Source organism: Rhamphochromis sp. 'chilingali', assembly GCF_963969265.1.
Source record: "Rhamphochromis sp. 'chilingali' genome assembly, chromosome: 1".
Lineage (NCBI taxonomy): Eukaryota > Metazoa > Chordata > Actinopteri > Cichliformes > Cichlidae > Rhamphochromis > Rhamphochromis sp. 'chilingali'.
Window position 1 is genome coordinate 62,601,379 of NC_137929.1, and position 288,358 is coordinate 62,889,736.

The following is a 288,358-nucleotide window of genomic DNA, read 5'->3' on the forward strand; positions in this document are numbered from 1 at the left end:
TCTTGTCCCCAAGGGTCAAAATGTGCCAAAAAGAAACTTTCTGTGATGGTGGAAACCATGGACCCAGTATCCAACAAACAAGGGACAGTTACCCCACTAATCAGCACATCCATCTTTGGACACGATTAAATTAGCCTGCCAATCCTATCTTTCTGTGAGCCAGTGAACTCCCCACCTGAACTGTGACTCTGGAGCTCAGAGGACGCTAGTTTTCCGACTGGGTAGCGGGAAGATGATTGCCAACTGCGGCATAAGGAGGGCCTGAATCAGAACCTGCTCTAGGGCGGCGTGAAGCCCACTCCCCAGTGCACTCCCTAGCAAAGTGTCCTGGCTGCTGACACCGGCGTCAAATCACCGAGCCAGCCCGTGAAGGCCGAACACTTCTTCGGGGGTTCTGTAAAGAAACCACTGTCTCAGTGAGCTGATTTAACTGCTCTTTTTGGCGCTTTAGGAGTTCCTTTAGCTCACGCCACTCGGACTCGGGTGTACCAACAGGAGCGAACCTAGGGCTAGTGTGCACTCCACACTGGAAACCATATGCCGATGGTTGAGAATAGCCACGGTCGCAAACACCGCCTGAAAATCCTTCTCTTTCCCATCTAATTGCTTCCCCGCGCACCTCTAACAAGGTGGCAGTAGGCACACGGCGAACGTATTGTTTAAGCTCTCTGCAGAGAGCACTATCAACAACATGTTCTACAAATTGGTCTTGGAGCAACACCTCTGCGTTACGCATACCATCAGGTGCACTTTGTTTTACTTGCTCCATCAGAGCCATTAGCGCTAAGGAAAACTCCTGCAAAGTCTCTCCCTCCCGCTGTCTCCTCGAAAAGAAAGCCTGCTGCAGAGTGACATAGGACTGTGCATTGCCATACAGTTCCTTTAAAATGGTCAACACCCGAGCAGGATCCCCTCGCTCTAAATTAGGGCGAAATTTGATCTCCTCCCTTGCTTCTCCCTCTAAATGGTCAAAAATAAAGAAAGCTTGATCAGCAACAGACAGGTGCCGGGCACGCATGCATGCTTGAACCTCTTCGACCCATTCAGCTATATTGATGCCCGTTCTACCATTGAACATGGGACATTTACGGTCCCTAATCACCACCACCAGACGCTCTGTAACGGCGGCCTGGCTACCAACATTTGGTATGCAACCAGCTGGTACGAAAGAGGACGACGCGGCCCCACCACCAGACTCGAGCACAGCGCCCCCATCCTGGCGCAATTGCTCATTATCTGCCCTTAACTGCGCTACCAAGTCTCTAAGTTGATGCAATTCTTCCTCCATAATAAATTTTGACCCAAAAAAAAGAAAATTAAATCAGCAAGGTGCTAAAATCCTACTACACTTCCTTCTACCTGGATACTGCTGTCTTGTCTATAATCACACTCTAAAACAAATAGAGCCTTCAAACAGGTGAACTAGGATCTTTGCAAAAAAAATAAATAAAACAATTTACAAGACCAAACATCTACCTCAAATGTGCACTCTGTCGACAACGCCAAGTATGTGACCAAGTGGTCGGCGGGGTTATGAACAAAATAATAAACTTGACAACGCCACCTAGGGGAATTGCACCTCAGGAAATATATTTAAGAAAAATAGATAAAAGGAATAAAAGGAGTCCGCACAGATTCAAGGATGCACACTGAGGCAGGTTGGCTTATGATATTAAAAAAGTTTTATTTATAGAAAAATTAAATAAAATATTAAAAATCAAGATGTAGCGTGATTGTTGACAGTGTCCTACAGTAAAAATGAAACAATCGTGGAACTTGGACTTACCAGCAGCCGTGGAACCAAAAGAAAATCACACAAAAAGAATCACTGCAGCCCACCCAGTGCTGTACAAAAGAAAGTGTGAAAACGACCCACTACCTGAGGTCCCAGGGCCACTGGCTCGTCCTCCGTTCACTGAAATAAAACACAGAAAAATATGTTAAAAGAACAAAAGGACACTGAGCGTCAGGCTTGCTACAGATCATAAAAAAACTAAAACACACTTTAATAACTTTAATAAAAGAAATCACACACGCACACACAGGAAAGGCTTATACCCCACGGGTCAAACTACCACTTGTGCTGGTAATAATTATTCTCAGGCGTAGGCCGGTCTGGCTCCCCACCGGCTGAGACCGGCAACCCAGGTGATCTAGAGTCCCAGCACGACACTCGGGCAGAGAGTCACTTCAGCCTGATCACAGAAGCATGGGTACGAGCAACAGTCCAAAATAAAATAGAAGAACGCCAGGCGAACCAAAAAAAAAAGGGTAAGCCTACTTAATAAAAACAAGATAAGACAAGACAGCAGCTAGGCAGGCGTCTCGACTCTTTGCTTAAAAATCAGGCAGTTGGTCCCTGAGAAGGTGCGGCAGCAATCAAACCCTACAAACAAAAAAGGCAAAGATAACCTTAATCGTCTCTAATTTACAAATACTAGCAGCTATAATATAAGCGGGCTTACCCCAAGACTGGAGGCACTATACTGTACGGTGAACGCAACTCACACAACTCACGCGTCTCTCCACCACAGCTGGAGTAACGAAAGAGAAACAGCCGCGCTATAGCGGGCCGCAGAATTATGACTACCAGTTACTGACTTTTGAGAGAAAGAGGTCGAAAGGAGGCCTACCTGTAGCAGTCACATAATCCGATTGTATCGGTAAATTAACCAATAGGCCAGCATTTACTGCTGTATCGCACCAGAAGCTCGGGAGGAATGATCCAACAAAAAAACCGGCTTCCCTTTATACAGGTAAACACCACCCTGTAATCAATATGCAGGTGGGTTCCTAATTAACCCAATCACATGATACAAGGAGCGAGTGCAGCGGAAAGAGAGCGAGGGTGGTAGAGCGAGAGAGAGAGAGAGAAAAAGAAGGGCGAGTAGCCCATCCGGCTACATCATGAACTGGAAAAATAAAAATAATCTTAACTCTAGCCAATACAGAAACCATCTAATAGATCACATTAGTCTCGAGACAGCCTCTACCGCCACATTACATCAATCCCTCTGGGCTACTTTGATCGGCTCCATCACCTAGCGGGGGTGGAGGGTCGATGTTTGGTCCCGCCTTCGCCATTGTGGTTGATGTGGAGGTAGGGACAGGCTTAGGTCGTCTGGAGAATCCCTAGGGACGTAATCACTGGATGGCTTAACCCAGGGGTTGTGGTCATAACCTGGTTAGTGACTCTGGTTGCTCTTGCGGCTGTGTGCAGCAGGGCTGGGGGAGGGTCTGTGCTGGCGGACATAGGTTACTGGCCTTGTAGTCTGGCTTCCCCTGAGTGGATCCGGGGCAGGCGTGGGGGCTTGGGGTTCGGGGGTGCTTCGCCTCCGTGCTAGGGCTCTGGCTGGGCCTTGGGGGCTTAGGTCCTTGTTGGTGCATCGCTGAGGTTGTGGGCCGGTGGGTGCACAGGGGCACAGCAGGGGGCCTCCTGCGCATCGGCCTAACTAGGGGGCTCTTCAACTGACAGGGAGTTTGTTCCATCCTTGCAGGAGTCCACTCTGCAGTTGGGGGAGAGTCACAGGAGAGGTGGAGAATAAACTTAAGCTGGGTGTCTGCTGTCTTGTGCAGTCTGGGAGATGACTGAATGTTAGGGTGGGTACAGTTTCCTCTGCGGTGGGGTGGGGTGGGCTGCCCCGGGTCCTGTTGCCGTAGGATAGGCCTGGGCTCCCTTGCCTTGGTGTTGCCGAAGGAGGGGGGTTGCCTACTGGGGTCAGTGGGGGAGCTGGCCCCAGGGAGGGGTATCTTGCTCCTCCCATCTTTTCTTCCCCATCCCCGGCTGCCTCCCTCTTCCTGCACCATCACACCCACCCACACAAGTAGGACTTGGGGTGCGGGTGTGTCACCAGTAGGGATGGGTACCGGTATCGGCACCGGTTCTGACATAAACGGTAGTAACCAGACCGAAAAGCAGCGCACATTTCGGTGCTTTATTTCGGTGCTTTTTTTTCCTGAGCTGTGATACACTTCTAGCCAATCATTTTACGTTTCCGAGGATAGTAGGCAGGTCCAGGTACGTACGTTCTTTTAGAGCAGAGCTATAGATTAAAAATGACCAAGGCGAAGCTGTCGAAGTCTGGCTGTACTTCACAGCAAAATATGCAAACTCTGCAGCCTGCAACAAGTGCTTTAAGGTGATACTGTGATACTGTGCAAAGGAGCTAACACCTCAAATCTGATGAAACACCTGGCGACATATAGCGTTTTTTTTAAAAGCCGAAAAATCCGCAGCATTTGATAGCTTGCTGCGAGACCTCACACCGAGCACATCTACTGTGGGTGTGGTGCCTGTTATCGGACCCGGAGTTAGCAACATCCCCCAAAAACCCGAAGAGGAGAGTCCTGGCCCCTAGCCCTGCCAGTGTAGCAGAAATGATGAGAATGATGACGGCAGCAGCAGCCGTTCTTCTCTGCGTGAGTAGCTTCATGTTGTTCGTGTGTAATTTACGTTGAGTAGGCTAACCACGTTATTACATTAATGCACGTAAGGTGAACTAGCAAACATCATCATAGCTACATGCAGCTGTCTTCTTGTTTGATGGCAGATACTCCCTTCACCCTGGCCAAAAAGACTAAAATGACCAAAGAAAAAGTGGAAAACAGCTAAACATGAGAGGTTTTTGGACAAAGTTTGTGTTTTTTCCATTGATTAAGCACTGCTTCCAGCCAAGAGTGATACCATATATGCCCCATAGCTGCAGAAAAGGCTAACATTGTTATCTTTTTACAAAAAACCAGCTGAACATGAGAGGTTTTTGGACCAATTTTTTGTTCTCCATTCTTTAAGCACCGGTTTGAGCACTGTTTAAGCACCGGCACCGTTTCAAAAGTACCGGTTTGGCACCGATATCGGATAAAACCTAAACGATACCCATCCCTAGTCACCAGGGTGCAGGGGAGGCACCTGAACTCCCAGGCCTTCCAAAGGCCTATCTCCCCTCACCACACTCCCTGCCGGTAACTGGTGCCCTCAGAGGTCGGTGCGTTGGTGGTTCTTGGTGTTCGGGGCTGGGCGCTCAGGTATGTACCAGCTCACTCCCGGTGACTACCTGGCGGGGCCTGGTGCCTGTTGCTCGGTCAGGCCTCTTCCGGGGCAAAGGGGGCCCTCAGGCCTCCGGCTCAGTTCACTCTGGCACAGCTGGCTGCCAGCAGAGCGGGCGGGCACACCACTGCAGCCCCCTCTGGCTTCTGTTCCGTGGCTACTGGGTGACCCCTCATATGGGGCTCTCCTCAGTTCATCCCAGGCGGGTGACACAGATGCCCCTCTGGTGGTCCTCCTTGGGCTCTCGCACTCTGGATGTCTGGAGCCTGGATCTCCTCCATGCCTGCTTCATGCCCTGGGGCACAGGGCTGTGGCTCTCTACATCCTCTAGCAGACCGTTACATGCGGAAATCTTTTGAATACAAGCGCGCTGATCCACACAGGTATGCACACGGATGTTCACTGTTCGTAGACATAAATTACACCTTTCTTGGCTGCTACTTCAAAGCACATTGTGCGCTGTCTGTCCTGCGTGCTGCACAAGAACACAAGAACATTGAATATTTAGTATTTACTGCTGTTTACACTTAGTTAGATTAGCAAGTGGTGGAGGCCAGCAGGTGGATGAAGGAAAAGGGACACAGAAGGAAAAGAGACCCAAGGCGGCCGCCGGTCCAAGTGTGAACTGAACTTCAGGTAAGAAGTTATGACCTACAGTCTCTCTGGGTCAGATATGCTGTCGGGGAGGAGACTGCGGAGTCTCCAGGCCAGGACCAGCAGGCTGAAGGACAGCTTCATCCATCAGGCTGTCAGGAAGCTTAACTCCCTCCCGATTCTGCCCCCTCTCCCCTCTCTCCTCCACGGTCTCACTGAACTCTGTCACACACACACACACACACACACACACACACACACTCTCTGACTCACTCACTGGCCTGCACCAGTTACCAGTCATTTTGTGGAGCATTGGACTGCCATTACCTCATAAGACTTTGTTGTTACACTATCTCATACCGTACATTACTAAATCTCTATTTGCACTATTTGCCTATTTGCACTACTCTGCCTGGTTTGCACTCAATGTCATTTACCCTTATATTGTATATTGTATAGCTTTCTTGTTATATGTAAAATTGTATTATATTTATTTAATTTTTTTACTTTAAAATATTTTACTTGCATTTTTAATCACTCTTATATTTAAATGTTCATTTTCTATTTTATCTAGGGATTGAGAGTAACGAAGTTTCTATTCTCTGTATGTCCTGTACATGTGGCAGAATTGACAATAAAGTTGACTTTGACTTTGACTTTGAAATCAAGTTTAGGTGGAGTTTATTTTCGTTATTCTGACTTTTTCCGTACTGCGTGCTAGCTAGCATGACGGAGTTTCTATACAGCTGGGTGGGTGCTATGAAGTTAATGATGTTGAACTTTATTTTGTTCATAAGTTAGTAGAGTTGCCAACCGTCCCGTCTGGTATTCAGAGAAAATACTACGCGTTTCTTATTGAGGTGAAAAGGAACAGAGTTTGTCCCGTAATTCAGCTACAATGAAAAAGACACAAAGCTGAAGTTATTCTGTGTCTTTGCTGCACAGCTGCCTCTTCTTCTTTCATTCTCCCCCCCTCCCTCTCCCGTTTCTACTTCAATCATGAAAACTGATCAATGATCAGCTGATCGGCTTTTCTCTCTTGTTTGTTTATCGCTCACTTTGCGCCGAAAGAGGAAACCAGCGGATGTCGCGCTAAACAACAGCAGCACGTTTAAGCTTGATCAGCTGTTGTTAGAATTTATTTAATATTAATTTCTAGTATCAGCTGATGTTTGCTGGAGCCACAGCTGTAAAGCTGCTGGTCATGATATGGTTTGGTTATCTGGTGAGAGGGAAACATGAAGATGAAACCAGGAGATGTCCTTACTGAATCATCAGAGCTGAACAGGTGATGGCGAAACAGGTTTCCCTTTTAGGTGACATGAATGAGTTGAAGGGAAGTCATGAACTATTTCTGAGAGACAGATAACACCAGGATCCTTTTTTAGGTAGCTGACAGCTGGTAACGGTGCAGGGGCGGATCTAGCAAAGTGTTGCCAGGGGCCATGTAGGGCATTAAAAGGGAGAGGGGGGCACAAAGAAATACTTTTCTTTCTTATTCTCATTTAAAATGTCTAGCTTTTAAAAAATAATTATCTGAATCTTACAACAAACGATTGATAGATTGATGCATATATACCATCAAAACAGTGTACATCACTGTCACAACAGTGTTTATTTTCATTGAAAGGCTTTATGATTTTTCCTATAATGGTGGGCCGGTCTCTAGTCAAAATGCCCGGGCCAATTTTCTGTCCCAGTCCAGCCCTGTATGCAGCTCATCTGCAGTCTGGTGTTACCTACATCTTCCTATTCAAAAGGCAGAACTTCCAAGTTCTGAGTACAATAGAAAGCACCACGACTGCAGTTTTTGTGTTGGATGTAAAAGGCACACATGACGCTGTGACGTAGGCTAGAATCATGGCAGCAGTCAATGACGGTCCAGGCGTGGGATTTCTCTTGTGGAAATATGCATATTATCTTTTCCTGTCTATTGGTAGGTGGCACAGTGCACTTGTGGAAAGTAAGCAAGCTAGAAGACTGGCAAAGTTATGGAAGCAACACATTAACAAGAGAATTCTGAGTAAAACCAAAGTTACTTTCCCTAGTAGCTAGTTACTTTGAAAGTAACGAGTAACTTGAAGTAACTGAGTTACTTTTGAGAGAAGTAACTAGTAATGTAACTAAGTTACTATTTTAAAGTAACTTACCCAACACTGGCTGTACCAGGGTGGCTGTAGCTCAAGTGGCAGAGCAGGTCAGCCACTAATCAGTTGGTGGTTCGATCCCAGGCTGCATCCTGGCTGCATGCCAAATATCCTTGGGCAAGATACTAACCCCATGTTTGCCTACTGGTGGTGGTCAGAGGGCCCGGTGGCGCCTGTTTCCGGCAGCCTCGCCTCTGTCAGTGCGCCCCAGGGCAGCTGTGGCTACAATGTAGCTTGCTATCGCCAGTGTGTGAATGTGTGTGTGAATGGGTGAATGACTGAATGTAGTGTAAAGCGCTTTGGGGTCCTATGGACTAGAAAAGCGCTATACAAATGCAGGCCATTTACCAAATCAAATCAAATCACTTTTATTGTCACATCACATGTGCAGGTACACTGGTACAGCACATGTGAGTGAAATTCTTGTGTGCGAGCTTCACAAGCAACAGAGGTGTGCAAAATACAATAATGTAAACAGCAAAATACAAGAATGGCTACATCTGAAACTAATAAATATATGTACAATATATAATAGTATATGCATTTCTGGATGTGTATACTAAATATTTTCCTGTGTGTGTGTGTGTGTGTGTGTGTGTCTGTACACATATTTTACAAATTAAATAGAGTAAACAATAATAAATATATAAAATATACAGAGTTGAGACATGTGCAAAACAGTGGCATTACTGTACGGTATGTAGTGAATTGTTCACTTGAATTGTTCAAGTTCACTGCTGTAATAACTAATAATGATTAATATAATAACTATAATATTGGCCATATCATATTTACACTGACTTTAGTCTCATGAACAACATAATTTTTATTTACTAGCTAATCTTAAAATGACTGTTCAGTACAGAAATGAAGCCCAACAATCATGTTTTACAGTCATGTGGTCTCAGCCTCAGATACTTATTAAATCACACAAAGCTCGTGTAGAAACAAACGAACAAATGAACAAAATATGTTCTCCTTCATTTCTCTCAAACAAAGCTGTGTGAAACGTTTCCAGCGGTTATTATCATGGTTGCTAGGCAACCTGGGCAGCGCGACGGAGCTTGACCGGCATTTCACAAGCCTCGCACTTCCGGCCTTAGCGGTCTTTGAGTACACGGCCCTTGTGGACCGTTAAGCAGAGGCGGAGCCAGACATTTGAAACACCCGGGGCTTAGCCCAAAAGGGTATGTGGGATATTTTTTTTCCCTTGGGGGGGGGGGGGGGGGGGGGGGGGTAGAAATGACTGAAAGATTAATAGGCTCTGTTTTGAGTTTTGTTCAAAAAAGAATGACTTCATATAGCGAAAAATATATATCTCATATGCAGAACACCTTAAACTAGTTTTTTAATTGAGCAGCAAGGCAGAACAAAGTCGGAGTTGTATCAAGACACGAGGACTAAACCCCAATTCAACCAGACTCAGAACTGATCCGGAATTAAAACTGGACTACAACAGTTCAAAATCAGGACTACTTGGGACTTAACCAAGACAGAACCAGAATCAGAACTAGATGATAGTAGCACTAAAAATCATCATAGACTTGCACTACATTTATTTTTTAATTTTACCAAAGTACAATATTTAGATTGAGAAAAGTTTATATAATTATTTAGCCTTGTTGTGCAAACAAGCCTGCATAACTTAATAAATATAGAATTTGAAAAATAACAAACCTAAAAAGAAACACTAGGTACGAGATACATGAGGACCTGTGATACGGTGATACTTCTGATAAACAACCATTTGACTAACATGTGAGTCTCACCTGCTCTTGTTCATCTCTGTTCTGTCCTCATTCTCCTCTCTGTTCCTCTCTCTCGCTCTTTGTGCTGACAATCATCAAATATACAGACATTTACAAACTATTCAGATAAAAACACAAACACTTTTTAATTGTAACATCAAATCAGACTAAATGTTTATTTTTTTTAGATTGATAAATATAAAAAACATGTTTGTTAACTTTAAGAGTAAAGAGAGAAACTATCTGTATTTCTTAATTGCAAATGGCACAAAATTGTATTCAAAACTGAGCCACACTTATGGAGCTCCACAATTCTTTTTCTGGTGTTTTGGTTGACATCTCTTGATTTTCCCATGTCAAAGAAACAGGCTCTGTGTTTTGCCTTATATGCATCCACAGGTGTGCCACCAATTTACTCACATGGACTCTACTAACCTATCAGAAGCTTCTTCAGCTCAGAATGGAATCGTCTGGAGTTTTCTTATTAATTAACAATAAACTTAGTGTACATGTACTCCTAAATTTGATGAAAGTGATAAAAAACAGAAAGCTCTGTCTCTCTTTATTCTGACATTAACTAATTCAAAATATATTTCAATATTTATCTAAAACAAAAGTTTACTCTAAATTGATGTTGTGCAGTAAAAATGTTTTATGTTTTCTCCCTAAAGTGTAAATATCTGGTTACAAATGTGAATATCCTGCTGTGTACTGAAATCCCTCTTGTTTTGCATAGAAATATACTGAACAACATACAAAGCATAATATATAAAATAACATTTACCTGAGTTTTTTCTTTGAAAGAACCCTCGAATGTCCATTCTTATGTTTCAGTACATAACTGAAACCGATTTAGTCGGGGAGGGTAAGAACTGAAAATATGAAATAAACACACGTAAGCTAAGACTCTCTAAAAAAATAGCATTTGTTCGGCTTTTCATTTCGCCATTTGTTGATTCACTTGAACAGCAAGTAACGTAATATTGGTCAAGTGATCAGTTTGATATCAATCTTTCGTGATGCACCGTCATATTTACATTATTTGTACGGTACGAATGATTTGCTTTGGTACCTGGTCAAACTTAAGCTCTCCTTAGTATGGCTGGCTCCGTCTCTCCAACAGCGCACTCACAGGTAGCAGCTGCCCCGCCCCCTCGCTCAGTCGCTTAGTGCCTGAGCTTGGATCATACCAATATCAGGGGGGGATTCACGCACAGTCGTAAATTCCCACAGTGTGCACTATGTGCTTCGAATATTGTGTGTACTTTTTGTTTTATACAGTTGTCAGCCAGGCATCTAACTATGAAAAAATTACACTCCAAAAGACCCCGGGCTTCTGACAAAACAATCCGGGCTTAAGCTCAGTAAGCCACCCCCACGCTCCGCCCCTGGTTTGAAACTGAAAAATGGTTTGAAACCGAAAAAAAAAAATTGTAAGCGAAAACAAAAAAATTACAATTTCAATTAATTGTTTTTCACTATCAATTTTTTTTCGGTTTCAATACAAGATTTTTCAGTACATTTATTTCAGTTACAATATTTTTTTTCGGTTTCAACATTTTTTTTCGGTTCAAGGTGGCATCGTTCTGATTCCATATTGTCCTCCCCACGATGACGTTTTCATCGAGGCCAAGGAAAAGAGTTTAGGAAAAGGAGATTGGCGCTACTTTTGAAATAACACCCCACTGGGTTACGTTGTGCAGCTGAGTCACGTGACCGCACAGCAACAAATCACAGCGCAGTCAGATAAAGGGGGCGGAGCAAAGTGTGTGCAGGAGAGGAGTCGAGCAGAGAGAGCTGCTTTTCAATGAAACGGTTGTAAAGTAGTAAACTTACAGGAACATATGCCACTACCAACGTTTGGATCGATATCTGCATCGATCTGCACACCCTTGTCTCCTGGATCGTAGCTGAGATCAGCGTGAACCACGTGGGTCTCTGCTCCCTGATCTGTTTCCTGTGTTTGGAAAGAGTTCCAGCTTCATCACGGAGTTTCTCTCGGTTTGTGGGCTCGTCTAAAGGTAAGCATCGAGCTAACTTTAATGTGGGTTCAGTTTATGCTGAGTTTAGCTCTGTTGAGAATAATAGATTGCTTGGTAGACATTGGAGTTAGACAGACTGTAGAGTTTGTGATTGCTTGCAACATCATAATATGGCGGTTGCTGGGGGAAAGAATACATAAAGAAAAATAGTCTTGGAATATGAACAAAAGGATGGGGTGCAGGGCAGGAGAACAACCAGCCCCCACCCCCAGGACATGAAGCCACAGGTACAAGCCTGGGGGAGCGCAACTCCAGGGTGAGAGTAGTGGAAGCTTGCTGAGAAGGAGGCCAAAGGGCTTTGGAGCGTGATGTCACAGGGGTGGGCGTGGAAAGGATTTTGGCCTGACGCGCCATTTTCTGGGGCAAAGCTAAAGTATGGGCTCAAAATGTGATCATAAATATTTTGTACTTGTAAATCAGGATTTGTATGTGTATGTGTTTACGACTGTGCGTAAATCCTAATATTGGTATGATCTGAGCTCAGGCACTAAGCAGGACGGGGCAGCTACTGCCTGCGAGTTAGTGAATGGTAAATGGCCTGTATTTAGAGAAACTGTTTTTGTTCATCTGTTTATTTTTTTATGAGCTTTGTTTGATTTGTTGAGTATCTGAGGCTGAGACCGTAAAAACATGATTGTTGGCCTGTATTTATATAGCGCTTTACTAGTCCCTAAGGACCCCAAAGCGCTTGTAGCCACAGCCACCCTGGGGTGCACTGACAGAGGCGAGGCTGCCGACATTGGCCCTCTGACCACCACCAGTAGGCAACGGGTGAAGTGTCTTGCCCAAGGACACAATGACCGAGACTTTCCAAGCCGGGGCTCGAACCGGCAACCTTCCGATTACAAGGCGAACTCCCAACTCTTGAGCCACGATCGCCCCGCAGTGACGATGTGATGGGATTTCCAGCTCTTTCAGCTCGGCTCACTAAAAAGAGCCGGCTCTTTCGGCTCCAAACCTGCTCTTCAGGTTGTTTTGTTGCTTTAATTAATTTATTATTAACAATAATATAAAATTATGGACAAAAGGAATTACTAATGTAAAAAAAGTGGTTTTATTTATATATGTTTATATATAAATATATGCGGTGGCCCCTAGAGACAAAACACGTACAAACTCCAAAACACATTTCTAGCGTTAACTGAACTTTCAAAACAGGTACCTAGATCACTTAAATTACACAATTGAAAGCATGTGTGTATTGTTTGTGTATTTATACACAAGCACTCATATATATTCAAATAATTAAAAAAAAAAGTTCATTTACCTGTTACTACCACACACCAAATCCGGTCGTTGGTACTTGCTGGCTTGTGTAGCCACTAGGTAACAAAAGCTCAACACTGCGCCCGAGCATCCTGGAGCACTTCTGTTGTGTTTTGTACGTGTTTTGGAGTTTTTACATGCTTTGTCTCTAGGGGCCACTGTAAATATACTTTTATTTATTCACTCCACACAAAATGTAATAAATAAATAATATAATACAAAAGCCAACTATTTACATTTCAACTTTTAACTATTTAAATTTTCAGCTTTTTTCCTTTTAAACAAATTTAAAGTGAAACAACACAAAACACTGCAAACCACAACACAATTAAATATAAATTAAAATATGAAAACAAAAAGAACATGCATATTCTCTGCCATTTGGGCCTGCATGAATAAACTTTCTGAATTCTTTATCATCCGCAACTGAATATAGTTTTGGATGATTACTATACCTTTCTAATGTGACGTTGATGTCCCTGGCTGTTTCCCTCCGGCTCTGTTCCTGTGTTACTGCCAGTGTAACTACTGCCCCTCCCCCCTCTTTCCAGCGCAAAGCACAAGGCTCGCGTGCGGAGTGACGCGGAAAAAAGTGCGAGAGAGAGAGAGAGAAAAAAACCGGCTCCCAATAAGGAGCCGGCTCGCGTCGTTCACTCCAAAGAGCCGGCTCTAAGAGCCGTTTTGTTCGCGACCGACACATCACTACTGCAAGTGCGCTGTTGGAGAAACAGAGCTAGGCAGACAGAGGAGAACTGAAGATTGACCAGGTACTAGAGCAGGGCGATATGGCCAAAAATATTTATCACGATATATATTTGAAAATTTGCGATAACAATATAACCCACGATATAATTGATGCGAGACAAAATACAACTCCACAACATTACTAGCGCAAAAAGACAACCTTTAAATATAATATATAAAAATATAATAATAACTTTTTAGGTATATGTACAAGTAGCGGTAATTACAAGTACGAAACATGTACTGTGCTTCATAAATGAGTAACAAATGTAGTACATAACGATAACCTACAGCACACCAGAAAAATAGATTCAGACTACCTTTTAGGCTCAGGTGCAGTGACACGGCTTTAACAAGAAGAAAAGTCAGTCATTCACCACCATCTTCCTGCGCACTAAAACCACCAAAGTCCTCTTCTCCAGTGTCGGATACGAACAGGCTCAGAATGGCTACGTCATCCACTCTCAGCTTCTTTCCTTCGTTGTCACTTACAAAACCAAAGAAATCCTCGTTGTCAGTGTCGGAATCGAACACCCTCAGAAGGGTCGTGGCAGTGTCCTCCTCTCCATCATGCAGCAGTCCAGCCCTTCGACATCCGTTGGTGATCATGGATGTTTTCACACTTTTCCACACTGTCAGATTCCAACGGTGGAGTTGAGCATACAGTGGGGCAAAAAAGTATTTAGTCAGCCACCGATTGTGCAAGTTCCCCAACCTAAAATGATGACAGAGGTCAGTAATTTGCACCAGAGGTACACTTCAACTGTGAGAGACAGAATGTGAAAAAAAAAATCCATGAATTCACATGGTAGGATTTGTAAAGAATTTATTCGTAAATCAGGGTGGAAAATAAGTATTTGGTCAATAACAAAAATACAACTCAATACTTTGTAACATAACCTTTGTTGGCAATAACAGAGGTCAAACGTTTACTATAGGTCTTTAGTGGGCAGGGATAGCTCAGTAGGTAGAGTGGTGGCCCCATGATCGGAAGGTCGGGGGTTCGATTCCCGTGAACAGCTACCCTGAGGTACCCCTGAGCAAGGTACCGTTCCTACACACTGCTCCCCGGGCGCCCAGTGGCTGCCCACTGCTTCACTGAGTGAATGGGTTAAATGCAGAGAGGGATTTTCCCCACGGGGACCAATAAAGTACACTTTCTTCTTCTTCTTCTACCAGGTTTGCACACACAGTAGCTGGTATTTTGGCCCATTCCTCCATGCAGATCTTCTCGAGAGCAGTGATGTTTTGGGGCTGTCGCCGAGCAACACGGACTTTCAACTCCCGCCACAGATTTTCTATGGGGTTTAGGTCTGGAGACTGGCTAGGCCACTCCAGGACTTTCAAATGCTTCTTACGGAGCCACTCCTTTGTTGCCCGGGCGGTGTGTTTTGGATCATTGTCATGTTGGAAGACTCAGCCTCGTTTCATCTTCAAAGTTCTCACTGATGGAAGGAGGTTTTGGCTCAAAATCTCACGATACATGGCCCCATTCATTCTGTCCTTAACACGGATCAGCCGTCCTGTCCCCTTGGCAGAAAAACAGCCCCATAGCATGATGTTTCCACCCCCATGCTTCACAGTAGGTATGGTGTTCTTGGGATGCAACTCAGTATTCTTCTTCCTCCAAACACGACGAGTTGAGTTTATACCAAAAAGTTCTACTTTGGTTTCATCTGACCACATGACATTCTCCCAATCCTCTGCTGTATCATCCATGTGCTCTCTGGCAAACTTCAGACAGGCCTGGACATGCACTGGCTTCAGCAGCGGAACACGTCTGGCACTGCGGGATTTGATTCCCTGCCGTTGTAGTGTGTTACTGATGGTGACCTTTGTTACTTTGGTCCCAGCTCTCTGCAGGTCATTCACCAGGTCCCCCCATGTGGTTCTGGGATCTTTGCTCACCGTTCTCATGATCATTTTGACCCCACGGGATGAGATCTTGTGTGGAGCCCCAGATCATGGGAGATTATCAGTGGTCTTGTATGTCTTCCATTTTCTGATGATTGCTCCCACAGTTGATTTTTTCACACCAAGCTGCTTGCCTATTGTAGATTCACTCTTCCCAGTCTGGTGCAGGTCTACAATACTTTTCCTGGTGTCCTTCGAAAGCTCTTTGGTCTTGGCCATGGCGGAGTTTGGAGTCTGACTGTTTGAGGCTGTGGACAGGTGTCTTTTATACAGATGATGAGTTCAAACAGGTGCCATTCATACAGGTAACGAGTGGGGGACAGAAAAGCGTCTTACAGAAGACGTTACAGGTCTGTGAGAGCCAGACATTTTCCATGTTTGAGGTGACCAAATACTTATTTTCCACCCTGATTTACGAATAAATTCTTTACAAATCCTACCATGTGAATTCATGGATTTATTTTTCACATTCTGTCTCACACAGTTGAAGTGTACCTCTGGTGCAAATTACTGACCTCTGCCATCATTTTAAATGGGGGAACTTGCACAATCGGTGGCTGACTACCGTATTTTCACGACCATAAGACGCACTGTGCTAAAAGGCGCAGTCTCAGTTATGTGTGCCATTACTGTATTTAACACACACATAAGGCGCACTGGATCATAGGGCGCATACAAGTACCGTATGCGTATTTAAAAATAAAGCGGGAGCAAACCTGAGTTCGGTACCTTACTCACATTTTTATTACCAGTAATCGTCATCATCAACAACACACAAGCATACAAGTGTGCGTATTTAAAAATAAAGCAGGAGCAAAACAAAGTTTGGTACTCACATTTTTATCATCAATCAAACCCATCGAAGTCCTCATCCTCTGTGTCTGAATTGAACAGCTGCGCTAAATCTCCATCAAACATGCCAGGTTTACTTTCCGTGCCGTGCGGCTCCTCGGAAATGATGCCGGCTTTTGCGAAAGCTCGAACAACAGTGCCAGCAGCCATCTTAGCCCAAGCATCTACAATCCATTGGCAAATTGTGGCGTAACTCGCCCGGCGCTGCCTTCCACTCTTGGTGAAACTGTGGTCTCCATCGGTCATCCATCGCTGGATGTGTTTGTCGCCGATGTGTTTGCTGCAGTAGGAGCGGACGATGGCCAGCTTTTCCTTATAATCCGCTGGAAGTTGCTGCGCTACCGTAGTCCTGGTCCAGATGGAAAAATGGCACCGTTTCATAAAAAGTGAAAGTGAAACTGCTTTTAGCCGAATGGTGACCGTCGAAAAGCTTCTCCCGCTCGTTCTTTGCTCGATGATCGCCTTATGTCCGCGGAAACTCAGCTGCGTATTCTTGACCTGTCGGAGCTTGTTTTCCAGCTTCCTCCACTTGCGACCCATCGATTCATTAATCTTAAATTCTCTCGCCGCTGCTCGATTTCCATGTTCCTCCGCGTAGCTGATGGCCTTCAGTTTAAACTGTGCTTCATAAGCGTGTCTCTTTGCCATTTTCAGGGTTGTTAAAACAACGGTGTCCTGCATAACGCACATGCCTGTTCTTTTATACAGGTATGTGCAATAAAGTCAACGCACACACTTCACCCTTTAGCGTTCTCATGGTGTTCTCTACTACGTCCTCCTTACAACACAAAGGGCGCACTGCGCTATAGGGCGCGCCGTACTTTTTGAAGAAAATCTAAGACTTTTAAGTGCGCCTTATGGTCGTGAAAATACGGTAAATACTTTTTTGCCCCACTGTATTTGTGTACATGACAGCATTGCTGTCCAGCATTGTGTTTATCAAAACTCTTTTTACAAATCCTGCTGTGTGTGTGTGTCCCCCAGGTGATTAACAGGAGGAGAAGAGTCTGGTGGTGCAACGGAGGAACAATTTTATCCATTTGGACTCAGCTCAGCCACTACAGAGGAAACAATCAATGACTTCAACACAAAAGGTGAGAAAAATATCACAGTTACAATTAGGGATGCACCGATACTGGTATTGGGTATCGGGGCCGATACTGTAAAATGTGTGTGTACTCATACTTGTAAAAGTTAAGCGATACCATGAACCGATAATAATATAGCCCGGATGGGAATTTGGGAGTAGATACTCATAATTCCCATGGACTTAAACGCCACGGTAACATAAGGTGTTCACAGTTGATGTTATGTGATGTAACTGTACCCAGAATGTAATTTGCCCTGTAATATGTCACAAGGTAAATACAGGTAATTAGAGCAATCAAACTGTTATGTTAATCATAAAATATTATTTTATGGTATGTAACTCTGAATGGAGTTTAAATATTGTTCAGAGTTCTAATTTTCTGGAGGCCCGTGAAGGTAGCATAAAACGGGACCTGTGTATCTGTTGCAATGGAGGAGGAGAAGAGAACGGCATAGAGAGATGCACGAGGTTAGCTGAACCAAAGTGAGAGACTGGGCTAGTTTTACTGAGGTTAACTAGCACAAAAGAGTGTGTGACTAGAAAGCTAACCGTGTGAGAGCTTCGCAACAGAGTGTGGGTGAAGTGACTTTTTGTTTCAACGGTCGCACCACCGTGGAGTGGATTTAGTGTGGGACTGGTGAACGGTGACCTACCGAGCAACGGAACTGTAAGTCAGACTTTTGTGCTCTTACTGGGGAGAAGAGGATTTTTCTCCATCATCTGGCGTGAGCAGAAACAGGCCTGCAACAAGTGTGAATGTGAGTGTGTGTGAGGCCCATGTGTGAATATTGTGTGTTTAGTGGATTTATATAACGTGTTTTGGAGTGTATATTAGTGAGTCACTTACCAAAAGGTGATAACATAAGTTGGGTTGTGTAATATAATTTGAAAGGGAATTATTTCATTTATACAGTACAGTGTATTTCATTTGGTTAAGGAATTGGAATATTATTTGAGTTTAAAAAGGGATGCGTTGTGATGTGTTCAGTAAACGTTTCGTTTGTGTTAAAGAGTTGTCTGGGGTCGTTTCTTTACTACTGGTTAAGTTTAACTTGTGTGTGGTTGAAGTATCGGTTTTTGTACTCAATATCTGCAAGTACTCAGATCCAAGTATCGGTATCGTATCGGTTTGGAAAAATGGGTATCGTTGCATCCCTAGTTACAATATTGCTCCAACTGTGTGCACAGCTGGTGTGTTTTTAAAAACATGTTAACAGCAGCTTTATCTTTTGCATCCTGGGCTCCTCCATATATACAGAATCTACATTCACAACCGAAAACCACAGAAGTTACAAGAAAATACAAAGATCATATTTTATAAGCACACCTTGAAACAACAATATCATCAGTTGAACTTGAAATTTCTTATGCGTAAAGGATTTTCTCTGCTGATCAATATTTCTTCAATAATGTCATTTTCATTACAACTCTCATTGTAGCATATCATTGTAATGTGATACTGTCACCAGAAGGTGGTGGAAACACACCAACAATGTGTTTGTTGACATGTTTGATTCCACTAATGGAGGGAGTTTCAGTTTGTTCCACGACTGCATTTCACTCACTGCCTCTGTTTGTATCTCTGTCACTGCAGGACCAACATGGAGCGAGAAGTCAGTGCTCTCAGGAGGCCGACAAACCTCACAGAAGAAAAGGAGAGAAAACCTACAGCTGTGATGAGTGTGGGAAGTATTTTACCCAGGCTGGAGACTTAAAAAGACACCAACTCATCCACAGTGGAGTTAAACCTTACAGCTGTTACTTGTGTGGAAAGTCTTTTACCGGGGGTGGAAACTTAAAAAGACACCAACTCATCCACACTGGAGTTAAACCTTACAGCTGTGACTTCTGTGGAAAGTCTTTTACCCAGGCTGGAGACTTAAAAAGACACCAAGTCATCCACAGTGGAGTTAAACCTTACAGCTGTGACTCGTGTGGAAAGTCTTTTACCCTGGCTGGACACTTGAAAAAACACCAACTCATCCACAGTGGAGTTAAACCTTACAGCTGTGACTTCTGTGGAAAGTCTTTTACCCAGGCTGTAAGCTTAAAAAGACACCAACTCATCCACAGTGGAGTTAACCCGTACAGCTGTGACTTGTGTGGAAAGTCTTTTACCGGGGGTGGAAACTTAAAAAGACACCAACTCATCCACAGTGGATTTAAACCTTACAGCTGTGAGTTGTGTGGAAAGTCTTTTACCCAGGCTGTAAACTTAAAAACACACCAACTCATCCACAGTGGAGTTAAAGCGTACAGCTGTGACTTGTGTGGAAAGTCTTTTACCGACGGTGGAAACTTAAAAAGACACCAACTCATCCACAGTGGATTTAAACCTTACAACTGTGAGTTGTGTGGAAAGTCTTTTACCCAGGCTGGAAGCTTAAAAAAACACCAACTCATCCACAGTGGATTTAAAGGACACAACTGTGAGTTGTGTGGTAAGGCTTTTGCTCTAAATAGCGACTTACAGAGGCATCTAGTTACCCACTCTGGAATTAACGCATACAGCTGCGACTTTTGTGGAAAAAGTTTCAGTGACAAACAGTACCAGAATATTCACCTACGGATTCACACTGGAATTGATGTTTCCTGCTGTGATCAGTGTGGGAAACTGTTTGCAACAGATGCACAGTTACAACAACACACTGAGGAGAGACCTTATAAATGTGACCTGTGTGAGAAGACTTTTAAAGCTCCAAATCAGCTGAAAAGCCACCAACAGATCCACACCAGAAAGTAACTCTAGAAGTGCAGTTACTGTGAGGATGTATTGATTTTTTATCTTGTAATTTTAACCTGATTGTTTGGAACAAATATGATCAGTAAACTTATGGAGTTATACTGAATGAACTGTTTTGAAAAATGACGACTTATTTTCACTCAGTAAGCTGAGTGTTGTAATGTAAACAGTAAAATGTAATTGGACGTTGGCAGAGATGCTCTTTGTTTCAGGCGACGTTCAGGATAAAAACGTTGAAGGTATTCCCTGATTTACAATGTCTTTGTTTAGGAGTGGAGCAAAGAACATGGGAAAGCGTTTCTCTTTGACCTTTGTGGAAAAACCTCCAATCACGAATGGGACCTAAAAGCACATCAACGTGTGCCAAAATGAACTACTGCAAAGAATGTGGGAGAGGCTTCCACACACCAAATACTATAAAAATACATGACCTCTTCCACAGTGTGGTCAAAAAGCACATCTGTGACCAGTGTGGGTCATCCTTCACCACTGCAGGAGGGAGACCATACAAGTGCAGACACTGTGACAAAAGCTTCTCACAATCAGGTCATAGTAACAAACATGAACGTACACACATGGAAGTGAACTTCAGCTGTGACCAGTGTGACAAGAGCTTCAGGAATCTCAGTTCATACTCCGAACACAAACGATTTCACACTGTAAATAAACTGTTTCACTGTTACCAATGTGCAAAAACCTTCACTTCATTATCTGCTCTGTGCAAACACCAGCCTGATCATGCAGGACTGAAATCACTGGATCACAATGAATCTGAAGAGAGAGAAAGATCCTCTTCTGGTTTCAGGCTCAGACTTAAAAACCTTGAGATCAGGCTCCACAGAGTTCAGATGGAATCTCCTGTAAAGAGTGTCAGCTGATGCCACACTTGGATCTGATGAGGTAGCTCTGATTTCTGGAGCTGCAGTGAATAATTCTGAATGTTACATTTAGGAAGCTGCATGTATAGATATGCATATGCAATTTCAATCCTTCATTCATATTTAATCTTTTGCTGAGGTAAAATCTTCTCTTAAATCATTTTCTCCCAAACTACAAATATTTTCACAGCAGTTTCTCTTAAAACCTCACAAATGAACTAAATCTGTACACCAGCTTTGAAAAAACACCTGCCGTGACTTTATGTCCAGAAAAAAAAGAAACTCAAGCTGAACTGGTTTTGGGCTGTACTTCCATGTAATACCAGTTTGTACCAGAAGATGAACCAGTGAGGCTGTGTAACCTTTATTCAATTAAGCAAAGAACACAATCTTATTCACAGTGGCAGCAAAGAAATGTTGAAAGTTAAAAACAGCAGCACACATCAGAACCATTTTAAAGATCACAGGTGACTACTTTTACTTACCGTATTTCCTGGACTACAAAGCGCACCTGAATATTAGCTGCACAAGCTAAAATCAGGGGAAAATCCTGTTTTGTACATACATTAGCCGCACCTGACTAAAAGCCGCAGGTGTTTCAATGTTGACTTATCATATGTAAGAGAATATGCACAAAGGGAATTGTCAGGAACGGCTTTAACAAGAAGAAAAGTCAGTCATTCACCACCATCTTCCTGCGCACTAAAACCACCAAAGTCCTCTTCTCCAGTGTCGGAAACGAACAGGCTCAGGATGGCTTCATCATCCACTCTCAGCTCCTTTCCTTCGTTGTCACTTTCAAAACTAAACAAATCCTCGTTGTCAGTGTCAGAGTCGAACACCCTCAGAAGGGCCGTGGTGTCCTCCTCTCCATCATGCAGCAGTCCAGCCCTTCGAAATCCGTTGGTGATCATGGATGTTTTCACACTTTTCCACGCTGTCAGATTCCACCGGTGGAGTTGAGCATAACTTGCTTTTCGCAAGTTTATTGCCGCACATCACCCACGACTCCCGCTGAACGTGTAGCGCTACTTTGAAGTTTGTTTTTCACGCTACTTGTACGGCACTATGTTGCCTGGCGGATGGACATGTGACCAACATACCACTCTTGAACCTGATACTGTGTGTCTGATCACATGCCCTTCCGCCAGGCAACGTAGTGCCGTACAACAGCGGAACAAACAAAACAAATCGTCTTACGATATGACAAAAATCATGGATAATCCATAGAAAAGCCGCACCTGACTAAAAGCCGCAGGGTTCAAAGCTTGTGCAAAAAGTAGCGGCTTATAGCCCGACAATAACAGTAATTCTAATTCTGTTAAACCTCTATTTTTTGCTCCTCCTTTCACTTTAGTGTATTTAGTCCTTGAAGTCCACATATTGTTTTTTTTAATGAATTTTGATCCACATGTTCTGCAGCTGTTTTCTTGTTGATTTGAAGTTTGTATTATGAAATCCTGATACTGTTAAAGTGTTAGTTATATTTGATGAAGTCTGTGTAGAGTTTATCTTATTAAACAGTTTGGTGTGGAAAAATAAAGAAATGGTCTCAGAACAAGTAGTTTGACCCATTATTTCCGATTCAAACTAATTTAACTGTTTTCAGTGGTACATGTGGAGGTTTATCACAGGAGGCGACTTGGCTGTTCTCCACTCACACTGAAGAAGGATCCTGCAGCTAATTAAAAACTCTAAAAATGATCTTGAAGGAAAATATGTTTGATTTTTCTTAAAAACATGCTGTTGGCATGAAGCTTTGAGACAGTGTTTTTAAGAGTCATTGTAGTTAACATCTCACACATTCCAATAAAGCAGATGTTCCTGCATTGCAACAGCGGTTTGCAGTTGCAATGCAGGATCGTGCTGCTGCTCGTCTACAGGACTCTCATGGAGCACCACTTTGAAACTTTGTAACTCTCTCTGCAAAATACAATATATAAAGACCAATGCTGGGCAATTAATTATATAGTTACTTCTTCAAAAAAGTTACTGAGTATTGCAAACAACAAAGATTTTTGCAGCTGTTTACCTAAAAATGCTGCTAAGGGATTTTTTTTAAACAAACATTTCAAACTATTTACAGAACAATCAGGTGTTCTGCATCAAATCTGATGCCACACAAATTATTTGTGCCTCTCCAAAAAATAATTTCTGTCCACTATGAGATAAAGGAGAACATCAAAAGCCTGATACCTGCAGGCCTGACAACAGGAGATGTATCACTCCTGTAACATTTAGCAGCCGCCTCATTGTTCTGACACACACAACAAAACTATTGACTACACTACACACTAACTATACAAGATTTGCGCTAAACGTTGCAAATCTCTCACATCTCAAAACACTGCCGTCACTCCTAAATTTTCCTCTTCTTAACAACTTCTGTTTCTTAACAACCAAATGCCATGTTTTGATTGGTCGGCATGGTACATTTTTTGACCAATGGGAAAGGGTGGGGTGTTTTGGTTTTGTCTTTGCTCACAGGCGGAGAGTGCTTTATAACGTTTTCTTTATAAAATGCAGTTTTTACCATTTCTTCCCCCAGTAAATATAAACAACAATATTCTGGAAGAAAACCAAACATTGGATTTTTTTTTAATCACAACTCTGTTTTTTATGTGGCCTATCAACACAATTTGAAAACTGGTATAAAGTCCACTCTTTTTACGTCACTTGTTCCATCTGTCCTGCTCACATCTCCAATGGTTGTACACGTTGTCATTAACGTGGCTTCATTCCACATTAGTCACACCACTTTGCTCGCTAAAACACCGGTTTCACTTAAAAAAAAAACAAAAAAAACACCGGTTTCGGCACATAAGGACGCTGTCATAGCCTGTCAACGACGTTGATTAGCTGCGCATATACGAATTTGAATCACGTGATTGGCTGGACTATGGGATGAGGTGCCATTGTTCTAATCCCATACTGGAGCAGCCAGTCACTTACTGACTAACACTGCAAAACAGAATTGTTAACGTATTTACTCTAATTTTATTATTTACTAGAATTTTATTTTATGTGCAACACGGATTTTTTCTGCACAGAGACCGGGCCAGCAGTGCGCAATTGAGCACACGCGCAGTTTAGAGGGAACATTGGTGATGATTATCAGAAAGTGAACAAGGTCTCATGGTTTGATGCTTGTCCAATGCCTGAGTTGACCTGGACTGGATAAGCACTGCTTGTCTTATTTTATGATGCTGGATTTAACCAACGCTTACTGGCAGATTCCCTTGTCTGCAGAGTCCAAAGACAAAAACGGCCTTCTCCACTCTGTATGGTTCGTACCAATTCGTCACACTTCCGTTTGGCTTATTTGAAGCCTCTGCCATTTTTTAGCACCTCATGGAGCGGTAGCTGCTTCCTCAAATTGCATATGCTGTTTTCTACCTGGATGATGTTGTTGTGGTACCCCTGTGAGGTACCACACAGTTAAACGGTTAAAGGAAACCTCAGAAGAATGGCAGCTAATTCCCTTTTTGCAGCATGCAGCCAACGAGGTATTTATTGATTTATCGTTGATGAGAGATTTTTTAGTTTTGTGATTATGCTTAGTTGTAGCTTCATTTAAAGGAAGAAGAGCTTGTGAATTGGAACCAACACAGGAAGAGAGATTGAAGCCATATGTGTAGAGGAATGCGGTGACATACGATACCATACCTCCTGTTTTAACAGACAAGCTGGCTCTCTCTCTCTCTCTCCCCCTCCTTTTATGGGAATGTCTGAATTTCTATACATACAAAGTTACCTCCTTTTTCAGCAGATAAGCGAAAGGTTTTCTCCTTCTAAGGAGAAATTATCAGTTCCATACATGCCACTCCTACTGCTGTGGAAACTTGCTTTAAGTGTAAATAAAGGATGTTCTGAATGCCCTGGGCGGTTTTTCTGTGTCACATCGGTTGAGCAGTGACCGCCCGTGCGCATGTAAAAAATAGATATCTGAGTTGTAAGTTTCTTTGCCTTCCAACAACTTTCTCCTCACAATCGTGTTTGTTGTACAGTGTTATTTTTAGTGCTGTGTCTTACGCCGAGTTTTATTTTGTTAATGCTGTATAGTTTTCACGGTAGCTTTGGAGAGCAGTCTTCAAATAAACCAGTGACAGAAAACCACTTGCGTCTGCCTGTGCTTCCAGGGAATTATACTCATGATGATGATGATGTTTGCTAGTTCACATTACATGCATTAATGTAATAACATGGATAGCGTACTCAACGTGAATTACACACGAACAACATTAAGCTACTCACGCAGAGAAGAACGGCTGCTGCTGCCATCTTCGTCCGTCATCATTTCTGCTACACTGGCAGGGCTAGGGGCCAGGACTCTACTCTTCGTGTTTTTGGGGGATGTTGCTAATTCCGGGTCCGATAACAGGCACCAAACCTGCAGTAGATGTACACGGTGTGAGGTCTCAGCAAGCTATCAAATACGGCGCATTTCTCGGCTTTTAAAAAAACGCTATGCGTCACCAGGCGTTTCATCAGATTTGAGGTGTTACCTCCTTTGACAGTATTGCAGTATCTGATTAAAGCACTTGTAGCAGGCTGCTGAGTTTGCATCTTTTGCTGTGAAGTACAGCCAGACTTTTGACCGCTTCGCCTTGGGCATTTTTAATCTGTAGCTCTGATCTAAAAGAACGTACGTACCTGGACCCGCCTACTATCCTCGGAAACGTATAATGATTGGTTAGAATCTAAAGTGTATCACAGCTCAGGAAAAAAAAGCACCGAAATAAAGCACCGCAATAAAGCACCGAAATGTGCGCTGCTTTTCTGTCTGGTTACTACCGTTTATGTCAGAAACGGTGCCATGATGGCACCGGATACCGGTATCCATCCCTAGTCATATATTTACTGTTTTGCTGCTTTTAATGGAGACCAGGGGTTCCATTATCTGGTTGGTATTGTTAGTGATTAATTGTTGGATTGGGAATTTAAAATAGTGTAATAAAGAAAAAACACTTGAGTTCTTATGGAGTCTTTTATTGGGTTTATGTGACATACAACTAAAATGACAGCTTTAAAAGGTGAAGAGACAGTGGGACTGGCCATCCTACCTGTGTCAGAGAAGAGCCAAGGTTAAAGCTGTTTACAGTTAATCATTTGTGAGTAACCTAAATAAGGTACTCACCTGTCCTGGTTGCTTCTTGCAGGATGTGGAGCATAAGAGTGAAAGCAGCTTAATCACCTGTTTAAGGGCTCTTGGAGCAGACCAGTGTGCCAGGTTAGGGAGTATGGATAAAGAGGGTTTTAATTTATATAGTAATGGGTGAAGCTTATGTTATTGGTTTGTTTATAGTACGTGTTGGAAATATGAATATGTTTGTGATGTGCTTTAATGTTATTGCATGTTTGTGTGTGTGGAGGGTTATGTTTTCATTTTGATTAGTTAACCCCCATACTTGGGCTATTCCGGAAGAGTACAAAAGTGGTAAATGGCCTGCATTTATATAGCGCTTTTCTAGTCCATAGGACCCCAAAGCGCTTTACACTACATTCAGTCATTCACCCATTCACACACACATTCACACACTGGCGATGGCAAGCTACATTGTAGCCACAGCTGCCCTGGGGCGCACTGACAGAGGCGAGGCTGCCGGACACAGGCGCCACCAGGCCCTCTGACCACCACCAGTAGGCAAACATGGAGTTAGTATCTTGCCCAAGGATATTTGGCATGCAGCCAGGAGGCAGCCTGGGATCGAACCACCAACCTTCTGATTACTGGCTGACCTGCTCTGCCACCTGAGCTACAGCCACCCCAAAAGGAAGCCATTTTGTTTAGTTATAGTTAGTGTTCTTGTGCTCCTATCATGTTCCTTCATTAATAAAGTGCCAATCCATGGATGTCTTTTACTCCAGTCTTGCGTCATACTATTGGACAGAACCTATGACCGCCGGCCAAAACTGACACTGTTATTGAACTGTTTAGCCAGTAAGACCCTGTAGAAGACAATGTGATGTGTTTATTGATATGAGTAAGGAAAGTAACTGTTATGAAAGAAGATGTTAATTAGAGAAAATGAACCAGTAAAGAGAGTATATTTCACTGAGGATGTGAAATAAGTAAATGTAATTGATGTGAATGAGGAACCTGCTGAATTATATATTGAAAGCTCATGGTAGTGTTTATATAGCATTTGTTTGTGTAAAATAAATCAGACTCAGACACAATCTGGAGGAATACAGAGACACATGGTGTCTTCCTTACTCCGCTCTTCACCTGCTTTTACAGGTAACATATTTGTCATCATGGTCTTCATCCTTGGGACCCGTAACAAATCTTGGGGGCTCGTCCAGGATTGTCGACACTTTGCAGTTGAGACTGATCCAAAAATGACATCTGGGACCAGGACGGGAGCTGATGCGAGCTGAAAGTTGGAGCCGAGACTGATCCATGGTTGCTAAGACGGTGGGTCCAGCGGGCCTGGGTCAGCAAGAGGTCGACGCAGAGAAGGCTTCCCTGATGCAGAGATAGTTCGTGGAGTGCTCAGGATATTAAGGCCTGGAACTTTTAAAGATATGTTAATCAATAAAGACTATTTGACTGTACTTGAACTGAAGGGGTTTCTCCATGCCCACCTGAGAGAGAAAAATAGTACAGAACTCTTTCAAGAATTAATGTGTGCCAGAAAAGATGAAAGTGAGACACCACAGCAGTTTCTCTACCGGGTGACAGGGTTGAAGCAGTGGGTCCTCTTCATATGGGACCCAACCTAACCTTAACAGTAGCAAACCAAGTCTCCCCTTGCCAGTCACATCAGAAGTAGTTAACCAGCAGCAGGGTGAGGCACTCGCTACATCTGGTGTTATGGCACCCCACACTAAATGTGGGGCAGTTGCTAAGCTAATCAGTAAGAAAGCTCTCATACATTGCAATTTGAATGGCTTAGCAGTGAAAGCAGTACTTGACACATGTGCTCAAGTTTGCATCATAAGTAAACATTGGAAAGACTGATACTTGCCTGACTTAGTCATGCAACCTCTATCTGAAATCATCAAGGAAATTGATGAGTTGAAAGTTTGCGCAGTCAACGGGGAAACCATATCATTTGATTGCTGGGTACCCATCATGATCAACTTACCGGGGAGTGAAGACCCCAGCCTCTCCGTCAGTATTCCGGTCCTCGTCAGTACCTTGCCTGTGGACAAACCATTGATCGGTTTCAATGTCTTGGAACAGATCGTTGAGGAGCAACTAGAGCAGTTGATACCTACTCTTGTTACCTTGCTGTGTAATGCCATCTGTCTTCCCCCTGAGAATGGTGAGGTGGTCAGAAGCTTCATTCAGACAGTAGAGCCAAACATTACACAAGGGTACTTGAGAACAGTTGAAAGGGATGTGATTATCCCTCCTGAACAGGTCACCTGGTTAATGTGCCCCGTTCCATCAACCATGAATCCGCTTGATTGTTTAGTGCTGTTTGAGGATGATGAGGGCAACCAGGCCCTAAAGCGGTTCTATGTCTTGACGGGGTTAGTTGAAATACAGAATCCAGCTAACCCATACATCACCATTGCTCTAAGTAATGACACCAAACATGATATGACCTTGACAAGCAAGATGGCCCTGGGCACCTTACAGCCAGTTGAACGTATTGTGGAAGTTGAGGCCTCAAGCGAGTGCCCACCTGCAATAACAGTTCGCAAGATAATGGTGGAGTCAGCTGGACCTGTCCCAATGTTGTGGTATCCGCCAGTGAATCTTGATCATTTGGAAGAGGAACAAAAAGAGATTGTCCAGAGAATGTTGTTTGATGAGTGCAGGGTCTTTGAGTGGGATGGGAACAATATTGGTTGTAATTCTGATCTGAAAATGGTGATAAACCTAAAGGATGACATACCAGTGAAGAGAGCATATACCTCCTTTGCGTGGTCTTGTAGACGGGGATACAACGTCCTCCCACGGATTCCTATCCTATTCCTGTCTAAAAAGCCCATCTGTGTCTCCTAAAGGATGACATACCAGTGCAGAGAGCATATACCTCCTTTGTGTGGTCTTGTAGATGGGGATACAACTTCCTCCCACGGATTCCTATCCTATTCCTGTCTAAACCGCCCATCTGTGTCTCTGTTCCTGTCCGTGATGTGGCCTCCCATGATTTACGCACCGTCTGTGTGGGCCTGGATCCTTGTGTCATCGATTCACAGAGAGTTGGGGAATGGCTTTCAACTCTCTGTGAATGGTACTCATGGCCATTGATCAGTGTGCTTTGGTCAGTGGGCTTTGGTCAGTGGTTGTTCTCAATGGTCATGAGAATTTGTATATTAATGATCAAGGAACTGACCTCCCAGATCATTGTTACTTCAGTGGGCTGGTTTCAGTCATTATGCAAATGTACTGTTTATAAGATTGGGGAATCCTGCAGTCAACTGAGACTGAAGAAGTCACATGGATGAGTGACAAAATGTTTCTCCCACTGAAAACGTTACATCCAGATGAACAGAATCAGCTTTTGGAGATTTACTTAACTGCTTGATTGAGCATGTATTAAGACACTTTAAAATTTAGTTTTTACTATTACTATTACTAGGATATTACCAGGAGAAGCTCACAAAGCTTTCTGCTATACTTCAGTTTCTCATTAAAATAAATAAATAAAACTTTCAGATCTTGGTACATCACAAAAACAGACATAAAAAAGGCCATTCATTTGGTTTACATGTAAATATTTATTTAGCTGCAGCTATTTTATTTATCTGGAGATGCCCGGGGAAGAGGTTCATCACGTTGTGGGAAAGTGGCTTTGTGGTTTCCCCTTGGGTATTACACATTTCTTAATTAACTCCACCTCCTCCCTCCAATCAAGGCTGCTCACCGGCCCAGACAGCTGGTAAATTCACAGCCTGGTACGCCGGTCCCGTCGTCTACACCACCATTACCATCTGTTCAATCGTCTGCAGCTGCAATGACGCCGGAGGGACCCGCTCTGCCCGAGCAGGAAGTCAGCACAACGGAGGGTCCTGCATGTCGATGTACGGCACAGCGTCCAGCATGCAGGGTACTGTCAGGGACCTGGGCTCAAGCAAACCTGGTTCCCTGTGCACTTATTGAATTGAATTGAATGAATGCTTTATTGGCCATATGTTGGTTTCCCCACAGAGGAATAGGACCCCCCCCCCTCCCCCCGACTTACACACACAACAAAGACATCACATGGGAATACAGTCGGAGATCGGCAGCGTTACAGAGAAAACACTGAAAAAATTACACAACAATGGGAAAAGTACAAGAGGAAAAAAAGAGACCTCTTCTCATGCTGGGCACCTATGGGAGGACAGCATGAGAACAGGAATAAAAAAAAAACCTCCTCTGCACAGAGAGCACATTAATGTCCACATCACAACATTAGAGCACGTGACAAGCCACAGGGGTTGGATAGAGGGGTGGGGGGTAACACAGCAGTCGTCCTACACAGCGCTACCATTTCAGCGCGGCACACAGACCCGCCGTCTTCCCCCACAGGAAACAAGCATCGAAGGCGTTTGGAAAGGGAGGGGGATGAGTGCGTGCTTATCAGTATAAGTGTATGTGTGTGCGTGTCCAGAGTCCAGCTGAGACAGTGTCCTTCGCTCTATCAGGCTAAGTAAACAGTCTGCCAGCCAACCCAGGTGGCCTTGCATGGGATGGGAAGAATAGTCATCGCACAGTCGTTATCAGGGAGCTGTTAGGATGGGCTCCAGCCTTGGGCCTGAGCAGCTGGCGCCGTGGTGTTGTTACGGCTGTGGCCATAAGAACACTGTGTGGGCTGTTTGTTCTGTGTCTCTTTACTGTGTTTAAGACTCTTTACAGGTCCCTCCCCTAATGAAGAGTAGTGAGCAGCTGATTGGACCATGGAACAGGTGACCACATTCAAAAAGTCGCTCTGACAGCTCCAGGGGAAGAGAGAGAGAGAGTGTGGAACGAGCGAGTAGCCTGACAGCCGTCGCATTCCTGACCCTGGTTTTCCCAGCCTGTGCTTATCTTGTGTATTTGTGGGAGTGTGAATTGTGAAAGCCGTTCCTAGTGCATTAGTTGAGAGCTTAGGCACTCGTGGGCTGAAGCGGAAGGGGTGAGCTGCCTTTTCTTTTGGAATCGTTTTCTCCTGTTTTTCTTGGTCAGGGAGCGAGGGATAGCTCTGTCATTTGTTTGTTCTTTTTCTTTCCTAGGGTTTAGTTAGTCTTTTCTGGTGGGACTTAGTTGGTTTTGTTTATTATTTTGGCCTTGGCTCACCCTGGAGCTATGCTTCTTGTCCTTAAATAAAATCACCTTTCTTTACTCACAACTGGTTTGGATGTTTGGCTTGGGAAACAGGGCGGGGATTTGTCTCTCTCTCCTCCAACCTTATGTCTGTCCCTACACGCCTAAACTAGGGGCGTAACATAAATGGGGGCTTGTCCCTTTTCGTTCGTGTGATTGGTTCGTTTCCTTTTTGCGTTTGTGGTGGGGGGAAACGTTGTGCGCGAGTTTTGCGGCTCTGGAGTGCGCGGATGCGGTTGGGTGTCTGCGGAGTTGTGTTTTCCTTTTTTGCTTTGCTCGTGATGTCGTTTGACATGGATGATTTTGCACAACATCCCTCCATTGAAAAGTTGGAGCGGTGCACAAAAGCAGATTTGTTGGTAGTGGCTAATTTATTCAGGGTGGATGTTCCGTTGAATGCTAAGAAGGCGGATATTAAACAATGTTTGGTGGAGAGACTGGTGGACAGGGGAGTGTTTGGGGGCAGAAAACCTCGCCAAGTGGGTCTGGGAGTTTGGAGACGGCAGTGGGGGCGGAAGCTGCTGGGGCCGTCCCGAAGCCTTCCAAGGGGCGGATGCCGTCGGGGGCGGAAGCTCCTGTCGCCGTTCAGTCTCCTGAATTTGACCCGGCTGGCCAGGTTGGGGCGGGTTTGGTGACGGAGGATCTCAGGCTTGCCCTTCGCTTGAAGGAGGTGGAGCTGGCGGCTAAGGCTAAGGAAGTCGAGCTCATGCATCTCCGCATTCGAGCTATGGAGCTTGATCGTTCTCGAGCGAGTGACGCTGCTCCCGTTCCTGTAAGTACACTCCCCGACACTCCAACCATAGACCAGTTTAACGCTAGCAAACAGATTGTTTTGGTACCTCCTTTTAGGGAAGGAGAGGTTGACTCATATTTCACTGCTTTTGAGCGCATCGCAACCACTTTAAAATGGCCAAAGGACGTCTGGAGTCTGTTGCTGCAATGCAAATTAATAGGAAGAGCGCAGGAGGTCATTGCGAGTCTTTCTATTGCTGACAGCTTGGATTATGAGGTTGTCAAATCCACTATTTTGCGGGCTTATGAACTAGTCCCGGAGGCCGTGCCTGTCGCAAGTTTGATAGTCAGACGTTTGTGGAATTTGCACGTGAGAAAACTGTCTTATTTGACAAGTGGTTGGCTGCCAGTCATGCGGAGGACTTTACTCAGCTAAAGGAGTTGATCCTGCTGGAAGAGTTCAAGACATGTCTCCCTGAAAACATTGTGGTGTATCTTAATGAGCAGAAGGTGGGGTTAACATCTAAAGCCGCGGTCCTTGCCGATGAGTTTGTGTTAACTCATCGTGCTGCACTTTCGACAGAGCGCCGTGAGTACACTTCCTCAACTCGTCCTGTCAGAAGTTATAGGGTTTCCCCTAAGCGCCAGACACGTTCTGCTGCTATTCCTATGTCAGATCGCAAATGTTTTTATTGTCATGAAATCGGGCACCTCGTTGCTGCTTGCCCATCACTACAGCGCAGGGAGCAGGCCAACACGGTGAGGAAGCCGAAAAGTGTGGGTTTCGTTCGTTCTATGTCAGCTTCCACTTCACCTAGCAATGGAGTGGGAAGTGAAGGCTTTGATGAGAGCTACCGCCCTTTTGTGTCGGAGGGGTTTGTTTCGTTGAATGAAAAAGAGTTGAATATTGTTGATTTCTCCTTTATGCGAGCAGCTCCGAATTTAGCACTCTGACACTGGTCTCTCGATCTCGCGTTGGAGAGCCGCGAGCCTCCCCATGATGGTATCAAACTTCTGTTCCGTGGTGTTGTCATTCTTTTGATTCTGAGACCCCACGACTGCAGCGATCCGTTCTGCGATGTGATCCAACTTTCGCTCAAGGGTGTCATTGTGAGCAGGCCCCTCTCTGATGTATCCCATCATACGCTCAATGGTGTTAGTTTGAGTCTTCACAGCAGCTGTAAGCATCTCCAAGGTGTTAACCATGCTGCGTTCGGTGTGAGAGGTCGCGCCTCGTCCCATCGCTTCAATTCCAGCGGTCAGCCTTGGTGGGGTTTGAACAGCTTTCACAGGGCGGAAACTGTGAAGAGAGTGACTGTGGTGGTACAGGCCAGGTACATGGAGCGACACAGAGACAAGGATCTGGAATTAATTGCAGGTACATTGGAAAAAGTGATAGAAAAGATCAAAAATGGATCAGGAAATTGAATTTCTAAAATGTTAATATTTGTCAGAGCAAAATCAAAAAATTCATCTAAGTGCTGCTCATATCTACCTGTAGCTGGAGGAGAGGTGACATTCACTGGCCCTGAAAGAGTGTCCTGTTTTGAGTCAGGTATCTCTGCTGCACCATCCACTGTGTTAAATAAACTATGGCCTGCTTCAAATCATATCAAAAGAACAACAATTATTACAAAACAAATGTCCCCTGACAAACAAAAAAGTGTTGATGAGGAGGATTTTTTTTGTCTAGGCTTTAAACCACATGTCTGTTCTTCTGAGCACTAATATACACACAAGAAATAGGCTTTTATCAAAACACTAAATCAAACACTGCTAACAGTGGGAATAAAGGAATTATTTTAGTACATTAACAATATGCCTATCGCTCTGTGCCCCGGGCAGCTTTGGGACATTCTGATCATTGCATGGTCCATCTTATTCCAGTTTATAGGCAAAAACTCAAACGTGCCAAGCCTGTAGTCAAAACTGTGAAGAAGTGGACTAACGCAGCAAAGCAGGAACACCACCACCCTCTCCAATCCAGACTCAACGACCTCCACCACACCTCTCACCCCCCTTTCCTCCTCCCTGAAACTCAGAATACACACTCAGGATGTGAGCCGACTATTCCAGAAACAGAAGCCCAGGAAAGCCCCCGGACCAGACGGCGTCTTACCCTCCTGCCTCAAAACCTGTGCTGAACAGCTGGCTCCCATCTTTACTCGCATCTTCAACAGATCCCTGGAGCTGTGTGAAGTTCCCTCCTGCTTCAAACGCTCCACCATCATCCCTGTTCCCAAGAAACCCACCATCACAGGACTGAATGACTACAGACCTGTCGTCTTGACGTCTGTGGTCATGAAATCCTTCGAACGACTGGTGTTAGCCCATCTGAAAGACATTACAGGCCACCAGCTGGACCCTCTGCAGTTTGCCTACCGGGCAAACAGGTCGGTGGATGATGCAGTGAACATGGGGCTGCATTACATCCTGCAACACCTTGACCGTCCGGGAACTTATGCCAGGGTCCTGTTTGTGGACTTTAGTTCGGCTTTTAACACCATTGTGCCTGAACTTCTTTCCTCCAAACTCTCCCAGCTCAGCGTGTCACCAGCTACCTGTCAGTGGATCACCAGCTTCCTGACAGACAGAAAGCAACAAGTGAGGCTGGGGGAGATCACCTCTGAAACCTGGTCCCTCAGTATTGGTGCCCCTCAAGGATGTGTGCTCTCACCACTACTGTTCTCCCTCTACACTAACGACTGCACCTCCAAGAACTCGGCTGTCAAACTCCTAAAGTTTGCAGATGACACCACTGTCATTGGCCTCATTCAAGATGGTGATGAGTCTGCATACCGGCAGGAAGTTGAGCGGCTGGTACTCTGGTGCAGTCAGCACAATCTGGAGCTGAACACTCTTAAGACTGTAGAGATGACAGTGGACTTCAGGAGACATCCCTCAACTCTGCTTCCCCTCACCATATCAGACAGCCCTGTGTCAACTGTGAAGACCTTCAAGTTCCTGGGTACAACCATCTCCCAGGACCTGAAGTGGGAGACCAACATCAACTCCATCCTCAAAAAGACCCAGCAGAGGATGTACTTCCTGAGACAACTGGGGAAGTACAGTCTTCCACAGGAGCTGCTGATCCAGTTCTACACTGTGGTCATTGAGTCTGTCCTGTACTCCTCCTTCACAGTCTGGTATGGAGCAGCCACTAAACAGGACAGGAGCAGACTGCAGCGGACTGTACGGGCAGCAGAAAGGATCATCAGCGCCCCCCTGCCCTCCATCCAGGATCTGTACCTCTCAAGAACCAGGAAACGGGCAGGGAAAATCATCACAGACTCCTCACACCCTGCACACAGACTTTTTGATCTGCTGCCCTCTGGCAGACAGTACAGAAGCCTGCAGACCAGGACCACCCGACACAGGAACAGTTTCTTTCCCCTCGCCATCTCCCTTCTTAACAGTTGACCTGTCACACTGCTCCCACTGCCAGACTGCAGCTGCACCTTATGTACATTTTGTAGTATTCATTCCACCTCATTCATTTCTGTATTTTATGTATATAAGTTTAGATTCGTTATTTATAGTTGGTTTACACAGCTTTGTGTATGTATGTGTAATGTGTATATATAGACGTGTGTGTGTGTGTGTGTGTGTGTGTGTGTGTGTGTGTGTGTGTGTGTGTGTGTGTGTGTGTGTGTGTGTGTGTGTGTGTGTGTGTGTGAGATTTACATTGCTGTGCTTGAGAGCCACCATCTACCGGAACCAAATTCACTGTATGTGTCTGCACATATACTTGGCCAATAAACACGATTATGATTCTGATATAACTTTATCATTAAATTGCATTAAACTGTTTATCACAGCTACTGGCATCAGATTAACATTTTTATTGCATGTGCAGCCATAATCATTGTATACACACATTTGCATATTGTGCTTAGTGATGGGCAGATGAAGCTTCATGAAGCACTGAAGCGTTTCATCCAATTGGTTCATCCCAGCGCAAAGCTTCTTAAAGCTTCATTTGCTCTAGTAGGACATCTACTGGACATAAAAATATTAGTTGGCATGAATTTGAAGAGTGTGGCCTTTTGCACACAGCCTGTAAATGTCAACAACAAAAGGAGTGTGTAAAACATGTATATTGTAGTGATGGTAGTACACTGTGTATATTTATACTGGCAGTATGGAAAATGATTATTTGGAAATGCTTAAAATGGAAATGATCATTTACTGTGAGGTGAGGTGTGGTTGGGGTGTGGACAGTAGTTGTGCTTTTGTAACGTTGAGGTATGGACAGCTACACACTGAGGCTTTGAGCCTCAGTCCTGCCTGTTCACATTTTATTCTGTAAAAACTAAATTTTCACTGCTTTTATAACCTTTATTGGGGAGAACGTAGCTAGGATTTAATGATTTAACAAATCTTTTGACTCCTTTGTCCTCCACAATGCTAAATGGCTGGGAGTCCTCAATCACCATGCTAACCAGGTCTTCATCTATTTGAGATTGTTCTCCTGAGGAAAGACAATAAAGATAAAGCACAAATATAAATATCACACACGTAACTTATAATAGCTGTATAATATTGTTATATCATTTAGTAACATTACTGCATGCTATATTATCATGGCATTTGATGGCTCACCTGGTCTTGCTCCACAATCGGTGTTCTCCTTATTCTCATGCAAAGCTCTGTAGTGCCTAAGCATGGATGAGGTGTTGTTGTTATATCCCAGCTCCCTGGCACATAGCAAACACTTCACCTTGTACAAAAGTAAAGCCGCTTAACATAAATTGTATTGCACCATCAGTATTATGAAAATACATCTTCTGTAGAAATTTACATACCTTGTTGGGAGGAATAAGATCAAAATGTTCCCACACAGGGGAGGACATCCTCCTCTTCTTATCTGGCTCCATTCTCTCCAGACTTTCTCTCCTCACTCTCATGAACCTCCAAACTGTCTCCAAACTCTCACTAACCGCAACTCTCCATCAAACACCTACATTTTGAATGAAGTCTGAGGGGTTTATATCGCTGTCATATCTCGCGGCAAAGTTCGAACCACTTCATGAACCAGTCACGTGGTACAGCCGGGCAGCGAGGCTTTGGACGTCATCATTTTCAGCTCCTCCCATAAATGAAGCAAGCCTCGATACGCGCATCGCAGAAACGCCCCCTCCATTACTCGACACAAGCTTCGAAGCCTCGATACAGAACGTCACATCAGTAGTTGTGCTCATAAGAGTTGATTCTCAGTCTATTGAAGGTTTCAAGCTCTGTGAAGCGCGATGTCTTCACAATCTATTGTGTAAGGTGATTTGGAGCAATGGAAGGTTAAAACAGCATTCACGCTTACAATTGAGTTGAATTGAGTTGTTTGGAGAAGATCTATGCTGATGAGTTGCATTGTACATCTTCCCACACGTGTACTCAATAAATCATCATTTGACTGAACTCTTCTGGGCCAGTGTTGGTTTGTTCCTTGCCTCAATATTTCGAATCGGGACACTACCAATACAGATCATTCACAGCTAGGCTAAAATAGAAGGATCTCAGTGATTGTGAAAACAGAGCTATTTAGGAGCAATAAGGCAGCGCAGCTAAAAGAGCCGAAGATCTCAAACACACTGAACACTCCTCACTCACTTGGAGAACCAACTTTCAGATTGATGAGCTTCAAAGGTTTTTCCAGCTCTCTTGATGACATGACACTCGTATGTTCCAGCATCATCTTGTCTCACATTCTTCACTTCAAAATCAAAGACACGTCTCCATCAGCTATCTGTCTGTCCTTCAGATCCACCTGGTTCTCAAAAGATGGATGCTGGTAATCTGGAACAAGTCATCCATGCTGATATAAAAGGACAAGTTCTTCATCTTCCAGGTCAGTTCTGCTCCACTCTACAACTATGACGATGTGAGCTTGAGCTTGACATGTCAGAGTGACGTCCTGTCCAGACTCAGCTGTGATGATTTTGTGATCTGAAAAAGAGGAAACAACACCGCGCAGCGAGGTTAAAGGTCAAAGTAACACTGTTCACTCCTACAGCAGTCAATCAGAGTGATGATCAGACAGCACTAAACTGTACTTACACACAGAGAATTTTCAATAAACTTATCACAAAATTAATGTGTGCAGGCTCATGTTGCCTGCACACACACAGATAAACGGAATGAATATGAAATAATCCTACTCAATTTCTTTGTCTTTATCTATCATTGAAATGGCATTTATCTCCTAACAGGTAAAACTCACCTGCAGAGGTAAACATGCAGAGGCTGAATAACAACAAAGCTGAGCAGAGTGATGCAGTCACAGCAGACATTTCCTCTACCACAGATGGTCTTAGTTTGTTCTAAATGTCTGTATTTTCAGTGAATAACAGAACGTGAGTTTAAACCTGATTGCATCAGATTAAATTTAACGTTTACATAAAATTCAGTTTCCATAGAAATGATTCCAGGTTCAGATACTAATGCTGGATAATAATCACTAAGGCTTTTGAAATCTGTGAGCGAACTGGGTCCTCAGCAGTTCTGTGTGATTAGTAAGTATGTGTCTCTCAGCTTTCTACTCCAACTGGTCCTGTAATGATTTTTGCTGCGTGCGCATGTGTGTGTGTGTTTGTCTGAAACCATTTTTTCCCCTCTCTCTGTTCTTGTTTTTGCATGATCTGTTTGGTTGATAAGTGATTTCAAAGTTTCATGTGAGAGATAAAATAGCTGCGGTTAAATTAAGCTGTCTAAAACTGTCAAGGTTCAGCCCAGAGAGAAGAGCAGTTTTATTTTAAACAAGTTCCTCACACCAAGGGGTTTCAGAGGGGAATATTTCTGAAGCTGACACTGGACTCAGCGCCCACAGAGAGAGGGGAGAAAATAATTAGGCTACATTCACACTGCAGGTCTTAATGCTTAATTCCGATTTTTTGATCAAATCTGATTTTTTTGTCTGCTTGTTCACACTATAAATAAAATGCGACAGCAAACGCGCTCTAGTGTGAACCCTCAAAGCGGCCCGCATGCGCAAAAGAAGACGTCACACACAACACACTCTGTTTAGACCCAGAGCAAACAATATTTCGTCTTGATGCATTCTCAATCATCCAGCAAAGTAAATCTCCAAAAGTTGAATCTGTTCATCTGGACGTAGCGTTTTGTGGGAGAAACGTTTCGTCACTCATCCAAGTGACTTCTTCAGTCTCAGCTGACTGCAGGTTTCCCCAAATCTTATAAACAGTACATTTGCATAATGACTGAAACCAGCCCACTGAATCAACAATGGGCTGGGAAGTCAGTTCCTTGATCATAAATATGCAAAGCTCTCATGACCATTGATCAACAACCACTAACCAAAACCCACTGATCGAAGACCACCATCATTTCCATCAGTAATGGGGAACATCTAAAAGCTGACGTGTACCGTAAACCTACGCATACGGATCAGTATCTAAGGTTTGACTCTCATCATCCACTGGAGCACAAACTGGATGTCATCAGGATCAGGACGCTACAATACAGAGCGAAAACCATCCCCACTGACACAGCGGCCAGGGATGCAGAAGAACAGCACATCAAGAAGGCCCTGAGCCTTCTTGATGTGCTGTTGGCTATCCGATTGGCCTCCCTGCTGCTGCAGAGCCTGGGACGGTCTGCTTGCCTCCACCCCGGGGGGAAGGGTAACATCTCTTGGGTCTGGGTTCTGTTTCCCCCTCTGGGGGCGAGGGTACCTGGACCCGGGGTGTAGAGTATGTTTGGGGAGTGTGATTGTGTGTACATGTCCATTTATGTCAGTCCTTACGTTGGGTGAGTGCTGAGTGTTTGTATATGTGTGCATGAGGGTGGGAACGCATGTTTGTGTCTGTGTGTGCCTGTTTGTCTGTGTCTATATGTCAGGTCGGGTCTTAGACTCCACCTCTCTGGGAACTCCCAGGCCTATGGGCAGAAATCTGTGCCATCAGAAACTGAATTTGAATAAGTTAAATTTGAATTTGAATTGCTCAGATTGAATCTGAATTGTAACTTGAATAAATGCTTTTGAAAACTGAATTTGAATTAGTCTAATTTGAAATTGAATTTATGGTTTGAAAATGAATTGACTTGCTTCGAAACTGCATTTTATCCTTTAAAAATTCAGCTCTCGAATAATTTCAGATTCACTTCTCACCATTCAGTTTCAGTTCTACAATTCAATTTCAGTTCCAAAATTCAGTTTTTTGGAACTTACATCCGGTTCCGGTTCAAGCGCAGATTAATAGAACTACGTTTTACTGGCGGACCGAGAGTGTTACTGACGGGAATCTACAGCGTCTTGAGCTGAATTAAGACTTCAGAAGTCATTCGTCATGTCGAATGACCAGCGGATAAACTCTCAGGTTGGTAATAAATGTATTACATGTATAAGAACAAGCGTCATGTTAACAAATGATAGCCGTAAGGTAACTTTTATGCTTATTGTAGCTGTTAGCTAAAAACGCTAATTTAGCGTAGTTTGCCCTGAATTCAGCTTTGACAAACAAATATGATCAACTGTTTCTAGTAGAATTCCAAAGTTGTCATCTTGGACCCTCTCAGAGTACCCCCTCTGTATGCTTGCAGAGACCCCTACAGTAGGGAAACATGCAAAACGGTGTCCAAACCTTTGTATTTTAGCTTTACGTCTTACACAGCATCCCAACTCTTTAGCTGACTTAATAACTTTAGCTAAAGTGAATAGTTAGTCTAATTCATTAGTGCAGCATTACTGGATCGTCTCTGTTTGAAGTGATATAATATGATATACAACTATCACTGTGTTTAACTACCATAATAATTCTTAGGGTACTGAGTGCATGCTTAATTAGATTATATATTTTTTTTAAACACACTGCTCCATTAATATGTTTGACAGGCTGAAGTTGTCGGGTCACCTCCTAAATCTACCATCTTTTACAGGTGTTTTGTACCAGAAATGGAGTGTCCACTGAAGACTGAAGATACTGAATCTCCACGCCTTGCCATCGATCCCTCTTGTGCCTTCATCTAGACAAGAGACATTAACTTAACCACTCTCATATGCTCTGTACCTACATTACCTTCCCTGACAGTCGTAGCTTGGCTCATCTGAGGGTGAAATTATAAGAATGTGTTATTTTGCAAAGTGCTCTCTAGGGTTCCTAAATAAAATATGGCATTGAGGTCATCTCTTTTGAATTAATCCCTTCTTCTGAAATATAAGAACCTCTCCTGGTTTTAATGGCACTTTCGATTTCCTTACTTTCTGTTCCACTTCCAAACCCAAATAGATGCTGACAAGCCGACACAGTAACATGGAAGAGGGAAAGACGCTGGAAAGGACTACTACAAATAAACCTAATGCCTAACAATGAAAAGTGTAAAATAAGAACAATAATGATAATAAAGATAAAAGATGAAGTAACAAGTTTTTAGTTTTTTTGTTTATTCCAAATGATCATCCAGATGTCTGTGACATGTGATGACAAACACCATAATGGAAGGCCTTAGTCATCACATGCTTAAACTCATCATATATTTTTTGCATATGCTGAACAGGCAGTCAGACATGCTGTAACTGTGGGGTAGAAAACTGCAGGAACACCATACGGCAGGGGTCTCAAACTCCAGTCCTCGAGGGCATGGAAAAGTTGCATGGCACTTTGACCCTTGAGTACTGGAGTTTGAGACCCCTGTCATATGGAATATGACAGGTGTGGTTGAACTGCATGAAGACTGAAGTTTCTCTTCTCTTCTGGCAGGACAGGAATGTGGCCTTGTCCTGTGAGCCACTGTAAGGATGTACTTAGAGTAGAACTGGACTGTCACCGGCCTCAGGCTCTTCACCCTTTTCAAAGACAAAGCAGTCATTTAGATAAAATATTAGATATTGTTTACCTGTAAATGCACAAAGTAAATTTAGAAATGTTATTATTGTCAAGAGTGAATAAGCACTGATAGTGTAATCTACAGCTGTGGCCAAACGTTTAGAGAATGAGAAGTGTTGTTTGCTTATTTACAAAGTTTGCTGTTTCAGTGATAGTTGTATATCATATTATATCACTTCAAACAGAGGTGATCCAGTAATGCTGCACTAATGAATTAGACTAACTATTCACTTTAGCTAAAGTTATTAAGTCAGCTAAAGAGTTGGGATGCTGTGTAAGACATAAATAAACCTTTTGCATGTTTCCCTACTGTAGGGGTCTCTGCAAGCATACAGAGGGGGTACTCTGAGAGGGTCCAAGATGACAACTTTGGAATTCTACTAGAAACAGTCGATCATATTTGTTTGTCAAAGCTGAATTCAGGGCAAACTACGCTAAATTAGCGTTTTTAGCTAACAGCTACAATAAGCATAAAAGTTACCTTACGGCTATCATTTCAATTCAATTCAATTCAATTTTATTTATATAGCGCCAAATCACAACAAAAGTCGCCTCAAGGCGCTTCATAGATACAGAGAAAAACCCAACAATCATATGACCCCCTATGAGCAAGCACTTTGGCGACAGTGGGAAGGAAAAACTCCCTTTTAACAGGAAGAAACCTCCGGCAGAACCAGGCTCAGGGAGGGGCGGCCATCTGCTGCGACCGGTTGGGGTGAGAGAAGGAAGACAGGATAAAGACATGCTGTGGAAGAGAGACAGAGGTTAATAACAGATATGATTCAATGCAGAGAGGTCTATTAATACATAGTGAGTGAGAAAGGTGACTGGAAAGGAAAAACTCAATGCATCATGGGAATCCCCCGGCAGCCTACATCTATTGCAGCATAACTAAGGGAGGATTCAAGGTCACCTGGTCCAGCCCTAACTATATGCTTTAGAAAAAAGGAAAGTTTTAAGCCTAATCTTAAAAGTAGAGATAGTGTCTGTCTCCCGAATCCAAACTGGAAGCTGGTTCCACAGAAGAGGGGCCTGAAAACTGAAGGCTCTCCCTCCCATTCTACTTTTAAATACTCTAGGAACAACAAGTAGGCCTGCAGAGCGAGAGCGGAGCGCTCTAATAGGGTGATATGGTACTACAAGGTCATTAAGATAAGATGGGGCCTGATTATTTAAGACCTTGTATGTGAGGAGCAGGATTTTGAATTCAATTCTGGATTTAACAGGAAGCCAATGAAGGGAAGCCAAAACAGGAGAAATATGCTCTCTCTTTCTAGTCCCTGTCAGGACTCTTGCTGCAGCATTTTGGATTAGCTGAAGGCTTTTCAGTGAGTTTTTTGGACATCCTGATAATAATGAATTACAGTAGTCCAGCCTGGAAGTAATAAATGCATGAACTAGTTTTTCAGCGTCACTCTGAGACAGGATATTTCTAATTTTAGAGATGTTGCGCAAATGGAAGAAAGCAGTCTTACATATTTGTTTAATATGTGCGTTGAAGGACATGTCCTGGTCAAAAATGACTCCAAGGTTCCTCACCGCGTTACTGGAGGCCAAGGTAATGCCATCCAGAGTAAGAATCTGATTAGATACCATATTTCTAAGATTTTCAGGGCCGAGTACAATAACCTCAGTTTTACCTGAATTAAGAAGCAGAAAGTTAGCGGCCATCCAGGTCTTTATGTCTTTAAGACATTCCTGCAGTTTAACTAATTGGTGTGTGTTATCTGGCTTCATGGACAGATAGAGCTGGGTGTCATCTGCATAGCAGGGAAAATGTATGCTATGTCTTCTAATGATACTGCCTAAGGGAAGCATGTATAATGTAAACAGAATTGGTCCTAGCACTGAACCCTGTGGAACTCCATAATTAACCTCAGTGTGTGAAGAGGACTCTCCATTTACATGCACGAATTGGAGTCTATTAGATAGATATGATACAAACCACTGCAGCGCAGTACTTGTAATACCTACAGCATGTTCTAATCGCTCTAATAGGATATTATGATCAACAGTATCGAACGCTGCACTGAGGTCTAGCAGGACAAGCACAGAGATGAGTCCACTGTCAGAGGCCATAAGAAGATCATTTGTAACCTTCACTAAAGCTGTTTCTGTGCTGTGCTGAGCTCTGAAACCTGACTGAAACTCTTCAAATAAACCATTCCTCTGCAGATGATCTGTTAGCTGTTTGACAACTACTCTTTCAAGGATTTTTGATATGAAAGGAAGGTTGGAGATTGGCCTATAATTAGCTAAGACTGCTGGGTCTAGAGATGGCTTTTTGAGTAAAGGTTTAACTACAGCCAGCTTGAAGGCCTGTGGTACATAGCCGATTATTAGAGATAGGTTGATCATATTTAAGATCGAAGAATTAATTAATGGCAGGACTTCTTTGAGCAGTTTTGTAGGAATGGGGTCTAAAAGACACGTTGATGGTTTGGAGGAAGTAATTATTGAAGTTAACTCAGAAAGATCAATTGGAGAAAAAGAGTCTAACTTAATATCAATGGTACTAAGAGTAACTGTAGATAATATTACATCTGTGGGATGATTATTGGTAATTTTTTCTCTAATGATAAAAATTTTATTTGTGAAGAAGTTCATGAAGTCATTACTAGTTAACGTTAAAGGGATGGTTGGCTCAAAAGAGCTCTGACTTTTTGTCAGCCTGGCTACAGTGCTGAAGAGAAACCTAGGGTTGTTCTTATTTTCTTCAATCAGTGATGAATAGTAAGATGTTCTGGCTTTGCGGAGGGCTTTCTTATAAAGCAGCAAACTATTTCTCCAGGCTAAATGATGATCCTCTAGATTTGTGACACGCCATTTCCTCTCCAAATTACGAGTCATCTGCTTTAGGGTACGTGTTTCAGAATTATACCACGGAGTCAGGTACTTCTGATTTGAGGCCTTAGTTTTCACAGGAGCTACAGTATCCAGAGTCGTATGTAGTGAGGAGGTGAAATTATTAACAAGATAATCGACCTCTGTTGGGGTAGCGTTCAGATAGCTGCTTTGCTCTGTGTTGGTACAGGGCATTGGAGATGATAACAGTGGGTGGATTATATTCTTAAACTTAGTTACAGTGCTTTCAGAAAGACATCTACTTTGATAAAGTCTACTCTTCACCGCTGTGTAATCAATTATTGTAAAAGTAAATGTTATCAGGAAATGATCAGACAGGAGAGGGTTTTCAGGAAACACTGTTAAATGTTCAGGTTCGATGCCATATGTTAAAACAAGATCTAGAGTGTGATTAAAGTGGTGGGTGGGTTCTTTTACATTTTGAGAGAAACCAATTGAGTCTAATAACAGATTAAATGCCATGTTGAGGCTGTCATTTTTAGCATCTACATGGATGTTAAAATCACCCACAATAATTATTTTATCTGAGCTCAGAACTAAATTAGATATAAAGTCTGAGAAATCAGACAGAAACTCTGTGTAAGGCCCAGGTGGACAATAGATGATAACAAGTAAGACTGGTTTCTGAGTTTCACAGCTGGGGTGGACAATGTTAAGCATCAGGCTTTCAAATGAATTAAAAGTCTGTCTTGGTCTTTCATTAATTAATAGGCTGGTGTGAAAAATTGCTGCCACACCGCCCCCTCGGCCTGTGCTTCGAGATTTCTGGTAGTTAGAATGGCTCGGGGGTGTTGATTCATTTAAACTAACATAATCATCCTGCTGCAACCAGGTTTCTGTAAGGCAGAGTAAATCAATTTGTTGATCAATTATTAAGTCATGTACTAACAGAGACTTGGAGGAGAGAGACCTAATATTTAATAATCCACATTTCACTGTTTTACTCTTTGGTTCAGATGTGGATACTGTATTGTTCTTTCTTTGTAATTGTTTATGTTTAAGTTGTTTGTTGCTGGTTTTTAGTTTGTTTTTTGTCTTTTTGGAAGCTGACACAGTCTCTATGGAGATGGGTTTTTGGGGGGGTAGCAGGAGGAGAGAAGCTGCAGAGAAGCGTGTAAGACTGCAACTCTGCTTCCTGGTCCCAACTCTGGATAGTCATATTTTGGGGGGTTTAATAAATTTGTCCATATTTCTAGAAATGAGAGCTGCTCCATCCAAAGTGGGATGGATGCCATCTCTCCTAACAAGACCAGGTTTCCTCCAGAAGGTTTGCCAATTATCTATGAAGCCCACATCGTTTCTGGGACACCACTCAGACAGCCAGCAATTTAAGGAGAACATGCGGCTAAACATGTCACTCCTGGTCTGATTGGGGAGGGGACCAGAGAAAACTACAGAGTCCGACATTGTTTTGGCAAAGTTGCACACCGATTCAATATTGATTTTAGTGACCTCCGATTGGCGTAACCGGGTGTCATTACTGCCGACGTGAATTATGATTTTACTGAATTTACGTTAACCCTTAGCCAGCAGTTTTAAATTTCCTTCAATGTCGCCTGCTCTGGCCCCTGGAAGACAATTGACTATGGTTGCCGGTGTCTCTAGCTTCACATGTCTGAGAACAGAATCGCCAATTACCAGAGTTTGACCCCCGGCGGGTGTGTCGCCGAGTGGGGAAAAACGGTTAGACACATGAACGGGTTGGTGGTGTACCTGGGGCTTCTGTTTAGGACTATGATTCCTCCTCACCGTGACCCAGCCTCCCTGATTCCCCAGCTGCTTGGGACCTGCCGGGGAACAGCTAGCGGGGCCTACGCTATTTTCGGCTGCACCAGCTACAGGGGCCTGGCTAGCTATGGGTGAATGAAGGGTGCGAAGCCGAGTCTCCAATTCAGTAATCCTGGCCTCCAGCGCTGCAAATATGCTACATTTGTTACAGATATCATTACTGCTAAAGGAGGCCGAGGAGTAACTAAACATCTGACACAATGAGCAAGAAAGTGCAGGAGGGACAGGTGAAGTAGCCATGGTGCTAATGAGTCGGCTATGAGCTAAGCTAGGCTAGCGAGACAGTACAGAGACAGTGAGTGAATACTTTGGCTATAAATTAGGTAGTGAGTACACAGAAAGTGTGCTTCGGATGAAGCACGTGAAGATTATACTATGAAAGAAGAATGTATTTAAAAGTTGTTAATTAAATCGCTAAGCAAATAAGCTACTCAGAAACACCACTGTGTTTGAGCAGGAACAGGAGGTGATACTCTACCACAGAGCGAGCGAACACCAAGTGACAGCGCCACCAAGAGTGTTGTTAGTGTTGTTAACATGACGCTTGTTCTTATACATGTAATACATTTATTACCAACCTGAGAGTTTATCCGCTGGTCATTCGACATGACGAATGACTTCTGAAGTCTTAATTCAGCTCAAGACGCTGTAGATTCCCGTCAGTAACACTCTCGGTCCGCCAGTAAAACGTAGTTCTATTAATCTGCGCTTGAACCGGAACCGGATGTAAGTTCCAAAAAACTGAATTTTGGAACTGAAATTGAATTGTAGAACTGAAACTGAATGGTGAGAAGTGAATCTGAAATTATTCGAGAGCTGAATTTTTAAAGGATAAAATGCAGTTTCAAAGCAAGTCAATTCATTTTCAAACCATAAATTCAATTTCAAATTAGACTAATTCAAATTCAGTTTTCAAAAGCATTTATTCAAGTTACAATTCAGATTCAATCTGAGCAATTCAAATTCAAATTTAACTTATTCAAATTCAGTTTCTGATGGCACAGATTTCTGCCCATACAGGCCCTCCAAGGCCTATCTCCCCTCACCACACTCCCTGCCGGTGACTGATGCTCTCAGGGGTCGGTGCATTGCTGGCGCCTGTTGCTCGGTCAGGCCTCCTCCGGGGTGTGGGGGGCCCTCTGGGCCTCCGGCCTCTGGGCCTGCGGCTCAGTTCACAATGGCACAGCTGGCTGCCGGCAGAGCCGGCGGGCACGCCGGTGCAGCCCCCTCTAGCTTCTGCTCAGTGGCTACTGGGTGACGCCTCGTCTGGGGATCCTACGCCCTTCCCATGAGGGTGGCACGGATGCTCCTCCGGTGGTCCTCCTTGGGCTCTCGTGCTCTGGGGCCTCTGGATGTCTGGGGCCTGGATCTCCTCCATGCCTGCTTCATGCCCTGGGGGACGGGGCTACATGCTCTTGCAGACGATTACATGTGGAAACCATTTGAATACAAGCGCGCTGATCCACACAGGTATGCACACGGATGTTCACTGCTCGTAGACTTAAATTACACCTTTCTTGGCTGCTACTTCAAAGCACATTGTGCGCTGTCTGTCCTGCGTGCTGCACAACAACACTGAATATTTAGTATTTACTGCTGTTTACACTTAGCTAGATTAATGCGATGGTGTTGTGTTTAGTATGTTTGCTTTGGGGGTTTTTTTGCTTGTTTTCTATTCTTTCTCTCTCAACAGGTGATCCAGGAGATTTTATTTTATTTATTTATTTTTTTCCCCTTTCTCACTGTCCCTCTCCCCTTCTGTTTTTCTTTTCCTTCCTCTTTCTCTCTCCCTTTCCTATCCCTCACTCATGTCTGTCCCATCTGTAACAACTGAAAATAAAATAAAATAAATAATTAAAAACAAAGGTCGATCAAATGGACCAACACAGCAATGCCACAATGATCCATTTGGCAAAGTAAATCCATTGGGTATCCTTGTTGGTCTTCAGACAACAATTCTGATGGCTAAAGAACCAAATGGGACAGGCAAAAAAAAGAAAAAAAAAAAAAAAGAATTTTCCCTTTCCAGTTCACAATCAATCCCACCCCTAGGTCAAAAAATATGTATAGGACAATTGGCGTAATCTAATATTTTGTATGAACCTGTCCAGCTGTCCATTTAGTTGAATGTAGGATTAACTCATAAGTCTTGCTGAAGTACCTTGTATTCTGATTCATCGCAGCAGCAACAGCAGCAGTTTGGTTGGATGATGTTAGCAACTGTCAGCAACTGCTGACCGAATAATTTCATCCTGCATAATCTGAAACAAACACATAAAGACAGAAACAATTTATGAATTAACGTTCGATAAAATCTAAGAATGTATCATTTATTAGATAACAATATGAATATGTCTAACAAAAAACTTTGTGGAGCAAAGTTACATTCAATCAAGATGGTCTGGCATGCTACAACTTTATAGTTGTTAAATTCTGGGTATACATACCCAACTTGTACACGTTTATTATTATTATTATTATTATTATTATTATTATTATTATTATTATTATCCTACCCAATTACATGTTTCTTTTAATCAGAGTATGCTGTTTTAATGACTTTACAATATCATTTACATTGCGTTCCTTACATTTTCCCAAATTGTATGTTATATTAATCCTATATTTCCGTTTTAATATTTCTAATGTTTGCCTTGTTTTCTTCACTGTCTGGTCTGCCTCTGTCTCACCTGTATGGATGCATTTACACCGAAATGTCCCCAACAAAGGATGTTTTAATTCGCCACTATTCCAGTGAAACACGAGTCTCCCATCTTCCTGCTACCGGTCTGGAGTTTTTGTTCACCAAAGCACACACCAACTTCATACTGATGGACAGATCACCGCCCTTTTGCCGCCTTGTCTGACCGTGTTTTCTGGCTTTGGTTCACTTCACCTCACTCTTCCCCATTCTTGTCATTAAATCAGGCTGTTCTGCAACCATGGCAGCCATTCACTCTATGGCTTTATTCATGGTGTATTTTACCCCTTCACCAAAGGCCGTTCTCGTTTCCAACATTATATTTGCAGTGTTCGTCTATCTATCAATATCTGCGGAGTATTTTTTTAACGAGTATCCTATTTTCTAAAGCACAGCATGTAAATGGTAGCTCGGTTAGCAGGATGCTAGCATGTAGCGCTTAGTGAGACACGCCTCAGACGAGTTGAGCAAAGACCCCGTCTGTGTACTTTATACGTGAGCAACGGATTTAAATAAAGTTAAGGTTTCAAAAGACAAACTTGAAGATGAAAAACAATATACTTACCGGAGAGCCGCCAGGGTTTGCCGCTGCCATCTTGGCGCTCCTAAATTCAAAACTGCCTCTGCAGTCAGGCATGGGAGGCGTGGAAATTGTCATTGAGTTAGTCAAACGTTTTCCTTAGTTCGAGTAGATGATAAAATAAAATAAAAATAACTGGGATTTTAAATAGGACTAGGCGTTCTGTAATGATCTCTATTTAGGAGAAAAACTTAATCACTCGCCTTTAAACAGCTCTCTTTTAGGAAACACACTGCTGGCTAACGGTGTCATGTGATCAAACAGCGTAATTTAATTGGCTGAGAGCCACTCGACTCGATCTGGTGCTGATTGCTCTGGCTTGGGTCATTAAAGTTCATCACTTTTGCAGTTGAATTTTTGCAGATGAATTTTTTTCAGGTGAATTTTTGCAGGTGAATTTTTTTCAGGTGAATTTTTTGCAGGTGAATATTTTTGCAGGGAAATTTGGAGGATAAAAATTCAGTGTCTGATTCTGATGATACTATATTTCTTCCATACATTTGCAGTTTGGACGCACAGGTGTGAACATCTCCCACAGCAGGGGGAGGACTATCCTCCGCCCGTAATGCTGCAAATAATGGTCGGCAAAGTCATGTGACATTAGTGATGTTTGTACTAACTTGATTTAAAAGTCTTTACTTTAAAATATATGCTGTTCAGTAGTCGACCTTAATCTTACAGAGAATGTGATCATTTTATTGATAATTAAAGTCAGTCATATATCCACAAACACAACAAGATGAAAGTCAGTGATGCTGCTCGGTTTTCAGTCCTGAATATCACGGCACAAGCAGGATTCACTGCACTGTTAATGTTAGCTGTGTTATATTGCTGTCTCTGTTCGGTGGTGTCGAGCCAAATGGACTTTAACGTGTGTTTGAACGAGCTGACGGTTCACTCGTTAAGCTGAAAGAAAGATGCTTTAATCACAGCAGTCACACATGTGTCCACTGTATCATCTGGAAACTCTTCTTGTTTTGTAATAACACAAACTAAATCCTCCTTCTTTTGTGCTGTTTTGCAGCAGTGTGTACACCTGAGACTGTCACCTGTCTGTCCTGCACTCTCTCTCTGTTTCTTTCTCTCTGATTGTGGAATAAAAGTATGAACATGTGTTTATAAGTTACACTTGTGTTTGAATCCTGCAGCTTATCACACATTTGATTTCCATGTGTGACGACTGCAAGTGTCCAGAGTGAGGACAGACTGAGGGACCCACTGCTGCACATCATCTGTGAGGCTTTGCACCCCTGATGATCCACCAGGACAAACTCAACAGTGTGAGGAAGAGGAGGAGGAAGAGCCAGCAGCAGCTGACAGATGGAGAGAATAGACAGACTGTTTCCTGTTTGTGAAGGACTGCTAGATAAGTTTAAAATAATTAATTGTCTGTCCTGAATCAGTCTTATTAGGTAATGTTCAAATAATTTGATCATTCCAGTGTTTTCAGTGTGGGAGAAAGTACTTAGGGCCTTCAGGTTACACACTATGAAAGGCAGCAACAAGTTTAATGTTCAGAAACCTAAAGTATATATCAGCAGCGGAATGGAGCTAAAAATAAATGTTTGTTTCAGTTATATGAAGCTTTGAGTATTTTGGATCAGTAGCACTGCTGTGTTTGTTGTATCATATTGCTGTGATTGTTTATATGCTTTATATATTCTGAGGTAAGTTGATCTATAATGTTACATCATATTCTATAAGGATGTTATGTGTTTGTAGACTTTCTGCCCAGTTTGACCCATTTAGTAGAAGTCAGCCTGTTTAAGGCTCTGATATCTATTCTGTATGACTTGTAACTGTCCCTGAGACAGTTAAAATAAAGTTGGTTATTTCATGTTTCTGTGATAAATTCATGCTTAATTTAGTTCATTTATTTATAAGATAAGATGATAAAAGTTTAACATTAATTAAAAAACATGTCTAAAATATGTGATTACAAAATATGGGTTTGTTAAATATGTAAAGTGCTGTAAAGTTTGTTTGAGGTGAAGTTTGTAATTGTCACATGACCAGAGTTTGGTTGAGAGCACAACCATGGCATTGTGGAGCTAGCATGGATACATGGCCACTGATGCATCTACAGCCTCAGCGTTAATGTTATTCTGCATGTGGTCCAAGAGGCGCAAACGGTATGGTTTCATGTATATTGTTTGTATAATGTTGCATACGTGTTCTACAGTGGTAATGAGAGGACATTTTTGTGATATCCATTATTGTGCATTTTCTCTGTTCTGCTTGCACAAGACTGTTTATGGACACTGATATGAGAGACTGATAAGCTCAAAACATTTATGTTGTAAACTTTGTGTTTCTTCAGTTTTCACGGTGTCTGAAGACAATAAGAGTGAGAGAGAGAGAGAAATAAATTTCCGAAGACATCAGTATGATGCGTGGCCATTCTTTGTTGGACCCCTGTAGTTACATGACTTAAAGCAGTTATGACATGGTCTGATTTTCTCACCCAATAAAGGAATATTTAATATATCAGTCTACTCTTCATTCTATCAGAAACAGTTATCACAGCTCGTACATTTTCATTTTGCACATATATGTAAGCATTGAGCCAAATTTAGTAATGCCAACAAATTAAATGAACAATATTTGTCTCTTACATATGATACATCTATACGTATTTATACACTGTAAAAGATTCTTGTCTTTGAGTGAAGATTTATGGTGATGGGAAATATAAATAACTGAAACTTGAATCTTTACTGAAGCTCAGTGTTTGACACAGAGTTCACTCACATGTGCTGTACCAGTGTACCTGGGGTGGCTGTAGCTCAGGTGGCAGAGCAGGTCAGCCACTAATCAGAAGGTCGGTGGTTCGATCCCAGGCTGCACCCTGGCTGCATGCCAAATATCCTTGGGCAAGATACTAACCCCTACTGGTGGTGGTCAGAGGGCCCGGTGGCGCCTGTGTCCGGCAGCCTCGCCTCTGTCAGTGCGCCCCAGGGCAGCTGTGGCTACAATGTAGCTTGCTATCGCCAGTGTGTGAATGTGTGTGTGAATGGGTGAATGACTGAATGTAGTGTAAAGCGCTTTGGGGTCCTATGGACTAGAAAAGCGCTATACAAATGCAGGCCATTTACCTGCACATGTGACAATAAAAGTGAATTGTTCAAGTTCACTGCTGTAATAACTAATAATGATTAATATAATAACTATAATATTGGCCATATTATATTTACACTGACTTTAGTCTCATGAACAACATAATTTTTATTTACTAGCTAATCTTAAAATGACTGTTCAGTACAGAAATGAAGCCCAACAATCATGTTTTACAGTCATGTGGTCTCAGCCTCAGATACTTATTAAATCACACAAAGCTCGTGTAGAAACAAACGAACAAATGAACAAAATATGTTCTCCTTCATTTCTCTCAAACAAAGCTGTATGAAACGTTTCCAGCGGTTAGTATCATGGTTGCTAGGCAACCTGGGCAGCGCGACGGAGATCGACCGGTATTTCACAAGCCTCGCACTTCCGGCCTTAGCGGTCTTTGAGTACGCGGCCCTTGTGGACCGTTAAGGCTGCGTACTTTAGGGCTGCCGAACCTGAATAGCTAGGTTTCATTTGACGTAGACGTGACGTCGACGTAAAGCGCGAAATTTGACTGGCGGTCGGAAGTGAAAAAGATAAGTGCAAAATCACAGACAGACAGTACGCAAAATGCCTATGTCCTGTTGTGTTTACGGATACTCCAGTAGGTCGACCAGAGAAACTGATAAACGGTATTTTAGGGTACCAAAAATAGCCCAACGAAGAGGAGAAAAATGGAAAATTCTAACCGAAAAACGTAGGAAAAAATGGATTTTAAATTTACGTTTACAGTCGGGAGGAGCAGAGTCTGCCAATGCCCGTGTCTGCAGCGACCACTTCGTCAGAGGTAATGTTATGTTTGCAAACGAACTTATTAGCATTAGGTTGTCGTTAAATTCTCGTTTACTTAGTGCTTTTAAGTTAGTAGTCTAATATTGACTTGATTGGGACTATCCGGTTGTTCAGTCAGACGTCACGGATGACGTTGCAGGTATTTCCGGGTCTAAGTGCTCCTCAAGAAACAACGATGGCGGAGCCAGTGACTTTGTTCACGATTACCTCCTTCTTTAGCGAAGTACCAATTAGGGTTAAAAAGGGTCTTAATTCCTTCAACTCTAGTAAAGTGGTCAGTGTAACCGTTCTCCCAGGCGGAATTATAAAGGGAAGTGTCCAGGCATCCATGAAAAAGAAGATTTACAATGTTGAGGTGAGCTAGGAGTAAGCTAGCTAGCCGACGATTAAACATGAGATATTCTGTATTCTGATGTATTTCATAAAGCACACACACGTACAGCAATGCTATAACAGTGGAAGTAAACGAAGATGAAAATCTACATAACATGGAGGTTTTGGAGAGTTAGTAATGTTAGCCTAGTACCAGTTATATTAGCCTAGTTAACCTAGTACCAGTACACAGAGCAGCGCTGCAAGTGTTTGTTAGAATGTTTAGGGTAAGCATTAACTTTCTTTCAATGTAGGTGCATGTTGAGGGTCAGTCAGTCAGGTTCAGCTCCTGTGAGTGCCCGATTGGCAATGATAAGTGCCATCATATGGCGGCATTGTTGATTTGGGTGGAGAAGAATGTGTCTCGCACTGACGTGGAATGTGTGTGGAAGAGGGTAAAATCATGCAAAGCAGAAGAAATTACTGCCAAGAGAGTGTCTGTGATGACACCCTCAACAACACAAGGTCAGTTATTTATTTAAAATTTGTCCTTTGAATTAATTATAATAATTATTTTCTTAACTTTTTAAAAAGCATTATGTTTTATATGCTAAAATTATTATTTATACAGATTACTAAAAGTTTTTTTTTTTTCAGCTGGAATCGAAAGACCTGTCTCCCAGGAGGACAAGGAATGGGCAGTGGCATCCCTATCGAAATTGCAACATTTTACTGGGATGGGTTGGATTTTGAGTCCTGAATGCTCTCAGGTACTTTGATATTTACTTTAACATGTGGTATAAATTGTACATGTATGTAAACTCTTGTAAACTACATACAGCAGACTGTTTGCTTCCACTGTCCCCACTTTATTTTTTACATGTATTTTATATACTCTGTACCTGACTTTGTCTATTCTGTGGTCAAAATTTCTTGGTTCCATTAAAACCTTTAAAATCCTTTTGCTTTAAATCTAGGCTAAACCAGCCAAGACATTTGATGAAGTGCTGAGGAACCTGGGATTTCCCCAAGCAGAAGACAAGGCTCGTTATCTCTTGGCATCACTGGCTGTGTCTGACGAAGAGAAGAAACAGATTGAGGAAGCAACAGTTGGGCAAACGAAGAATGCATTGTGGTAAGAAAGTGCTTTGAAATTTATTCTGTTAAGTGTTAAGTAGGACATTTTAGTTAACTGTGTCTCTTAATTTGTGTTTCTTTATAAAAGGTCAGCATATCGCAAGAAGAGAATCACAGCCAGCAACTTCGGTTTGGTCCTGAGTGCAGTCCAGCGGCGCTCATACCCCCCTTCCTTATTTAAGACTCTGCTTGGACAGTACAACCTGACAGAAGGATCTAAAGTAAGTTGTTAGTAAAAAGGGTCTGTGCATCTAAGAATTCCTTTATGACTAAGTTGTATTTTCATCCCCAAAGGCATGTGATTGGGGGATCCTTCATGAGCCAAAGGCCAAGCAGTTGTACACTGACTGTACTGGTGCAGCTATCAAGGAGAGGGGACTGTTTTTATCTAACAGTGGCCTGCTTGGTGGTTCTCCAGATGGGACTGTCTCTAATGAGTGCATCATTGAGGTGAAATGCCCATGGTCAGCCAGAGCCAAAACTGTATTGGAGGCTGCAGAAAGTAAGGACTTTTTCCTACAGCTGGATGAGGCAAGTGGTTCCCTGGTATTAAAAAAGAATCACAACTACTGGCATCAGATCCAGGGCAACCTCTATCTCACAGGGGCGAAAAGCTGTCACTTTATTGTTTGGACTCCATGTGACTTTTTCATCTTGCATGTGGATAGAGAACAAACTTGGGCTGTTAACATTGAAGCGTTGGAAACGTTCTACCGGGAAGTTTTTTTACCCCATATTTTATCGCAGCTTTGAATTCATATCAGCATGAGTAATTTATCAGTCCAAATGTTTATAGTTAATTTTAAAACTATTTGGAAATTGTACATTTTTTGTCATTGTAACTTTGTAAATATATTCAGATAAATTCTTAAATTATATTAATTTTTGATTTGAAAAAATAAAATGTTTTGGACAAACTGTTCCTGAAAATAAAGAGTAACACATGTATCTGGTATTCTTCATTTTAATTGAAAATGCATAGCAAGAAAACTAGGCAGTAATCAGGAAGCTGGAATGGAATGAAAAATGTAACAAGCCATTGATAAAAACAGAGTAAAACATTATACGAATCACAAATGAGACCATTCTCAATTTGAAACTATGCAACTAAGTTGTTTTTATGTTGTAACATCCTGAGTATACACACAAAACAATCCAGAACACTTAGGAGTTATAAATAATAAAAGTAAACTTGTTCAACAGTTGTATTTTCTGGTCCACAAGTAGTTAGAAAATGACACAATGTACTTTTACCTCTTAACTCTCACAGGTATAATTTATTCAATTTCACGGAGAATAGGTGTTTGTAAATTTGTAAGACACACACATGCTTTCAAGATCTTATTAATATTTTTTTTTAACTGATGTGGGATGTGATGCAAAATTGAGAAAAGTTTCAGTCTTTGAATGGAACGCTCTACATGTATTCTTGCACAGGAAATCTTCCTGTTGTTGTTCACTTCCTCCTGTGTGAATTGTCCGTTGGTGAGGAAGGACGGAATGTTCAGTGAGACCCCTTCTGGTAGGATGTCCCGAATTGTGAAGCCCTTATCTGCAATGACCATGTCACCTGGTTGTAGATGTTGCAGTACTCCACAGTCAGCTGTTATGGCCTTATCTGAGGCACTTCCACCGTACAAGTTGCTTACAAAGGTTATTACACCATTAGGAGCCACACCAATTAGAGCCTTTAGTGTGGTCCGTCCTTTGTACTGGCTGTACAAATGACTTTGTGTGTCAAGTCTCTCTGTGTTACAAACAGAAACTTCCGTGCAGTCAAGCACAATCCTGCAGTTAGGAAATGGTTGGAAGCAATCTGGCAGCGATGTTTGATTCTTGGCTCTCGAGGGAATGTTGTTTTCCAGCATGCCAACATACAAAATGTCATACAGTGCACTAACAATTGTTGTAAAAATATTAGTTACTGTGCCTCTGCTGCAGTTAAACCTTATTGAAAGGTCTTCATGACCAAAATTAAGTTTGAGCTTGATCAGGGTTAGAAATAACTGGTCAATTAGGGGCATCATTTGGACAGTCCAATCAGAATGATATTTAAGATCAAATCTGGAAAGAAGCGCTTCTAAAAACAGGACAGAAGCAGCATCGGGCAATCCAGTATAGTACTGGACCCTTTCAGGATTGTCAGATATTTGACTGAATGAGAAAGTCTGCTTCTGCTTCTCTACTTGTTTTTTAAGTTTTTCATTCTCTATTCTTAGCATGTCATTCTGAATCTCTAGCACCAGAAGACTTTGGGAAGAACTTGTGGAACTTGCAGTATCTGTCTGTGTAGCTGCATTGTTGGAATGATGTGGCTCATCTGATATTTCACTCTGATTTTCACCAATAGCTGGGACCTGCTCTTTTTTCTTCTTTTTTCTAACAGGGTTGTGGTCATCTGGGAACTGAAAAGACTTCCCGTCGTTCCATGCAAATCTTGTTGGCCCCGCAGCTTTTCCTTGAGGGAAGTGCCAACTGCAGACTCTTGAGTTGCAGTTTGGGGTGAAGTTTTCACGTCTGTGGAAGTGTTTAAAAAGACAGAGAGAAATTTCAGATCATACGCTAGCCCTCCATTAGTTATGATTAATACAAAAAAAAAATAGAGATAAATAATAGAGAGAAGCTTCTTTCATCCAGATGAGAAAGCTTCAAGAAACTTAAAACTTAAAGAAGTCCAGATGCTTTTCTTACACATCGTTGTACTAATTTGCTTTTAAGCTTACCAGAAAGATAAGTACTGGCAATAGAGCTGGGCGATATGGACCAAAATTCATATCTCGATATTTTTTAGCTGGATGGCGATATAAGATATATATCTCGATATTTTTTTAATCCCATAAAGTAAGAACAAAAAGAGAGTTCTTGGTCAAAGGTACTTGTCCCAGATGTCACACATGTAACTTTTATTAAGATACAACTGTAGATGTACACGAAAAAATTGTCAAAAATAAATTGTCAGCATTTATTAAATAATAATGCTCCATTTTTTTTCTTTTCATACATAACAAAAAGCTAAAAATTGTAAACTAAATGTAAAATGTAAACTAAAAAGATGCAGATCTAAAATAACAAAGGCATCTTGCTCTTTAAAAAGTGCTTACACTGAATTAAAGTTTTCTAAAGTGCTTCTTTGTGTGTATTGCTGAACAATCATCTGGTACTTTGTGCAAAAAACCAAACATGTAAACAGATTGAATGAAATTAACAAAATTACATTCTTTGGTCAGTGGGTCTTTGTGCAAATCTCCAATGACAATAACAATATAGAAAGAACACAAACAAGCAAGGCCAACAACTGTACAGCTTACAGATTTTGTGCCAGGAAAACTAATCTGTCAACATTATCAGGCTTCAACGATGCCCTGTGGCAGGTTACAATGTTTCCACTGCAACTAAAAATCCTTTCAGAAGGGGAGCTGGTAGCTGGCGCACAAAGATATTTCTTGGCCAGGAGGCTCAGTGCTGGAAAGGCAACTTCATGTTCCTTCCACCATTTGAGAGGGTCAGCATCACTCTCTACACAAACTGACAACAGGTAGCTAGAAAATTCATTTTCGATTGCTTCCCTTTTTGTGAAACCAGTGTTGGTGGCTGTGCTGTGCTGGAAGAAGCTTGCCAGTGATCTCTTTTTTTTAGCTGTGTGTCCTACTGCTGCTTCTTCTTGGTCTGCAGACTCAGGCACGGCTGGATCAGTCAGCTCAGACAAACACGTACCCTGATAGCTGAGCAGAGACTCTGCCTCCAAGATGAGTTTATGTTTTAGTGCATTAATCTTCTCACTAGGGATGTATTTCGCCCTGAACCGTGGATCCACAAAAGAAGCCATGTCCAACAGGTCACTGGTGGATGGATCTGCATATTTATTGTTGAGGTAATCCACAATGCGGGTCTTGATGGATTTACACAGCTCACTATCCTCCTCTCCAGGTGCCAGGAGACTAGTGTTAAACAGGTGTAGCACAGGTCTGACATAGGACAGGGTCACATACTTCTCTCCTGAAAGTGCATCAGTGAAGTCCTGACAGGGTTTGAGAGCTTTCTGAACTGCTTCCAGGACCTCTATGTCCTACCAAGTAGGGACTAGAGGTCTGGTTTTCATGTCGACAGAGAGGACTTTAGAAAGTGCTCTTTCCTGCTCCAGAACTCTCTCTATCATGAGAAGCCTTGATCCCCAGCGAGTTGTTGCCTCTGTGAGTAGCTGGTGACTTGGAAGACCCAGCTGTATTTGCACTTCAGCCAGCTCTCTTCTCTTCCTCCAGCTGTAGGAGAAGCTGCTGACGACTTTCTTACACAGAGAAATAGCCCGGGTAATGCGGGCATCATCCATAGCATGTCCTGTGACACACAAAATACAAACTTTTAAAATCACTTTAATTGTTATGTTAAGATGCAAATCACTCAAAGGCAAATTAACATCCATCTCAGTTGTATAGAATGTGATGCATAAGACTTAACAATATTTGCAAAATGTGTCGTGTATTGTATAACCTAGAAATGGTTCTAGTTAAACTATCTTGGTAAAATCACCAGATCACCAAATGATTAGAACATGTTTTTTTTTCGGTTTTTTTACACCTTTTAATCTCACTATGTATTTAAAAATGTATCCCTGTCTTGTCTCAGCTGTGGTCCTCATTTAGTGTCACAACTCAATCTAATACAAAGACAAATACACCCCAATACGTTTATTGGATTTAATAGGGATAGTTTATTTATTTGTTCAACTAACTTTCGATTTCTAAGTGATAGATGTATATGCTGGCTATGACTTATAAAAATATTTGTCTTGTGGTCCATAGGCATGTTTAGCTCTACAAGAGACTCTATACACTTTTCATTTATTAGCGTTTTTTTTTCCAAATCAAAAAATTCAGTATTGCACTTACCAATGGCCAGATGAAGCCTGTGACCAAAACACTGGATCCTCGACCACTTGTTCAGTTGAACCGCCTTGACAATATTAGCCCCGTTGTCAGTTGTTATAGCAACCAGTCCCGTCGGGTTGAGCTTCCAGGTTTTGAGCACATCCTGCAGGGCTTCAGCTATATGCTCTCCGGTGTGGTCTTGAGGAAAGTAGCTGGTCTGGAGACAGGCAGTTTTCAGTTCCCAGTCTTCCATGAAATGTATAGTCACACTCATATATGGCTCGCATGTCCTGCTGGACCACATGTCGGTTGTCAGTGCGAAGTGAGACACTTTGGTGAGCTGGGCAGCGAGACTCTGTCTAACATCAGTATACATTTTTGGCAGTGCTTCTCTGGTGAAGTATTTCCGGCTAGGTAACTGGTATCTTCGGTCAAGAGTTTTTAGCAGCTGTATAAAGCCCTCTTGTTCCACAGTTGAGATGGGGACCATGTCTTTAGCAATATGATAGGCCACTGCTTTAGTAATTTCCCCCCACTTCTCACTTTTTGTATCATATGGCACATGAGTGTTGTAAGGTGGTCTGTTTCACGGCAGGAACCTCGGAAGACTTTGCGGTCTGGGCTACAGCACGCAATTTCACACACTCTTCATACTGCACTTTATGGCGCAGTTGTAAATGGTGGTAAAGATTAGTGGTGCTCGAACCTTTCGTTGCGACGCTTTTTCGACATTCTCTACAGAATACATTATTCTGCTGCTCATCTGACACTTTGAACCCGAACCATCTCCAAATAATTGAGCCATTGGTTTTCTTTTTTCCGACGAGCTCCTCTTCGCTAGCTCCTGTGTCCATCTTGTTGCCAACTGGAGGTTTAGCGATGGGGGAGGGGGTTTGTGTTCAGTGAGGGTGAGAGGCGGGGCAAACAAACCCAGACGAGAGAGGGGCAAAATAGCGGCTCCACAAGTGTAATTATAACGCAACATAGACTATATCGATATAAACGATATTGTCACAGCTTATGTCTTGTATAAAAATATATCGATATTTTTAAAAAAATCGATATATCGCCCAGCACTAACTGGCAACCTTTGCTAGCTATTTGTTGGTTAGGTCTTTATTTTGGTAATTAACTGGCACATAGGCTGGGGATTGTAATGTATTTTCTTACATAGACATCGCTTTTTGGACGTAATTTTTATTCCTCTGAGCGTCGAAAGCTAACTAAGGTTCATATATATAGCGAAGTGACCCTTAGCTCTCAATCTTTGCTTGGAGAAATAAAAATGACTTCAAAAATGCAACAACGTCTTTGTATTAAAAAAAACACAATAAAATCCATTGTCTATATAAGTACAATTACTGGTAAAAGCCAGTTTGTCTTTTAGTAGCGGGTTTTAATTGTTCATCACTAGCTATATTAGCTAACTAAAGTAAGAGCCCACTAGCTCTTATCTTACAAATTTATTCATTCACTTACGAGTTGTAACATACCTTATCAACTTCAGCCACTTCCTCTTCTCTCTCTTTTCACAAGGAAACCGGTAAAATGACAGATTAGACTGTTGTTTTGTGCCAGATTGGTTAAAACAACCAGGAACACAGCATTGTGTCATATTGAACACAGGAGAGTTTAGACCCGGAAGTAGGATTCGTCGGATTCGTCGCGTCATCACTGAACAACCGGATAGGCTGCCCAAGTGCTTTGGATGACGAAGAGTCGGAGGACTGGGCTCCGACGGTCAATCTCGGCTACGAACGAAAACCCAGATCGGAATCAGTTCTCAAACGAGAGAAAAGAATGAAGCTTAAGGCAGAACAGCATCGATGTGCAGAGGCGATTTTGGATATGCAACAGACGGCTGAGAGCCCGAGACACCCTTCAGAGGTGTCTCGTTAGACCGCTGAGAATGGTTTACCTTGAAACAAACAACTGTCACTCTAACGAAGTCCTAAGGATGTGGCATGTTTGTTGACGTTAAAGCCGCTACCGCTAACTGTTAGCGTGTTTAAGATAAAGCAATATAAGAACAAACACTCACCCTTGCAAACACCAAACTGTATCCATCACGGAGACGTTTTGTTCCAAGGTTGTGGACCCACCCGCTGACAAAAAAATTGTACGCCTCCAGACTCTTGAAAGCTTTCATTTGCTGCCTAGTGTAGTAAGAAGTCTGGAGGACCAAGTAGTTGGTGATATCCACAGCCTCGATAGTAGGCAAATCCTTTACTTCTGTGGTGTATTCGGACATTTTCAAAGAATACGGATCACGTCCGATATATTTTTTAACTGTCTGTTTATATCTCTCCCGAGAAACAGGGTCTAAAGTTGCACAATAGCTGCTCTCCTGACTCTCCACAGTGTCCTCCATGTTTACTTCCGCCCTCCACTCAAAAATCGCGCTGCCTCCGCACGTCATCAGAACCACGTGACCGCAACCCAACTATTGGGATACAGCCTAAAGCTGTTCCAATTCTCAGCACCGGTCCTCTCTTTCCCTGAGTCCTTAGCAAATCTCCTTCCCACGATGACGTTTCCATCGAGGGCAAGAAAAAGAGTTAAGGAAAAGGAGATAGGCGCTACTTTTGAAATAACACCCCACATGGCTACGTTGGTCTGCTTAGTCACGTGACCGCACAGCAACAAATCACAGCAGAGCCGGAAAAGGAGGCGGAGCAAAGTGTGTGTGCAGGAGAGGAGTCGAGCAGAGAGAGCTGCTTTTTCATGAAACGGGAGTAAAGTAGTAAATTTACAGGAACATATACCACTGCCAACGTTGGGATTAATTTCTGCATCGATCTGCACACCCTTGTGTCCTGGATCGTAGCCGAGATCAGCGTGAACCACGTGGGTCTCTGCTCCCTCATCTGTTTCTTAAGACTTCCAGCTTCATCACGGAGTTTCTCTCGGTTTGTGGGCTCATATAAAGGTAAGCACCGAGCCAACTTTAATGTGGGTTCAGTTTATGTTGTTGCTGTTAAGAATAATAGATTGCTTGGTATACACTGGAGTTAGACAGTCTGTAGAGCAGAGGCGGAGCCGGACATTTGAAACACCCGGGGCTTAGCCCTAAAGGGTAGTATGCATGTGGGATTTTATTTATTTATTTATTTATTTATTTATTTATTTTTTTTTGGGGGGGGGGGGGGGGGGGTAGAAATGACTGAAAGATTAATAGGCTCTGTTTTGAGTTTTGTTCAGAAAAGAATGACTTCATATAGCGAAAAATATATATCTCATATGCAGAACACCTTAAACTAGTTTTTTAATTGAGCAGCAAGGCAGAACAAAGTCGGAGTTGTATCAAGACACGAGGACTAAACCCCAATTCAACCAGACCCAGAACTGATCCGGAATTAAAACTGGACTACAACAGTTCAAAATCAGGACTATATAGGATTTAACCAAGACAGAACAAGAATCAGAACTAGATGATAGTAGCACTAAAAAATCATCATAGACCTGCACTACACTTGTTTTTTTAATTCTACCAAAGTCCACTATTTAGATTGAGAAAAGTTTATATAATTATTTAGCCTTGTTGTGCAAACAAGCCTGCATAACTTAATAAATGTAGAATTTGAAAAATAGCAAACCTAAAAAGAAACACTAGGTACGAGATACATGAGTACCTATGATACGGTGATACTTTTGGTAAACAACCATTTGACTAACATGTGTGTCTCACCTGCTCTTGTTCATCTCTGTTCTGTCCTCATTCTCCTCTCTGTTCCTCTCTCTCTCTCTTTGTGCTGACAATCATCAAATATACAGTTGAAACCAGATATTTACAAACTCTTCAGATCAAAACAAACACTTTTTTAATTGTAACATCAAATCAGACTAAATGTTTATTTTTTTAGATTGATAAATAAAAAAACATATTTGTTAACTTTAAGAGGAAAGAGAGAAATTGTCTGTATTTCTTAATTGCAAATGGCACCAAATTGTATTCAAAATTGAGCCACACTTATGGAGCTCCACAGTTCTTTTTCTGGTTTGGTTGACATCTGTTGATTTTACCCATTTCCACCAATTTACTCACATGGACTCTACTAACCTATCAGAAGCTTCTTCAGCTCAGAATGGAATCGTCTGGAGTTTTCTTATTAATTAACAATAAACTTAGTGTATATGTACTCCTAAATTTGATCAAAGTGATAAAGAATAGACAGCTGTCTCTCTTTATTCTGACATTTAACTAATTCAAAATATATTTCAATATTTATCTAAAACAAAAGTTTAATCTAAATTGATGTTGTACAGTAAAAATGTTTTATGTTTTCTCCCTAAAGTGTATGTAAATATCTGGTTACAAATGTGAATATCCTGCTGTGTACTGAAATCCCTCTTGTTTTGCATAGAAATATACTGAACAACATACAAAACATAACATATAAAATAACAAATAACACAGAGGGAGCAATCAGGGAATGGGTAACAGGAGGGAAACACAGCTGGGACAAATCAGAACTGACGAGACCAAAGAAGCGTAAACTGAACACACTGAGAAAAGACAGAGACCTTCAAAGTAAAACAGGAAACACATAACACAGACACAGGCTCATAAGCAGGCACTACAAAGGGAACAGAGACGTGGGAACAGGGCACACACAAACACTGACTGAACACGGGGATATAGGAACTTAAGATACACATAGACGCGAACTAGACAAGGGGATGCAGGTGATAGGGGAGACAGAGCAACTAAAGAAGACAGAGACATAAGCCATAAGACAGAACTCAAAGAAACCAAAAACTAGAAAGTATAAATAATATCATAAACTCCAAAAACCCTGGGTCGACGACCCAGGCATCCTAACAGTACCCCCCCCCCCCCCCCCCCTTAAGGGCTGGCTTCCAGACAGCCCAAACCAAAACATCAAAAACAAAAAAAACAACAAAAACAACCCAACCAGGGTGGGCGGCGGGGGAAACAGGACGGAGGGCTCGAAACAAACCAAACAAGGAGCCAGAAACAACAAAACAAAAGAAAAAAGTGCAAACAGAACAAAACACAGAAACAAAGTCCAAAACAACAGTATAAATAATATCATAAACTCCAAAAACCCTGGGTCGACGACCCAGGCATCCTAACAAGTAAAGCTGTGGGTTGTGGGAATGAACCATAATGTTTTATCTAGGGGTCTAGATTTATGCCTGTAGTGCACTGCCATGTAAATAATTTGCATTTACTGAATATATACTGACTGAGTCCCACTGTTCAAAAGTTGAATAAAGAAACAAACTAATTTTTGCCTCTTTTTTTTAATTTTATTGAAACCACCTTATAGAACATCACATCAGTTACAATGTAGAATCCATGTCATTTATCAGAATCAGAATCAGAATACTTTATTCATCCCGAGGGAAATTAGGGGTTACAGCAGGCAGCACGCTAATGGCGCATGCGCACTCACAAAGGAACCTTCTGACCAACTTTACACAAACATCACATTGGGCAGACATGTCAGAAAGGTAGGCTGATAGGAAAAAACAACGAAAATACACTACATGAGGTAAGAGGAGGAGAAAAAAAACTCCACTCAGACTGAGCTCCTAGTGGGAGAACAGTTTGATAACAGAAAAAACACCTCAGCACAAAAGCACATGACTATCAATACACCATAGAAACACGAGACAAGCAACAGGGGCGGGTAAAGGGTAAGAGAGAGCCGGTGTAGACAGCGCATCCGGTCCTGCAGCATCTGTGCTGGTCCAGTTGACTGCTATCTTCCCCGGTAGGGCACAAGCATCGAAGGCGTTGGAAAGGGAGGGGGGATGAGTGAGTGCTTATCAGTGTAAGTGTGTGTGTGTGTGCGTGTCCATAGTTTAGCTGAGACAGTGTCCTTCGGCCTATCAGGCTAAGTAAATAGTCTTCCAGCCAATCCAGGTGTCCTTGCATGGGATGGGAAGAATAGCCGTAACACAGTCGTTATCAGGGAGTGATTGTTCGGCTCCAGCCTCTGGCCTGCAGCTGGTGCCGTTATGGGGGTCCGCAATCTCAATGTTGATTTTGTAAATTTCCATGCGAGCAGCCCAGGAGAATTTTTGGCTGCCCTAACACTCCGACACTGGCCTCTCGATCTCCCGTTGGAGAGCCACGATCCTCCCCATGATGATATCAAACTTCTGTTCCATGGTGTTGCCATTCTTTTGATTCTGAGACCTCACAGCTGCAGTGATCTGTTCCGTGATGTCGTCCAACTGTCGCTCAAGGGTCTCATTTTGAGCAGGCCTCTCTCTGATGTATTCCCCCATACGCTCAATGTTGTTGCTTTGAGCCTTCACAGCAGCTGTAAGCATCTCCAAGGTGTTGACCATATTACGTTCGTTGTGAGAGGTCGCGCCTCATCTCATCTCTTCAATTCCAGCGGGCAGCCTTAGGGGGGTTTGAACAGCCGGTTCCGCTCTCTTATTTCTCCGATAAACCAGGGCCAAGCCAACTCCGATCAGCACGAACCCTGTTATCATGGTTCCGAATAGATAGATATCTTCAGCGTCCTCGATCGACAGTCCCGCCAGACACATGACTCTCCAGTTCTGCCACCCGTCCATCGTGTATCCGGCAGGGAAAGTCCCTCCAGGGCACTCGGGCTCTCCCGAGCCCAGACTTCTCGTTGAGAAAAGGGTGTCAATAGCATTCAGAGACCAGTTAATCAAATCCATAATTCTCTTTTAGGTTTTAGAGAATGACCGTGTGAGTCTATTCCAGGGAAAGTAATGCACACGAAACAGACAAGGACATAGAGGCTAAGCAGGGAAGATAAGGGTGAGGAGGAGAGGAGAAAAGTGCGACCGCCTTCGCTGAGAGCCAAAGAAGAAAAATGATTTTATAGTTTACAAATGACAAAATGTTTACACAAAATCACGAGTGTTTACATGATATCACTCACTACTAACATTACTTTATTTACTGTATCTTTTGAAAAAATACAGCAATTTTAACAGCACAAGACTTAAGAGTATTTAACAGGAGCAGGTTTCATTTTTCCCTGGTTTTATTATCACACTGTTCACCAAAACGCAGCAAACCTTCACCATCTTATCCAGAAGGGTCACCTCTTCACCCTCACAAGGAAGAAGTAATCTGATTGGCATGGTGGTATGTTTGAAGCAGGTCCCTTGTGTAGCACTGGAACCCAGTCACGATGTGATTCATCCATTTAATAGGCTGGTTTGCTGCAATAATGCCAAATAATTAGCAACTCTATAAATAGAAGGTAGTTCTGCAAAATCACTCAGTAGAATGTTTGTTGTCATTTGCTATGAGCTCAGAGCGCATAGAAAATAAAACTAATAGGCTATAAAGATTGATATGAACATATTTAGAACTTACCGGAATGAAAATGTCTGGAGCACCAACAGATATTTGGAGATGGAATAGAACTGCACGTCAGCTCGTCTCACAGCTGCTCTCCAGGCTAGACGCCTTTGTTTGGTAACATCGATACACGAGCTGCCTCGTGTTGCTTCCAGGTTGGGAAAGAATGAAAAGATAAACCATTTTCAAGCTTATTTTCTTGCTGGTCGTGCGATCGAACATTGCAGCCGACCACACAGCAAATACGAACCATGGCTGTTGTCTGTGCCTTCGCTCCCTTTTCACTTTTGCGCTAGACCCCCAAAATGGCGGATCGGGCCAAAATCCTTTCCACGCCCACCCCCGTGACATCACGCTCCAAAGCCCTATTCCATTACAGAATACAGAATACATGCCCCAAAATGTATTCTGTAACGTATTCCGTTACGTTACTCAATGACATTAACGTATTCTGAATACTTTGGATTACTTAATATATTATCATGCTTTTTACAACAACGTGAATGTACTATTGCTGGGTGATTCATTACTATTACTGAAGGTCCGCGACTCCGAACTGTAGTAAAGGGACCTCTGACTAATACGGCGGGGTCCCTGTCGGCTCGTAGCCGAAAAATAGCTTTACTTTGTTGTGTGGGTCAACTTTTCTTGCGAGAGACAGAGAGAGGCGTTGAAAGACTGCTCCAACAGAACTTATTGTTTTCGGAGGAAAACACGAACACGGTGTACAGTCGAGTCTTAATAGCTTACTTACAACTGGGCTCGTCAGGCACTCTTCTTGGCTGAAGTGGTTATTATTATATTTACATGCTTCCAGCTCCCATTTTTCCTCGATGACAGCTCGTACTTTTCCACTCCCCCTTTTCTCCCTCCTCGCGCTCACAGACCCATAATGTGTATGGCAGTCCATTCTCCCTGCAACACGGACTACACTGCCCATGATGCTACATTCTTTAGAGCTATGCTTGTAGCATTCTGCCTGTTAGCTTAGCACAACAACAACGAAAAGGCGCTCTCTCACCCAGGAAACACACAGTCGCAGAGAGCAAGAGAGCGTCGCCCTGTAACCATGGCAACCGTAACGCTGCCGCCTGGAACAACAGAACGTAGCTGTCAAACAAAACCCAAACAGTCCTGACCCGCGACAAAATGAAACAGGAAAGTACCGCAGTGTAATCCATTTATTTCAACAAAGTAACTGTATTCTGAATACCACCTTTATAAACGGTAACTGTAACGGAATACAGTTACTCATATTTTGTATTTTAAATACGTAACGGCGGTACATGTATTCCGTTACTCCCCAACACTAAAGGAAGAGGAGCTCGTGAACTGGAACCACCACAGCAAAAGAGAGTGAAGCCATATGTGCAGAAGAATGCAGTGACATATGATGTTCCTTCTTCCTGATATTGCTGTCATTCGGAACCGCTACGTTGATCACTACGGCCGTCTTCTTCTGTTTGTCTACCACCACTATGTCCGGTTGGTTAGCCACCACCATTTTGTCCGTCTGTATCTGGAAGTCCCACAGGATCTTAGCTCGGTCATTCTCCACCACCCTTGGGGGTATCTCCCATTTTGACCTCGGGACTTCCAGGTTATACTCGGCACAGATGTTCCTGTACACTATGCCGGCCACCTGGTTATGGCGTTCCATGTATGCCTTGCCTGCTAGCATCTTGCACCCTGCTGTTATGTGCTGGATTGTCTCTGGGGCATCTTTACACAGCCTGCACCTGGGGTCTTGCCTGGTGTGATAGACCCCAGCCTCTATGGATCTGCACATATATATATATATATATATATATATATATATATATATATATATATATATATATATATATATATATATATATATATATGGCGTTCCATGTATGCCTTGCCTGCTAGCATCTTGCACCCTGCTGTTATGTGCTGGATTGTCTCTGGGGCATCTTTACACAGCCTGCACCTGGGGTCTTGCCTGGTGTGATAGACCCCAGCCTCTATGGATCTTGTGCTCGGAGCTTGTTCTTGTGCTGCCATGGCATACATGGAACGCCATAACCAAGTGGCCGGCATAGTGTACAGGAACATCTGTGCCGAGTATAACCTAGAAGTCCCGAGGTCAAAATGGGAGATGCCCCCAAGGGTGGTGGAGAATGACCGAGCTAAGATCCTGTGGGACTTCCAGATACAGACGGACAAAATGGTGGTGGCTAACCAACCGGACATAGTGGTGGTAGACAAACAGAAGAAGATGGCCGTAGTGATCGATGTAGCGGTTCCGAATGACAGCAATATCAGGAAGAAGGAACACGAGAAGCTGGAGAAATACCAAGGGCTCAGAGAAGAGCTCGAGAGGATGTGGAGGGTGAAGGTAACGGTGGTCCCCGTGGTAATCGGAGCACTAGGTGCGGTGACTCCCAAGCTAGGCGAGTGGCTCCAGCAGATCCCGGGAATAACATCGGAGATCTCTGTCCAGAAGAGCGCAGTCCTGGGAACAGCTAAGATACTGCGCAGGACCCTCAAGCTCCCAGGCCTCTGGTAGAGGACCCGAGCTTGAAAGGATAAACCGCCCGCAGGGGCGTGCTGGGTGTTTTTTTTTTATATATATATATATATATATGCTCCCAGGCCTCTGGTAGAGGACCCAAGCTTGAAGGATAAACCGCCCACAGGGGCGTGCTGGGTGTTATTATTTATATATGTATATATATATATAGACATATATATGTATATGTATATGTATATAGACATGTATATATGTATATGTACATGACAGCATTGCTGTCCAGCATTGTGTTTATCAAAACTCTTTTTACAAATCCTGCTGCGTGTGTGTCCCCCAGGTGATTAACAGGAGGAGAAGAGTCTGGTGGTGCAACGGAGGAACAATTTCATCCATTTGGACTCAGCTCAGCCACTACAGAGGAAACAATCAATGACTTCAACACAAAAGGTGAGAAAAATATCACAGTTACAATTAGGGATGCACCGATACCGTTGCTGGTATCGGGTATTGGGGCCGATACTGTAAAATGTGTGTGTACTCATATTCGTAAAAGTTAAGCGATACCATGAACCGATAATAATGTAGCCCGGATGGGAATTTGGGAGTAGATACTCATAATTCCCATGGACTTAAACGCCACGGTAACATAAGGTGTTCACAGTTGATGTTTTGTGATGTAACTGTACCCAGAATGTACTTTGCCCTGTAATATGTCACAAGGTAAATACAGGTAATTAGAGCAATCAAACTGTTATGTTAATCATAAAGTATTATTTTATGGTATGTAACTCTGAATGGAGTTTAAATATTGTTCAGAGTTCTAATTTCTTGTAACAGAAGTTACAAGAAAATACAAAGATCATATTTTATAAGCACACATTGAAACAACAATATCATCAGTTGAACTTGAAATTTCTTATGCGTAAAAGATTTTCTCTGCTGATCAATATTTCTTCAATAATGTCATTTTCATTACAACTCTCATTGTAGCACATCATTGTAATGTGATACTGCCACCAGAAGGTGGTGGAAACACACCAACAATGTGTTTGTTGACATGTTTGATTCCACCAATGAAGGGAGTTTCAGTTTGTTCCACGACTGCATTTCACTCACTGCCTCTGTTTGTATCTCTGTCACTGCAGGACCAACATGGAGCGAGAAGTCAGCGCTCTCAGGAGGCCGACAAACCTCACAGAAGAAAGGGAGAGAAAACCTACAGCTGTGATGAGTGTGGAAAGTCTTTTACCCGGGCTGGACACTTAAAAACACACCAACTCATCCACAGTGGAGTTAAACCTCACAGCTGTGAGTTGTGTGGAAAGTCTTTTACCCGGGCTGGACACTTAAAAAGACACCAACTCATCCACAGTGGAGTTAAACCTCACAGCTGTGACTTGTGTGGAAAGTCTTTTACCCAGGCTGGATATTTAAAAACACACCAACTCATCCACACTGGAGTTAAACCTTACAGCTGTGACTTGTGTGGAAAGTCTTTTACCCAGGCTGGACACTTAAAAAAACACCAACTTATCCACAGTGGAGTTAAACCTCACAGCTGTGACTTGTGTGGAAAGTCTTTTATCCTGGCTGCAAGCCTAAAAACACACCAACTCATCCACAGTGGAGTTAAACCTTACAGCTGTGACTTGTGTGGAAAGTCTTTTATCCTGGCTGGAAGCCTAAAAACACACCAACTCATCCACAGTGGAGTTAAACCTTACAGCTGTGACTTGTGTGGAAAGTCTTTTACCCTGGCTGGAAGCCTAAAAACACACCAACTCATCCACAGTGGAGTTAAACCTTACAGCTGTGAGTTGTGTGGAAAGTCTTTTACCCTGGCTGGACACCTAAAAACACACCAACTCATCCACAGTGGAGTTAAACCTTACAGCTGTGAGTTGTGTGGAAAGTCTTTTGCCTGGGCTGGAGACTTAAAAAGACATCAACTCATCCACAGTGGATTTAAACCTTACAGCTGTGACTTGTGTGGAAAGTCTTTTACCCTGGCTGGAAGCCTAAAAACACACCAACTCATCCACAGTGGAGTTAAACCTTACAGCTGCGACTTGTGTGGAAAGTCTTTTACCGAAGCTGGAAGCTTGAAAAAACACCAACTCATCCACAGTGGAGTTAAACCTTACAGCTGTGACTTGTGTGGAAAGTCTTTTACCGAGGCTGGAGACTTGAAAAAACACCAACTCATCCACAGTGGAGTTAAACCTTACAGCTGTGACTTCTGTGGAAAGTCTTTTACCCTGGCTGGGAACTTGAAAAAACACCAACTCATCCACAGTGGAGTTAAACCTTACAGCTGTGACTTGTGTGGAAAGTCTTTTACCCAGGCTGGACACTTGAAAAAACACCAACTCATCCACAGTGGAGTTAAACCTTACAGCTGTGACTTGTGTGGAAAGTCTTTTACCTGGGCTGGAAGCTTGAAAAAACACCAACTCATCCACAGTGGATTTAAACCTTACAGCTGTGACTTGTGTGGAAAGTCTTTTACCCAGGCTGGACACTTGAAAAAACACCAACTCATCCACAGTGGATTTAAACCTTACAGTTGTGACTTGTGTGGAAAGTCTTTTACCGAGGCTGGACACTTGAAAAAACACCAACTCATCCACAGTGGAGTTAAACCTTACAGCTGTGACTTGTGTGGAAAGTCTTTTACCCAGGCTGGACACTTGAAAAAACACCAACTCATCCACAGTGGAGTTAAACCTTACAGCTGTGACTTGTGTGGAAAGTCTTTTACCCAGGCTGGACACTTGAAAAAACACCAACTCATCCACAGTGGATTTAAACCTTACAGCTGTGACTTGTGTGGAAAGTCTTTTACCCAGGCTGGAACCTTAAAAAAACACCAACTCATCCACAGTGGACTTAAAGCACACAACTGTGAGTTGTGTGGTAAGGCTTTTGCTCTAAATAGCGACTTACACAGGCATCTAGTTACCCACTCTGGAATTAAGGCGTAGAGCTGCGACTTTTGTGGAAAAAGTTTCAGTGACAAACGGTACCGAAATATTCACCTACGGATTCAGACTGGAATTGATGTTTCCTGCTGTGATCAGTGTGGGAAACTGTTTACAACAGATGCACAGTTACAACAACACACTGAGGAGAGACCTTATAAATGTTACCTGTGTGAGAAGACTTTTAAAGCTCCAAATCAGCTGAAAAAACACCAACAGATCCACTCCAGAAAGTAACTCTAGAAGTGCAGTTACTGTGAGGATGTATTGATTTTTTATCTTGTAATTTTAACCTGATTGTTTGGAAAAAGTCTGATCAGTAAACTTATGGAGTTATACTGAATGAACTGTTTGGAAAAATGAAGAAGTAACCTGAGTTTTATAGTGTAAACAGTAAAATGTAATTGGACGTTGGCAGAGATGCTTTTTATTTCAGGCGACGTTCAGGATAAAAACGTTGAAGGAATTCTCTGATTTGCAATGTCTTTGTTTAGGAGTGGAGCGAAGCACACTGATCCATTTCTCAACCCTGTCGTCACTGTGGTGGTGGGAAAGCGTTTCTCTTTAACCTTTGTGGAAAAACCTCCAATCACGAACGGGACCTAAAACCACATCAACGTAGACACACTGGAGACAAAATGAACTACTGCAAAGAATGTGGGAGAGGCTTCCACACACCAAGTACATTAAAAATATGTCTGTGAAGGTTCTCAGTCATCCAGGTCATCGTAGTCAAAGGAGCTTGCAAAGAAAAGCGTCTGGACTTCTTTAAGTTGCTTGAAGACGTTTCACCTCTTATCCGAGAAGCTTCTTCAGTTCTAAGGTCAAATGGTGGAGAGTCCCAGATAAAAACCTAGTGGGAGTAACCCCCCACAGAGGGACAAAAGGACCCCCTGATGATCCTCTAATCGCCTGAGCCAAGGTGTGAAATTGGGTGTGGGACCCAATCAGCCAGAGTTTCGGGTGTGTTCATTGTGAAACCTGGCCCCACCTTGTCATGCGAATTCCTGAGGTCAGATGGCCCAGGATGTGAGTGGGCGTTAAGGCGTCTGGGAAGGGATCTCAAAACTGGATTATAGATGGCAGAGAGTTGGTGTCGTAAACCCCCGACTCTATTCAAAAATGGTCGCTCACAGTGGACATAGATGGCTTCTTTCACTCCTCTTTCAAACCATCTGTCCTCTCTGTCCAAAATGTGAACATTGGCATCCTCGAAAGAGTGTCCTTTATCCTTAAGATGCAGATGGACTGCTGAGTCTTGTCCTGTGTAGCAGGACAAGACTAACAAGACCACAAGACTAACAATGAACACACCCGAAACTCTGGCTGATTGGGTCCCACACCCAATTTCACACCTTGGCTCAGGTGATTAGAGGATCATCAGGGGGTCCGTTTGTCCCTCTGTGGGGGTCACTCCCACTAGGTTTTTATCTGGGACTCTCCACCATTTGACCTTAGAACTGAAGAAGCTTCTCGGATGAGAGGTGAAACGTCTTCAAGCAACTTAAAGAAGTCCTGACGCTTTTCTTTGCAAGCTCCTTTGACTACATTAAAAATACATGACCTCTTCAAAAAGCACATCTGTGACCAGTGTGGGTCATCCTTCACCACTGCAGGAGGGACACCATACAAGTGCAGACACTGTGACAAAAGCTTCTCACAATCAGGTCATCGTAACAAACATGAACGTACACACATGGAAGTGAACTTCAGCTGTGACCAGTGTGACAAGAGTTTCAGGAATCTCAGTTCATACTCCGAACACAAACGATCCCACGCTGTAAATAAACTGTTTCACTGTTACCAATGTGCAAAAACCTTCACTTCATTATCTGCTCTGTGCAAACATCAGCCTGATCATGCAGGACTGAAATCACTGGATCACAATGAATCTGAAGAGAGAGAAAGATCCTCTTCTGGTTTCAGGGTCAGACTTAAAAACCTTGAGATCAGGCTCCACAGAGTTCAGATGGAATCTCCTGTAAAGAGTGTCAGCTGATGCCACACTTGGATCTGATGAGGTAGCTCTGATTTCTGGAGCTGCAGTGAATAATTCTGAATGTTACATTTAGGAAGCTGCATGTATAGATATGCATAGATATGCATATCAAGTTTTTTTTTCCTTTGGGGGATTTTAATTCTCTAAAATTATCTCTGTTACATTTTAATCTTTGTTCCCTTAGGACACAGTAGTGTTTAGTAGTTGTACTTGTTACTGTATTATTAAAGTTATAGGAATGTCTTTTTTACCAAACCAATAATGTATCAGAATTGCAGATATGGATATATATTTCAATTTCTTTTATTTGAACTTTCTTAGTGTTTCCAAAATTAACTTAATGTGGGGTAATGTATTCATTTAATGTGTTACCTCTGTTAAATTTCAATCCTTCATTCATATTTAACCTTTTGCTGTTGTAAAATCTTCTCTTAAATCCTTTTCTCCCAAAACTACAAATATTTTCACAGCAGTTGCTCTTAAAACCTCCAAAATGAACTAAATCTGTCCACCAGCTTTGAAACAACACCTGCTGTGACTTTATGTCCAGAAAAAAAGAAACTCAAGCTGAACTGGTTTTGGGCTGTACTTCCATGTAATGCCAGTTTGTACCAGAAGATGGAGCAGTGAGTCAGTGTAACCTTTATTCAATTAGGCAAAGAGCACAATCTTATTCACAGTGGCAGCAAAGAAATGTTGAAAGTTAAAAACAGCAGCACACATCAGAACCATTTTAAAGATCACAGGTGACTACTTTTACGTAATTCAAATTCTGTTAAACCTCTATTTTTTTGCTCCTCCTTTCACTTTAGTGTATTTAGTCATTGAAGTCCACATGTTGTTTTTTAATGAATTTTGATCCACATGTTCTGCAGCTGTTTTCTTGTTGATTTGAAGTTTGTATTATGAAATCCTGATAATGTTAAAGTGTTAGTTATATTTGATGAAGTCTGTGTAGAGTTTATCTTATTATCTTATTAAACAGTTTGGTGTGAAAAATAAAGAAATGGTCTCAGAACAAGTAGTTTGACCCATTATTTCTGATTCAAACTAATTTAACTGTTTTCAGTGGTACATGTGGAGGTTTATCACAGGAGGCGACTTGGCTGTTCTCCACTCACACTGAAGAAGGATCCTGCAGCTCATTAAAAACTCTAAAATTATCTTGAAAGAAAATATGTTTGATTTTTCTTAAAAACATGCTGTTGGCATGAAGCTTTGAGACAGTGTTTTTAAGAGTCATTGTGGTTAACATCTCACACATTCCAATAAAGCAGATGTTCCTGCATTGCAACAGCGGTTTGCAGTTGCAATGCAGGATTGTGCTGCTGCTCGTCTACAGGACTCTCATGGAGCACCACTTTGAAACTTTGTAACTCTCTCTGCAAAATACAATATATAAAGACCAATGCTGGGCAATTAATTATATAGTTACTTCTTCAAAAAAGTTACTGAGTATTGCAAACAACAAAGATTTTTGCAGCTGTTTACCTAAAAATGCTGCTAAGGGATTTTTTTTAAACAAACATTTCAAACTATTTACAGAACAATCAGGTGTTCTGCATCAAATCTGATGCCACACAAATTATTTGTGCCTCTCCAAAAAATAATTTCTGTCCACTATGAGATAAAGGAGAACATCAAAAGCCTGATACCTGCAGGCCTGACAACAGGAGATGTATCACTCCTGTAACATTTAGCAGCCGCCTCATTGTTCTGACACACACAACAAAACTATTGACTACACTACACACTAACTATACAAGATTTGCGCTAAACGTTGCAAATCTCACATCTCAAAACACTGCCGTCACTCCTAAATTTTCCTCTTCTTAACAACTTCCGTTTCTTAACAACCAAATGCCATGTTTTGATTGGTCGGCATGGTACATTTTTTGACCAATGGGAAAGGGTGGGGTGTTTTGGTTTTGTCTTTGCTCTCAGGCGGAGAGTGCTTTATAACGTTTTCTTTATAAAATGCTGTTTTTACCATTTCTTCCCCCAGTAAATATAAACAACAATATTCTGGAAGAAAACCAAACACTGGATTTTTTTTTAATCACAACTCTGTTTTTTATGTGGCCTATCAACACAATTTGAAACCAGGTATAAAGTCCACTCTTTTTACGTCACTTGTTCCATCTGTCCTGCTCACATCTCCAATGGTTGTACACGTTGTCATTAACGTGGCTTCACTCCACATTAGCCACGCCACTTTGCTAGCTAAAACACCGGTTTCGGCACATAAGGACGCTCTCATAGCCTGTCAACGACGTTGATTAGCTCCGCATATACGAATTTGAATCACGTGATTGGCTGGACTATGGGATGAGGTGCCATTGTTCTAATCCCATACTGGAGCAGCCAGTCACTTACTGACTAACACTGCAAAACAGAATTGTTAACGTATTCACTTTAATTTCAATTCCGGTTAGAATTTTACTTTATGTGCAACACGGATTTTTTCTGCACAGAGACCGGGCCAGCAGTGCACAATTGAGCACACGCGCAGTTTAGAGGGAACATTGGTGATGATTATCAGAAAGTGAACAAGGTCTCATGGTTTGATGCTTGTCCAATGCCTGAGTTGACCTGGACTGGTTAAGCACTGCTTGTCTTATTTTATGATGCTGGATTTAACCAACGCTTACTGGCAGATTCCCTTATCTGCAGAGTCCAAAGACAAAAACGGCCTTCTCCACTCTGTATGGTTCGTACCAATTCGTCACACTTCCGTTTGGCTTATTTGAAGCCTCGGCCATTTTTCAGCACCTCATGGAGCGGTACCTGCTTCCTCAAATTGCATATGCTGTTTTCTACCTGGATGATGTTGTTGTGGTACCCCTGTGAGGTACCACACAGTTAAACGGTTAAAGGAAACCTCAGAAGAACGGCAGCTAATTCCCTTTTTGCAGCATGCAGCCAACGAGGTATTTATTGATTTATCGTTGATGAGAGATTTTTTAGTTTTGTGATTATGCTTAGTTGTAGCTTCATTTAAAGGAAGAAGAGCTTGTGAATTGGAACCAACACAGGAAGAGAGATTGAAGCCATATGTGTAGAGGAATGCGGTGACATACGATACCATACCTCCTGTTTTAACAGACAAGCTGGCTCTCTCTCTCTCTCTCTCTCTCTCTCTCTCTCTCTCTCTCTCCTTTTATGGGAATGTCTGAATTTCTATACATACAAAGGTACCTCCTTTTTCAGCAGATAAGCGAAAGGTTTTCTCCTTCTAAGGAAAAATTATCAGTTCCATACATGCCACTCCTACTGCTGTGGAAACTTGCTTTAAGTGTAAATAAAGGATGTTCTGAATGCCCTGGGCGGTTTTTCTGTGTCACATCGGTTGAGCAGTGACCGCCCATGCGCATGTAAAAAATAGATATCTGAGTTGTAAGTTTCTTTGCCTTCCAACAACTTTCTCCTCACAATCGTGTTTGTTGTACAGTGTTATCTTTAGTGCTGTGTCTTACGCCGAGTTTTATTTTGTTAATGCTGTATAGTTTTCACGGTAGCTTTGGAGAGAAGTCTTCAAATAAACCAGTGACAGAAAACCACTTGCGTCTGCCTGTGCTTCGAGGGAATTATACTCATGTAGCTATGATGATGTTTGCTAGTTCACCTTACATGCATTAATGTAATAACATGGATAGCGTACTCAACGTGAATTACACATGAACAACATTAAGCTACTCACGCAGAGAAGAACGGCTGCTGCTGCCATCTTCGTCCGTCATCATTTCTGCTACACTGGCAGGGCTAGGGGCCAGGACTCTACTCTTCGTGTTTTGGGGGGATGTTGCTAATTCCGGGTCCGATAACAGGCACCACACCTGCAGTAGATGTACACGGTGTGAGGTCTCAGCAAGCTATCAAATACGGCGCATTTCTCGGCTTTTAAAAAAACGCTATGCGTCACCAGGCGTTTCATCAGATTTGAGGTGTTACCTCCTTTGACAGTATTGCAGTATCTGATTAAAGCACTTGTAGCAGGCTGCTGAGTTTGCATCTTTTGCTGTGAAGTACAGCCAGACTTTTGACCGCTTCGCCTTGGGCATTTTTAATCTGTAGCTCTGATCTAAAAGAAGGTACGTACCTGGACCCGCCTACTATCCTCGGAAACGTAAAATGATTGGCTAGAATCTAAAGTGTATCACAGCTCAGGAAAAAAAAGCACTGAAATAAAGCACCGAAATGTGCGCTGCTTTTCTGTCTGGTTACTACCGTTTATGTCAGAACCGGTGACGGTTTTGCTGTTTTTAATGGAGACCAGGGGTTCCATTATCTGGTTGGTATTGTTAGTGATTAATTGTTGGATTGGGAATTTAAAATAGTGTAATAAAGAAAAAACACTTTAGTTCTTATGGAGTCTTTTATTGGGTTTATGTGACATACAACTAAAATGACAGCTTGTAAAGGTGAAGAGACAGTGGGACTGGCCATCCTACCTGTGTCAGAGAAGAGCCAAGGTTAAAGCTGTCTACAGTTAATCATTTGTGAGTAACCTAAATAAGGTACTCACCTGTCCTGGTTGCTTCTTGCAGGATGTGGAGCATAAGAGTGAAAGCAGCTTAATCACCTGTTTAAGGGCTCTTGGAGTAGACCAGTGTGCCAGGTTAGGGAGTATGGATAAAGAGGGTTTTAATTTATATAGTAATGGGTGAAGCTCATGTTATTGGTTTGTTTATAGTACGTGTTGGAAATATGTATATGTTTGTGATGTGCTTTAATGTAATTGCATGTTTGTGTGTGTGGAGGGTTATGTTTTCATTTTGATTAGTTAACCCCCATACTTGGGCTATTCCGGAAGAGTATAAAAGTGGTAAATGGCCTGCATTTGTATAGCGCTTTTCTAGTCCATAGGACCCCAAAGCGCTTTACACTACATTCAGTCATTCACCCATTCACACACACATTGGCGATGGCAAGCTACATTGTAGCCACAGCTGCCCTGGGGCGCACTGACAGAGGCGAGGCTGCCAGACACAGGCGCCACCGGGCCCTCTGACCACCACCAGTAGGCAAACATGGGGTTAGTATCTTGCCCAAGGATATTTGGCATGCAGCCAGGAGGCAGCCTGGGATCGAACCACCAACCTTCTGATTACTGGCTGACCTGCTCTGCCACCTGAGCTACAGCCACCCCAAAAGGAAGCCATTTTGTTTAGTTATAGTTAGTGTTCTTGTGCTCCTATCATGTTCCTTCATTAATAAAGTGCCAATCCATGGATGTCTTTTACTCCAGTCTTGCGTCATATTATTGGACAGAAACTATGACCGCCGGCCAAAACTGACACTGTTATTGAACTGTTTAGCCAGTAAGACACTGTAGAAGACAATGTGATGTGTTTATTGATATGAGTAAGGAAAGTAACTGTTATGAAAGAAAATGTTAATTAGAGAAAATGAACCAGTAAAGAGAGTATATTTCACTGAGGATGTGAAATAAGTAAATGTAATTGATGTGAATGAGGAACCTGCTGAATTATATATTGAAAGCTCATGGTAGTGTTTATATAGCATTTGTTTGTGTGAAATAAATCAGACTCAGACACAATCTGGAGGAATACAGAGACACATGCTGTCTTCCTTACTCTGCTCTTCACCTGCTTTTACAGGTAACATATTTGTCATCATGGTCTTCATCCTTGGGACCCGTAACAAATATTGGGGGCTCGTCCAGGATTGTCGACACCTTGCAGTTGAGACTGATCCAAAAATGACATCTGGGACCAGGACGGGAGCTGATGCGAGCTGAAAGTTGGAGCCGAGACTGATCCATGGTTGCTAAGACGGTGGGTCCAGCGGGCCTGGGTCAGCAAGAGGTCGACGCAGAGAAGGCTTCCCTGATGCAGAGATAGTTCGTGGAGTGCTCAGGATATTAAGGCCTGGAACTTTTAAAGATATGTTAATCAATAAAGACGATTTGACTGTACTTGAACTGAAGGGGTTTCTCCATGCCCACCTGAGAGAGAAAAATAGTACAGAACTCTTTCAAGAATTAATGTGTGCCAGAAAAGATGAAAGTGAGACACCACAGCAGTTTCTCTACCGGGTGACAGGGTTGAAGCAGTGGGTCCTCTTCATATGGGACCCAACCTAACCTTAACAGTAGCAAACCAAGTCTCCCCTCGCCAGTCACATCAGAAGTAGTTAACCAGCAGCAGGGTGAGGCACTCGCTACATCTGGTGTTATGGCACCCCACACTAAATGTGGGGCAGTTGCTAAGCTAATCAGTAAGAAAGCTCTCATACATTGCAATTTGAATGGCTTAGTAGTGAAAGCAGTACTTGACACATGAGCTCAAGTTTGCATCATAAGTAAACATTGGAAAGACTGATACTTGCCTGACTTAGTCATGCAACCTCTATCTGAAATCATCAAGGAAATTGATGAGTTGAAAGTTTGCGCAGTCAACGGGGAAACCATATCATTTGATGGCTGGGTACCCATCATGATCAACTTACCGGGGAGTGAAGACCCCAGCCTCTCCGTCAGTATTCCGGTCCTCGTCAGTACCTTGCCTGTGGACAAACCATTGATCGGTTTCAATGTCTTGGAACAGATCGTTGAGGAGCAACTAGAGCAGTTGATACCTACTCTTGTTACCTTGCTGTGTAATGCCATCTGTCTTCCCCCTGAGAATGGTGAGGTGGTCAGAAGCTTCATTCAGACAGTAGAGCCAAACATTACACAAGGGTACTTGAGAACAGTTGAAAGGGATGTGATTATCCCTCCTGAACAGGTCACCTGGTTAAAGTGCCCCGTTCCATCAACCATGAATCCGCTTGATTGTTTAGTGCTGTTTGAGGATGATTTGGGCAACCAGGCCCTAAAGCGGTTCTATGTCTTGACGGGGTTAGTTGAAATACAGAATCCAGCTAACCCATACATCACCATTGCTCTAAGTCAGGGTGCCCAATCCCGGTCCTCGAGAGCTACCGCCCTGCAGCTTTTAGATGCATCCTTGTTCCCACACACCTGAATCAAATGAATGGCTTGTTATCAGGCCTTTGCCAAACATGATGGCATGCTGAAGAGATCAAACCATTTGATTCAGGTGTGTGGGAACAAGGATGCATCTAAAAGCTGCAGGACGGTAGCTCTCGAGGACCGGGATTGGGCACCCCTGCTCTAAGTAATGACACCAAACATGATATGACCTTGACAAGCAAGATGGCCCTGGGCACCTTACAGCCAGTTGAACGTATTGTGGAGGTTGAGGCCTCAAACGAGTGCCCACCTGCAATAACAGTTCGCAAGATAATGGTGGAGTCAGCCGGACCTCTCCCAATGTCGTGGTATCCGCCAGTGAATCTTGATCATTTGGAAGAGGAACAAAAAGAGATTGTCCAGAGAATGTTGTTTGATGAGTGCAGGGTCTTTGAGTGGGATGGGACCAATATTGGTTGTAATCCTGATCTGAAAATGGTGATAAACCTAAAGGATGACATACCAGTGCAGAGAGCATATACCTCCTTTGTGCGGTCTTGTAGATGTGGATACAACTTCCTCCCATGGATTCCTATCCTATTCCTGTCTAAACGGCCCATCTGTGTCTCCTAAAGGATGACATACCAGTGCAGAGAGCATATACCTCCTTTGCGTGGTCTTGTAGATGGGGATACTACTTCCTCCCACAGATTCCTATTCTATTCCTGTCTAAACGGTCCATCTGTGTCTCTGTTCCTGTCCGTGATGTGGCCTCCCATGATTTACGCACCGTCTGTGTGGGCCTGGATCCTTGTGTCATCGATTCACAGAGAGTTGGGGAATGTCTTTCAACTCTCTGTGAATGGTACTCATGGCCATTGATCAGTGTGCTTTGGTCAGTGGTTGTTCTAAATGGTCATGAGAATTTGTATATTAATGATCAAGGAACTGACCTCCCAGATCATTGTTACTTCAGTGGGCTGGTTTCAGTCATTATGCAAATGTACTGTTTAATAAATAAATACTGTTTAAATAAATAAATAAAACTTTCAGATCTTGGTACATCACAAAAACAGACATAAAAAAGGCCATTCATTTGGTTTACATGTAAATATTTATTTAGCCGCAGCTATTTTATTTATCTGGAGATGCCCGGGGAAGAGGTTCATCACGTTGTGGGAAAGTGGCTTGGTGGTTTCCCCTTGGGTATTACACATTTCTTAATTAATTCCACCTCCTCCCTCCAATCAAGGCTGCTCACCGGCCCAGACAGCCGGTAAATTCACAGGCTGGTACGCCGGTCCCGTTGTCTACACCACCATTACCATCTGTTCAATTGTCTGCAGCTGCAATGACGCCGGAGGGACCTGCTCTGCCCGAGCAGGAAGTCAGCACAACGGCGGGTCCTGCATGTCGATGTACGGCACAGCGTCCAGCATGCAGGGCACTGTCAGGGACCTGGGCTCCTGCAAACCTGGTTCCCTGTGCACTTATTGAATTGAATGAATGCTTTATTGGCCATATGCAGGTTGCCCCGCAGAGGAATAGGACACCCCCCCCCCCCGACTTACACACACAACAAAGACATCACATGGGAATACAGTCGGAGATCGGCAGCGTTACAGAGAAAACACTGAAAAAATTACACAACAATGGGAAAAGTACAAGAGTAAAAAAAGAGACCTCTTCTCACGCTGGGCACCTATGGGAGGACAGCATGAGAACAGGAATAGAAAACTCCTCTGCACAGAGAGCACATTAATGTCCACATCACAACATTAGAGCACGTGACAAGCCACAGGGGTTGGATAGAGGGGTGGGGGGTAATCCGAAGGAACACAGCAGTCGTCCTACACAGCGCTACCATTTCAGCGTGGCACGCAGACCCGCCGTCTTCCCCCACAGGAAACAAGCATCGAAGGCGTTTGGAAAGGGAGGGGGATGAGTGCATGCTTATCAGTGTAAGTGTATGTGTGTGCGTGTCCAGAGTCCAGCTGAGACAGTGTCCTTCGCTCTATCAGGCTAAGTAAACAGTCTGCCAGCCAACCCAGGTGGCCTTGCATGGGATGGGAAGAATAGTCATCACACAGTCGTTATCAGGGAGCTGTTTTGGTGGGCTCCAGCCTTGGGCCTGAGCAGCTGGCGCCGTGGTGTCCATATGTTGAATATTGTTGATTTCTCCTTTATGCGAGCAGCTCCGAATTTAGCACTCTGACACTGGTCTCTCGATCTCCCGTTGGAGAGCCGCGAGCCTCCCCATGATGGTATCAAACTTCTGTTCCGTGGTGTTGTCATTCTTTTGATTCTGAGACCCCACGACTGCAGCGATCCGTTCTGCGATGTGATCCAACTTTCACTCAAGGGTGTCATTGTGAGCAGGCCCCTCTCTGATGTATCCCATCATATGCTCAATGGTGTTAGTTTGAGTCTTCACAGCAGCTGTAAGCATCTCCAAGGTGTTGACCATGCTGCGTTCGGTGTGAGAGGTCGCGCCTTGTCCCATCGCTTCAATTCCAGTGGTCAGCCTTGGGGGGGTTTGAACAGCTGGTTCCGCTCTCTTATTTCTCCGATAAGTCAGGGCCAAGCCAGCTGTTATCATGGTTCCGAATAGGTAGATATCTTCAGCGTCCTCGTTCGACAGTCCCGCCAGGCACAAGATCCTCCAGGTCTGCCACCCATCCATCGTGTATTCGGCAGGGAAAGTCCCTCCAGGGCACTCGGGCTCTCCCGAGCCCAGACTTCTCGTTGAGAAAAGGGTGTCAATAGCATTCAGACACCAGTTGATCAAATCCATAATTCTCTTTTAGGTTTTAGAGAACGACAGTGAGAGACTGTTCGAGGGAAAAGTAATTCACACGAGACAAGACAAGGACACAAGAGGCTAAGCAGGGAAGATAAGGGGAAGGAGGAGAGGAGAAAAAGTGCGACCACCTTCACAGAGAGCCAAGAGAAGTTGTTATATTCACTTATATGTGTGAATTTGCAGCTGGAATAGGGGTTAAAGGTATCATCAGACTTGGGAAGTTGCTGCTTTCTACAAACAGGAAGTGAAATAGCACAACCAACAACTGTAATACTTGTATTAACAACAATAATAACAAAACAAACTACTACGACAATCAGTCAGACATATCCCTCCAACAGATCCATCCATTTGGTTCCTCCTGGCTGACCTGAAGGTAAGAAACATATGTAGGGTGTCAGCTGTCAAGTAGGTGATGAGTGAAGTAAATAAGTAACTAAAACTTATTAATATAGCACTTTTTTAGACAAGAATCTATTACAAAGTGCTTAACTTATTATTAAAAATACAGCACATAGAAACAACATAATACACAATAACATCATCAAAAATATTTTTATAGTTGATCAGAAATTTACTGTAACTGTTTTGTCTGGGAGTGTTATCTACTGAAACTGAATTGTAACTGAATCTTGGCTCCATCCAAACATCCCCAATGCCTAGGTGGATTTACCAAGCTGGACATTATACCATCAGGATCACACCAAATACTCCTGTAAGGAAAGGTGCGACCAGAGCAGAAAGCAACCAGGGTGTCCATATCATTGTTGGGGACTTTAATAAGGCATGTGTGAAAATTGTACTCCCCAAATTCCACCAATATGTTACATGTCCTACCAGAGGGGTAAGGACACTGAACCATGTGAAGATATCAAGCAGGCCTACAGACTGACACCCCTCCATGACCTAGGACAATCTGACAGAATCTCTCTGCTCCTTCCCTGCCTACATCTCCCTCAGGAAAAAAAAAAGCCCCTCCAAGCACCCTGGTCATGGCTACAGACCTATAGCCGTCACAGGAAAAGATACGTGAGGATGGTCTTCGTGGACTACATCTCAGCGTTCAACACCATAATCCCAGACATTTTTACCACCAAACTGGACCACCTTAAACCTGATCCTGATTTAAATATTTCCTCATCAACTGGCCCCAAACAGTCCATGAGTCCAGCAGCCACATCTCTGTCAATCTCACCTGGGCCCACAACACCAACATGCTGGTAAAGAAGGCCCAGCAGCAACTGCATTTCCTCCTTGTCCTGAGAAAGAATAACCCAGACCGGAAGCTGCTGCGAGTCTTTTACTGTGCTTCAGTGGAGAGCGTACTCTCCTACTGCCTGGGTATTAGGTACGCAGGGGCCACAACTGAGAACAGAAAGGCTGCACAGAGGGTAATTAACCCCACAAAAGAAAAACATTGGCTGCCCTCTGCCACCCATGGAGGCCATTGCCATGTCCTCCATTCTCAGGAAAACCACTGTCATCATGGGTGACCCCTTGCACCCCACCCACCACCTGTGTGACCCGTGCCCTCTGGTCGGTACCTAAGGTCAGTCACTTTCCACACCTCCAGAGTCCGAAACATCTTCTTCTGATTCGGACTCTCAACAAGTACTGTGCCTGCTGGTGACTTCTTGTGACAATTGGATAAACCTAGAATCTCAGCTCACAATGACTTGATGTCATCTTCTGTAGGCCTTCATTTTAATGTAACTAATCACATGCAAAGATAGGGTCTAGGACTATGATCACAACATTGTGTGAAAGAAAGACGGAGGGCGGAAACTGTGAAGACAGCGACTGTGGTGGTACAGGCCAGGTACACGGAGCGACACAGAGACAAGGATCTGGAATTAATTGCAGGTACATTGGGAAAAGTGATAGAAAAGATCACAAATGGATCAGGAAATTGAATTTCTAAAATGTTAATATTTGTCAGAGCAAAATCAAAAAATTCATCTAAGTGCTGCTCATATCTACCTGTAGCTGGAGGAGAGGTGACATTCACTGGCCCTGAAAGAGTGTCCTGTTTTGAGTCAGGTATCTCTGCTGCACCATCCACTGTGTTAAATAAACTATGGCCTGCTGCAAATCATATCAAAAGAACAGCAATTATCCATCCATCCATCCATTCGCTTCCGCTTATCCTTTTCAGGGTCGCGGGGGGCGCTGGAGCCTATCCCAGCTGTCATAGGGCGAAAGGTGGGGTACAACCTGGACAGGTCGCCAGCCTGTCGCAGGGCTAACACACAGGGACAGACAACCATTCACGCTCACTGGCACATTCACACCTAGTGGTAATTTGAATTATCGAATTAACCTATCTCCACAATGTGGGGATAGGTTAGCAATTGTGGTTGTGGGGATAGAACAGCAATTATTACAAAACAAATGTCCCCTGACAAACAAAAAAGTGTTGATGAGGGGGATTTTTTTTTGTCTAGGCTTTAAACCACATGTCTGTTCTTCTGAGCACTAATATACACACAAGAAATAGACTTTTATGAAAACACTAAATCAAACACTGCTAACAGTGGGAATAAAGGAATTATTTTAGTACATTAATAATATAACTTTGTCATTAAATTGCATTAAACTGTTTATCACAGCTACTGGCATCAGATTAACATTTTTATTGCATGTGCAGCCATAATCATTGTATACACACATTTGCATGTTGTGCCTAGTGATGGGCAGATGAAGCTTCATTTGCTCTAGTAGGACATCTACTGGACGTAAAAATATTAGTTGGCATGAATTTGAAGAGTGTGGCCTTTTGCACACAGCCTGTAAATGTCAACAACAAAAGGAGTGTGTAAAACATCTATATTGTAGTGATGGCAGTATACTGTGTATATTTATACTGGCAGTATGGAAAATGATTATTTGGAAATGCTTAAAATGGAAATGATCATTTACTGTGAGGTGAGGTGTGGTTGGGGTGTGGACAGTAGTTGTGCTTTTGTAACGTTGAGGTATGGACAGCTACACACTGAGGCTTTGAGCCTCAGTCCTGCCTGTTCACATTTTATTCTGTAAAAACTAAATTTTCACTGCTTTTATAACCTTTAGTGGGGAGAACGTAGCTAGGATTTAATGATTTAACAAATCTTTTGAATCCTTTGTCCTCCACAATGCTAAATGGCTGGGAGTCCTCAATCACCATGCTAACCAGGTCTTCATCTATTTGAGATTGTTCTCCTGAGGAAAGACAATAAAGATAAAGCACAAATATAAATATCAAACACGTAAATTATAACAGCTGTATAATATTGTTATATCATTTAGTAACATTGCTGCATGCTATATTATCATGGCATTTGATGGCTCACCTGGTCTTGCTCCACAATCGGTGTTCCCCTTATTCTCATGCAAAGCTCTGTAGTGCCTAAGCATGGATGAGGTGTTGTTGTTATATCCCAGCTCCCTGGCACATAGCAAACACTTCACCTTGTACAAAAGTACAGACAGCTTAACATAAATTGTATTGCACCATCAGTATTATGAAAATACATCTTCTGTAGAAATTTACATACCTTGTTGGGAGGAATAAGATCAAAATGTTCCCACACAGGGGAGGACATCCTCCTCTTCTTAGCTGGCTCCATTCTCTCCAGACTGTCTCTCCTCACTCTCATAAACCTCCAAACGGTCTCCAAACTCTCACTAACTGCAACTCTCCATCAAACACCTACATTTTGAATGAAGTCTGAGGGGTTTATATCGCTGTCATATCTCACGGCAAAGTTCGAACCACTTCATGAACCAGTCACGTGGTACAGCCGGGCAGCGAGGCTTTGGACGTCATCATTTTCAGCCCCTCCCATAAATGAAGCAAGCCTCGATACGCGCATCACGGAAACGCCCCCTCCATTACTCGACACAAGCTTCAAAGCCTCGATACAGAACGTCACATCAGTAGTTGTGCTCATAAGAGTTGATTCTCAGTCTATTGAAGGTTTCAAGCTTTGTGAAGCGCGATGTCTTCACAATCTATTGTGTAAGGTGATTTGGAGCAATGGAAGGTTAAAACAGCATTCACGCTTACAGACAAATATGATTTAAATGTAGACCTTTGTAAGCAAAGGCCTTGAATTCATTTAGCTTCTACCTGCAGTTGAGCTTGCCTAGTAAAAAGTGACAGAAGAAGAGTGAAGAAAGTGTAAAGTCCCCAGGGGCTATTCGGAGAATGAATTTAATTACCATGTATGGAAGAAAGTACTGGAAAGAGTAACATCTCTGTCTATTTTAGCTATTTTTAAGTGATGTGTGACACACGCTAGGCACAGATACACCCACACACAGGTCGTTATCATCAGATGCACGTTTATTGTGAGTGTCCACAGAATTACAGCAGAACACCGTTTGACAGCGGTCGGTTTCCCCAGCTTCCTTTCCCTCCACTCCTCTCCGCCTCACTATATAAAGGGAAGGAAAACCACCATCAGTCCAAACCGCCATCAGCTGTTCTTACCAGCACCGCCCCGTTGAGCCCACTGCACCACTCCTCCCCTGCAGCCGCGCGCCGGACCACACCTCCGCCACATGATGATTTACTATAACTTACCGTATTTTCACGACCATAAGACGCACTGTGCTAAAAGGCGCAGTCTCAGTTATGTGTGCCATTACTGTATTTAACACACACATAAGGCGCACTGGATCATAGGGCGCATACAAGTACCGTATGCGTATTTAAAAAATAAAGCGGGAGCAAACCTGAGTTCGGTACCTCACTCACATTTTTATTACCAGTAATCGTCATCATCAACAACACACAAGCATACAAGTGTGCGTATTTAAAAATAAAGCAGGAGCAAAACAAAGTTTGGTACTCACATTTTTATCATCAATCAAACCCATCGAAGTCCTCATCCTCTGTGTCTGAATTGAACAGCTGCGCTAAATCTCCATCAAACATGCCAGGTTCACTTTCTTCACTGTCAGAGTCACTTTCCGTGCCGTGCGGCTCCTCGGAAATGATGCCGGCTTTTGCGAAAGCTCGAACAACAGTGCCAGCAGCCATGTTAGCACAAGCATCTACAATCCATTGGCAAATTGTGGCGTAACTCGCCCGGCGCTGCCTTCCACTCTTGGTGAAACTGTGGTCTCCATCGGTCATCCATCGCTGGATGTGTTTGTCGCCGATGTGTTTGCTGCAGTAGGAGCGGAAGATGGCCAGCTTTTCCTTATAATCCGGTGGAAGTTGCTGCGCTACCGTAGTCCTGGTCCGGATGGAAAAATGGCACCGTTTCATAAAAAGTGAAAGTGAAACTGCTTTTAGCCAAATGGTGACCGTCGAAACGCTTCTCCCGCTCGTTCTTTGCTCGATGATCGCCTTATGTCAGCTGCGTCTTCTTGACCTGTCGGAGCTTGTTTTCCAGCTTCCTCCACTTGCGAACCATCGATTCATTATTCTTAAATTCTCTCGCCGCTGCTCGATTTCCATGTTCCTCCGCGTAGCTGATGGCCTTCAGTTTAAACTGTGCTTCGTAAGCGTGTCTCTTTGCCATTTTCAGGGTTGTTAAAACAACGATGTCCTGCATAACGCACATACCTGTTCTTTTATACAGGTATGTGCAATAAAGTCAACGCACACACTTCACCCTTTAGCGTTCTCATGGTGTTCTCTACTACGTCCTCCTTACAAGACACAGGGCGCACTGCGCTACAGGGCGCACTGCGCTATAGGGCGCGCCGTACTTTTTGAAGAAAATCTAAGACTTTTAAGTGCGCCTTATGGTTGTGAAAATACGGTAAGCATAATTATGTACATTGCAGATGCAGAAGGGGCTGAACCCTGAGATGAATAAAACTATTCTGAATTGAGTTGTTTGGAGAAGATCTATGCTGATGAGTTGCAGTGTACATCTTCCCACACGTGTATTCAATAAATCATCATTTGACTGAACTCTTCTGGGCCAGTGTTGGTTTGTTCCTTGCCTCAATATTTCGAATCGGGACACTACCAATACAGATCATTCACAGCTAGGCTAAAATAGAAGGATCTCAGTGATTGTGAAAACAGAGCTATTTAGGAGCAATAAGGCAGCGCAGCTAAAAGAGCCGAAGATCTCAAACACACTGAACACTCCTCACTCACTTAGAGAACCAACTTTCAGACTGATGACGCTGATGAGCTTCAAAGGTTTTCCAGCTCTCTTGATGACATGACACTCGTATGTTCCAGCATCATCTTGTCTCACATTCTTCAGAATCAAAGACACGTCTCCATCAGCTATCTGTCTGTCCTTCAGATCCACCTGGTTCTCAAAAGATGGATGCTGGTAATCTGGAACAAGTCATCCATGCTGATATAAAAGGACAAGTTCTTCATCTTCCAGTTCTGTTCTTCAGTTCTGCTCCACTCTACAACTATGACGATGTGAGCTTGAGCTTGACATGTCAGAGTGACGTCCTGTCCAGACTCAGCTGTGATGATTTTGTGATCTGAAAAAGAGGAAACAACACAGCGCAGCGAGGTTAAAGGTCAAAGTAACACTGTTCACTTCTACAGCAGTCAATCAGAGTGATGATCAGACAGCACTAAACTGTACTTACACACAGAGAATTTTCAATAATATCACTTATCACAAAATTAATGTGTGCAGGCTCATGTTGCCTGCGCAAAAGAAGACGTCACACACAATCAAGGCTGGACTGGGACAAAAAATTGGCCCGGGCATTTTGACTAGAGACCGGCCCACCAGGATAAAGATTGAAAATTTGACGTCATTCAGTGTTAAACCGCAAAGGATTCTGGGAACTTGTGGCAAGAGGTACTAGCGCACGCAGGCTTTCAATTGAACTCAGTTACACAGCAATAAAAAGAAACACAAAAAATGGCAAGAAGCTGTTGTATTATTAACTTCAATAGTCGGTCGCATGACAGCCACGGGAAGCCGACGGGTAGAGAGATCGTTTTTTTTATCGGATTACATCGTTGAAGAGACATTTTTAAGCCATGTTTCCGAAGTAAGAGCCGACGGATGGTCTGGATATACCAAATATAACGTCCCAGAACACTCCAGCTCACATGTTAGTCTGCTCCAAGCATTCCCACAAAGGTCAGAGTTTTGTTGTAGTTAATGCGTCATTTTTCTTAACATAATTGGTGATATAGGTTACAAGCAAGTCTGGCGCTGAACAGAAATTGTGGCGCTATGCTCCTTTGTTTATTGTGCATAAATAGTGAATTTTCCTGACACAATATTGCGTTTCGCTTCTGTTATTACCATGGTACATTGACAAAAACATATACTTTTATTCACAGGAGAAAACAGGTTTTTTGTATCACTAATTGTCCAGTACGATTACAGCATACAATATTATTGTCACTGCTACATTTCTGTAATGCTACCAGAAATTATTTCCACTACTAATTAATTACCGTTGAGCTCAAAGGTTATATTAATAAACGGTTAACGAATGTGTATTTATGACGACGATTTGTGAGACTGGTAAACTTACCTTTGTTCGTACGATGGTCTTTCGTTCTACACGGTGCATTTCAAGGTCCTGCACCCATCCGTCGGTAAACTGTACCTGGGCTTGTTGCAGTGACCTGAAGTTACTAAACTTCATGAGTGTATGCACTCACTCCAAGAACCGTGTAATTATAAATCTGAGCGTGGTGAAAGTTGGGCAGCACGCTAATGTCTTTTGTCCCTCTGTGTGCTCGTAAGGGTCTGACACTTTCACTCCTTTGATTTTTTCCTCGTATCTTTTCTTTGTCTTTTCGTCGAGTCTGTCTTTGTACGGACCGGCATTGTTCTCCTTTTGTTTTATACATTCCTTTTTTGTGCGGCAAAGAAAAAACAAGAAGGTATTGGAACCGGAGAATGAACATTTTGCGGCGCTGCAAACGCTTGCATTTGATGCGGTACTTGGATTGTTTTGCCACGAGTTCCTGGCATGCAATGCGCGAAAATCACGTGATTGCTAAACAAGGGGGAGGGTGCATCCGGCCTCCTCGGCTGTAATTGGTCCAGCCAAGAGTCGATCATGACCAATTGACCAATCCAACACCTTTCATTATCTATACCCTTCCTAAAAAAAAATAAAAATCCATCGGCCCATAAAAACAAAATATCGCCAGCGGCCAGCAAATGCCCGGTATGCCCGATGGCCAATCCAGCTATGCACTCAATGCACTCTGTTTAGACCCAGACCAAACAATATTTCGTCTTGATGCATTCTCAATCATCCAGCAAAGTAAATCTCCAAAAGTTGAATCTGTTCATCTGGACGTAGCGTTTTGTGGGTTTTCTATAATGTTACATCATATTCTATAAGGATGTTATGTGTTTGTAGACTTTCTGCCCAGTTTGACCCATTTAGCAGAAGTCAGCATGTTTAAGGCTCTGATATCTATTCTGTATGACTTAAAGCAGTTATGACATGGTCTGATTTCCTCATCCAATAAAGGAATATTTAATATATCAGTCTACTCTTCATTCTATCAGAAACAGTTATCACAGCTCGTACATTTTCATTTTGCACATATATGTAAGCATTGAGCCAAATTTAGTAATGCCAACAAATTAAATGAACATTATTTGTCTCTTACATATAATACATCTATACATATTTATACACTGTAAAAGATTCTTGTCTTTGAGTGAAGATTTATGGTGATGGGAAATATAAATAACTGAAACTTGAATCTTTACTGAAGCTCAGTGTTTGACACAGAGTTCACTCACATGTGCTGTACTATGGAAGAAATATAGTATCATCAGAATTCAAGTATTTTTAGACATTGAATTTATGACACTGAATTTTTATCCTCCAAATTTCCCTGCAAAAATATTCACCTGCAAAAATTCACCTGCAAAAATTCACCTGAAAAAAATTCACCTGCAAAAATTCGCCTGCAAAAATTCAACTGCAAAAGTGATGAACTTTAATGACCCAAGCCAGAGCAATCAGCACCAGATCGAGTCGAGTGGCTCTCAGCCAATTAAATTACGCTGTTTGATCACATGACACCGTTAGCCAGCAGTGTGTCTCCTAAAAGAGAGCTGTTTAAAGGTGAGTGATTAAGTTTTTCTCCTAAATAGAGATCATTACAGAATGCCTAGTCCTACTTAAAATCCCATTTATTTATTTTTTTATTTTTTTATCATCTACTCGAACTAAGGAAAACGTTTGACTAACTCAAAGACAATTTCCACGCCTCCCCTGCCTGTCTGCAGAGGCAGTTTTGAATTTAGGAGCAGCAAGATGGAAGCGGCAAACCCTGGCGATTCTCCGGTAAGTATATTGTTATTAGTGTGAATGCTTGAAAAGCATTCACAGTATTGTTCTTCTAATCTTTATTCTATTTTATTTATTATTATTCTGTATTCCGTACGTTTTTTGTAATCTATCTCCTTCAAAACCGTTCAACTTAGAAAAACCATTCAAACACCGTTAGATTCCTATTCTTTTGGACAACACTGCTTCTATTTTTCTCATTTTTAACATTTATATTTTTTATTTTATTCAACTTTATTTAACAAAAATTTATAATGTATTTCAATGGGGAGACCCTTCAAATTCTCATTCAAATTCCTCCTCTTTAAACTGTATCTATTTCCACATACATTGACATAGAGCCACCATTCAAACTTTAAAACGAAGACAAGACATTCAACTATTGAACTTGTATTTATCTTTTCAATATCTATTATACTTTTTCTTCAGTTCCAGTTTAAGTTTCATGATGTTTTTTCACCCGTTTCAGAGTTTATAATGGGTGTGTATGGGACGGAATGTTGGGGCTAGAGTGAGACAGCTCAACTGCTAGAGTGAGAGGAGCAAAAAAATTAATCTTAAAATCTTTTTTAAAACTGCTGCTGTGTCCGCAGCGTTTGCTCTACAGGTATGATTTTACCCTCAAAACGTAGCCATCGCTGTCCTCTTTCATCCAATGTGTTTACTATTGTACTAGGTGTTATGGTTCTTTCGTAAATGTCACCAATGCACAGCTTCCTCCCTCCAACTCTTCCATAGACTCTAATGTTAAAATGGCTCAGAAGGTTCGTTTGAAAATCAGAAGAGCATGGTGTCTTTCCACTGTCACCACGTCCATATAATAAACTCCACAGGCATGAAAACTGAGAATTCAGTAGACTAGAAGCTGCTGTCGCTCACGGTGAAAGAATTTTGTCAATACGACTTTTACTTTTCATTTGGGAACGATTTGTTTCGGCCTGACTTTTCTGTTCATTTTAAGCAGCAAAAGTGAGGCGCATGTCTGTGTACGTGTGTATGGAGCCATTGGGTGCGGTCACTATAGCAACCAGGCTCACACCTGCCTGCTTAACGAGCTCTGCCTGCCACTGTACCAAGATTCATCTTAAGCACTTCTCTTTCAACTGCTGCTGTGTCCACAGTGTTACAGCCATCATTTTACCCTCAAATTGTCGCCATTATTGTTCTCTTTCCAACACCGTATCTTTCAAAGCTCAGACATTTAAACTTTTTAAACTGTGTGGATCAAAGTGGAGGGATCACATTTGAGTCATTCAGTGATTCAAAGAATATGACCTTTTAATATTCATTCAGATGTTTTCTGACTCTAAATGTTCTTTTCTCATTTCTTAGGGTTTTCTAATTTACATTTAAAACATTTTCAGTTTTTTTCCAACTCCTTCTTCTGTGTAACCTTCAGCTTTTAGCAGTTCAGCACCTTTGTTTTCAGGTTAAATTCGTTTTTTTTTTTGTTTTTTTTTAATCTCATTCAATATTTTTAACTCAAAATTCAGCAATTAATTCATTTCAGTGCATACATTCAGATTCAAGCATTCACACTGCAGTTTCTTCAGAAAATGCACTTTCTAGTTTATCTTCAAGTTTGTCTTTTGAAACGTTAATGTTATTTAAATCCGTTGCTCACGTATAAAGTACACAGACGGGGTCTTTGCTCAACTCGTCTGAGGCGTGTCTCACTAAGCGCTACATGCTAGCATCCTGCTAACCGAGCTACCATTTACATGCTGTGCTTTAGAAAATAGGATACTCGTTAAAAAAATACTCCGCAGATATTGATAGATAGACGAACACTGCAAATATAATGTTGGAAACGAGAACGGCCTTTGGTGAAGGGGTAAAATACACCATGAATAAAGCCATATAGTGAATTGGCTGCCATGGTTGCAGAACAGCCTGATTTAATGACAAGAATGGGGAAGAGTGAGGTGAAGTGAACCAAAGCCACAAAACACAGTCAGAAGAGGCGGCAAAAGGGCAGTGATCTGTCCGTCAGTATGAAGTTGGTGTGTGCTTTGGTGAACAAAAACTCCAGACCGGTAGCAGGAAGATGGGAGACTCGTGTTTCACTGGAATAGTGGTGAATTAAAACATCCTTTGTTGGGGACATTTCGGTGTAAATGCATCCATACAGGTGAGACAGAGGCAGACCAGACAGTGAAGAAAACAAGGCAAACATTAGAAATATTAAAACGGAAATATAGGATTAATATAACATACAATTTGGGAAAATGTAAGGAACGCAATGTAAATGATATTGTAAAGTCATTAAAACAGCATACTCTGATTAAAAGAAACATGTAATTGGGTAGGATAATAATGTTAAAAAAACATGTACAAGATGGGTATGTATACTTGTAGCCAGAATTTAACAACTATAAAGTTGTAGCATGTCAGTACCTTACCCCATCCATTATATCCACACTTTCAGAAAAGGATATGGTCAATATCTTTACAAATACTATCTAAACTTAAATGGGATATTCCCTCTGCTTCTTCTGCTTCTCGTATACACCCTCAGGGTTTGTGATCAGCCAGCGGCTGATATGATCATTAATCCTGTAAAATAATATTCTTTCGGTTTATGAATCTGTTTGCATGGATTTCTTAATCCATTTCCACTGTTAGCAGAAGTTGTGCATGCAGTTTTGGTGTGCTGCTCTCCAAGACTACAAGCTGTGTTAAAGTTGGAAGTAACTGGCCGATGTTCCACTGTTGAAGATCAGCTGTGCCCATTTGTTGCACATTGTGGGTATGGAGAAGTTGAGGCCCTTGCAGGCTACCCACAATTTCCCCAAACTGAGCGATTATACATCTTGCTTCCATATTTGTATCTTGTGTCACTAAAAATACATTTTATTTTAGTTTTATACGTTGATTAATGACCTGCAGAATCTCCTTATCATATAAGGTGATTCATAATTGTCACTTTATGCTTTCTCCATTTTGAAAGTGATTACATCCTTGCATTACATACTTTAGGTTCATTTTCTGCAGGCAGGTTTCTGACAGAACAGGCAGATTTACACTATAACCTGCAGCAATGGACACATAAAGAAATGAAAAATTACATGTATGTGCTAACTTTCTAAACACTGTTACATTTATGATTAAGTAGATAAAACATTTATGTCAGCCTTGGCTCATAGTTCATTTAAAGACAAGAACTTTGTGTGTGTTTCAGGTCCTGCACTCTCAAAGACTGAATGAACCTGCATTGCAGCCATGGGTCACTGTGAGCATCACAGGGAAGGTTGAAGCCGCCCGCTGCAGCTGTAAGGCCGGAGTCACGGAGACCTGCACCCACGTCACTGCTCTTCTGTTTAATGTAGAAGCAACAGTGTTGATCCGTGGCACAAGGACTGTTACAGATGAACCTGCATACTGGGTTTTGCTGGGTAATATGACCAAGATACAGCCAGAGGTTGGCCATAAGATGGACTTCTCCTCTTCAGCTGCCCAAAAAAAGGCTCTCAATCAAAACATAAACAGACCATCTGTAGTGACAGGTAAAAGGAGCCGTCCTCAAAACAGAAAAATCCCACCTGCTACTGTGGAGGAGTTGTCACTGCTATAATGCCATCATGTTTTATCTAGGGGTCTAGATTTATGCCTATAGTGTACTGCCGTGTAAATAATTTGCATTTACTGAATGAGTATCGCTGTTCAAAAATTGAATAAAGAAACAAACTAATTTTTGCCTTTTTTTTATTAAAACCACTTTATAGAACATCACATCAGTTACAATGTAGAATCCATGTCACTGGAGCATTTTGATTCAATAAACAGTAAAAAGGTGAGCTGTGAAGACCAAGGACAAGTGCAGTTCACAGGTTTTCTATCCAAGGAATCCCAGAAGATTGCATGGTGTCATTGCCCAGCAGTTGTTCGCAGGACATATGGACTCAACCGCAACAATCCCTCACACTGAGCAGCATGAAGTGACAGTGCAGAGGAAAAACTCCAGCAGAACCAGAACCCGGTTCAGTACCAGCAGCCATCTGGGTTTGGAGGAGAGAGACAGAGACACAGAACTACCAAAAGTATAATTTTTTATGTGATTGACTGTTGTTGTAATTCAAGCCCTGAGTGTAGAGCAGGTAAGATATAAAGTTGCATCCTAAATTCCATGCTCATGCAGAGTGTTTAGTTTATGACTTTTTCACCTGGTCATTTCTTGATGAACAGATGGTCTTTTAGCAGTGGAACATCGGCCAGTTACTTCCAACTTTAACGCAGCTTGTAGTCTTGGAGAGCAGCACACCAAAACTGCATGCACAACTTCTGCTAACAGTGGAAACGGATTAAGAAATCCATGCAAACAGATTCATAAACCGAAAGAATATTATTTTACAGGATTAATGATCATATCAGCCGCTGGCTGATCACAAACCCTGAGGGTGTATACGAGAAGCAGAAGAAGCAGAGGGAATATCCCGTTTAAGTTTAGATAGTATTTGTAAAGATATTGACCATATCCTTTTCTGAAAGTGTGGATATAATGGATGGGGTAAGGTACTGACATGCTACAACTTTATAGTTGTTAAATTCTGGCTACAAGTATACATACCCATCTTGTACATGTTTTTTTAACATTATTATCCTACCCAATTACATGTTTCTTTTAATCAGAGTATGCTGTTTTAATGACTTTACAATATCATTTACATTGCGTTCCTTACATTTTCCCAAATTGTATGTTATATTAATCCTATATTTCCGTTTTAATATTTCTAATGTTTGCCTTGTTTTCTTCACTGTCTGGTCTGCCTCTGTCTCACCTGTATGGATGCATTTACACCGAAATGTCCCCAACAAAGGATGTTTTAATTCACCACTATTCCAGTGAAACACGAGTCTCCCATCTTCCTGCTACCGGTCTGGAGTTTTTGTTTACCAAAGCACACACCAACTTCATACTGACGGACAGATCACTGCCCTTTTGCCGCCTCTTCTGACTGTGTTTTGTGGCTTTGGTTCACTTCACCTCACTCTTCCCCATTCTTGTCATTAAATCAGGCTGTTCTGCAACCATGGCAGCCAATTCACTATATGGCTTTATTCATGGTGTATTTTACCCCTTCACCAAAGGCCGTTCTCGTTTCCAACATTATATTTGCAGTGTTCGTCTATCTATCAATATCTGCGGAGTATTTTTTTAACGAGTATCCTATTTTCTAAAGCACAGCATGTAAATGGTAGCTCGGTTAGCAGGATGCTAGCATGTAGCGCTTAGTGAGACACGCCTCAGACGAGTTGAGCAAAGACCCCGTCTGTGTACTTTATACGTGAGCAACGGATTTAAATAAAATTAAGGTTTCAAAAGACAAACTTGAAGATAAATAACAATATACTTACCGGAGAATCGCCAGGGTTTGCCGCTTCCATCTTGCTGCTCCTAAATTCAAAACTGCCTCTGCAGACAGGCAGGGGAGGCGTGGAAATTGTCTTTGAGTTAGTCAAACGTTTTCCTTAGTTCGAGTAGATGATAAAAAAAATAATAAAAATAAATGGGATTTTAAATAGGACTAGGCGTTCTGTAATGATCTCTATTTAGGAGAAAAACTTAATCACTCACCTTTAAACAGCTCTCTTTTAGGAGACACACTGCTGGCTAACGGTGTCATGTGATCAAACAGCGTAATTTAATTGGCTGAGAGCCACTCGACTCGATCTGGTGCTGATTGCTCTGGCTTGGGTCATTAAAGTTCATCACTTTTGCAGTTGAATTTTTGCAGGCGAATTTTTTCAGGTGAATTTTTTTCAGGTGAATTTTTGCAGGTGAATTTTTTTCAGGTGAATTTTTGCAGGTGAATTTTTGCAGGTGAATATTTTTGCAGGGAAATTTGGAGGATAAAAAATCAGTGTCATAAATTCAATGTCTAAAAATACTTGAATTCTGATGATACTATATTTCTTCCATACTGTACCAGTGTACCTGCACATGTGATGTGACAATAAAAGTGAATTGTTTACGTGAATTGTTCAAGTTCACTGCTGTAATAACTAATAATGATTAATATAATAACTATAATATTGGCCATATTATATTTACACTGACTTTAGTCTCATGAACAACATAATTGTTATTTACTAGCTAATCTTAAAATGACTGTTCAGTACAGAAATGAAGCCCAACAATCATGTTTTACAGTCATGTGGTCTCAGCCTCAGATACTTATTAAATCACACAAAGTAGAAACAAACGAACAAATGAACAAAATATGTTCTCCTTCATTTCTCTCAAACAAAGCTGTATGAAACGTTTCCAGCGGTTAGTATCATGGTTGCTAGGCAACCTGGGCAGCGCGACGGAGATCGACCGGCATTTCACAAGCCTCGCACTTCCGGCCTTAGCGGTCTTTGAGTACGCGGCCCTTGTGGACCGTTAAGGCTGCGTACTTTAGGGCTGCAGAACCTGAATTGGGATACAGCCTAAGGCTGTTCCAATTCTCAGCACCGGTCCTCTCTTTCCCTGAGTCCTTAGCAAATCTCCTTCCCACGATGACGTTTCCAACGAGGGCAAGAAAAAGAGTTTAGGAAAAGGAGATAGGCGCTACTTTTGAAATAACACCCCACATGGTTACGTTGGTCTGCTTAGTCACGTGACCGCACAGCAACAAATCACAGCAGAGCCGGAAAAGGAGGCGGAGCAAAGTGTGTGTGCAGGAGAGGAGTCGAGCAGAGAGCTGCTTTTTCATGAAACGGGAGTAAAGTAGTAAACTTACAGGAACATATACCACTGCCAACGTTGGGATTAATTTCTGCATCGATCTGCACACCCTTGTGTCCTGGATCGTAGCCGAGATCAGCGTGAACCACGTGGGTCTCTGCTCCCTCATCTGTTTCTTAAGACTTCCAGCTTCATCACGGAGTTTCTCTCGGTTTGTGGGCTCATATAAAGGTAAGCACCGAGCCAACTTTAATGTGGGTTCAGTTTATGTTGTTGCTGTTAAGAATAATAGATTGCTTGGTATACACTGGAGTTAGACAGACTGTAGAGTTTGTGATTGTCTGCAACATTATAATCTGGCGGTTGCTATGGGGTAAGAATACATACAGAAAAATAGTCTTTGAATATGAACAAAGGGTGCAGGGCAGGAGAAGAGCCAACCCCCAGGACAGGAAGCCACGGGTACAAGCGTGGGGGAGGGCTGTCACTACCGAGAAGGGTCTGGCTGCAGGCACTGTGGAGCTCCACAGTAACCGGAAACACGTGACCTCCACAGTAACCGGAAACACGTAACTTCGGTTAAATCGACTTTGACATCGAAAACTAAATTGCGTTTTTGTCCCTATTGATGCTGCTGAGAAATAAAAATGGTTTTAAGTGGGGGGTTTTAACACTCTGGGTTTGTTCAAAAAAATTCACCATCCCCTAAATTGTTCGTGGCCAAAAGTGACACTTGCTGTTTCGCTGATTTATTTATTTTTTTACAGTACATCGCGTTGTGCGTTCTGATTGCTGTAGACCATTGTCAATCAATCTAGTCCAGTGTCTCCTGTACAGGAGCGGTCCCTAATAGGCCCACGGACCGGTCCCGGTCCGTGAGTCTTTTGGTACCGTTCCGCGAGAGTTGATCCTCCGGTGTGAAATGTATGGTTGTAGTTGTGTGTCTTATTTTGAAAGAACTATTTACGCGTTACCATAGCGACCAGATAGCGTTAAGAAGCAGAGAGGAGGATGTCAGAATCAGAATCAGAATCAGAATACTTTATTGATCCCTGGGGGAAATTATTTTTTGTTACAGTGCTCCATTTTAAACCAACATTAAGACAAGACAGACAATACGCTAACTAAGAATATGTCACTGTCATTGTTATTGGCACACAGCTCAAGTCACGTTTATTATTACATTTACAAAATACCACAGTTTCTTTTTTTTATTCTTTTGTTGTATTTATCCGCGACACCTTAAAGGTCGTTCCCTGAAAATATTGTCTGACATTAAAGTGGTCTGTGGCGCAAAAAGGTTGGGGACTCCTGCTGTACAGTACAGAATGCGTTTAGCTTGTCGAATTTACATAAATCTTCGATCGCTAGCAGTGTAACTCTGAAGTGCTGTACTGTATGTTTGGAAGTTTTCTCCCAAACAAACACAACAATGCCGACGAAACGTTTTGCACCCTCAAATGCACCTTTAGGTTTCATTCCATAATACTGGACTTATGTTTCTACGAAGGTTTGAACTCTAAGAGTGTTTAAACAAAAGAGAAAAGTGTGAAAATGTTCATGCCTGTCTGAGAAAAGTGTATAAAGCATGTAGTGAGGGGTTTTACAGTCTTAACATCTGTAATAATTGTAAAAAATAAAGTTGGCTACTTCATGGATTTCACCTACCGCGGGTTATTTTTAGAACGTAACACCAGCGATAAACGAGGGACTGCTGTATTATTAATAGTAGAGTCTGGGACATCTAATTGATTAACATCAACATTGATTATTATGCACTATTATTTTTGTTCAAGGAGAGCCAAAAATATAAAACTCTCTCAGCTTGTTTGTTGCCAAAAATGGCCACTTTTTGTGTATGTTCACAAAATGCTATAAAATGTTTCTTAAAACATTTATCTACTTTTACCGACGTGACTCTTTAAAATAGCACCAGTCCTTTTCATCAAAATCAAAATTTACTCTTTATAGCCAATTAGGTTATATATTACCATTAACTTTTCAGATAAAACGGTGATAAAGTCCTAATGTTTTCATGAAACTTCCTTTTATTCCCCATCTGAGCATCGGGGAAAAGGCTGTCTTGCAATTGTTGAGGTCACTAGTGTGTGCCCCATTTCTTCCAGGATCACTCTATTTATAGGTTTTAGTGGACTCATAGTACTGCGAAGTGGTTTCATGGTACAAAGGGATTGTATTCCAAGATCTGGGAGACTGTAGAAATGAGCAGTGATGCCTTTCCTACCATCTTTCCAGAAAAATAAGTGATCTGTAAGCTGTTAGGCTTACTTACAGCAGCAGCACTTTCTGCACCTGCATAAACTCCAGGACACATTTACTAACGATGTTTGTTGCTGTATGTGCTGCAGCTTTGAATTTTTTAATAATATATATTTTGTTAATATTTTGGCTATGGTGTCTTGTTATGAAATGTAAAAGAGTAAAAGTGTTGTTAGCAGGTGCGTCAAAGCTAAGTTTGACTGGGAAACTTAAAGCTCAATAGGCTGCATCAACAGAAATTCACTGCAGCCTATGTAATATTTCATGTGTCATAATTTATTCTACTCTATCTTGCAAATACATATTTGTGTGGCAATGTCATGCACAACACACACAACTATTAGATCCTTAAGATCAAACCCGTGTCATTGTTTTGGTCCACTGCAGTGCAGGGCCCTGTTTCAGGAAGCCGGTTTAGTGGAAAAACTGAGTAAGTATACCCTGAGTTAACGAAAACTCTGGGTTTTCGGTTTCACAAAGCGAGTTCAGCTGAAGCCTGAGTGAGTCACTATGACGACACACGCCGTGAAGCTAACCTGCCCCCTAGCAGGTTTACTTCAACTAACCCTGACTGTCTCCGCCCCTTTGTCGGAAACCTGACAGTAGGAAGTGTCAGACATGGCGTGTCCCTTCCTTGAAGAGCCAGTAGATCGTGAAGCCCAAATCCTCCGCAGAGCTCTCCGCCGGGAGAGAGTGATTAGAGCGCGTTTGGACATTTTATCATTTCCTGATGATTTTCTGTGCGAACGTTACCGTTTCTCAGCACAATCTATAAGTTATTTGAATAACATCCTCAGGCCATATATTACGCATGTGACACATCGCGGACATTCTCTCAGTTCTGTACATATTATTTGTATTGCACTTCGGTTTTTTGCAAACGGGAGCTTTCTGTATAATATTGGTGACGCTGAGCACGTTTCCAAGGCTACCATCTGTCGGGCAGTCAGGAATGTTACAGTTGCACTGAAACGTCTCCTGCACTCATCTGTGGTGTTCCCCGGTCACAGACCCACAAGATTCATCAAAGAGGGATTCCACAAAATTGCAGGTATCAGGATGACCAAAACTTAATTTATGATGTGGTGATATTTGAACTACTAGTTAAATTATACATTTATTTTCACGGTTCCCAGGCGTGATTGGCTGTACAGATGGCACTCACATTCCAATCATTGCTCCTTTAGTAAATGAAGGAGACTATGTGAACAGGAAGTCTTTCCACAGCATTAATGTACAGGTACATAGTTCCCTGTAGCATTTCAAACTAACAAATTATTTCATCATGGTGATGGATGCTAATTTGTGTTCTCTGCACTGTGAAGATCATATGTGATGCTGCCAACATTATCACAAATGTGGAAGCCAAGTGGCCAGGCTCTGTTCATGACTCACAAATATTCCGTGAATGTACACTGAGCACAAAATTTGGACATGGTGAGTTGAGAATACTTTAAAATATATAAAGACCAATTGCTTCAGGGACATTTGAACTGAAGTGTATCCTTCTGTCTTAGGAGAGTTCACTGGCTACTTGCTTGGTGATAGGGGGTATCCATGTTTACCCTATTAGCTTACCCCTTACCCTGACCCTGAACCGGGCCCACAGCAGCGATATAATCTGGCTAATTGCAGGACAAGAGCCAGAATTGAAATGACTATCGGAATGCTTAAGGCCCGGTTCCAGTGCCTGCAAAGACTCAGGGTCACCCCAGAAAGGGCATGTGACATTATTGTTGCATGTGTGATTCTTCACAACATTGCCACAATTAGAGGAGAACACTGTCCTTCTGAACCAAACATCAGCAGTGATCCAAACCATGAACATCCTGACCCTCCCACGGACATACAAGATGGAAGCGCAGTCAGAGACACCATATGTCACAATCATTTCCTTTGACCCATCACCTCAACATGTTGAAAGACGGAAAAACAGATTTTTTGTTCAACTGGCTTTATTGGTCGCCTGTGTTTCCTGTACACAAAGTATTAAAAGATGTAAACCTCATAAAGTGTCTCTGTTGCTTCCTCCTCTGTAACAGCTGTCAATGTTTCTTCATTATTTTCCTGTAGTAAGGAAATTAACAACATTGCTGTTCTACTGTAAACTCATATAATCTGTGGAGTATTACTCACAACTGCATGTTGGTCTGGCTCAACAGGAGGCTGCACCAGATGCAGTACACCACCACCATCAACTGATAGAATATGAGGTTTATACAGGTCACTTATAACTTACAAGGGACCAAATGGCAATTAACAAACATACCAATCACCTTACACTTCATTGTCATTATGCTCTCAAAGACAACCAAGACTGAGGGAAGGCAAAATCAGTAGGAAAATAACTTCACTACAAAATAATTCATTATGGTAAAGAGTTTATCAAATGAATGAGCAGCACTGCAAAGGTGACTGTGAAGAAAGGATGTATGCACATCATGTATTATTTTGAATTTACCTCTTATGTAGGCACTTGTGTCTTGCGGGGTTATTGACTCAGAGGATGTCCCCGCAGAGATGCCTTCGGCCACAGGGCGCCCACTGTTTTGGCTGAGGGCCAACTGCTCAGCCTCTGTGAGTGGTGGTGGTGGAGGACCCCCACCTGTTTTTCGGGCCTCCGCTTTTTTTCTGTTGGCTATAACGGGCCACATTTGAGCATACAGAGTAAGCAAATGTGTACTTGTAATGTGCTCAGATAATTTCAATAAGTGCTTACAGAAAGAAAATTAATGTAGCCTCTAACTGCAATTGATTTACATCGGACAAACAGACCAAGCACTATGGCTCATAATACAATTACACCTTACCTGTTTGGACTATATTTTTATATTTCATTTTTACTTGCTGCCAGGCACGTTTGGGGCCTGTTGGGTTGCACCTGCGCTCACATCACGTCACCAAATAAAATGTATAAAACAACAAATAAAATAACATATGATAAAATAACGTGTTAAATGGGTGGAAATCCCTAGATCAATGTTTATATTAACACTCACGCATTGACTCTGTCGGCTATGTTTTGCCATGCATGCTCCCTTTCTTTTGCAGCTGTGGCTGTGTTACTTTTTCCGCGGAATTTGCATGTTATCGGCATATGCTGCCATCAGAATTTCGGCCTCAAGCGCTGTGAAATACATTGACCGCGCCTTCTTTCCCTCCGTCTCCATGGTGACTCGCTTAATCTGTGCTCCGCTTATCAGGGCTTTATGTATCCTCGTCTGCGCGCTTCACTTGGGGTTAAAGCAACTCCGCATTGATTGAACTACTTGTTATCAGCCTTTCTGAAACCGAATATTCCGAGTTGGACAGTTCGGGGTTACTCAACCCTGCGTATCGTTTTTCACTCTGAGTTTTCTAAACCGGCTTCCTGAAATAGGGCCCAGTAGTCAAAAAAAAGAATAAGTGAAGTGTCCACAATTGGCCAGGATAGAGCCCAGTGTTAATGTTTAAAATGTATAAAAATATTATTGATTACAATTCTTTACTGTTAATATCAACAATAAGCTTTTTATTTTGAAATTACAACTTCAAAAAAAAATGCTGTTACATTTAATGCTGTTACACTGTAATCCTTTATTATAAGTATGGACACAGAATAAAGTGAACAACATTTTGAAATAAGTTTAATTTGAATTTTGTACTACGTAAAAAACAAAACAAAAAAACAACAACATATTAAACAAACAAACAAACACAGCCAGTGCCTTCATTTGTCCATTACATGTCATAGCACTGACCCTTAGCCCCTGCTCATCAGCACATGCTTTCAAAAAGAGCTCCATGTCCTCTGCAAACTGAAAAACAACGAGGAACAAGTCCCTTGCTCCAGTGTCTTCTTCCTCTGACATGTCTCTTAAGACCCTCTGCTGGTCCCCTTGATTTAAGGACAGATATTTTGGCATTGTTACATGTCCACGGAAAAGTGCCTTATTTTGGACAACCCACTGCACAGCAGGACACAGATCTTCAACAACTGCTGGCTCCTGTGTCAGGCAAATGGGGATGAAAACAGTTATTTCTCTGTTGCAGAACAGTTTTTTAACAGTTGTAGGAGCCATAATTGAATGTATTGAATTTTGATGATCACTGGGTTTTTATTTGTTTGGTTGTTATGGGAGTCACGTGGGTGCTAGCGGTGACATAAATGGGCGTTGTCAGTCTGTCATTCATGGGTTTTGATTTTGACAGAGAGGAGGGCTCGGTAGCCGTAGTTTTTGTTGACCGCTGCACTACATGTTTCGCTTCGTTTATTAGAGCCTGTGACGTTGTAAGAGTCTGAATCAGGAGCTGATGATATTACTCTGTAAACTCTCAAAGCACTTTAATAAACAAGCAAACAATTCCATCTCTCGCATTATTGCGTAAAGTTGACAGCGCGTCAGGCAAATAGGCAGGCTCCAGCCCCGGCCTGTAGCGACTGTGGAAGTCGCTACAACAGTTATTCAAATGTCACTAACCATGTAATTACACTACTGTTTAAAGTGAATACTGACCTGACTGACTTCCTGGAACTTGCGCTTTTTCAGTCTGAAAATTGGCACGTGTTGTCCTTCAAGCACAGCTTTGGCTTCCTCTCTCCAGTGTGCAAATAGCTTGCCAGAGCTACGAAGAGTAAGGCCACAGTGAGGGCATGTCATTTTCATGGACTTTCCATCAGCTGCAGTTTTATTGAACACAGAGGGTAGAGCATATGAATGTTCTAACAAAGACTCAGAAAATGGTTCAGATACCGAAGACAAAACCTTGGGGGGGAGATGGGGCTCCTCGAAGAGTACTGCCGGAGGAATATGGGTCTCCTCGGAGAGTTCAGCGGGGAGCAGTCCTGATAATGGTGGCTGACTTGGCATTGAAGAATGCTGACAAGACAATATATGCCTTGCCATATCCCCACGCCGTATGATTGTAATCTTACAGACAGGGCGGTGAAAGTGTCCTGTTGTCCTGCAAGCCAGCCTGCACCGGCATATCATTTTATCTGTAAGAGAAAAAACAAACAAACAAACAAACAGATGTAATTTAAATGTAGTTGTATAGAATGCAATCAATTTGTCTAACAATCAGATTGTACATGTTAACAAAAACATCCAAGCCAACCTCAATAATGAAAGCAAAATGGTATGGATCACAAAAGTTATGTCAAGAAAAGTGGTGAAAAGTAAATAAAAATATATTTTATAAAAACACTATTTTTGTTGCAGATGAATGCACTGAACTGTACAATATCAACAGCAACTTTTATGTCAACAAAGATACTGCAGAAGTGCTTAAAAAAAGTGCATATTTATAACTATAAAGTATATTTAATACAAACATACCTTTGAAAGGCAAAGCATTTTTTTATATGCACACTTAGATGCTCCTCAATCTTTGCCCTGACAGTAGGGCTGAAAGTGGGGCACAGAGGGCAGTGAAAGAGTCCTCTGCAACACGTGTTGCATTCCTGCAATTCTGGCTTTAAGCCCGAATTCCGGATTGATATGTGCATCTAAAACAGAGAGAGAAACAGATAAACACCATATATACATTTAAGTTAAGGTTTTAGCAGAAATAACAATTTACAGTTGGCATGTAATAGATTTGGGAAGAAAATTCTTGAAAAAAACCCACAAATATTTTACAAGACACTTTAATTTGTGAGACATGTTTCTATTGACATATAACAGTCAATTGAACAGGGGCTAACTAAAATCTGGGCAATAAAAAAGCTGTACAGAAAAGAATGACGAATAGAAGTATTGATAAATATATAAATCTGTTTGTGATGAAATTTACAGTGTTGACGCTAACAGTTTAGATACCTCTGTTTAAAAAGCACTGACTCGACTTTTTAGTCAAGTCGAAGTAAGAAGTACAGGGTCTAAAATATAATTTATGTACAAAATATTGAAGTAATCTTGCGTCCAAAGCACGCGTGCGGGGGGCTGATTTACAAATGTACGCATTACAAAGTACAGATACGCGTGCTAAAATGTGAGAAGTAGAAGTATAAAGAAGTATACAGTAGGCACAAAAAAGTACAGCAGTAAAGTAAAGATACCAGAAAATTCTACTTAAGTACAGTATTGAAGTATTCGTTATTTTGCATCTCTGACGCCAACAATAAATCATACTCTAATGCAAAATGTGTTTTTTGCTTCTTCTCGCCCACAGAAGCCGTTAATCCAGCTCTCTTACTTAAACCAGGCCCAGGAAAAAGCATATCTGTGTGTTTCTCTGCCATGGAGCACGATGAAAAAACATTAAAATAAGGAGGAATGTTTTTGTAACGCAAAAAAAGTAAAAGAAAGACTTAACCAACCTTTGCGATCAACTTGCATGACTTCCACGGTATCCATGCGTGTTTACGGCTAGTGTGGAGGTCACGTGTTTCCGGTTAGTGTGGAGGTCACGTGTATCCGGTTACTGTGGAGCTCCACAGTGGCTGCAGCCAGGTGCTCTTGTCACTACCCGATCCGTACCGGAAACCCGATCGGTACCCCGCATGTGCGAAAGGTGTCTACTTCCGGTCGAAGCATTTTACGATAGTTACAGGTCAGAGTATCTGTTAAGATGTTAAAAATAACAAGTATCTCTTAACATGTTTCCGATAATGAAACATTTAATATAATGTAGACAAAAATAAAAAAATTAAAAGATAGTGACAGATCGGGACTCCCGATCCTTACTGCGCATGTGCAAAGTCAGACCGTACAAATCGGGTCTACCCGATCCATACCGCGCATGTGCAGGGGTTTTCTTCTTCTTCTGTTCGTTTAATGGCAGTGTACTCCCCAGTGTACGAGGACACCGCCACCTGCTGACTGAGCGAATGAACCCTATTGTAAACTGAATTAGCGTCATTACAAACGTGTGTTAAATTTGATTTAGTGATAATCGAGTGTGTTTATGCTTGTCGGTGTGGAGAGGATTGTTGGAAAAGTGATGATAATGTCCGCTATCACTGTCAATTGCCAGTAAACACTTCATCTGGCTGCTGAATCTTCACGTGACATATTATAAAGTCTGTATTATTAACTCTGTCATTAGGCACCATTCTTCTTATTTTACGGCGCTGTTGTTCAATCGGGGAACGCTTTCTGTTGAGGAGAAAAGCAAAAATTTGTTGCGGATACGGATTATTCATTGTTTAAATGTCCTGGTAGTCGAAAAGGAGGCAGAGCTGCTGAGAAATGCTAGGAGCTAACTGGGCGCTAACCATATCATTCAAACATATTGAATGTCGCAATGTTGGCAAAGAGAGGAAGTGACGTAAGATTTGCGCATGCGGGGTACCGATCGGGTTTCCGGTACGGATCGGGTAGTGACAAGGGCAATCAGCCTGTAGAATAGGACTTCATAGGGCTTTGGAGTTGACGTCACGCCACAAAGCATTGTGGGAGCGCAGCGTCGTTTTCGGGGTCTACGAATCAAAACAAACACACTGTGTTGGAACGACGACTACAAGAAAGATGGTTAAAAGCAGCTCAAAAGAGAATGAACTGTATAGAGACCGATTGCGTCCAGAGGCGAAGCGGCGGTACGTGCAGAAAATAGCGTGCATTGGAAATGTGGACCCGTATGAAATACGGCCGTGGAGTAGAAACCCTGAAGACCAACCGCTACTGACGTAGCCTGACATATTTTCGGACCTTGTCTGTGGAATCAGCGCGTACAAGTCGTCATTCAAACACAGGTAAGTCAGCTCGAGTACTGCGAGTGAAACGCGTTTGATTTCCCTGCAAACATTCACATTAGTGCAGCATAAATTCATTCATGAGGGGAAATTACAGTGAGAACATGTGGAGGCTGTTAGATGGATAACATAGTGAGTTCAGTGCATTGATGTGACATTGTCCTGAAGGATTGTTATTCTTTATGGTTAAAGAAATTGCACTATTCATATTTATTATAAATAATCCTAATTATACATCTTGCTTCCATGTTTGTATCCTGTGTCACTAAAAATACATTTTATTTTAGTTTTATACATTGATCAATGACCTGCAGAATCTCCTTATCATATTAAGTGATTCATAATTGTCACTTTATGCTTTCTCCATCTCTAAAGTGATGACATCCTTGCATTACATACTTTAGGTTCATTTTCTGCAGGCAGGTTTCTGACAGAGAACAGGCAGATTTACACTATAACATGCAGCGTTCTATAGATGGACACATAAAGAAATGAAAAATTACATGTATGTGCTAACTTTCTAAACACTTTGTTACATTTATGATAAAGTAGATAAAACACATTTGTGACGGCCTTGGCTCATAGTTCTTGTCTTTAAATGAACTTTGTCTGTGTGTGTTTCAGGTCCTGCACTCTCAAAGACTGAATGAACCAGCATCGCAGCCATGGGTCACTGTGAGCATCACAGGGAAGGTTGAAGTCGCCCACTGCAGCTGTATGGCCGGAGTCGCAGAGACCTGCACCCATGTCGCTGCTCTTTTGTTTAATGTAGAAGCAACAATGTTGATCTGTGGCATAAGGACTGTTACAGATGAACCTGCATCTTCAGCTGCCCAAAAAAAGGCTCTTGTTCAAAACATAAACAGAACATCTGTATTGAAAGGTAAAAGGAGCCGTCCTCAAAAAAGAAAAATCCCACCTGCTACTTTGGAGGAGTTGTCACCGCTATTGGATACTGTGCTGGTACACAGTAAAGCTGTGGGTTGTGGGAATGACCCATAATGTTTTATCTAGGGGTCTAGATTTATGCCTGTAGTGCACTGCCATGTAAATAATTTGCATTTACTGAATATATACTGACTGAGTCCCACTGTTCAAAAGTTGAATAAAGAAACAAACTAATTTTTGCCTCTTTTTTTAATTTTATTGAAACCACCTTATAGAACATCACATCAGTTACAGTGTAGAATCCATGGCATTTATCAGAATCAGAATACTTTATTCATCCTGAGGGAAATTAGGGGTTACAGCAGGCAGCACGCCAATGGCGCATGCGCACTCACAAAGGAACCTTCTGACCAACTTTACACAAGCATCACATTGGGCAGACATGTCAGAAGGTAGGCTGATAGGAAAAAACAACGAAAATACACTATATGAGGTAAGAGGAGGAGAAAAAAAAACTCCACTCAGACTGAGCTCCTAGTGGGAGAACAGTTTGAGAACAGCTTATCAGTGTAAGTGTGTGTGTGTGCGTGTCCATAGTTTAGCTGAGACAGTGTCCTTCGGCCTATCAGGCTAAGTAAACAGTCCTCCAGCCAATCCAGGTGTCCTTGCATGGGACGGGAAGAATAGCCGTAACACAGTCGTTATCAGGGAGTGATTGTTCGGCTCCAGCCTTGGGCCTGCAGCTGGCGCCGTTATGGGGGTCCGCAATCTCAATGTTGATTTTGTAAATTTCCATGCGAGCAGCCCAGGAGAATTTTTGGCTGCCCTAACACTCCGACACTGGCCTCTCGATCTCCCGTTGGAGAGCCACGATCCTCCCCATGATGGTATCAAACTTCTTTTTTTTTTTTTTTTGGTATCAAACTTCTGTTCCATGGTGTTGCCATTCTTTTGATTCTGAGACCTCAAAGCTGCAGCGATCCGTTCCGTGATGTCGTCCAGCTGTCGCTCAAGGGTCTCATTTTGAGCAGGCCTCTCTCTGATGTATTCCCCCATACGCTCAATGTTGTTGCTTTGAGCCTTCACAGCAGCTGTAAGCATCTCCAAGGTGTTGACCATATTACGTTCGTTGTGAGAGGTCGCGCCTCGTCTCATCTCTTCATTTCCAGCGGGCAGCCTTGGGGGGGGGTTTGAACAGCCGGTTCCGCTCTCTTATTTCTCCGATAAACCAGGGCCAAGCCAACTCCGATCAGCACGAACCCTGCTATCATGGTTCCGAATAGATAGATATCTTCAGCGTCCTCGATCGACAGTCCCGCCAGACACATGACTCTCCAGTTCTGCCACCCGTCCATCGTGTATCCGGCAGGGAAAGTCCCTCCAGGGCACTCGGGCTCTCCCGAGCCCAGACTTCTCGTTGAGAAAAGGGTGTCAATAGCATTCAGAGACCAGTTAATCAAATCCATAATTCTCTTTTAGGTTTTAGAGAATGACCGTGTGAGTCTATTCCAGGGAAAGTAATGCACACGAAACAGACAAGGACATAGAGGCTAAGCAGGGAAGATAAGGGTGAGGAGGAGAGGAGAAAAGTGCGACCGCCTTCGCTGAGAGCCAAAGAAGAAAAATGATTTTATAGTTTACAAATGACAAAATGTTTACACAAAATCACGAGTGTTTACATGATATCACTCACTACTAACATTACTTTATTTACTGTATCTTTTGAAAAAATACAGCAATTTTAACAGCACAAGACTTAAGAGTATTTAACAGGAGCAGGTTTCATTTTTCCCTGGTTTTATTATCACACTGTTCACCAAAACGCAGCAAACCTTCACCATCTTATCCAGAAGGGTCACCTCTTCACCCTCACAAGGAAGAAGTAATCTGATTGGCATGGTGGTATGTTTGAAGCAGGTCCCTTGTGTAGCACTGGAACCCAGTCACGATGTGATTCATCCATTTAATAGGCTGGTTTGCTGCAATAATGCCAAATAATTAGCAACTCTATAAATAGAAGGTAGTTCTGCAAAATCACTCAGTAGAATGTTTGTTGTCATTTGCTATGAGCTCAGAGCGCATAGAAAATAAAACTAATAGGCTATAAAGATTGATATGAACATATTTAGAACTTACCGGAATGAAAATGTCTGGAGCACCAACAGATATTTGGAGATGGAATAGAACTGCACGTCAGCTCGTCTCACAGCTGCTCTCCAGGCTAGACGCCTTTGTTTGGTAACATCGATACACGAGCTGCCTCGTGTTGCTTCCAGGTTGGGAAAGAATGAAAAGATAAACCATTTTCAAGCTTATTTTCTTGCTGGTCGTGCGATCGAACATTGCAGCCGACCACACAGCAAATACGAACCATGGCTGTTGTCTGTGCCTTCGCTCCCTTTTCACTTGCGCTAGACCCCCAAAATGGCGGATCGGCGCCTTTGTTTGGTAACATCGATACACGAGCTGCCTCGTGTTGCTTCCAGGTTGGGAAAGAATGGCGCTGGCCAGTTGCCGTGTTTTATAACATGATTGACATGGCAGCACTGAATGCACATGTGCCGTATCAAGCATGCACCAGGATAAAGGAAAGACTAAATACTTTTTTGCCCCACTGTATTTGTGTACATGACAGCATTGCTGTCCAGCATTGTGTTTATCAAAACTCTTTTTACAAATCCTGCTGTGTGTGTGTCCCCCAGGTGATTAACAGGAGGAGAAGAGTCTGGTGGTGCAACGGAGGAACAATTTCATCCATTTGGACTCAGCTCAGCCACTACAGAGGAAACAATCAATGACTTCAACACAAAAGGTGAGAAAAATATCACAGTTACAATTAGGGATGCACCGATACCGATACTGGTATCGGGTATCGGGGCCGATACTGTAAAATGTGTGTGTACTCATACTCGTAAAAGTTAAGCGATACCATGAACCGATAATAATGTAGCCCGGATGGGAATTTGGGAGTAGATACTCATAATTCCCATGGACTTAAACGCCACGGTAACATAAGGTGTTCACAGTTGATGTTTTGTGATGTAACTGTACCCAGAATGTAATTTGCCCTGTAATATGTCACAAGGTAAATACAGGTAATTAGAGCAATCAAACTGTTATGTTAATCATAAAGTATTATTTTATGGTATGTAACTCTGAATGGAGTTTAAATATTGTTCAGAGTTCTAATTTCTTGTAACAGAAGTTACAAGAAAATACAAAGATCATATTTTATAAGCACACATTGAAACAACAATATCATCAGTTGAACTTGAAATTTCTTATGCGTAAAAGATTTTCTCTGCTGATCAATATTTCTTCAATAATGTCATTTTCATTACAACTCTCATTGTAGCACATCATTGTAATGTGATACTGCCACCAGAAGGTGGTGGAAACACACCAACAATGTGTTTGTTGACATGTTTGATTCAACCAATGAAGGGAGTTTCAGTTTGTTCCACGACTGCATTTCACTCACTGCCTCTGTTTGTATCTCTGTCACTGCAGGACCAACATGGAGCGAGAAGTCAGCGCTCTCAGGAGGCCGACAAACCTCACAGAAGAAAAGGAAAGAAAACCTACAGCTGTGATGAGTGTGGAAAGTCTTTTACCCAGGCTGGACACCTAAAAACACACCAAGTCATCCACAGTGGAATTAAACCTTACAGCTGTGACTTGTGTGGAAAGTCTTTTACCCTGGCTGGAAGCCTAAAAACACACCAACTCATCCACAGTGGAGTTAAACCTTACAGCTGTGACTTGTGTGGAAAGTCTTTTACCCAGGCTGGAACCTTAAAAAAACACCAACTCATCCACAGTGGAGTTAAACCTTACAGCTGTGACTTGTGTGGAAAGTCTTTTACCCAGGCTGGACACTTGAAAAAACACCAACTCATCCACAGTGGATTTAAACCTTACAGCTGTGACTTGTGTGGAAAGTCTTTTACCCAGGCTGGACACTTGAAAAAACACCAAGTCATCCACAGTGGATTTAAACCTTACAGCTGTGACTTGTGTGGAAAGTCTTTTACCCAGGCTGGACACCTAAAAACACACCAAGTCATCCACAGTGGAGTTAAACCTTACAGCTGTGACTTGTGTGGAAAGTCTTTTACCCAGGCTGGAAGCCTAAAAACACACCAAGTCATCCACAGTGGAGTTAAACCTTACAGCTGTGACTTGTGTGGAAAGTCTTTTACCCTGGCTGGACACTTGAAAAAACACCAACTCATCCACAGTGGAGTTAAACCTTACAGCTGTGACTTGTGTGGAAAGTCTTTTACCCAGGCTGGACACTTGAAAAAACACCAACTCATCCACAGTGGATTTAAACCTTACAGCTGTGACTTGTGTGGAAAGTCTTTTACCCAGGCTGGACACCTAAAAACACACCAAGTCATCCACAGTGGAGTTAAACCTTACAGCTGTGACTTGTGTGGAAAGTCTTTTACCGTGGCTGGAAGCCTAAAAACACACCAACTCATCCACAGTGGAGTTAAACCTTACAGCTGTGACTTGTGTGGAAAGTCTTTTACCCTGGCTGGAGACTTGAAAAAACACCAACTCATCCACAGTGGAGTTAAACCTTACAGCTGTGACTTGTGTGGAAAGTCTTTTACCCAGGCTGGAGACTTGAAAAAACACCAACTCATCCACAGTGGATTTAAACCTTACAGCTGTGACTTGTGTGGAAAGTCTTTTACCCAGGCTGGAGACTTGAAAAAACACCAACTCATCCACAGTGGATTTAAACCTTACAGCTGTGACTTGTGTGGAAAGTCTTTTACCGTGGCTGGACACTTGAAAAAACACCAACTCATCCACAGTGGAGTTCAACCTTACAGCTGTAACTTGTGTGGAAAGTCTTTTACCCAGGCTGGAACCTTAAAAAAACACCAACTCATCCACAGTGGATTTAAACCTTACAGCTGTGACTTGTGTGGAAAGTCTTTTACCCAGTCTGGAACCTTAAAAAAACACCAACTCATCCACAGTGGAGTTAAACCTTACAGCTGTAACTTGTGTGGAAAGTCTTTTACCGTGGCTGGACACTTGAAAAAACACCAACTCATCCACAGTGGAGTTCAACCTTACAGCTGTAACTTGTGTGGAAAGTCTTTTACCCAGGCTGGAACCTTAAAAAAACACCAACTCATCCACAGTGGATTTAAACCTTACAGCTGTGATGAGTGTGGAAAGTCTTTTACCCAGTCTGGAGACTTGAAAAAACACCAACTCATCCACAGTGGAGTTAAACCTTACAGCTGTGACTTGTGTGGAAAGTCTTTTACCCAGGCTGGACACTTGAAAAAACACCAACTCATCCACAGTGGAGTTAAACCTTACAGCTGTGACTTGTGTGGAAAGTCTTTTACCCTGGCTGGACACTTGAAAAAACACCAACTCATCCACAGTGGAGTTAAACCTTACAGCTGTGACTTGTGTGGAAAGTCTTTTACCCAGGCTGGAGACTTGAAAAAACACCAACTCATCCACAGTGGATTTAAACCTTACAGCTGTGACTTGTGTGGAAAGTCTTTTACCCAGGCTGGACACTTGAAAAAACACCAACTCATCCACAGTGGATTTAAACCTTACAGCTGTGACTTGTGTGGAAAGTCTTTTACCCAGGCTGGACACTTGAAAAAACACCAATTCATCCACAGTGGAGTTAAACCTTACAGCTGTGACTTGTGTGGAAAGTCTTTTACCCAGGCTGGAACCTTAAAAAAACACCAACTCATCCACAGTGGACTTAAAGCACACAACTGTGACTTGTGTGGTAAGGCTTTTACCCAGGCTGGACACTTGAAAAAACACCAACTCATCCACAGTGGATTTAAACCTTACAGCTGTGACTTGTGTGGAAAGTCTTTTACCCAGGCTGGAACCTTAAAAAAACACCAACTCATCCACAGTGGACTTAAAGCACACAACTGTGAGTTGTGTGGTAAGGCTTTTGCTCTAAATAGCGACTTACACAGGCATCTAGTTACCCACTCTGGAATTAAGGCGTAGAGCTGCGACTTTTGTGGAAAAAGTTTCAGTGACAAACGGTACCGAAATATTCACCTACGGATTCACACTGGAAATGATGTTTCCTGCTGTGATCAGTGTGGGAAACTGTTTGCAACAGATGCACAGTTACAACAACACACTGAGGAGAGACCTTATAAATGTGACCTGTGTGAGAAGACTTTTAAAGCTCCAAATCAGCTGAAAAAACACCAACAGATCCACTCCAGAAAGTAACTCTACAAGTGCAGTTACTGTGAGGATGTATTGATTTTTTATCTTGTAATTTTAACCTGATTGTTTGGAAAAAGTCTGATCAGTAAACTTATGGAGTTATACTGAATGAACTGTTTGGAAAAATGAAGAAGTAACCTGAGTTTTATAGTGTAAACAGTAAAATGTAATTGGACGTTGGCAGAGATGCTTTTTATTTCAGGCGACGTTCAGGATAAAAACGTTGAAGGAATTCCCTGACTTACAATGTCTTTGTTTAGGAGTGGAGCAAAGCACACTGATCCATTTCTCAACCCTGTCGTCACTGTGGTGGTGGGCAAGCGTTTCTCTTTAACCTTTGTGGAAAAACCTCCAATCACGAACGGGACCTAAAACCACATCAACGTAGCCACACTGGAGACAAAATGAACTACTGCAAAGAATGTGGGAGAGGGTTCCACACACCAAGTACATTAAAAAACATGAACTCTTCCACAGTGTGGTCAAAAAGCACATCTGTGACCAGTGTGGGTCATCCTTCACCACTGCAGGAGGGACACCATACAAGTGCAGACACTGTGACAAAAGCTTCTCACAATCAGGTCATCGTAACAAACATGAACGTACACACATGGAAGTGAACTTCAGCTGTGACCAGTGTGACAAGAGCTTCAGGAATCTCAGTTCATACTCCGAACACAAACGATCCCACGCTGTAAATAAACTGTTTCACTGTTACCAATGTGCAAAAACCTTCACTTCATTATCTGCTCTGTGCAAACATCAGCCTGATCATGCAGGACTGAAATCACTGGATCACAATGAATCTGAAGAGAGAGAAAGATCCTCTTCTGGTTTCAGGGTCAGACTTAAAAACCTTGAGATATATATGTATATATGTATGTATATATCTTTCTACGTAGCACTCATAATTCTTACTCTCATGTATATATGTTTGGCACTGATCACCACCTGCACTCATGTATATATCTTTCTACGTAGCACTCATAATTCTTATTCTCATGTATATATCTCATGTATATCTCATGCACATATCTTTCTTTCTACATAGCACTTTAATTCTTATTGTCTGCACTGAAGCACCGCAGCAATTTCCTAATGTTGTAAACCTCAACATCTGGCAATAAACCCATTCTGATTCTGATTCTTGAGATCAGGCTCCACAGAGTTCAGATGGAATCTCCTGTAAAGAGTGTCAGCTGATGCCACACTTGGATCTGATGAGGTAGCTCTGATTTCTGGACCTGCAGTGAATAATCCTGAATGTTACATTTAGGAAGCTGCATGTCTAGATATGCATATCAAGTTTATTTTTTTCCTTTGAGGGATTTTAATTCTCTAAAATGTTATCCCTGTTACATTTTAATCTTTGTTCCCTTAGGACACAGTAGTGTTTAGTAGTTGTACTTGTTACTGTATTATTAAAGTTATAGGAATGTCTTTTTTACCAAACTAATAATGTATCAGAATTGCAGATATGGATATATATTTCAATTTCTTTCATTTGAACTTTCTTAGTGTTTCCAAAATTAACTTTTTTTTTAATGTATTCATTTAATGTGTTACCTCTGTTAAATTTCAATTCTTCATTCATATTTAACCTTTTGCTGTTGTAAAATCTTCTCTTAAATCATTTTCTCCCAAAACTAGAAATATTTTCACAGCAGTTGCTCTTAAAACCTCAAAAATGAACTAAATCTGTCCACCAGCTTTGAAAAAACACCTGCTGTGACTTTATGTCCAGAAAAAAAGAAACTCAAGCTGAACTGGTTTTGGGCTGTACTTCCATGTAATGCCTGTTTGTACCAGAAGATGGAGCAGTGAGTCAGTGTAACCTTTATTCAATTAGGCAAAGAACACAATCTTATTCACAGTGGCAGCAAAGAAATGTTGAAAGTTAAAGTGTTAGTTATATTTGAAACTCAAGCTGAACTGGTTTCCACATGTTCTGCAGCTGTTTTCTTGTTGATTTTAAGTTTGTATTATGAAATCCTGATAATGTTAAAGTGTTAGTTATATTTGATGAAGTCTGTGTAGAGTTTATCTTATTAAACAGTTTGGTGTGAAAAATAAAGAAATGGTCTCAGAACAAGTAGTTTGTCCCATTATTTCCGATTCAAACTAATTTAACTGTTTTCAGTGGTACATGTGGAGGTTTATCACAGGAGGCGACTTGACTGTTCTCCACTCACACTGAAGAAGGATCCTGCAGCTCATTAAAAACTCTAAAATGATCTTGAAAGAAAATATGTTTGATTTTTCTTAAAAACATGCTCTTGGCATGAAGCTTTGAGACAGTGTTTTTAAGAGTCATTGTGGTTAACATCTCACACATTCCAATAAAGCAGATGTTCCTGCATTGCAACAGCGGTTTGCAGTTGCAATGCAGGATTGTGCTGCTGCTCGTCTACAGGACTCTCATGGAGCACCACTTTGAAACTTTGTAACTCTCTCTGCAAAATACAATATATAAAGACCAATGCTGGGCAATTAATTATATAGTTACTTCTTCAAAAAAGTTACTGAGTATTGCAAACAACAAAGATTTTTGCAGCTGTTTACCTAAAAATGCTGCTAAGGGATTTTTTTTAAACAAACATTTCAAACTATTTACAGAACAATCAGGTGTTCTGCATCAAATCTGATGCCACACAAATTATTTGTGCCTCTCCAAAAAATAATTTCTGTCCACTATGAGATAAAGGAGAACATCAAAAGCCTGATACCTGCAGGCCTGACAACAGGAGATGTATCACTCCTGTAACATTTAGCAGCCGCCTCATTGTTCTGACACACACAACAAAACTATTGACTACACTACACACTAACTATACAAGATTTGCGCTAAACGTTGCAAATCTCTCACATCTCAAAACACTGCCGTCACTCCTAAATTTTCCTCTTCTTAACAACTTCCGTTTCTTAACAACCAAATGCCATGTTTTGATTGGTCGGCATGGTACATTTTTTGACCAATGGGAAAGGGTGGGGTGTTTTGGTTTTGTCTTTGCTCACAGGCGGAGAGTGCTTTATAACGTTTTCTTTATAAAATGACGTTTTTACCATTTCTTCCCCCAGTAAATGTAAACAACAATATTCTGGAAGAAAACCAAACACTGGATTTTTTTTTAATCACAACTCTGTTTTTTATGTGGCCTATCAACACAATTTGAAACCTGGTATAAAGTCCACTCTTTTTACGTCACTTGTTCCATCTGTCCTGCTCACATCTCCAATGGTTGTACACGTTGTCATTAACGTGGCTTCACTCCACATTAGCCACGCCACTTTGCTAGCTAAAACACCGGTTTCGGCACATAAGGACGCTGTCATAGCCTGTCAACGACGTTGATTAGCTGCGCATATACGAATTTGAATCACGTGATTGGCTGGACTATGGGATGAGGTGCCATTGTTCTAATCCCATACTGGAGCAGCCAGTCACTTACTGACTAACACTGCAAAACAGAATTGTTAACGTATTCACTTTAATTTCAATTCCGGTTAGAATTTTATTTTATGTGCAACACGGATTTTTTCTGCACAGAGACCGTGCCAGCAGTGCGCAATTGAGCACACGCGCAGTTTAGAGGGAACATTGGTGATGATTATCAGAAAGTGAACAAGGTCTCATGGTTTGATGCTTGTCCAATGCCTGAGTTGACCTGGACTGGTTAATAACTGCTTGTCTTATTTTATGATGCTGGATTTAACCAACGCTTACTGGCAGATTCCCTTATCTGCGGAGTCCAAAGACAAAAACGGCCTTCTCCACTCTGTATGGTTCGTACCAATTCGTCACACTTCCGTTTGGCTTATTTGAAGCCTCGGCCATTTTTCAGCACCTCATGGAGCGGTACCTGCTTCCTCAAATTGCATATGCTGTTTTCTACCTGGATGATGTTGTTGTGGTACCCCTGTGAGGTACCACACAGTTAAACGGTTAAAGGAAACCTCAGAAGAACGGCAGCTAATTCCCTTTTTGCAGCATGCAGCCAACGAGGTATTTATTGATTTATCGTTGATGAGAGATTTTTTAGTTTTGTGATGATGCTTAGTTGTAGCTTCATTTAAAGGAAGGAGAGCTTGTGAATTGGAACCAACACAGGAAGAGAGATTGAAGCCATAGGTGTAGAGGAATGCGGTGACATACGATACCATACCTCCTGTTTTAACAGACAAGCTGGCTCTCTCTCTCTCTCTCTCTCTCTCCTTTTATGGGAATGTCTGAATTTCTATACATACAAAGGTACCTCCTTTTTCAGCAGATAAGCGAAAGGTTTTCTCCTTCTAAGGAAAAATTATCAGTTCCATACATGCCACTCCTACTGCTGTGGAAACTTGCTTTAAGTATAAATAAAGGATGTTCTGAATGCCCTGGGCGGTTTTTCTGTGTCACATCGGTTGAGCAGTGACCGCCCATGCGCATGTAAAAAAATAGATATCTAAGTTGTAAGTTTCTTTGCCTTCTAACAATTTTCTCCTCACAATCGTGTTTGTTGTACAGTGTTATTTTTAGTGCTGTGTCTTACGCCGAGTTTTATTTTGTTAATGCTGTATAGTTTTCACGGTAGCTTTGGAGAGAAGTCTTCAAATAAACCAGTGACAGAAAACCACTTGCGTCTGCCTGTGCTTCCAGGGAATTATACTCATGTAGCTATGATGATGTTTGCTAGTTCACCTTACATGCATTAATGTAATAAGATGGTTAGCGTACTCAACGTGAATTACACACGAACAACATTAAGCTACTCACGCAGAGAAGAACGGCTGCTGCTGCCATCTTCGTCCGTCATCATTTCTGCTACACTGGCAGGGCTAGGGGCCAGGACTCTACTCTTCGTGTTTTTGGGGGATGTTGCTAATTCCAGGTCCGATAACAGGCACCACACCTTCAGTAGATGTACACGGTGTGAGGTCTCAGCAAGCTATCAAATACGGCGCATTTCTCGGCTTTTAAAAAAACGCTATGCGTCACCAGGCGTTTCATCAGATTTGAGGTGTTACCTCCTTTGACAGTATTGCAGTATCTGATTAAAGCACTTGTAGCAGGCTGCTGAGTTTGCATCTTTTGCTGTGAAGTATAGCCAGACTTTTGACCGCTTCGCCTTGGGCATTTTTAATCTGTAGCTCTGATCTAAAAGAACGTACGTACCTGGACCCGCCTACTATCCTCGGAAACGTATAATGATTGGTTAGAATCTAAAGTGTATCACAGCTCAGGAAAAAAAAGCACCGAAATAAAGCACCGAAATAAAGCACCGAAATGTGCGCTGCTTTTCTGTCTGGTTACTACCGTTTATGTAGGAACCGGTGCCATCATGGCACCGGATACCGGTATCCATCCCTAGTCATATATTTACTGTTTTGCTGATTTTAATGGAGACCAGGGATATTATTGGACAGAACCTATGATCGCCGGCCAAAACTGACACTGTTATTGAACTGTTTAGCCAGTAAGACACTGTAGAAGACAATGTGATGTGTTTATTGATATGAGTAAGGAAAGTAACTGTTATGAAAGAAGATGTTAATTAGAGAAAATGAACCAGTAAAGAGAGTATATTTCACTGAGGATATAAGTAAATGTAATTGATGTGAATGATGAACCTGCTGAATTATATATTGAAAGCTCATGGTAGTGTTTATATAGCATTTGTTTGTGTGAAATAAATCAGACTCAGACACAATCTGGAGGAATACAGAGACACATGGTGTCTTCCTTACTCCGCTCTTCACCTGCTTTTACAGGTAACATATTTGTCATCATGGTCTTCATCCTTGGGACCCATAACAAATCCTGGGGGCTCGTCCAGGATTGTCGACGCCTTGCAGTTGATACTGATCCAAAAATGACATCTGGGACCAGGACGGGAGCTGATGCGAGCTGAAAGTTGGAGCCGAGACTGATCCATGGTTGCTAAGACGGTGGGTCCAGCGGGCCTGGGTCAGCAAGAGGTCGACGCAGAGAAGGCTTCCCTGATGCAGAGATAGTTCATGGAGCGCTCAGGATATTAAGGCCTGGAACTTTTAAAGATATGTTAATCAATAAAGACGATTTGACTGTACTTGAACTGAAGGGGTTTCTCCATGCCCACCTGAGAGAGAAAAATAGTACAGAACTCTTTCAAGAATTAATGTGTGCCAGAAAAGATGAAAGTGAGACACCACAGCAGTTTCTCTACCGGGTGACAGGGTTGAAGCAGTGGGTCCTCTTCATATGGGACCCAACCTAACCTTAACAGTAGCAAACCAAGTCTCCCCTCGCCAGTCACATCAGAAGTAGTTAACCAGCAGCAGGGTGAGGCACTCGCTACGTCTGGTGTTATGGCACCCCACACTAAACGTGGGGCAGTTGCTAAGCTAATCAGTAATAAAGCTCTCATACATTGCAATTTGAATGGCTTAGCAGTGAAAGCAGTACTTGACACATGTGCTCAAGTTTGCATCATAAGTAAACATTGGAAAGACTGATACTTGCCTGACTTAGTCATGCAACCTCTGTCTGAAATCATCAAGGAAATTGATGAGTTGAAAGTTTGCGCAGTCAACGAGGAAACCATATCATTTGATGGCTGGGTACCCATCATGATCTACTTATCGGGGGGTGAAGACCCCAGCCTCTCCGTCAGTATTCCGGTCCTCGTCAGTACCTTGCCTGTGGACAAACCATTGATCGGTTTCAATGTCTTGGAACAGATCGTTGAGGAGCAACTAGAGCAGTTGATACCTGCTCTTGTTACCTTGCTGTGTAATGCCATCTGTCTTCCCCCTGAGAATGGTGAGGTGGTCAGAAGCTTCTTTCAGACAGTAGAGCCAAACATTACACAAGGGTACTTGAGAACAGTTGAAAGGGATGTGATTATCCCTCCTGAACAGGTCACCTGGTTAATGTGCCCCGTTCCATCAACCATGAATCCACTTGATTGTTCAGTGCTGTTTGAGGCTGATGAGGGCAACCAGGCCCTAAAGCGGTTTGATGTCTTGACGGGGTTAGTTGAAATACAGAATCCAGCTAACCCATACATCACCATTGCTCTAAGTAATGACACCAAACATGATATCACCTTGACAAGCAAGATGGCCCTGGGCACCTTACAGCCAGTTGAACGTATTGTGGAGGTTGAGGCCTCAAACGAGTGCCCACCTGCAATAACAGTTCGCAAGATAATGGTGGAGTCAGCTGGACCTGTCCCAATGTCGTGGTATCCGCCAGTGAATCTTGATCATTTGGAAGAGGAACAAAAAGAGATTGTCCAGAGAATGTTGTTTGATGAGTGCAGCGTCTTTGAGTGGGATGGGAACAATATTGATTGTAATCCTGATCTGAAAATGGTGATAAACCTAAAGGTTGACATACCAGTGCAGAGAGCATATACCTCCTTTGCGCTGTCTTGTAGACGGGGATACAACTTCCTCCCACGGATTCCTATCCTATTCCTGTCTAAACGGCCCATCTGTGTCTCCTAAAGGATGACATACCAGTGCAGAGAGCATATACCTCCTTTGCGTGGTCTTGTAGATGGGGATACAACTTCCTCCCACGGATTCCTATTCCTGTCTAAACGGCCCATCTGTGTCTCTGTTCCTGTCCGTGATGTGGCCTCCCATGATTTACGCACTGTCTGTGTGGGCCTTGTGTCATCAATTCACAGAGAGTTGGGGAATGTCTTTCAACTCTCTGTGAATGGTACTCATGGCCATTGATCAGTGTGCTTTGGTCAGTGGTTGTTCTCAATGGTCATGAGAATTTGTATATTAATGATCAATGAACTGACCTCCCAGATCATTGTTACTTCAGTGGGCTGGTTTCAGTCATTATGCAAATGTACTGTTTATAAGATTGGGGAAACCTGCAGTCAACTGAGACTGAAGAATTCACATGGATGAGTGACAAAACGTTTCTCCCACTGAAAACGTTACGTCCAGATGAACAGAATCAGCTTTTGGAGATTTACTTAACTGCTTGATTGAGCATGTATTAAGACACTTTAAAATTTAGTTTTTACTATTACTATTACTAGGATATTACCAGAAGAAGCTCACAAAGCTTTCTGCTATACTTCAGTTTCTGTTGATGAGGAGGATTTTTTTTTGTCTAGGCTTTAAACCACATGTCTGTTCTTCTGAGCACTAATATACACACAAGAAATAGGCTTTTATGAAAACACTAAATCAAACACTGCTAACAGTGGGAATAAAGGAATTATTTTACTGCATTAATAATATAACTTTATCAATAAATTGCATTAAACTGTTTATCACAGCTACTGGCATCAGATTAACATTTTTATTGCATGTGCAGCCATAATCATTGTATACACACATTTGCATGTTGTGCTTAGTGATCGGCAGATGAAGCTTCATGAAGCACTGAAGCGTTTCATCCAATTGGTTCATCCCAGCGCAAAGCTTCTTAAAGCTTCATTTGCTCTAGTAAGACATCTACTGGACATAAAAATATTAGTTGGCATGAATTTGAAGAGTGTGGCCTTTTGCACACAGCCTGTAAATGTCAACAACAAAAGGAGTGTGTAAAACATCTATATTGTAGTGATGGCTGTATACTGTGTATATTTATACTGGCAGTATGGAAAATGATTATTTGGAAATGCTTAAAATGGAAATGATCATTTACTGTGAGGTGAGGTGTGGTTGGGGTGTGGACAGCGGTTGTGCTTTTGTAACGTTGAGGTATGGACAGCTACACACTGAGGCTTTGAGCCTCAGTCCTGCCTGTTCACATTTTATTCTGTAAAAACTAAATTTTCACTGCTTTTATAACCTTTAGTGGGGAGAACGTAGCTAGGATTTAATGATTTAACAAATCTTTTGAATCCTTTGTCCTCCACAATGCTAAATGGCTGGGAGTCCTCAATCACCATGTTAACCAGGTCTTCATCTATTTGAGATTGTTCTCCTGAGGAAAGACAATAAAGATAAAGCACAAATATAAATATCAAACACGTAAATTATAACAGCTGTATAATATTGTTATATCATTTAGTAACATTACTGCATGCTATATTATCATGGCATTTGATGGCTCACCTGGTCTTGCTCCACAATCGGTGTTCCCCTTATTCTCATGCAAAGCTCTGTAGTGCCTAAGCATGGATGAGGTGTTGTTGTTATATCCCAGCTCCCTGGCACATAGCAAACACTTCACTTTGTACAAAAGTACAGACAGCTTAACATAAATTGTATTGCACCATCAGTATTATGAAAATACATCTTCTGTAGAAATTTACATACCTTGTTGGGAGGAATAAGATCAAAATGTTCCCACACAGGGGAGGACATCCTCCTCTTCTTAGCTGGCTCCATTCTCTCCAGACTTTCTCTCCTCACTCTCATAAACCTCCAAACTGTCTCCAAACTCTCACTAACTGCAACTCTCCATCAAACACCTACATTTTGAATGAAGTCTGAGGGGTTTATATCGCTGTCATATCTCACGGCAAAGTTCGAACCACTTCATGAACCAGTCACGTGGTACAGCCGGGCAGCGAGGCTTCGGACGTCATCATTTTCAGCTCCTCCCATAAATGAAGCAAGCCTCGATACGCGCATGGCGGAAACGCCCCCTCCATTACTCGACACAAGCTTCGAAGCCTCGATACAGAAGATAAGATAAGATAAGATAGAACTTTATTAATCCCTCGGGTGGGTTCCTCTGGGAAATTCGACTTCCAAAAAGCACAGCAACGACCGAAGTTACAGTTACAGTTATATATATATATATACACACACACACACACACACACACACACACACACACACACACACACACACACACATATAAATACAGAGACAAATATAAATAAAATATACAAAGGGGATAAATAGAATAAATAGGAATAAAAAATAAAAATACAAGTGAATTGCACATTTCAAGTATTGAGTCTATTGCACTGTTGACTATTTACAAAAAGTATTGCACAAGGTATTGTACAGTGAGGTGAAGAGGCACTACAGCTTAGTTGTTCCCCCCTCCTTTGTCCTCCTGTTTCCCCTCCCTCTCCCCTCCAGAGAGGAGTTAAACAGTTTGATGGCGTGTGGGACAAAGGAGTTTTTAAGTCTGTTAGTTCTTGTCTTGGGGAGAAGCAACCTGTCACTGAACAGACTCTTCTGATTGTTTATGGCCGTGTGCAGAGGATGCCCAGCATTGTCCATAATGTCCAGCAGTTTCTTTAATGTCCTTTTCTCTGCCACTGTCACCAGAGTGTCCAGCTTCATGCCGACCACAGAGCTAGCCCTCCTGATCAGTTTCTCCAGCCTGGATGAGTCCTTCTTTGCTGTGCTGCTCCCCCAGCACACCACAGCATAGAAAAGTACTCCAGCAACCACCGACTGGTAAAACATCCTCAGGAGCTTCCTGCAGATGTTAAAAGACCTCAGCCTCCTGAGGACGTACAGTCGGCTTTGGGCTTTTTTATACAGGTGCTCTGTGTTGCATGACCAGTCCAGTTTATTGTCCACCCACAGAACGTCACATCAGTAGTTGTGCTCATAAGAGTTGATTCTCAGTCTATTGAAGGTTTCAAGCTTTGTGAAGCGCGATGTCTTCACAATCTATTGTGTAAGGTGATTTGGAGCAATGGAAGGTTAAAACAGCATTCACGCTTACAGACAAATATGATTTAAATGTAGACCTTTGTAAGCAAAGGCCTTGAATTCATTTAGCTTCTACCTGCAGTTGAGCTTGCCTAGTAAAAAGTGACAGAAGAAGAGTGAAGAAAGTGTAAAGTCCCCAGGGGCTATTCGGAGAATGAATTTAATTACCATGTATGGAAGAAAGTACTGGAAAGAGTAACATCTCTGTCTATTTTAGCTATTTTTAAGTGATGTGTGACACACGCTAGGCACAGATACACCCACACACAGGTCGTTATCATCATGATCGTTGAGCCCACTGCACCACTCCTCCCCTGCAGCCACGCGCCGGACCACACCTCCGCCACATGATGATTTACTGTAACTTAAGCATAATTATGTACATTTGTGACGCAGAAGGGGCTGAACCCTGAGATGAATAAAACTATTCTGAATTGAGTTGTTTGGAGAAGATCTATGCTGATGAGTTGCAGTGTACATCTTCCCACACATGTACTCATTAAATCATCATTTGACTGAACTCTTCTGGGCCAGTGTTGGTTTGTTCTTTGCCTCAATATTTCGAATCGGGACACTACCAATACAGATCATTCACAGCTAGGCTAAAATAGAAGGATCTCAGTGATTGTGAAAACAGAGCTATTTAGGAGCAATAAGGCAGCGCAGCTAAAAGAGCCGAAGATCTCAAACACACTGAACACTCCTCACTCACTTGGAGAACCAACTTTCAGATTGATGACGCTGATGAGCTTCAAAGGTTTTCCAGCTCTCTTGATGACATGACACTCGTATGTTCCAGCATCATCTTGTCTCACATTCTTCACTTCAGAATCAAAGACACGTCTCCATCAGCTATCTGTCTGTCCTTCAGATCCACCTGGTTCTCAAAAGATGGATGCTGGTAATCTGGAACAAGTCATCCATGCTGATATAAAAGGACAAGTTTTTCATCTTCCAGGTCAGTTCTGCTCCACTCTACAACTATGACGATGTGAACTTGAGCTTGACATGTCAGAGTGACGTCCTGTCCAGACTCAGCTGTGATGATTTTGTGATCTGAAAAACAGGAAACAACACAGCGCAGCGAGATTAAAGGTCAAAGTAACACTGTTCACTTCTACAGCAGTCAATCAGAGTGATAATCAGACAGCACTAAACTGTACTTACACACAGAGAATTTTCAATAAACTTATCACAAAATTAATGTGTGCAGGCTCATGTTGCCTGCACACACACAGACAAACAGAATGAATATGAAATAATCCTACTCAATTTCTTTGTCTTTATCTATCATTGAAATGGCATTTATCTCCAGGGCCCTGTTTCAGGAAGCCGGTTTAGTGGAAAAACTGAGTAAGTATACCCTGAGTTAACGAAAACTCTGGGTTTTCGGTTTCACAAAGCGAGTTCAGATGAAGCCTCAGTGAGTCACTATGACGACACACTCCGTGAAGCTAACCTGCCCCCTAGCAGGTTTACTACAACTAACCCTGACTGTCTCCGCCCCTTTGTCGGAAACCTGACAGTAGGAAGAGTCGGAAATGGCGTGCCTCTTCCTTGAAGAGCCAGTAGATCGTGAAGCCCAAATTCTCCGCAGAGCTCTCCGCCGGGAGAGAGTGATCAGAGCGCGTTTGGACATTTTATCATTTCCTGATGATTTCCTGTGCGAACGTTACCGTATCTCAGCACAATCTATAAGTTATTTGGATAACATCCTCAGGCCATATATTACGCATGTGACACATCGCGGACATTCTCTCAGTTCATTACATATTATATGTATTGCACTTCGGTTTTTTGCAAACGGGAGCTTTCTGTATAATATTGGTGACGCTGAGCACGTTTCCAAGGCTACCGTCTGTCGGGCAGTCAGGAATGTTACAGTTGCACTGAAACGTCTCCTGCACTCGTCTGTGGTGTTCCCCGGTCATAGACCCACAAGATTCATCAAAGAGGGATTCCACAAAATTGCAGGTATCAGGATGACCAAAACTTAATTTATGATGTGGTGATACTTGGACTACTACTCAAATTTTACATTTATTTTCAGGGTTCCCAGGCGTGATTGGCTGTACAGATGGCACTCACATCCCAATCATTGCTCCTTCAGTAAATGAAGGAGACTATGTGAACAGGAAGTCTTTCCACAGCATTAATGTACAGGTACATAGTTCCCTGTAGCATTTCAAACTAACAAATTATTTCATTATAGTAATGGATGCTAATTTGTGTTCTCTGCACTGTGAAGATCATATATGATGCTGCCAACATTATCACAAATGTGGAAGCCAAGTGGCCAGGCTCTGTCCATGACTCACAAATATTCCGTGAATGTACACTGAGCACAAAATTTGGACATGGTGAGTTGAGAATACTTTAAAATATATAAAGACCAATTGCTTCAGGGACATTTGAACTGAAGTGTATCCTTCTGTCTTAGGAGAGTTCACTGGCTACTTGCTTGGTGATAGGGGGTATCCATGTTTACCCTATTTGCTTACCCCTTACCCTGACCCTGAACCGGGCCCACAGCAGCGATATAATCTGGCTAATTGCAGGACAAGAGCCAGAATTGAAATGATTATCGGAATGCTTAAGGCCCGGTTCCAGTGCCTGCAAAGACTCAGGGTCACCCCAGAAAGGGCATGTGACATTATTGTGGCATGTGTGATTCTTCACAACATTGCCACAATTAGAGGAGAACACTGTCCTTCTGAACCAAACATCAGCAGTGATCCAAACCATGAACATCCTGACCCTCCCACGGACATACAAGATGGAAGCACAGTCAGAGACACCATATGTCACAATCATTTCTTTTGACCCATCACCTCAACATGTTGAAAGAAGAATAAACAGATTTTTTGTTCAACTGGCTTTATTGGTCGCCTGTATTTCCTGTACACAAAGTATTAAAAGATGTAAACCTCATAAAGTGTCTCTGTTGCTTCCTCCTCTGTAACAGCTGTCAATGTTTCAAATTCAAAAATTCAAATTCAAATTTTATTTGTCACGTACACAGTCATACACAGTACGATATGTAGTGAAATGCTTGGACAACTGCTCGTGACCTAAAGAGAACAAAAAAGGAAAAGGCTATGAATAAGATAGGAAATAAATATGAAAAATTAAAAAGGGTAAATTTAACTAGGAAGGAATAAAATATAAATTAAGGTTAAAAATGAAATAACTGTACAACACAAATTAGAATGAAGGGTAAATTTAACTGGGAAAGAATAAGATAAGTCTGTTGTTGGGATGGCTGAGGTCCTTCACGATCTTCCTGGCCTTGGTCCAGCACCGCCTGCTGTAGATTGAGTGCAGGTCAGGGAGCTCGGAGCGGATGGTGCGCTCAGCTGACCGCACAACCCTCTGTAGAGCTCGTCTGTCCTGCATGGTGCTGTTCCCGAACCAGGTTAAGATGTTTCCCGCCAGGATGCTCTCTATGGTGCACGAGTAAAAGTTCCTGAGCACCTTGGAGGGCAGTTGGAAGTCTCTCAAGCGTCTGAGGTGGTAGAGACGCTGTCGGGCCTTTTTCACCACGGTGTTGATGTGACAGGACCATGACAGGTCCTGCGTGATGTGAACTCCGAGGTATTTGAAGCTGTCCACTCTCTCCACTGGGCACTCGTTGATGACGGGGGTCTGGTAGTTCCTCTCCTGCTTAGTGCTGAAGTCCACTATCAGCTCCTTTGTCTTACTGACGTTTAGAAGGAGGTTGTTCCTCTGGCACCAGTTCTCCAGATTCCTAATCTCCTTCAGGTAGGCCGTCTCGTTGTTATCAGAGATCAGGCCCACCACGACGGTGTCGTCAGCAAACTTGATGATGGTGGTGGAGCTGGTAGTGGCCACACAGTCATATGTGTACAGAGAGTACAGCAGGGGGCTCAGAACACACCCCTGGGGGGCTCCAGTGCTGAGAGTGGTGGAGGCTGAGACATGTCCGCCCATCCTTACTGCCTGTGGTCTGCCAGTTAGGAAGTTGGAAATCCACTGACACATAGATGAGCTGAGTCCCAGATGCTCCAGCTTGGTGGTGAGTGTGGAGGGAATTATGGTGTTAAATGCAGAGCTGTAGTCTATGAAGAGCATTTTAACATAATTCCCCCTTCTAGTGTCCAAGTGAGTGAGTGATGTGTGGAGGAGATGAGAGATGGCATCGTCTGTGGAACGATTTGGACGGTAAGCGAACTGTAGTGGGTCCAGTGTGTCTGGTAGTGAAGAAATGATGAAGTCTCTGACCAGGCGTTCAAAGCACTTCATCACTACTGAGGTGAGGGCTACAGGGCGATAGTCATTGAGAGAAGCAGGGTGGGGTTTCTTCGGGACAGGAACAATGATGGACTCTTTGAAGCATGTGGGGATCACCGACTGAGATAAAGAGATGTTGAATATCTCAGTGAACACAGGAGCTAGCTGGTATGCGCAGTCTCTTAGGATACGACCTGGGATGCCGTCTGGTCCTGCTGCTTTCCTGGTGTTCACTCTCTTGAAGGCTCTCCTTACTTCATGCTCGGAGATGACGAGCACGTTTCCGGTGCTGGCAGTATCTTCCTGTCTGCAGCCGTTAGCGCCGCTAACACTAGCATTGTTGGAGACCTTAGCTGCAGCCTCGAAGCGAGCATAGAAAGTGTTCAGCTCGTCTGCCAGAGTCACGGCCGCGTTCGTCATACCGGTTGTTGGTGCTTTATAGTCCGTTATTGTCCTTAGTCCCCGCCACAGGCTCCTAGAGTCACTCTGTTGGAGTTGTGACTCTAGTTTCCTCCCGTAGCGCTGCTTCGCCTCTTTCACCGCCCTCCGCACGTTATATGACGCGGCTTTGTACGGGTCCATGTCCCCCGTCATGAGTCCCGTGTTGTAGGCAGCGGTGCGGGATCTCAGAGTGTCGCGGATGGTTTTATCCACCCACGGCTTCTGGTTGGGAAACGTTGTGATAGTCTTTGTCTCCACGGTATCATCCGCTAGTTTCCCGATGAATCCCACAACCGCTTCCGTAAACACGTTGACGTCATCGTCGGAGCTGTTTCTGAACATGCCCCAGTCTGCGTCATCGAGTGCGTCCTGTAACGCGGCCACCGATTGATCCGTCCAGCGCGCGACCTTCCTCTGAACCGGAACTTCCTGTTTCAGCCTTTGTTTGTATTTTGGCATGAGGAAGATGGCGGCGTGATCAGATTTGCCAAACGGGGGGCGGGATTGTGCCTTGTAGCCGTCCTTGACCGTAGTGTAGCAGTGGTCCAGTGTCCTTTCACCCCTGGTGGGGCAGGTGATGTGTTGATAAAAGTTCGGCGCTGCGCGTTTGAGGTTGGCGCTATTAAAGTCCCCCGTCACAATAAGCGCAGCGTCCCGGTGTTGTGTCTGGTGCTACGTTCACACTGCAGGTCTTAATGCTTAATTCCAATTTTTTGATCAAATCTGATTTTTTTGTCTGCTTGTTCACACTATAAATAAAATGCGACAGCAAACGCGCTCTAGTGTGAACCCTCAAAGCGGCCCGCATGCGCAAAAGAAGACGTCACACACAACACACTCTGTTTAGACCCAGAGCAAACAATATTTCGTCTTGATGCATTCTCAATCATCCAGCAAAGTAAATCTCCAAAAGTTGAATCTGTTCATCTGGACGTAGCGTTTTGTGGGAGAAACGTTTCGTCACTCATCCAGGTGACTTCTTCAGTCTCAGCTGACTGCAGGTTTCCCCAAATCTTATAAACAGTACATTTGCATAATGACTGAAACCAGCCCACTGAATCAACAATGGGCTGGGAAGTCAGTTCCTTGATCATAATTATGCAAAGCTCTCATGACCATTGATCAACAACCACTAACCAAAACCCACTGATTGAAGACCACCATCATTTCCATCAGTAATGGGGAACATCTAAAAGCTGGCGTGTACCGTAAACCTACGCATATGGATCAGTATCTAAGGTTTGACTCTCATCATCCACTGGAGCACAAACTGGATGTCATCAGGATCAGGACGCTACAATACAGAGCGAAAACCATCCCCACATCAAGAAGGCCCTGAGCCTTCTTGATGTGCTGTTGGCTATCCGATTGGCCTCCCTGCTGCTGTGGAGCCTGGGACGGTCTGCTTGCCTCCACCCCGGGGGGAAGGGTAACATCTCTTGGGTCTGGGTTCTGTTTCCCCCTCTGGGGGCGAGGGTACCTGGACCCGGGGTGTAGAGTATGTTTGGGGAGTGTGATTGTGTGTACATGTCCATTTATGTCAGTCCTTACGTTGGGTGAGTGCTGAGTGTTTGTATATGTGTGCATGAGGGTGGGAACGCATGTTTGTGTCTGTGTGTGCCTGTTTGTCTGTGTCTATATGTCAGGTCGGGTCTTAGACTCCACCTCTCTGGGAACTCCCAGGCCCTCCAAGGCCTATCTCCCCTCACCACACTCCCTGCCGGTGACTGATGCTCTCAGGGGTCGGTGCATTGCTGGCGCCTGTTGCTCGGTCAGGCCTCCTCCGGGGTGTGGGGGGCCCTCTGGGCCTCCGGCCTCTGGGCCTGCGGCTCAGTTCACTCTGGCGCAGCTGGCTGCCGGCAGAGCCGGCGGGCACGCCGGTGCAGCCCCCTCTAGCTTCTGCTCGGTGGCTACTGGGTGACGCCTCGTCTGGGGATCCTACGCCCTTCCCATGAGGGTGGCATGGATGCTCCTCCTGTGGTCCTCCTTGGGCTCTCGTGCTCTGGGGCCTCTGGATGTCTGGGGCCTGGATCTCCTCCATGCCTGCTTCATGCCCTGGGGGACGGGGCTATGGCTCGCTACATGCTCTTGCAGACCATTACATGTGGAAACCATTTGAATACAAACGCGCTGATCCACACAGGTGTGCACACGGATGTTCACTGCTCGTAGACTTAAATTACACCTTTCTTGGCTGCTACTTCAAAGCACATTGTGCGCTGTCTGTCCTGCGTGCTGCACAACAACATTGAATATTTAGTATTTACTGCTGTTTACACTTAGCTAGATTAATGCGATGGTGTTGTGTTTAGTATGTTGCTTTGGGTTTTTTTTGCTTGTTTTCTATTCTTTCTCTCTCAACAGGTGATCCAGGAGATTTTATTTTATTTATTTATTTTTCCCCTTTCTCACTGTCCCTCTCCCCTTCTGTTTTTCTTTTCATTCCTCTTTCTTTCTCCCCTTTCCTATCCCTCACTCATGTCTGTCCCATCTGTAACAACTGAAAATAAAATAAAATAAATAATTAAAAACAAAGGTCGATCAAATGGACCAATATGGCAATGCCACGATGATCCATTTGGCAAAGTAAATCCATTGGGTATCCTTGTTGGTCTTCAGACAACAATTCTGATGGCTAAAGAACCAAATGGGACAGGCAAAAAAAAGAAGAAAAAAAAAAAGAATTTTCCCTTTCCAGTTCACAATCAATCCCACCCCTAGGTCAAAAAATATGTATAGGACAATTGGCCTAATCTAATATTTTGTATGAACCTGTCCAGCTGTCCATTTAGTTGAATGTAGGATTAACTCATAAGTCTTGCTAAAGTACCTTGTATTCTGATTCATCGCAGCAGCAACAGCAGCAGTTTGGTTGGATGATGTTAGCAACTGTCAGCAACTGCTGACCGAATAATTTCATCCTGCATAATCTGAAACAAACACATAAAGACAGAAACAATTTATAAATTAACGTTCGATAAAATCTAAGAATGTATCATTTATTAGATAACAATATGAATATGTCTAACAAAAAACTTGTGTGGAGCAAAGTTACATTCAATCAAGATGGTCTGGCATGCTACAACTTTATAGTTGTTAAATTCTGGGTATACATACCCAACTTGTACACGTTTATTATTATTATTATTATTATTATTATTATTATTATTATTATCCTACCCAATTACATGTTTCTTTTAATCAGAGTATGCTGTTTGAATGACTTTACAATATCATTTACATTGCGTTCCTTACATTTTCCCAAATTGTATGTTATATTAATCCTATATTTCCGTTTTAATATTTCTAATGTTTGCCTTGTTTTCTTCACTGTCTGGTCTGCCTCTGTCTCACCTGTCCATACATGTCCCCAACAAAGGATGTTTTAATTCACCACTATTCCAGTGAAACACGAGTCTCCCATCTTCCTGCTACCGGTCTGGAGTTTTTGTTCACCAAAGCACACACCAACTTCATACTGATGGACAGATCACTGCCCTTTTGCCGCCTTGTCTGATTGTGTTTTCTGGCTTTGGTTCACTTCACCTCACTCTTCCCCATTCTTGTCATTAAATCCGGCCGTTCTGCAACCATGGCAGCCATTAACTCTATGGCTTTATTCATGGTGTATTTTACCCCTTCACCAAAGGCCGTTCTCGTTTCCAACATTATATTTGCAGTGTTCGTCTATCTATCAATATCTGCGGAGTATTTTTTTAACGAGTATCCTATTTTCTAAAGCACAGCATGTAAAGGGTAGCTCGGTTAGCAGGATGCTAGCATGTAGCGCTTAGTGAGACACGCCTCAGACGAGTTGAGCAAAGACCCCGTCTGTGTACTTTATACGTGAGCAACGGATTTAAATAAAGTTAAGGTTTCAAAAGACAAAATTGAAGATGAAAAACAATATACTTACCGGAGAGCCGCCAGGGTTTGCCGCTGCCATCTTGGCGCTCCTAAATTCAAAACTGCCTCTGCAGTCAGGCATGGGAGGCATGGAAATTGTCATTGAGTTAGTCAAACGTTTTCCTTAGTTCGAGTAGATGATAAAATAAAATAAAAATAACTGGGATTTTAAATAGGACTAGGCGTTCTGTAATGATCTCTATTTAGGAGAAAAACTTAATCACTCGCCTTTAAACAGCTCTCTTTTAGGAAACACACTGCTGGCTAACGGTGTCATGTGATCAAACAGCGTAATTTAATTGGCTGAGAGCCACTCGACTCGATCTGGTGCTGATTGCTCTGGCTTGGGTCATTAAAGTTCATCATTTTTGCAGTTGAATTTTTGCAGATGAATTTTTTTCAGGTGAATTTTTTTCAGGTGAATTTTTTGCAGGTGAATATTTTTGCAGGGAAATTTGGAGGATAAGAATTCAGTGTCTGATTCTGATGATACTATATTTCTTCCATACATTTGCAGTTTGGACGCACAGGTGTGAACATCTCCCACAGCAGGGGGAGGACTATCCTCCACCCGTAATGCTGCAAATAATGGTCGGCAAAGTCATGTGACATTAGTGATGTTTGTACTAACTTGATTTAAAAGTCTTTACTTTAAAATATATGCTGTTCAGTAGTCGACCTTAATCTTACAGAGAATGTGATCATTTTATTGATAATTAAAGTCAGTCATATATCCACAAACACAACAAGATGAAAGTCAGTGATGCTGCTCGGTTTTCAGTCCTGAATATCACGGCACAAGCAGGATTCACTGCACTGTTAATGTTAGCTGTGTTATATTGCTGTCTCTGTTCGGTGGTGTCGAGCCAAATGGACTTTAACGTGTGTTTGAACGAGCTGACGGTTCACTCGTTAAGCTGAAAGAAAGATGCTTTAATCACAGCAGTCACACATGTGTCCACTGTATCATCTGGAAACTCTTCTTGTTTTGTAATAACACAAACTAAATCCTCCTTCTTTTGTGCTGTTTTGCAGCAGTGTGTACACCTGAGACTGTCACCTGTCTGTCCTGCACTCTCTCTCTGCTTCTTTCTCTCTGATTGTGGAATAAAAGTATGAACATGTGTTTATAAGTTACACTTGTGTTTGAATCCTGCAGCTTATCACACATTTGATTTCCATGTGTGACGACTGCAAGTGTCCAGAGTGAGGACAGACTGAGGGACCCACTGCTGCACATCATCTGTGAGGCTTTGCACCCCTGATGATCCACCAGGACAAACTCAACAGTGTGAGGAAGAGGAGGAGGAAGAGCCAGCAGCAGCTGACAGATGGAGAGAATAGACAGACTGTTTCCTGTTTGTGAAGGACTGCTAGATAAGTTTAAAATAATTAATTGTCTGTCCTGAATCAGTCTTATTAGGTAATGTTCAAATAATTTGATCATTCCAGTGTTTTCAGTGTGGGAGAAAGTACTTAGGGCCTTCAGGTTACACACTATGAAAGGCAGCAACAAGTTTAATGTTCAGAAACCTAAAGTATATATCAGCAGCAGAATGGAGCTAAAAATAAATGTTTGTTTCAGTTATATGAAGCTTTGAGTATTTTGGATCAGTAGCACTGCTGTGTTTGTTGTATCATATTGCTGTGATTGTTTATATGCTTTATATATTCTGAGGTAAGTTGATCTATAATGTTACATCATATTCTATAAGGATGTTATGTGTTTGTAGACTTTCTGCCCAGTTTGACCCATTTAGTAGAAGTCAGCCTGTTTAAGGCTCTGATATCTATTCTGTATGACTTGTAACTGTCCCTGAGACAGTTAAAATAAAGTTGGTTATTTCATGTTTCTGTGATAAATTCATGCTTAATTTAGTTCATTTATTTATAAGATAAGATGATAAAAGTTTAACATTAATTAAAAAACATGTCTAAAATATGTGATTACAAAATATGGGTTTGTTAAATATGTAAAGTGCTGTAAAGTTTGTTTGAGGTGAAGTTTGTAATTGTCACATGACCAGAGTTTGGTTGAGAGCACAACCATGGCATTGTGGAGCTAGCATGGATACATGGCTACCGATGCATCTACAGCCTCAGCGTTAATGTTATTCTGCATGTGGTCCAAGAGGCGCAAACGGTATGGTTTCGTGTATATTGTTTGTATAATGTTGCATACGTGTTCTACAGTGGTAATGAGAGGACATTTTTGTGATATCCATTATTGTGCATTTTCTCTGTTCTGCTTGCACAAGACTGTTTATGGACACTGATATGAGAGACTGATAAGCTCAAAACATTTATGTTGTAAACTTTGTGTTTCTTCAGTTTTCACGGTGTCTGAAGACAATAAGAGTGAGAGAGAGAGAGAAATAAATTTCCGAAGACATCAGTATGATGCGTGGCCATTCTTTGTTGGACCCCTGTAGTTACATGACTTAAAGCAGTTATGACATGGTCTGATTTTCTCACCCAATAAAGGAATATTTAATATATCAGTCTACTCTTCATTCTATCAGAAACAGTTATCACAGCTCGTACATTTTCATTTTGCACATATATGTAAGCATTGAGCCAAATTTAGTAATGCCAACAAATTAAATGAACAATATTTGTCTCTTACATATGATACATCTATACGTATTTATACACTGTAAAAGATTCTTGTCTTTGAGTGAAGATTTATGGTGATGGGAAATATAAATAACTGAAACTTGAATCTTTACTGAAGCTCAGTGTTTGACACAGAGTTCACTCACATGTGCTGTACCAGTGTAGCTCAGGTGGCAGAGCAGGTCAGCCAGTAATCAGAAGGTCGGTGGTTCGATCCCAGGCTGCACCCTGGCTGGGCAGCCTGGGATCCTATGGGCAAGATACTAACCCCTACTGGTGGTGGTCAGAGGGCCCGGTGGCGCCTGTGTCCGGCAGCCTCGCTTCTGTCAGTGCGCCCCAGGGCAGCTGTGGCTACAATGTAGCTTGCTATCGCCTGTGTGTGAATGGGTGAATGACTGAATGTAGTGTAAAGCGCTTTGGGGTCCTATGGACTAGAAAAGCGCTATACAAATGCAGGCCATTTACCTGCACATGTGACAATAAAAGTGAATTGTTCAAGTTCACTGCTGTAATAACTAATAATGATTAATATAATAACTATAATATTGGCCATATTATATTTACACTGACTTTAGTCTCATGAACAACATAATTGTTATTTACTAGCTAATCTTAAAATGACTGTTCAGTACAGAAATGAAGCCCAACAATCATGTTTTACAGTCATGTGGTCTCAGCCTCAGATACTTATTAAATCACACAAAGCTCGTGTAGAAACAAACGAACAAATGAACAAAATATGTTCTCCTTCATTTCTCTCAAACAAAGCTGTATGAAACGTTTCCAGCGGTTAGTATCATGGTTGCTAGGCAACCTGGGCAGCGCGACGGAGATCGACCGGTATTTCACAAGCCTCGCACTTCCGGCCTTAGCGGTCTTTGAGTACGCGGCCCTTGTGGACCGTTAAGGCTGCGTACTTTAGGGCTGCCGAACCTGAATAGCTAGGTTTCATTTGACGTAGACGTAAAGCGCGAAATTTGACTGGCGGTCGGAAGTGAAAAAGATAAGCGCAAAATCACAGACAGACAGTACGCAAAATGCCTATGTCCTGTTGTGTTTACGGATGCTCCAGTAGGTCGACCAGAGAAACTGATAAACGGTATTTTAGGGTACCAAAAATAGCCCAACGAAGAGGAGAAAAATGGAAAATTCTAACCGAAAAACGTAGGAAAAAATGGATTTTAAATTTACGTTTACAGTCGGGAGGAGCAGAGTCCGCCAATGCCCGTGTCTGCAGCGACCACTTCGTCAGAGGTAATGTTATGTTTGCAAACGAACTTATTAGCATTAGGTTGTCGTTAAATTCTCGTTTACTTAGTGCTTTTAAGTTAGTAGTCTAATATTGACTTGATTGGGACTATAGGCTGCCCAAGTGCTTTGGATGACGAAGAGTCGGAGGACTGGGCTCCGACGGTCAATCTCGGCTACGAACGAAAACCCAGATCGGAATCAGTTCTCAAACGAGAGAAAAGAATGAAGCTTAAGGCAGAACAGCATCGATGTGCAGAGGCGATTTTGGATATGCAACAGACGGCTGAGAGCCCGAGACACCCTTCAGAGGTGTCTCGTTAGACCGCTGAGAATGGTTTACCTTGAAACAAACAACTGTCACTCTAACGAAGTCCTAAGGATGTGGCATGTTTGTTGACGTTAAAGCCGCTACCGCTAACTGTTAGCGTGTTTAAGATAAAGCAATATAAGAACAAACACTCACCCTTGCAAACACCAAACTGTATCCATCACGGAGACGTTTTGTTCCAAGGTTGTGGACCCACCCGCTGACAAAAAAATTGTACGCCTCCAGACTCTTGAAAGCTTTCATTTGCTGCCTAGTGTAGTAAGAAGTCTGGAGGACCAAGTAGTTGGTGATATCCACAGCCTCGATAGTAGGCAAATCCTTTACTTCTGTGGTGTATTCGGACATTTTCAAAGAATACGGATCACGTCCGATATATTTTTTTAACTGTCTGTTTATATCTCTCCCGAGAAACAGGGTCTAAAGTTGCACAATAGCTGCTCTCCTGACTCTCCACAGTGTCCTCCATGTTTACTTCCGCCCTCCACTCAAAAATCGCGCTGCCTCCGCACGTAATCAGAACCACGTGACCGCAACCCAACTATTGGGATACAGCCTAAAGCTGTTCCAATTCTCAGCACCGGTCCTCTCTTTCCCTGAGTCCTTAGCAAATCTCCTTCCCACGATGACGTTTCCATCGAGGGCAAGAAAAAGAGTTAAGGAAAAGGAGATAGGCGCTACTTTTGAAATAACACCCCACATGGCTACGTTGGTCTGCTTAGTCACGTGACCGCACAGCAACAAATCACAGCAGAGCCGGAAAAGGAGGCGGAGCAAAGTGTGTGTGCAGGAGAGGAGTCGAGCAGAGAGAGCTGCTTTTTCATGAAACGGGAGTAAAGTAGTAAACTTGCAGGAACATATACCACTACCAACGTTGGGATTAATTTCTGCATCGATCTGCACACCCTTGTGTCCTGGATCGTAGCCGAGATCAGCGTGAACCACGTGGGTCTCTGCTCCCTCATCTGTTTCTTAAGACTTCCAGCTTCATCACGGAGTTTCTCTCGGTTTGTGGGCTCATATAAAGGTAAGCACCGAGCCAACTTTAATGTGGGTTCAGTTTATGTTGTTGCTGTTAAGAATAATAGATTGCTTGGTATACACTGGAGTTAGACAGTCTGTAGAGCAGAGGCGGAGCCGGACATTTGAAACACCCGGGGCTTAGCCCTAAAGGGTAGTATGCATGTGGGATTTTTTTTATTTATTTATTTATTTATTTATTTATTTTGGGGGGGGGGGGGGGTTAGAAATGACTGAAAGATTAATAGGCTCTGTTTTGAGTTTTGTTCAGAAAAGAATGACTTCATATAGCGAAAAATATATATCTCATATGCAGAACACCTTAAACTAGTTTTTTAATTGAGCAGCAAGGCAGAACAAAGTCGGAGTTGTATCAAGACACGAGGACTAAACCCCAATTCAACCAGACCCAGAACTGATCCGGAATTAAAACTGGACTACAACAGTTCAAAATCAGGACTATATAGGATTTAACCAAGACAGAACAAGAATCAGAACTAGATGATAGTAGCACTAAAAAATCATCATAGACCTGCACTACACTTGTTTTTTTAATTCTACCAAAGTCCACTATTTAGATTGAGAAAAGTTTATATAATTATTTAGCCTTGTTGTGCAAACAAGCCTGCATAACTTAATAAATGTAGAATTTGAAAAATAGCAAACCTAAAAAGAAACACTAGGTACGAGATACATGAGTACCTATGATACGGTGATACTTTTGGTAAACAACCATTTGACTAACATGTGTGTCTCACCTGCTCTTGTTCATCTCTGTTCTGTCCTCATTCTCCTCTCTGTTCCTCTCTCTCTCTCTTTGTGCTGACAATCATCAAATATACAGTTGAAACCAGATATTTACAAACTCTTCAGATCAAAACAAACACTTTTTTAATTGTAACATCAAATCAGACTAAATGTTTATTTTTTTAGATTGATAAATAAAAAAACATATTTGTTAACTTTAAGAGGAAAGAGAGAAATTGTCTGTATTTCTTAATTGCAAATGGCACCAAATTGTATTAAAAATTGAGCCACACTTATGGAGCTCCACAGTTCTTTTTCTGGTTTGGTTGACATCTGTTGATTTTCCCCATTTCCACCAATTTGCTCACATGGACTCTACTAACCTATCAGAAGCTTCTTCAGCTCAGAATGGAATCGTCTGGAGTTTTCTTATTAATTAACAATAAACTTAGTGTACATGTACTCCTAAATTTGATCAAAGTGATAAAAAATAGACAGCTGTCTCTCTTTATTCTGACATTTAACTAATTCAAAATATATTTCAATATTTATCTAAAACAAAAGTTTAATCTAAATTGATGTTGTACAGTAAAAATGTTTTATGTTTTCTCCCTAAAGTGTATGTAAATATCTGGTTACAAATGTGAATATCCTGCTGTGTACTGAAATCCCTCTTGTTTTGCATAGAAATATACTGAACAACATACAAAACATAACATATAAAATAACATTTACCTGAGTTTTTTCTTTGAAAGATCCCTCTATTTTCCATTCTTATATTTCAGTACATAACTGAAACTGATTTAGTCGGGGAGGGTAAGAACTGAAAATATGAAATAAACACACATAAGCTAAGACTCTCTAAAAAAATAGCATTTGTTCGGCTTTTCATTTCGCCATTTGTTGATTCACTTGAACAGCAAGTAACGTAATATTGGTCAAGTGATCAGTTTGATATCAATCTTTCGTGATGCACCGTCATATTTACATTATTTGTACGGTACGAATGATTTGCTTTGGTACCTGGTCAAACTTGAGCTCTCCTTAGTATGGCTGGCTCCGTCTCTCCAACAGAGCACTCACAGGCAGCAGCTGCCCCGCCCCCTCGCTCAGTCGCTTAGTGCCTGAGCTCGGATCATACCAATATCAGGGGGGGTTCACGCACAGTCGTAAATTCCCACAGTGTGCACTATGTGCTTCGAATATTGTGTGTACTTTTTGTTTTATGCAGTTGTCAGCCAGGCATCTAACTATGAAAAAATTACACTCCAAAAGACCCCGGGCTTCTGACAAAACAACCCGGGCTTAAGCCCAGTAAGCCACCCCCACGCTCCGCCCCTGCTGTAGAGTTTGTGATTGTCTGCAACATTATAATCTGGCGGTTGCTATGGGGTAAGAATACATACAGAAAAATAGTCTTTGAATATGAACAAAGGGTGCAGGGCAGGAGAAGAGCCAACCCCCAGGACAGGAAGCCACATGTACAAGCATTGGGGGAGGGCAATCAGCCTTTAGAATAGGACTTCATAGGGCTTTGGAGTTGACGTCACGCCGCAAAGCATTGTGGGAGCGCAGCGCCATTTTCGGGGTCTACGAATCAAAACAAACACACAGTGTTGGAACGACGACTACAAGAAAGATGCTTAAAAGCAGCTCAAAAGAGAATGGACTGTATAGAGACCGATTGCGTCCAGAGGCGAAGTGGCGGTACTTGCAGAAAATAGCGTGCATTGGAAATATGGACCCGTATGAAATACGGCCGTGGAGTGGAAACCCTGAAGACCAACCGCTACTGACGTAGCCTGACATATTTTCGTGCCTTATCTGTGGAGTCAGCACGTACAAGTCGTCATTCAAACAAAGGTAAGTCAGCTCGAGTACTGCGAGTGAAACGCGTTTGATTTCCCTGCAAATAGGGCTGCTCGATTATGGCAAAAATGATAATCACGATTATTTTCATTGAAATTGAGATCGCGATTATTTGACGATATTTATTTAACCCTTTAAGACCTACTATAGAACCAAGTCCGCCAGAGCTTATATTATTTTTTTACATGTTGTAGTGCCATTTGTGGGAGCATTTCAAGTTGCTATACAACTGTTATAGCCCATATTTTAATAATATGTATGCATTAAGTCCATAGTAACTACATTAATTGCAAAAAAGTGCAATAAACTACAAAAAAATTGAAAATTGTTTTTGTTTTTTAACATATATTTCTACTTGGAGAAATTTAAGAGGTTTATCCCTCAAAACTTTAAATACAAAAAAGTTTATTTTGAGTGTCTTCATAGTTTTATTTTGGAGATACAGCAATTTTTATATACTGCAGGAAAAACAAAAACAATCCTATGATGCAAATTTGCAAAGAAAACAGCAGGTGCATCAAAATAAACTATTTCCAGCAGTGCAATTCGAGTTCTAAGCATCCCAGAAACTATTCAGAAAAGTCAAACATGACCAGTATAGGCTTTTAAGGCCTACAAGTAAAAAAAAAACTACATTTTCCGCGAAAATGACATCACTTCCGGTTTCGGGCAGGAAATGGCGGACATGTGATAGTTAGCGGTGACGTCTGTTTCAATGTGCCAAGTGTTACGAACAGCTGATCGGATCGGCAAAGCGTGTTTCTGGAATATTATGTTTTTGTTCCTGCAAGCGCTTTTTATGCAATTTATGTGGAAGGAAACCGTGACCGAGGACAAGCTGATGGCATAAGATGTAAGTTTCATATGCAAAACAAATTATTGCGCTAGCTTACACGGTTCAGGTTCTACAGGGATTTAAAAATAGTTACACAAAACAGAGCGTGCTGCTCTGACCGGCTTTAAAGGGTTAACAATAACAATGTATTGAATAATGACTTTAAAAAATAATATAAAATAGTGTGCAACACCACTGAAGTTTTTTTTACCTCTCTTTTCAACCAACGGCAGTCACTCTCCTCTCCAAATAACTTCTGCTTAGCTTTCCGAGCTTCCCTCGGGACCTCTTAATCAGCGGTCTCCAACCTTTTTGCGCCACGGACCGGTTTATGCCCGACAATATTTTCACGGACCGGCCTTTAAGGTGTCGCGGATAAATGAGGGAGGGGCTAATAATCGGCTCAGTCATTTTTAATGATCGTTGAAAGCCCAGATCGTAATGTTAGGTGAGGCTGTGTGCAGGCAGGAATAGGACCCAAGGTGCAGACTCCAGAGACAGAACTTAAACCAAAACAGCTTTAATGCTGAACGCAAACATAACATAACTGGAAAAAACTCAAAAAAACAAACTAACACCAGCGGATTGACAAAACACACAGCAAAGTAAACGGTAGATCGCGACACAGACACAGAGAAACACTGGGCTAAAATACACAGAGGGAGCAATCAGGGAATGGGTAACAGGAGGGAAACACAGCTGGGACAAATCAGAACTGACGAGACCAAAGAAGCGTAACCTGAACACCCTGAGAAAAGACAGAGACCTTCAAAGTAAAACAGGAAACACATAACACAGACACAGGCTCATAAGCAGGCACTACAAAGGGAACAGAGACGTGGGAACAGGGCACACACAAACACTGACTGAACACGGGGATATAGGAACTTAAGATACACATAGACGCGAACTAGACAAGGGGATGCAGGTGATAGGGGAGACAGAGCAACTAAAGAAGACAGAGACATAAGCCATAAGACAGAACTCAAAGAAACCAAAAACTAGAAAGTATAAATAATATCATAAACTCCAAAAACCCTGGGTCGACGACCCAGGCATCCTAACAGTACCCCCCCCCCCCCCCCCCCTTAAGGGCTGGCTTCCAGACAGCCCTAACCAAAACATCAAAAAACAAAAAAAAACAAAAACAACCCAACCAGGGTGGGCGGCGGGGGAAACAGGACGGAGGGCTCGAAACAAACCAAACAAGGAGCCAGAAACAACAAAACAAAACAAAAAAGTGCAAACACTGGAGCCCGGAAAGCAACAGAACAAAACACAGAAACAAAGTCCAAAACAACAGCACCAAGGCCCAGGCAAAGTCCAAAAGCAAACAAACAAAAGAGCCCACGAAAGGCGCAGAGGCCCAGGCAATAGTCTCAAAAAAGTTCAGGGGGGCCGGCCCGGAGGCTGAGAGCACGATAGTCCAATCCCGGGCAGTTCAGGGGGGCGGCCCGGAGGCTGATGGTCCAAGAGCCCAGAAAACAGTTCAGGAGGCCGGCCAGGCAGAAGGCACCGGTGGCGACGGAGCAGATCAGGAGGCCGGCCGGGCGGGAAGCAGCGATGGCGACCGAGCAGGTCAGGAGGCCGGCCGGGCGGGAGGCACTGGTGGCGGAGTAGTTCAGGGGGCCGTCCATGATGGCGGCGTAGTTCAGAGGGCTGTCCATGACGGCAACGACGTCCAGTCATCGGCCGGACAGAACGTGCAGGACGAGCAGGCCGGACAGGATGTGCAGGCCGGACAGGATGTGCAGGCCGGACAGGACGTGCAGGCCGGACAGGATGTGCAGGACGAGCAGGCCGGACAGAGCGAGCAGGCCGGACAGGACGAGCAGGATGAGCAGGCCGGGCAGGACGTGCAGGCCGTGCAGGATGAGCAGGCCGGACAGGATGTGCAGGCCGGGCAGGACGAGCAGGCCATGCGGGACGTGCAGGAACAGACAGATTGGAGACCTCAGGGGCAGACAAAGCTGAACCCTCGGAGACTGGACCAGGCGGAGCTGCAGAGGCTGGGGCCGGACCAGGCAGAGCTGCAGAGGCTGGGGCCGGACCAGGCAGAGCTGCAGAAGCTGAGGCCGAAGCTGGACCAGGCATAGCCGAGGCAGAGGCTAATGGCGGCTGGACGGGCTCCTCGGGCCCTCCAGCTGACGTGGCAGAAGGCTGAACGGGCTCCTCGGGCCCTCCAGCTGACGAGGCGTGAGGCTGAACGGACTCCTCGGGCCCTCCAGCAGGAAGAGACGGCTGAAGCGGCTCCTCGGGCCCTCCAGCAGGAAGAGACGGCTGAAGCGGCTCCTCGGGCCCTCCAGCAGGAAGAGACGGCTGAAGCGATTCCTCGGACCCTCCAGCGGAGACAGGTGGCTGAAGCGGTTCCTCGGACCCTCCAGCGGAGACAGGTGGCTGAAGCAGTTCCTCGGACCCTCCAGTAGAGACAGGTGGCTGAACGGACCCCTCGGACCCTCCAGCGGAGACAGGAAGCTGAACGGATGACCGAGGAGAGGAGCGACGGTGGCGTCGCTTCCTTCTAGACGAGGGAACAGGAACCGGTGGAGAAACGGAGACCTCCTCCTCATCCTCCGACCACACAGCCGCCAGGAAAAAGGCAGGCGAATGGACAGGCGAACAAGGTCCCAGCTGGCGTGAGGAAGGGGAGGAAACCTGCAGTGGCGATGAAGTAGAGTGTGCGTTGTCCTGCGGCAGCGGTGGGGAAGACGTAGTGAGGGAGAGAGCAAGCTCACTAGCCCTGACCTGCTCTCTCCAGGCAGTTATGGTGTTCCCCAACTCAGTGTCCTTAGCGAACTGGCTAAGCTGGGGATTATGCCGAATGATGGCCTCCACCGCGCTCAGCCCCACTGCCATGGTCCTTAAATCCGGGGACTGGGCGATGCGGTCGAGCAGGCTCACCATCCGCTCCATCTCACCGTAGAACTCAGAAGAAAAAGAGTCTGCAGGGTCCATGTTCTGGTCGCGATCTTCTGTTAGGTGAGGCTGTGTGCAGGCAGGAATAGGACCCAAGGTGCAGACTCCGGAGACAGAACTTAAACCAAAACAGCTTTAATGCTGAACGCAAACATAACATAACTGGAAAAACTCAAAAATAAACTAACACCGGCAGATTGACAAAACACACAGCAAAGTAAACGGTAGATCGCGACACAGACACAGAGAAACACTTGGCTAAAATACACAGAGGGAGCAATCAGGGAATGGGTAACAGGAGGGAAACACAGCTGGGACAAATCAGAACTGACGAGACCAAAGAAGCGTAACCTGAACACACTGAGAAAAGACAGAGACCTTCAAAGTAAAACAGGAAACACATAACACAGACACAGGCTCATAAGCAGGCACTACAAAGGGAACAGAGACGTGGGAACAGGGCACACACAAACACTGACTGAACACGGGGATATAGGAACTTAAGATACACATAGACGCGAACTAGACAAGGGGATGCAGGTGATAGGGGAGACAGAGCAACTAAAGAAGACAGAGACATAAGCCATAAGACAGAACTCAAAGAAACCAAAAACTAGAAAGTATAAATAATATCATAAACTCCAAAAACCCTGGGTCGATGACCCAGGCATCCTAACAGTACCCCCCCCCCCCCCCCCCCCCTTAAGGGCTGGCTTCCAGACAGCCCAAACCAAAACATCAAAAACAAAAAAAACAACAAAAACAACCCAACCAGGGTGGGCGGCGGGGGAAACAGGACGGAGGGCTCGAAACAAACCAAACAAGGAGCCAGAAACAACAAAACAAAAGAAAAAAGTGCAAACAGAACAAAACACAGAAACAAAGTCCAAAACAACAGTATAAATAATATCATAAACTCCAAAAACCCTGGGTCGACGACCCAGGCATCCTAACAAGTAAAGCTGTGGGTTGTGGGAATGAACCATAATGTTTTATCTAGGGGTCTAGATTTATGCCTGTAGTGCACTGCCATGTAAATAATTTGCATTTACTGAATATATACTGACTGAGTCCCACTGTTCAAAAGTTGAATAAAGAAACAAACTAATTTTTGCCTCTTTTTTTTAATTTTATTGAAACCACCTTATAGAACATCACATCAGTTACAATGTAGAATCCATGTCATTTATCAGAATCAGAATCAGAATACTTTATTCATCCCGAGGGAAATTAGGGGTTACAGCAGGCAGCACGCTAATGGCGCATGCGCACTCACAAAGGAACCTTCTGACCAACTTTACACAAACATCACATTGGGCAGACATGTCAGAAGGTAGGCTGATAGGAAAAAACAACGAAAATACACTACATGAGGTAAGAGGAGGAGAAAAAAAACTCCACTCAGACTGAGCTCCTAGTGGGAGAACAGTTTGATAACAGAAAAAACACCTCAGCACAAAAGCACATGACTATCAATACACCATAGAAACACGAGACAAGCAACAGGGGCGGGTAAAGGGTAAGAGAGAGCCGGTGTAGACAGCGCATCCGGTCCTGCAGCATCTGTGCTGGTCCAGTTGACTGCTATCTTCCCCGGTAGGGCACAAGCATCGAAGGCGTTGGAAAGGGAGGGGGGATGAGTGAGTGCTTATCAGTGTAAGTGTGTGTGTGTGTGCGTGTCCATAGTTTAGCTGAGACAGTGTCCTTCGGCCTATCAGGCTAAGTAAATAGTCTTCCAGCCAATCCAGGTGTCCTTGCATGGGATGGGAAGAATAGCCGTAACACAGTCGTTATCAGGGAGTGATTGTTCGGCTCCAGCCTCTGGCCTGCAGCTGGTGCCGTTATGGGGGTCCGCAATCTCAATGTTGATTTTGTAAATTTCCATGCGAGCAGCCCAGGAGAATTTTTGGCTGCCCTAACACTCCGACACTGGCCTCTCGATCTCCCGTTGGAGAGCCACGATCCTCCCCATGATGATATCAAACTTCTGTTCCATGGTGTTGCCATTCTTTTGATTCTGAGACCTCAAAGCTGCAGTGATCTGTTCCGTGATGTCGTCCAACTGTCGCTCAAGGGTCTCATTTTGAGCAGGCCTCTCTCTGATGTTTCCCCCCATACGCTTGAGCCTTCACAGCAGCTGTAAGCATCTCCAAGGTGTTGACCATATTACGTTCGTTGTGAGAGGTCGCGCCTCATCTCATCTCTTCAATTCCAGCGGGCAGCCTTAGGGGGGTTTGAACAGCCGGTTCCGCTCTCTTATTTCTCCGATAAACCAGGGCCAAGCCAACTCCAATCAGCACGAACCCTGTTATCATGGTTCCGAATAGATAGATATCTTCAGCGTCCTCGATCGACAGTCCCGCCAGACACATGACTCTCCAGTTCTGCCACCCGTCCATCGTGTATCCGGCAGGGAAAGTCCCTCCAGGGCACTCGGGCTCTCCCGAGCCCAGACTTCTCGTTGAGAAAAGGGTGTCAATAGCATTCAGAGACCAGTTAATCAAATCCATAATTCTCTTTTAGGTTTTAGAGAATGACCGTGTGAGTCTATTCCAGGGAAAGTAATGCACACGAAACAGACAAGGACATAGAGGCTAAGCAGGGAAGATAAGGGTGAGGAGGAGAGGAGAAAAGTGCGACCGCCTTCGCTGAGAGCCAAAGAAGAAAAATGATTTTATAGTTTACAAATGACAAAATGTTTACACAAAATCACGAGTGTTTACATGATATCACTCACTACTAACATTACTTTATTTACTGTATCTTTTGAAAAAATACAGCAATTTTAACAGCACAAGACTTAAGAGTATTTAACAGGAGCAGGTTTCATTTTTCCCTGGTTTTATTATCACACTGTTCACCAAAACGCAGCAAACCTTCACCATCTTATCCAGAAGGGTCACCTCTTCACCCTCACAAGGAAGAAGTAATCTGATTGGCATGGTGGTATGTTTGAAGCAGGTCCCTTGTGTAGCACTGGAACCCAGTCACGATGTGATTCATCCATTTAATAGGCTGGTTTGCTGCAATAATGCCAAATAATTAGCAACTCTATAAATAGAAGGTAGTTCTGCAAAATCACTCAGTAGAATGTTTGTTGTCATTTGCTATGAGCTCAGAGCGCATAGAAAATAAAACTAATAGGCTATAAAGATTGATATGAACATATTTAGAACTTACCGGAATGAAAATGTCTGGAGCACCAACAGATATTTGGAGATGGAATAGAACTGCACGTCAGCTCGTCTCACAGCTGCTCTCCAGGCTAGACGCCTTTGTTTGGTAACATCGATACACGAGCTGCCTCGTGTTGCTTCCAGGTTGGGAAAGAATGAAAAGATAAACCATTTTCAAGCTTATTTTCTTGCTGGTCGTGCGATCGAACATTGCAGCCGACCACACAGCAAATACGAACCATGGCTGTTGTCTGTGCCTTCGCTCCCTTTTCACTTTTGCGCTAGACCCCCAAAATGGCGGATCGGGCCAAAATCCTTTCCACGCCCACCCCCGTGACATCACGCTCCAAAGCCCTATTCCATTACAGAATACAGAATACATGCCCCAAAATGTATTCTGTAACGTATTCCGTTACGTTACTCAATGACATTAACGTATTCTGAATACTTTGGATTACTTAATATATTATCATGCTTTTTACAACAACGTGAATGTACTATTGCTGGGTGATTCATTACTATTACTGAAGGTCCGCGACTCCGAACTGTAGTAAAGGGACCTCTGACTAATACGGCGGGGTCCCTGTCGGCTCGTAGCCGAAAAATAGCTTTACTTTGTTGTGTGGGTCAACTTTTCTTGCGAGAGACAGAGAGAGGCGTTGAAAGACTGCTCCAACAGAACTTATTGTTTTCGGAGGAAAACACGAACACGGTGTACAGTCGAGTCTTAATAGCTTACTTACAACTGGGCTCGTCAGGCACTCTTCTTGGCTGAAGTGGTTATTATTATATTTACATGCTTCCAGCTCCCATTTTTCCTCGATGACAGCTCGTACTTTTCCACTCCCCCTTTTCTCCCTCCTCGCGCTCACAGACCCATAATGTGTATGGCAGTCCATTCTCCCTGCAACACGGACTACACTGCCCATGATGCTACATTCTTTAGAGCTATGCTTGTAGCATTCTGCCTGTTAGCTTAGCACAACAACAACGAAAAGGCGCTCTCTCACCCAGGAAACACACAGTCGCAGAGAGCAAGAGAGCGTCGCCCTGTAACCATGGCAACCGTAACGCTGCCGCCTGGAACAACAGAACGTAGCTGTCAAACAAAACCCAAACAGTCCTGACCCGCGACAAAATGAAACAGGAAAGTACCGCAGTGTAATCCATTTATTTCAACAAAGTAACTGTATTCTGAATACCACCTTTATAAACGGTAACTGTAACGGAATACAGTTACTCATATTTTGTATTTTAAATACGTAACGGCGGTACATGTATTCCGTTACTCCCCAACACTAAAGGAAGAGGAGCTCGTGAACTGGAACCACCACAGCAAAAGAGAGTGAAGCCATATGTGCAGAAGAATGCAGTGACATATGATGTTCCTTCTTCCTGATATTGCTGTCATTCGGAACCGCTACGTTGATCACTACGGCCGTCTTCTTCTGTTTGTCTACCACCACTATGTCCGGTTGGTTAGCCACCACCATTTTGTCCGTCTGTATCTGGAAGTCCCACAGGATCTTAGCTCGGTCATTCTCCACCACCCTTGGGGGTATCTCCCATTTTGACCTCGGGACTTCCAGGTTATACTCGGCACAGATGTTCCTGTACACTATGCCGGCCACCTGGTTATGGCGTTCTATGTATGCCTTGCCTGCTAGCATCTTGCACCCTGCTGTTATGTGCTGGATTGTCTCTGGGGCATCTTTACACAGCCTGCACCTGGGGTCTTGCCTGGTGTGATAGACCCCAGCCTCTATGGATCTGCACATATATATATATATATATATATATATATATATATATATATATATATATATATATATATATATATATATATGCACCCAGGCCTCTGGTAGAGGACCCAAGCTTGAAGGATAAACCGCCCGCAGGGGCGTGCTGGGTGTTATTATTTATATATGTATATATATATATAGACATATATATGTATATGTATATAGACATGTATATATGTATATGTACATGACGGCATTGCTGTCCAGCATTGTGTTTATCAAAACTCTTTTTACAAATCCTGCTGCGTGTGTGTCCCCCAGGTGATTAACAGGAGGAGAAGAGTCTGGTGGTGCAACGGAGGAACAATTTCATCCATTTGGACTCAGCTCAGCCACTACAGAGGAAACAATCAATGACTTCAACACAAAAGGTGAGAAAAATATCACAGTTACAATTAGGGATGCACCGATACCGTTGCTGGTATCGGGTATTGGGGCCGATACTGTAAAATGTGTGTGTACTCATATTCGTAAAAGTTAAGCGATACCATGAACCGATAATAATGTAGCCCGGATGGGAATTTGGGAGTAGATACTCATAATTCCCATGGACTTAAACGCCACGGTAACATAAGGTGTTCACAGTTGATGTTTTGTGATGTAACTGTACCCAGAATGTAATTTGCCCTGTAATATGTCACAAGGTAAATACAGGTAATTAGAGCAATCAAACTGTTATGTTAATCATAAAGTATTATTTTATGGTATGTAACTCTGAATGGAGTTTAAATATTGTTCAGAGTTCTAATTTCTTGTAACAGAAGTTACAAGAAAATACAAAGATCATATTTTATAAGCACACATTGAAACAACAATATCATCAGTTGAACTTGAAATTTCTTATGCGTAAAAGATTTTCTCTGCTGATCAATATTTCTTCAATAATGTCATTTTCATTACAACTCTCATTGTAGCACATCATTGTAATGTGATACTGCCACCAGAAGGTGGTGGAAACACACCAACAATGTGTTTGTTGACATGTTTGATTCCACCAATGAAGGGAGTTTCAGTTTGTTCCACGACTGCATTTCACTCACTGCCTCTGTTTGTATCTCTGTCACTGCAGGACCAACATGGAGCGAGAAGTCAGCGCTCTCAGGAGGCCGACAAACCTCACAGAAGAAAGGGAGAGAAAACCTACAGCTGTGATGAGTGTGGAAAGTCTTTTACCCTGGCTGGGAACTTGAAAAAACACCAACTCATCCACAGTGGAGTTAAACCTTACAGCTGTGACTTGTGTGGAAAGTCTTTTACCCAGGCTGGACACTTGAAAAAACACCAACTCATCCACAGTGGAGTTAAACCTTACAGCTGTGACTTGTGTGGAAAGTCTTTTACCGAGGCTGGAAGCTTGAAAAAACACCAACTCATCCACAGTGGATTTAAACCTTACAGCTGTGACTTGTGTGGAAAGTCTTTTACCCAGGCTGGACACTTGAAAAAACACCAACTCATCCACAGTGGATTTAAACCTTACAGTTGTGACTTGTGTGGAAAGTCTTTTACCGAGGCTGGACACTTGAAAAAACACCAACTCATCCACAGTGGAGTTAAACCTTACAGCTGTGACTTGTGTGGAAAGTCTTTTACCCAGGCTGGACACTTGAAAAAACACCAACTCATCCACAGTGGATTTAAACCTTACAGTTGTGACTTGTGTGGAAAGTCTTTTACCGACGCTGGACACTTGAAAAAACACCAACTCATCCACAGTGGAGTTAAACCTTACAGCTGTGACTTGTGTGGAAAGTCTTTTACCCAGGCTGGACACTTGAAAAAACACCAACTCATCCACAGTGGAGTTAAACCTTACAGCTGTGACTTGTGTGGAAAGTCTTTTACCCAGGCTGGAACCTTAAAAAAACACCAACTCATCCACAGTGGACTTAAAGCACACAACTGTGAGTTGTGTGGTAAGGCTTTTGCTCTAAATAGCGACTTACACAGGCATCTAGTTACCCACTCTGGAATTAAGGCGTAGAGCTGCGACTTTTGTGGAAAAAGTTTCAGTGACAAACGGTACCGAAATATTCACCTACGGATTCAGACTGGAATTGATGTTTCCTGCTGTGATCAGTGTGGGAAACTGTTTACAACAGATGCACAGTTACAACAACACACTGAGGAGAGACCTTATAAATGTTACCTGTGTGAGAAGACTTTTAAAGCTCCAAATCAGCTGAAAAAACACCAACAGATCCACTCCAGAAAGTAACTCTAGAAGTGCAGTTACTGTGAGGATGTATTGATTTTTTATCTTGTAATTTTAACCTGATTGTTTGGAAAAACGTCTGATCAGTAAACTTATGGAGTTATACTGAATGAACTGTTTGGAAAAATGAAGAAGTAACCTGAGTTTTATAGTGTAAACAGTAAAATGTAATTGGACGTTGGCAGAGATGCTTTTTATTTCAGGCGACGTTCAGGATAAAAACGTTGAAGGAATTCTCTGATTTACAATGTCTTTGTTTAGGAGTGGAGCGAAGCACACTGATCCATTTCTCAACCCTGTCGTCACTGTGGTGGTGGGAAAGCGTTTCTCTTTGAGCTTTGTGGAAAAACCTCCAATCACGAACGGGACCTAAAACCACATCAACGTAGACACACTGGAGACAAAATGAACTACTGCAACGAATGTGGGAGAGGCTTCCACACACCAAGTACATTAAAAATATGTCTGTGAAGGTTCTCAGTCATCCAGGTCATCGTAGTCAAAGGAGCTTGCAAAGAAAAGCGTCTGGACTTCTTTAAGTTGCTTGAAGACGTTTCACCTCTTATCCGAGAAGCTTCTTCAGTTCTAAGGTCAAATGGTGGAGAGTCCCAGATAAAAACCTAGTGGGAGTAACCCCCCACAGAGGGACAAAAGGACCCCCTGATGATCCTCTAATCGCCTGAGCCAAGGTGTGAAATTGGGTGTGGGACCCAATCAGCCAGAGTTTCGGGTGTGTTCATTGTGAAACCTGGCCCCACCTTGTCATGCGAATTCCTGAGGTCAGATGGCCCAGGATGTGAGTGGGCGTTAAGGCGTCTGGGAAGGGATCTCAAAACTGGATTATAGATGGCAGAGAGTTGGTGTCGTAAACCCCCGACTCTATTCAAAGATGGTCGCTCACAGTGGACATAGATGGCTTCTTTCACTCCTCTTTCAAACCATCTGTCCTCTCTGTCCAAAATGTGAACATTGGCATCCTCGAAAGAGTGTCCTTTATCCTTAAGATGCAGATGGACTGCTGAGTCTTGTCCTGTGTAGCAGGACAAGACTAACAAGACCACAAGACTAACAATGAACACACCCGAAACTCTGGCTGATTGGGTCCCACACCCAATTTCACACCTTGGCTCAGGTGATTAGAGGATCATCAGGGGGTCCGTTTGTCCCTCTGTGGGGGTCACTCCCACTAGGTTTTTATCTGGGACTCTCCACCATTTGACCTTAGAACTGAAGAAGCTTCTCGGATGAGAGGTGAAACGTCTTCAAGCAACTTAAAGAAGTCCTGACGCTTTTCTTTGCAAGCTCCTTTGACTACATTAAAAATACATGACCTCTTCAAAAAGCACATCTGTGACCAGTGTGGGTAATCCTTCACCACTGCAGGAGGGACACCATACAAGTGCAGACACTGTGACAAAAGCTTCTCACAATCAGGTCATCGTAACAAACATGAACGTACACACATGGAAGTGAACTTCAGCTGTGACCAGTGTGACAAGAGTTTCAGGAATCTCAGTTCATACTCCGAACACAAACGATCCCACGCTGTAAATAAACTGTTTCACTGTTACCAATGTGCAAAAACCTTCACTTCATTATCTGCTCTGTGAAAACATCAGCCTGATCATGCAGGACTGAAATCACTGGATCACAATGAATCTGAAGAGAGAGAAAGATCCTCTTCTGGTTTCAGGGTCAGACTTAAAAACCTTGAGATCAGGCTCCACAGAGTTCAGATGGAATCTCCTGTAAAGAGTGTCAGCTGATGCCACACTTGGATCTGATGAGGTAGCTCTGATTTCTGGAGCTGCAGTGAATAATTCTGAATGTTACATTTAGGAAGCTGCATGTATAGATATGCATAGATATGCATATCAAGTTTTTTTTTCCTTTGGGGGATTTTAATTCTCTAAAATTATCTCTGTTACATTTTAATCTTTGTTCCCTTAGGACACAGTAGTGTTTAGTAGTTGTACTTGTTACTGTATTATTAAAGTTATAGGAATGTCTTTTTTACCAAACCAATAATGTATCAGAATTGCAGATATGGATATATATTTCAATTTCTTTTATTTGAACTTTCTTAGTGTTTCCAAAATTAACTTAATGTGGGGTAATGTATTCATTTAATGTGTTACCTCTGTTAAATTTCAATCCTTCATTCATATTTAACCTTTTGCTGTTGTAAAATCTTCTCTTAAATCCTTTTCTCCCAAAACTACAAATATTTTCACAGCAGTTGCTCTTAAAACCTCCAAAATGAACTAAATCTGTTCACCAGCTTTGAAACAACACCTGCTGTGACTTTATGTCCAGAAAAAAAGAAACTCAAGCTGAACTGGTTTTGGGCTGTACTTCCATGTAATGCCAGTTTGTACCAGAAGATGGAGCAGTGAGTCAGTGTAACCTTTATTCAATTAGGCAAAGAGCACAATCTTATTCACAGTGGCAGCAAAGAAATGTTGAAAGTTAAAAACAGCAGCACACATCAGAACCATTTTAAAGATCACAGGTGACTACTTTTACGTAATTCAAATTCTGTTAAACCTCTATTTTTTTGCTCCTCCTTTCACTTTAGTGTATTTAGTCCTTGAAGTCCACATGTTGTTTTTTAATGAATTTTGATCCACATGTTCTGCAGCTGTTTTCTTGTTGATTTGAAGTTTGTATTATGAAATCCTGATAATGTTAAAGTGTTAGTTATATTTGAGGAAGTCTGTGTAGAGTTTATCTTATTATCTTATTAAACAGTTTGGTGTGAAAAATAAAGAAATGGTCTCAGAACAAGTAGTTTGACCCATTATTTCTGATTCAAACTAATTTAACTGTTTTCAGTGGTACATGTGGAGGTTTATCACAGGAGGCGACTTGGCTGTTCTCCACTCACACTGAAGAAGGATCCTGCAGCTCATTAAAAACTCTAAAATGATCTTGAAAGAACATATGTTTGATTTTTCTTAAAAACATGCTGTTGGCATGAAGCTTTGAGACAGTGTTTTTAAGAGTCATTGTGGTTAACATCTCACACATTCCAATAAAGCAGATGTTCCTGCATTGCAACAGCGGTTTGCAGTTGCAATGCAGGATTGTGCTGCTGCTCGTCTACAGGACTCTCATGGAGCACCACTTTGAAACTTTGTAACTCTCTCTGCAAAATACAATATATAAAGACCAATGCTGGGCAATTAATTATATAGTTACTTCTTCAAAAAAGTTACTGAGTATTGCAAACAACAAAGATTTTTGCAGCTGTTTACCTAAAAATGCTGCTAAGGGATTTTTTTTAAACAAACATTTCAAACTATTTACAGAACAATCAGGTGTTCTGCATCAAATCTGATGCCACACAAATTATTTGTGCCTCTCCAAAAAATAATTTCTGTCCACTATGAGATAAAGGAGAACATCAAAAGCCTGATACCTGCAGGCCTGACAACAGGAGATGTATCACTCCTGTAACATTTAGCAGCCGCCTCATTGTTCTGACACACACAACAAAACTATTGACTACACTACACACTAACTATACAAGATTTGCGCTAAACGTTGCAAATCTCTCACATCTCAAAACACTGCCGTCACTCCTAAATTTTCCTCTTCTTAACAACTTCCGTTTCTTAACAACCAAATGCCATGTTTTGATTGGTCGGCATGGTACATTTTTTGACCAATGGGAAAGGGTGGGGTGTTTTGGTTTTGTCTTTGCTCACAGGCGGAGAGTGCTTTATAACGTTTTCTTTATAAAATGACGTTTTTACCATTTCTTCCCCCAGTAAATGTAAACAACAATATTCTGGAAGAAAACCAAACACTGGATTTTTTTTTAATCACAACTCTGTTTTTTATGTGGCCTATCAACACAATTTGAAACCTGGTATAAAGTCCACTCTTTTTACGTCACTTGTTCCATCTGTCCTGCTCACATCTCCAATGGTTGTACACATTGTCATTAACGTGGCTTCACTCCACATTAGCCACGCCACTTTGCTAGCTAAAACACCGGTTTCGGCACATAAGGACGCTGTCATAGCCTGTCAACGACGTTGATTAGCTGCGCATATACGAATTTGAATCACGTGATTGGCTGGACTATGGGATGAGGTGCCATTGTTCTAATCCCATACTGGAGCAGCCAGTCACTTACTGACTAACACTGCAAAACAGAATTGTTAACGTATTCACTTTAATTTCAATTCCGGTTAGAATTTTACTTTATGTGCAACACGGATTTTTTCTGCACAGAGACCGTGCCAGCAGTGCGCAATTGAGCACACGCGCAGTTTAGAGGGAACATTGGTGATGATTATCAGAAAGTGAACAAGGTCTCATGGTTTGATGCTTGTCCAATGCCTGAGTTGACCTGGACTGGTTAAGCACTGCTTGTCTTATTTTATGATGCTGGATTTAACCAACGCTTACTGGCAGATTCCCTTATCTGCAGAGTCCAAAGACAAAAACGGCCTTCTCCACTCTGTATGGTTCGTACCAATTCGTCACACTTCCGTTTGGCTTATTTGAAGCCTCGGCCATTTTTCAGCACCTCATGGAGCGGTACCTGCTTCCTCAAATTGCATATGCTGTTTTCTACCTGGATGATGTTGTTGTGGTACCCCTGTGAGGTACCACACAGTTAAACGGTTAAAGGAAACCTCAGAAGAACGGCAGCTAATTCCCTTTTTGCAGCATGCAGCCAACGAGGTATTTATTGATTTATCGTTGATGAGAGATTTTTTAGTTTTGTGATTATGCTTAGTTGTAGCTTCATTTAAAGGAAGAAGAGCTTGTGAATTGGAACCAACACAGGAAGAGAGATTGAAGCCATATGTGTAGAGGAATGCGGTGACATACGATACCATACCTCCTGTTTTAACAGACAAGCTGGCTCTCTCTCTCTCTCTCTCTCTCTCTCTCTCTCCTTTTATGGGAATGTCTGAATTTCTATACATACAAAGGTACCTCCTTTTTCAGCAGATAAGCGAAAGGTTTTCTCCTTCTAAGGAAAAATTATCAGTTCCATACATGCCACTCCTACTGCTGTGGAAACTTGATTTAAGTATACATGTAAATAAAGGATGTTCTGAATGCCCTGGGCGGTTTTTCTGTGTCACATCGGTTGAGCAGTGACCGCCCATGCGCATGTAAAAAATAGATATCTGAGTTGTAAGTTTCTTTGCCTTCCAACAACTTTCTCCTCACAATCGTGTTTGTTGTACAGTGTTATCTTTAGTGCTGTGTCTTACGCCGAGTTTTATTTTGTTAATGCTGTATAGTTTTCACGGTAGCTTTGGAGAGAAGTCTTCAAATAAACCAGTGACAGAAAACCACTTGCGTCTGCCTGTGCTTCGAGGGAATTATACTCATGTAGCTATGATGATGTTTGCTAGTTCACCTTACATGCATTAATGTAATAACATGGATAGCGTACTCAACGTGAATTACACATGAACAACATTAAGCTACTCACGCAGAGAAGAACGGCTGCTGCTGCCATCTTCGTCCGTCATCATTTCTGCTACACTGGCAGGGCTAGGGGCCAGGACTCTACTCTTCGTGTTTTGGGGGGATGTTGCTAATTCCGGGTCCGATAACAGGCACCACACCTGCAGTAGATGTACACGGTGTGAGGTCTCAGCAAGCTATGAAATACGGCGCATTTCTCGGCTTTTAAAAAAACGCTATGCGTCACCAGGCGTTTCATCAGATTTGAGGTGTTACCTCCTTTGACAGTATTGCAGTATCTGATTAAAGCACTTGTAGCAGGCTGCTGAGTTTGCATCTTTTGCTGTGAAGTACAGCCAGACTTTTGACCGCTTCGCCTTGGGCATTTTTAATCTGTAGCTCTGATCTAAAAGAAGGTACGTACCTGGACCCGCCTACTATCCTCGGAAACGTAAAATGATTGGCTAGAATCTAAAGTGTATCACAGCTCAGGAAAAAAAAGCACTGAAATAAAGCACCGAAATGTGCGCTGCTTTTCTGTCTGGTTACTACCGTTTATGTCAGAACCGGTGACGGTTTTGCTGTTTTTAATGGAGACCAGGGGTTCCATTATCTGGTTGGTATTGTTAGTGATTAATTGTTGGATTGGGAATTTAAAATAGTGTAATAAAGAAAAAACACTTTAGTTCTTATGGAGTCTTTTATTGGGTTTATGTGACATACAACTAAAATGACAGCTTGTAAAGGTGAAGAGACAGTGGGACTGGCCATCCTACCTGTGTCAGAGAAGAGCCAAGGTTAAAGCTGTCTACAGTTAATCATTTGTGAGTAACCTAAATAAGGTACTCACCTGTCCTGGTTGCTTCTTGCAGGATGTGGAGCATAAGAGTGAAAGCAGCTTAATCACCTGTTTAAGGGCTCTTGGAGTAGACCAGTGTGCCAGGTTAGGGAGTATGGATAAAGAGGGTTTTAATTTATATAGTAATGGGTGAAGCTCATGTTATTGGTTTGTTTATAGTACGTGTTGGAAATATGTATATGTTTGTGATGTGCTTTAATGTAATTGCATGTTTGTGTGTGTGGAGGGTTATGTTTTCATTTTGATTAGTTAACCCCCATACTTGGGCTATTCCGGAAGAGTATAAAAGTGGTAAATGGCCTGCATTTGTATAGCGCTTTTCTAGTCCATAGGACCCCAAAGCGCTTTACACTACATTCAGTCATTCACCCATTCACACACACATTCACACACTGGCGATGGCAAGCTACATTGTAGCCACAGCTGCCCTGGGGCGCACTGACAGAGGCGAGGCTGCCAGACACAGGCGCCACCGGGCCCTCTGACCACCACCAGTAGGCAAACATGGGGTTAGTATCTTGCCCAAGGATATTTGGCATGCAGCCAGGAGGCAGCCTGGGATCGAACCACCAACCTTCTGATTACTGGCTGACCTGCTCTGCCACCTGAGCTACAGCCACCCCAAAAGGAAGCCATTTTGTTTAGTTATAGTTAGTGTTCTTGTGCTCCTATCATGTTCCTTCATTAATAAAGTGCCAATCCATGGATGTCTTTTACTCCAGTCTTGCGTCATATTATTGGACAGAAACTATGACCGCCGGCCAAAACTGACACTGTTATTGAACTGTTTAGCCAGTAAGACACTGTAGAAGACAATGTGATGTGTTTATTGATATGAGTAAGGAAAGTAACTGTTATGAAAGAAAATGTTAATTAGAGAAAATGAACCAGTAAAGAGAGTATATTTCACTGAGGATGTGAAATAAGTAAATGTAATTGATGTGAATGAGGAACCTGCTGAATTATATATTGAAAGCTCATGGTAGTGTTTATATAGCATTTGTTTGTGTGAAATAAATCAGACTCAGACACAATCTGGAGGAATACAGAGACACATGCTGTCTTCCTTACTCTGCTCTTCACCTGCTTTTACAGGTAACATATTTGTCATCATGGTCTTCATCCTTGGGACCCGTAACAAATCTTGGGGGCTCGTCCAGGATTGTCGACACCTTGCAGTTGAGACTGATCCAAAAATGACATCTGGGACCAGGACGGGAGCTGATGCGAGCTGAAAGTTGGAGCCGAGACTGATCCATGGTTGCTAAGACGGTGGGTCCAGCGGGCCTGGGTCAGCAAGAGGTCGACGCAGAGAAGGCTTCCCTGATGCAGAGATAGTTCGTGGAGTGCTCAGGATATTAAGGCCTGGAACTTTTAAAGATATGTTAATCAATAAAGACGATTTGACTGTACTTGAACTGAAGGGGTTTCTCCATGCCCACCTGAGAGAGAAAAATAGTACAGAACTCTTTCAAGAATTAATGTGTGCCAGAAAAGATGAAAGTGAGACACCGCAGCAGTTTCTCTACCGGGTGACAGGGTTGAAGCAGTGGGTCCTCTTCATATGGGACCCAACCTAACCTTAACAGTAGCAAACCAAGTCTCCCCTCGCCAGTCACATCAGAAGTAGTTAACCAGCAGCAGGGTGAGGCACTCGCTACATCTGGTGTTATGGCACCCCACACTAAACGTGGGGCAGTTGCTAAGCTAATCAGTAAGAAAGCTCTCATACATTGCAATTTGAATGGCTTAGTAGTGAAAGCAGTACTTGACACATGAGCTCAAGTTTGCATCATAAGTAAACATTGGAAAGACTGATACTTGCCTGACTTAGTCATGCAACCTCTATCTGAAATCATCAAGGAAATTGATGAGTTGAAAGTTTGCGCAGTCAACGGGGAAACCATATCATTTGATGGCTGGGTACCCATCATGATCAACTTACCGGGGAGTGAAGACCCCAGCCTCTCCGTCAGTATTCCGGTCCTCGTCAGTACCTTGCCTGTGGACAAACCATTGATCGGTTTCAATGTCTTGGAACAGATCATTGAGGAGCAACTAGAGCAGTTGATAACTACTCTTGTTACCTTGCTGTGTAATGCCATCTGTCTTCCCCCTGAGAATGGTGAGGTGGTCTGAAGCTTCATTCAGACAGTAGAGCCAAACATTACACAAGGGTACTTGAGAACAGTTGAAAGGGATGTGATTATCCCTCCTGAACAGGTCACCTGGTTAAAGTGCCCCGTTCCATCAACCATGAATCCGCTTGATTGTTTAGTGCTGTTTGAGGATGATTTGGGCAACCAGGCCCTAAAGCGGTTCTATGTCTTGACGGGGTTAGTTGAAATACAGAATCCAGCTAACCCATACATCACCATTGCTCTAAGTCAGGGTGCCCAATCCCGGTCCTCGAGAGCTACCGCCCTGCAGCTTTTAGATGCATCCTTGTTCCCACACACCTGAATCAAATGAATGGCTTGTTATCAGGCCTTTGCCAAACATGATGGCATGCTGAAGAGATCAAACCATTTGATTCAGGTGTGTGGGAACAAGGATGCATCTAAAAGCTGCAGGACGGTAGCTCTCGAGGACCGGGATTGGGCACCCCTGCTCTAAGTAATGACACCAAACATGATATGACCTTGACAAGCAAGATGGCCCTGGGCACCTTACAGCCAGTTGAACGTATTGTGGAGGTTGAGGCCTCAAACGAGTGCCCACCTGCAATAACAGTTCGCAAGATAATGGTGGAGTCAGCCGGACCTCTCCCAATGTCGTGGTATCCGCCAGTGAATCTTGATCATTTGGAAGAGGAACAAAAAGAGATTGTCCAGAGAATGTTGTTTGATGAGTGCAGGGTCTTTGAGTGGGATGGGACCAATATTGGTTGTAATCCTGATCTGAAAATGGTGATAAACCTAAAGGATGACATACCAGTGCAGAGAGCATATACCTCCTTTGTGCGGTCTTGTAGATGTGGATACAACTTCCTCCCATGGATTCCTATCGTATTCCTGTCTAAACGGCCCATCTGTGTCTCCTAAAGGATGACATACCAGTGCAGAGAGCATATACCTCCTTTGCGTGGTCTTGTAGATGGGGATACTACTTCCTCCCACAGATTCCTATTCTATTCCTGTCTAAACGGTCCATCTGTGTCTCTGTTCCTGTCCGTGATGTGGCCTCCCATGATTTACGCACCGTCTGTGTGGGCCTGGATCCTTGTGTCATCGATTCACAGAGAGTTGGGGAATGTCTTTCAACTCTCTGTGAATGGTACTCATGGCCATTGATCAGTGTGCTTTGGTCAGTGGTTGTTCTAAATGGTCATGAGAATTTGTATATTAATGATCAAGGAACTGACCTCCCAGATCATTGTTACTTCAGTGGGCTGGTTTCAGTCATTATGCAAATGTACTGTTTAATAAATAAATACTGTTTAAATAAATAAATAAAACTTTCAGATCTTGGTACATCACAAAAACAGACATAAAAAAGGCCATTCATTTGGTTTACATGTAAATATTTATTTAGCCGCAGCTATTTTATTTATCTGGAGATGCCCGGGGAAGAGGTTCATCACGTTGTGGGAAAGTGGCTTGGTGGTTTCCCCTTGGGTATTACACATTTCTTAATTAATTCCACCTCCTCCCTCCAATCAAGGCTGCTCACCGGCCCAGACAGCCGGTAAATTCACAGGCTGGTACGCCGGTCCCGTTGTCTACACCACCATTACCATCTGTTCAATTGTCTGCAGCTGCAATGACGCCGGAGGGACCTGCTCTGCCCGAGCAGGAAGTCAGCACAACGGAGGGTCCTGCATGTCGATGTACGGCACAGCGTCCAGCATGCAGGGCACTGTCAGGGACCTGGGCTCGAGCAAACCTGGTTCCCTGTGCACTTATTGAATTGAATGAATGCTTTATTGGCCATATGCAGGTTGCCCCGCAGAGGAATAGGACCCCCCCCCCCCACCCCCCCGACTTACACACACAACAAAGACATCACATGGGAATACAGTCGGAGATCGGCAGCGTTACAGAGAAAACACTGAAAAAATTACACAACAATGGGAAAAGTACAAGAGTAAAAAAAGAGACCTCTTCTCACGCTGGGCACCTATGGGAGGACAGCATGAGAACAGGAATAGAAAACTCCTCTGCACAGAGAGCACATTAATGTCCACATCACAACATTAGAGCACGTGACAAGCCACAGGGGTTGGATAGAGGGGTGGGGGGTAATCCGAAGGAACACAGCAGTCGTCCTACACAGCGCTACCATTTCAGCGTGGCACGCAGACCCGCCGTCTTCCCCCACAGGAAACAAGCATCGAAGGCGTTTGGAAAGGGAGGGGGATGAGTGCGTGCTTATCAGTGTAAGTGTATGTGTGTGCGTGTCCAGAGTCCAGCTGAGACAGTGTCCTTCGCTCTATCAGGCTAAGTAAACAGTCTGCCAGCCAACCCAGGTGGCCTTGCATGGGATGGGAAGAATAGTCATCACACAGTCGTTATCAGGGAGCTGTTTTGGTGGGCTCCAGCCTTGGGCCTGAGCAGCTGGCGCCGTGGTGTCCATATGTTGAATATTGTTGATTTCTCCTTTATGCGAGCAGCTCCGAATTTAGCACTCTGACACTGGTCTCTCGATCTCCCGTTGGAGAGCCGCGAGCCTCCCCATGATGGTATCAAACTTCTGTTCCGTGGTGTTGTCATTCTTTTGATTCTGAGACCCCACGACTGCAGCGATCCGTTCTGCGATGTGATCCAACTTTCACTCAAGGGTGTCATTGTGAGCAGGCCCCTCTCTGATGTATCCCATCATATGCTCAATGGTGTTAGTTTGAGTCTTCACAGCAGCTGTAAGCATCTCCAAGGTGTTGACCATGCTGCGTTCGGTGTGAGAGGTCGCGCCTTGTCCCATCGCTTCAATTCCAGTGGTCAGCCTTGGGGGGGTTTGAACAGCTGGTTCCGCTCTCTTATTTCTCCGATAAGTCAGGGCCAAGCCAGCTGTTATCATGGTTCCGAATAGGTAGATATCTTCAGCGTCCTCGTTCGACAGTCCCGCCAGGCACAAGATCCTCCAGGTCTGCCACCCATCCATCGTGTATTCGGCAGGGAAAGTCCCTCCAGGGCACTCGGGCTCTCCCGAGCCCAGACTTCTCGTTGAGAAAAGGGTGTCAATAGCATTCAGACACCAGTTGATCAAATCCATAATTCTCTTTTAGGTTTTAGAGAACGACAGTGAGAGACTGTTCGAGGGAAAAGTAATTCACACGAGACAAGACAAGGACACAAGAGGCTAAGCAGGGAAGATAAGGGGAAGGAGGAGAGGAGAAAAAGTGCGACCACCTTCACAGAGAGCCAAGAGAAGTTGTTATATTCACTTATATGTGTGAATTTGCAGCTGGAATAGGGGTTAAAGGTATCATCAGACTTGGGAAGTTGCTGCTTTCTACAAACAGGAAGTGAAATAGCACAACCAACAACTGTAATACTTGTATTAACAACAATAATAACAAAACAAACTACTACGACAATCAGTCAGACATATCCCTCCAACAGATCCATCCATTTGGTTCCTCCTGGCTGACCTGAAGGTAAGAAACATATGTAGGGTGTCAGCTGTCAAGTAGGTGATGAGTGAAGTAAATAAGTAACTAAAACTTATTAATATAGCACTTTTTTAGACAAGAATCTATTACAAAGTGCTTAACTTATTATTAAAAATACAGCACATAGAAACAACATAATACACAATAACATCATCAAAAATATTTTTATAGTTGATCAGAAATTTACTGTAACTGTTTTGTCTGGGAGTGTTATCTACTGAAACTGAATTGTAACTGAATCTTGGCTCCATCCAAACATCCCCAATGCCTAGGTGGATTTACCAAGCTGGACATTATACCATCAGGATCACACCAAATACTCCTGTAAGGAAAGGTGCGACCAGAGCAGAAAGCAACCAGGGTGTCCATATCATTGTTGGGGACTTTAATAAGGCATGTGTGAAAATTGTACTCCCCAAATTCCACCAATATGTTACATGTCCTACCAGAGGGGTAAGGACACTGAACCATGTGAAGATATCAAGCAGGCCTACAGACTGACACCCCTCCATGACCTAGGACAATCTGACAGAATCTCTCTGCTCCTTCCCTGCCTACATCTCCCTCAGGAAAAAAAAAGCCCCTCCAAGCACCCTGGTCATGGCTACAGACCTATAGCCGTCACAGGAAAAGATACGTGAGGATGGTCTTCGTGGACTACATCTCAGCGTTCAACACCATAATCCCAGACATTTTTACCACCAAACTGGACCACCTTAAACCTGATCCTGATTTAAATATTTCCTCATCAACTGGCCCCAAACAGTCCATGAGTCCAGCAGCCACATCTCTGTCAATCTCACCTGGGCCCACAACACCAACATGCTGGTAAAGAAGGCCCAGCAGCAACTGCATTTCCTCCTTGTCCTGAGAAAGAATAACCCAGACCGGAAGCTGCTGCGAGTCTTTTACTGTGCTTCAGTGGAGAGCGTACTCTCCTACTGCCTGGGTATTAGGTACGCAGGGGCCACAACTGAGAACAGAAAGGCTGCACAGAGGGTAATTAACCCCACAAAAGAAAAACATTGGCTGCCCTCTGCCACCCATGGAGGCCATTGCCATGTCCTCCATTCTCAGGAAAACCACTGTCATCATGGGTGACCCCTTGCACCCCACCCACCACCTGTGTGACCCGTGCCCTCTGGTCGGTACCTAAGGTCAGTCACTTTCCACACCTCCAGAGTCCGAAACATCTTCTTCTGATTCGGACTCTCAACAAGTACTGTCCCTGCTGGTGACTTCTTGTGACAATTGGATAAACCTAGAATCTCAGCTCACAATGACTTGATGTCATCTTCTGTAGGCCTTCATTTTAATGTAACTAATCACATGCAAAGATAGGGTCTAGGACTATGATCACAACATTGTGTGAAAGAAAGACGGAGGGCGGAAACTGTGAAGACAGCGACTGTGGTGGTACAGGCCAGGTACACGGAGCGACACAGAGACAAGGATCTGGAATTAATTGCAGGTACATTGGGAAAAGTGATAGAAAAGATCACAAATGGATCAGGAAATTGAATTTCTAAAATGTTAATATTTGTCAGAGCAAAATCAAAAAATTCATCTAAGTGCTGCTCATATCTACCTGTAGCTGGAGGAGAGGTGACATTCACTGGCCCTGAAAGAGTGTCCTGTTTTGAGTCAGGTATCTCTGCTGCACCATCCACTGTGTTAAATAAACTATGGCCTGCTGCAAATCATATCAAAAGAACAGCAATTATCCATCCATCCATCCATCCATTCGCTTCCGCTTATCCTTTTCAGGGTCGCGGGGGGCGCTGGAGCCTATCCCAGCTGTCATAGGGCGAAAGGCGGGGTACAACCTGGACAGGTCGCCAGCCTGTCGCAGGGCTAACACACAGGGACAGACAACCATTCACGCTCACTGGCACATTCACACCTAGTGGTAATTTGAATTATCGAATTAACCTATCCCCACAATGTGGGGATAGGTTAGCAATTGTGGTTGTGGGGATAGAACAGCAATTATTACAAAACAAATGTCCCCTGACAAACAAAAAAGTGTTGATGAGGGGGATTTTTTTTTGTCTAGGCTTTAAACCACATGTCTGTTCTTCTGAGCACTAATATACACACAAGAAATAGACTTTTATGAAAACACTAAATCAAACACTGCTAACAGTGGGAATAAAGGAATTATTTTAGTACATTAATAATATAACTTTGTCATTAAATTGCATTAAACTGTTTATCACAGCTACTGGCATCAGATTAACATTTTTATTGCATGTGCAGCCATAATCATTGTATACACACATTTGCATGTTGTGCCTAGTGATGGGCAGATGAAGCTTCATTTGCTCTAGTAGGACATCTACTGGACGTAAAAATATTAGTTGGCATGAATTTGAAGAGTGTGGCCTTTTGCACACAGCCTGTAAATGTCAACAACAAAAGGAGTGTGTAAAACATCTATATTGTAGTGATGGCAGTATACTGTGTATATTTATACTGGCAGTATGGAAAATGATTATTTGGAAATGCTTAAAATGGAAATGATCATTTACTGTGAGGTGAGGTGTGGTTGGGGTGTGGACAGTAGTTGTGCTTTTGTAACGTTGAGGTATGGACAGCTACACACTGAGGCTTTGAGCCTCAGTCCTGCCTGTTCACATTTTATTCTGTAAAAACTAAATTTTCACTGCTTTTATAACCTTTAGTGGGGAGAACGTAGCTAGGATTTAATGATTTAACAAATCTTTTGAATCCTTTGTCCTCCACAATGCTAAATGGCTGGGAGTCCTCAATCACCATGCTAACCAGGTCTTCATCTATTTGAGATTGTTCTCCTGAGGAAAGACAATAAAGATAAAGCACAAATATAAATATCAAACACGTAAATGATAACAGCTGTATAATATTGTTATATCATTTAGTAACATTGCTGCATGCTATATTATCATGGCATTTGATGGCTCACCTGGTCTTGCTCCACAATCGGTGTTCCCCTTATTGTCATGCAAAGCTCTGTAGTGCCTAAGCATGGATGAGGTGTTGTTGTTATATCCCAGCTCCCTGGCACATAGCAAACACTTCACCTTGTACAAAAGTACAGACAGCTTAACATAAATTGTATTGCACCATCAGTATTATGAAAATACATCTTCTGTAGAAATTTACATACCTTGTTGGGAGGAATAAGATCAAAATGTTCCCACACAGGGGAGGACATCCTCCTCTTCTTAGCTGGCTCCATTCTCTCCAGACTGTCTCTCCTCACTCTCATAAACCTCCAAACGGTCTCCAAACTCTCACTAACTGCAACTCTCCATCAAACACCTACATTTTGAATGAAGTCTGAGGGGTTTATATCGCTGTCATATCTCACGGCAAAGTTCGAACCACTTCATGAACCAGTCACGTGGTACAGCCGGGCAGCGAGGCTTTGGACGTCATCATTTTCAGCCCCTCCCATAAATGAAGCAAGCCTCGATACTAGGGCTGGGCGATATATCGAGTTTTTTAAAAATATCGATATATTTTCATACGAGATATAAGATGTGACAATATCGTTTATATCGATATAGTCTATGTTACGTTATAATTATACTTGTGGAGCCGCAGGTATACCTCTCTTTCGTCCACTTTTGTCTCTACGCAACGTTACTCGGCCTCACCTCTCCTTCACTGAACACAACTCCCCCCTCCCCCTTAGCTTCACCTGCAGGCAATGACAAGATGAAAGCGGAATATCTCCGTTAGCGAGTTACCGTGCGTGGGGCTGGACGGCGTCAACGTGTTAGCGAGCTAACCGCGCTAGCGAGCTAACCGCGCTAACGACATGCAGCCCGGAGGGGCTGCACGGCCTAAAATCCTTTCATTTTCTCAAAAATCGACAGTGCACCTTATGTATGAATTCTGGTTGTGCTTACTGACCGCGAACCGATTTTATGTGGTACACAGCGCTCAGCAATCTGTCAAAAAATGTTTTAATATGACTTTGCTAAGCTACGGAGCTGCACCACTTGATGGATTGTCGGAGGATTACGGCTACCGAGGAGGAGCCTCGCGGAGTGATACGTACTGTGTGTGTATAAGGACCTGTTCAGAGACGTGGTGCAGCTGTGAAATCTGTCTCTTTGTTATTATGCTCAGCGTCTATTAGTTTACATTTTGACTGCACAATTGTGAGCTTTTTGTTATGCACAAAAACAACATTGTTTTCTTTTATTTATGGACCATGATTATTTAATAAATGCTGATAATTTATTTTTGAGTAATTTCTTCATGTACATCTACGCTGTGTGTAAATAAAAGTGCCCGTGTGACATCTGGGACACAGTGTGACTAGGAACTCTCTTTTTGTTCTTAACTTATGGCTTTTAAAAAAAAAAATCGAGATATATATCTTATATCGCCATCCAGCTAAAAAATATCGAGATATGAATTTTGGGTCATATCGCCCAGCCCTACTCGATACGCGCATCACGGAAACGCCCCCTCCATTACTCGACACAAGCTTCAAAGCCTCGATACAGAACGTCACATCAGTAGTTGTGCTCATAAGAGTTGATTCTCAGTCTATTGAAGGTTTCAAGCTTTGTGAAGCGCGATGTCTTCACAATCTATTGTGTAAGGTGATTTGGAGCAATGGAAGGTTAAAACAGCATTCACGCTTACAGACAAATATGATTTAAATGTAGACCTTTGTAAGCAAAGGCCTTGAATTCATTTAGCTTCTACCTGCAGTTGAGCTTGCCTAGTAAAAAGTGACAGAAGAAGAGTGAAGAAAGTGTAAAGTCCCCAGGGGCTATTCGGAGAATGAATTTAATTACCATGTATGGAAGAAAGTACTGGAAAGAGTAACATCTCTGTCTATTTTAGCTATTTTTAAGTGATGTGTGACACACGCTAGGCACAGATACACCCACACACAGGTCGTTATCATCAGATGCACGTTTATTGTGAGTGTCCACAGAATTACAGCAGAACACCGTTTGACAGCGGTCGGTTTCCCCAGCTTCCTTTCCCTCCACTCCTCTCCGCCTCACTATATAAAGGGAAGGAAAACCACCATCAGTCCAAACCGCCATCAGCTGTTCTTACCAGCACCGCCCCGTTGAGCCCACTGCACCACTCCTCCCCTGCAGCCGCGCGCCGGACCACACCTCCGCCACATGATGATTTACTGTAACTTACCGTATTTTCACGACCATAAGACGCACTGTGCTAAAAGGCGCAGTCTCAGTTATGTGTGCCATTACTGTATTTAACACACACATAAGGCGCACTGGATCATAGGGCGCATACAAGTACCGTATGCGTATTTAAAAAATAAAGCGGGAGCAAACCTGAGTTCGGTACCTCACTCACATTTTTATTACCAGTAATCGTCATCATCAACAACACACAAGCATACAAGTGTGCGTATTTAAAAATAAAGCAGGAGCAAAACAAAGTTTGGTACTCACATTTTTATCATCAATCAAACCCATCGAAGTCCTCATCCTCTGTGTCTGAATTGAACAGCTGCGCTAAATCTCCATCAAACATGCCAGGTTCACTTTCTTCACTGTCAGAGTCACTTTCCGTGCCGTGCGGCTCCTCGGAAATGATGCCGGCTTTTGCGAAAGCTCGAACAACAGTGCCAGCAGCCATGTTAGCACAAGCATCTACAATCCATTGGCAAATTGTGGCGTAACTCGCCCGGCGCTGCCTTCCACTCTTGGTGAAACTGTGGTCTCCATCGGTCATCCATCGCTGGATGTGTTTGTCGCCGATGTGTTTGCTGCAGTAGGAGCGGAAGATGGCCAGCTTTTCCTTATAATCCGGTGGAAGTTGCTGCGCTACCGTAGTCCTGGTCCGGATGGAAAAATGGCACCGTTTCATAAAAAGTGAAAGTGAAACTGCTTTTAGCCAAATGGTGACCGTCGAAACGCTTCTCCCGCTCGTTCTTTGCTCGATGATCGCCTTATGTCAGCTGCGTCTTCTTGACCTGTCGGAGCTTGTTTTCCAGCTTCCTCCACTTGCGAACCATCGATTCATTATTCTTAAATTCTCTCGCCGCTGCTCGATTTCCATGTTCCTCCGCGTAGCTGATGGCCTTCAGTTTAAACTGTGCTTCGTAAGCGTGTCTCTTTGCCATTTTCAGGGTTGTTAAAACAACGATGTCCTGCATAACGCACATACCTGTTCTTTTATACAGGTATGTGCAATAAAGTCAACGCACACACTTCACCCTTTAGCGTTCTCATGGTGTTCTCTACTACGTCCTCCTTACAAGACACAGGGCGCACTGCGCTATAGGGCGCGCCGTACTTTTTGAAGAAAATCTAAGACTTTTAAGTGCGCCTTATGGTTGTGAAAATACGGTAAGCATAATTATGTACATTGCAGATGCAGAAGGGGCTGAACCCTGAGATGAATAAAACTATTCTGAATTGAGTTGTTTGGAGAAGATCTATGCTGATGAGTTGCAGTGTACATCTTCCCACACGTGTATTCAATAAATCATCATTTGACTGAACTCTTCTGGGCCAGTGTTGGTTTGTTCCTTGCCTCAATATTTCGAATCGGGACACTACCAATACAGATCATTCACAGCTAGGCTAAAATAGAAGGATCTCAGTGATTGTGAAAACAGAGCTATTTAGGAGCAATAAGGCAGCGCAGCTAAAAGAGCCGAAGATCTCAAACACACTGAACACTCCTCACTCACTTAGAGAACCAACTTTCAGACTGATGACGCTGATGAGCTTCAAAGGTTTTCCAGCTCTCTTGATGACATGACACTCGTATGTTCCAGCATCATCTTGTCTCACATTCTTCAGAATCAAAGACACGTCTCCATCAGCTATCTGTCTGTCCTTCAGATCCACCTGGTTCTCAAAAGATGGATGCTGGTAATCTGGAACAAGTCATCCATGCTGATATAAAAGGACAAGTTCTTCATCTTCCAGTTCTGTTCTTCAGTTCTGCTCCACTCTACAACTATGACGATGTGAGCTTGAGCTTGACATGTCAGAGTGACGTCCTGTCCAGACTCAGCTGTGATGATTTTGTGATCTGAAAAAGAGGAAACAACACAGCGCAGCGAGGTTAAAGGTCAAAGTAACACTGTTCACTTCTACAGCAGTCAATCAGAGTGATGATCAGACAGCACTAAACTGTACTTACACACAGAGAATTTTCAATAATATCACTTATCACAAAATTAATGTGTGCAGGCTCATGTTGCCTGCGCAAAAGAAGACGTCACACACAATCAAGGCTGGACTGGGACAAAAAATTGGCCCGGGCATTTTGACTAGAGACCGGCCCACCAGGATAAAGATTGAAAATTTGACGTCATTCAGTGTTAAACCGCAAAGGATTCTGGGAACTTGTGGCAAGAGGTACTAGCGCACGCAGGCTTTCAATTGAACTCAGTTACACAGCAATAAAAAGAAACACAAAAAATGGCAAGAAGCTGTTGTATTATTAACTTCAATAGTCGGTCGCATGACAGCCACGGGAAGCCGACGGGTAGAGAGATCGTTTTTTTTATCGGATTACATCGTTGAAGAGACATTTTTAAGCCATGTTTCCGAAGTAAGAGCCGACGGATGGTCTGGATATACCAAATATAACGTCCCAGAACACTCCAGCTCACATGTTAGTCTGCTCCAAGCATTCCCACAAAGGTCAGAGTTTTGTTGTAGTTAATGCGTCATTTTTCTTAACATAATTGGTGATATAGGTTACAAGCAAGTCTGGCGCTGAACAGAAATTGTGGCGCTATGCTCCTTTGTTTATTGTGCATAAATAGTGAATTTTCCTGACACAATATTGCGTTTCGCTTCTGTTATTACCATGGTACATTGACAAAAACATATACTTTTATTCACAGGAGAAAACAGGTTTTTTGTATCACTAATTGTCCAGTACGATTACAGCATACAATATTATTGTCACTGCTACATTTCTGTAATGCTACCAGAAATTATTTCCACTACTAATTAATTACCGTTGAGCTCAAAGGTTATATTAATAAACGGTTAACGAATGTGTATTTATGACGACGATTTGTGAGACTGGTAAACTTACCTTTGTTCGTACGATGGTCTTTCGTTCTACACGGTGCATTTCAAGGTCCTGCACCCATCCGTCGGTAAACTGTACCTGGGCTTGTTGCAGTGACCTGAAGTTACTAAACTTCATGAGTGTATGCACTCACTCCAAGAACCGTGTAATTATAAATCTGAGCGTGGTGAAAGTTGGGCAGCACGCTAATGTCTTTTGTCCCTCTGTGTGCTCGTAAGGGTCTGACACTTTCACTCCTTTGATTTTTTCCTCGTATCTTTTCTTTGTCTTTTCGTCGAGTCTGTCTTTGTACGGACCGGCATTGTTCTCCTTTTGTTTTATACATTCCTTTTTTGTGCGGCAAAGAAAAAACAAGAAGGTATTGGAACCGGAGAATGAACATTTTGCGGCGCTGCAAACGCTTGCATTTGATGCGGTACTTGGATTGTTTTGCCACGAGTTCCTGGCATGCAATGCGCGAAAATCACGTGATTGCTAAACAAGGGGGAGGGTGCATCCGGCCTCCTCGGCTGTAATTGGTCCAGCCAAGAGTCGATCATGACCAATTGACCAATCCAACACCTTTCATTATCTATACCCTTCCTAAAAAAAAATAAAAATCCATCGGCCCATAAAAACAAAATATCGCCAGCGGCCAGCAAATGCCCGGTATGCCCGATGGCCAATCCAGCTATGCACTCAATGCACTCTGTTTAGACCCAGACCAAACAATATTTCGTCTTGATGCATTCTCAATCATCCAGCAAAGTAAATCTCCAAAAGTTGAATCTGTTCATCTGGACGTAGCGTTTTGTGGGTTTTCTATAATGTTACATCATATTCTATAAGGATGTTATGTGTTTGTAGACTTTCTGCCCAGTTTGACCCATTTAGCAGAAGTCAGCATGTTTAAGGCTCTGATATCTATTCTGTATGACTTAAAGCAGTTATGACATGGTCTGATTTCCTCATCCAATAAAGGAATATTTAATATATCAGTCTACTCTTCATTCTATCAGAAACAGTTATCACAGCTCGTACATTTTCATTTTGCACATATATGTAAGCATTGAGCCAAATTTAGTAATGCCAACAAATTAAATGAACATTATTTGTCTCTTACATATAATACATCTATACATATTTATACACTGTAAAAGATTCTTGTCTTTGAGTGAAGATTTATGGTGATGGGAAATATAAATAACTGAAACTTGAATCTTTACTGAAGCTCAGTGTTTGACACAGAGTTCACTCACATGTGCTGTACTATGGAAGAAATATAGTATCATCAGAATTCAAGTATTTTTAGACATTGAATTTATGACACTGAATTTTTATCCTCCAAATTTCCCTGCAAAAATATTCACCTGCAAAAATTCACCTGCAAAAATTCACCTGAAAAAAATTCACCTGCAAAAATTCGCCTGCAAAAATTCAACTGCAAAAGTGATGAACTTTAATGACCCAAGCCAGAGCAATCAGCACCAGATCGAGTCGAGTGGCTCTCAGCCAATTAAATTACGCTGTTTGATCACATGACACCGTTAGCCAGCAGTGTGTCTCCTAAAAGAGAGCTGTTTAAAGGTGAGTGATTAAGTTTTTCTCCTAAATAGAGATCATTACAGAATGCCTAGTCCTACTTAAAATCCCATTTATTTATTTTTTTATTTTTTTATCATCTACTCGAACTAAGGAAAACGTTTGACTAACTCAAAGACAATTTCCACGCCTCCCCTGCCTGTCTGCAGAGGCAGTTTTGAATTTAGGAGCAGCAAGATGGAAGCGGCAAACCCTGGCGATTCTCCGGTAAGTATATTGTTATTAGTGTGAATGCTTGAAAAGCATTCACAGTATTGTTCTTCTAATCTTTATTCTATTTTATTTATTATTATTCTGTATTCCGTACGTTTTTTGTAATCTATCTCCTTCAAAACCGTTCAACTTAGAAAAACCATTCAAACACCGTTAGATTCCTATTCTTTTGGACAACACTGCTTCTATTTTTCTCATTTTTAACATTTATATTTTTTATTTTATTCAACTTTATTTAACAAAAATTTATAATGTATTTCAATGGGGAGACCCTTCAAATTCTCATTCAAATTCCTCCTCTTTAAACTGTATCTATTTCCACATACATTGACATAGAGCCACCATTCAAACTTTAAAACGAAGACAAGACATTCAACTATTGAACTTGTATTTATCTTTTCAATATCTATTATACTTTTTCTTCAGTTCCAGTTTAAGTTTCATGATGTTTTTTCACCCGTTTCAGAGTTTATAATGGGTGTGTATGGGACGGAATGTTGGGGCTAGAGTGAGACAGCTCAACTGCTAGAGTGAGAGGAGCAAAAAAATTAATCTTAAAATCTTTTTTAAAACTGCTGCTGTGTCCGCAGCGTTTGCTCTACAGGTATGATTTTACCCTCAAAACGTAGCCATCGCTGTCCTCTTTCATCCAATGTGTTTACTATTGTACTAGGTGTTATGGTTCTTTCGTAAATGTCACCAATGCACAGCTTCCTCCCTCCAACTCTTCCATAGACTCTAATGTTAAAATGGCTCAGAAGGTTCGTTTGAAAATCAGAAGAGCATGGTGTCTTTCCACTGTCACCACGTCCATATAATAAACTCCACAGGCATGAAAACTGAGAATTCAGTAGACTAGAAGCTGCTGTCGCTCACGGTGAAAGAATTTTGTCAATACGACTTTTACTTTTCATTTGGGAACGATTTGTTTCGGCCTGACTTTTCTGTTCATTTTAAGCAGCAAAAGTGAGGCGCATGTCTGTGTACGTGTGTATGGAGCCATTGGGTGCGGTCACTATAGCAACCAGGCTCACACCTGCCTGCTTAACGAGCTCTGCCTGCCACTGTACCAAGATTCATCTTAAGCACTTCTCTTTCAACTGCTGCTGTGTCCACAGTGTTACAGCCATCATTTTACCCTCAAATTGTCGCCATTATTGTTCTCTTTCCAACACCGTATCTTTCAAAGCTCAGACATTTAAACTTTTTAAACTGTGTGGATCAAAGTGGAGGGATCACATTTGAGTCATTCAGTGATTCAAAGAATATGACCTTTTAATATTCATTCAGATGTTTTCTGACTCTAAATGTTCTTTTCTCATTTCTTAGGGTTTTCTAATTTACATTTAAAACATTTTCAGTTTTTTTCCAACTCCTTCTTCTGTGTAACCTTCAGCTTTTAGCAGTTCAGCACCTTTGTTTTCAGGTTAAATTCGTTTTTTTTTTTGTTTTTTTTTAATCTCATTCAATATTTTTAACTCAAAATTCAGCAATTAATTCATTTCAGTGCATACATTCAGATTCAAGCATTCACACTGCAGTTTCTTCAGAAAATGCACTTTCTAGTTTATCTTCAAGTTTGTCTTTTGAAACGTTAATGTTATTTAAATCCGTTGCTCACGTATAAAGTACACAGACGGGGTCTTTGCTCAACTCGTCTGAGGCGTGTCTCACTAAGCGCTACATGCTAGCATCCTGCTAACCGAGCTACCATTTACATGCTGTGCTTTAGAAAATAGGATACTCGTTAAAAAAATACTCCGCAGATATTGATAGATAGACGAACACTGCAAATATAATGTTGGAAACGAGAACGGCCTTTGGTGAAGGGGTAAAATACACCATGAATAAAGCCATATAGTGAATTGGCTGCCATGGTTGCAGAACAGCCTGATTTAATGACAAGAATGGGGAAGAGTGAGGTGAAGTGAACCAAAGCCACAAAACACAGTCAGAAGAGGCGGCAAAAGGGCAGTGATCTGTCCGTCAGTATGAAGTTGGTGTGTGCTTTGGTGAACAAAAACTCCAGACCGGTAGCAGGAAGATGGGAGACTCGTGTTTCACTGGAATAGTGGTGAATTAAAACATCCTTTGTTGGGGACATTTCGGTGTAAATGCATCCATACAGGTGAGACAGAGGCAGACCAGACAGTGAAGAAAACAAGGCAAACATTAGAAATATTAAAACGGAAATATAGGATTAATATAACATACAATTTGGGAAAATGTAAGGAACGCAATGTAAATGATATTGTAAAGTCATTAAAACAGCATACTCTGATTAAAAGAAACATGTAATTGGGTAGGATAATAATGTTAAAAAAACATGTACAAGATGGGTATGTATACTTGTAGCCAGAATTTAACAACTATAAAGTTGTAGCATGTCAGTACCTTACCCCATCCATTATATCCACACTTTCAGAAAAGGATATGGTCAATATCTTTACAAATACTATCTAAACTTAAATGGGATATTCCCTCTGCTTCTTCTGCTTCTCGTATACACCCTCAGGGTTTGTGATCAGCCAGCGGCTGATATGATCATTAATCCTGTAAAATAATATTCTTTCGGTTTATGAATCTGTTTGCATGGATTTCTTAATCCATTTCCACTGTTAGCAGAAGTTGTGCATGCAGTTTTGGTGTGCTGCTCTCCAAGACTACAAGCTGTGTTAAAGTTGGAAGTAACTGGCCGATGTTCCACTGTTGAAGATCAGCTGTGCCCATTTGTTGCACATTGTGGGTATGGAGAAGTTGAGGCCCTTGCAGGCTACCCACAATTTCCCCAAACTGAGCGATTATACATCTTGCTTCCATATTTGTATCTTGTGTCACTAAAAATACATTTTATTTTAGTTTTATACGTTGATTAATGACCTGCAGAATCTCCTTATCATATAAGGTGATTCATAATTGTCACTTTATGCTTTCTCCATTTTGAAAGTGATTACATCCTTGCATTACATACTTTAGGTTCATTTTCTGCAGGCAGGTTTCTGACAGAACAGGCAGATTTACACTATAACCTGCAGCAATGGACACATAAAGAAATGAAAAATTACATGTATGTGCTAACTTTCTAAACACTGTTACATTTATGATTAAGTAGATAAAACATTTATGTCAGCCTTGGCTCATAGTTCATTTAAAGACAAGAACTTTGTGTGTGTTTCAGGTCCTGCACTCTCAAAGACTGAATGAACCTGCATTGCAGCCATGGGTCACTGTGAGCATCACAGGGAAGGTTGAAGCCGCCCGCTGCAGCTGTAAGGCCGGAGTCACGGAGACCTGCACCCACGTCACTGCTCTTCTGTTTAATGTAGAAGCAACAGTGTTGATCCGTGGCACAAGGACTGTTACAGATGAACCTGCATACTGGGTTTTGCTGGGTAATATGACCAAGATACAGCCAGAGGTTGGCCATAAGATGGACTTCTCCTCTTCAGCTGCCCAAAAAAAGGCTCTCAATCAAAACATAAACAGACCATCTGTAGTGACAGGTAAAAGGAGCCGTCCTCAAAACAGAAAAATCCCACCTGCTACTGTGGAGGAGTTGTCACTGCTATAATGCCATCATGTTTTATCTAGGGGTCTAGATTTATGCCTATAGTGTACTGCCGTGTAAATAATTTGCATTTACTGAATGAGTATCGCTGTTCAAAAATTGAATAAAGAAACAAACTAATTTTTGCCTTTTTTTTATTAAAACCACTTTATAGAACATCACATCAGTTACAATGTAGAATCCATGTCACTGGAGCATTTTGATTCAATAAACAGTAAAAAGGTGAGCTGTGAAGACCAAGGACAAGTGCAGTTCACAGGTTTTCTATCCAAGGAATCCCAGAAGATTGCATGGTGTCATTGCCCAGCAGTTGTTCGCAGGACATATGGACTCAACCGCAACAATCCCTCACACTGAGCAGCATGAAGTGACAGTGCAGAGGAAAAACTCCAGCAGAACCAGAACCCGGTTCAGTACCAGCAGCCATCTGGGTTTGGAGGAGAGAGACAGAGACACAGAACTACCAAAAGTATAATTTTTTATGTGATTGACTGTTGTTGTAATTCAAGCCCTGAGTGTAGAGCAGGTAAGATATAAAGTTGCATCCTAAATTCCATGCTCATGCAGAGTGTTTAGTTTATGACTTTTTCACCTGGTCATTTCTTGATGAACAGATGGTCTTTTAGCAGTGGAACATCGGCCAGTTACTTCCAACTTTAACGCAGCTTGTAGTCTTGGAGAGCAGCACACCAAAACTGCATGCACAACTTCTGCTAACAGTGGAAACGGATTAAGAAATCCATGCAAACAGATTCATAAACCGAAAGAATATTATTTTACAGGATTAATGATCATATCAGCCGCTGGCTGATCACAAACCCTGAGGGTGTATACGAGAAGCAGAAGAAGCAGAGGGAATATCCCGTTTAAGTTTAGATAGTATTTGTAAAGATATTGACCATATCCTTTTCTGAAAGTGTGGATATAATGGATGGGGTAAGGTACTGACATGCTACAACTTTATAGTTGTTAAATTCTGGCTACAAGTATACATACCCATCTTGTACATGTTTTTTTAACATTATTATCCTACCCAATTACATGTTTCTTTTAATCAGAGTATGCTGTTTTAATGACTTTACAATATCATTTACATTGCGTTCCTTACATTTTCCCAAATTGTATGTTATATTAATCCTATATTTCCGTTTTAATATTTCTAATGTTTGCCTTGTTTTCTTCACTGTCTGGTCTGCCTCTGTCTCACCTGTATGGATGCATTTACACCGAAATGTCCCCAACAAAGGATGTTTTAATTCACCACTATTCCAGTGAAACACGAGTCTCCCATCTTCCTGCTACCGGTCTGGAGTTTTTGTTTACCAAAGCACACACCAACTTCATACTGACGGACAGATCACTGCCCTTTTGCCGCCTCTTCTGACTGTGTTTTGTGGCTTTGGTTCACTTCACCTCACTCTTCCCCATTCTTGTCATTAAATCAGGCTGTTCTGCAACCATGGCAGCCAATTCACTATATGGCTTTATTCATGGTGTATTTTACCCCTTCACCAAAGGCCGTTCTCGTTTCCAACATTATATTTGCAGTGTTCGTCTATCTATCAATATCTGCGGAGTATTTTTTTAACGAGTATCCTATTTTCTAAAGCACAGCATGTAAATGGTAGCTCGGTTAGCAGGATGCTAGCATGTAGCGCTTAGTGAGACACGCCTCAGACGAGTTGAGCAAAGACCCCGTCTGTGTACTTTATACGTGAGCAACGGATTTAAATAAAATTAAGGTTTCAAAAGACAAACTTGAAGATAAATAACAATATACTTACCGGAGAATCGCCAGGGTTTGCCGCTTCCATCTTGCTGCTCCTAAATTCAAAACTGCCTCTGCAGACAGGCAGGGGAGGCGTGGAAATTGTCTTTGAGTTAGTCAAACGTTTTCCTTAGTTCGAGTAGATGATAAAAAAAATAATAAAAATAAATGGGATTTTAAATAGGACTAGGCGTTCTGTAATGATCTCTATTTAGGAGAAAAACTTAATCACTCACCTTTAAACAGCTCTCTTTTAGGAGACACACTGCTGGCTAACGGTGTCATGTGATCAAACAGCGTAATTTAATTGGCTGAGAGCCACTCGACTCGATCTGGTGCTGATTGCTCTGGCTTGGGTCATTAAAGTTCATCACTTTTGCAGTTGAATTTTTGCAGGCGAATTTTTTCAGGTGAATTTTTTTCAGGTGAATTTTTGCAGGTGAATTTTTTTCAGGTGAATTTTTGCAGGTGAATTTTTGCAGGTGAATATTTTTGCAGGGAAATTTGGAGGATAAAAAATCAGTGTCATAAATTCAATGTCTAAAAATACTTGAATTCTGATGATACTATATTTCTTCCATACTGTACCAGTGTACCTGCACATGTGATGTGACAATAAAAGTGAATTGTTTACGTGAATTGTTCAAGTTCACTGCTGTAATAACTAATAATGATTAATATAATAACTATAATATTGGCCATATTATATTTACACTGACTTTGGTCTCATGAACAACATAATTGTTATTTACTAGCTAATCTTAAAATGACTGTTCAGTACAGAAATGAAGCCCAACAATCATGTTTTACAGTCATGTGGTCTCAGCCTCAGATACTTATTAAATCACACAAAGTAGAAACAAACGAACAAATGAACAAAATATGTTCTCCTTCATTTCTCTCAAACAAAGCTGTATGAAACGTTTCCAGCGGTTAGTATCATGGTTGCTAGGCAACCTGGGCAGCGCGACGGAGATCGACCGGCATTTCACAAGCCTCGCACTTCCGGCCTTAGCGGTCTTTGAGTACGCGGCCCTTGTGGACCGTTAAGGCTGCGTACTTTAGGGCTGCAGAACCTGAATTGGGATACAGCCTAAGGCTGTTCCAATTCTCAGCACCGGTCCTCTCTTTCCCTGAGTCCTTAGCAAATCTCCTTCCCACGATGACGTTTCCAACGAGGGCAAGAAAAAGAGTTTAGGAAAAGGAGATAGGCGCTACTTTTGAAATAACACCCCACATGGTTACGTTGGTCTGCTTAGTCACGTGACCGCACAGCAACAAATCACAGCAGAGCCGGAAAAGGAGGCGGAGCAAAGTGTGTGTGCAGGAGAGGAGTCGAGCAGAGAGCTGCTTTTTCATGAAACGGGAGTAAAGTAGTAAACTTACAGGAACATATACCACTGCCAACGTTGGGATTAATTTCTGCATCGATCTGCACACCCTTGTGTCCTGGATCGTAGCCGAGATCAGCGTGAACCACGTGGGTCTCTGCTCCCTCATCTGTTTCTTAAGACTTCCAGCTTCATCACGGAGTTTCTCTCGGTTTGTGGGCTCATATAAAGGTAAGCACCGAGCCAACTTTAATGTGGGTTCAGTTTATGTTGTTGCTGTTAAGAATAATAGATTGCTTGGTATACACTGGAGTTAGACAGACTGTAGAGTTTGTGATTGTCTGCAACATTATAATCTGGCGGTTGCTATGGGGTAAGAATACATACAGAAAAATAGTCTTTGAATATGAACAAAGGGTGCAGGGCAGGAGAAGAGCCAACCCCCAGGACAGGAAGCCACGGGTACAAGCGTGGGGGAGGGCTGTCACTACCGAGAAGGGTCTGGCTGCAGGCACTGTGGAGCTCCACAGTAACCGGAAACACGTGACCTCCACAGTAACCGGAAACACGTAACTTCGGTTAAATCGACTTTGACATCGAAAACTAAATTGCGTTTTTGTCCCTATTGATGCTGCTGAGAAATAAAAATGGTTTTAAGTGGGGGGTTTTAACACTCTGGGTTTGTTCAAAAAAATTCACCATCCCCTAAATTGTTCGTGGCCAAAAGTGACACTTGCTGTTTCGCTGATTTATTTATTTTTTTACAGTACATCGCGTTGTGCGTTCTGATTGCTGTAGACCATTGTCAATCAATCTAGTCCAGTGTCTCCTGTACAGGAGCGGTCCCTAATAGGCCCACGGACCGGTCCCGGTCCGTGAGTCTTTTGGTACCGTTCCGCGAGAGTTGATCCTCCGGTGTGAAATGTATGGTTGTAGTTGTGTGTCTTATTTTGAAAGAACTATTTACGCGTTACCATAGCGACCAGATAGCGTTAAGAAGCAGAGAGGAGGATGTCAGAATCAGAATCAGAATCAGAATACTTTATTGATCCCTGGGGGAAATTATTTTTTGTTACAGTGCTCCATTTTAAACCAACATTAAGACAAGACAGACAATACGCTAACTAAGAATATGTCACTGTCATTGTTATTGGCACACAGCTCAAGTCACGTTTATTATTACATTTACAAAATACCACAGTTTCTTTTTTTTATTCTTTTGTTGTATTTATCCGCGACACCTTAAAGGTCGTTCCCTGAAAATATTGTCTGACATTAAAGTGGTCTGTGGCGCAAAAAGGTTGGGGACTCCTGCTGTACAGTACAGAATGCGTTTAGCTTGTCGAATTTACATAAATCTTCGATCGCTAGCAGTGTAACTCTGAAGTGCTGTACTGTATGTTTGGAAGTTTTCTCCCAAACAAACACAACAATGCCGACGAAACGTTTTGCACCCTCAAATGCACCTTTAGGTTTCATTCCATAATACTGGACTTATGTTTCTACGAAGGTTTGAACTCTAAGAGTGTTTAAACAAAAGAGAAAAGTGTGAAAATGTTCATGCCTGTCTGAGAAAAGTGTATAAAGCATGTAGTGAGGGGTTTTACAGTCTTAACATCTGTAATAATTGTAAAAAATAAAGTTGGCTACTTCATGGATTTCACCTACCGCGGGTTATTTTTAGAACGTAACACCAGCGATAAACGAGGGACTGCTGTATTATTAATAGTAGAGTCTGGGACATCTAATTGATTAACATCAACATTGATTATTATGCACTATTATTTTTGTTCAAGGAGAGCCAAAAATATAAAACTCTCTCAGCTTGTTTGTTGCCAAAAATGGCCACTTTTTGTGTATGTTCACAAAATGCTATAAAATGTTTCTTAAAACATTTATCTACTTTTACCGACGTGACTCTTTAAAATAGCACCAGTCCTTTTCATCAAAATCAAAATTTACTCTTTATAGCCAATTAGGTTATATATTACCATTAACTTTTCAGATAAAACGGTGATAAAGTCCTAATGTTTTCATGAAACTTCCTTTTATTCCCCATCTGAGCATCGGGGAAAAGGCTGTCTTGCAATTGTTGAGGTCACTAGTGTGTGCCCCATTTCTTCCAGGATCACTCTATTTATAGGTTTTAGTGGACTCATAGTACTGCGAAGTGGTTTCATGGTACAAAGGGATTGTATTCCAAGATCTGGGAGACTGTAGAAATGAGCAGTGATGCCTTTCCTACCATCTTTCCAGAAAAATAAGTGATCTGTAAGCTGTTAGGCTTACTTACAGCAGCAGCACTTTCTGCACCTGCATAAACTCCAGGACACATTTACTAACGATGTTTGTTGCTGTATGTGCTGCAGCTTTGAATTTTTTAATAATATATATTTTGTTAATATTTTGGCTATGGTGTCTTGTTATGAAATGTAAAAGAGTAAAAGTGTTGTTAGCAGGTGCGTCAAAGCTAAGTTTGACTGGGAAACTTAAAGCTCAATAGGCTGCATCAACAGAAATTCACTGCAGCCTATGTAATATTTCATGTGTCATAATTTATTCTACTCTATCTTGCAAATACATATTTGTGTGGCAATGTCATGCACAACACACACAACTATTAGATCCTTAAGATCAAACCCGTGTCATTGTTTTGGTCCACTGCAGTGCAGGGCCCTGTTTCAGGAAGCCGGTTTAGTGGAAAAACTGAGTAAGTATACCCTGAGTTAACGAAAACTCTGGGTTTTCGGTTTCACAAAGCGAGTTCAGCTGAAGCCTGAGTGAGTCACTATGACGACACACGCCGTGAAGCTAACCTGCCCCCTAGCAGGTTTACTTCAACTAACCCTGACTGTCTCCGCCCCTTTGTCGGAAACCTGACAGTAGGAAGTGTCAGACATGGCGTGTCCCTTCCTTGAAGAGCCAGTAGATCGTGAAGCCCAAATCCTCCGCAGAGCTCTCCGCCGGGAGAGAGTGATTAGAGCGCGTTTGGACATTTTATCATTTCCTGATGATTTTCTGTGCGAACGTTACCGTTTCTCAGCACAATCTATAAGTTATTTGAATAACATCCTCAGGCCATATATTACGCATGTGACACATCGCGGACATTCTCTCAGTTCTGTACATATTATTTGTATTGCACTTCGGTTTTTTGCAAACGGGAGCTTTCTGTATAATATTGGTGACGCTGAGCACGTTTCCAAGGCTACCATCTGTCGGGCAGTCAGGAATGTTACAGTTGCACTGAAACGTCTCCTGCACTCATCTGTGGTGTTCCCCGGTCACAGACCCACAAGATTCATCAAAGAGGGATTCCACAAAATTGCAGGTATCAGGATGACCAAAACTTAATTTATGATGTGGTGATATTTGAACTACTAGTTAAATTATACATTTATTTTCACGGTTCCCAGGCGTGATTGGCTGTACAGATGGCACTCACATTCCAATCATTGCTCCTTTAGTAAATGAAGGAGACTATGTGAACAGGAAGTCTTTCCACAGCATTAATGTACAGGTACATAGTTCCCTGTAGCATTTCAAACTAACAAATTATTTCATCATGGTGATGGATGCTAATTTGTGTTCTCTGCACTGTGAAGATCATATGTGATGCTGCCAACATTATCACAAATGTGGAAGCCAAGTGGCCAGGCTCTGTCCATGACTCACAAATATTCCGTGAATGTACACTGAGCACAAAATTTGGACATGGTGAGTTGAGAATACTTTAAAATATATAAAGACCAATTGCTTCAGGGACAGTTGAACTGAAGTGTATCCTTCTGTCTTAGGAGAGTTCACTGGCTACTTGCTTGGTGATAGGGGGTATCCATGTTTACCCTATTAGCTTACCCCTTACCCTGACCCTGAACCGGGCCCACAGCAGCGATATAATCTGGCTAATTGCAGGACAAGAGCCAGAATTGAAATGACTATCGGAATGCTTAAGGCCCGGTTCCAGTGCCTGCAAAGACTCAGGGTCACCCCAGAAAGGGCATGTGACATTATTGTTGCATGTGTGATTCTTCACAACATTGCCACAATTAGAGGAGAACACTGTCCTTCTGAACCAAACATCAGCAGTGATCCAAACCATGAACATCCTGACCCTCCCACGGACATACAAGATGGAAGCACAGTCAGAGACACCATATGTCACAATCATTTCTTTTGACCCATCACCTCAACATGTTGAAAGACGGAAAAACAGATTTTTTGTTCAACTGGCTTTATTGGTCGCCTGTGTTTCCTGTACACAAAGTATTAAAAGATGTAAACCTCATAAAGTGTCTCTGTTGCTTCCTCCTCTGTAACAGCTGTCAATGTTTCTTCATTATTTTCCTGTAGTAAGGAAATTAACAACATTGCTGTTCTACTGTAAACTCATATAATCTGTGGAGTATTACTCACAACTGCATGTTGGTCTGGCTCAACAGGAGGCTGCACCAGATGCAGTACACCACCACCATCAACTGATAGAATATGAGGTTTATACAGGTCACTTATAACTTACAAGGGACCAAATGGCAATTAACAAACATACCAATCACCTTACACTTCATTGTCATTATGCTCTCAAAGACAACCAAGACTGAGGGAAGGCAAAATCAGTAGGAAAATAACTTCACTACAAAATAATTCATTATGGTAAAGAGTTTATCAAATGAATGAGCAGCACTGCAAAGGTGACTGTGAAGAAAGGATGTATGCACATCATGTATTATTTTGAATTTACCTCTTATGTAGGCACTTGTGTCTTGCGGGGTTATTGACTCAGAGGATGTCCCCGCAGAGATGCCTTCGGCCACAGGGCGCCCACTGTTTTGGCTGAGGGCCAACTGCTCAGCCTCTGTGAGTGGTGGTGGTGGAGGACCCCCACCTGTTTTTCGGGCCTCCGCTTTTTTTCTGTTGGCTATAACGGGCCACATTTGAGCATACAGAGTAAGCAAATGTGTACTTGTAATGTGCTCAGATAATTTCAAAAAGTGCTTACAGAAAGAAAATTAATGTAGCCTCTAACTGCAATTGATTTACGTGGGACAAACAGACCAAGCACTATGGCTCATAATACAATTACACCTTACCTGTTTGGACTATATTTTTATATTTCATTTTTACTTGCTGCCAGGCACGTTTGGGGCCTGTTGGGTTGCACCTGCGCTCACATCACATCACAACATAAAATGTATAAAATAACAAATAAAATAACATATGATAAAATAACGTGTTAAATGGGTGGAAATCCCTAGATCAATGTTTATATTAACACTCACGCATTGACTCTGTCGGCTATGTTTTGCCATGCATGCTCCCTTTCTTTTGCAGCTGTGGCTGTGTTACTTTTTTCCGCGGAATTTGCATGTTATCGGCATATGCTGCCATCAGAATTTTGGCCTCAAGCGCTGTGAAATACATTGACCGCGCCTTCTTTCCCTCCGTCTCCATGGTGACTCGCTTAATCTGTGCTCCGCTTATCAGGGCTTTATGTATCCTCGTCCGCGCGCTTCACTTGGGGTTAAAGCAACTCCGCGTTGATTGAACTAATTGTTATCAGCCTTTCTGAAACCGAATATTCCGAGTTGGACAGTTCGGGGTTACTCAACCCTGCGTATCGTTTTTCACTCTGAGTTTTCTAAACCGGCTTCCTGAAATAGGGCCCAGTAGTCAAAAAAAAGAATAAGTGAAGTGTCCACAATTGGCCAGGATAGAGCCCAGTGTTAATGTTTAAAATGTATAAAAATATTATTGATTACAATTCTTTACTGTTAATATCAACAATAAGCTTTTTATTTTGAAATTACAACTTCAAAAAAAAATGCTGTTACATTTAATGCTGTTACACTGTAATCCTTTATTATAAGTATGGACACAGAATAAAGTGAACAACATTTTGAAATAAGTTTAATTTGAATTTTGTACTACGTAAAAAACAAAACAAAAAAACAACAACATATTAAACAAACAAACAAACACAGCCAGTGCCTTCATTTGTCCATTACATGTCATAGCACTGACCCTTAGCCCCTGCTCATCAGCACATGCTTTCAAAAAGAGCTCCATGTCCTCTGCAAACTGAAAAACAACGAGGAACAAGTCCCTTGCTCCAGTGTCTTCTTCCTCTGACATGTCTCTTAAGACCCTCTGCTGGTCCCCTTGATTTAAGGACAGATATTTTGGCATTGTTACATGTCCACGGAAAAGTGCCTTATTTTGGACAACCCACTGCACAGCAGGACACAGATCTTCAACAACTGCTGGCTCCTGTGTCAGGCAAATGGGGATGAAAACAGTTATTTCTCTGTTGCAGAACAGTTTTTTAACAGTTGTAGGAGCCATAATTGAATGTATTGAATTTTGATGATCACTGGGTTTTTATTTGTTTGGTTGTTATGGGAGTCACGTGGGTGCTAGCGGTGACATAAATGGGCGTTGTCAGTCTGTCATTCATGGGTTTTGATTTTGACAGAGAGGAGGGCTCGGTAGCCGTAGTTTTTGTTGACCGCTGCACTACATGTTTCGCTTCGTTTATTAGAGCCTGTGACGTTGTAAGAGTCTGAATCAGGAGCTGATGATATTACTCTGTAAACTCTCAAAGCATTTTAATAAACAAGCAAACAATTCCATCTCTCGCATTATTGCGTAAAGTTGACAGCGCGTCAGGCAAATAGGCAGGCTCCAGCCCCGGCCTGTAGCGACTGTGGAAGTCGCTACAACAGTTATTCAAATGTCACTAACCATGTAATTACACTACTGTTTAAAGTGAATACTGACCTGACTGACTTCCTGGAACTTGCGCTTTTTCAGTCTGAAAATTGGCACGTGTTGTCCTTCAAGCACAGCTTTGGCTTCCTCTCTCCAGTGTGCAAATAGCTTGCCAGAGCTACGAAGAGTAAGGCCACAGTGAGGGCATGTCATTTTCATGGACTTTCCATCAGCTGCAGTTTTATTGAACACAGAGGGTGGAGCATATGAATGTTCTAACAAAGACTCAGAAAATGGTTCAGATACCGAAGACAAAACCTTGGGGGGGGAGATGGGGCTCCTCGAAGAGTACTGCCGGAGGAATATGGGTCTCCTCGGAGAGTTCAGCGGGGAGCAGTCCTGATAATGGTGGCTGACTTGGCATTGAAGAATGCTGACAAGACAATATATGCCTTGCCATATCCCCACGCCGTATGATTGTAATCTTACAGACAGGGCGGTGAAAGTGTCCTGTTGTCCTGCAAGCCAGCCTGCACCGGCATATCATTTTATCTGTAAGAGAAATCTGTTGAAGTTCTGGAAATTATTGTTGTTTTCTTACCTATTGTTTGCAAGCTTCATGAAGGCTGAAACTGACGATTTATTTGCTGTCATACGTAAGAATCTAAGCTAAGGATCCTGCAGCAGCCACCAGGCCCAGGCTCTTCCAGCAGCCACCAGGCCCAGGCTCTTCCAGCAGCCACTAGGCCCAGGATCCTCCTGCTCCACCAGGCCCAGGAGCGTTAAGATGCCGCCTAAGAGGAGCAACGTTAATGAGGAGGAACTGGAGGACATAAAGAAATCCCTAAACTTTATGTCTGAAGAAATAACAACAATTTCAAAACAACAAAAACTGATACTCAATTTAATGGATGATATTAAAGAACTAAGAAGGCAGAGCGAGGAAAAGGACAAGAAGATTGCTATGCTGGAAGGACGGGTGTCAGATCTGGAACAATATTCAAGAGTAAATGATGTGATAGTGACAGGACTGGAAACCAAGCGTCAGACATACGCACGGGTAGCAGCAGCAGAGAGAGGGGAGCCACCCGAGCAAGAGCTACGCTCTTTGGAAGAGCAGGTAATGGCCTTCTTTAAAAGCAAAGGTATAGAAATGGACAGTAAAAATATTGAGGGATGCCATCCTCTTCCGAGAAAAAATCAAATACCTGCCATTATCATTCGTTTTGTTAATAGAAAACAGAAAAAAGAACTGCTCAAGCAAGGAAGAAAGCTAAAAGGTACAAATGTTTATTTAAATGAACACCTAATCAAGAAAAATGCAGACATTGCAAGACAAGCAAGAATATTAAGAAAACAGAAGAAAATACAGTCAACTTGGACGTCAGACTGTAAAATATTCATTAAGTTAAATGGAACACCAGAGCAGGCTAAGGTTCTAGTCATCAAAGAGATGACTGAACTAGAAAAATATAACTGATAAATGCAAAGCAGTGCTAAATATGATGTGACCGTCCAAGTGCACAACCAACGCAGATGTCTGACAATTTTCAACTAACAACTCATATAGATATTGAAAATAAGACATTGATGTATGACAGCAACATAGATCCTGATTGTAATTTCTTTAACAATAAGACAAATGAATGCAATTATTATACAAATGAGCAACTTAAAAAGGAATTCAAGGTAGAACAGGGTATAACAATGGTTCACTTTAATAGTCGAAGCTTATATGCAAACTTTCAATCCATCAAAGACTACATAACACAGTTTGAACAGCCATTCAATGTGATAGCCATATCGGAGACCTGGATAACTCCTGGAAAAGAAGAAGACTTTAAAATAAATGGATATGAATTCCTTCATGTAGACAGGATCAACAAGAAAGGAGGTGGGGTGGCACTTTACATTGATAAAAACCTAAAGTACAAAAGAATGGGAAGAATGACAACTGTTATTGATGGAGTGATGGAATGTTTATCAGTGGAAATAATTATAGAAAAAAGGAAAAACCTAATTGTCAGTTTTATATATAGAACACCAGGATCTAAGATTGAGATATTTAAGGATAATATGGAGGACTTATTTACAAATATAAATCAGAAAAGAATGTTTATTTGTGGGGACTTTAATATTGACTTATTGAATCCAAATCATAATAAGAGTACAGAAGAATTTATTGATTCCATGTACAGCATCGGTTTATTTCCACTGATAACAAGACCGACCAGAATAACATCTCATTGTGCAACTCTATTAGATAATATATTTACAAATATAATAGAAGGAAAGATAAAAAGTGGGCTGTTAATCAATGATATAAGTGACCATTTACCAGTCTTTGCATCGTATAATTGCCATTATAAAGTGAACAACGATGGACATAAGATTATTTACAAAAGAATAAGAACAGAGAAGACCTTAAATTGTCTTAGAAATGAACTTTTAAAGCAAGATTGGAATATTGTATATGAACAAACAGAAGTTAATAAAGCTTACGAAGTATTTTTAAGAACATTTAACACATTACTTGATAAAAACTGCCCAGTAATTGAAATCAATAGGAAACACAACTATGCAGGAAGACCATGGATGACAAAAGGACTACAAAATGCCAGCAAAAAAAAGAATACCTTATATCGAGAATTCATAAAAAAGAGAACAATAGAAACTGAAATGAAGTATAAAACTTACAAAAATAAATTAACTAATATAATGAGATCCTGTAAAAGAGAGTATTACATTAAAAGGTTAGAACACAATAAAGATAACACAAGAGATATATGGAATGTATTAAACAGAATAATCAAAAATGAATCAAGGAATAATGATTACCCTGGGTACTTTATAGAAGGGACAAGAAGTATTAATAACATGGAGGAGATAGTAAATGGCTTTAATGAATTCTTCGTAAACATAGGGCCAAAACTGGCAGAAGAAATAAAGGTTGATGGAATAGAAAGGGACACTGGTGAAAATATTGAAAGGAATAGTAGCTCAATGTTTTTAAGAGCAGTGGAAGAGAAAGAGATTTATGACATGGTTAGAGGACTTAAGAACAAAACCAGTACAGACTGGAATGATATTGATATGGTAACGGTAAAGACAGTTATTGATGGTATCGTAAAACCATTAAAATATATATTCAACTTGTCGTTTCAAAAAGGAGTTTTTCCACAAAAAATGAAAGTTGCTAAAGTTATTCCCATTTACAAAACCGGTGAAAGACATCATTTTACAAACTATAGACCAGTGTCAATACTCTCCCAGTTCTCTAAGATACTGGAAAAACTCTTCATAAAAAGATTTGACAGTTTTGTGGAAAAATATGAATTAATGACAGATAGTCAGTATGGGTTCAGAAACAACAGATCAACAGCTTTGGCACTGATAGATTTAATGGAAAAGATAACGGAATGTATGGATAATAAGAGGTATGCGCTCGGAGTTTTCTTAGATCTAAAGAAGGCGTTTGATACTGTTAATCATGAAATTCTATTAAAAAAACTGGAAAAGTACGGGTTTAGGGGAGTGGTTTTGGAATGGTTAAAAAGCTATGTAGGGAATAGGCAACAATATGTACAAATAAATGAATATAAATCTAATTTGATGGATATAGCTTGTGGAGTACCTCAAGGTTCAGTACTGGGTCCAAAAATGTTTATTATGTACTTAAATGATATCTGCAGAGTATCGGAGATTTTAAAGTTTGTAATATTTGCAGATGACACAAATATACTGTGTGCAGGTGGGGAATTGCCACAGGTTTTGGAAATGATCACACAGGAATTAACGATATTAAAGAAGTGGTTTGATATAAATAAATTATCATTGAATCTCGATAAAACCAAATTTATGTTGTTTGGAAACCAAAAGAAAAACATCGAAGTAGAAATATGTGTTGACAATGTATATTTAGAAAGAGTAAATGAAATAAAATTTCTTGGGGTGATCATTGACCACAAGCTCTGTTGGAAGCCACACATTACTTATGTTCGGGGGAAATTGGCACGGGGCATTGCCGTCCTGGGAAAAGCAAAGCATATGTTGGATCAGAAAGCACTGCACATTTTATACTGTGCTTTACTACTGCCATATATGAGCTACTGTGTAGAGGTCTGGGGAAACACATACAAAAGTAACACACAAACAATAACTATAATACAGAAAAGGGCCATTAGATTAATAAATAATGTAGGGTACAGGGACCATACAAATGCACTCTTTGTCAAAATGCAAGCTATTAAATTCCAAGACTTGGTGAAGCTTAAAACAGCGCAAATAATGTATAAAGTCAGAAATAAATTGCTTCCCAAAGAAATCTGTAAATTGTTCATAGAAAGAGAAGGTGGGTATAACTTAAGAGGGAAATGGAATTTAAAAATACAAAGTGCTAGAACAACTTTAAGAACTATGTCAATCTCAATTGCAGGAGTTAAATTATGGAACAGTCTAACAGAAGAAATAAAAGACAGTCAAAACATAAAACAGTTTAAAGTAAAATATAAAAACCTAATTTTAAATAAGTATAAGAATGAAGAAAACGGGGTTAACCTAGGATGGTAATGTTGCTGGTAATGGTGTTGCGGTTCTTTTTTGGTTGTTTTTTTGTTTTTTTTTGGTTTGTTGTTTTTCCATAACTTGTGTATCTGCAAATATACACATTCTGTATTTTTCATATGAAAGAAACTATACTGTGGTGGGGCTTGCTAATTTCTTGTTTTTGATTTATGTATGTTATGTTTTGTTTTACTTCATATGTTTCATATGTTGTTTGTTTAATTTAAGACAAAAGAAAATTAAATGAATGAGAGGTAAAACTTGAGGGGGTAGGGACAAATAAGTAAATACTTCAGCCTACTCCTTTTCAAACAAATAATGGAATGATATTTTGTAATGATTGTGAAGGCACATGTTTGAAATGTTTGAAATAAAAATGAACTGAACTGAACTGAAAAAAACAAACAAACAAACAAACAAACAAACAGATGTAATTTAAATGTAGTTGTATAGAATGCAATCAATTTGTCTAACAATCAGATTGTACATGTTAACAAAAACATCCAAGCCAACCTCAATAATGAAAGCAAAATGGTATGGATCACAAAAGTTATGTCAAGAAAAGTGGTGAAAAGTAAATAAAAATATATTTTATAAAAACACTATTTTTGTTGCAGATGAATGCACTGAACTGTACAATATCAACAGCAACTTTTATGTCAACAAAGATACTGCAGAAGTGCTTAAAAAAAGTGCATATTTATAACTATAAAGTATATTTAATACAAACATACCTTTGAAAGGCAAAGCATTTTTTTATATGCACACTTAGATGCTCCTCAATCTTTGCCCTGACAGTAGGGCTGAAAGTGGGGCACAGAGGGCAGTGAAAGAGTCCTCTGCAACACGTGTTGCATTCCTGCAATTCTGGCTTTAAGCCCGAATTCCGGATTGATATGTGCATCTAAAACAGAGAGAGAAACAGATAAACACCATATATACATTTAAGTTAAGGTTTTAGCAGAAATAACAATTTACAGTTGGCATGTAATAGATTTGGGAAGAAAATTCTTGAAAAAAACCCACAAATATTTTACAAGACACTTTAATTTGTGAGACATGTTTCTATTGACATATAACAGTCAATTGAACAGGGGCTAACTAAAATCTGGGCAATAAAAAAGCTGTACAGAAAAGAATGACGAATAGAAGTATTGATAAATATATAAATCTGTTTGTGATGAAATTTACAGTGTTGACGCTAACAGTTTAGATACCTCTGTTTAAAAAGCACTGACTCGACTTTTTAGTCAAGTCGAAGTAAGAAGTACAGGGTCTAAAATATAATTTATGTACAAAATATTGAAGTAATCTTGCGTCCAAAGCACGCGTGCGGGGGGCTGATTTACAAATGTATGCATTACAAAGTACAGATACGCGTGCTAAAATGTGAGAAGTAGAAGTATAAAGAAGTATACAGTAGGCACAAAAAAGTACAGCAGTAAAGTAAAGATACCAGAAAATTCTACTTAAGTACAGTATTGAAGTATTCGTTATTTTGCATCTCTGACGCCAACAATAAATCATACTCTAATGCAAAATGTGTTTTTTGCTTCTTCTCGCCCACAGAAGCCGTTAATCCAGCTCTCTTACTTAAACCAGGCCCAGGAAAAAGCATATCTGTGTGTTTCTCTGCCATGGAGCACGATGAAAAAACATTAAAATAAGGAGGAATGTTTTTGTAACGCAAAAAAAGTAAAAGAAAGACTTAACCAATCTTTGCGATCAACTTGCATGACTTCCACGGTATCCATGCGTGTTTACGGCTAGTGTGGAGGTCACGTGTTTCCGGTTAGTGTGGAGGTCACGTGTATCCGGTTACTGTGGAGCTCCACAGTGGCTGCAGCCAGGTGCTCTTGTCACTACCCGATCCGTACCGGAAACCCGATCGGTACCCCGCATGTGCGAAAGGTGTCTACTTCCGGTCGAAGCATTTTACGATAGTTACAGGTCAGAGTATCTGTTAAGATGTTAAAAATAACAAGTATCTCTTAACATGATTCCGATAATGAAACATTTAATATAATGTAGACAAAAATAAAAAAATTAAAAGATAGTGACAGATCGGGACTCCCGATCCTTACTGCGCATGTGCAAAGTCAGACCGTACAAATCGGGTCTACCCGATCCGTACCGCGCATGTGCAGGGGTTTTCTTCTTCTTCTGTTCGTTTAATGGCAGTGTACTCCCCAGTGTACGAGGACACCGCCACCTGCTGACTGAGCGAATGAACCCTATTGTAAACTGAATTAGCGTCATTACAAACGTGTGTTAAATTTGATTTAGTGATAATCGAGTGTGTTTATGCTTGTCGGTGTGGAGAGGATTGTTGGAAAAGTGATGATAATGTCCGCTATCACTGTCAATTGCCAGTAAACACTTCATCTGGCTGCTGAATCTTCACGTGACATATTATAAAGTCTGTATTATTAACTCTGTCATTAGGCACCATTCTTCTTATTTTACGGCGCTGTTGTTCAATCGGGGAACGCTTTTGTTGAGGAGAAAAGCAAAAATTTGTTGCGGATACGGATTATTCATTGTTTAAATGTCCTGGTAGTCGAAAAGGAGGCAGAGCTGCTGAGAAATGCTAGGAGCTAACTGGGCGCTAACCATATCATTCAAACATATTGAATGTCGCAATGTTGGCAAAGAGAGGAAGTGACGTAAGATTTGCGCATGCGGGGTACCGATCGGGTTTCCGGTACGGATCGGGTAGTGACAAGGGCAATCAGCCTGTAGAATAGGACTTCATAGGGCTTTGGAGTTGACGTCACGCCACAAAGCATTGTGGGAGCGCAGCGTCGTTTTTGGGGTCTACGAATCAAAACAAACACACTGTGTTGGAACGACGACTACAAGAAAGATGCTTAAAAGCAGCTCAAAAGAGAATGAACTGTATAGAGACCGATTGCGTCCAGAGGCGAAGCAGCGGTACTTGCAGAAAATAGCGTGCATTGGAAATGTGGACCCGTATGAAATACGGCCGTGGAGTAGAAACCCTGAAGACCAACCGCTACTGACGTAGCCTGACATATTTTCGGACCTTGTCTGTGGAATCAGCGCGTACAAGTCGTCATTCAAACAAAGGTAAGTCAGCTCGAGTACTGCGAGTGAAACGCGTTTGATTTCCCTGCAAACATTCACATTAGTGCAGCATAAATTCATTCATGAGGGGAAATTACAGTGAGAACATGTGGAGGCTGTTAGATGGATAACATAGTGAGTTCAGTGCATTGATGTGACATTGTCCTGAAGGATTGTTATTCTTTATGGTTAAAGAAATTGCACTATTCATATTTATTATAAATAATCCTAATTACACATCTTGCTTCCATGTTTGTATCCTGTGTCACTAAAAATACATTTTATTTTAGTTTTATACTTTGATCAATGACCTGCAGAATCTCCTTATTATATTAAGTGATTCATAATTGTCACTTTATGCTTTCTCCATCTCTAAAGTGATGACATCCTTGCATTACATACTTTAGGTTCATTTTCTGCAGGCAGGTTTCTGACAGAGAACAGGCAGATTTACACTATAACATGCAGCGTTCTATAGATGGACACATAAAGAAATGAAAAATTACATGTATGTGCTAACTTTCTAAACACTTTGTTACATTTATGATAAAGTAGATAAAACACATTTGTGTCGGCCTTGGCTCATAGTTCTTGTCTTTAAATGAACTTTGTCTGTGTGTGTTTCAGGTCCTGCACTCTCAAAGACTGAATGAACCAGCATCGCAGCCATGGGTCACTGTGAGCATCACAGGGAAGGTTGAAGTCGCCCACTGCAGCTGTATGGCCGGAGTCGCAGAGACCTGCACCCATGTCGCTGCTCTTTTGTTTAATGTAGAAGCAACAATGTTGATCTGTGGCATAAGGACTGTTACAGATGAACCTGCATCTTCAGCTGCCCAAAAAAAGGCTCTTGTTCAAAACATAAACAGAACATCTGTATTGAAAGGTAAAAGGAGCCGTCCTCAAAAAAGAAAAATCCCACCTGCTACTTTGGAGGAGTTGTCACCGCTATTGGATACTGTGCTGGTACACAGTAAAGCTGTGGGTTGTGGGAATGACCCATAATGTTTTATCTAGGGGTCTAGATTTATGCCTGTAGTGCACTGCCGTGTAAATAATTTGCATTTACTGAATATATACTGACTGAGTCCCACTGTTCAAAAGTTGAATAAAGAAACAAACTAATTTTTGCCTCTTTTTTTTATTTTATTGAAACCACCTTATAGAACATCACATCAGTTACAGTGTAGAATCCATGGCATTTATCAGAATCAGAATCAGAATACTTTATTCATCCCGAGGGAAATTAGGGGTTACAGCAGGCAGCACGCTAATGGCGCATGCACACTCACAAAGGAACCTTCTGACCAACTTTACACAAACATCACATTGGGCAGACATGTCAGAAAGGTAGGCTGATAGGAAAAAACAACGAAAATACACTACATGAGGTAAGAGGAGGAGAAAAAAAACTCCACTCAGACTGAGCTCCTAGTGGGAGAACAGTTTGATAACAGAAAAAACACCTCAGCACAAAAGCACATGACTATCAATACACCATAGAAACACGAGACAAGCAACAGGGGCGGGTAAAGGGTAAGAGAGAGCCGGTGTAGACAGCGCATCCGGTCCTGCAGCATCTGTGCTGGTCCAGTTGACTGCTATCTTCCCCGGTAGGGCACAAGCATCGAAGGCGTTGGAAAGGGAGGGGGGATGAGTGAGTGCTTATCAGTGTAAGTGTGTGTGTGTGCGTGTCCATAGTTTAGCTGAGACAGTGTCCTTCGGCCTATCAGGCTAAGTAAATAGTCTTCCAGCCAATCCAGGTGTCCTTGCATGGGATGGGAAGAATAGCCGTAACACAGTCGTTATCAGGGAGTGATTGTTCGGCTCCAGCCTTGGGCCTGCAGGTGGCGCCGTTATGGGGGTCCGCAATCTCAATGTTGATTTTGTAAATTTCCATGCGAGCAGCCCAGGAGAATTTTTGGCTGCCCTAACACTCCGACACTGGCCTCTCGATCTCCCGTTGGAGAACCACGATCCTCCCCATGATGGTATCAAACTTCTGTTCCATGGTGTTGCCATTCTTTTGATTCTGAGACCTCAAAGCTGCAGTGATCCGTTCCATGATGTCGTCCAACTGTCGCTCAAGGGTCTCATTTTGAGCAGGCCTCTCTCTGATGTTTCCCCCCATACGCTCAATGTTGTTGCTTTGAGCCTTCACAGCAGCTGTAAGCATCTCCAAGGTGTTGACCATATTATGTTCGTTGTGAGAGGTCGCGCCTCATCTCATCTCTTCAATTCCAGCGGGCAGCCTTAGGGGGGTTTGAACAGCCGGTTCCGCTCTCTTATTTCTCCGATAAACCAGGGCCAAGCCAACTCCGATCAGCACGAACCCTGTTATCATGGTTCCGAATAGATAGATATCTTCAGCGTCCTCGATCGACAGTCCCGCCAGACACATGACTCTCCAGTTCTGCCACCCGTCCATCGTATATCCGGCAGGGAAAGTCCCTCCAGGGCACTCGGGCTCTCCCGAGCCCAGACTTCTCGTTGAGAAAAGGGTGTCAATAGCATTCAGAGACCAGTTAATCAAATCCATAATTCTCTTTTAGGTTTTAGAGAACGACCGTGTGAGTCTATTCCAGGGAAAGTAATGCACACGAAACAGACAAGGACATAGAGGCTAAGCAGGGAAGATAAGGGTGAGGAGGAGAGGAGAAAAGTGCGACCGCCTTCGCTGAGAGCCAAAGAAGAAAAATGATTTTATAGTTTACAAATGACAAAATGTTTACACAAAATCACGAGTGTTTACATGATATCACTCACTACTAACATTACTTTATTTACTGTATCTTTTGAAAAAATACAGCAATTTTAACAGCACAAGACTTAAGAGTATTTAACAGGAGCAGGTTTCATTTTTCCCTGGTTTTATTATCACACTGTTCACCAAAACGCAGCAAACCTTCACCATCTTATTCAGAAGGGTCACCTCTTCACCCTCACATGGAAGAAGTAATCTGATTGGCATGGTGGTATGTTTGAAGCAGGTCCCTTGTGTAGCACTGGAACCCAGTCACGATGTGATTCATCCATTTAATAGGCTGGTTTGCTGCAATAATGCCAAATAATTAGCAACTCTATAAATAGAAGGTAGTTCTGCAAAATCACTCAGTAGAATGTTTGTTGTAATTTGCTATGAGCTCAGAGCGCATAGAACAGGGGTGCTCAATACGTCGATCGCGATCGACCAGTCGATCGCAAAGGTAGTATTGGTAGATCGCATGGCATTAAAAAAATAGATGCCAGCCTATCATCCATCCCGTCACTTGATTGATACAGGGAAGCCAGTCAGATGACATCGGATTTTTTTCTGACGCTTAGGTCGCTGCGCATGTGCAAACAGCGGCGCGAAGTGTAGTAAAACTGACAAGCTAGTCAGCGAGTTAACTCCAATTTTTAGCTCTCGGTTTTTTCTAAACCTAAGAAAGGGTTAAAAATGAGTGAGGGAGCTGGACCAAGTAAGAAGACAAAAACGTATCACTTTCATACGGAATGGGAGGAAGACTTTTTTTTCACGATGTCATTTTCAAAGTGCGTTTGCCTCATCTGCCAGGCTGCCATCGCAATGCCAAAGAAGGGAAATGTGGAGCGGCATTTTCGAACTGTTCACGGAAAATACGACACTACATTCCCGCCGAAAAGCGAGCTAAGAAAGAAAAAGGTGAAGGAACTAAAATCCCAGTTGTCCGGACAGCAGCCATTTTTCACACAACAAACTTCAAAAGCGAAAGCCGCCACCGAAGCATCGTTCTGGGTGAGTCACATCATCATTAAAAACAAGAAGTCTTTTCAAGATGGAGAGATGGTAAAAGAGGCATTCGTTGAAGCAGCTGACTCATTGTTCCGAGACTTTAAAAATAAGGCAGAAATAACATCTTCGATCAAAGCTCTCCAGCTGTGAAGAAGTACAGTTACACGGCGCTGTGAAGCCATGGCGGAGGATTTAACCCAGCAACTTTGGAAGGACATCGGAGATTGCCAGTGTTTCTCACTGCAGTTGGACGAATCTACGGACGTGAGTGACACAGTTGCAACGAAGATCGCCTGTTCTATTCGCGCCAGATCTCTTCAAAGACGGTTATTTCGTGCACATCTGGAGAAGGCTGACTGCGACCACTCTGAGTTGTTGCTACACACTGACGTGAGGTGGCTTAGTCGAGGGAAATTCCTGCAAAGATTTCGAGAGCTCTGTCCGGAGATTAAGGAGTTTTTCCGTGTAGCTGGACAAGCAGAATACATGCAACTTAATGACGGTCAGTGGCTGTTAGACTTGGCATTTTTAACCGATCTGACAAACATGTTGAATGACCTTAATCTACAGCTGCAAGGAAAAGACAAAACAGTGATCAACATGATCAGCTCAGTTAATGCTTTCAAACGAAAGATGCAACATCTCTCTTTAAAGCTGCAGCGCCATGATTTGATAAACTTTCAAAACCTGGCGTCAGAGCTGGAGATGCAGGGGATGGCCTGTTTGCAACTTGACAGTGCACGCTACACAGAGCAGATTGACAATTGTCTGTCAGAGTTTGACAAACGCTTTCAAGACTTTTCTTTCAAGCCAGTCGCTACCTTCATGTGCTATCCTTTTCGGGAAGATGCTGATGTCGATTCACTCGCATCAAAAATTGCAAAACTATTTCACCTGAACTCTTCTGGAGTGGAAGATGAGATTTTGACACTACAAGCCGACATTGAGCTGAAGTCCAGAGATCATGGACAGTTCTGGAACTTACTCACAGAAGTAAAGTACCCCAACATGAGGAAATGTGCTGCCTCTTTGACTGCATTATTCAGCTCCACTTATTTATGTGAGTCATCATTTTCCCACATGAACATCATTAAGTCCAAGTACCGTTCCACCATGACTGATGAACATTTGGAAGTGTGTTTGAGGCTGGCCGTCAGCAGCTACTGTCCGGACTATGCATCCCTGGCTGATTCAATTCAGTGCAAGTCATCAGAGTAAACTCAGGTAATGACAAAAAATTTACATTGTTAATTGTGTTGTGAAATATTGGATATTGCGGTTATGCATGTATATACATTGTAGATATAAAGAATCCTCAATATATTTATAAATAAGTATATGTTTTGGATTTTTGTAGTGGGTAGATCATGTTGACTTGGTCATTTTATAAGTAGCTCACATGCGGAAAAAGTGTGAGCACCCCTGGCATAGAAAATAAAACTAATAGGCTATAAAGATTATATGAACATATTTAGAACTTACCGGAATGAAAATGTCTGGAGCACCAACAGATATTTGGAGATGGAAGAGAACTGCACGTCAGCTCGTCTCACAGCTGCTCTCCAGGCTAGACACCTTCATTTGGTAACATCGATACACGAGCTGCCTCGTGTTGCTTCCAGGTTGGGAAAGAATGAAAAGATAAACCATTTTCAAGCTTATTCTCTTGCCGGTTGTGTGATCGAACATTGCAGCCGACCACACAGCAAATACGAACCATGGCTGTTGTGTGTGACTTCGCTCCCTTTTCACTTGCGCTAGACTCCAAAATGGCGGATCGGGCCAAAATCCTTTCCACGCCCACCCACATGACATCACGCTCCAAAGCCCTATAGGATGATCTCCAGATGCACCTGTATTTTATTTTCTTCCAGCGCAAATACAGACGTCCGATTCTTCACCTGGAAGTAAAAGTCTCCAAAAGGTCGCTACCATAAAAATCTGTGAAATCGGCGAAGTGTGTTCACAGTTTACAGAGTGAGAGACTGTTTGCAGAAAAACACCAACTAATCATTAGCTCAGCATGCTGAGAGAAGCTGAGCGCTCGCTTGCTTGTTCAATTATTTCCATCTCGCTTTGACTGCAGCTGTAACCTGACGTATTCCAGCAGGATTTGTAAAAAGAGTTTTGATATATATATTATTTATAGATATAGATCACAGCCAATCACAGCCGCAGCGTCACGTCCCGTGACTTGTTACGTACAGCACAAGTGCCAAGCCAACATGTGTATTTGTTTGGGAAGCAGCCAGCCACCGTACCGCTCGCTCGGGTAATGGAGAAAATGAGTGTGCCGACTAGAAAAATCAACCGAGCGTGACCGAAGAGAAAACAGATGATGGTTCCAATGCCGGAGAGATTGTCGAATGGAAGAGCCATAGAAGTTCTGTAGTGTGAAGGTATTTCGGCTATTTCAAGTCTGACAAAAACAGAGTAGCGTGCACTGTAAATTGTGCCGAAAGCAAGTCTGGAAATACAATAAACTGGTGCATGCTCAGGCTACGTCCACACGTACCCGGGTATTTTTGAAAACGCAGATTTTTCTATGCGTTTGCACCTTTCGTCCACACGTAAACGGCGTTTTTGGTCACTGAAAACAAAGATTTTTGAAAACTCCATTTTTGCATTTACGTGTGGACTAGAAAAACGGAGAAAACGCAGCGTCAAAGGTGTGCGCATTTTTTGACGTCACACTGTGCGCCACGTTATTGTTCTGGTGAAATGAATTTCTACAATACTGTTAATTGTACTCTCTGCAGTGTTTAAATGCTTACATATACACACAGTTACCGTCCCTCCACACATACGACTCGGTTCTGCTTCTATGCCCCAGCTTTGTTTACTTTTTCCCACCGAGGCTTCTAGACTTCTGATTGGCCAACATTTCTGCACGGTTAGGAATCTAGCTCCACCTGCTGCTTTGGCATGTTCATAGCAGCGTTTTCCTTCATTTCTGCCTTTATGTGTGGACGGGATTATTTTTTAAAACGAAAACGGAAAATCTCAGTTTTCTTTTTTTTTTTTTTTTTTCTTTTTTTTTCTTAAGTGACATCAGAAACAGCAGCATGTGACATCACGTGATGGCGGAGCTTCAGTTCATCCTTTGTCATCTTTTTTTTATTTTTTATTTATTTTTTTATAGGACAGGGGGAAAGAATGAAAGAAAGAGGGGGAGAGAAAGAAAGAAAACCAAAGGGGAGAAGAGATGGTGAGAGGGGGGGGAAGAGAGAAAAAAAAACAAACAACAAAAAAAACTCCTGGGTCACCTGTATGGAGAAAAACAAACAAACAGAGGAGACAGCAAACAACAAAGAGCAACATAATAATAGAAAAAAAAAGCACCATCACAATAAACTAGCTAGTCATAGATATCAATAGTTACTAAATAATAGACGATATTGTTCAGCACGCAAGATAGACAGCGCACAGTGTGCTTTGAGGCAGCAGCCAAGAAAGCTTTAGTCCGCGTCTGTGAATACCCATGTGTACACCTGTGTGCATACCTGTGTGGATCAGCATGCTTGCATTCCAAAGGTTTCTCCATGTAATGATCTGCTAGGGAGTGTGGGGAGCCACAGCCCTGTCCTTTATGGTATCAAGCGGGTATGGAGGAGATCAAAACTCCAGACATCCAGAGGCCCCCAGAACACAAGAGACCAAGGAAGACCCACAGAGGGGCCGCTGCGCCACTGTCCCAGTAAGAGCTAAGGAGAGTCCCAGATGAGGGCTCATTCAGCAGCCGCGGAGCAGAAGCCAGGGGGAGTTGCAGTGATGCGCCCGTGGGCTCCGCCGGCAGCCAGCTGTGCCTGAGTGACCGAGCCCCAGGCCGAGAGGCCGGGGGCACCCCACCTCCGAAATGGCCCGAGCGAGCCCCAATAAGCGGCCGCCAAGGAGTGAGCCGGTGTGTACCCGGACGCCCACCCCCAGATACAAAGAACCACCAACGCACCGACACCTGAGGGAGTCCGCCACCGGCAGGGGAAGTGGTGGTGGGTGGAGATAGGCCTCCAAACCTTGGAAGGCCCGAGATGTCCCCAGAGAGGTGGCGTCTGATACCCAACCTGACATATAAATACAAACATACAGGCACACACAGACACAAACATCCATTCCCACCCTCATGCTCTCATGTGCACTTCACACTCAACCGACGTGGAGACAAATATAAAGAGACACTGTATACGCGATCACACTCCCCAAGCGTACTCTACAAACCGGGTCTAGGTACCCCTGCCCCTGGAGGGGGGAACTGCACCCAGACCCAGGTGGTGTTACCCTTTTCCCTGCGATGTGAAAGGGGCAGACCGCCCCGACTCCGCAGCAGCAAGGAGGCCCCACACCCCAGACCGCAGCCGGACGGCCAACTCCTCCTAGCCCCCCCGCTCCAGCAGGCCGCAGAGAACGGGGGTGAGAGAAGACTCCAAACCTCCCTCCACCCGCTCATAGTAGTGTTGACGCATGTGTGTTCTAAGGTGCAATTAAAACCCAGGAGGGCATAGAGCTACCTGCCAGAGAGCAGCAGGTAAGCGCATAGTCCCTCCTGTTAGCCCTCAATGTCTACATGTATTTAAAATTGAGAGGTGGGCAACGATGCCAGGGGTGAGGTGTACACCCTGATGGTAACTTGGACTCCGTGTATTGTGCCCACCCCCAAGATCCTATATGTATGTGTAATGAGGGTGTGAGTAATGTGAATGTCTAAGTTGTGGGATAAAATTGAGGCAGAGGCAGCCAGAAGGGGACGGGGGGGGGGGGGGTAGCCTCCTCTGCATCCTGGTGACATACCCCTACTCCAAGGCCCTGCATGTGTGGGTGGTTGTGGTGGAGCGGGAGGAGGGAGGCAGCTGGAGATGGGGAGGGAAGGAAGGGAGGGGCAGTGACCCCTCCCTGGGGCCAGCTCCCCCGCTGACCCCAGTAGGCACTCCCACACTCCGCGACCCGCCAGGGAAAAGGGGGCCCAGGCCCATCCAGACCGGGGCCCAGTGCAGCAGCGCCCCCCGGCCCCACAGAGCCCGGGACAGTCCACCCAACCCCACCACAGAGAAAACTGCACCCACCCCACCATCCACTCATCATCCAGACTACATGAGACAATAGACGCCCAGGCTGAGATCTTCCTCCACCTCTCCTGTATCTCCCCCTCCTGCAGAGAGTTCCTGAGGGGAGGAAAGCTCCTGCAAGGTGTAACAATCTCCCCCACCGGTTGAAGAGCCCCACAGGCGACTCGACACACCGGCGGCACCCTGCGCCAGGGATGGGCTCCCATGCACCCACCCGCCCACAACCCCGGCAACACACAAACCAGGACCCAAGGCCCCGAGGCCCAGCCAGGGCCCCGGCCCAGAGATGGAGCGCCCCCAGACCCTCACGCCCATCCCGGACCCACCCAGGGGCAGACAGGCTACCAGGTCAGTAACCCACGTCCATCATCACAGACCCTCCCCTAGCCCCGCTGCACGCAGCCACGAGGAAATGGTCAGAAAAGAGCCCCCAACCGGACATGACCGCTACCCCGGGTTGAGCCCCCCAAGGAAGATGCCTCCGGGGAACCCCCCGACGCCCTAAGTCTGTCCCTGCCCCCACACCAATCACAACATTGAAGGCGGGACCAAACTATGACCCCCCCACCCCCACTAGGTGATGGAGCCGATCAAAGGAGCCCAGAGCAATTGATCTGATGTGGTGGCCGAGGCTGTATCAAAACTAATGTAATCTAATAGATAATTTCTATATTGGTTAGAATTAAGATTGTTTTTATTTTTCCAGTTCATGAGGACAGTTTTCTTGGCTATGCATAGGGCAGTGAAAACCATATGGGCTATATTGTTTTCTGAAGTGACATTATCTAAGCTGCCCAACAAACACACTAAGGGGGAAGTTGGAATGTTACATTTCAGACACTTTGATAAGTCTTCACATATCTCGTGCCAAAACTTCTGCACTGGTGGACAGAACCAAAGAGCGTGAATGTCATTGTCTGGTGTATTGTTTTGACAGTGTGAGCAGTTGTTGGAAGATGTAAAGCCCATCTTGAACATCCGATGACCTGTATAGTGTACTCTATGTAGTATTTTGTATTGTATTAATTGCAGACTGGGATTTTTAATCAATTTAAAAGTTTTTAAGCATACCTGAGACCAGAAGTTTTGGTCTAAACTGACTAATAAAGCTGCTTCCCACTTTGCAATAGGAAGGGATATTGATTCATCTAATTTAGAAAGTGTTCTATATATTTTAGATAATAATTTGGGGGATTTAAGAGTAAGGAAATGTGCCACACTTGGTGGTGTTTGTAATTCAACTTCACTGAGGTTAAATTTCTTTTTTATAATGGATTTAATTTGTTGATATTCTAAAAAAAATTTCTTGTTGATCCCATATTGTGCAACTAGTCTGTCAAATGGGATCAATTCTGTTCCCTCCAATATATGTTCTAAGTATTTAATTCCTTTACAACTCCATTCTGGGAAGTTAATCATATTATTGTTTTGTAATATGTCAGGGTTATACCAGATAGGAGTACGTTTGCATGGGATTAGTGAAGACTCCGATATTTTTAGAAACTCCCACCATGCTGTCAGAGAGGAGCTGATGTTGATACTTTTAAAGCATTCATGTCTTTTGATGTTTGAGCTAATAAATGGTAGGTCTGAAATCTCTAGATCCTTGCATAGTGCCTGTTCAACATCTAGCCAGGGCTCATCTAGGAAGGTATGTTTTGACCATTCTGAGATGAACTGAAGCCTGTTGGCTAAGAAGTATTGGTGAAAATTAGGCAGATCTAATCCTCCTCTATCCTTGGTTCTTTGTAGCGTTTTTAAGCTGATACGCGAGGGTTTATCTTTCCAAAGGAATTTGGAAATATATGAATCCAGAGATCTGAACCAATCTTGTGATGGTTTGTTAGGGATCATCAAAAATAAGTAATTTATTTTTGGCAAGATCATCATTTTTATAGTGGCGACCCTTCCCATGAGTGATATGGGTAAAGATTTCCATCTAGTCAGATCGCCTTCTACTTTCTTTAGAAGTGGGATGTGATTTAATTTAGTTAAGTCTGAAAGCTTAGGAGAAACATTAATACCTAAATATTTAATATTTCCTGATTGCAGTGGGGCAGAGGAAGAATTATGGAAGGAGCAGTTAATGGGGAGAACTGTAGATTTTGGCCAGTTAATTGAATAATCTGAAACTCTTGAAAACCAGTTTATTAGAGTAATTACCTCAGAGAGGTTGGTTTGTGTGTTTTGCAGAAAAAGCAACACATCATCCGCATAGAGACTGATTTTATGTTCTATGTTCTTACATTTTATGCCCTTAATTGTTGTAGCCTGTCTAAATGCTGCTGCTAGAGGTTCGATAAAAATTGCAAAAAGTGAAGGGGAGAGTGGGCATCCCTGCCTGGTGCCCCTCAGGAGACAGAAGCTGGAGGATGTCTGGTCATTTGTTCTGATACGAGCTGTTGGGGAATTGTATAATATTCTTATCCAGTTTATAAAAGAGTTTCCGAAACCAAATTTGTGTAAAGTTGCGAATAAAAATTTCCAGTTAACTCTGTCAAATGCTTTTTCTGCATCTAGAGATAATATTATGGTTTCAATGTTTTTATTGTATGAGTAGTCTATTAAATTAAGTAATCTATGAGTGTTTGTTGAGGAGTGCCGACCTTTTATGAAACCAGTTTGGTCAGGGTGAATTAAGAGGGGGGTTATTTTCTCTAATCTCTTTGAGAGAGCTTTGCAGATTATTTTAAGGTCTACATTTAAAAGAGAAATTGGACGATAGCTTGAGGGAAATAAAGGGTCTTTGCCTGGTTTTAGCAGGAGACTAATGTTGGCAGAGTTCATATTTGGTGGTAGTCTGCCATTTTCCTCGATTTCCTGCAACATTCCGTGGAATACTGGTGCCAGAATTGTCCAGAATTCTTTGTAGAATTCTGCAGGGAAGCCGTCTGGACCTGGAGCCTTATTATTGGGCATTCTTATCAGGGCTTCCTGGAATTCACTTGGCGTCAGTGGCGAATCCAGTTCCATTGCTTGACTGTCTAGTAATTTTGGGAGATTTACATTGTCAAGAAACCGATCAATTTCATTTTTAGATGGGTTTATTTGTGGTAAGTATAAAGTTTCATAGAAATCCCTAAAAATGTTGTTTATTCTTCCAGGGTCATATATTGTGTTCCCCGATAAATCTTTAGCAGCACATATAGTTGTTTTTTCTTTATTTATTTTTAACTGGTTAGCTAGAAATCGACCTGATTTGTTACTGTGTTCAAAATTCTGCAAGCGAAGTCTTTGTATAAGGAATTGTGTTTTTTTATTAATAGTTTCATTTAATTCTAGTTTTGTCTTGCATATTTTGTTCAATGTTTCCTGATCTTGGTTGCACGCGTAGGCTTCTTCTAGTGATTTGATGGTTTTTTCTAATTCCTGAATGTTTTTGTTTTCTTCTTTCTTTTTGTGTGATGAGAAATAAATTATTTTACCTCTCATCACAGCTTTTCCTGCTTCCCATAGAACAGACGCAGATATTCCGGGGGTGTCATTAAAGTCTAAGTATGAAGTCCATTCCTTTTTAAAATATTTAATAAAGTCTTCATCTTTAAGCAGTGATGTATTAAATCTCCAGTTTAGAAATTATTTTACCTCTCATCACAGCTTTTCCTGCTTCCCATAGAACAGACGCAGATATTCCGGGGGTGTCATTAAAGTCTAAGTATGAAGTCCATTCCTTTTTAAAATATTTAATAAAGTCTTCATCTTTAAGCAGTGATGTATTAAATCTCCAGTTTTTACTTGGCGTAGTATTATTCTTGTGCATTAGTTTTAAAGATACAGGAGCATGATCACTGATAGCTATAGGATGAATCTCAGTGTCTGAAATGTCACTCAGCAGTGAGCTGCTGACCAAAAAATAATCCAGACGAGAGTAAGAGTGATGAACATGCGAGAAAAAAGTATATTCCTTACTGTTGGGGTGAAGGGAGCGCCATGCATCGCGAAGGCCAAAGTCGCTCATATACTGTTTGATTATATTTGTGGATTGCCAATTGCGCTGAGTTCCTGTTGTGTTGAGCCTATCCATTTCTTCATTTAGTCCAAGGTTGAGGTCACCGCCAAGAATGAGTGCGCAATCGAGGTGTTCATAGAGTGCACTAAAAAATCCGTGGAAGAATGAGGGTTCATCAACATTTGGACCATATATACTTACAATACATAGTTTTTTGTTCAATATTGATAGTTTAATAATTAGAAATCTACCCTCTGGATCTATAACTGTATCGAGTACTGTAAAATTAACATTTTTATGTATTAAAATTGCTACTCCCCGTTGTCTAGAATTATAACAGGCTGCAAACACGTTAGGAAACTCAGGTGTTTTAAGCTCGTTTAAACCTGTGACAGGTCTGTGAGTTTCTTGTAATAAAACAACATCTGCCTGTAGTTTTTTAAGCTGGTTAAATATCTTTAACCTCTTTCCTCTGGTGCCAGCTCCATTTACATTCCATGTGTTATGACTGTGACCGTAATTGTGTGTGGATTTGAGTGTCCAGGTGCTCCTCCAGGATTGGTGCATCCAGGGTGGATGGCTCACACCGATTGGCTGAGGACTGGGAGGCAGCGGATAAGAAGAGACCGCCAGGGACTGCCCAGTCATTCATCCTCGGCCCAACCCAGCCGGCAGACCGGTCACTGTGTCAAAGTCTTATGTAATGTAAGAGCATGTAAGGGTGGACCGCCTTTTTGGTTGATCAGTTTTCTCCTGTTTTTGTTAGGTAGGGAGGAAAGTGATTGTCGTTTTGTTTAGTTCCTTTGAGTAGGTAAGTTTCGTTTATTCCTGAGATAGGCTACTTTTGTTTGTTGTTTTGGCCTTGGGTTCACCCTGAAGTTATGATATGCTCCCTTCCTTTGTTTAACTGCACTTATTGTAAATAAATCACTGTCACTAAAAATTAAGTGTGTGACGTGCTGCTTGGGGTTGGACGGGGATGGATCACCCTTTATGTTGTGGTCTGGCTGCGCCTAGACGGGCCATAACATAATTGGGGGCTCGTCCGGGAATGCCTCAGAATGCCCATAATTGTGTGTGTATGTCTAATGATGTACGCTGGGTGTTTCGTTTAGATAGGTGGAGAGAGTGTGGAAACATCCCTTGTTTGCAAATAGAAAGAGAGGGAGAGGGAAAAAAAGTGTGGTGAGAGGCTCCATAAGTCTGACTATGTGTGAATATTCACTAATATGAACAAGCGTGGCTTGCTTATGTGTCCTGCAAGTCTGTGCGTGCTGTGAGGCTGTTGTGAATGTGCTGGCGTTGAGCGGATGTGTTTGCGTGATCGTGGTGTGAAAATATGGAGAAATAGAGGGTGTTTGTTTGTAGGTGAGTGGGGAAGTAGGTGATCACAGCAGTGAAAGACAAGAAAAAGAAAGAAACCACATGAACTGTGAGCAACAACAAAAAAAAAGAAACGAAACGGAAACATTCCAATTAAAGTAATGACGGAGGGTGACGGTGTTATATCTGCTATGATATCATATTGATATTACTAGGTTAAACAAATGTTAAAGGAAAAAGTGTGAGTGAATAAGAAAAGAGTGTAGCGGTTTCTTATCTGGAGTGCAGTCAGTATAACCACGGTGTGGTGCCGGGGTCGCGGTACAGCTGTCCGTCCACAGCGATGACAGCACGGGAGCCTTTCTGGATAAAGCTACGTCGAACTGGGAACAGGACCTTGCGTCGTTCCAGGATCTCTTTGGGGAACTGGTCGTTCACGCTGAAGTCCGTTCCTTTCAGCTCTCTGCCGCGACTCTTCACCTGTTCCTTTTGCTTGAATTGCCCGAATTTGGCCACGATAGGCCGTGGTCTCCCAGTCCGCGACCGAACGCCCCCCAAGCGATGTACTCTATCGAAGTCGATGTTCTTTACGGTGTCCTCCGGCAGCTTCAGGTGGATTTTGATGAAGCTTTTCACCGTTGCCTCCGCGTCCTCTCCGGTAGATTCTGGAATACCAGAAAACGCAAGATTATCTCTCATGCTACGGGCTTGTAGATCGATAACGGACTCTTTTATTTTTTTATTTTCAATGTTTAGCTGGGTCACGTTATCGGTGAGAGATTTGACCGACTCCCGTAGCGTGGCATTTTCAGCGGCAAGCGTTTCCACCTGCTGCTGGCTGAATTCCAGGGATTCTCTCAGAGATTTAAATTCCCGGTGTAAAATCTCCACCAGGGCCAGCCTCGCATCGAAACTGGACAATCGCTTGTCGATTGACTCCAGGATGTCTGCGATGTCTTTGCCGGCAGGCGATGTTGTACCGGGGGATTCTGCCGGGCGACATCTCTTCGATGACGGCGTCTCAATTTTGGTCGGGGAGGATGTACTCTGGGCCTTCCTCATTACTAAATCTTGAAAACAGCGGTCGATGTAATCTTGGAGAGCGTCTAAACTCTCCCCGTTGTCCTCCAGGGTGTTAGAGATGACAGAACAGATGTTGTTAGTTATATGACAATCGATTAGTATATTTGGTAATATTGAAGCTTGAAAAACCTTTGTTAAAGTCTAAGCTACCATTTGCTTTTGCTTTTTTTTAAATTCCGCCAACTCTCCGGCGTCTGACGTCACCTACAACATGGGTCGCTTACCTTACTCGTCACTTCCGTCACTTACCTCCTCTCCCTCGTTTTTTTTGAAAATCTCCGTTTTCAAAAACACCCGTGTACGTGTTGACGTAGCCTCAGTCTGTGACTGGAAGCGCTAATTCGTCATTCGGCTTTTGTCAGACTAAAGTAACTGTTAAAACTGTTTGAAAAGCTAAGCTATACAACAAGGAGAGATTGAGAATTTCCTTTTAGCTCTCAGTTTATTTGATATTGACAAAAGTTAGTCAATTTTGTCTGTTCTTCTGTAAAACAAACTAAGATTTATTTTTAGAATTAATATTTTGTTTCTAAGTGGAATTGACAGTTTAGTAGTCTGTTTCGTTTGTTCTATTTTGAAACTTAAATGCTTTAGCGGCTGCCTTTTGTGTAGTTTGCAATATTTGCCTTTATTTATCTGAGAAAGTCTCATGTTCCTTAAGTACATCTACCCTGTTGAACTTATTATGGGAAATAAATATTTAAATCAAAACAAGCTGCTGATTATTTCACATTTTACTTGTGAGCAAAGGCACATTTAAAACACTTAAACCCCCGGAGAGCAGCCATTTGGCTTTTCTACCTTTAAAACCCGGAGAGCAGCCAAATGGCTTTTAGCTAGGCTTTAGCTTCAGCCAAGTGGAAGCTAAATTGGCTAGTCATCCATATGTATATTAGGTTGTTACCTGGGAATTCTGGAGGGAGGGGAGTGGGTGTGTGTGAATGAGGGGGTGGGGGAGCTGCTAAAAGCTGTGAACTTCCTTTTGTGTTTCATCGTCCTTTGTTGCTGAGATTTATTGATAAAAACAGTACAAAAAACCAACCATTTGTACACATATTTACAAATAATAATAAAAAGTGAGTGAGTACATTTCAACATTTTCAGCAATCACTCACAATCTTGGCACTGCCATGGTATCTGTAGTCTGCATTTACCACATGTGTATCTGTTGCAGTGAACACATCGCACAGTGGCATGATTGTTCTTGCATTTGTGTTTGACCTGACATATGACTCTTTTTCCAGGGCTAGGTGTGGAGGGTTGTGTCCAAAGCAACTGTTCTTTTCTTGCCTTCTTCGCAGCTACATGAGAGTGAGCCAACTCTCTTGCAAGCTCCACCAGGAAGTCCACCCGTCTTTCCTTCATCCCGGTGCATGCTTGATACAGCACATGTGCATTCAGTGCTGCCATGTCAATCATGTTATAAAACACGGCAACTGGCAACAACCTAATATACATATGGATGACTAGCCAATTTAGCTTCCACTTGGCTGAAGCTAAAGCCTAGCTAAAAGCCATTTGGCTGCTCTCCGGGTTTTAAAGGTAGAAAGGTAGAAGCCTGGGACTCCAATTAAATCTTACAAATATAGTTATTTGGCTTATATCGTGATATATATCGTTATTGCCTAAAATGAAAAAAACATATCGTGATATGAAAAAATCTCATATCGCCCAGCTCTAACTTCAACTGTGAGAGACAGAATGTGAAAAAAAAAATCCATGAATTCACATGGTAGGATTTGTAAAGAATTTATTCGTAAATCAGGGTGGAAAGTATTTGGTCAATAACAAAACTACAACTCAATACTTTGTAACATAACCTTTGTTGGCAATAACGGAGGTCAAACGTTTACTATAGGTCTTTACCAGGTTTGCACACACAGTAGCTGGTATTTTGGCCCATTCCTCCATGCAGATCTTCTCGAGAGCAGTGATGTTTTGGGGCTGTCGCCGAGCAACACGGACTTTCAACTCCCGCCACAGATTTTCTATGGGGTTGAGGTCTGGAGACTGGCTAGGCCACTCCAGGACTTTCAAATGCTTCTTACGGAGCCACTCCTTTGTTGCCCGGGCGGTGTGTTTTGGATCATTGTCATGTTGGAAGACCCAGCCTTGTTTCATCTTCAAAGTTCTCACTGATGGAAGGAGGTTTTGGCTCAAAATCTCACTATACATGGCCCCATTCATTCTGTCCTTAACACGGATCAGTCGTCCTGTCCCCTTGGCAGAAAAACAGCCCCATAGCATGATGTTTCCACTCCCATGCTTCACAGTAGGTATGGTGTTCTTGGGATGCAACTCAGTATTCTTTGTCCTCCAAACACGACGAGTTGAGTTTATACCAAAAAGTTCTACTTTGGTTCCATCTGACCACATGACATTCTCCCAATCCTCTGCTGTATCATCCATGTGCTCTCTGGCAAACTTCAGACAGGCCTGGACATGCACTGGCTTCAGCAGCGGAACACGTCTGGCACTGCGGGATTTGATTCCCTGCCGTTGTAGTGTGTTACTGATGGTGACCTTTGTTACTTTGGTCCCAGCTCTCTGCAGGTCATTCACCAGGTCCCCCCGTGTGGTTCTGGGATCTTTGCTCACCGTTCTCATGATCATTTTGACCCCACGGGATGAGATCTTGCGTGGAGCCCCAGATCGTGGGAGATTATCAGTGGTCTTGTATGTCTTCCATTTTCTGATGATTGCTCCCACAGTTGATTTTTTCACACCAAGCTGCTTGCCTATTGTAGATTCACTCTTCCCAGTCTGGTGCAGGTCTACAATACTTTTCCTGGTGTCCTTCGAAAGCTCTTTGGTCTTGGCCATGGCGGAGTTTGGAGTCTGACTGTTTGAGGCTGTGGACAGGTGTCTTTTATACAGATGATGAGTTCAAACAGGTGCCATTCATACAGGTAACGAGTGGGGGACAGAAAAGCGTCTTACAGAAGACGTTACAGGTCTGTGAGAGCCAGAGATTTTCCATGTTTGAGGTGACCAAATACTTATTTTCCACCCTGATTTACGAATAAATTCTTTACAAATCCTACCATGTGAATTCATGGATTTATTTTTCACATTCTGTCTCTCACAGTTGAAGTGTACCTCTGGTGAAAATTACTGACCTCTGCCATCATTTTAAGTGGGGGAACTTGCACAATCGGTGGCTGACTAAATACTTTTTTGCCCCACTGTATTTGTGTACATGACAGCATTGCTGTCCAGCATTGTGTTTATCAAAACTCTTTTTACAAATCCTGCTGTGTGTGTGTCCCCCAGGTGATTAACAGGAGGAGAAGAGTCTGGTGGTGCAACGGAGGAACAATTTCATCCATTTGGACTCAGCTCAGCCACTACAGAGGAAACAATCAATGACTTCAACACAAAAGGTGAGAAAAATATCACAGTTACAATTAGGGATGCACCGATACCGATACTGGTATCGGGTATCGGGCCGATACTGTAAAATGTGTGTGTACTCATACTCGTAAAAGTTAAGCGATACCATGAACCGATAATAATGTAGCCCGGATGGGAATTTGGGAGTAGATACTCATAATTCCCATGGACTTAAACGCCACGGTAACATAAGGTGTTCACAGTTGATGTTATGTGATGTAACTGTACCCAGAATGTAATTTGCCCTGTAATATGTCACAAGGTAAATACAGGTAATTAGAGCAATCAAACATTTATGTTAATCATAAAGTATTATTTTATGGTATGTAACTCAGAATGGAGTTTAAATATTGTTCAGAGTTCTAATTTCTTGTAACAGAAGTTACAAGAAAATACAAAGATCATATTTTATAAGCACACATTGAAACAACAATATCATCAGTTGAACTTGAAATTTCTTATGCGTAAAAGATTTTCTCTGCTGATCAATATTTCTTCAATAATGTCATTTTCATTACAACTCTCATTGTAGCACATCATTGTAATGTGATACTGCCACCAGAAGGTGGTGGAAACACACCAACAATGTGTTTGTTGACATGTTTGATTCAACCAATGGAGGGAGTTTCAGTTTGTTCCACGACTGCATTTCACTCATTGCCTCTGTTTGTATCTCTGTCACTGCAGGACCAACATGGAGCGAAAAGTCAGCGCTCTCAGGAGGCCGACAAACCTCACAGAAGAAAAGGAGAGAAAACCTACAGCTGTGATGAGTGTGGAAAGTCTTTTACCTGGGCTGGATACTTAAAAAGACACCAAGTCATCCACAGTGGAGTTAAACCTTACAGCTGTGACTTGTGTGGAAAGTCTTTTACCCAGGCTGGACACCTAAAAACACATCAAGTCATCCACAGTGGAGTTAAACCTTACAGCTGTGACTTGTGTGGAAAGTCTTTTACCCTGGCTGGAAGCCTAAAAACACACCAACTCATCCACAGTGGAGTTAAACCTTACAGCTGTGACTTGTGTGGAAAGTCTTTTACCCTGGCTGGAAGCCTAAAAACACACCAACTCATCCACAGTGGATTTAAACCTTACAGCTGTGACTTGTGTGGAAAGTCTTTTACCCTGGCTGGAAACCTAAAAACACACCAACTCATCCACAGTGGAGTTAAACCTTACAGCTGTGACTTGTGTGGAAAGTCTTTTACCGAGGCTGGAAGCTTGAAAAAACACCAACTCATCCACAGTGGAGTTAAACCTTACAGCTGTGACTTGTGTGGAAAGTCTTTTACCGAGGCTCGAGACTTGAAAAAACACCAACTCATCCACAGTGGAGTTAAACCTTACAGCTGTGACTTGTGTGGAAAGTCTTTTACCCAGGCTGGACACTTGAAAAAACACCAACTCATCCACAGTGGAGTTAAACCTTACAGCTGTAACTTGTGTGGAAAGTCTTTTACCCAGGCTGGAACCTTAAAAAGACACCAACTCATCCACAGTGGATTTAAACCTTACAGCTGTGACTTGTGTGGAAAGTCTTTTACCCTGGCTGGACACTTGAAAAAACACCAACTCATCCACAGTGGATTTAAACCTTACAGCTGTGACTTGTGTGGAAAGTCTTTTACCCAGGCTGGACACTTGAAAAAACACCAACTCATCCACAGTGGAGTTAAACCTTACAGCTGTGACTTGTGTGGAAAGTCTTTTACCCAGGCTGGACACTTGAAAAAACACCAACTCATCCACAGTGGAGTTAAACCTTACAGCTGTGACTTGTGTGGAAAGTCTTTTACCCAGTCTGGAACCTTAAAAAAACACCAACTCATCCACAGTGGAGTTAAACCTTACAGCTGTGACTTGTGTGGAAAGTCTTTTACCCAGGCTGGAACCTTAAAAAAACACCAACTCATCCACAGTGGACTTAAAGCACACAACTGTGAGTTGTGTGGTAAGGCTTTTGCTCTAAATAGCGACTTACACAGGCATCTAGTTTCCCACTCTGGAATTAAGGCGTAGAGCTGCGTTTTTTTTGGAAAAAGTTTCAGTGACAAACGGTATCGAAATATTCACCTACGGATTCACACTGGAATTGATGTTTCCTGCTGTGATCAGTGTGGGAAACTGTTTGCAACAGATGCACAGTTACAACAACACACTGAGGAGAGACCTTATAAATGTGACCTGTGTGAGAAGACTTTTAAAGCTCCAAATCAGCTGAAAAAACACCAACAGATCCACTCCAGAAAGTAACTCTAGAAGTGCAGTTACTGTGAGGATGTATTGATTTTTTATCTTGTAATTTTAACCTGATTGTTTGGAAAAAGTCTGATCAGTAAACTTATGGAGTTATACTGAATGAACTGTTTGGAAAAATGAAGAATTAACCTGAGTTTTATAGTGTAAACAGTAAAATGTAATTGGACGTTGGCAGAGATGCTTTTTATTTCAGGCGACGTTCAGCATAAAAACATTGAAGGAATTCCCTGACATACAATGTCAGGAGTGGAGCGAAGCACACTGATCCATTTCTCAACCCTGTCGTCACTGTGGTGGTGGGAAAGCGTTTCTCTTTAACCTTTGTGGAAAAACCTCCAATCACGAACGGGACCTAAAACCACATCAACGTAGCCACACTGGAGACAAAATGAACTACTGCAAAGAATGTGGGAGAGGCTTCCACACACCAAGTACATTAAAAATACATGACCTCTTCCACAGTGTGGTCAAAAAGCACATCTGTGACCAGTGTGGGTCATCCTTCACCACTGCAGGAGGGACACCATACAAGTGCAGATACTGTGACAACAGCTTCTCACAATCAGGTCATCGTAACAAACATGAACGTACACACATGGAAGTGAACTTCAGCTGTGACCAGTGTGACAAGAGCTTCAGGAATCTCAGTTCATACTCCGAACACAAACGATCCCACACTGTAAATAAACTGTTTCACTGTTACCAACATCAGCCTGATCATGCAGGACTGAAATCACTGGATCACAATGAATCTGAAGAGAGAGAAAGATCCTCTTCTGGTTTCAGGGTCAGACTTAAAAACCTTGAGATCAGGCTCCACAGAGTTCAGATGGAATCTCCTGTAAAGAGTGTCAGCTGATGCCACACTTGGATCTGATGAGGTAGCTCTGATTTCTGGAGCTGCAGTGAATAATCCTGAATGTTACATTTAGGAAGCTGCATATCTAGATATGCATATCAAGTTCCTTTTTTTTTCCTTTGAGGGATTTTAATTCTCTAAAATGTTATCTCTGTTACATTTTAATCTTTGTTCCCTTAGGACACAGTAGTGTTTAGTAGTTGTACTTGTTACTGTATTATTAAAGTTATAGGAATGTCTTTTTTACCAAACTAATAATGTATCAGAATTGCAGATATGGATATATATTTCAATTTCTTTCATTTGAACTTTCTTAGTGTTTCCAAAATTAACTTTTTTTTAATGTATTCATTTAATGTGTTACCTCTGTTAAATTTCAATTCTTCATTCATATTTAACCTTTTGCTGTTGTAAAATCTTCTCTTAAATCATTTTCTCCCAAAACTACAAATATTTTCACAGCAGTTGCTCTTAAAACCTCCAAAATGAACTAAATCTGTCCACCAGCTTTGAAACAACACCTGCTGTGACTTTATGTCCAGAAAAAAAGAAACTCAAGCTGAACTGGTTTCCACATGTTCTGCAGCTGTTTTCTTGTTGATTTGAAGTTTGTATTATGAAATCCTGTTAATGTTAAAGTGTTAGTTATATTTGATGAAGTCTGTGTAGAGTTTATCTTATTAAACAGTTTGGTGTGAAAAATAAAGAAATGGTCTCAGAACAAGTAGTTTGACCCATTATTTCCGATTCAAACTAATTTAACTGTTTTCAGTGGTACATGTGGAGGTTTATCACAGGAGGCGACTTGGCTGTTCTCAACTCACACTGAAGAAGGATCCTGCAGCTCATTAAAAACTCTAAAATGATCTTGAAAGAAAATATGTTTGATTTTTCTTAAAAACATGCTGTTGGCATGAAGCTTTGAGACAGTGTTTTTAAGAGTCATTGTGGTTAACATCTCACACATTCCAATAAAGCAGATGTTCCTGCATTGCAACAGCGGTTTGCAGTTGCAATGCAGGATCGTGCTGCTGCTCGTCTACAGGACTCTCATGGAGCACCACTTTGAAACTTTGTAACTCTCTCTGCAAAATACAATATATAAAGACCAATGCTGGGCAATTAATTATATAGTTACTTCTTCAAAAAAGTTACTGAGTATTGCAAACAACAAAGATTTTTGCAGCTGTTTACCTAAAAATGCTGCTAAGGGATTTTTTTTAAACAAACATTTCAAACTATTTACAGAACAATCAGGTGTTCTGCATCAAATCTGATGCCACACAAATTATTTGTGCCTCTCCAAAAAATAATTTCTGTCCACTATGAGATAAAGGAGAACATCAAAAGCCTGATACCTGCAGGCCTGACAACAGGAGATGTATCACTCCTGTAACATTTAGCAGCCGCCTCATTGTTCTGACACACACAACAAAACTATTGACTACACTACACACTAACTATACAAGATTTGCGCTAAACGTTGCAAATCTCTCACATCTCAAAACACTGCCGTCACTCCTAAATTTTCCTCTTCTTAACAACTTCCGTTTCTTAACAACCAAATGCCATGTTTTGATTGGTCGGCATGGTACATTTTTTGACCAATGGGAAAGGGTGGGGTGTTTTGGTTTTGTCTTTGCTCACAGGCGGAGAGTGCTTTATAACGTTTTCTTTATAAAATGACGTTTTTACCATTTCTTCCCCCTGTTTTGTAAAATCTCAGCCCACACAAATATATCAACAACAGTGATCACAAAACGGTGTATAACTGAACACAGTAGTGCAATTTTTAACCAGGTCTTCCCATTAACGCCTGACCTGCCCAGAGGGTCAGTCAATGAGCTCGTCAATAGCTTCAATGCTAACATGTTAAATGTAATGGACACTATTGCTCCCATTAAGGTGAAGGTTATCTCTGGAAGGAAAAAGTCTCCATGGAGAAACTCCACACTGGTGAAAAAAGAAAAAAGAGAGTGTAGGAAAGCTGAGCGCAGATGGAGAAAAACAAACCTCCAGGTTCATTATGACATTTATAAAGAGAAACTTCACAATTATAATTTACAACTGAGGAATGCAAGGAGGTCCTACTTCTCTGACATCATCACTAAAAACAGCCATAATGCTTGGGTCTTATTTTCTACAGTTGACAGGCTAACAAACCCTCCTGTGTCAGTGGCAGCTGAACTTCATTCAACCATGGCCTGCAATGACTTTGCCAAATTCTTCACTGAAAAAATCCAAAAAATTAGACAAGCAATTGGTACATCAACAGCAGATCCAGGATATGTACTGTGTCCACCAAAAAACTGTTTAAACACCATGAAACAGTTTCAACCTATTAACAGCAAAGACCTGGAGGACATCTTAGGTAAACTGAACTCCTCCTCCTGCTGTTTAGATGTCCTGCCAACAAGTTTTTTCAAAAAGGTCTCAAAGACTTTAGAGTCAGACCTGTTACAGATCGTCAACTTTTCTTTATTATCAGGTGTGTTTCCAGAATCACTAAAAACTGCTGTAATCAAACCTATACTGAAAAAGGACAATCTTGACAAGACACAAATGAACAACTACAGGCCGATCTCAAATCTCCCGTTTTTAAGTAAGATCATTGAAAAAGCAGTTTCTCAACAGCTCAGTTACTTCTTAAAACAGAATAATTGCTACGATGCCTTCCAGTCAGGTTTTAGACAGAACCACAGCACTGAAACCGCTCTGACCAAAGTGTTTAATGACATATGTCTGAATACAGACAGTGGAAAAATGTCAGTCCTAGTTTTACTGGATCTCAGTGCAGCATTTGATACAGTTGACCACAACATATTACTCAAACGACTGGAGAACTGGACAGGTCTTTCAGGAACTGTACTAAACTGGTTCAAAACATACGTAGAAAACAGGAAATACTTTGTATCAATAGGTAACTTCACATCTGAGCAGACAAGTATCACATGTGGAGTTCCCCAAGGTTCCATCTTGGGACCCCTTCTGTTTAACATCTACATGCTCCCACTGGCACAGATTATAAACAACAACAAAATAAACTATCACAGCTATGCAGATGACACACAAATATATATCACAATGTTACCAGGAGACCGAGGCCCTGTACAGGCTCTTGGTAAATGCATTGAGGAAATCAATGACTGGTTGTGCCACAATTTTCTCCAGCTAAACAAAAACAAAACTGAGGTAATAGTCTTTGGCGCCAAAGAAAAACGATTACAGGTCACCAGAGAACTTCAATCTATACATCTAAAAACCACAAACCAGGCGAGAAATTTGGGTGTAGTGATGGATGCAGACCTAAACTTAGAAAAACACATTAAGACAATAACAAAGTCAGCTTACTATCACCTCAAGAATATATCAAGGATAAAAGATCTGATGTCTCAACAGGACCTGGAAAAACTAGTCCATGCATTCATCTTTAGCAGGCTTGATTACTGTAACAGCATCTTTACAGGTCTACCTAAAAAATCAGTCAGACAACTACAGCTCATTCAGAACTCTGCTGCTCGAGTCCTCACTAAGACCAAAAAAGTGGACCACATCAGTCCAGCTCTGAGGTCCTTACACTGGCTGCCTGTCCGTCAGAGGATAAACTTTGAAGTTCTGATGCTGACCTATAAAGCTCTGAATGGTTTAGGACCAAAATACATCAATGACCTCCTGACCCAGTATGAACCATCCAGATCCCTCAGGTCATCTGGATCCGGTCTTTTATCAGTTCCCAGAGTCAGAACCAGACACGGAGAAGCTGCATTCAGCTTTTATGCTCCTTATATCTGGAACAAACTCCCAGAAAGCCTCAGATCAGCTGAAACACTCAGTTTATTTAAATCCATGTTGAAGACTCACCTGTTCTCAGCTGCATTTGAATAAAGCACCAAATCCACACTTTAAGCTTAAATTTCAAAACTTACATTTAACTACTGATTTTATCTACTGTTCTGATTTTATCTGTTTTGATTTTATATACTGTTTTGTTTGTTTGTTAATTAGTTAGTTTATTTGCTTGTTTTAATCAATTTTAAATCATGCTTTTTATTTGTTCTTGTTTCTAATGTCTCTGTAAAGCACTTTGAATCACCTTGTTGTTGAATTGTGCTATACAAATAAACTTGCCTTGCCTTGCCTTGCTTGCCCCAGTAAATATAAACAACAATATTCTGGAAGAAAACCAAACATTGGATTTTTTTTTAATCACAACTCTGTTTTTTATGTGGCCTATCAACACAATTTGAAAACTGGTATAAAGTCCACTCTTTTTACGTCACTTGTTCCATCTGTCCTGCTCACATCTCCAATGGTTGTACACGTTGTCATTAACGTGGCTTCACTCCACATTAGTCACACCACTTTGCTCGCTAAAACACCGGTTTCGGCACATAAGGACGCTGTCATAGCCTGTCAACGACGTTGATTAGCTGCGCATATACGAATTTGAATCACGTGATTGGCTGGACTATGGGATGAGGTGCCATTGTTCTAATCCCATACTGGAGCAGCCAGTCACTTACTGACTAACACTGCAAAACAGAATTGTTAACGTATTTACTTTAATTTTATTATTTACTAGAATTTTATCTTATGTGCAACACAGATTTTTTCTGCACAGAGACCGGGCCAGCAGTGCGCAATTGAGCACACGCGCAGTTTAGAGGGAACATTGGTGATGATTATCAGAAAGTGAACAAGGTCTCATGGTTTGATGCTTGTCCAATGCCTGAGTTGACCTGGACTGGTTAAGCACTGCTTGTCTTATTTTATGATGCTGGATTTAACCAACGCTTACTGGCAGATTCCCTTGTCTGCAGAGTCCAAAGACAAAAACGGCCTTCTCCACTCTGTATGGTTCGTACCAATTCGTCACACTTCCATTTGGCTTATTTGAAGCCTCTGCCATTTTTTAGCACCTCATGGAGCGGTAGCTGCTTCCTCAAATTGCATATGCTGTTTTCTACCTGGATGATGTTGTTGTGGTACCCCTGTGAGGTACCACACAGTTAAACGGTTAAAGGAAACCTCAGAAGAATGGCAGCTAATTCCCTTTTTGCAGCATGCAGCCAACGAGGTATTTATTGATTTATCGTTGATGAGAGATTTTTTAGTTTTGTGATTATGCTTAGTTGTAGCTTCATTTAAAGGAAGAAGAGCTTGTGAATTGGAACCAACACAGGAAGAGAGATTGAAGCCATATGTGTAGAGGAATGCGGTGACATACGATACCATACCTCCTGTTTTAACAGACAAGCTGGCTCTCTCTCTCTCTCTCCCCCTCCTTTTATGGGAATGTCTGAATTTCTATACATACAAAGTTACCTCCTTTTTCAGCAGATAAGCGAAAGGTTTTCTCCTTCTAAGGAAAAATTATCAGTTCCATACATGCCACTCCTACTGCTGTGGAAACTTGCTTTAAGTGTAAATAAAGGATGTTCTGAATGCCCTGGGCGGTTTTTCTGTGTCACATCGGTTGAGCAGTGACCGCCCGTGCGCATGTAAAAAATAGATATCTGAGTTGTAAGTTTCTTTGCCTTCCAACAACTTTCTCCTCACAATCGTGTTTGTTGTACAGTGTTATTTTTAGTGCTGTGTCTTATGCCGAGTTTTATTTTGTTAATGCTGTATAGTTTTCACGGTAGCTTTGGAGAGAAGTCTTCAAATAAACCAGTGACAGAAAACCACTTGCGTCTGCCTGTGCTTCGAGGGAATTATACTCATGATGATGATGATGTTTGCTAGTTCACCTTACATGCATTAATGTAATAACATGGATAGCGTACTCAACGTGAATTACACACGAACAACATTAAGCTACTCACGCAGAGAAGAACGGCTGCTGCTGCCATCTTCGTCCGTCATCATTTCTGCTACACTGGCAGGGCTAGGGGCCAGGACTCTACTCTTCGTGTTTTGGGGGGATGTTGCTAATTCCGGGTCCGATAACAGGCACCAAACCTGCAGTAGATGTACACGGTGTGAGGTCTCAGCAAGCTATCAAATACGGCGCATTTCTCGGCTTTTAAAAAAACGCTATGCGTCACCAGGCGTTTCATCAGATTTGAGGTGTTACCTCCTTTGACAGTATTGCAGTATCTGATTAAAGCACTTGTAGCAGGCTGCTGAGTTTGCATCTTTTGCTGTGAAGTACAGCCAGACTTTTGACCACTTCGCCTTGGGCATTTTTAATCTGTAGCTCTGATCTAAAAGAACGTACGTACCTGGACCCGCCTACTATCCTCGGAAACATAAAATGATTGGCTAGAATCTAAAGTGTATCACAGCTCAGGAAAAAAAAGCACCGAAATAAAGCACCGAAATGTGCGCTGCTTTTCTGTCTGGTTACTACCGTTTATGTCAGAGGCGGTGCCATGATGGCACCGGATACCGGTATCCATCCCTAGTCATATATTTACTGTTTTGCTGCTTTTAATGGAGACCAGGGGTTCCATTATCTGGTTGGTATTGTTAGTGATTAATTGTTGGATTGGGAATTTAAAATAGTGTAATAAAGAAAAACACTTGAGTTCTTATGGAGTCTTTTATTGGGTTTATGTGACATACAACTAAAATGACAGCTTGTAAAGGTGAAGAGACAGTGGGACTGGCCATCCTACCTGTGTCAGAGAAGAGCCAAGGTTAAAGCTGTTTACAGTTAATCATTTGTGAGTAACCTAAATAAGGTACTCACCTGTCCTGGTTGCTTCTTGCAGGATGTGGAGCATAAGAGTGAAAGCAGCTTAATCACCTGTTTAAGGGCTCTTGGAGCAGACCAGTGTGCCAGGTTAGGGAGTATGGATAAAGAGGGTTTTAATTTATATAGTAATGGGTGAAGCTTATGTTATTGGTTTGTTTATAGTACGTGTTGGAAATATGAATATGTTTGTGATGTGCTTTAATGTTATTGCATGTTTGTGTGTGTGGAGGGTTATGTTTTCATTTTGATTAGTTAACCCCCATACTTGGGCTATTCCGGAAGAGTACAAAAGTGGTAAATGGCCTGCATTTATATAGCGCTTTTCTAGTCCATAGGACCCCAAAGCGCTTTACACTACATTCAGTCATTCACCCATTCACACACACATTCACACACTGGCGATGGCAAGCTACATTGTAGCCACAGCTGCCCTGGGGCGCACTGACAGAGGCGAGGCTGCCGGACACAGGCGCCACCGGGCCCTCTGACCACCACCAGTAGGCAAACATGGAGTTAGTATCTTGCCCAAGGATATTTGGCTGATGCGAGCTGAAAGTTGGAGCCGAGACTGATCCATGGTTGCTAAGACGGTGGGTCCAGCGGGCCTGGGTCAGCAAGAGGTCGACGCAGAGAAGGCTTCCCTGATGCAGAGATAGTTCGTGGAGTGCTCAGGATATTAAGGCCTGGAACTTTTAAAGATATGTTAATCAATAAAGACGATTTGACTGTACTTGAACTGAAGGGGTTTCTCCATGCCCACCTGAGAGAGAAAAATAGTACAGAACTCTTTCAAGAATTAATGTGTGCCAGAAAAGATGAAAGTGAGACACCACAGCAGTTTCTCTACCGGGTGACAGGGTTGAAGCAGTGGGTCCTCTTCATATGGGACCCAACCTAACCTTAACAGTAGCAAACCAAGTCTCCCCTTGCCAGTCACATCAGAAGTAGTTAACCAGCAGCAGGGTGAGGCACTCGCTACGTCTGGTGTTATGGCACCCCACACTAAATGTGGGGCAGTTGCTAAGCTAATCAGTAAGAAAGCTCTCATACATTGCAATTTGAATGGCTTAGCAGTGAAAGCAGTACTTGACACATGTGCTCAAGTTTGCATCATAAGTAAACATTGGAAAGACTGATACTTGCCTGACTTAGTCATGCAACCTCTATCTGAAATCATCAAGGAAATTGATGAGTTGAAAGTTTGCGCAGTCAACGGGGAAACCATATAATTTGATGGCTGGGTACCCATCATGATCAACTTACCGGGGAGTGAAGACCCCAGCCTCTCTGTCAGTATTCCGGTCCTCGTCAGTACCTTGCCTGTGGACAAACCATTGATCGGTTTCAATGTCTTGGAACAGATCGTTGAGGAGCAACTAGAGCAGTTGATACCTACTCTTGTTACCTTGCTGTGTAATGCCATCTGTCTTCCCCCTGAGAATGGTGAGGTGGTCAGAAGCTTCATTCAGACAGTAGAGCCAAACATTACACAAGGGTACTTGAGAACAGTTGAAAGGGATGTGATTATCCCTCCTGAACAGGTCACCTGGTTAATGTGCCCCGTTCCATCAACCATGAATCCGCTTGATTGTTTAGTGCTGTTTGAGGATGATGAGGGCAACCTAAAGCGGTTCTATGTCTTGACGGGGTTAGTTGAAATACAGAATCCAGCTAACCCATACATCACCATTGCTCTAAGTAATGACACCAAACATGATATGACCTTGACAAGCAAGATGGCCCTGGGCACCTTACAGCCAGTTGAACGTATTGTGGAAGTTGAGGCCTCAAGCGAGTGCCCACCTGCAATAACAGTTCGCAAGATAATGGTGGAGTCAGCTGGACCTGTCCCAATGTCGTGGTATCCGCCAGTGAATCTTGATCATTTGGAAGAGGAACAAAAAGAGATTGTCCAGAGAATGTTGTTTGATGAGTGCAGGGTCTTTGAGTGGGATGGGAACAATATTGGTTGTAATTCTGATCTGAAAATGGTGATAAACCTAAAGGATGACATACCAGTGCAGAGAGCATATACCTCCTTTGCGTGGTCTTGTAGACGGGGATACAACGTCCTCCCACGGATTCCTATCCTATTCCTGTCTAAAAAGCCCATCTGTGTCTCCTAAAGGATGACATACCAGTGCAGAGAGCATATACCTCCTTTGTGCGGTCTTGTAGATGGGGATACAACTTCCTCCCACGGATTCCTATCCTATTCCTGTCTAAACCGCCCATCTGTGTCTCTGTTCCTGTCCGTGATGTGGCCTCCCATGATTTACGCACCGTCTGTGTGGGCCTGGATCCTTGTGTCATCGATTCACAGAGAGTTGGGGAATGGCTTTCAACTCTCTGTGAATGGTACTCATGGCCATTGATCAGTGTGCTTTGGTCAGTGGGCTTTGGTCAGTGGTTGTTCTCAATGGTCATGAGAATTTGTATATTAATGATCAAGGAACTGACCTCCCAGATCATTGTTACTTCAGTGGGCTGGTTTCAGTCATTATGCAAATGTACTGTTTATAAGATTGGGGAATCCTGCAGTCAACTGAGACTGAAGAAGTCACATGGATGAGTGACAAAATGTTTCTCCCACTGAAAACGTTACATCCAGATGAACAGAATCAGCTTTTAGAGATTTACTTAACTGCTTGATTGAGCATGTATTAAGACACTTTAAAATTTAGTTTTTACTATTACTATTACTAGGATATTACCAGGAGAAGCTCACAAATTTTTCTGCTATACTTCAGTTTCTCATTAAAATAAATAAATAAAACTTTCAGATCTTGGTACATCACAAAAACAGACATAAAAAAGGCCATTCATTTGGTTTACATGTAAATATTTATTTAGCCGCAGCTATTTTATTTATCTGGAGATGCCCGGGGAAGAGGTTCATCACGTTGTGGGAAAGTGGCTTTGTGGTTTCCCCTTGGGTATTACACATTTCTTAATTAACTCCACCTCCTCCCTCCAATCAAGGCTGCTCACCGGCCCGGACAGCTGGTAAATTCACAGCCTGGTACGCCGGTCCCGTCGTCTACACCACCATTACCATCTGTTCAATCGTCTGCAGCTGCAATGACGCCGGAGGGACCCGCTCTGCCCGAGCAGGAAGTCAGCACAACGGAGGGTCCTGCATGTCGATGTACGGCACAGCGTCCAGCATGCAGGGTACTGTCAGGGACCTGGGCTCAAGCAAACCTGGTTCCCTGTGCACTTATTGAATTGAATTGAATGAATGCTTTATTGGCCATATGCAGGTTTCCCCACAGAGGAATAGGACCCCCCCTCCCCCCGACTTACACACACAACAAAGACATCACATGGGAATACAGTCGGAGATCGGCAGCGTTACAGAGAAAACACTGAAAAAATTACACAACAATGGGAAAAGTACAAGAGGAAAAAAAGAGACCTCTTCTCATGCTGGGCACCTATGGGAGGACAGCATGAGAACAGGAATAAAAAAAAACCCTCCTCTGCACAGAGAGCACATTAATGTCCACATCACAACATTAGAGCACGTGACAAGCCACAGGGGTTGGATAGAGGGGTGGGGGGTAACACAGCAGTCGTCCTACACAGCGCTACCATTTCAGCGCGGCACACAGACCCGCCGTCTTCCCCCACAGGAAACAAGCATCGAAGGCGTTTGGAAAGGGAGGGGGATGAGTGCGTGCTTATCAGTGTAAGTGTATGTGTGTGCGTGTCCAGAGTCCAGCTGAGACAGTGTCCTTCGCTCTATCAGGCTAAGTAAACAGTCTGCCAGCCAACCCAGGTGGCCTTGCATGGGATGGGAAGAATAGTCATCGCACAGTCGTTATCAGGGAGCTGTTTTGATGGGCTCCAGCCTTGGGCCTGAGCAGCTGGCGCCGTGGTGTTGTTACGGCTGTGGCCATAAGAACACTGTGTGGGCTGTTTGTTCTGTGTCTCTTTACTGTGTTTAAGACTCTTTACAGGTCCCTCCCCTAATGAAGAGTAGTGAGCAGCTGATTGGACCATGGAACAGGTGACCACATTCAAAAAGCCGCTCTGACAGCTCCAGGGGAAGAGAGAGAGAGAGTGTGGAACGAGCGAGTAGCCTGACAGCCGTCGCATTCCTGACCCTGGTTTTCCCAGCCTGTGCTTATCTTGTGTATTTGTGGGAGTGTGAATTGTGAAAGCCGCTCCTAGTGCATTAGTTGAGAGCTTAGGCACTCGTGGGCTGAAGCGGAAGGGGTGAGCTGCCTTTTCTTTTGGAATCGTTTTCTCCTGTTTTTCTTGGTCAGGGAGCGAGGGATAGCTCTGTCATTTGTTTGTTCTTTTTCTTTCCTAGGGTTTAGTTAGTCTTTTCTGGTGGGACTTAGTTGGTTTTGTTTATTATTTTGGCCTGGGCTCACCCTGGAGCTATGCTTCTTGTCCTTAAATAAAATCACCTTTCTTTACTCACAACTGGTTTGGATGTTTGGCTTGGGAAACAGGGCGGGGATTTGTCTCTCTCTCCTCCAACCTTATGTCTGTCCCTACACGCCTAGACTAGGGGCGTAACATAAATGGGGGCTTGTCCCTTTTCGTTCGTGTGATTGGTTCATTTCCTTTTTGCGTTTGTGGTGGGGGGAAACATTGTGCGCGAGTTTTGCGGCTCTGGAGTGCGCGGATGCGGTTGGGTGTCTGCGGAGTTGTATTTTCCTTTTTTGCTTTGCTCGTGATGTCGTTTGACATGGATGATTTTGCACAACATCCCTCCATTGAAAAGTTGGAGCGGTGCACAAAAGCAGATTTGTTGGTAGTGGCTAATTTATTCAGGGTGGATGTTCCGTTGAATGCTAAGAAGGCAGATATTAAACAATGTTTGGTGGAGAGACTGGTGGACAGGGGAGTGTTTGGGGGGCAGAAAACCTCGCCAAGTGGGTCTGGGAGTTTGGAGACGGCAGTGGGGGCGGAAGCTGCTGGGGCCGTCCCGAAGCCTTCCAAGGGGCGGATGCCGTCGGGGGCGGAAGCTCCTGTCGCCGTTCAGTCTCCTGAATTTGACCCGGCTGGCCAGGTTGGGGCGGGTTTGGTGACGGAGGATCTCAGGCTTGCCCTTCGCTTGAAGGAGGTGGAGCTGGCGGCTAAGGCTAAGGAAGTCGAGCTCATGCATCTCCGCATTCGAGCTATGGAGCTTGATCGTTCTCGAGCGAGTGACGCTGCTCCCGTTCCTGTAAGTACACTCCCCGACACTCCAACCATAGACCAGTTTAACGTTAGCAAACAGATTGTTTTGGTACCTCCTTTTAGGGAAGGAGAGGTTGACTCATATTTCACTGCTTTTGAGCGCATCACAACCACTTTAAAATGGCCAAAGGACGTCTGGAGTCTGTTGCTGCAATGCAAATTAATAGGAAGAGCGCAGGAGGTCATTGCGAGTCTTTCTATTGCTGACAGCTTGGATTAGGAGGTTGTCAAATCCACTATTTTGCGGGCTTATGAACTAGTCCCGGAGGCCGTGCCTGTCGCAAGTTTGATAGTCAGACGTTTGTGGAATTTGCACGTGAGAAAACTGTCTTATTTGACAAGTGGTTGGCTGCCAGTCATGCGGAGGACTTTACTCAGCTAAAGGAGTTGATCCTGCTGGAAGAGTTCAAGACATGTCTCCCTGAAAACATTGTGGTGTATCTTAATGAGCAGAAGGTGGGGTTACTATCTAAAGCCGCGGTCCTTGCCGACGAGTTTGTGTTAACTCATCGTGCTGCACTTTCGACAGAGCGCCGTGAGTACACTTCCTCAACTCGTCCTGTCAGAAGTTATAGGGTTTCCCCTAAGCGCCAGACACGTTCTGCTGCTATTCCTATGTCAGATCGCAAATGTTTTTATTGTCATGAAATCGGGCACCTCGTTGCTGCTTGCCCATCACTACAGCGCAGGGAGCAGGCCAACACGGTGAGGAAGCCGAAAAGTGTGGGTTTCGTTCGTTCTATGTCAGCTTCCACTTCACCTAGCAATGGAGTGGGAAGTGAAGGCTTTGATGAGAGCTACCGCCCTTTTGTGTCGGAGGGGTTTGTTTCGTTGAATGAAAAAGAGTTGAATATTGTTGATTTCTCCTTTATGCGAGCAGCTCCGAATTTAGCACTCTGACACTGGTCTCTCGATCTCGCGTTGGAGAGCCGCGAGCCTCCCCATGATGGTATCAAACTTCTGTTCCGTGGTGTTGTCATTCTTTTGATTCTGAGACCCCACGACTGCAGCGATCCGTTCTGCGATGTGATCCAACTTTCGCTCAAGGGTGTCATTGTGAGCAGGCCCCTCTCTGATGTATCCCATCATACGCTCAATGGTGTTAGTTTGAGTCTTCACAGCAGCTGTAAGCATCTCCAAGGTGTTAACCATGCTGCGTTCGGTGTGAGAGGTCGCGCCTCGTCCCATCGCTTCAATTCCAGCGGTCAGCCTTGGTGGGGTTTGAACAGCTTTCACAGGGCGGAAACTGTGAAGAGAGTGACTGTGGTGGTACAGGCCAGGTACATGGAGCGACACAGAGACAAGGATCTGGAATTAATTGCAGGTACATTGGGAAAAGTGATAGAAAAGATCAAAAATGGATCAGGAAATTGAATTTCTAAAATGTTAATATTTGTCAGAGCAAAATCAAAAAATTCATCTAAGTGCTGCTCATATCTACCTGTAGCTGGAGGAGAGGTGACATTCACTGGCCCTGAAAGAGTGTCCTGTTTTGAGTCAGGTATCTCTGCTGCACCATCCACTGTGTTAAATAAACTATGGCCTGCTTCAAATCATATCAAAAGAACAACAATTATTACAAAACAAATGTCCCCTGACAAAAAAAAAAAAAGTGTTGATGAGGAGGATTTTTTTTGTCTAGGCTTTAAACCACATGTCTGTTCTTCTGAGCACTAATATACACACAAGAAATAGGCTTTTATGAAAACACTAAATCAAACACTGCTAACAGTGGGAATAAAGGAATTATTTTAGTACATTAACAATATGCCTATCGCTCTGTGCCCCGGGCAGCTTTGGGACATTCTGATCATTGCATGGTCCATCTTATTCCAGTTTATAGGCAAAAACTCAAACGTGCCAAGCCTGTAGTCAAAACTGTGAAGAAGTGGACTAACGCAGCAAAGCAGGAACACCACCACCCTCTCCAATCCAGACTCAACGACCTCCACCACACCTCTCAACCCCCTTTCCTCCTCCCTGAAACTCAGAATACACACTCAGGATGTGAGCCGACTATTCCAGAAACAGAAGCCCAGGAAAGCCCCCGGACCAGACGGCGTCTCACCCTCCTGCTTCAAAACCTGTGCTGAACAGCTGGCTCCCATCTTTACTCGCATCTTCAACAGATCCCTGGAGCTGTGTGAAGTTCCCTCCTGCTTCAAACGCTCCACCATCATCCCTGTTCCCAAGAAACCCACCATCACAGGACTGAATGACTACAGACCTGTCGTCTTGACGTCTGTGGTCATGAAATCCTTCGAACGACTGGTGTTAGCCCATCTGAAAGACATTACAGGCCACCAGCTGGACCCTCTGCAGTTTGCCTACCGGGCAAACAGGTCGGTGGATGATGCAGTGAACATGGGGCTGCATTACATCCTGCAACACCTTGACCGTCCGGGAACTTATGCCAGGGTCCTGTTTGTGGACTTTAGTTCGGCTTTTAACACCATTGTGCCTGAACTTCTTTCCTCCAAACTCTCCCAGCTCAGCGTGTCACCAGCTACCTGTCAGTGGATCACCAGCTTCCCGACAGACAGAAAGAAAGATCACCTCTGAAACCTGGTCCCTCAGTATTGGTGCCCCTCAAGGATGTGTGCTCTCAACACTACTGTTCTCCCTCTACACTAACGACTGCACCTCCAAGAACTCGGCTGTCAAACTCCTAAAGTTTGCAGATGACACCACTGTCATTGGCCTCATTCAAGATGGTGATGAGTCTGCATACCGGCAGGAAGTTGAGCGGCTGGTACTCTGGTGCAGTCAGCACAATCTGGAGCTGAACACTCTTAAGACTGTAGAGATGACAGTGGACTTCAGGAGACATCCCTCAACTCTGCTCCCCCTCACCATATCAGACAGCCCTGTGTCAACTGTGAAGACCTTCAAGTTCCTGGGTACAACCATCTCCCAGGACCTGAAGTGGGAGACCAACATCAACTCCATCCTCAAAAAGACCCAGCAGAGGATGTACTTCCTGAGACAACTGGGGAAGTACAGTCTTCCACAGGAGCTGCTGATCCAGTTCTACACTGTGGTCATTGAGTCTGTCCTGTGCTCCTCCATCACAGTCTGGTATGGAGCAGCCACTAAACAGGACAGGAGCAGACTGCAGCGGACTGTACGGGCAGCAGAAAGGATCATCAGCGCCCCCCTGCCCTCCATCCAGGATCTGTACCTCTCAAGAACCAGGAAACGGGCAGGGAAAATCATCACAGACTCCTCACACCCTGCACACAGACTTTTTGATCTGCTGCCCTCTGGCAGACAGTACAGAAGCCTGCAGACCAGGACCACCCGACACAGGAACAGTTTCTTTCCCCTCGCCATCTCCCTTCTTAACAGTTGACCTGTCACACTGCTCCCACTGCCAGACTGCAGCTGCACCTTATGTACATTTTGTAGTATTCATTCCACCTCATTCATTTCTGTATTTTATGTATATAAGTTTAGATTCGTTATTTATAGTTGGTTTACACAGCTTTGTGTATGTATGTGTAATGTGTATATATAGACACGTGTGTGTGTGTGTGTGTGTGTGTGTGTGTGTGTGTGTGTGTGTGTGTGTGTGTGTGTGTGTGTGTGTGTGTGTGTGTGTGTGAGATTTACATTGCTGTGCTTGAGAGCCACCATCTACCGGAACCAAATTCACTGTATGTGTCTGCACATATACTTGGCCAATAAACACGATTATGATTCTGATTCTGATTCTGATATAACTTTATCATTAAATTGCATTAAACTGTTTATCACAGCTACTGGCATCAGATTAACATTTTTATTGCATGTGCAGCCATAATCATTGTATACACACATTTGCATATTGTGCTTAGTGATCGGCAGATGAAGCTTCATGAAGCACTGAAGCGTTTCATCCAATTGGTTCATCCCAGCGCAAAGCTTCTTAAAGCTTCATTTGCTCTAGTAGGACATCTACTGGACATAAAAATAATAGCTGGCATGAATTTGAAGAGTGTGGCATTTTGCACACAGCCTGTAAATGTCAACAACAAAAGGAGTGTGTAAAACATCTATATTGTAGTGATGGCAGTACACTGTGTATATTTATACTGGCAGTATGGAAAATGATTATTTGGAAATGCTTAAAATGGAAATGATCATTTACTGTGAGGTGAGGTGTGGTTGGGGTGTGGACAGTAGTTGTGCTTTTGTAACGTTGAGGTATGGACAGCTACACACTGAGGCTTTGAGCCTCAGTCCTGCCTGTTCACATTTTATTCTGTAAAAACTAAATTTTCACTGCTTTTATAACCTTTATTGGGGAGAACGTAGCTAGGATTTAATGATTTAACAAATCTTTTGACTCCTTTGTCCTCCACAATGCTAAATGGCTGGGAGTCCTCAATCACCATGCTAACCAGGTCTTCATCTATTTGAGATTGTTCTCCTGAGGAAAGACAATAAAGATAAAGCACAAATATAAATATCACACACGTAACTTATAATAGCTGTATAATATTGTTATATCATTTAGTAACATTACTGCATCCTATATTATCATTGCATTTGATGGCTCACCTGGTCTTGCTCCACAATCTGTGTTCTCCTTATTCTCATGCAAAGCTCTGTCGTGCCTAAGCATGGATGAGGTGTTGTTGTTATATCCCAGCTCCCTGGCACATAGCAAACACTTCACCTTGTACAAAAGTAAAGCCGCTTAACATAAATTGTATTGCACCATCAGTATTATGAAAATACATCTTCTGTAGAAATTTACATACCTTGTTGGGAGGAATAAGATCAAAATGTTCCCACACAGGGGAGGACATCCTCCTCTTCTTAGCTGGCTCCATTCTCTCCAGACTTTCTCTCCTCACTCTCATGAACCTCCAAACTGTCTCCAAACTCTCACTAACTGCAACTCTCCATCAAACACCTACATTTTGAATGAAGTCTGAGGGGTTTATATCGCTGTCATATCTCGCGGCAAAGTTCGAACCACTTCATGAACCAGTCACGTGGTACAGCCGGGCAGCGAGGCTTCGGACGTCATCATTTTCAGCTCCTCCCATAAGTGAAGCAAGCCTCGATACGCGCATCGCGGAAACGCCCCCTCCATTACTCGACACAAGCTTCGAAGCCTCGATACAGAACGTCACATCAGTAGTTGTGCTCATAAGAGTTGATTCTCAGTCTATTGAAGGTTTCAAGCTTTGTGAAGCGCGATGTCTTCACAATCTATTGTGTAACGTGATTTGGAGCAATGGAAGGTTAAAACAGCATTCACGCTTACAGACAAATATGATTTAAATGTAGACCTTTGTAAGCAAAGGCCTTGAATTCATTTAGCTTCTACCTGCAGTTGAGCTTGCCTAGTAAAAAGTGACAGAAGAAGAGTGAAGAAAGTGTAAAGTCCCCAGGGGCTATTCGGAGAATGAATTTAATTTCCATGTATGGAAGAAAGTACTGGAAAGAGTAACATCTCTGTCTATTTTAGCTATTTTTAAGTGATGTGTGACACACGCTAGGCACAGATACACCCACACACAGGTCGTTATCATCATGATCGTTGAGCCCACTGCACCACTCCTCCCCTGCAGCCACGCACCGGACCACACCTCCGCCACATGATGATTTACTGTAACTTAAGCATAATTATGTACATTTGTGACGCAGGAGGGGCTGAACCCTGAGATGAATAAAACTATTCTGAATTGAGTTGTTTGGAGAAGATCTATGCTGATGAGTTGCAGTGTACATCTTCCCACACATGTACTCATTAAATCATCATTTGACTGAACTCTTCTGGGCCAGTGTTGGTTTGTTCTTTGCCTCAATATTTCGAATCGGGACACTACCAATACAGATCATTCACAGCTGGGCTAAAATAGAAGGATCTCAGTGATTGTGAAAACAGAGCTATTTAGGAGCAATAAGGCAGCGCAGCTAAAAGAGCCGAAGATCTCAAACACACTGAACACTCCTCACTCACTTGGAGAACCAACTTTCAGATTGATGAGCTTCAAAGGTTTTCCAGCTCTCTTGATGACATGACACTCGTATGTTCCAGCATCATCTTGTCTCACATTCTTCACTTCAGAATCAAAGACACATCTCCATCAGCTATCTGTCTGTCCTTCAGATCCACCTGGTTCTCAAAAGATGGATGCTGGTAATCTGGAACAAGTCATCCATGCTGATATAAAAGGACAAGTTCTTCATCTTCCAGGTCAGTTCTGCTCCACTCTACAACTATGACGATGTGAACTTGAGCTTGACATGTCAGAGTGACGTCCTGTCCAGACTCAGCTGTGATGATTTTGTGATCTGAAAAAGAGGAAACAACACAGCGCAGCGGGGTTAAAGGTCAAAGTAACACTGTTCACTTCTACAGCAGTCAATCAGAGTGATGATGAGACAGCACTAAACTGTACTTACACACAGAGAATTTTCAATAAACTTATCACAAAATTAATGTGTGCAGGCTCATGTTGCCTGCACACACACAGACAAACGGAATGAATATGAAATAATCCTACTCAATTTCTTTGTCTTTATCTATCATTGAAATGGCATTTATCTCCTGACAGGTAAAACTCACCTGCAGAGGTAAACATGCAGAGGCTGAATAACAACAAAGCTGAGCAGAGTGATGCAGTCACAGCAGACATTTCCTCTACCACAGATGGTCTTAGTTTGTTCTAAATGTCTGTATTTTCAGTGAATAACAGAACGTGAGTTTAAACCTGATTGCATCAGATTAAATTTAACGTTTACATAAAATTCAGTTTCCATAGAAATGATTCCAGGTTCAGATACTAATGCTGGATAATAATCACTAAGGCTTTTGAAATCTGTGAGTGAACTGGGTCCTCAGCAGTTCTGTGTGATTAGTAAGTATGTGTCTCTCAGCTTTCTAGTCCAACTGGTCCTGTAATGATTTTTGCTGCGTGCGCATGTGTGTGTGTGTGTGTGTGTGTGTTTGTCTGAAACCATTTTTTTTCCTCTCTCTGTTCTTGTTTTTGCATGATCTGTTTGGTTGATAAGTGATTTCAAAGTTTCATGTGAGAGATAAAATAGCTGCGGTTAAATTAAGCTGTCTAAAACTGTCAAGGTTCAGCCCAGAGAGAAGAGCAGTTTTATTTTAAACAAGTTCCTCACACCAAGGGGTTTCAGAGGGGAATATTTCTGAAGCTGACACTGGACTCAGCGCCCACAGAGAGAGGGGAGAAAATAATTAGGCTACGTTCACACTGCAGGTCTTAATGCTTAATTCCGGTTTTTTGATCAAATCTGATTTTTTTGTCTGCTTGTTCACACTATAAATAAAATGCAACAGCAAACGCGCTCTAGTGTGAACCCTCAAAGCGGCCCGCATGCGCAAAAGAAGACGTCACACACAATCAAGGCTGGACTGGGACAAAAAATTGGCCCGGGCATTTTGACTAGAGACCGGCCTACCAGGATAAAGATTGAAAATTTGACGTCATTCAGGGTTAAACCGCAAATGATTCTGGGAACTTGTGGCAAGAGGTACTAGCGCACGCAGGCTTTCAATTGAACTCAGTTACACAGCAATAAAAAGAAACACAAAAAATGGCAAGAAGCTGTTGTATTATTAACTTCAATAGTCGGTCGCATGACAGCCACGGGAAGCCGACGGGTAGAGAGATCGTTTTTTTTTATCGGATTACATCGTTGAAGAGACATTTTTAAGCCATGTTTCCGAAGTAAGAGCTGACGGATGGTCTGGATATACCAAATATAACGTCCCCGAACACTCCAGCTCACATGTTAGTCTGCTCCAAGCATTCCCACAAAGGTCAGAGTTTTGTTGTAGTTAATGCGTCATTTTTCTTAACATAACTGGTGATATAGGTTACAAGCAAGTCTGGCGCTGAACAGAAATTGTGGCGCTATGCTCCTTTGTTTATTGTGCATAAATAGTGAATTTTCCTGACACAATATTACGTTTCGCTTCTGTTATTACCATGGTACATTGACAAAAACATATACTTTTATTCACAGGAGAAAACAGTTGTTTTGTATCACTAATTGTCCAGTGCGATTACAACATACCAACCCGTTCTCACTCCCGACGCGTAAAATAATGACGATTTGTCACGTCCCTTAACTTCTCATGCTGACGCCTAAGGTACCCTTCCACGTTTTTATGTGACGCTGTGGGTTGTCAATTCATTCCAATATGAACCCGCTCACGGCGATCAGAGACGCTTCGAGCAGAGGCGCCAGCCATCCATTTACTCCAATAATAACCCCGTCACGGCGAAACATGACGCTGTGAAGCACAATCTAACTGGAGAACCGGGGACCCTCTCCGCCAACGGGTTTTTCTCCCTTATTTAATGCTTTCTTGTAATGACATCGTTAACATTTCTCAACAAAAACACGTGAAAGTATCACTGATAATTCAACAATAAAATCGCTTCATGTTGTGGCCATCACACAGTGTTTTCCAAACTGATTCACGATCTGAAAGTGCGCAGATTTAACGTACATAATCCTTTGTTAGGTTTATTATTTTCATTTCACACGTAAAACACATTTATAGATTCATTCACCACTCCTGTTAGTTTTGGATGCGCTCGGCTCCAACCAATCAGACCAATTTACGCAGACGCACTAATCCCGTAACTGCACACTACCCATAATCCTCAACCGCCGTCGCTATGGAAATGAAGATAACAACAGCTTGGTGCTACCCGTTATTCCTTTATTTACTCTAAAATAATAACCAGCGATAATACGAAATTAAACTGGCCCAGTGTTTAATTATGTAATTAAAAATTGCAAATTTTAATATTTTATTTTTTACAAATTGCAATATTTATCTACAGCGCGCCTTTAGCGACACGTCAACAGATCTTAAGCAAGGCGATTGGATGGTTTTTACTGCAATGCATCTTGGGAGTCGTAGTAAATGTATCTTTCAACTCACGGTCCTGCATCGAAGTTTTCGACTGGACACGAGGCAGATCCTAGCTAAGTAAGTTGTGATAAACTGTGGGTAATTTGCATGTTCACTGAAATATTAATTTCAGTGATACTTTTTTTTTTTTTCCTTTTTAAGTCACTTAAAAATTTCAGTGATATTAAACTGATATTAAACTTGAAATGTTTTCACAGAGCAGTCTGTGTACCAAGAGAACTACTTCTGCAAAAGTTTATTTAATTTTTTTTGTGATCTATTCTCATGTGTAAGACACTTGCTTGGCCACCCAGCTAATGTTAGTACTGCTCTATTTTAGCAATGTATCTTTTCTGTAATCAATTCAGGTTTTTTTAACCCTATTCACGTAATTAACTCAATATTAACGACTTTAATCTCGTAATTGATTTTTTTTCTAAATATGGTGTAATACTGCCTCGTAATATAAGTTATTTCTTTGGTCATAAATTATTTTTGTAATCGTTTCACCAAAACAGACCTGAAATAATCCCTACATGTTCCATTTTCATTTGCAGAAATGACAAAGCCAAAAACCAAACCATGCCCTTCCTGTCAGGCCCCAAACACCTGCAACAGGAAGACATGCAGTGGATGCCTGGGCAGCCTGAACCTAAAGGAGGGATTGAAAAAAAAACAAGAACAGTTTAAAAACAGTAACTGGGCTGCCTCTGTTAAAAAAAACAGAAATGCGAGCAGGGTGGTTAATTCAGCCCAGTTGTCAGTAAGTTTAAATGTTCTGATCTAATAAGTGGTTGGTCTGGTAGACAATTCTTTATTAATCACAGTTGTCAATGTTTTCTTGTATATCATGAAGTAAGAAACTAACAAGACATGTATATACACATAAAATATTAATTTATAAAAGAGCATAAATAAAAAAGTTATTCACATCAGAATAACATCATCACACTAAAGACATCCAACTAGAAAAAACTTGTTAAAACTATTTTTATTTAAGCTACTTCTGATTTTTAATTTAATCGGCTATTAACTGAGAGACAAAACATTTCAAGATGGATTTTATCATACATTTACAGGTTTGGTCGCCATAAATACTTTTTAACTATCGACAACAATAAAACAACAAAGATGTGAAACTTAAAGGTTTGTTATACATCAATTTGCTTACATGAAAGACTGGCTGCATGTTTTTCTTTGTTGTTTTTGCAGGTTTCAAAGCTACATGCCCTGGGCTACCAACCAATTCTGTTTCTTGGACAGTTTGACCGTAAGGGCCGTATAGTAGGGGACGTGATCACTCAGATCGAACCAGCGGAAGGTGCTGCACGTGACATCCTCATGAAGATGAGGAAGCTTTATGAACACCTTCTGAGAAGTAAGATATGCTTTGTCCATTATCTGTAACCAGGTGTCCTTATCAGGTAGCCTATCCTAGCTGTCTTTGGGTGATACTCATGGTACACCCTAGATAAGAAGGCAGATCATCACGGGGTACATAGAGACAAACAAGATGGTGAGGATGAGGATAGTTAACAGTCACCAGCTATTCTATTCTACTCTACTCTATTCTGTTCTATTCTATTATTCAGCCAAGGTTCAGACCAGTAACCTTCTTGCTGTGAGGTGACAGCTGCCCTACATGTCCTGTTGCTAACATGAAAATAGTGTTATATCTGCCTTATTACCTCCCCATGTGTCGGTCACATCACCAAAGCTAGCCATACTGAACCTCTGGTGTTACCCACCTGAACAATTTTGCATGTGTGTGTGTGTATAGTATGGTCTTTCACACTCATGTATATACAAATGTAATTTTAAAAATCTTCACAAAAACCAGACCTGATAATTCTCTTCGAGACTTTCTAGTATAACAAATGTTATATAATGTTACCAATATGAACACCAAGATTCTTAAATAACTTATATACTTCTTAAGAGGTTACCTGATTACCTCCCTGAGGTAGTTAGCATCACCATTGTACAAAACTCCTAAGTCACAGTACTAGCTTGAAGTGTCAAATGTTATTCACTACAAAGTCAGGAAAGTAGTGTCATCAGAGGAAAAAGTCATTATCTATCTGGATTTATAGTCACACTCATTAATTTATTAATGTATAATGTAGAAAAGCACTACAGATGTCACACTACCCTAGAGGGCACTTGTACTGAATGATTTGGGTCAGTGAGTGTGTGAGATGACTTATTTGATGCCAATATTTACCAGTTGTATCTTTAGTAAAAACTTAACTGAAAACATGCAAATCACTACTTATTATGTGTTTATGTGTACTGTACATTTTTTCAACCCATTTTAATGAATGTTTAATATTTAAAATTTTTCAGAATTACAAGCTTCACCTCCTGCTAAAAGTTCTCCACCGGCAGCTGGACCATCCTCTGCTGACAGTGTCGATGCTAGACCAGTCCCAGACCCAGAGGCTCTAAACCAGGAATTTATTCTTCATTTAGAGCCTGTACCAACATCTTCCCTCTGTCAGCCTCCTGCATCCTCCTCTTCATCTCTGCTTCCTCCTGCATCCTCCTCTTCATCTCTGCTTCCTCCTGCATCCTCCTCTCCATCTCTGCTTCCTCCTGCATCCTCCTCTCCATCTCTGCTTCCTCCTGCATCCTCCTCTCCATCTCTGCTTCCTCCTGCATCCTCCTCTCCATCTCTGCTTCCTCCTGCATCCTCCTCTTCATCTCTGCTTCCTCCTGCATCCTCCTCTTCATCTCTGCTTCCTCCTGCATATTCCTCTCTGTCTCTGCTTCCTCCTGCATCCTCCTCTTCATCTCTGCTTCCTCCTGCATCCTCCTCTCCATCTCTGCTTCCTCCTGCATCCTCCTTTTCATCTCTGCTTCCTCCTGCACATTCCTCTCTGTCTCTGCTTCCTCCTGCATCCTCCTCTTCATCTCTGCTTCCTCCTGCATCCTCCTCTTCATCTCTGCTTTCTCCTGCATCCTCCTCTCCATCTCCACATCCTGCATCTCCCTCAATTTCTACGGTGTACACCTCGGATGTCCCAAACAAAAAAATGACAAGGAAAGGTTAGACGTTATGGTATTGTAAATGTACGAAACACATGACAGGTTCGTTAAGTTTGTTAAGATTTCTTTTTCTTAATTTTTGCATTTTTTCCAGTTTTACAGAACTCATGTAAATATTTCATTTGTTATTTTTCAGAAAGCCGAAAACACCGCACACAGAAGATTTTCAAATATGAAGAGATAGTAGACAGGAGAGTTGTAAATGTAAGTAATTTAGCCTGCTGTTGTGCAGATTTGTTTGCATCTTTGGACTTCCCGGATTTGAACTGTGCCTGACTGAATATCCATAAGCTTTTGTATTTGATGAATCTACACTAATTCAGCCACTGAGTCAGGATTTCACTCCAAATAGGACATTAAATAAGAACAGACCACCTGATACGACCTGGTCGTGCTGCCTTCCTGATGTTTACGTTCTTTAAAGTCCTCCTGACATCATGCTCAGAAGGAGTGATTGATGTGGAGGTGCTCCTTCCCATTCAGTAACATCTGCTTCAGTTAGTTTTGCTTGTGAGCCACAATGTAAGCAGTGTTGCTTTGCTGACATGCACTCGATGCTGGCAGTACAAGCATTGTAGTGGTTCTTATGTTTTTGTAAACTAATTGTATAATATATTGAGCCATTCAATAGTACACAAATGTTTATAAGCTCCTTTTTGTATGCAACTTGCATGTCTTTCTTAATTAATTGTTTGTTTATATCATGTTTTTCAGGAAAAAGAAGAAGTTAAAGTCAAGTGGAAGCCTTGCTCAACATGGTATGTAGTAACAACTTTGTTGGACGGGAACAGACATTCATATTGTTGATAAATAGTTATCAACTCAATTTGAATTCATGTATTTGGACTAAAGTAAATTGTCTTCTTCTGTGAGGAGCTTGATAGCTGTCCACCTCCAAAGTCCATTATGAGTTTTGGAGGTGGACATGGTCAACACTTTTAAGAGTAGGCATAAGACTTTACTTATTTATAGAGCTTATAGTTAGGGCTGGTTCAGCTCAGCCCTTAGTTATGCTGTAATAGGACCAGACTGCTGGGGGTTAGTGTCCCCCCCTCTTTCTCTGTCTCTTTCAGGGTTATGCAGGCTCAGTATTGGTTGAAGATGCAGTCACGTCTCCTTTTACTGAAAACTCTCCCCCTCTTCCTCATCACCATCTGTAAACATACATGTCTCAGTAATGCAGTTCATGCATGTTACTAACTAAACTTCTTCCCTGGAGTTTCTGTGCTCTCTCATCCAGCAGGTTCCGATGGATCGTGGCTGCTGCTGTGGTCCTGCTTGACATCTACTACATATATTAATACTCTCTGACTTGATTTGATTAATTTATATTACAATGAAGGCGTATAAAGCATGACATGAATATAGAAGATATTTCATCCTAAAAAATTGTCATATGTCACAACCTAAATTGTCCTATTTTGTGTGTGGTTGTCGTTGTTGTTTGTTATGTTTTTCTCCTGACAGTGGCAAAGTGTGGGATGGGAACCTGCGCAGTTTTACACACAGTAAACCAGGCACCACAGGTCGCAGAGATCGCACAGTTCACAGCTTGTAGTTCAGCATAAAAGTTCAAAATAAAATATTTACTATACATTTCAACCAGTGTCAGTCTCTGTTTCACTCTCTAATTGTGGCTTAAGTACCTAACACATACATGAATCTGATCGATCAATAATATCTTCCCTGCACTCGACATCTCATAGTTTTACAGCAAATGCTGATTTTCAAAACATTCTAGAGGAAAACAGAGATAAAAAATAATCTGAACAGTAACAGTGATTGTGGATGATGATGAAGGCTTCAATGGATTATTCTGTTTCAATCAATAGGTTCGTATCTATGACAATAATTTGATAAGTTTAACAGGTTGGTTTAGGCCTGGCAAAAAAGCAAATATTCACAAACTTTTGTTTTTGAAGAATGTCTATCTTTTTTGGGATGAAGCTATCTGGCAAAACGAGACAACCCTTTTAACCTCATCTTTATGTCTATCATGTGGCTATGATACTGGATTTTGGTTTGATGCATATGCAGGTTACAGCTGGGGAATGGCAGTATGTTGTGGATTGATTTGGCATGTTCAACCACTGTTACACCAAACTCTCTCACTTATAACATGATAAAGGCCTCTTACTCAGTGTCATGGATTTTCTATACTTTTGGGGACACAGGGCCAAAGTCTGAGGCAATAAGTCAGATCAAAGAAGGCAATGATTCTAAAATGGGAGTTTACTTATGTCATTATATATATCCAGGAATATGTGCCTGAGGATAGTTGTCATGAAATCAATATTAAATCAAAGTATTCCTTAATTACCACAGCTGACACGAGTTCTCCATAGCTGCCTGCTGTCTCAGGATCTGTCTCCAAAAAGGACCAGGGAGCGCTAACATGTTATGTTCTAGACTGATGAAGAAAATGCACATTAAACATAGTATAAACTTACTGAGTGAAGTAATGTCAAGAGGATTCCTTTAGCTCCTATTGGGTTGGTTCCTTGATCAATGCAATACAGAATCATTAATCTGGTTTTATGTAATGTCCTCAAAACATGTCAAAATGAGGCTCACTAGTCTGTGTGGCCTCCACATGCCTGTATGACCTCCCTACAACACCTGGGCATGCTCCTGATGAAGTGGCAGATGCTCTCCTGATGGATCTCCTCCCAGACTCCAGGACTAAAGCATCTGCCCACTCCTGGACATTTTGTGGTGCAGTTGGTGGATGGAGCGAGACATGATGTCCCAGATGTCCTCAATTGGATTCAGGTCTGGGGAATGGGCGGGCCAGTCCACAGCATCAATGCCTTCGTCTTGCAGGAACTGCTGACACACTCCAGCGACATGAGGTCTAGGATTGTCTTGCATTAGGAGGAACCCGGGGCCAACCGCACCAGCATATGGTCTCACAAGGGGTCTGAGGATCTCATCTCAGTACCTAATGGCAGTCAGGCTACCTCTGCCGAACACATGGAGGGCTGTGCAGCTCCCCAAAGAAATGCCACCCCACACCAAAACTGACCCACTGCCAAACTCATGCTGGAGGATGTTGCAGGAAGCAGAAGGTTCTCCACGGCATCTCCAGACTGTCACAAGTGCTCAGTGTGAACCTGCTTTCATCTGTGAGGAGCACAGGGCTCCAGTGGCAAAGTTGCCAATCTTTGTGTTGTCTGGCAAATGCCAAACATCTGGCACGGTGTTGGGCTGTAAGCACAACCCCACCTGTGGACGTCAGGCCCTCATACCACCCTCATGGAGTCCATTTCTGACCGTTTGAGCAGACGTGCACATTTGTGGCCTGCTGGAGGTCATTTTGCACAGCTCTGGCCTTTCTTTCCTACCCCACAGTACCTTCCCTTACCATTTGTTTCCTACTCTTTTACTTCTTCTTTGATGACGGTTGTCTTTCTAGATAAGCAATTTCATTTGCTCTGGGGTGAGTCAATGGCTCGGGTGCATTCTGGGACTGTCAGTTCACCAGTGTGCTGGCATGCTTCTTAACAAACACATCACTACAGCAAACATCTCAATTGTACTTGTTGATTTCTTCGACAAAACACTGAACAAAAAATTTACTTGTGAGTGTGCTGCCTGGTGCTTTTAAATTTTGTGATAATTTGAGCAGTCCAGAAAGCATCCCATGAATTAAATTATGTTATAAGAATTATGTTATATCTGAACATGTACACTAGTCATTAAATTAGATGGGAAATAATGATTCAGGGTAAACAACTGCACCAAGGAAATTCCATTTTTCTTCTCAAAATGTAAAATGTCTGTTGAAAAATCACATTGAACAGAGATGTGATTAACTTTTTATTTTACCAAACATAACATCAATGATGACACAATCAGTCTTCATCAGAAGTGCTCAAATCACTCTCAGTGGCATCGTCTGGAATGTCCTCCTCCTCCGAGTCCATTTCCAGGAGTGGTTGGTGGCTGAGGATTCTCTTGTACACGTCCTTTACTTTGAGCATTTCAGCTTTCAGTTCACTTTGTTTTTTTAAAACCAGGCTACAGAGTCCCTTCTGTGCATCCTCTGACATGCCAACAAAGGAGGCTGTAAAAAGAACAAAACAAATAAATATGAGAAAAGTAAAAAAAAACAAAAACAAAAAAAAAAACCTCACCTCATAAACACAAGGAATTAGGATGCTGTAATTAAACATTTTTTTAAAAGGGGGAAGGCAGTGTTAGCTAGCAATCTAGATATAGGTAAAAGATCCAGTAAGACTTTAGCATCTGCTCTTATTTTCAATCGATTCATCAAAAATTAATAAATAAATAAAGTGCTTACAGTCTGAGGAGATTGTCCCCAACACCACAGAACGCATTCGCAACACTGTCCAGCGATGCTGCATCTCCCTGCAAAGGATCATCTCCTCCTCTCTCAGGCGCCTCACAGCCATCACCTTCTCAAAGACCTTTCTCTTTGTCCGGAGGTCAGCAGCAGCTACAGTTTAACAACATCAGATGGGAAAACATAGCAGCATATTATGATTCAAGAACAAAACATTCAACTACTGCTCAGATACTGGGAGTTTGTTTAAAAAGGATATTTATAAATCAAGAGCTTACGTTCACTTGTGCTCTGCCAGGGCCAAACGTCGGTCTGCACGAGGGCATCACTGGATACGATTTGCTTTGTTGGTTCAGCGAGCTTGTTGTAGTCGTCAACAGCAGCCGCCAAGCGTTTCTTCTCAACTAAGATGACCTTGCGAATTCTGTGTCGCCTCTTGTTGCTATCTGTAAATAATCATAAAAAATTCACACCTTCACATAATGTATATTATGTGAAGGAAGGAAGTACATCCTCAGCCCAGCAGAGGATGTACTTCCTGAGGCAGCTGAAGAAATTCAACCTGCCAACACGGACGATGATGCAGTTCTACACTGCAATCATCGAGCCATCCTCACCTCCTCCATCACCGTGTGGTACGCTGGAGCCACTATCAGGGACAAACAGAGACTGCAGCGTGTTGTGCGCTCTGCTGAGAAGGTGATTGGCTGCAGAACCTGTACACCTCCAGGACACTGCGGCGTGCAGCTCGGATCTCAGCTGACCCTTCTCACCCTGGACACAGTCTGTTTGACCTGCTCCCCTCAGGCAGGAGGCTCCGGTCCATTCGCACCAGAACCTCTCGCCATAAGAACAGTTTCTTCCCCTCTGCTGTCGGACTCATGAACAATAACCATATGACTGTCCCCGCCACTAACTCATGACCCTACGCTGTGTCACTGCATCATTCCATGTTTGGCACTGATCACCACCTGCACTCATGTATATATCTTTCTACGCAGCACTTTTAATTCTTATTCTCATGTATATATCTCATGTATATCTCATGCATATATCCTTCTACGGAGCACTCTTAATTCTTATCTCATGTATATATCTCATGTATATCTCATGCACATATCTTTCTACGTAGCACTTTTAATTCTTATTCCTACTTTTATTTTTTCATGTCCATTTAATCGCAATTTATGACAGTATGTTTGCACTGAAGCACCGCAGCAATTTCCTAATGTTGTAAACCTGCTCAACATTTGGCAATAAACCCCTTTCTGATTCTGATTCTGATTCTGATATAGTTACATTTTAATCTACACTCATCAATTTGTTTGCTAGAACAAATCACATCCAGCTTAAACAAACCTGGATCTGATTTTATTCTGTTTACAAAGTAGCTGCACAAGCTGTACAAACTAAGTATCAAACGGTCCGTTTCAAAGAAACTGGGACGTACCATTTTGTCTGTAAAGACTTTGTGTTCGCACTCTGATGATGACGACAAGCTCCTCTATTCGTGCCTGCAACGCTCCAAGGCTGCCATCAGTTTGATCACTTTCTAAGTGAGAGGAATATTAATCAGAATACAGGATGAGTAACAGTCACCAAACTACAGTGGACTCTGTGATCACTGACTTGATGACATTCATTATAAGACATCTGGAGCCTTCATGTGCTGTTATCTCATGATAATCATGAGATAACAAGTATGTTGGTGTTCAGGTTTATAAAACCAACTAGTACGATATCATTTCAACCCAGGTTCTATCCAATTTGATGAAACGCAACAACTCTGCCATAAATTTGCTTTTACAAGGCTTATTTTTCATTGTTTGTTGACACTGTCAGAAAGATCTTAACTCTAAGTTCTTTAATGAGGCCATGGTGGGTCCTGTTGTTATATACGAGTGCATTATATTAAGACTCACCTTCAGCCCATTTCTGCACATCGGCCACCCATTGCTGCAGCGTGTCGTCATCCACACCCAGCTCATTTCTGGTCGCATTCAGGCTCTCCACTTGTTCTCTAAGGATCCTTATGATCTAAGAATGCATTCATAAATGTCATTCATATTGACATTAAAAGAGTACTGGTGTTTCCCCCCCATTACCACACACATTAAAATGGGTGTTGAAAAAATGACCTTTAGATATCGCTGGCTCAAAGTGCGGCCCAGTTGTTCCACTTTCCTTTTGTTCCACCCCAAAGCCAGGAGGGTCAGCATGTCTGTTCGCCCTGCATTTCAGTTAGTATACAAATAAGAATTAATGAGCAGGAGACTGAGTGGAATCTCAGACATGGACACATACCTGCTTTAGACATGTACTTCGTTGTGATGGCCGCCCTAGACAGGAAACTGTTTACTTGTTCCACCTCTTCTCCAACTGTTGAACCGGCCCCATCCTGAAACGCACCTCCCCATTTGATCTATAGAAAGGAGGTCACAATACATGACTGCTGAATTCATTCAACCTTATAACAAAATGTCTCAAACTAATCCAAAACTACAAGCTGCAGTATACCTCGCATTTCCAAGTGTGAGCCTTTGCATGCATGACGGAGAGAAAAGGACGCATTGACAAGAGGTTCCTCAGCTCAGGGCACTGCTGAGCCACCTTGGTTAAATAGGGGAAATATTTACAGGCCACATCGGAGCAAAGGAACGTAATATGTCCTGGGACGCTAGCTGCCAACTTCCTCTGGAGAAAAAGGGGGTAAGCAAAGATCTCCCCTCGAAACATGTTCAATGCAGCTAAGAGGACTCCGTGGCGACAACCAGCTATTTCCATGCCCTCCTCATCCAACTTCCCAGTGGACTTTTTGGACGACTCCTTTGCTGCAGTCCAAGATGAAGATCCGCACAACCCTTTCCCCGGGACCTATACACTCAAAGATTTTAACATAAAAGACATGGCATGATTAAGCCCTATCAGGGACAAACTTTTTAAAACAAATGCATAACAATTAGCTGAATTAGCCTTAAGTCACACGAGACCTCATATCTCCCCAGGACAGCACTGATAACACAAACTAAAAATCATGTTGTTTTTTTTAAATACACATGGTGACAAAATTAAGTACACATTAAGATAAAGTAAAGTAAATAGTATTACGACAACACCAAGAGAAAAATAAAAAAAAAATATCGACCCATCCATATATGTCTACACACACACACACACACACACACGTATGTGTATATGGTTACGGCATTAACATCATTTTAACAAGATTAACGCATATGTGTATCTTACATGATTTGTGTGTCTCTGGATGTATTTCACAAACTCAGCAACTTCCTCATCTTTTTCAATGAAGACACCTTCAAAGTTCCCCTGCTCTGAAGTGCTGAACGAACACAGTGACAGTTGTTTGAAAAGAAACATTAAAATACATTTTTGTACAAATCCATATTTGATTTATGTCCACAATGCATAACGTACCTTGCATTTGATTGAAAGCGATAAAGCTTGCGGTTTCCATCAACTGAGACGGCGAGCATGTCTGGAGTGCAGGCAGGGCAGCTAAAGCATGGCTCCTTGCACATCCTGTCCACCTCAAACTTTACAGCACTCCACTCCAAGAAACTTTTACTGAAGGCATCAGCTGATATTCGACCATTCTTTTACATAGAGGACATACAACAGAATATTCAAGGACAGTCATCATAAACATTGATTTGCACAATTTCCTTAAACTTAGCAAATTTAGAAACCCACCCTTCCAAAATGGGCTGTTCGTTCATCCAGCATTTTGACAAATGCCTTAAGTGACATCCCTGGTGCAGCCTTCTTAATGTCATAGAAAGACTGAAAGACATCCATTGAAAACAGGGTGCAGAAATTTAAGGTGCCAGGCCAATATCCACTACCCAGGATGTCCTTAACTGAGGGGGACCACATTAGGCCACAGCTGGTGCAGCTCACCACTGGTAGTGCAAGGTTATAACGGCCTTTAGAAAGGATAAGGATAAATTCAGTCATGGCTCAAAGCATTCATTTTTTTCATGTTGTTTTCAAATCGGTCTGGTAAATCCAAATGACCTTTGACAGGTGCCCACATATACTGCGGGCCGAGGGTAATTAAAACCAAGATAGCAATGCACAATTTGCAATAAAACCTCCAAACACATCTATTGTGTATGTAGTGTGTGACAAAAGGGCAACTTACCATTTATGGTTACAAGAGCCACAATTGCACCGGGTGAAACCTCAACGTTACCTGCTGGGCAGTCACACACATGGTCTGGCCTTTGCACAGGCAACAGCCAAACTAACATTAAAACACACAATATATATAAAAAGAATTAGAAATTAACTGATACACAATAAATATACAATAACAGCACCCACTCATAGTACATAGCAAGAAATGCATAAGACTTAAAAACCGTACCTATTGGCTCTGATGAAGGCTGCAAAAACCCTCCTGTTACTGCCTCTCTGTTGTGCAGGACAAAGCGTGTGTGAACTGCAATATCACAGTCAGCACAAAGGAATGGAAGAGGCAGGCAGTCCAGACACCTCACAACTACTTGTTTGCCACACTGACACACACGGTGTGACTGTGGATCCAGAGTAGCTAACATATTGTCTATAAGACAAGGCCTGGCCTCTTTCCACTTTTGCGAGGACACCATATTTCTGATCGCCCAGTGAGTAGCAGCTGACTCACACGACGTCTCACAAGTCATGGCTGCGTCCTCTTCTCCATCCTCCAACAACTGAAGGAGCTCCTGACGAAGCACCTCAGTTCCATACACTAACAGAAAAAAAAATAAAGAAAGGAAGAAACTCTTCCACAAAGTGAAAAACACTCTAGGCAGTATGTTTCTTAGGACTCCACAAAAGCCCTGCCTAACTCAACTATAACAACAAATATAAAAGTAAACAGAAATCACAATATATACAAGAAGGTAAAGTACCTTTTGTTGGGTTGACACTGGCAACATAACTAGGTTCTTCACGTGGACATTGATGCTGCTCTCTGGACACTGAAGAGGGGGGGGGGGGGGGGGGGGGGGGGGGGAATGAAGAATATTTACTTACTGAAATTCTTTGGTGAAAACAAGTTGTGAGATAAAATCAATGGTTGCGTGAACACTGATCACGTGGCATGCAACTAGTACTTCGACTGGTTGATGGTCTTTGAGGAATAAAAGCTCCCTGTCTGTCACGTTTTTTCCAGCGCACTGGTCTTGGCTGAGGTTCACTCCGTGCATCATTCTACGCAATTAACAAGGAAAAAAGGGAACACCTAAAATACAGTCTATGATTAAAGCAAAGATTATCAAACATCTTAAGTTAACCAACTTAATTTGACATAAACTTTAAAAATAAATTCAAATAACATAACGTTTACTCCGTACAAAATATTAGACAAGCGTGTTCCCTCTTTAACAACTGTTTCCACTAAAAATGTTACCTGCATATCTTGAAGGAGTTCGTCAGCAGCCTGAAGCTCTTCCTCCAGCTCGGGATCCTCTGAATCACTCATTTTCAAGCTAAAGAGGAAAGAGATTTTTGCAGAACTCAGTGACATAAACACATAACTAACGCAACTCAAATGATTTTCAGTCTTGGCGCTCCAGTTAACGTTAGCAATTAACGTTAGCATCATCAGTTTGTAAAGCGCTAGCAGAACTCTTAGCGCAAAAACTGCTTTACGCACCATGTGAGGGTATTTTGCAGCACACAAGTCCTTTAACGTTTGTAATAGATTTAATCCATCATCGTTGGATTAAATGGCTAATGCTGCAGTAGCCACGTGTAGTCGTTACCTAGCAAGCATGCTGACGGTAGCTGTAGCCATTTTTAAATACATTACACCGTTTCCGAGCTCAGTCACCTGTTTGTTTGAAGCTTTTATGAAAAAACAAACTTTGAAACACACATCAAGGTATTACTTTAAATATATGTATTTTTTACATACCTGCATTAGAATCAATCAGTTCCGCCTCATTTTCTTATTCTTATAAATGGGTCTCTCCGTTCTCCCATCAGCCTTTGCTTACACAGGTTGCGTCTGATTGGTTGGAGCTGAGCGACATCCAAAACTAACAGGAGTGGTGAATGAATCTATAAATGTGTTTTACGTGTGAAATGAAAATAATAAACCTAACAAAGGATTATGTACGTTAAATCTGCGCACTTTCAGATCGTGAATCAGTTTGGAAAACACTGTGTGATGGCCACAACATGAAGCGATTTTATTGTTGAATTATCAGTGATACTTTCACGTGTTTTTGTTGAGAAATGTTAACGATGTCATTACAAGAAAGCATTAAATAAGGGAGAAAAACCCGTTGGCGGAGAGGGTCCCCGGTTCTCCAGTTAGATTGTGCTTCACAGCGTCATGTTTCGCCGTGACGGGGTTATTATTGGAGTAAATGGATGGCTGGCGCCTCTGCTCGAAGCGTCTCTGATCGCCGTGAGCGGGTTCATATTGGAATGAATTGACAACCCACAGCATCACATAAAAACGTGGAAGGGTACTGTAACAGCCGTTATGGTGTGGTGTCCCTTTAAGACACCCAAGTCGAGGGTTGATGGTGTCATCAGTGTGTGCCACTGCTCTCGCTCTCTCTCTCGCTCTGGGATTATGAGGACACGTGCCTTCACGCTCGTGCTTAACGAGGGACGGACTTATGTTTTCTTTTCCAGACCCTTTTTTTGTTTTGTTTGCAACGCTTGGGTTGTATGAACGCTGGGCATTTTGTTGTTGAGCCGCAGCCGTTCAGCCGGGCTTTTATATGGTTGCTGAAGAATGCGTATTAAAGAACCACCGTGGATTACTGATACCAGTGTGGGTGTGTATCCTTCCGCATAGCCTGCTAGGTGTTTTGCCGCCTCTTCTCAACCACACAACACAACCCAACGTTACAGTACCTTAGGCGTCAGCATGAGAAGTTAAGGGACGTGACAAATCGTCATTATTTTACGCGTCGGGAGTGAGAACGGGTTGCATTGTCACTGCTACATTTCTGTAATGCTACCAGAGATTATTTCCACTAATTAATTACCGTTGAGCTCAAAGGTTATATTAATAAACGGTTAACGAATGTGTATTTATGACGACGATTTGTGAGACTGGTAAACTTACCTTTGTTCGTACGATGGTCTTTCGTTCTACACGGTGCATTTCAAGGTCCTGCACCCATCCGTCGGTAAACTGTACCTGGGCTTGTTACAGTGACCTGAAGTTACTAAACTTCATGAGTGTATGCACTCACTCCAAGAACCGTATAATTATAAATCTGAGCGTGGTGAAAGTTGGGCAGCACGCTAATGTCTTTTGTCCCTCTGTGTGCTCGTAAGGGTCTGACACTTTCACTCCTTTGATTTTTTTCCTCGTATCTTTTCTTTGTCTTTTCGTCGAGTCTGTCTTTGTACGGACCGGCATTGTTCTCCTTTTGTTTTGTACATTCCTTTTTTGTGCGGCAAAGAAAAAAAAAAGAAGGTATTGGAACCGGAGAATGAACATTTTGCGGCGCTGCAAACGCTTGCATTTGATGCGGTACTTGGATTGTTTTGCCACGAGTTCCCGGCATGCAATGCGCGAAAATCACGTGATTGCTAAACAAGGGGGAGGGTGCATCCGGCCTCCTCGGCTGTAATTGGTCCAGCCCAGAGTCGATCATGACCAATTGGCCAATCCAACACCTTTCATTATCTATACCCTTCCTAAAAATAAAAAAAATCCATCGGCCCATAAAGACAAAAAATCGCCAGCGGCCCACCGGGCAAATGCCCGGTATGTCCGATGGCCAATCCAGCTATGCACACAATGCACTCTGTTTAGACCCAGACCAAACAATATTTCGTCTTGATGCATTCTCAATCATCCAGCAAAGTAAATCTCCAAAAGTTGAATCTGTTCATCTGGACGTAGCGTTTTGTGGGTTTTCTATAATGTTACATCATATTCTATAAGGATGTTATGTGTTTGTAGACTTTCTGCCCAGTTTGACCCATTTAGCAGAAGTCAGCATGTTTAAGGCTCTGATATCTATTCTGTATGACTTAAAGCAGTTATGACATGGTCTGATTTTCTCACCCAATAAAGGAATATTTCATATATCAGTCTACTCTTCATTTTATCAGAAACAGTTATCACAGCTCCTACATTTGCTGTTTACACATATATGTAAGCATTGAGCCAAATTTAGTAATGCCAACAAATTAAATGAACAATATTTGTCTCTTACATATGATACATCTATACGTATTTATACACCGTAAAAGATTCTTGTCTTTGAGTGAAGATTTATGGTGATGGGAAATATAAATAACTGAAACTTGAATCTTTACTGAAGCTCAGTGTTTGACACAGAGTTCACTCACATGTGCTGTACCAGTGTACCTGCACATGTGATGTGACAATAAAAGTGAATTGTTCACGTGAATTGTTCAAGTTCACTGCTGTAATAACTAATAATGATTAATATAATAACTATAATATTGGCCATATCATATTTACACTGACTTTAGTCTCATAAACAACATTAGCTAATTGTTATTTACTAGCTAATCTTAAAATGACTGTTCAGTACAGAAATGAAGCCCAACAATCATGTTTTACAGTCATGTGGTCTCAGCCTCAGATACTTATTAAATCACACAAAGCTCGTGTAGAAACAAACAAACAAATGAACAAAACATGTTCTCCTTCATTTCTCTCAAACAAAGCTGTATGAAACGTTTCCAGCGGTTAGTATAAAGGTTGCTAGGCAACCTGGGCAGCGAGACGGAGCTCGACCGGCATTTCACAAGCCTCGCACTTCCGGCCTTAGCGGTCTTTGAGTACGCGGCCCTTGTGGACCGTTAAGGCTGCGTACTTTAGGGCTGCAGAACCTGAATTGGGATACAGCCTAAAGCTGTTCCAATTCTCAGCACCGGTCCTCTCTTTCCCTGAGTCCTTAGCAAATCTCCTTCCCACGATGACGTTTCCATCGAGGGCAAGAAAAAGAGCTTAGGAAAAGGAGATAGGCGCTACTTTTGAAATAACACCCCACATGGTTACGTTGGTCTGCTTAGTCACGTGACCGCACAGCAACAAATCACAGCAGAGCCGGAAAAGGAGGCGGAGCAAAGTGTGTGTGCAGGAGAGGAGTCGAGCAGAGAGAGCTGCTTTTTCATGAAACGGGAGTAAAGTAGTAAACTTACAGGAACATATACCACTGCCAACGTTGAAATTAATTTCTGCATCGATCTGCACACCCTTGTGTCCTGGATCGTAGCCGAGATCAGCGTGAACCACGTGGGTCTCTGCTCCCTGATCTGTTTCTTAAGACTTTCAGCTTCATCACGGAGTTTCTCTCGGTTTGTGGGCTCATCTAAAGGTAATCACCGAGCCAACTTTAATGTGGGTTCAGTTTATGTTGTTGCTGTTAAGAATAATAGATTGCTTGGTATACACTGGAGTTAGACAGACTGTAGAGTTTGTGATTGTCTGCAACATTATAATCTGGCGGTTGCTATGGGATAAGAATACATACAGAAAAATAGTCTTTGAATATGAACAAAGGGTGCAGGGCAGGAGAAGAGCCAACCCTTAGGACAGGAAGCCACGGGTACAAGCGTGGGGGAGGGCAATCAGCCTTTAGGACTTCATAGGGCTTTGGAGTTGACGTCACGCCACAAAGCATTGTGGGAGCGCAGCGTCGTTTTCGGGGTCTACGAATCAAAACAAACACACTGTGTTGGAACGACGACTACAAGAAAGATGCTTAAAAGCAGCTTAAAAGAGAATGAACTGTCTAGAGACCGATTGCGTCCAGAGGCGAAGCGGCGGTACTTGCAGAAAATAGCGTGCATTGGAAATGTGGACCCGTATGAAATACGGCCGTGGAGTAGAAACCCTGAAGACCAACCGCTACTGACGTAGCCTGACATATTTTCGGACCTTGTCTGTGGAGTCAGCGCGTACAAGTCGTCATTCAAACAAAGGTAAGTCAGCTCGAGTACTGCGAGTGAAACGCGTTTGATTTCCCTGCAAACATTCAGATTAGTGCAGCATAAATTCATTCATGAGGGGAAATTACAGTGAGAACATGTGGAGGCTGTTAGAGGGATAACATAGTGAGTTCAGTGCATTGATGTGACATTGTCCTGAAGGATTGTTATTCTTTATGGTTAAAGAAATTGCACTATTCATATTTATTATAAATAATTCTAATTATACATCTTGCTTCCATGTTTGTATCCTGTGTCACTAAAAATACATTTTATTTTAGTTTTATACTTTGATCAATGACCTGCAGAATCTCCTTATTATATTAAGTGATTCATAATTGTCACTTTATGCTTTCTCCATCTCTAAAGTGATGACATCCTTGCATTACATACTTTAGGTTCATTTTCTGCAGGCAGGTTTCTGACAGAGAGCAGACAGATTTAGAATATAACATGCAGCGTTCTATAGATGGACACATAAAGAAATGAAAAATTACATGTTTGTGCTAACTTTCTAAACACTTTGTTACATTTATGATAAAGTAGATTAAACACATTTACGTCGGCCTTGGCTCATTAGTTCTTGTCTTTAAATGAACTTTGTCTGTGTGTGTTTCAGGTCCTGCACTCCCAAAGACTGAATGAACCAGCATCGCAGCCATGGGTCACTGTGAGCATCACAGGGAAGGTTGAAGCCGCCCACTGCAGCTGTATGGCCGGAGTCGCAGAGACCTGCAGCCATGTCGCTGCTCTTCTGTTTAATGTAGAAGCAGCAGTGTTGATCTGTGGCACAAGGACTGTTACAGATGAACCTGCATACTGGGTTTTGCTGGGTAATATGACCAAGATACAGCCAGAGGTTGGCCATAAGATGGACTTCTCCTCTTCAGCTGCCCAAAAAAAGGCTCTTGATCAAAACATAAACAGACCATCTGTAGTGACAGGTAAAAGGAGCCGTCCTCAAAGCAGAAAAATCCCACCTGCTACTGTGGAGGAGTTGTCACTGCTATTGGATACTTTGCTGGAACACAGTAAAGCTGTGGGTTGTGGGAATGACCCATCATGTTTTATCTAGGGGTCTAGATTTATGCCTGTAGTGCACTGCCGTGTAAATAATTTGCATTTACTGAATATATACTGACTGAGTCCCACTGTTCAAAAGTTGAATAAAGAAACAAACTAATTTTTGCCTCTTTTTTTTTTTTAATTAAAACCACTTTATAGAACATCACATCAGTTACAATGTAGAATCCATGTCATTTATAGTTTACAAATGACAAAATGTTTACACAAAATCATGAGTGTTTACATGATATCATTCACTACTAACATTAGTTTATTTACTGTATCTTTTGAAAAAATACAGCAAATTTAACAGCACAAGACTTAAGAGTATTTAACAGGAGCGGGTTTCATTCTTCCCTGGTTTTATTATCACACTGTTCACCAAACGCAGCAAACCTTCACCATCTTATCCTGAAGGGTCACCTCTTCACCCTCACATGGAAGAAGTAATCTGATTGGCATGGTGGTATGTTTGAAGCAGGTCCCTTGTGTAGCACTGGAACTCAGTCATGATGTTTCATCCATTTCATCGGCTGGTTTGCTGCAATAATGCCAAATAATTAGCAACTCTATAAATAGAAGGTAGTTCTGCAAAATCACTCAGTAGGATGTTTGTTCTAATTTGCTATGAGCTCAGAGCGCATAGAAAATAAAACTAATAGGCTATAAAGAGTGATATGAACATATTGCCTACTGGTGTTGGCCAGAGGGGCCGATGGCGCGATATGGCAGCCTCGCTTCTGTCAGTCTGCCCCAGGGCAGCTGTGGCTACAACTGTAGCTGCCTCCACCAGTGTATGAATGTGAGAGTGAATGAATAGTGGTATTGTAAAGCGCTTTGGGTGCCTAGAAAAGCGCTATATAAATCCAATCCATTATTATTATTATTAGAACTTACCGGAATGAAAATGTCTGGAGCACCAACAGATATTTGGAGATGGAAGAGAACGTCAGCTCGTCTCACAGCTGCTCTCCAGGCTAGACGCCTGAGTTTTTTGCTAACATCGATACACGAGCTGCCTCGTGTTGCTTCCAGGTTGGGAAAGAATGAAAAGATAAACCATTTTCAAGCTTATTCTCTTGCCGGTTGTGTGATCGAACATTGCAGCTGACCACACAGCAAATACGAACCATGGCTGTTGTGTGTGACTTCGCTCCCTTTTCACTTGCGCTAGACTCCCAAAATGGCGGATCGGGCCAAAATCCTTTCCACGCCCACCCCCGTGACATCACGCTCCAAAGCCCAATAGAGATTGAAAATGTGACGTCACTCAGGGGTAAAACCGCAACGAATTCTGGGAACTCGTGGCAAGAGGTACTAGCGCACGCAGGCTTTCAATTGAAATCAGTTATACAGTGTTAGATTATAATATTATTTTATGCCATGTTATACCCCTAATTAAAGATTGTGAATTATTATGTAGTTTTAGTTTGCATCATTCTCCTGAATTAGAAGAAGCTGACAACTATTCCATTAGTTAAACTGATTTGCATTACATTAAACTGCTGACTTGTTGTGAATGAATGATATTGTTTTATGATGCAGTATACTGCTGAGTTATAAGAAATACTGTTTGCAGAAAGTCATTGCCTTATTATATATTATATTATAAAAAGAAACAAAAAATGGCAAGAAGCTGTTGTACAGTATTTGTGTACATGACAGCATTGCTGTCCAGCATTGTGTTTATCAAAACTCTTTTTACAAATCCTGCTGTGCGTGTGTCCCCCAGGTGATTAACAGGAGGAGAAGAGTCTGGTGGTGCAACGGAGGAACAATTTCATCCATTTGGACTCAGCTCAGCCACTACAGAGGAAACAATCAATGACTTCAACACAAAAGGTGAGAAAAATATCACAGTTACAATTAGGGATGCACCGATACTGGTATCGGGGCCGATACTGTAAAATGTGTGTGTACTCATACTTGTAAAAGTTAAGCGATACCATGAACCGATAATAATGTAGCCCGGATGGGAATTTGGGAGTAGATACTCATAATTCCCATGGACTTAAACGCCACGGTAACATAAGGTGTTCACAGTTGATGTTATGTGATGTAACTGTACCCAGAATGTAATTTGCCCTGTAATATGTCTCAAGGTAAATACAGGTAATTAGAGCAATCAAACTGTTATGTTAATCATAAAGTATTATTTTATGGTATGTAACTCTGAATGGAGTTTAAATATTGTTCAGAGTTCTAATTTTCTGGAGGCCCGTGAAGGTAGCATAAAACGGGACCTGTGTATCTGTTGCAATGGAGGAGGAGAAGAGAACGGCATAGAGAGATGCACGAGGTTAGCTGAACCAAAGTGAGAGACTCGGCTAGTTTTACTGAGGTTAACTAGCACAAAAGAGTGTGTGACTAGAAAGCTAACCGTGTGAGAGCTTCGCAACAGAGTGTGGGTGAAGTGACTTTTTGTTTCAACGGTCGCACCACCGTGGAGTGGATTTAGTGTGGGACTGGTGAACGGCGACCTACCGAGCAACGGAACTGTAAGTCAGACTTTTGTGCTCTTACTGGGGAGAAGAGGATTTTTCTCCATCATCTGGCGTGAGCAGCAAACAGGCCTGCAACAAGTGTGAATGTGAGTGTGTGTGGGGCCCATGTGTGAATATTGTGTGTTTAGTGGATTTATATAACGTGTTTTGGAGTGTATATTAGTGAGTCACTTACCAAAAGGTGATAACATAAGTTGGGTTGTGTAATATAATTTGAAAGGGAATTATTTCATTTATACAGTACAGTGTATTTCATTTGGTTAAGGAATTGGAATATTATTTGAGTTTAAAAAAGGGAAGTGTTGTGATGTGTTCAGTAAACGTTTCGTTTGTGTTAAAGAGTTGTCTGGGGTCGTTTCTTTACTACTGGTTAAGTTTAACTTGTGTGTGGTAGAAGTATCGGTTTTTGTACTCAATATCTGCAAGTACTCAGATCCAAGTATCGGTATCGTATCGGTTTGGAAAAATGGGTGTCGTTGCATCGCTAGTTACAATATTACTGAAAGCTGGTGTGTTTTTAAAAACATGATAACAGCAGGTTTATCTTTTGCATCCTGGGCTCATCCATATATATGTCATCCAGGGAAGGACGGACGTTGTTTTGCTGTGCTGTATTTTAATGTGAAGTGTACATATTTATTTTTTATATTGCATGCATTGGTTATATTTTTGTGCAGTGTTTTATTTAGTTTGTATGTTTTAGTTGCCGGCAAATTGTCCTGGAGAGACTCCGCCTTTTCCCCCGTTTTTACTAATTGGACACACCTGAGAGAAAAGAAAAGGTAATTTACAGAGTGCTCAAGGACACATAAGAGGTTTGGAGCCGGTGTTCAACGAAAATGTAACACGGAGAATGCGAGACAGACAGAGGAAAGACACAGACGATCAGAGGGGAGAGCGAGAGACGATCAGAGAGTAGAGATGATCAGATGGAGCAGACGACCAGCGACTGGGAAGAGAGATTACCAGCGACTGGAAAGGGGAAACGATCAGAGGAAAAAAAGGCAGATGACCAGCGACTAGGGACGCGTAGCGGCAGTCTGGTGGCAATAACGACAAGAGCCAGCTCGTGCACTGCGGGAGAACAGAAGCAGTGAGACCGCGGTGCCGATTGCAGTTTGAGGAAGCGGCGGGCGGAGTTGAGAGCTCTGCCCACCCGGGTAAGTCTTTGACTTATCCTTTTTATAAAGTAAACTGCCAAAGGAATAGTGACTGCCGCTCCCTCCCTTTCTTCAGTGCACCAGGACGTGGAATGCGGGGAGGAAGGCGAGGACTCCGCTGGGTTTCCCTCTTTTAATACTACGCTGGACCTCTTAGTTTTCTGTGACTTTTAGGCCGTGGTGGATTCCACTGGACTTTTAATGTTGTGTGTTATTGATTTTTATTGTGTCTTCCCTTGGCCAAGGTTGTTTTAATTCATTTTATATTTTTAACTATTTAAACATAATAAATTATATTTTTAATTCTACAGTTTTGTTTCGTGTGCTTTTCCCTCGGCGGCTCCATTGCTCTGCCTGTTTTGAGGAAGGTTTCCTTCCTTTAAAAAACACAAATCACCTGTGGAAAGAAGATAAGAGAAAGATAAAACTCAGCCTTTCCGCACCGGTGTCACATATACAGAATCTACATTCGAATCAGAAACCACAGAAGTCACAAGAAAATACAAAGATCATATTTTATAAGCACACATTGAAACAACAATATCATCAGTTGAACTTGAAATTTCTTATGCGTAAAAGATTTTCTCTGCTGATCAATATTTCTTCAATAATGTCATTTTCATTACAACTCTCATTGTAGCACATCATTGTAATGTGATACTGCCACCAGAAGGTGGTGGAAACACACCAACAATGTGTTTGTTGACATGTTTGATTCCACCAATGGAGGGAGTTTCAGTTTGTTCCACGACTGCATTTCACTCACTGCCTCTATTTGTATCTCTGTCACTGCAGGACCAACATGGAGCAAGAAGTCAGCGCTCTCAGGAGGCCGACAAACCTCACAGAAGAAAGGGAGAGAAAACCTACAGCTGTGATGAGTGTGGGAAGTATTTTACCCGGGCTGGAGACTTAAAAACTCACCAACTCTTCCACAGTGGAGTTAAAGCGTACAGCTGTGACTTGTGTGGAAAGTATTTTACCCGGGCTGGATACTTAAAAACTCACCAACTCTTCCACAGTGGAGTTAAAGCGTACATCTGTGACTTGTGTGGAAAGTCTTTTACCCGGGCTGGAGACTTAAAAAGACACCAAGTCATCCACAGTGGAGTTAAACCTTACAGCTGTGACTTGTGTGGAAAGTCTTTTACCCAGGCTGGAAACTTAAAAACACACCAACTCATCCACAGTGGAGTTAAAGCGTATAGCTGTGACTTGTGTGGAAAGTCTTTTACCGAGGCTGGAAGCTTGAAAACACACCAACTCATCCACAGTGGAGTTAAAGCGTACAGCTGTGACTTGTGTGGAAAGTCTTTTACCGGGGGTGGAAGCTTAAAAACACACCAACTCATCCACAGTGGATTTAAACCTTACAGCTGTGAGTTGTGTGGAAAGTTTTTTACCCAGGCTGGAAACTTAAAAAGACACCAACTCCTCCACAGTGGAGTTAAAGCGTACAGCTGTGACTTGTGTGGAAAGTCTTTTACCGAGGGTGGAAACTTAAAAATGCACCAACTCATCCACAGTGGATTTAAACCTTACAGCTGTGAGTTGTGTGGAAAGTCTTTTACCCAGTCTGGAACCTTAAAAAAACACCAACTGATCCACAGTTGATTTAAAGCACACAACTGTGAGTTGTGTGGTAAGGCTCTGGAATTAACGCATACAGCTGCGACTTTTGTGGAAAAAGTTTCAGTGACAAACAGTACCGAAATATTCACTTACGGATTCACACTGGAATTGATGTTTCCTGCTGTGATCAGTGTGGGAAACTGTTTACAACAGATGCACAGTTACAACAACACATTGAGGAGAGACCTTATAAATGACCTGTGTGAGAAGACTTTTAAAGCTCCAAATCAGCTGAAAAAACACCAACAGATCCACTCCAGAAAGTAACTCTAGAAGTGCAGTTACTGTGAGGATGTATTGATTTTTTATCTTGTAATTTTAACCTGATTGTTTGGAAAAATGAAGAAGTAATCCGAGTTTTATAGTGTAAACTGTAAAATTTAATTGGACGTTGGCAGAGATGCTTTTTATTTCAGGCGACGTTCAGGATAAAAATGTTGAAGGAATTCCCTGACTTACAATGTCTTTGTTTAGAAGTGGAGCAAAGCACACTGATCCATTTCTCAACCCTGTCGTCACTGTGGTGGTGGGCAAGCGTTTCTCTTTAACCTTTGTGGAAAAACCTCCAATCACGAATGGGACCTAAAACCACATCAACGTAGCCACCCTGGAGACAAAATGAACTACTGCAAAGAATGTGGGAGGGGCTTCCACACACCAAGTACATTAAAACTACATGACCTCTTCCACAGTGGGGTCAAAAAGCACATCTGTGACCAGTGTGGGTCATCCTTCACCACTGCAGGAGCGACACCATACAAGTGCAGACACTGTGACAAAAGCTTCTTACAATCAGGTCATCGTAACAAACATGAACGTACACACATGGAAGTGAACTTCAGCTGTGACCAGTGTGACAAGAGCTTCAGGAATCTCAGTTCATACTCCGAACACAAACGATTTCACACTGTAAATAAACTGTTTCACTGTTACCAATGTGCAAAAACCTTCACTTCATTATCTGCTCTATGCAAACATCAGCCTGATCATGCAGGACTGAAATCACTGGATCACAATGAATCTGAAGAGAGAGAAAGATCCTCTTCTGGTTTCAGGGTCAGACTTAAAAACCTTGAGATCAGGCTCCACAGAGTTCAGATGGAATCTCCTGTAAAGAGTGTCAGCTGATGCCACACTTGGATTTGAGGCATCTCTGATTTCTGGGGCTGCAGTGAAAAATCCTGAATGTTACATTTAGGAAGCTGCATGTATAGATATGCATATGCAATTTCAATCCTTCATTCATATTTAATCTTTTGCTGAGGTAAAATCTTCTCTTAAATCATTTTCTCCCAAAACTACAAATATTTTCACAGCAGTTGCTCTAAAAACCTCAAAAATGAACTAAATCTGTCCACCAGCTTTGAAACAACACCTGCCGTGACGTTATGTCCAGAAAAAAAGAAACTCAAGCTAAACTGGTTTTGGGCTGTACTTCCATGTAATACCAGTTTGTACCAGAAGATGAACCAGTGAGGCTGTGTAACCTTTATTCAATTAAGCAAAGAACACAATCTTATTCACAGTGGCAGCAAAGAAATGTTGAAAGTTAAAAACAGCAGCACACATCAGAACCATTTTAAAGATCACAGGTGACTACTTTTACTTACCGTATTTCCCGGACTACAAAGCGCACCTGAATATTAGCCGCACAAGCTAAAATGACAGTTAAAAACAGCAGCACACATCAGAACCATTTTAAAGATCACAGGTGACTATTACTTAATTCAAATTCTGTTAAACTTCTATTTTTTTCTCCACCTTTCACTTTAGTGTATTTAGTCCTTGAAGTCCACATGTTGTTTTTTTTAATGAATTTTGATCCACATGTTCTGCAGCTGTTTTCTTGTTGATTTGAAGTTTGTATTATGAAATCCTGATAATGTTAAAGTGTTAGTTATATTTGATGAAGTCTGTGTAGAGTTTATCTTATTAAACAGTTTGGTGTGAAAAATAAAGAAATGGTCTCAGAACAAGTAGTTTGACCCATTATTTCCGATTCAAACTAATTTAACTGTTTTCAGTGGTACATGTGGAGGTTTATCACAGGAGGTGACTTGGCTGTTCTCCACTCACACTGAAGAAGGATCCTGCAGCTAATTAAAAACTCTAAAATGATCTTGAAGGAAAATTTGTTTGATTTTTCTTAAAAACATGCTGTTGGCAGTTTGCAGTTGCAATGCAGGATTGTGCTGCTGCTCGTCTACAGGACTCTCATGGAGCACCACTTTGAAACTTTGTAACTCTGCAAAATACAATATATAAAGACCAATGCTGGGCAATTAATTATATAGTTACTTCTTCAAAAAAGTTACTGAGTATTGCAAACAACAAAGATTTTGCAGCTGTTTATCTAAAAATGCTGCTAAGGGATTTTTTTTTAAACAAACATTATAAAATATTTACAGAACAATCAGCCGTTCTGCATCAAATCTGATGCCACACAAATTATTTGTGCCTCTCCAAAAAATAATTTCTGTCCAATATGAGTGTTGGAGCTATTTGTTCTTTATTTTATTTTTTTTGTGAAATTAGTTAAAGTTTGTTGTTAGTTTACTTATATTTTGGGGTTTATTTGTCGGTTAATATTTTGTTTTAAATGATTTGTTTTGTTTGTTGTTATTTTGTTAAATTAGTCAGTAAGAGCTGTAGGGCCATTTCGTTTCTATAAATAAAGAGACTGGTACAGGACCAGCATGCATTGGGGTGGGCCTATGGTTTTTTATCAGAGCAGGAGAAGCAACAGGAAGGATCTTTTTATTGCTTACCAAGATGGATAAATAAACCAAAACCAAAACTTTCAACTAAAAGGTTTGGACAGTGGACTTCTTTTGCCTGCGTACGAAATATTACCTCAGTGCAGCAGTGGCTTGTGGACTTTAAGTTGTGGGACGTTTGATCATTCAAAAGTAAAGGAATTGCCACTACACAAAGTAAAAAACCTTTCCGTGGACAAAGGAATAATCCTTCATTAATGGATATAAGGATTTCAAGGATCACCGTCGAACTCGAATAAAAGTTATTGGATCGTCTGGTGAGTAATCCAGACGGATTTGATGTTGAGGCCTGGATCAACATGTCACTCGTTCATTCAATTCAATTTCAATTCAATTTTATTTATATAGCGCCAAATCACAACAAAAGTCGCCTCAAGGCGCTTCATAGATACAGAGAAAAACCCAACAATCATATGACCCCCTATGAGCAAGCACTTTGGCAACAGTGGGAAGGAAAAACTCCCTTTTAACAGGAAGAAACCTCCGGCAGAACCAGGCTCAGGGAGGGGCGGCCATCTGCTGCGACCGGTTGGGGTGAGAGAAGGAAGACAGGATAAAGACATGCTGTGGAAGAGAGACAGAGGTTAATAACAGATATGATTCAATGCAGAGAGGTCTATTAATACATAGTGAGTGAGAAAGGTGACTGGAAAGGAAAAACTCAATGCATCATGGGAATCCCCGGCAGCCTATGTCTATTGCAGCATAACTAAGGGAGGATCCAGGGTCACCTGGTCCAGCCCTAACTATATGCTTTAGCAAAAAGGAAAGTTTTAAGCCTAATCTTAAAAGTAGAGATAGTGTCTGTCTCCCGAATCCAAACTGGAAGCTGGTTCCACAGAAGAGGGGCCTGAAAACTGAAGGCTCTCCCTCCCATTCTACTTTTAAATACTCTAGGAACAACAAGTAGGCCTGCAGAGCGAGAGCGGAGCACTCTAATAGGGTGATATGGTACTACAAGGTCATTAAGATAAGATGGGGCCTGATTATTTAAGACCTTGTATGTGAGGAGCAGGATTTTGAATTCAATTCTGGATTTAACAGGAAGCCAATGAAGGGAAGCCAAAACAGGAGAAATATGCTCTCTCTTTCTAGTCCCTGTCAGTACTCTTGCTGCAGCATTTTGGATTAGCTGAAGGCTTTTCAGTGAGTTTTTTGGACATCCTGATAATAATGAATTACAGTAGTCCAGCCTGGAAGTAATAAATGCATGAACTAGTTTTTCAGCGTCACTCTGAGACAGGATATTTCTAATTTTAGAGATGTTGCGCAAATGGAAGAAAGCAGTCTTACATATTTGTTTAATATGTGCGTTGAAGGACATGTCCTGGTCAAAAATGACTCCAAGGTTCCTCACCGCGTTACTGGAGGCCAAGGTAATGCCATCCAGAGTAAGAATCTGGTTAGATACCATATTTCTAAGATTTTCAGGGCCGAGTACAATAACCTCAGTTTTATCTGAATTAAGAAGCAGAAAGTTAGCGGCCATCCAGGTCTTTATGTCTTTAAGACATTCCTGCAGTTTAACTAATTGGTGTGTGTTATCTGGCTTCATGGACAGATAGAGCTGGGTGTCATCTGCATAGCAGTGAAAATGTATGCTATGTCTTCTAATGATACTGCCTAAAGGAAGCATGTATAATGTAAACAGAATTGGTCCTAGCACTGAACCCTGTGGAACTCCATAATTAACCTCAGTGTGTGAAGAGGACTCTCCATTTATCTATCTATTAGATAGATATGATACAAACCACTGCAGCGCAGTACTTGTAATACCTACAGCATGTTCTAATTGCTCTAATAGGATATTATAGTCAACAGTATCGAACGCTGCACTGAGGTCTAGCAGGACAAGCACAGAGATGAGTCCACTGTCAGAGGCCATAAGAAGATCATTTGTAACCTTCACTAAAGCTGTTTCTGTGCTGTGCTGAGCTCTGAAACCTGACTGAAACTCTTCAAATAAACCATTCCTCTGCAGATGATCTGTTAGCTGTTTGACAACTACTCTTTCAAGGATTTTTGATATGAAAGGAAGGTTGGAGATTGGCCTATAATTAGCTAAGACTGCTGGGTCTAGAGATGGCTTTTTGAGTAAAGGTTTAACTACAGTCAGCTTGAAGGCCTGTGGTACATAGCCGATTATTAGAGATAGGTTGATCATATTTAAGATCGAAGAATTAATTAATGGCAGGACTTCTTTGAGCAGTTTTGTAGGAATGGGGTCTAAAAGACACGTTGATGGTTTGGAGGAAGTAATTATTGAAGTTAACTCAGAAAGATCAATTAGAGAAAAAGAGTCAAACTTAACATCAATGGTACTAAGAGTAACTGTAGATAATATTACATCTGTGGGATGATTATTGGTAATTTTTTCTCTAATGATAAAAATGTTATTTGTGAAGAAGTTCATGAAGTCATTACTAGTTAACGTTAAAGGGATGGTTGGCTCAAAAGAGCTCTGACTTTTTGTCAGTCTGGCTACAGTGCTGAAGAGAAACCTGGGGTTGTTCTTATTTTCTTCAATCAGTGATGAACAGTAAGATGTTCTGGCTTTGCGGAGGGCTTTCTTATAAAGCAGCAAACTATTTCTCCAGGCTAAATGATGATCGTCTAGATTTGTGACACGCCATTTCCTCTCCAGATTACGAGTCATCTGCTTTAGGGTACGTGTTTGAGAATTATACCACGGAGTCAGGTACTTCTGATTTGAGGCCTTAGTTTTCACAGGAGCTACAGTATCCAGAGTCGTACGTAGTGAGGAGGTGAAATTATTAACAAGAGAATCGACCTCGGTTGGGGTAGCGTTCAGATAGCTGCTCTGCTCTGTGTTGGTACAGGGCATTGGAGATGATAACAGTGGGTGGATTATATTCTTAAACTTAGTTACAGTGCTTTCAGAAAGACATCTACTTTGATAAAGTCTACTCTTCACCGCTGTGTAATCAATTATTGTAAAAGTAAATGTTATCAGGAAATGATCAGACAGGAGAGGGTTTTCAGGAAACACTGTTAAATGTTCAGGTTCGATGCCATATGTTAAAACAAGATCTAGAGTGTGATTAAAGTGGTGGGTGGGTTCTTTTACATTTTCATCAATGTTCATCAAAGCTGGTGAGTGATAATATTGTTTAAGCCGTAAAGGAAAACGGTGAAGCTATTGGAGTTTAAAGACATAATTTCACTACAAAGACTGATGAACTGAGTTTTGACGTACTAAATTGGTGCATAAGTGGATCGCTAATTGAAACATGCCAACGCCCTCTGTGGAAATGTTTGTTCGCAGCAAAAGGCAGGTAAATGGATGTCATGTTTGTACTTTAGGCTATGGATTCTCAGTGTGCTGTGCATCTTTATAAAGTTTGAAATAATCCAAGAGGACAATAGAAATGTCGGATATTAAGAGTAAACGAGAGGATGACACTGAGATGCAAGCGGAGAAATAAAGGGTTAAAGTTACGCCAAAAGGTTTGGATTTGTATATAAAGACATGCCAAGAAAAGCGCAGTTCAATGTGTAAGCAAGCATCTAAGTACATGGGGAAAATTTCCGCTTTAATGACCTCATATGAGAACGTTAAGGAAGTGTCTTCTGAATTTGGGAAGTTTATTAAATGCTATCAAGATGCAAACGCTTTGCAAGAATCCTTTTTAAGTTTGCCACTGCCAGAAGATGAAGTGAAATGGCAAAGTGCACATTTTCAGTCGAAGGTGACAGCATTCTCTGTTTTTATGGACAAAGTAAAGGTTTGGTTGCAGGAGGCGGGCGAGCCGTATACTGAACAAAGCAATACTGTTCGTAATGATAAAGCTGTTGAGAGTTTGTATGAAATAAAACCTGAAGACAGTGTCTCTAATATCTCAAGTTTAAAACCACCTTCAAAAACCTTGTCACAGCAAAGTCGAATTTCATCAACATCTTCCGCATGCATTAAAGCTGCGGCTGACAAGGCAGCGCTCATGGAGCGACTCGCTGCATTAAAGAAAAAACATTCTATCGAAGCGCAAGAGGAAAAACTGAGAAAAGAAAAGGAGACATTATCCTTGGAAACAGAGCTGGCAGCCACTAATGCAAAGCTTCGTGTCTTAAAAATAAATTCAGTTTGTAGCTCTGAGCATTCTGATGGAATGAACTCTTATTTTGAAAGAGGGCACGTACAAGAAGCGCCTAGTTTAAATCCTTGTGCCGATACATTTGTTCCAACATCAAGAGATTACTCTGGTATAAATTCTGCATCTGAATCACAAGTAATCGTACCTAGACAAAGTCAAACCCAACATCAGGTTGATGATTCAGCTCAAGTGACGCAGCAAACACAGCCTCAGTCTCCTACTTTGACTGGGAATTGCACGAAGGAGATTGTAAATATTATGCAAAAACAAAATGACATCACTACTTTGCTTGTAAAACAAAACTTATCTTCTGTCCTTCCCACCAGAAACATCCCTGTGTTTGATGGAGACCCTTTACAGTACAGATCATTTATGAATGCCTTTGAAAATGGAATGGAAGCTAAAACTGATAACTGGAGCGACTGTTTGCATTTTTTAGAGCAGTTCACTAGGGGGCAGCCTAGAGATTTGGTGCATAGTTGTCAGCATTTACCTCCTGAGCACGGCTATTCCACAGCCAAAGATCTTCTTGAAGAACATTTTGGGAACGAAAATAAAATTGCCTCTGCATATATGGAGAGGATTGTGAGTTGGGTACCTATTAAAAGTGAGGATGTGAAAGGTCTACAGTCATTCTCTCTTTTTCTTCAAGGATGTTCGAATCTAACACAGCAAGTTGTTTATATGAAGGAGTTGGATTTGCCCTCAAATATGAGAATGGTTGTTATGAAGCTTCCATACAAATTGAGGGAAAAATGGAGAGTTGTTGCCTATGAACTGCAGGAACAAAATGGTTACAGAGCAGTTTTCACTGATCTGGTTGCCTTTATAATAAAACAGGTAACAGTAGCATCAGATCCAGTGTTTGGCAACATCCAAGACTCACAATCTGGAAGCAGCTTTAAAGCTTCAAGTTCTACCAAGGAAAGAAAAAAGGGAAGTAGTTTTGCCACTAATGTCAGTACAGTGCCAGGAATCAAAGCTCAATCAACTGGAAGCAGAACAACTTCCGCCGTTCTGCATAGTTGTTTGTTTTGTTCACACAGCAATCATTTACTAGAGAATTGTAAGCAGTTTAAAGCTAAAATGCATCAGGATAAGTTGACTTTTATTAAGGAAAGGGGAATTTGTTTTGGTTGTTTAAAAGTTGGTCACACAAGCAAAGACTGTAGGAGTCGTTTGGATTGCGACGTGTGTCACCAAAGTCCACTCTTTTTACGTCACTTGTTCCATCTGTCCTGCTCACATCTCCAATGGTTGTACACGTTATCATTAACGTGGCTTCACTCCACATTAGCCACGCCACTTTGCTAGCTAAAACACTGGTTTCGGCACATAAGGACGCTGTCATAGCCTGTCAACGACGTTGATTAGCTGCGCATATACGAATTTGAATCACGTGATTGGCTGGACTATGGGATGAGGTGCCATTGTTCTAATCCCATACTGGAGCAGCCAGTCACTTACTGACTAACACTGCAAAACAGAATTGTTAACGTATTTACTTTAATTTCAATTCCGGTTAGAATTTTATTTTATGTGCAGCACAGAGACTGTGCCAGCAGTGCGCAATTGAGCACACGCGCAGTTTAGAGGGAACATTGGTGATGATTATCAGAAAGTGAACAAGGTCTCATGGTTTGATGCTTGTCCAATGCCTGAATTGACCTGGACTGGTTAAGCACTGCTTGTCTTATTTTATGATGCTGGATTTAACCAACGCTTACTGGCAGATTCCCTTGTCTGCAGAGTCCAAAGACAAAAACGGCCTTCTCCACTCTGTATGGTTCGTACCAATTCATCACACTTCCGTTTGGCTTATTTGAAGCCTCTGCCATTTTTTAGCACCTCATGGAGCGGTAGCTGCTTCCTCAAATTGCATATGCTGTTTTCTACCTGGATGATGTTGTTGTGGTACCCCTGTGAGGTACCACACAGTTAAACGGTTAAAGGAAACCTCAGAAGAATGGCAGCTAATTCCCTTTTTGCAGCATGCAGCCAACGAGGTATTTATTGATTTATCGTTGATGAGAGATTTTTTAGTTTTGTGATTATGCTTAGCTGTAGCTTCATTTAAAGGAAGAAGAGCTTGTGAATTGGAACCAACACAGGAAGAGCGATTGAAGCCATATGTGTAGAGGAATGCGGTGACATACGATACCATACCTCCTGTTTTAACAGACAAGCTGGCTCTCTCTCTCTCTCTCCCCCTCCTTTTATGGGAATGTCTGAATTTCTATACATACAAAGTTACCTCCTTTTTCAGCAGATAAGTGAAAGGTTTTCTCCTTCTAAGGAAAAATTATCAGTTCCATACATGCCACTCCTACTGCTGTGGAAACTTGCTTTAAGTGTAAATAAAGGATGTTCTGAATGCCCTGGGCGGTTTTTCTGTGTCACATCGGTTGAGCAGTGACCGCCCATGCATATGTAAAAAATAGATATCCGAGTTGTAAGTTTCTTTGCCTTCTAACAAGTTTCTCCTCACAATCGTGTTTGTTGTACAGTGTTATTTTTAGTCCCGAGTTTTATTTTGTTAATGCTGTATAGTTTTCACGGTAGCTTTGGAGAGAAGTCTTCAAATAAACCAGTGACAGAAAATCACTTGCGTCTGCCTGTGCTTCGAGGGAATTATACTCATGTAGCTATGATGATGTTTGCTAGTTCACCTTACATGCATTAATTTAATAACATGGTTAGCGTACTCAACGTGAATTACACATGAACAACATTAAGCTACTCACGCAGAGAAGAACGGCTGCTGCTGCCATCTTCGTCCGTCATCATTTCTGCTACACTGGCAGGGCTAGGGGCCAGGACTCTACTCTTCGTGTTTTTGGGGGATGTTGCTAATTCCGGGTCCGATAACAGGCACCACACCTGCAGTAGATGTACACGGTGTGAGGTCTCAGCAAGCTATCAAATACGGCGCATTTCTCGGCTTTTAAAAAAACGCTATGCGTCACCAGGCGGTTCATCAGATTTGAGGTGTTACCTCCTTTGACAGTATTGCAGTATCTGATTAAAACACTTGTAGCAGGCTGCTGAGTTTGCATCTTTTGCTGTGAAGTACAGCCAGACTTTTGACCGCTTTGCCTTGGGCATTTTTTTTTTTTAAGATGGCAGACTTTGTTTGCAGTTAAGTGAGAACTGTCATGAATGAAACCTTTGTTGTTTTTTAAATTATGCTAGTGATGCCTTCCTTATTTGATTCACAAATTCAAAACAAACATCATCTAAAGTTAAAGTAACAATAAAGCCTTAGGCCTGCAAAAATTGCTTAAATAAAAGTTACCAACATGTGTCTATTTTGATTTCAAGGGTATAGCAGTAATGACATAAAATACTGAAATATAACTGTGAAAACTATATACAGTTTTTATCTCTGCACAGCACTGATTGTTATTAGATTAGTTGCTATTAGTCTGAAGGTGATGAAACAACTTACTTGTGTCTTAACAGATTTTTAGATGCAAGGATCTTTGGCTTGTATAGTAGGTGTTTGTAGAAGACCCCAGAATAAAACTAATATGAGAAAATATATGAACTGACAGGATATTTACATTACAATGACACTGCTGTCATAAAATGACATCAATATGAAAATTGTGTGAGTTTGATGTAAATAAACATTTCAAACAGCATCGTGACGTGAATTTTTAATGTGACCTGCAAGTCACTTTGACCTGAAAATAATAATAAAAATGTACCGGACAGATTTTTGTTACTATAGACTATTGTGGCCCTGGGTCAAGCCTCAGCATAGCAGACAAGTATTGAAATTCATGTGTGTTGTTCACATTCATGAAACTTTCTGAATAATAACTTATGTCCAGTGTTTCTTATATTACATTTTTAAGCATATTTTGAAAGGCTCAGCCATCATTCCAAGTTTAGAGTCAATAAGAACTAGAGGCTTAGGTAAACCCTGAGCCATACATAAATTCTGAATGCAGGGTGACACAGCTCAGTTTCAAATACTGAAATTAATATAAATGCTAAATCTGCTCATATTCATGCTCAGCCTAAACCTGCAATAAAATAACTGTCGCTCATTGGTACCCTAATTTTAGAATGAGGTTTATCTTGCTTTGTTTTGATGAACAAATAAAAATGTATTCCTTTTCTTATATGTTCAGATACATATCAGATAGCATACATGTAAGATCAGACAATGCCAAGGCGGCTCCACCAGTGGCACTACAACCCTCTGTATCAGATCCTATAAGACAGCACAGAAGCACCCTGCTGCCATTCTAAAGTTGACTTTCCAGTTTTGAGGATTATATTAGTGAGCCTTAATGCTGCAATTTATCTGCTGTCACCTTTTCAAGAACTTATAGGAATCCAATACCAGGGCTTAAGTCAGTAACCTCCAAGAACTATGGTAACAAACAAAAGTAAAAAACAGTGGTTAAAGGTTGTTCTGAGGGTCTTTGAAAGGCTTTACTGCATCTCAAAAAGAAAGCCCAGACTCAAGAATCATCTGAAACCTAGCTGACAACAGACAATGGAAATTGAAAATACGGTAAGTAAAATGACCAAGAACACTGTGATGATCGTGTCCACAAACACACAATTGAAAAACTCTAGTATTACTAATTATATTTCACAACCATATAAATCAGATACAGAATAAGGTTTAATGCTGCCAACTTATTTTCACATTTAAGATTTCTTTTTTTTTTTTTTTTTTTTTTTTTTTTTTGGCCTGTCCCGTTTGGCTCTTTTGCCATCAGAATTGTTGTCTAAAGGCAAAGAAAGATGCCCAACGGATTTACTTTACCAAACTGACCATCCCAGCCTTGCCGTAATGGTCCATTTGATTCACCTTTTATTGTTTATTTTATTTTCACTTACTGAATACGGGACAGACTTGACTGGGGGAAAGAAGGGGAGAAAGAAAGAGGGAAAGAGAAACAGCTGAGAAGAGGGACGGGGGAGAAGGGCAAAAGACAAAAACCAACAGAACGGGCAGAGAAAAAAAATGCATATATCAATCACCTGGATCACCTGCTGAGAAAGAAAAAAGAAAGCAAGCAGAAGAGAACAAGAGTAATAGAATAAACAACATCACAATGATATATGGGAATATGACAGTAAATACTAAATGTTAAACATTATTGTGCAGCACATAAGATCAACAGAACACAGTGTGCTTTGAGGTAGGAGCCAAAAAGGGTGTAGTTTGTGGGTGTGATCACCCGTGTGTACACCTGTGAGCATGGACGCGCTTGTTTTTTGTTTTTTTAAAAGGTTCCTTCATGTAATAATCTGCTAGAGGGTGTGGGGGGGCCACAGCCCCGTCCTCCAGGGCGTGAAGCAGGTGTGGAGGAGATCAAAACTCCAGACATCCAGAGGCCCCCAGAACACAAGAGACCAAGGAAGACCAACAGAGGGGCAGCTGCGCCACTGTCCCGGAAAGAGCTGAGGAGAGTCCCAGATGAGGGCTCACTCAGCAGCCGCGGAGCAGAAGCCAGGTGGAGTTGCAGTGACGCGCCCGTTTGCTCCGCCGGCAGCCAGCTGCGCCTGAGTGACCGAGCCCCAGGCCGAGAGGCCGGGGGCACCCCACCTCCGAAGTGGCCCGAGCGAGCCCCAGGCTCAAGGCCCCGATAAGCGGCCGCCAAGGAGTGAGCCGGTGTGTACCTGGACGCCCATCCCCGGACACAAAGAACCACCAACGCACCGATGTCTGAGGGGGTCCGCCACTGGCAGGGGAAGTGGTGGTAGGGGGAGATAGGCCTCCAAACCTTGGAGGGCCTGAGATGTCCCCAGAGAGGTGGCGCCTGACACCCAACCTGACATATAGACACAGACATACAGGCACACACAGATACAAACATCCATTCCCACCCTCATGCTCTCATATGCACTTACTCCACACTCAACCAACGTGGAGACAGACATAAAGAGACGTTGTACACACGATCACACTCCCCAAGCGTACTCTACAAACCGGGTCTAGGTGCCCCCGCCCCTGGAGGGGGGAACTGCACCCAGACCCAGGTGGTGTTTCCCTTTTCCCTGCGGTGGGGGGAGGCAGACCGCCCCGACTCCGCAGCAGCAGGAAGGCTCCACACTCCAGACCGCAGTCGGACGGCCAACTCCTCCTCCTAGTCCTAGCCCCCCTGCTCCAGCAGGTCGCAGAGAACGGGGGTGAGAGAAGACTCCGAACCTCCCTCCACCCGCTCATTGTAATGTTGATGCATGTGTGTTCTAAGGTGCATTTAAAACCCAGGAGGGCTTGGAGCTACCTGCCAGAGAGCAGCAGGTAAGCGCATGGTCCCTCCTGCTAGCCCTCAATGTCTACGTGTATTTAAAATTGAGAGGTGGGCAACGATGCCAGGGGTGGGGTGTACACTCTGATGGTACTTTGGACTCCGTGTATCGTGCCCACCCCCAAGATCCTATATGTATGTGTAATGAGAGTGTGAGTAATGTGAATGTCTAAGTTGTGGGATAAAATTGAGGCAGAGGCAGCCAGAAGGGGACAGAGGGGGGGGGGGGGGGGGGGTAGCCTCCTCTGCACCCTGGTGACATACCCCTACTCCAAGGCCCTGCATGTGTGGGTGGTTGTGGTGGAGCGGGAAGAGGGAGGCAGCTGGAGATAGGGAGGGAAGGAAGGGAGGGGCAGGTGCCTTGGGCATTTTTAATCTGTAGCTCTGATCTAAAAGAACGTACGTACCTGGACCCGCCTACTATCCTCGGAAACGTAAAATGATTGGCTAGAATCTAAAGTGTATCACAGCTCAGGAAAAAAAAGCACCAAAATAAAGCACCGAAATGTGCGCTGCTTTTCGGTCTGGTTACTACCGTTTATGTCAGAACCGGTGCCATCATGGCACCGGATACCGGTATCCATCCCTAGACATATATTTACTGTTTTGCTGCTTTTAATGGAGACCAGGGGTTCCATTATCTGGTTGGTATTGTTAGTGATTGTTGGATTGAGAATTTAAAATAGTGTAATAAAGAAAAAACACTTTAGTTCTTATGGAGTCTCTTATTGGGTTTATGTGACATACAACTAAAATGACAGCTTGTAAAGGTGAAGAGACAGTGGGACTGGCCATCCTACCTGTGTCAGAGAAGAGCCAAGGTTAAAGCTGTTTACAGTTAATAATTTGTGAGTAACCTAAATAAGGTACTCACCTGTCCTGGTTGCTTCTTGCAGGATGTGGAGCATAAGAGTGAAAGCAGCTTAATCACCTGTTTAAGGGCTCTTGGAGCAGACCAGTGTGCCAGGTTAGGGAGTATGGATAAAGAGGGTTTTAATTTATATAGTAATGGGTGAAGCTTATGTTATTGGTTTGTTTATAGTACGTGTTGGAAATATGTATATGTTTGTGATGTGCTTTAATGTTATTGCATGTTTGTGTGTGTGGAGGGTTATGTTTTCATTTTGATTAGTTAACCCCCATACTTGGGCTATTCCGGAACAGTATAAAATTGGTAAATGGCCTGCATTTGTATAGCGCTTTTCTAGTCCATAGGACCCCAAAGCGCTTTACACTACATTCAGTCATTCACCCATTCACATTCACACACTGGCGATGGCGCGCACTGCTACGTCCTGTCTCGCCCTCCACGAAGCGTCCCGCGGACGCTGTGGGGGTCCTGGACGTCGATCACGAGGGGCAGCAGCACGCCGCAGGCGCACAGCTAGTGGAAGAGTTCGGGAGGGAGCCGTGGCTCGCTCCTGATCATGACGAGCGCTCTTTCCGGGGGACTCGACTGGCTCTTGGGGGTCCCCGGAGTTGCCAGGGACTTCCACCGCTCACCCCGCCCGCTTCCACGGATAAAAAGAAGCGGCACTCTCGCCACCGGCACCCTGAGCCTGCCATTTCTCGGACAGTTTTTTCTGAGCCTGCTCCTTTTCCTGCTCGTGTTTCTCCTCCCAGGTCAGTTCAGTTAGCTCCCTCGCAGCCACCCTCAGTTCAGTTAGCTCCCTCGCAGCCACCCTCAGTTCAGTTAGCTCCCTCGCAGCCACCCTCAGTTCAGTTGGCTCCCTCGCAGCCACCCTCAGTTCAGTTGGCTCCCTCGCAGCCACCCTCAGTTCAGTTGGCTCCCTCGCAGCCACCCTCAGTTCAGTTGGCTCCCTCGCAGCCACCCTCAGTTCAGTTAGCTCCCTCGCAGCCGCCCTCAGTTCAGTTAGCTCCCTCGCAGCCGCCCTCAGTTCAGTTAGCTCCCTCGCAGCCGCCCTCAGTTCAGTTAGCTCCCTCGCAGCCGCCCTCAGTTCAGTTAGCTCCCTCGCAGCCGCCCTCAGTTCAGTTAGCTCCCTCGCAGCCGCCCTCAGTTCAGTTAGCTCCCTCGCAGCCGCCCTCAGTTCAGTTAGCTCCCTCGCAGCCGCCCTCAGTTCAGTTAGCTCCCTCGCAGCCGCCCTCAGTTCAGTTAGCTCCCTCGCAGCCGCCCTCAGTTCAGTTAGCTCCCTCGCAGCCACCCTCAGTTCAGTTAGCTCCCTCGCAGCCCTTCACAGCTCAGTCGGCTACCCTCCTGGAAGCCCCCGCTGCCTGGTATTTTCAGCATCGGCATCTTTTCCCGTCAAGATTTATCGCTAAATCATTCGATCCTCCCTTAAGAGAGAGACTGCATCCTCGCTGCCTTCACCCCAGTACACCAGTGTCACCTGGGTCTCCAGTGTCACCCCCAGTTCAGTCTCCAGTAGCTCCAGTGCCGCCTGTAGCGCAGGCCCCAGTAGCTCCAGTGCCGCCTGTAGCGCAGGCCCCAGTAGCTCCAGTGCCGCCTGTAGCGCAGGCCCCAGTAGCTCCAGTGCCGCCTGTAGCGCAGGCCCCAGTAGCTCCAGTGCCGCCTGTAGCGCAGGCCCCAGTAGCTCCAGTGCCGCCTGTAGCGCAGGTCCCAGTAGCTCCAGTAGCCCAGTCCCCGATAGCAGTACGGTCCGCTGGTCAGCTTAACATCCAGCCAGGGGTCTCAAATCTCTCTGGCTCTGCATCAGCTCCTGCTGGGAGCTCGGATGAGCTCATCCAGGACTCCGCGGCTCCCACGCCGCCATCTACCTCGTCAGCTGGGGGTTCAGGAGAACCGCACCAGCCTCATGCCGCGTCAGCTGGAGGGTCCGAGGGGCCCGTTCAGCCTCATGCCTCGTCAGCTGGAGGGTCCGAGGGGCCCGTTCAGCCTCATGCCTCGTCAGCTGGAGGGTCCGAGGGGCCCGTTCAGCCTCATGCCTCGTCAGCTGGAGGGTCCGAGGGGCCCGTCCAGCCTCATGCCTCGTCAGCTGGAGGGTCCGAGGGGCCCGTTCAGCCTCCTGTCTCCGCTGGAGGGTCCGAGGGGCCCGTTCAGCCTCCTGTCTCCGCTGGAGGGTCCGAGGGGCCCGTTCAGCCTCCTGTCTCCGCTGGAGGGTCCGAGGGGCCCGTTCAGCCTCACGCCGCATCAGCTGGAGGGCCCGAGGAGCCTGTCCAGCCACCACCTGCGACCGCCTCGTCGTCGCCTGGTCCGGCTGCATCTGCCTGTGCTTCTGCTACGCCTGGGCCAGCTGCATCTGCCTGTGCTTCTGCTACGCCTGGGCCAGCTGCATCTGCCTGTGCTTCTGCTACGCCTGGGCCAGCTGCATCTGCCTGTGCTTCTGCTACGCCTGGGCCAGCTGCATCTGCCTGTGCTTCTGCTACGCCTGGGCCAGCCTCTGCCTGTGCTTCTGCTACGCCTGGGCCAGCCTCTGCCTGTGCTTCTGCTACGCCTGGGCCAGCCTCTGAGTCTTCGTCCTCGTCTGGGCCAGCCTCTGAGTCTTCGTCCTCGTCTGGGCCAGCCTCTGAGTCTTCGTCCTCGTCTGGCCCAGCCTCTGAGTCTTCGTCCTCGTCTGGCCCAGCCTCAGAGTCTTCGTCCTCGTCTGGCCCAGCCTCAGAGTCTTCGTCCTCGTCTGGCCCAGCCTCAGAGTCTTCGTCCTCGTCTGGCCCAGCCTCAGAGTCTTCGTCCTCGTCTGGCCCAGCCTCAGAGTCTTCGTCCTCGTCTGGCCCAGCCTCAGAGCCTTCGTCCTCGTCTGGCCCAGCCTCAGAGCCTTCGTCCTCGTCTGGCGCAGCCTCAGAGCCTTCGTCCTCGTCTGGCGCAGCCTCAGAGCCTTCGTCCTCGTCTGGCGCAGCCTCAGAGCCTTCGTCCTCGTCTGGCGCAGCCTCAGAGCCTTCGTCCTCGTCTGGCGCAGCCTCAGAGCCTTCGTCCGCCGCAGCCTCAGAGCCTTCGTCCGCCGCAGCCTCAGAGCCTTCGTCCGCCGCAGCCTCAGAGCCTTCGTCCGCTGCAGCCTCAGCCTGTGCTTCGCCTGGTCCCGCCTCGACTGGTCCTGTGCCCACCGGGCCTCGGCCAGTACGCCTGACACTGGAGAGCCGCCGCCGCTGCCTTCCGCGCGGCCGGCCCCCTGAACTGCTCCGTCGTCTCCTTCGCCGCCGCCGCTGCCTTCCGCGCGGCCGGCCCCCTGAACTGCTCCGTCGTCTCCTTCGCCGCCGCCGCTGCCTTCCGCGCGGCCGGCCCCCTGAACTGCTCCGTCGTCTCCTTCGCCGCCGCCGCTGCCTTCCGCGCGGCCGGCCTCCTGAACTGTTCCGTCGTCTCCTTCGCCGCCGCCGCTGCCTTCCGCGCGGCCGGCCCCCTGAACTGCTCCGTCGTCTCCTTCGCCGCCGCCGCTGCCTTCCGCGCGGCCGGCCTCCGGACCAGCTCTGCCACCTGTGCCACCTGCCTGGTCGGCCCCCCGACCGTGTGACCCGTGAACTCTGGTGCCTGTGGGCTCTGGGTCGGCCCCCTGAACTTTATTTTGACTATGGTCATGTGCTCCCGTGTTTTCTGTTGTTTATTTTGTTTCCCGTTCTGGTCCCTCCGTCCTGGTCCCCCGCCTCCCGCCCTGGGTGGGTTGTTTTCTGTTTTTGTTTCTCGGGTTTGGGCTGTCGGGAGCCAGCCCTTTAGGGGGGGGTGGTGTCATGGTCCTGGGCCATGTGGGCCCAGTATTCTTAGTTTTCATGTATTTTTGTATTTTGTTCCTTATTTAGGCCATGTTTTCTGAGTTGCCCTGTTGTGTTGTTCCCTAAGTGTTTTCCCTTCATGGCTCTCTCCCCCCTGTGTGCCCTCTATGTATTTATGAGCCCTCGTCTCCCTTTGTGGTTGTTTCATGTTTCCCCAGCCTGTTACGTCTGTGTTTCCCCGTGCTCTCTCTCCTCCTGTCTGAACCTCTGTGCCTGTACATGTCATGTTCAGTTCACCCTGCCCTGTCTCATTATGATTATCAGTGTCACCTGTGCTCCCCGTGTGTGCCCACTTTCCTCGTTTACCCTCGGTGTATTTCTGTCTGAGTCTCCCTCTGTTCGGCGTCGTGTTCTCCCTCATGTTGTGTGGATCTCCCTGTGTCTCTCTGCGTATGTTAGTTTACTTTTCCCAGTTTAGTTTTGTATTTCCTATGTTCTGCCATTCCAGCATTAAAGCTGTGATTTTGAGTTCATCCCCGTGTCTGTGAGTTTTGCTATTGGGTCCTTCTCCTGCCTGCCACACAACGTATCATGACAGACGATTTGACTGTACTTGAACTGAAGGGGTTTCTCCATGCCCACCTGAGAGAGAAAAATAGTACAGAACTCTTTCAAGAATTAATGTGTGCCAGAAAAGATGAAAGTGAGACACCACAGCAGTTTCTCTATCGGGTGACAGGGTTGAAGCAGTGGGTCCTCTTCATATGGGACCCAACCTAACCTTAACAGTAGCAAACCAAGTCTCCCCTCGCCAGTCACATCAGAAGTAGTTAACCAGCAGCAGGGTGAGGCACTCGCTACGTCTGGTGTTATGGCACCCCACACTAAATGTGGGGCAGTTGCTAAGCTAATCAGTAAGAAAGCTCTCATACATTGCAATTTGAATGGCTTAGCAGTGAAAGCAGTACTTGACACATGTGCTCAAGTTTGCATCATAAGTAAACATTGGAAAGACTGATACTTGCCTGACTTAGTCATGCAACCTCTGTCTGAAATCATCAAGGAAATTGATGAGTTGAAAGTTTGCGCAGTCAACGGGGAAACCATACCATGGCTGGGTACCTGTGATGGCCAAACCCGTGGCCACACTCTAAAGTCGGTAACTTTTGTATTTTCATTCTTCATTTTGAACATAGTAATACATTTTAGTTTCCAATAACTTTATTGATTGGTTTGGATACATTTGTTTTATTTGTAAGCGCGCACATTTAGTTTACTTATGTATTCATACTACTTCATTTCTTTGCTTTCTGACTAACCTTTGTCTTTTTATTTCTTACCTGCTATCATCCCTGGGAGTTGCCGGACAAAAGATGGTAGCCAGGGTTTGAAACCATTAAATACAAGGGAAGATAATTGGACCACACCACCACTTCCTGCTGAAGGGGGGAATGTGTGTTTTCTTTACTTTAAAAACAAAGTATTTGTATTTAATTAAATATTTGAGTTTAGGGTTTAATGGGTTTTTTTGGTTTTCTTCTTTAGTGTTTAGTTTATTAACAAACTAGATTGTACTGCATCGTTTGTGATTTATGATTGTGTTTTGTTTGTTACCCCTCATGTGTCATAATGGTCTGATCAGCCATTATATATACCCTTGTATGTCATTTCATGTTTAGGTCAATCATGTATGTTTGAGCAGTCATTTGGTTTGTTAAGTTTGCAGTCTTTGCCTGGGTTCAGTTTTGTTTCTTTGACCTCTTTTATGAGCTCAACATTTATTAGTCTTGTAAATATAATTTTTGGGGGTTAAATAAATGGAAATTATATTTTTCTAATAATTCCTGGGCTCCTCCTGTTTTTCAACTCGGTCCATCACAGTACCCATCATGATCAACTTACCGGGGGGTGAAGACCCCAGCCTCTCCGTCAGTATTCCGGTCCTCGTCAGTACCTTGCCTGTGGACAAACCATTGATCGGTTTCAATGTCTTGGAACAGATCATTGAGGAGCAACTAGAGCAGTTGATACCTACTCTTGTTACCTTGCTGTGTAATGCCATCTGTCTTCCTCCTGAGAATGGTGAGGTGGTCAGAAGCTTCATTCAGACAGTAGAGCCAAACATTACACAAGGGTACTTGAGAACAGTTGAAAGGGATGTGATTATCCCTCCTGAACAGGTCACCTGGTTAAAGTGCCCCGTTCCATCAACCATGAATCCACTTGATTGTTTAGTGCTGTTTGAGGCTGATGAGGGCAACCAGGCCCTAAAGCGGTTTGATGTCTTGACGGGGTTAGTTGAAATACAGAATCCAGCTAACCCATACATCACCATTGCTCTAAGTAATGACACCAAACATGATATGACCTTAACAAGGAAGATGGCCCTGGGCACCTTACAGCCAGTTGAACATATTGTGGAGGTTGAGGCCTCAAGCGAGTGCCCACCTGCAATAACGGTTCGCAAGATAATGGTGGAGTCAGCTGGACCTCTCCCAATGTCGTGGTATCCGCCAGTGAATCTTGATCATTTGGAAGAGGAACAAAAAGAGATTGTCCAGAGAATGTTGTTTGATGAGTGCATCATTGATGAGTGGGTCTGGGTTCTGTTTCCCCCTCTGGGGGTGAGGGTACCTGGACCCAGGGTGTAGAGTATGTTTGGGGAGTGTGATTGTGTGTACATGTCCATTTATGTCAGTCCTTACGTTGGGTGAGTGCTGAGTGTTTGTATATGTGTGCATGAGGGTGGGAGCGCATGTTTGTGTCTGTGTGTGCCTGTTTGTCTGTGTCTATATGTCAGGTCGGGTCTTAGACTCCACCTCTCTGGGAACTCCCAGGCCCTCCAAGGCCTATCTCCCCTCACCACACTCCCTGCCAGTGACTGATGCTCTCAGGGGTCGGTGCATTGGTGGTTCTTGGTGTCCGGGGCTGGGCACTCAGGTATGTACCGGCTCACTCCCGGTGGCTACCTGGCGGGGCCTGGCACCTGTTGCTCGGTCAGGCCTCCTCCGGGGTGCGGGGGGCCCTCGGGCAAACCTGGGAATGCACCTAGAGAAAGCCCCAGTCGATCCAGGAGAGAAGGACAACCGTTGCCCAAACGAAAACCTGTAGTGATGCCATATGTGTCAGGAGTATCGGAGCAGTTGAGACACATTTTTTCTAAACACCGGGTCTCTGTGGCTTTTAAACCCCAAAATACACTGCGCCAAAAACTGGTCCACCCTAAGGATTGAGTCCCCCGACACAAACAGAGTAACATAGTGTATGCTGTTAAGTGCCAGGAGGATTGCCAGGATTTTTGCAAGCGGATGGCACAACACAGAAGAGCTACCTCGTCAGGCCAGGACTCTGCAGTCTATTTACACCTACAGGCCAGTGGACACTCAATGATGAGGATGTACACATCCTGGACAGGGAGGAACGCTGGTTTGAGCGCGGAGTCAAGGAGGCCATTTACATGAAAAGGACTCCCTCCAGGGTCTCTCCAATGCAACAGATCTGGCTTTTGCAGATTACATCAGCCACTTTGTCTCTCCAATAACTCCATACCTGCCCTGGATTAGGTCTCTGGAGGTGCTCATGTGTGAGAGAGTACCAGCTAATACTGTCCTCTCTCTATTCAGTCATCCTGAGCATGTTCTGTTGGAGTTTTCTTCCTGTTGAAATGGAGTTTCTCCATCCCAACTGTCTCCAAAGTCCCCACAGGGTCATAGGGAGTCATATGATTGATGAGTTTTCTTTGTTTTCTTTTTGTTATTGTAGAGTATTTACCTTACAATAAGAAAGTGCTTTGAGACAATATGTTGTTGTCATTTGGCCCGATATTAATTAAACTGAAAAGCATTTTATTTGGAATGGTAAATGGCCTGTATTTATATAGCGCTTTACTAGTCCCTAAGGACCCCAAAGCGCTTTACATATCCAGTCATCCACCCATTCACACACACATTCACACACTGGTGATGGCAAGCTACATTGTAGCCACAGCCACCCTGGGGCGCACTGACAGAGGCGAGGCTGCCGGACACTGGCGCCACCGGGCCCTCTGACAACCACCAGTAGGCAACGGGTGAAGTGTCTTGCCCAAGGACACAACGACCGAGACTGTCCAAGCCGGGGCTCGAACCGGCAACCTTCCGATTACAAGGCGAACTCCCAACTCTTGAGCCACGATCGCCACGAGACCAATTTTATCATCGCAAGGAAACAAAGGGTCCTCCAAATGTGACCCACAAATATATCCTTCATATGAAAATGTATATGAATGCATTTTAGAAAATATATATTAATGTGAACAATTAAAAAAAAACTTTTACAGCCTTTTCTTTCATTTTTGGAATCAAACTACAATATTAGTAGAAATATGTGGAAAATGCATGCGATGAAACATGTTTGGGTCTGATCTTTTTTTCCTAATTGAATATACCAGGCACAGGACTGGTATAGGACTGCACTCCCTTCCACTCATTACCTAAAGCAGCAAACGTAAGCTATTTTTATTTAGTCTAAAGTACAACAAGGAATATCTGTAATCGCTCATCTGCTGCTTTCCCAGGAGTTTGGTTGCTTTCTTTTCTTTACATTATTATAACTTTCAGAAACTGTTCAACTGTTAGAAATCATTTCTAGAATAGTTTTGGATTTAGACTGTTAAATTAAGACACTAAGAGATATGAGGAGGAAAAAGTCTTCTCTTAAGAATTTGAGGTGGATGGTCTCAGCAGTGAGAACTGAAGACGTCAGTTATGGACAAACAACCATCATAATGCAGCTGCTCTTTCTCTTTGACTGTGAACAGAGACAAGCTAGCTGCTCACCCTGATTACAGCCATCATGCTAAGCTATGCGAAAGAAACCACAAAGAAAGAAAGAAAGAAACCACATCATGACTCTTTTCTGAGCAACCTCCTGTTCCTCCTTGTGTTCCTGCTCCCTCAATTCATTTCAATTCAATTTTGTTTACATAGCGCCAAATCACAACAAAAGTCGCCTCAAGGCGGTTTACATTGTACAGTATATCGTTCAGTAATAGATACAGAGAAAAACCCAACAATCTAATGACCCCCTGTGAGCAAGCACTTTGGCGACAGTGGGAAGGAAAAACTCCCTCTTAACAGGAAGAAACCTCCAGCAGAACCAGGCTCAGGGAGGGGCGGCCATCTGCTGCGACTGGTTGGAATGAGAGAAGGAAAAGAGGATAAAGACATGCTGTGGAAGAGAGACAGAGGTTAATAACAGATATGATTCAGTGCAGAGAGGTCTATTAACACATAGTGAGTGAGAAAGGTGACTGGAAAGGAAAAACTCAATGCATCATGGGAATCCCCGGCAGCCTACGTCTATTAATAATGGATTGGATTTATATAGCGCTTTTCAAGGCACCCAAAGCGCTTTACAATACCACTATTCATTCACATTCACACACTGGTGGAGGCAAGCTACAGTTGTAGCCACAGCTGCCCAGGGGCAGACTGACAGAAGTGAGGCTGCCATATTGTGCCATCGGCCCCTCTGGCCAGAACCAGTAGGCAGTAGAGTAAAGTGTCTTGCCCAAGGACACAACGACCAGGACAAAGAGCCCGGGGATCGAACTGGCGACCTTCCGGTTACAGATGCGCTTCCCAACCTGAGCCACTGTCGCCCCCATTGAATGAATGAATGAATTGAAGCATAACTGAATGAATGAATGAATTGAAGCATAACTATGGCTATGTTCACACTGCAGGTGAAAGCGCATCAAATCCGACTTTTTTGACCCTATGCGACCCATATCCGATCATGGTATGACAGTGTGAACGGCACAAATCCGATATTTTCAAATCTGATCTGGGTCACTTTCGTATGTGGTACTGAATCCGATACATATCTGATGTTTTAGAAAGCGACTGCTGTGTGAACGGTCATGTCACATTAAATCCGTCTTTTACGTCACTGACACAAAACAGACGCCAATTATCAGCGCCGGAGAAGACATTGCGAATGCTTCCTGGCCATCCAGTGAAACTGTTGGGAAGACAACATTGGAGAAACATTAACATTTTATTTGTACTGTATAATCTGCAGATTCTGACAGAAATTTGCAAC

At 42.6% G+C, this 288,358-nt stretch overlaps 7 protein-coding genes and 8 long non-coding RNA genes across 24 annotated transcripts; 9 read left to right on the top strand and 6 right to left on the bottom strand.

Annotated features, from left to right (window-relative positions):
• Nucleotides 1-4,056: 4,056 nt before the first annotated feature.
• On the top strand, nucleotides 4,057-131,034 carry LOC308409534 (putative nuclease HARBI1; the record flags this gene model as incomplete). The annotated part of the gene is made up of 5 exons (XM_080902351.1): nucleotides 4,057-4,079; nucleotides 11,361-11,557; nucleotides 130,262-130,374; nucleotides 130,460-130,571; nucleotides 130,652-131,034. 5 exons carry the CDS (start codon nucleotides 4,057-4,059, stop codon nucleotides 131,032-131,034), a joined length of 828 nt encoding a protein of 275 aa, XP_080758477.1.
• LOC308394876 (uncharacterized protein) lies at nucleotides 54,762-56,111 on the top strand. Its single transcript, XM_080879470.1, has 4 exons — nucleotides 54,762-54,798; nucleotides 55,006-55,163; nucleotides 55,254-55,386; nucleotides 55,460-56,111. Exons 1-4 carry the CDS (start codon nucleotides 54,766-54,768, stop codon nucleotides 55,916-55,918), a joined length of 783 nt encoding a protein of 260 aa, XP_080735596.1. The 5' UTR covers nucleotides 54,762-54,765; the 3' UTR covers nucleotides 55,919-56,111.
• On the bottom strand, nucleotides 56,120-62,613 carry LOC308394859 (zinc finger BED domain-containing protein 4-like). Of its 4 annotated transcripts, XR_013971300.1 has the most exons (4): nucleotides 62,072-62,207; nucleotides 61,524-61,781; nucleotides 60,052-60,247; nucleotides 57,753-59,500 (listed from the first exon to the last, which is right to left on the bottom strand). XR_013971300.1 is itself a non-coding variant. In XM_080879447.1 (3 exons), exons 1-3 carry the CDS (start codon nucleotides 62,447-62,449, stop codon nucleotides 59,232-59,234), a joined length of 843 nt encoding a protein of 280 aa, XP_080735573.1. In that variant the 5' UTR covers nucleotides 62,450-62,613; the 3' UTR covers nucleotides 57,816-59,231. The 4 variants fall into 4 exon arrangements, 1 of the variants encoding a protein (XP_080735573.1); XR_013971299.1 differs by lacking the exons at nucleotides 57,753-59,500; nucleotides 60,052-60,247 and adding an exon at nucleotides 56,129-57,682; XM_080879447.1 differs by lacking the exon at nucleotides 61,524-61,781 and having other exon boundaries at nucleotides 57,816-59,500; nucleotides 62,072-62,613.
• On the top strand, nucleotides 62,823-73,646 carry LOC308394688 (uncharacterized protein). The gene is made up of 3 exons (XM_080879122.1): nucleotides 62,823-62,959; nucleotides 70,189-70,298; nucleotides 70,997-73,646. The coding sequence occupies exons 2-3, from the start codon at nucleotides 70,281-70,283 to the stop codon at nucleotides 72,833-72,835; spliced, it is 1,857 nt and encodes a 618-aa protein (XP_080735248.1). The 5' UTR covers nucleotides 62,823-62,959; nucleotides 70,189-70,280; the 3' UTR covers nucleotides 72,836-73,646.
• Nucleotides 93,425-97,512, top strand: LOC308394957. The gene is made up of 3 exons (XR_013971323.1): nucleotides 93,425-93,604; nucleotides 93,769-93,826; nucleotides 97,011-97,512. It is a non-coding gene; the product is annotated as an uncharacterized lncRNA (long non-coding RNA).
• LOC308394907 lies at nucleotides 97,518-99,486 on the bottom strand. 2 transcript variants are annotated; one of them, XR_013971306.1, is made up of 4 exons: nucleotides 99,405-99,486; nucleotides 99,185-99,242; nucleotides 97,993-98,110; nucleotides 97,518-97,827 (listed from the first exon to the last, which is right to left on the bottom strand). It is a non-coding gene; the product is annotated as an uncharacterized lncRNA (long non-coding RNA). The 2 variants fall into 2 exon arrangements; XR_013971307.1 differs by having other exon boundaries at nucleotides 97,993-98,113; nucleotides 99,405-99,482.
• LOC308394668 (uncharacterized protein) lies at nucleotides 99,604-126,233 on the top strand. 5 transcript variants are annotated; one of them, XM_080879086.1, is made up of 3 exons: nucleotides 99,650-100,730; nucleotides 114,045-114,154; nucleotides 114,853-119,682. In XM_080879086.1, the coding sequence occupies exons 2-3, from the start codon at nucleotides 114,137-114,139 to the stop codon at nucleotides 117,361-117,363; spliced, it is 2,529 nt and encodes an 842-aa protein (XP_080735212.1). In that variant the 5' UTR covers nucleotides 99,650-100,730; nucleotides 114,045-114,136; the 3' UTR covers nucleotides 117,364-119,682. The 5 variants fall into 5 exon arrangements, 3 of the variants coding, with proteins under 3 accessions (XP_080735212.1, XP_080735213.1, XP_080735214.1); XR_013971275.1 differs by lacking the exons at nucleotides 114,045-114,154; nucleotides 114,853-119,682 and adding exons at nucleotides 108,933-110,454; nucleotides 111,079-111,657 and having other exon boundaries at nucleotides 100,184-100,730; XR_013971274.1 differs by lacking the exons at nucleotides 114,045-114,154; nucleotides 114,853-119,682 and adding an exon at nucleotides 111,079-114,038 and having other exon boundaries at nucleotides 99,604-100,730.
• A 3,064-nt stretch (nucleotides 131,035-134,098) lies between the features above and the next one.
• LOC308394960 lies at nucleotides 134,099-141,254 on the bottom strand. The gene is made up of 3 exons (XR_013971324.1): nucleotides 141,140-141,254; nucleotides 136,820-136,877; nucleotides 134,099-135,833 (listed from the first exon to the last, which is right to left on the bottom strand). It is a non-coding gene; the product is annotated as an uncharacterized lncRNA (long non-coding RNA).
• A 514-nt stretch (nucleotides 141,255-141,768) lies between these two features.
• Nucleotides 141,769-156,186, top strand: LOC308394853 (uncharacterized protein). Its single transcript, XM_080879436.1, has 3 exons — nucleotides 141,769-142,028; nucleotides 153,628-153,737; nucleotides 154,436-156,186. The coding sequence occupies exons 2-3, from the start codon at nucleotides 153,720-153,722 to the stop codon at nucleotides 155,348-155,350; spliced, it is 933 nt and encodes a 310-aa protein (XP_080735562.1). The 5' UTR covers nucleotides 141,769-142,028; nucleotides 153,628-153,719; the 3' UTR covers nucleotides 155,351-156,186.
• Nucleotides 156,187-176,922: 20,736 nt separating this feature from the next.
• Nucleotides 176,923-180,917, top strand: LOC308394953. The gene is made up of 3 exons (XR_013971322.1): nucleotides 176,923-177,102; nucleotides 177,267-177,324; nucleotides 180,509-180,917. It is a non-coding gene; the product is annotated as an uncharacterized lncRNA (long non-coding RNA).
• A 98-nt stretch (nucleotides 180,918-181,015) lies between these two features.
• LOC308394917 lies at nucleotides 181,016-182,985 on the bottom strand. 2 transcript variants are annotated; one of them, XR_013971308.1, is made up of 4 exons: nucleotides 182,903-182,985; nucleotides 182,683-182,740; nucleotides 181,491-181,608; nucleotides 181,016-181,325 (listed from the first exon to the last, which is right to left on the bottom strand). It is a non-coding gene; the product is annotated as an uncharacterized lncRNA (long non-coding RNA). The 2 variants fall into 2 exon arrangements; XR_013971309.1 differs by having other exon boundaries at nucleotides 181,491-181,611; nucleotides 182,903-182,980.
• Nucleotides 182,986-240,867: 57,882 nt separating this feature from the next.
• Nucleotides 240,868-242,572, top strand: LOC308394946. The gene is made up of 3 exons (XR_013971320.1): nucleotides 240,868-240,905; nucleotides 241,385-241,590; nucleotides 242,040-242,572. It is a non-coding gene; the product is annotated as an uncharacterized lncRNA (long non-coding RNA).
• A 5,115-nt stretch (nucleotides 242,573-247,687) lies between these two features.
• LOC308394696 (uncharacterized protein) lies at nucleotides 247,688-252,470 on the bottom strand. Its single transcript, XM_080879134.1, has 11 exons — nucleotides 252,347-252,470; nucleotides 251,896-252,128; nucleotides 251,620-251,798; nucleotides 251,431-251,524; nucleotides 250,699-251,055; nucleotides 250,486-250,603; nucleotides 250,320-250,411; nucleotides 250,104-250,218; nucleotides 248,460-248,627; nucleotides 248,179-248,334; nucleotides 247,688-247,941 (listed from the first exon to the last, which is right to left on the bottom strand). The coding sequence occupies exons 1-11, from the start codon at nucleotides 252,453-252,455 to the stop codon at nucleotides 247,730-247,732; spliced, it is 1,833 nt and encodes a 610-aa protein (XP_080735260.1). The 5' UTR covers nucleotides 252,456-252,470; the 3' UTR covers nucleotides 247,688-247,729.
• A 114-nt stretch (nucleotides 252,471-252,584) lies between these two features.
• LOC308394950 lies at nucleotides 252,585-254,189 on the bottom strand. Its single transcript, XR_013971321.1, has 4 exons — nucleotides 254,108-254,189; nucleotides 253,601-253,679; nucleotides 253,101-253,169; nucleotides 252,585-252,937 (listed from the first exon to the last, which is right to left on the bottom strand). It is a non-coding gene; the product is annotated as an uncharacterized lncRNA (long non-coding RNA).
• Nucleotides 254,190-256,973: 2,784 nt separating this feature from the next.
• Nucleotides 256,974-263,166, top strand: LOC308394935. Its single transcript, XR_013971318.1, has 3 exons — nucleotides 256,974-257,516; nucleotides 260,927-261,036; nucleotides 262,402-263,166. It is a non-coding gene; the product is annotated as an uncharacterized lncRNA (long non-coding RNA).
• Nucleotides 263,167-288,358: the final 25,192 nt, after the last annotated feature.

Bases quoted from the DNA above. Each gene is read 5' to 3' on its own strand.
- LOC308394876 (XM_080879470.1), top strand. From the start codon at position 54,766: ATGGGTTGGATTTTGAGTCCTGAATGCTCTCAG. The intron at 54,799-55,005 runs GTACTTTGATAT...CTTTAAATCTAG, and splicing joins TGAGTCCTGAATGCTCTCAG to GCTAAACCAGCCAAGACATT. The intron at 55,387-55,459 runs GTAAGTTGTTAG...TCATCCCCAAAG, and splicing joins ACCTGACAGAAGGATCTAAA to GCATGTGATTGGGGGATCCT.
- LOC308394859 (XM_080879447.1), bottom strand. From the start codon at position 62,449: ATGACGTGCGGAGGCAGCGCGATTTTTGAGTGGAGGGCGGAAGTAAAC. The intron at 60,248-62,071 runs GTGAGTGTTTGT...GCCTGTCTCCAG, and splicing joins ACAGTTTGGTGTTTGCAAGG to ACCAGCTACTTTCCTCAAGA. The intron at 59,501-60,051 runs GTAAGTGCAATA...TGTGTGTCACAG, and splicing joins CAGGCTTCATCTGGCCATTG to GACATGCTATGGATGATGCC.
- LOC308394696 (XM_080879134.1), bottom strand. From the start codon at position 252,455: ATGTTAGTTTGGCTGTTGCCTGTGCAAAGGCCAGACCATGTGTGTGAC. The intron at 251,056-251,430 runs GTAAGATACACA...TTGAGTGTATAG, and splicing joins TCCAGAGACACACAAATCAT to GTCCCGGGGAAAGGGTTGTG. The intron at 248,335-248,459 runs GTAAGCTCTTGA...GTTAAACTGTAG, and splicing joins CTGGCAGAGCACAAGTGAAC to CTGCTGCTGACCTCCGGACA.